The 288358-nt window shown below is 42.6% G+C and overlaps 3 protein-coding genes, 1 long non-coding RNA gene and 1 pseudogene across 4 annotated transcripts; 2 read left to right on the top strand and 3 right to left on the bottom strand.

Moving 5' to 3' along the window:
- The first annotated feature begins 56258 nt into the window (after positions 1-56258).
- On the top strand, positions 56259-58462 carry LOC115112688 (muscarinic acetylcholine receptor M3-like). Its single transcript, XM_029639715.2, has one exon. The coding sequence runs from the start codon at positions 56259-56261 to the stop codon at positions 58134-58136; it is 1878 nt and encodes a 625-aa protein (XP_029495575.1). The 3' UTR covers positions 58137-58462.
- A 34003-nt stretch (positions 58463-92465) lies between these two features.
- LOC115113861 (formin-2-like) lies at positions 92466-146416 on the top strand (annotated as a pseudogene).
- An 864-nt stretch (positions 146417-147280) lies between these two features.
- On the bottom strand, positions 147281-158053 carry LOC115112687 (gremlin-2-like). The gene is made up of 2 exons (XM_029639714.2): positions 157511-158053; positions 147281-148565 (listed from the first exon to the last, which is right to left on the bottom strand). The coding sequence occupies exon 2, from the start codon at positions 148562-148564 to the stop codon at positions 148010-148012; it is 555 nt and encodes a 184-aa protein (XP_029495574.1). The 5' UTR covers position 148565; positions 157511-158053; the 3' UTR covers positions 147281-148009.
- Positions 158054-159091: 1038 nt separating this feature from the next.
- LOC115113183 (regulator of G-protein signaling 7) lies at positions 159092-279157 on the bottom strand. Its single transcript, XM_029640534.2, has 18 exons — positions 278972-279157; positions 277962-278077; positions 203748-203844; positions 181162-181212; positions 178196-178302; positions 177675-177726; positions 176426-176490; positions 174612-174688; positions 174332-174413; positions 173091-173165; positions 172885-172983; positions 172737-172798; positions 172291-172401; positions 171930-172055; positions 163957-164143; positions 163684-163773; positions 160192-160228; positions 159092-159776 (listed from the first exon to the last, which is right to left on the bottom strand). Exons 2-17 carry the CDS (start codon positions 278037-278039, stop codon positions 160208-160210), a joined length of 1380 nt encoding a protein of 459 aa, XP_029496394.1. The 5' UTR covers positions 278040-278077; positions 278972-279157; the 3' UTR covers positions 159092-159776; positions 160192-160207.
- On the bottom strand, positions 229945-234172 carry LOC135565560 (uncharacterized). The gene is made up of 2 exons (XR_010461680.1): positions 230603-234172; positions 229945-230491 (listed from the first exon to the last, which is right to left on the bottom strand). It is a non-coding gene; the product is annotated as an uncharacterized LOC135565560 (long non-coding RNA).
- Positions 279158-288358: the final 9201 nt, after the last annotated feature.

Below are 288358 nucleotides of genomic sequence, written 5' to 3'. Positions count from 1 at the left end.
GAGAATATTGAGTTTTATCTACATTTTTTAAATGGTCTTGCATTTCTAGAATAATGTGTGTTGAAGGTGTCATATTGTAGCATCGCAAAGACAGCCACTGAACTTGGAATCTTTTCACAATAGTTGTCGACATTGTGAAACTCCCTTCGATAGATTCATAGTTTCATAGTTTCTCGGAATACCTAGAATCGATTGAGTTCTGAGATTGTTACTACAGCGCTGTTACTTTGATCTGATTACAGCACTGCATGTTGAAAGGCATGAACACTGGGGTGTTAATGAGTTCAACATTGCACCCAAGTTGATCTACAAAACATGGTGGTGTGCTTGTCCTTGTGAAGATAAACTATGTGATATGCATGACAAACATATTTGTATTAATTTGATTGAAATCTCCAATATTCACAGTTGGTACTCATTCTAATTCTATATTTCTGAAATGCTTTTCCTCAAACCAGCTTCAGGTTACCCATGCAGTAAATTATTACTATAGTACATGCAAAATTATGTTGATGTAAGTGTGAAATGAACAGGCCAGAACCTATTCCTTTGTTCCATGGACTACCAAAATGATGCAGGCGTGAAATTGAGGCAAAGAGAAAACTGAACGGTGCTCCCCTCCGTTTTATTGGCAAATGTCCAATCCAAAGATGGATGCGCTTTGTTCGAGAGTCTCCTATCAGAGAGACTTGAAAAGTTGCATTATTATATGTCTTACTGAAACTTGGCTGGATGATGACACCATGCATGTAGTACTCAGTGGATTCTCAATGCAGTGGCAGGATCAGATGGCGGCTTCGGGAAGTCGAGGAGTGTGTTTTTTTCAAGAATAACAACTGGTCTGCTGCTTCCAGTGTGAATTAAATCTCTAGATTTTTTTTACCAGATATAGAGTACCTCATGGTAAGCTCCAGACCCTTTTATCTACCAAGAGAGCTCTCATCCATAATTATCACGGCTGTTTACATCCCTCCACATTCCAACTGCACTCTGGCACACAACTAACTGTATGGGGCTATTAACAAACATGAAACCGCTCACCCAGAGGCAGTGTTTCTGGTGGGTGGAGACTTTAATGCTGGGAGACATAAATCCATCCTACCACACTTCTACCAACATGTATGCTGTGCCATTAGGGGCGCTAAAACTCTAGATGACTTTTATTCTACCCACAAAAATGCATACAAGGCCCTCTATCGTCCTTCCTTTGGTCAATTTGACCATGACTCCATTCGCCTGCTTCCTGTTTACAATCAAAAGCTCAAACAGGTACTAGTGATGCACTTAATACAGAAGTGGACGGATGAAGCAGATGCGAAGCTACAAAACTGTTTTGCTAGTACAGACTGGGATATGTTCCGGGATTCATCCGATAGCATTGAGGAGTTTACCACAATAGTCACAGGCTTCATCAATAAGTGCATAGACTATCTTGCCTCTACAGTGACTATAAGAACCAATCCAATCCAAAAACCATGGATTACAGGCAATATTCACGGTGGGCTAAAGGATAGAGCTACTGCTTTCAAGGAACGGACATGGAAGCATACAAGAACGCCCGCTACGACCTCTGACGAGACATCAAACATGCAAAAGGACAATATAGGAGCAAGGTGGAATCTTATTACACCAGTTCCGCCGCTCGTCGAATGTGGTAATGCTTGCAGACAATAACGGATTACAAAGGGAAACCCAGACGTGACTTTCCTAGCAATGCAGGACTCCCAATCGAGGACTCCCAATCGAGCTAAATGCCTTTTTTCTGCACTTCGAGGAATATAACAATCTGTCTTGCGTGAAAGCCAGTGTTTTTCCCGAATGACTGTGTAATCTTGCTCTTCGTGGCCGATGTTAGCAAAAACTTTTAAACAGGTTAATTAACAACAGGTTTCTCAAATCATGCGCAGACCAGCTGGCAAATGTCTTCAAGGACATTTTCCCAACATGTTTCAAGCAGACCATCATTGCCCCTGTTCCCAAGAGCTCCAAGGTATCCTGCCGAAATGACTATCGCCCTGTAGCACTCATAACTGTAATTATGAAGTGCTTTGAAAGGCTGGTTATGCCACACATCAACACCATCACCCCAGATACCCTAGACCCAGTCCAATTCGCATACCACCCCAATAGATCCACAGAGGAGGCCATCTCAATTGCACTTCACACTGCCCTCTCCCACCTGGACAAGAGGGGAAATAACTAATGTGAGAATGCTGTTCATTATAGCTCAGCATTCAACACCATATTCCCCTCCAAGCTCATCACCAAACTAGGGACCCTGGGACTGAACCCCTCCCTCTGCAACTGGATCCTGGAGTTCCTGGCGGGCCAGCCACATGTGGTAAGGGTAGGCAACAACACCTCTGCCATGCTGATCCTCAACACTGGGGCTCCTCGGCGGTGGTAGGCTGACAGTGAAAATATAGCCTATAGGGAGGAGGTCAGAGATTTAGCAGTGTGGTGCCAGGACAACAACCTCTCCCTCAACATCAGTAAGACCAAGAAGCTGATTGTGGACTATAGGAGTTAGAGGGGAGAGCACACCCACATCAACATTGACAGGGTTGCTGTGGAGCGGGTCAAGAACTTAAGGTTCCTTGGCGTCCACATCACTAAGGACTTAATATGGTCCACACATCACACACCCGTTCAGACATGAAGAGGGCACGGCAGCACCTCTTGCCCCACAGGGGGCTCGATAGATGTTGCATGGGCCCTCGGATCCTCAAAAAAATTCTACAGCTGCACCATCGAGAGCATCTTGACTGGCTGCATCAACGCTTGGTATGGAAAATGCACTGCCCTTTACCGCAAAGCACTACAGGGGGTGGTGCCGACAGCCCAGTACATCACTGGGGCCGAGATCCCTGCCATCCAGGACCTTTATATTAGGTTGTCAGAGGAAGGCCCGGAAAAATTTCAGCCCAAAACTACAGCCACCCAAGCCAAATACTATTCACTCTGCTACCGTCTGGCAAATGGTACTGGAGCATCAGCTCTCGGACCAACAGACTCAGAGACAGCTTCTCTCACACCCCTTGACTTTTTCCACATTTTGTCAAAGTGGAAGAATTTTAATTAATGGAAAATAAAACACTAATATACCTTGATTAGATAATTATTCAACCCTTTGAATCAATACATATTAGAATCACCTTTTGGCAGCGATTACAGCTGTGAGTCTTTCTGGGTCTCTAAGTCTCTAAGAGCTTTTGTACAATATTGCCTATTATTCTTAAATACATTCTTCAAACTCTGTTAAGTTGGTTGTTGATCATTGCTAGACAGCCATTTTCAAGTCTTGCCATAGATTTTCAAGCCGATTTAAGTCAACTGTAACTAAGCCACTCAGTCACATTACATTTTGTCTTGGTAAGCAACTCCAGTGTATATTTTGGCTTGTGTTTTAGGTAATTGTCCTGCTGCATTTGTCTCCCAGTGTCTGTTGGAAAGAAGAATGAACCAAGTTTTCCTCTAGGATTTTGCCTGTGGTTTGCTCTATTCTGTTTCTTTTTATCCTAAAAAACTCACTAGTCCTTGCCGGCTGACATGCATACCCATAACATGATCCAGTCACCACCATGCTTGAAAATATGAAGAGTGGTACTCAGTGATGTGTTGTGTTGGATTAATACTTTGTAGTCAGGACAAGTTCATTTCTTTGCCACATATTTTGCAGTATTACTTTAGTTCCTTATTGCAAACAGGAGGCATGTTTTGGAATATGTTATTCTGTGCAGGCTTCCTTCTCATCACTCTGTCATTTATGTTTGCATTGTGAAGTAACTACAATGCTGTTTTCTCCTATCACAGCCAACCATTTTAAAATCACCATTGGCATCATTGTGAAATCCCTGAGCGGTTTCTTTCCCCTCCGACAACTGAGTTAGAAAGGACACTTGTATCTTTGTAGTGACTGGGTGTATTGATACACAATCCAAATGGGAATTAATAACTTCCCCATGCATAAAGAGATATTCAACATCTGCTTTTTTTTTACCTATCTACCAATAGGTGCCCTTCTTTGTGAGGCATTGGAAAATCTCCCTGGTCTTTGTGCTTGAATCTGTGCTTTAATCTGTGAAGATAATTGTATGTGTGGGGTAGAGAGATGGGTTAGTCATTTTAAAACTCATCTATTATTGCATTCAGAGTGAGTGCAATGTGACTTGTCATAAGACTTGTCATAACAAAAGCTTTTCATTTTTTATTAATTTGTAAATGTTTCTAAAAACATAATTCCACTTTAACATTATGATGTATAGTGTGTAGATGGGTGACACCAAACTTCAATGTAATCCATTTAAAATCCAGGTGGTAGCACAACAAAATGTGGAAGAAGTCGAAGGGTGTGAAAACTTTCTGAAGTCAGTATTTATTTGTATTTGTATTTATTAGGGATCCCCATTGGCAGCAGCTACTCTTCCTGGGGTCCAAACATATTAAAACACTTACATTACATAAAAAACAAAAGATAAAACAGTACATCATATAACAGTATTACACCACCACATATCTATGATACAAAATATTTGATACCACCACACATCAATATCACAATGCATGCGTATGCATGTGTCTATACCTTCACAGTCCCCGTTGTTCCATAAGGTGTATTCTTTACCAGTTTTTTAAACCTAATTATACTGCTTGCGTCAGTTACCTGATGTGGAATAAAGTTCCATGTAGTCATGGCTCTATGTAGTATTGTGCGCCTCCCATAGTCTGTTCTGGACTTGGGCTGTGAAGAGACCTCTGGTGGCATGTCTTATGGGGTATGCATGGGTGTCTGAGCTGTGTGCAACTATTTTAAACAGACAGTTCGGTACATTCATCTTGTCAACACCTCTTACAAAAACAAGTAGTGATGAAGTCAATTTCTCTTCCACTTGGAGCCATAAGAGACTGACATGCATGTCATTAATGTTAGCCCTCCGTGTACTTTTAAGGGCCAGCCGTGCTGCCCTGTTCTGGGACAACTGTCCCTCTTTGTGGCACCTGGCCACACTACTGAACAGTAGTCTAGGTGCGACAAAACTAGGGCCTGTAGAACTTGCTTTGTTCATAGTGTTGTTAAGAAGGCAGAGCAACACTTTATTATGGACAGACTTCTCCCCAGAGCAACACTTTATTATGTTGTATCAATATAGTTTATGCAACTGTTGTATCAATATGTTTTGATCATGACAGTTTACAATCCAGGGTTCCTCCAAGCAGTTTAGTCACCTCAACTTGCTCAATTTCCACATTATTCATTACTACGTATATTTAGTTGAAGTTTAGGGTTTAGTGTATGATTTGTCCCAAATACAATGCTTTTAGTTTTGGCAATATTTAGGCCTAACTTATTTCTTGCTACACAACTCTCAAACTAACTGCAGCTCTTTGTTAACTTCTTCGGGGTATCCCCCCTTCTTCTCAATTTCCGCCTGAAGACATACCCTAATCTAACTGCCTGTAGCTCAGGCCCAGAAGCAAGGATATGCATATTATTGGTATCATTTGAAAGGAAACACTTTGCATGTTGTGGAAATGTGAATTGAATGTAGGAGAATATAACACAATAGATCTGGTAGAAGATAATGAAAGGAAAAAACATACATTTTCTGTTTTTTTATTTTACTAGGCAAGTCAGTTAAGAACAAATTCTTAGTTTCAATGACGACCTAGGAACAGTGGGTTAACTGCCTGTTCAGGGGTAGAACGACAGATTTGTACCTTGTCAGATCGGGGATTTGAACTTGCAACCTTACTGGTTACTAGTCCAACACTCTAACCACTAGGCTACCCTGCCGCCCCTATTGTTGTTGCATCATCTTTCAAATGACCAAGAACAGCCAAACATTCAGATAGGATGCTGGGAATCATTTGAACGAAGAATATAAGAGGACAACAATAGTTTAGCAAAGTTTCAGACAGATAACTTCAAGAATGAGTGAGCTACATGATATTGAGCATGAAGTCTCCCAGGTGTCCCACACAAATGTACCCAAATGTATCCAAGTGGCCGAATTGGTACAGTGATACATTTTGAAGCAAATAACTATATATAAAATACATAAATGCTATTCAAATACACCCCCCCCAAAAAATATAATAATTAAAATAAAAAATAACAAGGGTAACTGTTTACACATTTTCTATTTACAATATTGTGAAGACCCTCAGTCCTCTACACAATATTGTGCTGCTTGTGCCATGGCCCATAGCAGTCTCTTTCTGCTGTAAAGCAGAGGGTTACTGGTTACCTGGTGCAGGTGATGGGGCATTTCCTGTGACAAAGGGCACAATGACACCTCCCTACTGTGCCCTTTTTGCCCTGAGGCACATTCATGCCTGCAGAGATTCATTTGGGCAGGTGAACACCACTGTTTGAAGGAGCAGAAGGGATAGAGGTAGAGGTTGACAGAAGGTGATGCAGTGGACTTGCTGTAGCTAGCAAGCTCCTGGATGAGCAGCTCCCTGAAGGCTAGCTGTGAGATGGGGGGCTGGCCACAGCTCTTAGCCATTTCCTTCTGGAGGATGAAGGCATTCACCACAGCAATGTCGATGACATTATAGAATAATGTCTTGTACCTTTTCATGGTCTTGTGGAGAACATTGAAGTAGCCTATCAGTGCGTCTGACAGGCCCACACCTCCCATGCCCTTCTTCTAGTCCTTTACAGCAGCTGGAATGGGGACATTTTTGTGGTCCATGCCCCGGTACCGTCCTTCACACGCCTGATGACGTGATCGCCACTGAAGGACTTGTGGGTAGTTGTGCACATGACCACCTCTCTGGTATCCATCCACTTTACAAAGAGCAGGCCATCTTCACGAATCCATCGCATGGTACCCCGCTCAGCACGCTTAGGCATGTCGTTCACCTTTGTTTTTGGAAAGCCCACTCTGTTGGTCCGAATGGTGCCACAAGCCCACACATCCCACTTCTTCAGGTCTGTTAACAGTAGCAAAACTGTAGCAAAACTGTTTTTCCCCTCATAAACAAAAAGAATGCAAGTGTAGGCACACACAGAATCAGCCAAAACAAACAGTTTGTAAACCCATTTTGTTGGTTTGGCATGTATTGGTTGAGGCCAATTCTGGCCTTTGAGGCTACCATCCTCTCATCTTGGACAGGTTCTGGGCGGGCAGAAAATAGGTCTTGCAGGCCTCAACGATGTTGGGGTAGAGAGGTTTGATTTTGCAGAGCCTATCAAACCTTGCTGTGCCTTGGGTCACTGAAGTGAAGCGCCCGTGAGATAGTCAGAAACCTTTTACAAGACATGACAGTGATAGGGAAAGGCAGTTGATAGAGAGCTGACGTTTTCCAGTAGTCCCTTAGAGTTTTCAACTCCACCAGTCCCATGTAAATGACCATTGAAAGGTAGCAGAAAAGGTCTGACATGGAAATGGTCTTCCATGCCTCTTTCTTTCCTACCTGCTTCTTAGCCCCGTACTTATTGGTGTTCGACACCAGGGAATCAACAACTGACGAGGTGAAAAACAGTTGAAAAAATTGAACACCAATACTTTGCAGTCATGTCTAGTTGAGGTCCTGGCTGCCTTTTGGGTCTAAAAACTGATGGATTTGGTTCCACATCATCTTCTAACACAGAGTGCCAACGACCCTCTGGCCCTCTGTCTGCAGGTTTCTCTCTTCCCCACCTCCGCTTCTTTGTCACTGACTTCACACCTCTAGGTGGCCGGGTAAGTGTGGAGCCGGAGACAGCAGGGGTCCGGCTGGATGAATCAGCTTCAGAGGGAGATGAACACTTAGACATTGGCGGCTCATAATCAGAATCACTGCCACTGTGAAAGATTAAAACAAATCTGTAACAATACTTTCTTGTATGAGCCCTGTATCAACACGTAAAATAAACATATATATATAGAGTACAGGGAACATAATCACTATGGTGAAGTGCTGTTCCATTCCATGTTTATGTAAAATAAATGTTTAAAAAATATATAACACACACACACACACACTGTATGGCCAATGTATACTTTACACATTTCATTACTGATGATATTTTTATATATTCCAAATAAAATAAGAAATCAAATTAAATTAATAATATATCAAATGAATAATATTTGATATTATTAATTTCAAACAACGACATTAGCATTAGAACTTACCAGTCCAGCATGGCATCCTCGCAATGCAGAAACCTGTCCTCTGTCTGGGAGTCAAAACTAGCTTCGCTGAAAGATTAATCTTCCTGAAGCAACTTGGTCTCGCTTTCTCTATCAATTTCCTCTATAATTTGGGTTAAATCTGTATACCTAGACTTTGTTTTAGCTTTTCCTGATTTATTCGCCATAATTTAAAAATATAAACTTGCTCAAAATGCTATTGACGAATGAACCTCTTTTACGCCAGAGTTTACGACAAAGGCTGGTCTTCGAACGTATAACCATTACATATTGCCGTTTACCTAAGCTCATTGGCTATCTTCCAAGCTAGAATTCAAGATGATCAGGGGTCATTGGGCAAAAATACAGGCAATCAACAATAGACCGGTCCTACCATTGGTACGCAATGAGGTCATTGATTGGTGTCTTCAAATTGTTTTGTTTCCGTCAATATGTCCCGGGAAAAGAACCATCAAGTATGGTTGTGTTAATAACAACCATAGAATTGCAATGAAACCAACCATGACTGAATAAACATTTGTTTTATGTGTATAATTACCACAAATGTTTCATCCAAAGTTGAATGAGACGGAAATCACGACGCAAGTGGTTTACAAATGTTTCGTGTTAGGCTATAAAAATGGATTTTATCAAACAAAATTAACATTCACTGTGTAGTTAGGACACTTGGCATTACCACCAGAGGAAGATCTTCAGAGGTAAGCGATTTATTTTCATGTTATTTCTGACTTTCGTGACGCTAATTCTTGGTTGGATAATGCTATTAATACTTGTGTGTGCGGGGCGCTGTCCTCAGAAGATTGCATGGTGTGCTTTCGCCGTAAAGCATTTTTGAAATCTGGATTAACAGAAGTTAATCTTTTAAATTATGTAAGATACATGTATTCACATAAATATTTAATATTACGAATGGTTTATTTAGAATTTTAGAGCTCTGCAATTTAGCTAGTAAATCAGTTTTTACTATTCTTGGGTAGTGGAATGACTTTAGCTTCCCTCCAGGCCTGAGGGCACACATTTTATAGTAGGCTTAAATTGAAGATGTGGCAATATCATTCCTGTGCTGTTTGTAAATAACCTGGTAGGTTGACTGACAACCTGAATCAGGTTGCAGGCACTAGTTACAGTTTGAACTTCTTTTTTGAGTGGGCAGCTTGATTAGAGACAGTCAATATTTAAATCACCCAGAAAATATCTCTGTTTATATCACATATATTATCAAGCAATGCAGACACATTATCCAGATAATGACAGTTAGCAGCTTCCCACAATAATGGGATTAAGGTGAGGCAGATGAACCTGTATCCATATGACTTCAACAGTATTTATTAACATGAGATTGTCTCTAAGCTTTACAGGAATGTGTTTCTTAATATAGACCACAACACCGACCCTGTTGGCATTTCAGTCTTTCGGTTGATGTTATAACCATGTATTGCTACAACTGTATAATCAAAAGTATTATCTAAGTGAGTTTCAGTGATAGTCAGAATATTAATGTCAGCTGTTACAAGCAAGTTATTGACTTCATGGACCTTGTTTCTCATGTTAATATGGCCTATTTTTTGCACTTTTCTGGGTTTTTAAATGTATTACTTTTAATGCTTATCAGAAGTAGACTTACTCATGTTCTTTATATTGGAGCTGATCGTGCATGATCAGCTGCACACAGTGGTCTTCCTACTCGGGCTTCCTCCTCAGTGCTAACAGTATAACTCTGGTTCATAGGCTCATGATTACTGCATAAAATAGCTGTAGGATCAACAGAGTTCCTTACAATGCGTCTCCCATCGGCCCTAGGATAATGTACATTTGATGCAGCATTATGACGACTCATTGTCACAATGGTAGGGATTAACTGAGCTGGTCTTGGATCATTGATGGGTCATTGATACAGTTGAAGTCGGAAGTTTACATACACTTAGGTTGGAGTCATTAAAACTAGTTTTTTAACCACTCCACAAATTCCTTGTTAACAAACGATAGTTTTGGCAAGTCTTTTAGGACATTTACTTTGTGTATGACAAGTAATTTTTCCAACAATTGTTTACAACGAGATTATTTTACTTATAATTGACTGTATCACAATTCCAGTGGGTCAGAAGTTTACATACGCTAAGTTGACTGTGCCTTTTAAACAGCTTGGACATTTTCAGAAAATTATGTCATGGCTTTAGAGGATTCTGATAGGCTAATTGACATCATTTGAGTCAATTGGAGGTGACCTGTGGATGAAAGTCAAGGCCTACCTTCAAACTCGGTGCCTCTTTGCTTGACATCATGGGAAAATCAAAAGAAATCAGCCAAGACCTCACAAACAAAATTGTAGACCTCCACAAATGTGGTTCATCCTTGGGAGAAATTTACAAATGCTTGAAGGTACCACGTTCATCTGTACAAACAATAGTACGCAAGTGCAAACACCATGGGACCACGCAGCCGTCATACCTCTCAGGGAGAAGACGCGTTCTGTCTCGTAGAGATGAACGTAGTTTTGGTGTGAAAAGTGCAAATCAATCCCAGAACAACAGCAAAGGACCCTGTGAAGATGCTGGAGGAAACAGGTACAAACGTATTTATATCCATAGTAAAATGAGTCCTATATCGACATAACCTGAAAGGTCACTCAGCAGGAAGAAGCCACTGCTCCAAAACCATAATAAAAAAAGGCAGACTACGGTCTGGGACTAAGATCATACTTTTTGGAGAAACGTCCCCTGGTCTGATGAAACAAGAAATAGAACTGTTTGGCCATAATGACCATCGTTATGTTTGGAGGAAAAGGGGTGGGATTGCAAGCCGAAGAACACCATCCCAACCGTGAAACACGGGGTGGCAGCGTCATGTTGTGGGGGTGCTTTGCTGCAGGAGGGACTGGTGCACGTCACAGAATAGATGGCATCATGAGGTAGGAAAATTATGTGGATATATTGTAGCAACATCTCAAGACATCAGTCAGGAAGTTAAAGCTTGGTCGCAAATGGGTCTTCCCATTTGGACAATGACCCCAAACATACTTACAAAGTTGTGGCAAAATGGCTTTAAGGACAACAAAGTCAAGGTATTGGAGTGGCCTTCACAAAGCCCTGACCTCAGACCTACAGAACATTTTTGTGCAGAACTGAAAAAGCGTGTGCGAGCAAGGAGGCCTACAATCCTGACTCAGTTACACCAGCTCTGTCAGGAGGATTGGGCCAAAATTCACCCAACTTATTGTGGTAAGCGCGTGGAAGGCTACCCAAAATGTTTGATCCAAGTTAAACAATTTAAAGGCAATGCTACCAAATACTAATTGAGTGTATGTAAACTTCTGACCCACTGGGAATGTGATGAAGGAAATAAAACAAAGAGTTAACTGGCTTGTTCAGGGGCAGAATGACAGATTTTTACCTTGTCAGCTCAGGGATTCGATCTAGCAACCTTTCGGTTACTAGCCCAACGCTCTAACCACTCTCTTGGACTGACCCTACGCACACTCACTAGACTATATACACACATACAAAACCCACACACATTCACATACACTACATTCACACACACACACACATAATGCACACACACAAACATACCCACTCCCGCACTTTTACATTCATCATTTGCTGATGCTTCTCTGTTCTCTCATTATTATTATCTACCCTGATGCCTAGTCACTTTACCCTGCCTTCATGTACATTTCTACCTCAAATATCTCGTACCTCTGCACATTGGTACTGGTACCTGTATATAGCTCCATTCTTGTGTATTTTATTTTATTCCTCGTCTTACTATTGTTGTACTGTGCATCGTTGGAAAGGGCTCCTAAGGAAGTATTTCACGGTAAAGTCTATGCCGGTTGTATTCGGCGCATCTGACAAATACAATTTGATTATCGTTCATATTTATCTGGTTGAATGAGGAGACAGAAAAACTCCTGTCTCAGCGTATGTGAAGAAGAAACAACAATAGTTGTGCTGCAATAGTAAGTTTTTAACACCAACAAGTGAAGGTTCAGGCATAGGCAAAGGAAATGCAGCTGCTGTTTCTCAGAATTCCTGGTTTTAAAGCAGACTGATGAATATACATATTTCCTTGTAGGGTTCTGTAGCACAGCGGGTAGCCAGGCCGACACTCCATCACAGGGTTATGGCAGCTCCTCACTTCACAGACAGCAGGGAGAACACTTAACACTTGAACCCAGTGGAGCGAAAATGTAAATCAGAAAGATTCAGACAATGCAAACATACTTTAATGTATAGCTTTGAGAGATGAAAGTTTACCATGATCTATGTTAGAAAGTAATGAAGCATCATACCTAGAGTTAGGGTTTTTTCCTGACCAGGAAAACAATCTGGGAAAATCTCAATTGCATACTCCTTGCATCCTCTCTCCTCGCCACCTTCTCAAAACCCATTGGATGAAAAAGCCAGAGGTCCCTCTGTGTGAAAAGTCAAGGGGTGTGAGTACTTTCCAAAGGCACTGTATGTGTAATAGGTGTGTGTGAAACATTTTCAGGATGGCTAATGACAAAATCTTTAGTATATTTTGTAAAACCAAGTTATGGGTTGCTGCCTGTACATAATTGTATAATATTATGCATTACATACTAACAAAGCTATAATACCAGCTGTCACAAATAAAAGTACCAATGTGCAAACAATAACGGTTGCCACAAAACACGGGTGAAAACAGCACCTGAACAAATCCAGCCGGAAACATACCGACATGAACAGTAAACAATCACACACAAAGACATGAGGTAACAAAGGGTTAAATACATGACCAGTAATTGGGAAATGAAAGCCACATGTGTGGGAAACAAAGACAAAACCAATGGAAAATGAAAAGTGGATCGGCGATGGCTAGAAGACCGGCGACATCGACCGCGGAGCGCCGCCCGAACAAGGAGAGGAACCGACTTTGGCGGAAGTCGTGACACCAGCCCTGACACTCAGAAGCTCGGAAGCTCAACTTTCTCTCAACAATAACCAATAATTAGTTTGATCCCAAACCACCTTCACGCCAAATCGCTCAATTCAATGTTGAGGCAGAAAAGTGGATCAGCCGAACAGCCGTAAATGTGTCTTGTATCTTGTAAAGCATCTCCAGGTCAGTGATAAAACGCTTACTTGATTCTGTTGCCTCACCTCTCACGTTTGAGCTGTATTTCACCCTGACATGAAACACTATCTGAAGCTCTCATCAACACCCTAAATGCATGTTCAGTTCACCCTGATTCATGAAACACACGGAGAAGAGTCATGGTATACAATAACATACAGTAGTTACTACATTGTTGTTTAATTTGTTTTTTTTCATTAATTTCTCAGTTGCTTTTTTAGAGATATAGCTGGTCTGTTTTGAGAGTAATAGCTACCTTTTTATAGATTTTCGCTTTAATAAAATGGCTTTCAAAGGTAATGGGAGTTTTGTATTAGAGCTTTTTGTATTAAAGCTGGTGCCCAGAAATGGTGTCTTGTCTAGAATTTAAATGAGACTATTGAGTTTTATGTGTTGAAGGTGTCATAGTGTCACAATGACAGCCGCTGAACAAAGGATCATTCACAATAGTTGTAAACATTGTGAAACTGCCGTTGTCAGATTTATAGTTTCATAGTTTCTCATAAACCCAGAAGTAAAATTGTGCGTAATTGTGTCAGATGCTCAATTAAGTTCTGGGGCGAGATGAAAGCTAATAACACAAAGTCTCCACCCACTCTAAAACTGAAACTCTCTGCAAGTCTAAGGGCCAAATGTTCCCTCCCCTTTTGAAATTCTAAAGATTTGAGCATCTGTCAAATCAGTATTTGTCCAGATGATCACTGACAAAAAAATATGTGTACCGGACCCAAGGTTCCACGTTAGTCGTCCCATCCCACAGTCTGCTGACAGATGCTACTACCATTGACAGTGTATTCGGAAAGTATTCAGACCCCTTCTGTAACGGTTTTCTAGGTGTGAAGGAGAGTCGGACCAAAATGCAGCGTGTAGATTGCGATCCATGTTTAATCAACAAACGTTAACACGAATCAATACAAACACTACAAAACAATAAACGTAACAAAAACCGAAACAGCCTATACTTGTGTCAACTAACACAGCGACAGGAACAAAGACACTAAGGACAATCACCCACAACAAACTCAAAGAATATGGCTGCCTAAATATGGTTCCCAATCAGAGACAACGATAAACACCTGCCTCTGATTGAGAACCACTCCAGACAGCCATAGACTTTGCTAGATCACCCCACTAGCTACAAACCCAATATATACACACCACATACAAAATCCCATGCCACACCCTGGCCTGACCCAATACATGAAGATAAACACAAAATACTTCGACCAGGGCGTGACAGAACCCCCCCCCCCGCCTAAGGTGCGGACTCCCGAACGCACCTCAAAACAATAGGGATTGTCCGGGTGGGCGTCTGTCCATGGTGGCGGCTCCGGCGCGGGACGTGGACCCCACTCAGTCAATTTCTTAGTCCTCACCCAGAACCCCACTGGACTGAGGAGCAGATCGGGACTGAAGGGCAGCTCGGGACTGAGGGAAAGCTCGGGACTGAGGGAAAGCTCGGGACTGAGGGAAAGCTCGGGACTGAGAGGAAGCTCGGGAGTGAGAGGAAGCTCGGGAGTGAGAGGAAGCTCAGGCAGGTAGATCTACCAGATCCTGGCTGACTGGCGGATCTGGCGGATCCTGGCCGACTGGCGGATCCTGGCCGACTGGCGGATCCTGGCCGACTGGCGGATCCTGGCCGACTGGCGGATCCTGGCCGACTGGCAGTTCTGGCAGATCCCGGCTGACTGGCGGATCTGGAAGAGTCTGGTTGACTGGCGGATCTGGAAGAGTCTGGTTGACTGGCGGATCTGGAAGAGTCTGGCTGACTGGCGGATCTGGAAGAGTCTGGCTGACTGGCGGATCTGGAAGAGTCTGGTTGACTGGCGGATCTGGAAGAGTCTGGTTGACTGGCGGATCTGGAAGAGTCTGGTTGACTGGCAGATCTGGAAGAGTCTGGTTGACTGGCAGATCTGGAAGAGTCTGGTTGACTGGCAGATCTGGACGAGTCTGGTTGACTGGCGGATCCTGGCAGACTGAAAGATCTGGCTGCTCCATGCTGACTGGCGGTTCTGGCTGCTCCACGCTGACTGGCGGCTCTGGCTGCTCCATGTAGGCTGACAGCTCTGGCGGCTTCTTACAGACTAGCAGCTCTGGCGGCTCCGTGCAGACTGGCAGCTCCTTGCAGACTGACAGCTCCTTGCAGACTGGTAGCTCCTTGCAGACTGGCAGATCCTTGCAGACTGGCAGCTCCTTGCAGACTGACAGCTCCTTGCAGACTGACAGCTCCTTGCAGACTGGCAGCTCCTTGCAGACTGGTAGCTCCTTGCAGACTGGCAGCTCCTTGCAGACTGGCTGCTTCATGCAGACTGACAGCTCTGGCTGCTTCATGTAGACTGACATCTCTGGCTGCTTCATGCAGACTGACATCTCTGGCTGCTCCATGCAGACTGACAGTTCTGGCTGCTCCATGCAGACTGACAGCTCTGGCTGCTCCATGCAGGCTGGCAGCTTTGGCTGCGCTGAACAGACGGGAGACTCCGGCAGCGCAGGAGAGGAGAAAGGCTCCGACAGCGCTGGAGAGGCGGGAGACTCCGACAGCGCAGGAGAGGCGAGGCGCACTGTAGGCCTGATGCGTGGTGCTGGCACTGGTGGTACTGAACCGAGGACTCGCACAGGAAGCCTGGTGCGGGGAGCTGCTACCGGAGGGCTGGGGTGTGGAGGTGGTACTGGATAGACCGGACCGTGCAGGCGCACTGGAGCTCTTGAGCACCGAGCCTGCCCAACCTTACCTGGTTGAATACTCTCGGTCGCCCTGCCAGTGCGGCGAGGTGGAATAGTCCGCACTGGGCTATGCAGGCGAACCGGAGACACCGAGCGCAAGGCTGGTGCCATGTAAGCCGGCCCAAGGAGACGCACTGGGGACCAGATGCGTAGAGTCGGCTTCATGGTATTTGGCTCGACGCTCAATCTAGCCCGGCCGATACGCGGAGCTGGAATATATCGCACCGGGCTATGCACCCGCACTGGGGACACCGTGCGCACCACTGCATAACACGGTGCCTGCCCGGTCTCTCTAGCCCCCGGGTAACCACAGGAAGGTAGCGTAGGTCTCCTACCTAGCGTAGCCCTACTCCCTGTGAACCCCCCCAAGACATTTTTGGGGCTGACTCTCGGGCTTCCATCCGCTACGCCGTGCTGCCTCCTCAGACCTGCGCCTCTCAGCTTTCGCCGCCCCCAGTTCTTCCTTGGGGCGGCGATATTCTCCAGGCTGAGCCCAGGGTCCTTTACCATCCAGTTCGTCCTCCTATGTCCATTTCTCCAGGTAGTGCAGCCTCTCCCACTGCAGCTGCTGCTGCTCCTGCTCCTGCTGCCACTGTTGCCTCTCCTGTGGCTCCTGCCTGTTGACACGCTGCTTGTTCCGTTTGTGGTGGGTGATTCTGTAACGGTTTTCTAGGTGTGAAGGAGAGTCGGACCAAAATGCAGCGTGTAGATTGCGATCCATGTTTAATCAACAAACGTTAACACGAATCAATACAAACACTACAAAACAATAAACGTAACGAAAACCGAAACAGCCTATACTTGTGTCAACTAACACAGCGACAGGAACAAAGACACTAAGGACAATCACCCACGACAAACTCAAAGAATATGGCTGCCTAAATATGGTTCCCAATCAGAGACAACGATAAACACCTGCCTCTGATTGAGAACCACTCCAGACAGTCATAGACTTTGCTAGATCACCCTACTAGCTACAATCCCAATATATACACACCACATACAAAATCCCATGCCACACCCTGGCCTGACCCATTACATGAAGATAAACACAAAATACTTCGACCAGGGCGTGACACCTTCCCCTTTTTCACATTTTGTTACATTACTGCGTTATTCTAAAATGGATTAAAAAAATAAAAATCCTCAATCTACACACAATATCAAATAATGACAAAGCCAAAACAGGGTTGTTAAAACGAAAAAACGGATACCTTATTTATATAAGTATTCATTCCCTTTGCTATGAGACTCGAAATTGAGCTCAGGTGCATCCTGTTTCCATTTATCATCCTTGAGATGTTTTAACAACTTAATTGGAGTCCACATGTGCTAAATTTAATTGATTGTACATGATTCGGAAAGGTCTGTCTATATAAAGGTCCCACAGTTGACAGTGCATGTCAGAGCAAAAACCAAGCCATGAGGTTGAAGGAATTGTCTGTAGAGCTCCGAGACAGGATTGTGTCGAAGCACAGATCTTGGGAAGAGAACCACAACATTTCTGCCTCATTGAAGGTCCCCAAGAACACAGTGGCCATCATTCTTAAATGGAAGAAGTTTGGAACCACTAAGACTCTTCCTAGAGCTTGCTGCCCAGCCAAACTGAGCAATCGGGGGGAGAAGGGTCGGGGAAATGACCAAGAACCTGATGGTCACTCAGACAGAGCTCCAGAGTTTATCTGTGGAGATGGGAGAACCTTCTAGAAGGACAGCCATCTCTGCAGCACTCCACCAATCAGGCCTTTATGGTAGAGTGGCCAGACGGAAGCCACTCCTCAGTAAAAGGCACATGACAGCCCGCTTGGAGTTTGCCAAAAGGCATCAGACCATGAGAAACATGATTCTCTGGTCTGATTAAATCAATATTGAACTCTTTGGCCTGAATGCCAAGCATCACATCTGAAGGAAACATGGCACCATCCCTATGGTGAAGCATGGTGGTGGCAGTATCATGCTGTGGGGATGTGTTTCAGCGGCAGGGACTGGGAGACTTGTCAGGATCGAGGGAAAGATGAATGAAGCAAAGTACAGAGAGATCCTTGATGAAAACCTGCTCCAGAGCGCTCAGGACCTCAGACTGGGGTTAAGGTTCACCTTCCAACAGGACAATGACCAGCCAAGACAATGCAGGAATGGCTTCGGGGACATTTTAGAAGAAGGCTGTAACGTAACAAAATGTGGAAAAAGTTCAGAGAGATTAGTATTTTCGTATTGTCTAGTGGGTATGACTGCTGCCAGCAATGTTTTTTACTCAGTTCTAAGACAGTCACACTGCTTAATCATAAAGGAAGCCATGTGCAACCCCAGCATGTCTAGAACAGTAGAGTTGTTATTGGTATGAATCTTCTGATAGATTTCTGTAGTAATTACAACTGAAAGGCTTCAGTCCCACTGATGTCACACCGGTCACCCTGCATTTATATCCTCTCTTACCCGCCCCATCAGATATCCCTTAAAGTAGATCAATATTTATCTTATTTGTAACGTCTGATGATAATCTGATTTCTAAAATAATGGTGTTAAGTACACACTCTTATCGTGCTGTCAGCTCCCTCATTTAATTGCATCTGTCATGCTTGTCGATGCTCCAAAATAAGTTGATTATAATTTTTAAGGGTAAATGTACAAGGTCTCATATCTTGTCCAACAGCGAACCATCGTATGGCATTTTTATAACCAACTTCAGTCTGTAGCTCCAATGAGATGACCGAGGCTTCAACACCATCATCTAATCAGACCACAGGTCACCACCACGGGTCAACATCACAGACGTTATCAGCCCCTAACAGTTTTGGCTGGTTGTTTGGTCATTTGCCTTCTTGCATTATCTGGCTAAAAGTCCAAAACAATGATCTAACTGGATCATTTTTAAACAATGTGTTGCACTGTTTGGCTATTATTTACACAAATGAGTCACTGGACTGTGTTCTCTTCTTTTGAGGAAATCAAGTATCAGTGATGGTCTACCTATGTCTACCTATGCATGCTGCTCTATCTACCTCATTACTGATTTAAAAAATAACACAAAGCCGTCAAACAACAGTTACATTAGAACACATTGTTCATTAGAATGGACTAATGAATTACAATGTTATTGATTAATAGACATGGGGGGTAGGGGGTTCAATCAATGATATAAAGTAGTTGTATGATGACCAAGTACCACTGTTGTATAATGTTCATTCAATTATATTAGGCCATGTAGAGAAAAGGGCGCAACTGTTTTCATTATGTTGTGAAGGGAAGCTATTTACATTCATCTCCAGGGAAGGGCTTTAATATCTCAAAGTTTTGAAGGGTCCCTGTGGTTGCATAAGGTTATGCATATCCAGCCCACTCCACACAGCTACACCAAAAGCACCAAAAACGCAAAAGTATAATAAAAGAGAAGTGCAGAAAAATTATGGAGGAAATGAGAATTTACTTTGATTTTATTCAAGTGATTCACATCACTGACTTTAATCAAAACACTTTTTTTTTACAATAATATGAAATAGGATTGAGGAAGGAAACATACATTGTCTTGTTTATGGTTGAGTGGTTTTCTTAACCCTGACATCCCATACAAAACATTAGGAACACCTTCCTAATATTGAGTTGAACCCCTCCTTTTTCCCTCAGAACAGCCTCAGTTCGTCGGAGCATGGACTCTACAAGGTGTAAAAAGTGTTTCACCGGGATGCTGGCCCATGTTCCCTCCAATGCTTCCCACAGTTGTGTCAAGTTGGCAGGATGTCCTTTGCATGGTGGACCATTCTTGATACACACAAGAAACTGAGCGTGACAACCCCAGAAGCGTTGCAGTTCTTGACACAAACCGGTGTACCTGGTACCAACAACCATGCACCATTTAAAGGCACTTAGATATTTGTTAGTGTCCATTCATCCACCGAATGGCACACATACATAATCCATGTCTACATTGTCTCACGGTTTAAAAATCCTTCTGTAACCTGTCTCCTCCCCTTCATCTACACTGATTGAAGTGGATTTAACAAGTGACATCAATAAGGGATCATAGCTTTCACCTGGTCAGCCATTTTCATGGAAAGAGCAGGTGTCCTTAATGTTTTGTACAGTTGAAGTAGGAAGTTTACATACACCTTAGCCAAATACATTTAAACAATCAGTTTTTCACAATTCCTGACATTTAATCTAAGTAAAAGTTCCCTGTCCTGGGTTAGTTACCACTTTATTTTAAGAATGTGAAATAGTAGATAAATAGTAGGAGAGAAAATGATTTATTTCAGATTTTATTCCTTTCATCACATTCCCAGTGGGTCAGAAGTTTACATGCACTCAATTAGTATTTGGTAGCATTGCCTTTAAATTGTTTAACTTGGGTCAAACATTTCGGGTAGCCTTTCACAAGCTTCCCACAATAAGTTGGGTGAATGTTGGCCCATTCCTCCTGACAGAGCTGGTGTAACTGAGTCAGGTTTGTAGGCCTCTTTGCTCGCACACACTTTTTCAGTTCTGCCCACAAATTGTCAATAAGATTGAGGTCAGGGCTTTGTGATGGTGTCTCCAATCCTTGAATTTATTGTCCTTAAGCTATTTTGCCACAACTTTGGAAGTATGCTTAGGGTCATTGTCCATTTCGAAGACCCATTCGCGACCAAGCTTTAACTTCCTGACTGATGTCTTGAGATGTTGCATCAATATATCCACATAATTTTCCTACCTCATGATGCCATCTATTTTGTGAAGTGTACCAGTCCCTCCTGTAGAAAAGCACCCCACAACATGATGCTGCCACCCCATGCTTCACGGTTGGGATGGTGTTCTTCGGCTTGCAATCCCACCCCTTTTTCTCCAAACATAACGATGGTCATTATGGCCAAACAGTTCTATTTTTCTTTCATCAGACCAGAGGACATTTCTCCAAAAAGTACAATATTTTTCCCCATGTACAGTTGCAAACCGTAGTATGCCTTTTTTATGGTGGTTTTGGAGCAGTGGCTTCTTCCTTGCTGAGCGGCCTTTCAGGTTATGTTGATATAGGACTTGTTTTACTATGGATATAGATACTTTTGTACCTGTTTCCTCCAGCATCTTCACAAGGTCCTTTGCTGTGGTTCTGGGATTGATTTGCACTTTTCGCACCAAAGTACATTCATCTCTAGGAGACAGAACGCGTCTCCTTCCTGAGAGGTATGAGTCAACTTAGTTTGGGGCAGCAGGGTAGCCTAGTGGTTAGAGAGTTGGACTAGTAACCAGAAGGTAACCAGAAGGTTGCAAGTTCAAACCCCCGAGCTGACCGAACGATCTGTCGTGGTAGAACGATCTGTCGTTCTGCCCCTGAACAGGCAGTTAACCCACTGTTCCTAAGCGATCATTGAAAATAAGAATTTGTTCTTAACTGACTTGACAATATCCCACAAAACACAGGTGGGGAAATGGCTACCTAAATATGATCCCCAATCAGAGCCAACAATAAACAGCTGCCTCTAATTGGGAACCATATTAGCACCAACATAGAAATATACATACTAGAACAACCCCTAGTCATGCCCTGACCTACTACACCATAGAGAACCAAGGGCTCGCTATGGTCAGGGCATGACAATTATAAGTGAAATAATCTTTCTGTAAACAATTGTTGGAAAAATTACTTGTGTCATGCACAAACTAGATGCCCTAACCGATTTGCCAAAACTATAGTTTGTTAACAAGACATTTGTTGAGTGGTTGGAAAACAAGTTTTTATGACTCCAACCTATGTGTATGTAAACCTCCGACTTCAACTGTATATACTGTACATAGACCGAGAGAGTAACAACACCAACTAAAGCCATTATTGAACTTGTTATCGGCATGTACACTTAATTTAGTGTAACAGAGAGATGGATTATGGTAGAAAACACTTCATGGTATGTGTGTTTTTTTAGAGGGAGGTGATATATATCACAAGCAATGTCAAAAGCAATCTTCATAGATATGAAACATTACAGACACATGGCACTTCCTTTGGAAACTTCCCATGAACTCTGTAAGTTGCATAGGCAGTAGAGTCCACCTCTTTATACATACCACTTCATACAGTACACTGCTCTTAAAACATACCAGCCATTCCATACTTTAAAGTCACTTACAATGGAGAAATGAAAAATAGACACTGAAAATCCACTGTGGAGAACCGTGGATTCAGTCAGGTGGAACTTCCTGTAATTAGATCATTGAGAGAAATGATAGACAAGCACAGCAGGCAGCCAAGCAGTCCTAGCCAATTAAACCAGGATTTAACCAGCACCCAGGCTGCATTCTCCGGGTTCCTCCTCCTCACTATCCTACACCACCCCCTTACTCTATATTATGTACTTTCTGCACTTTGACTGTGACTTCACCCCTTGTCTCTCTCTTTTTCTACGACAACTTGCCTTTAAATACTGACTCTGCTTTCTACTCCTTCCTTCTGCCTCTCTCCCTCTCGCATGCCTTACTTGATATGTTTGTACTCATTTCCCTTTTCCCTCTCACCTCACCTTTCCAGCTGTAGAACACAAGGGAAGTCACATTCTTTCTATATGTTTTATATATATATATATATATATGTCTCTTCCCAACTTAGTATCAGCCTATAGTACAAACATTGTGGCTCAGGGCCTCCAAATTCCTTTTGAAAAGTCTGTTTGGAGAATATGGAACTTTTGTCCTGTGGGAGGTTTAGAGAACACAGGACTGAATGGAAGTGATGATCTGGGCTGTGTAACTGTCATTTGTTATGCCTCCACAGATTGTCAATGACAGATACTTCTGTTTGCCCATTGAGATTCACAATACTGACTCAGTTTGGAGTGCCAGGGTGAGACTCATAGTAGAGTTATGTAGGTCGGCTGTGTATAATACCTCTCTAAGTAACAGCACATGGAACAGATGTGCAATGCCAAGCCGTTGAAGATGCTGTAGCAATGGTTTTGTGTCACAGTAATGTACCGTCCATGTCATCATTTATGTGATCCATTATGATCAACTTTAGCTCCATAAGTGCAATGAGGTCTTTGGCGTTTAACTGCAGTGCATTATTGCATTTCTCCAAAATATTATTTTTCATATTTAACTAACTGCCTCGCTATCCATCACACATGGCTCCAAGGTAGAAATTATTATCACTCTCTGGAAATTACCTTACTGATTTTGTAGTTGTTTGGATGAGAAATCCTACCCCCAACATAAAGGAACAGGAAGCAATAATTTTACTACGACAGTCTAGCCAAATTAGGAGTCCAGGTTAATTAGTCCTGTGTAATTGAGATCTGCCTCCTCAATGTTAAAAGGAGATACTCTGCCACAGACAATTTTGGTTAATTTCATATTTTTCCCATTTGTTAGTTTTTGTCTACTGTGCACTGTTCAGGATATTGCATCATGTTTCATCATTTGAGAGCATAATTTTGCTTCTGATCAATATAGAGAATCTTTTGATCGGTCATCATTATAATAAACAAATCTGAAGCACTGACATTTCTGTATGAACTATCTGTGATCCGTCTCTACCCTAAACCCTAACCTTAACCATAACCCTTACCTGGCCCTAACCTTAACCTTAGCACGGACCCATACTGAAATGTCCAGATTTTTTCATAGCCCATGTGAAATCTAATCAAACCGCATGAGCACTCTTTTTCACAGACCTAAAATCGGTCAGAACCTCACAAACGAGAGACATGGGGAGAAAGACTTATTGGATTGCAAAGAGAAGTCAATTTCACAATATACTGGGGTAGCTTTTAATGAGCATTGAGCGGGCAGCTATACAAAAGTTATTAAATTGAGTCCAGAGTTGAGTAGATGAGATCCAACTCCTTAAGGATGCTTATGGTTCAATTTCAGATTGTACTGGAGCTTTAGATATGAAGCGGATATGGATTGTTCTGCTTTAACCAAGTGTTCAGCAACGCTGACTTGATGCTATTGATTGTTTCATAAAAAGTCATTTTAATGGGCTGCCTGATGTTTGAGCTATTCTTTCTCTCTGGATACTTATGTGATTGAAGCATAAAATGAAAACGTTGTGCCACAATATTGCTTCTCTGGCAGATCATAATTTGAAATTGATTGAAGGGGAACATACACAGACTAATGGGTGTTTTAGAATGTCCACGGCTGTAATAGCACGAGCGACAATTAAGGGGAAAATACAGGAAAAGTCCTAAATGATAAGAAAACGTGTCATCTCAGTAAATTGCTTTTATTGCATGTGAAGGACAGTTCACAGGATGACAGTTATATAAGACCAATGAAAGGGAATCTTTTAACTGGTACTTCCAGCTCTCGCTTTTTTGCACTGATTTTCTGAATGGATGAAAGCACACATTGTATCTATTAGTTCTCATTCATTGTGTAACAAGCTTGGTCAGAGCTAGGATTGCAAAGGCAGGGTATAATATTTTAAACTTTCGAAGTTTACCTGTAAACTACCAGAGTTTTGGAAACTTTCAAGTATTTTATGGAATGTTATCACATGACATCTAGTGGCCTTTTTGGGTACAGATAATCATATGTGTCTAATTATTTCTGGCCCTCTTTGTGGACTTATCACATGCAATGTAGTGTAATATATACAGTACAGTACCAGTCAAAGGTTTGGACACACCTACTCATTACAGGGTTTTCCTTTATTTTTGCTATTTTCTACATTGTAGAATAATAGTGAAGACATCAACAATGTGAAATAACACATATGGAATCATGTAGTAACCAAAAAAGTGTTTTAAAAAAACATATTAAATATATTAAATCATACAAAATATATTATATTTTTAAGATTCTTCAAAGTAGCCACCCTTTGCCTTGATGACAGCTTTGCACACTCTTGGCATTCTCTCAACCAGCTTCATGAGGTAGTCACCTGGAATGCATTTCGATTAACAGGTGTGCCATTCAGAAAGTATTCAGACCCCTTCCCTTTTTCTACATTTTGTTACATTACAGCCTTTTTTCTAAAATTGATTAAATGTATTGTTTTCCTCATCAATCTACACACAATGCCCCATAATGATAAAGCAAAAACAGGTTTTTAGAAATGTTAGCAAATTTATTAAAAATTTAAAATAAAAATAGATAATAATAGATAATAAGCTTATTTACGAAACTGAGCTCAGGTGCATCCTGTTTCCATTGATCATCGTTCAGATGTTTCTACAACTTGATTGGAGTCCACATGTGGTAAATTTAATTGATTAGACATGGTTTGAAAAGGCACACACCTGTAAGGTCCCACAGTTGACAGTGCATGTCAGACTGGAGTTTGCCAAAAGGCAACTAAAGGACTCTCAGACCATGAGAAACAAGATTGTATAGTCTGATGAAACCAAGATTGAACTCTTTGGCCTGACTGCAAAGTGCCACGTCTGGAGGAAACCTGGCACCGTCCCATGCTGTGGGGATCGAGAGAAAGATGAACGGATGAAAGTACAGAGAGATCCTAGATGAAAACCTGCTCCAGAGCGCTCAGGACCTCAGAATAGGGTGAAGGTTCACCTTCCAACAATGACCCTAAGCACACAGCCAAGACAACGCAGGAGTGGCTTTGGGACAAGTCTCTGAATGTCCTTGAGTCTCCCAGCCAGAGACCGGACTTAAACCCAATCGAACATCTCTGGAGAGACCTGAAAATAGCTGTGCATTGACCCAAATACAGCTGTGCCAAGCTTGTAGCATCATACCCAAGAAGACTCTAGGCTGTAATGGCTGCCAAAGGTGCTTCAAACAAAGTACTGAAAAAAGGGTCTGAATCCTTAGGTAAATGTCATATTTCATTTTTAAATTTATTTTATTTTATACATTTGCAAAAAAGTGTGTAAAGAACTGTTTTTGCCTTGTCATTATTGGGTACTGTGTGTAGAATGAGGAGGGGGAAATACTATTTAATACATTTTAGAGTAAGGCTGTAACGTATCTAAATGTGGAAAAAGTCAAGGTCTCTGAATACTTTAATAATGCGCTGTGTATGTATGTATGTGTATAATAAAATAATATTAAAAAAATAAATAGAATGACAGCTGTAAAACAATATCCTAAATATAAACCATCAACTTTAGTGAATATCATTGCTGTTTAATATGAGGGTTTCAGGGGCGGCAGTTAGCCGAGTGGTTAAGATCTTTGGGCTTGTAACCAAAAGATTGCTGGTTTGAATCCCTGAGCTAACTTGAGCAAGGCACTTAATCCTAATTGCTCTTGTAAATCACTCTGAATAAGTGTCTGCTAAAAAAAAAAGTAATGAATGAAAAATCCTTTACATATATGTTTTATACACTTTTATTTATTTCACTATGTACAATATGTCTTTGTTGTAAATATTTTGGCACCAAACTGGTGGTAGTTGTGAATAAAGTCAATAGTTGGAAGAGTTGCAGAGAAAATAATGTCATTGTTGATTATAGAGACAATATGGATACATACATAAAACAAATTATACTATATTTGAATACATTTTTTAAGTTCAGTAATTGACCAAAAGGTACTATATATTGCCATAGATTACCTGTTTAGTACCAAAATGACCGAACATGACAGTAACTTTGGTAAATTACCAGTAATATTTCAAGGGCACACAATGCCACGCTGGATTGAAGGCCGTTTGGGTCTTTGCGTGTCAAAAAAGATACTCGTTAAATAATACTATTTGAGGCGGTAAATAACCTTGTTGACCAATCAGGACCTGATTCTGACTGCATTTTCATACATTTTTTAACATAGTGTAATACATATCACTCGTATTTCATGTGTCACAGCGATTCACCGACATCTATGCTATGATGATGGTAAAGTTGCGTACAAGCCGCACGATGAAGAAACACACTTCCCCAAGCTCTGGGACAGTGCTGGTCAGGAGAAAAGCTAACTAGCTGATGGATGCAAATAATATTCTCGATCAATCAATCAAATTTAAGAAGCGAAGTGTCACTTTTCACATCATCATGATGATGCAAAATTAATCATATGATGATGTGGCAAGTGACACTTTGCTTCTTAAATTTGATTGAAGTCCAATATTTTTAAAACTTGACTGCTGACATGTAAAAATTTGGGGGACTGTATCAACAGTGGACTAATGAAAAAATACCATAAGGTTTTTGAGTGATTTTTTTCCTTTAGGGCATTCACCAGTACACAGCAAAGTTGTGGGAACCTATAAATAGTGCCTGACATTGCATTCTGATTTTCAGGCAGACTGCATATTTACATGTCTACACTGAAAGCCAGGTCCTGCATGAAGAGTTGACTGTGTACATTTTTCATATCGCTTATGCTGTGATTGGCCCAAAATAGTGAGGGGTAGCAAAATGATCCCGAAGTCCCCAAAGCCTGAAAGCTTGTCCATAAAAAAGTCTCCACTGTAGCCCAATCTTTGTGTGCAGTGCTGTGCCAAGCAGGGGCATTTCACATTACTGTTACCTTGGCCTTAAGATTTAGACAACAGATGACTGTGACCTCACTAGGGGGAAGGACCCACAACACTGCCAGAACTTTTGATAATTACAGTTTATGATGCACAGAAGGCATATAAGTACAGTAACTTATAGTCCATAGGTGAGCCTGACTCATCAATAGGTATTGGAATCAATACAGTAATGGTATAAGAATAAATGAACATCTGATTTATCTGTTGTGCTTTTCTGAGCTGGACAAGCATGATGCCCATTAACTACAAGTAGAATTTATGAAGTGCAGTACTCGCTGCATCCAAAGAGCATGCAGTTATACCCGCTAGTGGAATTTAATATTTGATGTACTGAGTGGGGGGAGATTTTCTCAGTGAGATTAATTAAATGCTATCTTTCTGTTTTGGGCTGTTTTCCCATGGTGTATATTTATTTTTTGCAAAACTCAGCTGATCTGTATGTTGTCTGGCACAGTAAGTGTTGCACTGAAGGTTCAGTGAGTTGATGAGCCGAGATGAACGCTTGAAGTGTTTTTGGACCATAGTATTATGAAATATGCTGTACTCTATGCAGTTTTATTTTAGGATGGAATCATCATTTGAAAGGTTTAAGTCCTTTCAGATGACTCGTTGTTAACCCCAATGAATATTGTGTACAGTAGCAGGAAGTCAAATAAAAGGCTTGAGCAACTTTTCTAAAGACATTTTTGCTCTATTTTTCCTCATGAGATTCTTTCCCATCCTAATCTGGTTATCACTGCTTAGGGTCGATTGATACAGGAAGTTAAGGCTGAACTATACATTTTATGCTATGAATCGACAATAACACTGCCATTGAAAAAACAGCAGCAAACTAATTTTACTTGCTAAGTAGTCTTCTCGCCATCTCTCTCTGTCTCATCATCTGACCCGCTCTCAAGGTCTCACTCTCTACCTCACCCCCTTGGCGTTTCTCTCTGTCTTTCTCTTCATCACTTTCCATTTTCCTTTGATATTACCAAAAAGACTGAATTTAGGTTTCAAACCTCTCAGATATTACCGTAGTGATTCGGACAGCATGCTGTCTGCTGGAGGAAAGAAGAACTGGCTGTGTAAAGTAGCATTGATCAGATGTGACTGACCAGTGATTGCTTTGATCAGGCCTCTGATCCAGCTGTAGGCTATGCCCAGTTCAATCTGTCCCCTCGTTGTACCACATTCTTTATTTGTTTACGATACCGCCTATTGCCTCCTCAGTACTCTATTATTATGACTGCCCTCGTTACCCATCCCTTTAGTCTGTGGGGTAGGTTCCATCTGAGGGATGAGCAATGAGTCTGAATGCTATTGAGTGTAAAGTACAGGGAGGGTAAGGTCACCTTCATTATGCTACCCTCAGCAGACACACACTTTATCTGCCTAGCTAGGTGATAGGAAGATAAAACATATGGCTTCTTGAGTCAACTCGACCCTATGCTGTTGATATTGTGCAGCTGTAGAGTATAAGAGAAGCTTTTGGAAATGGTGTCAATTGGAGTTGATTGTGGACTTTACATAAGAAACAAAATGACTGAGTGCATTCGGAAAGTATTCAGATCCCTTGACTTTTTCCACATTTTGTTACGTTACAGCCTTATTCTAAAATGTATAAAATATTTTTTTCCCTCATCAATCTACACGCAATACCCCATAATGACAAATCCAAAACAGTTTTTAATTTGATTTTTGCATATTTAAAAAAATGTAATATTAAATGTACATAAGTATTCAGACCCTTTACGCAGTACTTTGTTGAAGCACCAGTGGCAGCGATTACAGCCTCAAGTCTTCTTGGGTATGACTCTACAAGCTTGGCACACCTGTGTTTGGGGAGTTTCTCCCATTCTTCTCTGCAGATCTCCTCAAGCTCTGCCAGGTTGGATGGGGAGCATCGCTGCACAGGTATTTTCAGGTCTTAGAGATGTTCAAGTATGAGCTCTGGCTGGGACACTCAAGTACATTTAGAGACTTTTCCCGAAGCCACTCCTGCATTGTCTTGGCTGTGTGCTTAGGGTCGTTGTCCTGTTGGAAGGTGAACCTTCTCCCCAGTCTGAGGTGCTGATCACTCTGGAGCAGGTTTTTATCAAGGCTCTCTGTACTTTGCTCCAGTCATCTTTCCCTCGACCCTGGCTAGTCTCCTAGTCCCTGCCGCTGAAAAACATCCCCACAGGATGATGCTGCCATCACCATTCTTTACCGTAGAGATGGTGCCATGTTTCCTCCAGACGTGACGCTTGGCATTCAGGCCAAATAGTTCAATCTTGGTTTCTTCAGTCCAGAGAATCTTGTTTCTGTCAACTGTGGAACATTATATAGACAGGTGTGTGCCTTTCCAAATGATGTCCAATCAATTGAATTTACCACAGATGAACTCCAAGTTGTGGAAACATCTAAAGGATGATCAATGGAAACAGGATTCGCATAAGCTCAGTTTTGAGTCTCATAGCAAAGGGTTTGAATACTTATGTAAATAAGGCATTTCTGTTTTTGATTTGTTATTATGTAGTATTGTGTGTTGATTGATGAGAAAAATATATTTAATTGATTTTAGAATAAGGATGTAATGTAACAAAATGTGGAAAAATGGAAGGAGTCTGAATACTTTCCGAATGCACTGAATTTATAGTCTTATTTCTCAACGGATTCATTGGCTATTCCATCTAGTCCCTCCCAGGAAATTAAAAGAGAAAGTTGGAGAAAATGATTCAGAGAAGCACATGTCCAATGTTTGCTCTGTGTTCACTCACTAGTCTTAGCGCTGACTTGTTTATTTGACAGATCGATACAGACTCCTGTTTTTTTACGGAGGACCCTGTCATGGTCGACAGGACCTTTTCAAATGACCTGCCCCTCATCCACTAATAGACTTTAGAGGAGCCACAGGTTCATCGCAATTCATTCTGGGGACGGCTGCAATGGAAGTGTGTCAGATTCTCTCTGAAATGTCAAGGTTTGATTTTGACATAAGGTAAAATAACTTGTGTCAACCCAGACAGCTCTGTAAGCGCTGAACTCAGAAAACTCAGACATCTCTTGTCTACTCTCAACTCCAGTCAACAGAGGACAAAAACAAATATCTCACCTGCCTAATGTTTTAATATAGTGTAAAAATTGACAATCTGGTCTTAAATAAATGTTCCTCTCCCAAACTTAGCGAGATGATTGTGATATGCACTGTCAAACTTGCTTCCACACCATTGTCAACAATGGTCATATTCATAGATAGATTCACAGTTAGATAACATTTATTCTCGTTGAGAGGAGCAGTAACAACAAGTCATAGCTATATATCACATCAACTATGCAAACAGGGGAGGGAACATTTATATAAGTTGCTCTACCCTAATGAGGTGACATTTGCAAAACCCTAGGTCAACATAGAGATTCTGGGAACATCAGTAGGTGGGGGGAAATTAACTATATTCTGGTAATCCGAACAATTGAATATATGCAGTGGTACTTAATGAATATGATGTCAGTTCGGTTGTCATCTGAGACATTCTCATCAATGATAAGATGACATTAAAAAACGTCTACACATCAGAGTTTTCGGATTCACATGGAATTGTTGTTCAATTTCAATGTTTGAATATGAAATTATTTGTGATGGGATGAAATGTGATTTTAGCTTCTAAAATGTGAGATGTGGGTTTTCATAAGATAGGGCTGCTCAATCAGTGGGCCGCCCTGTGAAGGGACATGGGCTATAAAACTTTTCAAACACGCCATCCTCTCCCTTCCTACATACGCCCTCGACGACAATAGAACTTCCTGTTCCGGGGATGTAGGATGACGGTCCTATGTCAGAATGATTCAGATAATAACTACAGAACGAAGCCAACATCAGCGTGAGCTTTGGTTGCGAATGGTATGAACTTTGAACTCTTATTCACTACAGAAGTGATACCTCCTAGCCGTTGAGTTAGCAACAGCCGCTGCAAACGAGGGTTAGGAAGGAACAGACAGAGTATCCCATCTATCACACAACGACGTTACTACAACGTATCCAATTGACAACCAGAGACATTCTTCAAAGTACTCTGTTTGGCAACACGACCTTCCATCTACCACCAACCTACCGAAGCGCAGCTCAGAGTAAATATTTATTGCATTTTCCTTTTCTAAATGGGCGGTAATTTAGAATGCATAAGATACTGTATTTGCGATAGCACAGCTCCTCCCTGTGTCCCTCAGTCTTCCCGCTCTTTCGCTCAAACCCAGCTTCTTTTCTTTTATGTAACAAGCTGCCATATCTGTTCCACCCACTAGGGACGTTTTCCTTTATGAAGCAATTTGTAATCAAGTTATGATTTAATTATGTGTATGTGTAATTCTGTCTGATTAGTTAGGTATTTAGTAAATAAATAATTAAACCCAATTTTGTATTGCTGATTCAACTTGTTAGACAGGGTTCGTGCAGATAAAATAATTTACAACTTTCAGATGAGACTGAATTTAGATGAATTTAGATGACGATTGATATTGACTGCTTTAAGAGTTTATTCAGAAGATAACAGCTCTATAAATATTATTTTGTGGTGCCCGACTCTCTAGTTAATTACATTTACATGATTAGCTCTATCAGGTGATATTAATTGCGGAGAAATTATTTTATAGAATAGCATGTCATATCACTTAATCCGGCATAGCCAAAGACACGACATGGGTTTAAAATAAATCCCAAATACTTCAAACACAGACAGCCTAGTGAATAGCCATGTCTCCTCTTAGATCAGCTAAGTGTTTCAATGAGGTTACTGATCAGTTTGCAAACCACTAGTTTGCAAACCATTAAACCCTGATCTATGTTTAGAATAATGTAACAACACTAGCGTTGTCGCCACCGTGCGCAAATCAAGCTAAACATACGCTGACTGTTCATTTAGTATATATGTCAGTTCCATGGTAATACTGTGAATGTTATTTGTCAAGTGTATTTCCCGTACTGACCGTGCTGGATTAAATGTGACTTCTACCTCCGTCTACCCGGATGTTTAGTTTCACCACTTTGATGTCAGTTGTGCAAGAAACAGAAGGTAGTAGACATGACAAATGACTTTGGAATAAGAGCAGTATTCATGAAGGTGAGTGGTGACACTATGTGAAAGCACTGATGTCACTTAATTAACCTAGTAATGATAATGTGCTACTTAGAAATTAAAGAATGACTGAAATGTTGAATTATAGAAAATGTAGAACCTAATTACTGAAGCAATCTCAGGAACAAGTTTGCACATAAAAAGACCTAGGATCTTTGAATTGAACTGCCATCTAAGAAAAGGTACTCTGTGTTCAGGAAGAAACTAATTATGTTTTCCCATGTATTCGGTTTCTCTGAAAGACAGCTCATCCTTGATTCGTGCTCCGTGATTCAGATTGGTTACTTATGTCTTGGTGGTATTGATCAGATCTCTACAAAAATGGTTTCTCTCCACCCCAGATTTTTGGTCCAAACCAGGGCAAACTAACTAACTTGTTAAGACTCAGATGTTAAATGTTTTTCAACCTGTGCACCCTTAGGATAGACCTCAGGAGAGAAGTAGAACTTTTGATTACATTTTCAGTGACTTTGAAAGCAGGATTTTAAGCAACAGTGTGTGGGTGGTGATGAACATCAAAACACATTAAAGGGTTAGTGCGGTCAAAAATGTGATTTTCGTTTTTGTTTAATTACCTTTCCACACTATGAGGTCATAATAATACTCTGAAATTGTGAAAATTATATAATGCCCAATTAGTGCAAGAGCTTTTGAAATAAAATGTCTGGAATTTCAGCGTGTTCAGGTGGGATGGAGTTTTTGGCCCATAGCATTACATCAGAATCTGATTTGATTATTCTGACCGATGACCAATCATCTTTTATTTGCATATGTATCATCCTACTTTGAAGGGGTAAGCAGAGTAGGCTCTAGAGTCTAGATCAGCGGTGGGTAATTCCAGTCCTCGGGGGCCTGATTGGTGTCACAGTTGTGCCCCAGCCTCAGCTAACACACCTGACTTCAATAATCACCAAATCATGATCTTCAGTTTAGAATGTAATTTGATTAATCAGCTGTGTTTGCTAGGGATGGAGAAAAAGTGTGACACCAATCAGGCCCCCGAGGACTGGAGTAGATGATCCTATCAGCCAATCAGGGCTGTGTATGTAAATATATTCAATTTTGTATTAACACGCCCACACAATTAGACTGAGCATTTCAAAAGGAGGCTCTGAGTTTTAGTTGATTTTAGTTGCTGTGTTTACACTTCAGCAATTGCGACCTCCACGCAAAACTTGATATGCCCTTATTGTTTCATGTCCTCCTGTTGTGTGAGAAATTGTGATTCACTGAAATCTTGGAGCTTTAGAGACCACTGTTGACATTGGAACTACACTGAACAAAAATATAAAAGCAATAGGCAACAATTTCAAATATTTTACTGAGTCACAGTTCATATAAGGAAATCAGTAAATTGAAATAATTTAATTAGGCCCTAGTCTATGGATTTCACATTACTGGGAATACAGATATGAATCTGTTGGTCAAAGACACCTTAAAAAGGTAGGGGCGTGGATTAGAGAACCAGTCAGTATCTGGTGTCGCCACCATTTGCCTCAAGCCGAGCGACACATCTCCTTCGCATAGAGTTGATCAGGCTATTGATTGTGGCCTGTGAAATGTTGTCCCACTTCTCTTCAATGTCTGTGCGAAGTTGCTGGATATTGGTGAAAACTGGAACACACTGTCGTACACATCGAACCAGAGCATCCCAAATATGTTCAATTGGTGACATGTCTGGTGAGTATGCAGGCCATTGAAGAACTTCCAGGAATTGTGTGAAGATCCTTGCAACATGGGGCTGTGCATTATCAAGCTAAAACATGATGTGATGGCGGCAGATGAATGGCACAACAATTGGACTTAGGATCTCGTCACGGTATCCCTGTGTATTCAAATTTCCATCGATAAAATGCAATTGTGTTCATTGTCCATAGCTTATGCCTGCCCATACCATAACCCCACCGTCACCATCGGGCACTCTGTTCACAACGTTAACATTATCAAACCACTCGCCCACACGACTCCATACACATGGTCTGTCATCTGCCCGGTGCAGTTGAAACAGGGATTCATACGTAAAGAGCACACTTCTCCAGCATTGCCAGTGATCATCGAAAGTGACCATTTTCCCACTGAAGTCTGTTAAGACACCGAACTGCAGTCAGGTCAAGAACCTGGTGAGGACGATGAGCATGCAGATGAGCTTCCCTGAGACAGTTTCTGACAGTTTGTGCAGAAATATTCTGTTGTGCAAACCCACAGTTTCATCAGCTGTCAAGGTGGCTGGCCTCAGACGAAGCTGGATGTGGAGGTCCTGGGCTGGCGTGGTTACACAGGGTCTGCAGTTGTGAGGCAGGTTGGACATACTGCCAAATAAAAAAAATAAAAAGTTGTGGTCGAGAAATTAACAAGCAATTAATTGGCAACAGCTCTGGTGAACACTCCTGCAGTCGGCATGCCAATTGTACGCTCCCTCAAAACTTGAGACATCTTTGGCATTGTGTGTGACAAATCTGCATATTAGAGTGGAACTTTATTGTACCAATCACAAGGTGCTTCTGTGTAATGATCATGCTGTTTAATCAGCTTCTTGATATGCCACACGTGTCAGGTAGATGGATTATCTTGGCAAAGGATAAATGTTCACTAACAGGGATGTAAACAATTTTGTGCACGACATTTAAGAGAAATAAACTTTTTGTGTGTATGTAACATTTCTGGCATGTTTTATTTCAGCTCATGAAACATGGGGACAACACATTACATGTTGTGTTTATATTTTTGATAATTGTCGTTTAGAAGATATACAATGAACTGATGTTGCCCTTAGTACGTCTAAGTGTTGGTTCCTTGGCGTGTCTGTCTATACATGTTTAAATTACAAAAGGAGGCTCAGGGAAATAAATTATACAAATATATTAGTTATTTTAATGAAATAAACACAGCCACTGAATTATTACACATACAAAGAAATACAAAAACAAATACTGCCACACCCTGACCTTAGTTATCTATGTTTCATGTATTATTTTGCTCAGGTCAGGGTGTGACAAGGGTGAGTATGTGTGTTTTTTCCTGGCTAGGGTTTTTGTATATCTATGTTTTTTTATGTCTAGGTAATGTATAAATATGGTGGCCAGAATTAGTTCCCAATAAGAGGCAGCTGTTTATTGTTGTCTCTGATTGGGGATCCTATTTAGGTTGCCATTTTCCACTTTGGTTTTGTGGGTTATTGTCTATGTGTAGTTGCATGTGTCTGCACTCGTTGTTCATAGCTTCACGTTCATTTTGGTTCGTTTATTTCAGTGTTCTTCCTTTATTAAAAAGAAGAATGTATTCTAATCACGCTGCACTTTCGTCTCTTTACGACGAACGTGACAAATACCTCATGGGGGATTTCATTTTCTACAAAATCATCACAATTAAATCTTAAACAGAGTTATTATTGTTATTTTCCTAGATAAAAAATATCTGAAAATATCCCAAATAACTGGAAGCAATCTGCTGTCTTGATCATCTGATCAAATATCCTGATGGTTGACTCAATTTTGCACCACACCAATTTATTAGATTATTTTTGTTTTGATCATTTTCATCAAAGCTAAATCATAGGGACTTTGAGTAATTGTTGGCGTTATTACCAAACTGCTGTTTGTTGCTGATTTTAGTTGCTGTGTTTATACTTTTACGACCTCCAAGCAAGACATTATGCCCTCATAATGTTTCATGTCCTCCTGTTTGAGTGAGAAATTATTCGTTGCATTTAATTCACTGAAATCTTGGAGATTTAGACACGACTGTTGACATTGGAACTAGATTAGAAAATATACAATGAACTGTTGTTACCCTTAGTGCGTCATAGTGCTGGTTCTTGGGCCTGTCCAATATCTGTACAAACACAGCACAAGACAAGCATTTTAGAATAAATGAATCCAATACAAATACTGGAGTAGAGCTCATCTTAAACACTCATATTTCAGTCAGCAAATCCACTAGGAGATGATTTACGTGTGGTCATGGATGACAAATTTGTGCTCAGCACTTTCATTCCAGGTAGAAAACACTCTTGGACATTGGGAAGCAGAGTATAACCGTATAATGGCTTTGGTCTCCCCGCCAGGGGATTTAGCGTTTCTCACATACTCCCGACACTTATCAGTACAAAATGCACGAGATGAAGGTATTTGCCTGTAGCTATAGCTGTGACATAGGCAGAGGGACAGATATAAAACATAGAGAAGCCATATTCAGACTCAGGCTTATTTTTGTACATTTGAGACTACTCTCATCTCCTTGGGACTGACAAAGTACCTGAGCACATACAGTCTACCATGTGTATCTACTGACCTCATCAAAATCAAATACAATTTTATTGGTCACATATACATGGCTAGAAGATGTTAATGCGAGTGTAGCAAAATTCTTGTGCTTCTGGTTCCGACAGTACAGTAATATCTAACAAGTAATCAAACAATTTCCAAACAACTACCTAATACACACATCTAAAATGGTGAATGAGAATATGTACATATAAATATATGGATGAGCTATGGCCGAGCGGCATAGGCAAGGTGCAATAGATGGTATAAAATACAGTATATACATATGATATGAGTAATGTAAGATATGTAAACATTATTAAAGTGGCATTATTTAAATTGCCATTGTTTAAAGTGACTAGTGATCCATTTATTAAAGTGGCCAGTGATTGGGTCTCAATGTAGGCAGCAGCCTCTCTGAGTTAGTGATAGTTGTTTAGCAGTCTGATGGCCTTGAGATAGAAGCTGTTTTTCAGTCGCTCGGTCCCAGCTTTGATGCAGCTGTACTGACCTCGACTTCTGGATGGTAGCGGTGTGAACAGGCAGTGGCTCGGGTGGTTGTTGTCCTTGGTGATCTTTTTGAACTTCCTGTGACATCAGGTGCTGTAGGTGTCATGGATGGCAGGTAGTTTGCCCCCGGTGATGCGTTGTGCAGACCGCAACACCCTCTGGAGAGCCTTGCGGTTGAGGACAGTGCAGTTGCCATACCAGGCTGTGATACAGCCCGACAGGATGCTATCAATTGTGCATCTGTAAAAGTCTGTCAGGGTTGTGGGTGACAAATTTCTTCAGCCTCCGGAGGTTGAAGAGGCGCTGTTGCACCTTCTTCACCACACTGTCTGTGTGGGTGGACCATTTCAGTTTGTCTTTGACGTGTACGCAGAGGAACTTAAAACTTTCCACCTTCTCCACCTTCTCCACTGCTGACCCTTCGATGTGGATAGGGGGGGTGCTCCCTTTGATGTTTCCTGAAGTCCAGTATCATCTCCTTTGTTTTGTTGACATTGAGGGAGAGGTTATTTTTCTGACACCACACTCAGAGTGCCCTCCCCTCCTCCCTGTAGGCTCTCTCGTCGTTATTGGTAATCAAGCCCACTACTGTTGTGTCGTCTGCAAACATGATGATTGAGTTGAAGGCATGCAAGGCCATACAGTCGTGGGTGAACAGGGAGTACAGGAGGGGGCTGAGCATGCACCCTTCTGGGGCCCCAGTGTTGAGGGTCAGCGAAGTGGAGATGTTGTTTCATACCTTCACCACCTGGGGCTGCCCGTCAGAAAGTCCAGGACCCAATTGCACAGGGCGGGTTGAGACCCAGGGCCTCCAGTTTGATGATGAGCTTGGAGGGTAATATGGTGTTGAATGCTGAGCTGTAGTCAATGAACAGCATTCTTACATGGGTATTCCTCATGTCCAGATTGGATAGGTCAGTGTGCAGTGTGAATGCTCCTATATTCTCCTGTTGGGGCGGTATGCAAACTGAAGTGGGTCTAGGGTGGCCGGTAAGGTGGAGGTGGTATGATCCTTGGCTAGTCTGTCAAAGCACTTCTTGATGACAGAAGTGAGTTCTACGGGCGGTAGTAATTTAGTTAACTTATCTTTGCCTTCTTGGGTACAGGAACAATGGTGGCCATCTTGAAGCATGTGGGGACAGCAGACTGGGATAGGGAGTGATTTAGTATGTTGTCTAGGCCAGCAGCATTGCGAGGATTACCACATTTAAATGTTTTACTCATGTCAGCCACGGGGGGTACAGTCCTTGTTAGCGGGCCGTGATGGTGGCATTGTATTCTCCTCAAAGCGGGCAAAGAAAGTGTTTAGTTTGTCTGGAAAGTGTGACGTCGGTGTCCGTTACGTGGCTGGTTTTCTTTTTGTAATCTGTGATTTCCTGTAGACCCTGCCACATACATTTTGTGTCTGAGCTGTTGAATTGCGACTCCACTTTGTCCCTGTACCGGCATTTCACTTGTTTGATTGATTTGCAGAGGGAATAACTACACTGTTTATATTCAGTCATATTCCCAGACCTCTTTCCATGGTTAAATACAGTGGTTCGCACTTTCAGTTTTACACGAATACCACCATACATCCACGGTTTCTGGTTAGGGTAGGTTTTAATAGTCATAGTGGGTACATCTCCAATGCACTTCTTTATAAACTCACTCACAGAGTCAACGTATAGATTGATGATATCTGAGGCTGACCGGAACATATCCCAGTCCGCGTGATCAAAACAATCTTGAAGCGTGGATTCCGATGGGTCAGACCAGCGTTGAATGTTTCTAGTCACTGGTACATCCTGTTTGAGTTTCTGCCTATAAGACGGTAGGAGCAAGATGGCATTGTGGTCGGATTTGCAACAGGGAGGGCGACCCCAAAAGCGGGGGCTTTGTATGCATCGCGGAAGTTAGAGTAGCAGTTACACCTGCGCATAGTGCAATCAGTATGCTGATAGAATTTAGGTAGCCTTGTTCCCAAATGTGCTTTGTTAAAATCCCCAGCTACAATAAATGCAGCCTCCAGATATGTATATGGTTTCCAGTGAAGTTCCTTGAGGGCAGTCTTGGTGTCTGCTTGATGGGGAATGTACACAGCTGTGACGAGAATTCTCTTGGGAGGTAATATGACCGGCATTTAATTCTAAGGAATTCTAGGTCGGGTGAGTTCAAGTATGTTGGACTTGAGTTCCAGTATGTTGTTATGATTACACCATGAGTCGCTAATCATCAAGCATACACCTCTGCCATTCCCAGATAAACTCCTATCTCTGTCGGCATGATGCATGGAGAAACCCGGTGTCTGATCCGATTCCGGCGACATATCCCAAGAGAGCCATGTTTCCATGAAACAGAGAATGTGACAATCTCTGATGTCTCTCTGGAAGGCAACACTTGCTTGAATTTCAGCTACCTTTTTGTCAATAGACTGGACATTGGCGAGTACTGTACTCGGGAGCGTTGGGCAATGTGCACATCTACGGAGCCTGACCAGGAGGCTGCTCCATCTGCCCCACTGTTTTGGGTCGGCTTCTGGGAATAGGTCCATTTGTCCTGGGTGGTGGTCCAAACAGAGGATTCGCTTCGGGAAAGTCGTATTCTTGGTCGTAATGTTGGTAAGTTGACGTCGCTCTTATATCCAATAGTTATTTCAGGCTGTATGTAATAAGACTTAAGATTTCCTTGGGTAAACATGTAAGAAATACATTTAAAAAATGTATGTTTCCTCGAAGCAAGGTGACCATCTCTGTCGGCGCCATCTTGAATTGAGTAAAACATCAAGCCTGAAGGCTGTTTAAATAAGTTAAGGGCCACCGAGTCTTCCTTTGATCAGTTTTGACGTCTAAAAAGAGTGACTCAAGAGGTTCTCAAGTAGAAAATGGTGCTGTAATAAAGAGGGAAGCAGTACAGGGCAGACTTCCAGAGAACCATCAACCTGAGTGAGACTGCTGTGGGCATACAAGTAATTTATTTTGCTGGGGTTGGATACTCAAACTTTTACACTTTTAGATCAGCTACCGTGAAGGGAAAAAACAGATTGGGTATCATCAGACTGGTGGGTCACTGGCTATGTGGTTGTGGTGTTGTAGCCTACAGCAATTCTGAAATGTGTTTAACCATTATCAAAATTGTCACAGAGATGAGATGAGTGTGACATACCTGACACAGTGTTATATAAATCATGAGTGTTAAAAAGTGGATATGAATACAAGCTCAACCTGCTGGCTTCCTGGCTATAAGGTATGTTTTACGAATGGTGCGTAGAGCCGCCACCTTTTACATACTGTACCTCTGATTATATAACACTTACTGTAAGCACTGAGAAGAAATTACATAGATTTTACTCTTTGAATACAGAACATGTCTCTGGAGCCTGGTTTACTTTTTGGTTCTCCTCACAGTATTTGGGTATATATTAGGCTATGGCTCATATATTAGCAGTGCCCCAATGTCCAATGCCAGTAAAGTTGAAGACTTTTTCTCCTTATCATGGCGCCATGCTTTGACAATAGTCAAGAGGAGTCATTACTCTCATCCTCATAATGTGCTTATAGCTGGACTGTACCTGCTCTATGCCACCACTTATACACCCAGCATGCCAATCAACCCTGATTGTTCTGTATGTAAGTGATGAGAGTTGCTAAATGGAAAATGAGCTCAGAGCTTGTTTCTGATACTAACTGGTTATTCCCCTATCAATGTTGGGAACAGTGACAGACAGACCAAGCAACACTGATCCTGGCAGCTCGGGATAGGTAGGAATCGGTAAGCATGTTTAATCTATCACTCGCCTCTGCCATTAGCATTCAAGGCCCATTTGCTTGTGAGCACCCAGTGTAATATACAGTTGTAGGCTATAAAACAACTTGCTGTGCTGCTGGAATGCCAAGCAATTGGACCTGAATCAATATCACCGCTTTTGTTCGGTTTTCAACAACAGGTTTGGAGAAAGGTGTGAAATTGAAACAGGGATTTGGGAATAAGTCTTTACCTGGGTGGTAATCAATCTGAAATGTGCTCTCTCACCCACATACATCTCTCTGGTTTCTTTTGTGCTGTTTCTTTCAAATAGCCTCTTAGCAATCTGGGACCTTGGTGTGAACTCATGGTATCTCTGCATGCATTCATAAATTATTTGTTTTGAACATTAAACAGATACAGTGAATAAAATCACACCCGTATCAAAACATCTAAAGAGCAAATATGAATGTTGTAAGAGGTAAACAAACAAATAACAATCTTCAAAAGTGCAAGCAGCAGTGTTGACTATGAACATTTAATCAAAGTAAGAGAGATACAGATATTTCAAGGACACTAAGCCATCTCGCCTGTGATTCACATTACACAGGGATCTTGCAAGCCAAGGCTCTGTCAATACAGAGACGACTTTCTCCTGGGGGGTTGTTCTACTATGAGGCCTTACTGAGTGTCCAATACATAGTATGTGGCCAAAGAGCTCGGCTTTCATGTTATCTGACTATAGCACAGATTCCAATGCTGCATGTGTGCCAATGCTGTTTAGCAAACTCCAGGCATTTACATTTGTTGGATGACATGAAAATAGAGCTCTTTGGCCACGCACACCAGTGGTGGGTTTGGCATTGAAATAAGGATGTATAAGCAGAAAAGAACCCATACTGTAAAATATGGTGCTGGATCTTTAATGTTATGGGGCTAATTTGCTTCCACTGGTCCTGGGAACCTTGCTACACAGTAACAGGTTAAACCCATTGTCTTACGTCAGACCATATCACTCCTACACGACACGCTATCTGCCAAAATACAATACAATTTAACCTGCCCAAAAGCTCCACAGAGCGGTTCAGATGGTCATTTTTACCCACAGCATGATGATTTTTACTAAGTGTAAATTACTCATTTATGATGCCTTATTAATGAGTGTTGTTGGAAAATTGTAACAAAATTGCAAAATCTTGTTGGAAAATTGCAAGATGGCGCCGACAGAGATGTTCGCCTCGCTTCTAGTCCTTAGGAAACTATGCAGTATTAGTTTTTTTTACATTGTTAGCCCAGAAAATCTTAAGTGTTATTACATACAACCGGGAGGAACAATTAGATATGAGTGACGTCAACTTAATAACAATATTACAACCAGGAATATGACTTTCCTGAAGCGGATCCTTTGTTCGCACCACCACCCAGGACATTGGATCTGGTTCCAGAGGCTGACCCAAAACAACATTGCCACAGAAGCGGTAGACGGTGCAGCCTCCTGGTCAGACTTCGAAGGTGTGCACACCACCCACCACTTTCGAGTATATTACTCGCCAATGTCCAGTCTCTATATAACAAGGTAGACGAAATTAGGGCAAAGGTTCCATTCCAGAGAGACATCCGGGATTGTAACATTGTCTGTTTCACAATCAAATGCCAATCATATTATCTCCCAAGATAGTTATTATCGCCTGAGTCTGTTATTACACAGTCGTGTATATCCCTCCTCAAGCCGATGCCACAACAGCCCTCAAGGAAATTCACTGGACTATGCAAACTGGAAACTATATATCCTGAGTTTGCATTTATTGTAGCTGGGGATTTTAACAAAGCAAATTTCAGAACAAATTCTATCAGCATAGCACACATGCAGTAGCTGTAACACCCATGCATGCACTCATGCAGGCAATACACCGTATCACTGCTACTCTAATTTCCATGATACAAGGCCCTCCCCCGCCCTCCCTTTTGCAAATCCCAACCATGATTCCATTTTGCTCCTACCGCCCTATAGGCACAAACTCAAACTCTATGTACCCGTTACTAGAACTATTCAACGCTGGTCTGACCAATCGGAATCCACGCTTCAACATTGCCTCAGAGAATACCATTGATTTATATGCTGATTCCGTGAGTGAGTTTATAAGGAAGTGCATTGGAGATGTTGTACCCACTGTGACCATTAAAACCTACCCTAACCAGAAACCGTGGATAGATGGCGGTATTTGCACAATTGTTTAATGTTTAAGGTTCATTGAACAAGCATGGGAAACATGATTTTTATTAATTATCTTTGAAAGACCTGAAAAAGGGAGGTTTCTTTTTTTGCAGAGTTTTTGTGACAGGGTCTACAGGCCATTACGGACTACAAAAAGAACACCAGCCACGTCACAGACACCATCACGGACACTTTACAGAAAAAATAAACACCTTCTTTGCCCGCTTTGACGAAAATACAGTGCCACGGACGCGGCCCACTTCCAAGGACAGCGGGCCCCCCCTCGCCTTCTCCGTGGCCGACTTGTGTAAGACATTTAAATGTTTTAACCCTCGCAAGGCTGCCAGCCCAGATGGCATCCCTAGCTGAGTCCTCAGATTATGCGCAGGCCAGCTGGCGGATGTGTTTATGGACATATTCAATCTCTCCATATCCCAGTCTGCTGTCCCCACATGCTTCAAGATGGCCACCTTTGTTCCTGTACCCAGAAGGCAAAGATAACTTAACTAAATGACTATCGGCTGTAGCACTCACTTCTGTCTTCTTGAAGTGCTGAGAGAGACGAGTCAAGGATCATACCACCTCTACCTTACCTGCCACCCTAGACCACTTCAATTTGCATACCGCCCCAATAGGTCCACAGACGATGCAGTCACCATCACACACGCTGCCCGCTGCCCTATCCCATCTGGACATGAGGAATACCTATGTAAGAATGCTGTTCATCGACTACAGCTCAGCATTCAACACCATAGTACCCTCCAGGGTCATCATTAAGCTTGAGGCAATATGTCTCAACCCCCCTGTGCAATTGGGTTCCTGGACTTTCTGATGGGCCGCCAGCCAGGTGGTGAAGGTATGAAACAACATCTGCACTTCGCTGATCCTCAGCACTGGGGCACACAAGGGTGCTCAGCACCCTCCTGTACTCCCTGTTCACCCACGCCTCCAACTCAATCATCAAGTTTGCTCTGGAGAAATTTAACCCGATCAAACATCTCTGGAGAGACCTGAAAATATCTGTGCAGCGACACTCCCATTCCAACCTGACAGAGGTTGAGAGGATCTGCATAGAAAAATGGAAGAAACTCCCCAAATACAGGTGTGTCATACCCAAGAAGACTCGAGGCTGTAATCACTGCCAAAGGTACTTCAACAAAGTACTAAGTAAAGGGTCTGAATACTTATGTAAATATGATATTTCAGTTATATGTTTTTTTATACATTTTCACACATTTCTAAAAACATGTTTTTGCTTTGTCATTATGGGGTATGGGTGTAGATTGAGGGGGGGTGGGGTACTATTTAATTTTAGAATAAGGCTGTAACGTATTTACAAGTCAAGGGTCTGAATAGTTTCCCGAATACACTGTAACTACAATGTTGTTGATCCATCCTCAGTTTTCTCCTATCACAGCCATTAAACTCTGTAACTGTTCTAAAGTCAACATTGGCTTCATGATGAAATCCCTTAGCTGGTTACTAATACCTTTTCCATGTTTATATTCAATGTGCCGTTCTCTGTGAGGCATTGGAAAACCTCCCTCGTCTTTGTGGTTGAATCTGTGTTTCAAATACACTGCTCGACTGAGGGACCTTACAGTTAATTGTATGTGTGTGGCACAGAGAAGAGGTAATCGTTCAAAAATCATGTTAAATAGTATTATTGCACACAAGGTGAATCTATGCTACGTATTATAGAACTTGTTAAGCACATTTTTACTCCTGAACTTATTTAGGCTTGCCATAACAAAGGGATTGAATACTTATTGACTTAAGACATTTCAGATATTTCCTTTTTATTAATTTGTAAAAATGTCAATGTATTTCCACTTCGGCATGATGGGGTATTGTGAGAAGGCCAGTGACACACAATCTCAATGTAATGCATTTTATATTCAGGCTTTAAAAAAAGTCAAGTGGTGTGTCACGTATATGCCGGGTGTCAGAGAACAGGTGCAGTTGATGAATTTAACAAAGAACCAATACAGATGAACAAACATGAGGAGCATACTGAACATGAGAAAACAATAACGCCAAGTGACTGAAGACAACTGAAGGCTAAATAAAGGGGGAGTAATCAAGGAGGGAATGACGACCAGGTGTGCGTAATGAAGGGGAACAGGTGTGCGTAATAACGAATCCATGACGGTGTTTAGTAAACCTGCGACGTTGAGCACCGGAGGGAGGGAGCAGGAGTAGGCGTGACAGGGTGTGAATACTTTCTGAAGGCACATCCAATGAAAATAAGAAAAGGGGAACATCTGTTGATGGTTTTACTGCTCCCAAAGGTGATATTTTATTAAACATTGGTGATTGGAAAAATGTATGCCATAACCACCTGCTTTAGGCCTACCACTAACACCAGCTCTTGGTGGGTCTTAAATATGTCCAGAAATTGGCACTTTGGCACACATTTTTCAGGGCACACCTCAAATATTTCCACCCCTCCCACCTCAGAGCAATCAAGCTGATGTTAGACATTTTAATTACTAACCGTGGTGCAAGTGTTGAATAATACTAGAGCGCCGGCTTTTACAAGTTGCAATTACCAATGAGAGTGCGTTTGACAATAGCGGTGCCTTAATGCTAGACAGAAATAGAGCCCCATAAGTCCTAAAAACAACAACAACATTGCTATTGTAATCCAATAGCCATCTCTTAACATTCTGTACAAGCCTTACTTAAAACCTTTTAGAAATATTTGTATTCCAGCCAAGTTTCCACGGACAACACCCTCTGTTCAATGGAGCTTTATATATAGATTATTTTCACCAGGACGTCCTAATATTTGGTCTGTTGACTCTGTATCCTCTGCTGTGTTTGAGCTAGAGAGAGAGAGAGGGAGAGCGCGAGAGAGAGCGAGAGAGAGAGAGAGAGAAAATATATAGTTATACAGTAAAGCTCTTGTAGTCATGGTCTCCGCCACTTCACAGAGAAATAGGCTGGCTGTCCTAGACCCTGAAGAGGGATCCGTACCTCATTTCTCACATAAACACAATAACGTGTTGTTGAAAAGAGTTACGCTCTCTGTACATGGGGTGTGATCACTCGTAAGTTTCTCGAGCAGATTCCAAGCTCACATTTAAAGAAATCTTTCCTCGTGCTAAGGCGTGTTTACATTTGAGTGTGTGTTTTTTCTCTCCCTTGAGTGTCTGTTCAATAGGCAACTAGCCACACTGCCTTTTAAGGATGGATCGTGATAGTGTATCTTTGAAACGGAAATGTGTAGAGAATCTCACACTTTATTGTGAGAGGGGTTGAATGTACACTTTGAGATAACATCTTAACAAGGGATTATGTCATTTAGAGTGTACTGAGAACATTTTAGAATGGACAGATACGATACACAGTACAGCTAGAGGTAGGCTATAATCTACAAGATAGATCATATTTTACTCTGTACACTACACCCCACAGGTGCTGACATTATTGTTCATAATATTGATTGATATCATTTTTTCCTCCTCTTCATACGTAGATAGCAGACTTAAGATCTAGGACACTGTGTGCGCTGTACTGTCAGTGAAGTGCCTAGCCTTGAATTTGATAGATCCCTGACTGAGCCTGGCGCGGGAGGCTTTGTGGATTCCACCAGGCTTATTAGAGAGGCTGTCAGAAACTGAGACCCTCCACGGAGGTCAGGATGTGGAAATCACATGTTCCTTTGGCAGCTGTCAAAAACGGAACAACATCCTTTTCACCCTCTGGATTTCCCCCCTTGAAGACTGACTAATAGTATCTGGTTACTGATAAGAGACACCTTTCTTGGTTGTTTAGGGAAAGTCAAAATGTGAAGAAAAAAAGGTTCGCAATATGGTAAAAATACATTTTAAAAAAGTGCAAGGTGCATGAGAGAAACACTTTTGACACAATTGTCCTTGCTCTATGTCTGAGTATTGAAAGTGAACTAACCAATTATCTCTCTTAGAAAATTGATACTCTTAACTTGTATGGCCTCCTATCAGAAGCCTCCAGAAGCCTCTTCTCCCCCTCTGATATATAACAGTACCCTGGTTTACAGAATGATCTGGTATACAGCTAATCCCTGGCAGAGAGGATAGACATTATTATCATTATTGTATCTCATTGAGCTCTAGTTGACTTCAATGTTCCTGTTTATAAGTAATGATGCCAATGTAAGCATTCCAGAGAGAGACTTTGTACTTTGACTTGTAGTACTTTGAGTCGCTACTAAAGATGCCTCAATAAAAAGTGCTCTCCTCACTGCCTATCATAATATAAGAGCACAAACAAGGTTAGCCAGATTATAGTGTACTGAAAAATGAAAAAAATACTCAAATACAAACAAAAAAGTATTTTAAATACCAGATACTCAAATACTTACACATGTATTTGAACCCAGGTCTGGTATATGTCAGTCTGGCCATTGGTTATGTATACAGCCACGGATGGGCTAAAAGTACAACATACAATTACAAAATACCATAAAGATCAATGTATCAAAATTCATTACAAAATATTTGTATTTTGAAATGTATTTCATTAAAATACCTTTATTTTATATTTTGAAATATCATTCGCAAGTAGCCAGCCCGAACAGTAACAACATCATCAGTAACGGTAACTTGCTATGACCGTGATATGTTGTTGTTTATCTAGTTGAATGCACTAGCTGACTGTAAATCACTCTGGATCAAAGTGTCTGCTTATTGACAAATGTATTATTATTGGCCTTGTTTCAGGCACATATCTACAGTAGATGGGATACAGCTTAACCGAATTCTCCTAACCTGCTACGTTAATTCTCCTAACCTGCTGCGTTTAAATAATACGCTGCATGCTTTGCAATTGTCGATTTTTACATACACATTTATATTTAGTTACAGTGCCTTCAATACATTTGCAAAGATTTGTAAAAACATGTTTTCCCTTTGTCATTATGGGGTATAGCGTGGAGAAGGATGAGAGAAAAAAATATTTAATTCATTTTGAATTCAGGCTAACACAACAAAAAATGTGAAGTAAATCAAGGGTTTGAATACTTTCTGAAGGCACTGTAATTTAGCAGATGCTCTTATCATACCATAGTGCCATCAGACTTCAGATCCCAATGCAGCGTGAAAGGGGACCACTAAAATTGTGGACTGCTGTAAAAAATATTATAGAAAATTGTTTTGCATTTCGAAAATACAAATTACAGCTCTCAAAAGTATCTTGTTACAAAATACATTGGAGTGTAGTTCAGCCCTGTGTAATACAAATGACAAAATACTCAGAAGTATTTCAAATCTATGTTTCAAATACATGTAACAGAAATACTGCCCATTTCTGTGTACAGCTAAGTGCTCTGATCAATACCATGATTCTACATACACTACTGTTCAAAAGTTTGCCTAGAAGGCCAGCATCCCGGAGTCGCCTCTTCACTGTTGACGTTGAGACTGGTGTTTTGCGGGTACTATTTAATGAAGCTGCCAGTTGAGGACTTATGAGGCTTCTGTTTCTCAAACTAGACACCCTAATGTACTTGTCCTCTTGCTCAGTTGTGCACCAGGGCCTCACACTCCTCTTTCTATTCTGGTTAGAGAGAGTTTGCTCTGTTCTGTGAAGGGAGTAGTACACAGTGTTGTACGAGATCTTCAGTTTCTTGGCAATTTCTCACATCTAATAGCCTTCATTTCTCAGAACAAGAATAGACTGACAAGTTTCAGAAGAAAGGTCTTTGTTTCTGGCCATTTTGAGCCTGTAATCGAACCCACAAATGCTGATGCTCCAGATACACAACTAGTCTAAAGAAGGCCAGTTTTATTTATTTATTGGGTTTTCTATTGATCAATTAGCCTTTTAAAATTATAAACTTGGATTAGCTAACACAATGTGCCATTGGAACACAGGAGTTATGGTTGCTGATAATGGGCCCTGTACGCCTATATAGATATCCTTTAGAAATCAACCGTTTCCAGCTACAATAGTCATCCACAACATTAACATTGTCTACACTGTATTTTTTTTAATCAATTTGATGTTATTTTAATGGACAAAACATGTGCTTTTCTTTAAAAAAACATGGACATTTCTAAGTGTCCCCAAACTTTTGAACGGTAGTGTATCTATGACATGCTCCAGAATTCATTAGTAGTATAGGCACTCCCAGTAGGGACTGATTAGTGCTTATTCACACTGGCAGGATTAGTTGTACTGCCCACTCAGCTCATGTCTCACTCTGTCAAGACCAGCTCGTATTTAGTACTGTATGTGCAAACGTGCGCCTTGGGCTGGTATAGTCATAGTTGGAATTTAAGGCACTTTCAATCAAGGTTTATTATTATAAACTGCTATGTAGTTTAGTGCAATTGGATGTCATATCTGGTTCATGGTTTGAAATGGTGCCATCATTTCTCCCTGCAGCATCTGTAATATTCTACGCTTTGAAGTACAAAAAAACCTGCTGCACATCACCCATGAATGCAGGTGTTATGCTTTGGTGGTGCAAGGTGAATTCCCCCATAAACATTATTTAGTCATTATCATATTTTTATTTTTTTCATTTTTCTAGAGTCTTTTTAAAAAAACAAGTCAAGTAATGTTTTGTGTCCTGTCTTGTGGTGTTCAATCTTCGGTCTGGATGCTTTTCTGATGACAAAAACAGAAATGGGCCAGATTCATCCATTGGGCAGTCAAAAAAAAGGTTATTGGATTTTTGACTTAATGCTTCAAAATGTCAAATAACAGGTTGTGTAAGGATGTGAAAAAAAATACATTTGTTTGATAAAAACAGTAGGATAAATACACATGTAGGTAGAATCCATTCTCATTTTTCTTTCTCCAAAAATACATGCCTGGAGACGGTTCATAGCCGCAGCTATTTAAAAGAGCATTCTGCGATTGGTACATCCATTTAGGATTGTTTTATGAATACCCATTGATTCTTGAAGAATGTAACTACAAATGCCTCAAGATTAGTTCAACTGTCGTTCTCCATCAGAACCCAAAATATAAGTTTGTTTTACTTAATTTTTCGTAAACAATGTAACTGTAAACACAGGTACCATGGGTAAAACTATAAGTTTGATGTCATGGATGGTCAGTCTTTGCATCCATTGCTCTGTCTATGGATTCGACAGTGGTTACATTTCTCCAGCCCCATCGCTTAGCTGTTCACCAAACAGGAGGGATGCATTTGGTTGTTATTTGAACTGCAGATTTCCCCTTTAAAAATAGCCATCCCGCTTGAGCATTTCTCCATACCTGCATTATAGCAGAGTTCTAACTGACCATGACAGAAAAACAAGTTATCGCTTTCCTCCAGTGCTCCTTGTTTACCAAATGCTTGATAGAAGTACATTTCAGTGGAAAATACCGTATTCTCCTCTCCTCAGCTCTTTTGTTGAGTTAAGATTTGTTGTGTGACAAAAAGACAACAGTTTTCTCATCACTATTATTAAGTGTCCCTGTGTTGTATCACACTTTCAAATTCTGACATTTGAGTGCCTGTATCTCTGACCCCATGGGGTAATTGTTTGGTGTGGTGGTTGACACGTCTCAGGTTAAAGTCGGAATAATTCCCTTGGGACTCTGGCTTAGATCAACCACATCCTGTGAGCATGGTACAGTAGCCCCAGGGAGTCACAATCCCCAGGGAGGTTGTGACTCTCTCTCTCTCTCTCTCTCTGTGTATCACTCTCGCTTCCACTTCTGCTCTCTCTCTCTCTCTCTTTGTATCACTCTCTTTCACTTCTCCTCTCTCTCTTTTTGTATCACTCTCTTCCACTTCTGCTCTCTCTCTCTCTCTCTCTCTGTATCACTCTCTTCAACTTCTGCTCTCTCTCTCTCTCTCTTTGTATCACTCTCTTCCACTTCTCCTCTCTCTCTTTTTGTATCACTCTCTTCCACTTCTGCTCTCTCTCTCTTTGTATCACTCTTTTCCACTTCTGCTCTCGCTCTCTCTTTGTATCACTCTCTCGTCCACTTCTCCTCTCTCTCTTTTTGTATCACTCTCTTCCACTTCTGCTCTCTCTCTCTCTCTCTCTCTCTCTCTCTCTCTTTGTATCACTCTCTTCCACTTCTGCTCTCTCTCTCTCTTTGTATCACTCTCTTCCACTTCTCCTCTCTCTCTTTTTGTATCACTCTCTTCCACTTATGCTCTCTCTCTCTCTCTTTGTATCACTCTTTTCCACTTCTGCTCTCGCTCTCTCTTTGTATCACTCTCTCTTCCACTTCTGCTCTTCTCTCTCTCTCTTTGTTTGTGTTTTTACTTTTTAATGAGAAGTTTAAGATGAAAGCTAATTGCCTAATGTTCAATCTGTAATCTTCACAGAGACACATTTTCTCTCTCAGGACTTTTGCCAATTTAAAGATGTTTAGTCATCATTAGCGGCACCTTATCTTTTCACACATTCAGCGGATTCACTTTATGAACAATTACGTGTGTTGTTTGAGGTAAAGGCTTTCTTCTTTGTTTTTATCTTGATGTGAGTGTTTGAGAGCTAGTGGGGTGTGTGTGTGTGTGTTTGTGTGTGTGTGTGTGTGTGTGTGTTACTCTCCTTTCTCTTGTGCAGATCAGGCCATTGGGGTATAGCAGCAGTGCACTGTGGGATGTTTGGAGTTCTGACAAGTGCGAGGCCTGGTATAAAAGGAGGAGCTCCAGGGGGTGCTGCTGAGGGGGACAGGTGTTCCCACTGGTGCCAGGTCACCGCTAGTGCCCCTCACCTAGTCTGGCTCAGGGTAGCAGCTGAGATAACCTGGTCTCAGAGCATTTTGTATTATTCTGTACATAAATCCGAGACTAGTATGTTGACCTTATTACCGCCACACCATCGTTCACGAGTCATGACAGCAGTCAAATTCCATGTGAACTTTTAGTCATGGTAATTAGACTTCTCCAACCTCTGATGCTGCTGATGGTCATTAGTAGCCTACCAAACTTGCTAACTGCCTGGTACTCAGGACTCTATTGTCCCTCTAACCACTCTGATATTAATGCAAATGTATTTCGGAAATCTAATCAAAATATTTTGTGAGAGCCCATGAATTCATGTTGCGCAACAATTCAATAGGCTTTGCAAATACATGAAAAACAGAGTGATGGCCTCTATTAAAAAGAGGGGGATCCTATCATCTTTCTGTAGGCTAGGCCTACTATATATATTTCTCAACTTTCCCAATATTGAGCAAATTGCTTAAATTTACAACAGAACTATAGCCTACCTGGCTGGCATGAAAATGAAACATGGGAAAAGCTTCCTGCATTCGCTATTTAAATGCATAGATGACATGTGTTTTTTTAGACACAGGTGCAGGATAATGGTCTGTTCAAAAAAAAGAAATGGCAAACATCATTTATTTTTTATATCTAAAGAAAAGATTAAATCAATAATAGTTTGATGGGTGACAATATTAGCCGATCACTCACTGAAAGATATATTACCACTTGTGAATGATGCCTATCAAGATACAGCATATGCTTTTTTTCTCTCAACTTTTTCAAATCAGTCACACACCTCATGTAGCCTAGCCCATAGGCCTATATGTTTTGATAATGAAATTTCTATTTGACCTTTATTTAACTAGACAAGTCAGTTAGGAACAAATTCTTATTTTCAATGACGGTCTAGGAACAGTGGGTTAACTGCCTTGTTCAGGGGCAGAAAGACAGATTTCTACCTTGGGGATTTGATCTTGCAACGTTTCGGTTATTAGTCCAATGCTCTAACCACTAGGCTACCTGCCGCCCCAAGGTGGTTTGTATCACAACTAAAGTATACAAATAATAAGCCTAGCTGTCATACATCATGTGAGTTTCAAGTTTGGGGAAGATCATTTACACCATAAAAAATGCACCTTTTATAATAAAATCATTCCATGCATAATCACATTTGTGGTCACCTTTGAGAATGGTGTTTCCCTGCTATAAACATTTTACGATAACATTCTCATCTGTTGCGTCAGGATCATTGATCATTTTATGCTAGTGGTTGTATTCATGTGCACAGTTCTTCCAATATCTTCAATATGTGCCTTGGAATTGACACATGCAGTTGCCTCCCCGATGTGTATGTCTTCGCATGTAGCCTGTGAGAAAGACGTGATCACGTGACGGAGAGCCATGTGAGTGAGAGGTGCTTCGGCACGCAACTGGGAGAAGGGAATTATAATTATTACATTCAGCCCAACGGCACATTGGCCACTGGCCGCAAAAGACAATATTTTTTTAAGGCTCATTACGGCCACACGAAGGGGATGCAGCCGGGAAATTCGAGGCATTATCAAGTGCTTGTCAAATTGTGAATGAGAGACTAATGAAGTGTGTACAGCCTGCACAAAAAAAAAACAAAGCATAGCTCATGCCTTTCATGTGACTTTTTTCATATCATCATTAGTCACATCATGCAGCCTTAGAATGTGTTAAAAATCAAAACATATAGCCCAATATTTGTATCACATCTAAAGTTACTTAAATAAATAACTCTAAATGAAGCATATAGGAGTACCTGTTTCTTTGTTAACCACTCAACATAGAATAGCCGCATGCGTGCCCACTCCCTCAAATCGTTTGGAGAAAATATCCGTTCTATGTTATTCAGCTATGTTCAATTGTATTCTTCATACTATAAAACAATATCAAATAAAGCCATGGAATTCCAAGCAAATATTGTCTGCTAAATGAACTAGTTTAGCCCAGAGACATTATGGTATAGCCAGATAACTGCCTAACATAAGGACAACTCAGAGTATGCTATTCTGTTCTTCTAAAATAGACAACATTTTCTTGATTTCATGTTTCTTTAGACCTGTCTAAAATAAATAATGGATGTATTGTGATGGTGTAGGCTATATTCAAAGGATTTATTATACTAAAATGTAGATGTTCCAAAGGTCTGCATCAGTGGCCTGTAGGCTATGCTTGGAAGCCAGGCGATACTAAATGTGTTTATGTTAATTAATGGTCAATTACCGTGAGACCGGCAGTTATTTGCTTAACAATTACAGGCTAACAACATTTCATGACCGCCACAGCCCTATCCAAGACACTCCATTTAGTGATATGTTACATTTTGCATGGTATGCATTAATTTGTGGAAGTCCACCACCCATTTTGTATGATATGTTATGAATTACACTTCCTATTATATGTTACAAATTAGCAAAACATACGATATGTTACAAATTTGCTAAATTTATGATAGGTTACAAATTCTGGCTAGGTGGCTAACATTAACTAGCTCGCTAATGTTAGCCAGGCCAGGGGTTAGGGTTAGGGGAAGGGTTAGCTAAAAGGGTTACATTATGTGTAGGTTTAGGGGAAGGATTAGCTAACATGCTAAGTAGATGCAAAGTAGCTAAAAAAGTAGTAAGTAGTTAATTGGCTAAAATGCTAACTCTGTACGTGATGAGATTCAAACTCGCAACCATTGAGTTGCTAGATGTTCTCGTTGCCTTAAGTAACCATCTGTCTTTTGTAACCATACCAAACATAACATACAGTATCATTCTCAATGGAGTGTCTTGGATTTACATCCAGAATCATATGAAATCCTCTGAGACCAGGTTGGCTGAAGGGCCAACATACAAAGCCTTGAACAGAGACATCAGAGAAAGTTCTATACAGAGTTAAACAATTCAAAGTGAGATTTTGAATTGTAATGGGTACCATTTTAGTATGGCATGAAAATAGTTCACATTTAAATGTTGAACTATTTCCATCACTCTCCCAGCCAATATAATTTGTCAATTTCTTATTGAAATAGTATTTATAGTTCCACCATCAGGTTGTCTGCCTGCCAAAGGAAGAACTTTCCTCAATGGTTTGATATCCAGTGGGCCATCACAGCAGTAGAATCCAATTAGCAAACATCCGTGGGAAAAGAAACAGCTCTCTGTGTTTTCAGACACAGAGACATGGATATTCAGAGGCAGAGCCAAAGAGCTGGGAGTGGGAATGCTCCCTCCATCCGTTTTGCTCTCTTCAAGCCCGTACTTGGTTTGCCCAAGAGACCCAGATGTAGACATTGTTGTGAGAGTGTGAGCACATAATGTGATGGAGTGCAGAGTGCTCTAGCTAGCTAATAACTTCATTCTCACTTAGATTCAGTCCTTGGCATTGTAAGGCAATTTTAGCCTCTCGTCTCCTCCTCTCTCCACTTCAGCCTCCTTGTCTCCGCTCATTTCTTTCCCAAAGTTACATCAATCAGAAAGTTTGTTGTAGTAAACTTTAATTTGGAGGCTGTTTGCTTGCCTCAGTCTGACTATAATTATACTTTTTTTATTAGGCATGTGAAGGTCAAATTCGCATTATCTCTTAATACCTCTTGAAATAGAATTGAAATGTTTCTCTATATTTCCCTGTATTATGTATGCGTGTATGTGTGTGCTTGTATTATTCTGTCTGGGCCGGATAGGTATCTCTTCTAAAACTCGCTGGCCACGAATGTCCTTGGGCAAGAGCCAGTAACATTCTATTCTGTAACCTATCAGTGAGATTAACAGACAGGCCATGAATTCAGGTCGGATGGGACTGTGATTTATTTCACTGAGACACAGGAGCTGAATTTACATAATCGCCACCACCTGCATGCTAAGTCACACCAGTAGTCTGACAGGAGACGTTTCCAAGCCTTGGTGTTGTTTACAGCATTAGTGTAATTGTGTTTTTAAATATGCTCCTTACAATCAGATTGAGGCACCGGATGCATCACAGGATGACATGTTGTGCTGCGATGCTGTCTTGGCAATTTGCAAGATGTCATCACAGGAATATGTTTTTGTAATGGGCCCTCCAACAAAAAATTGTCAAGATGAATGTGTCAAAATGTATTATTGCTTGTATAGTCTAACTGGGGAAAAATGTGTGTATCAATGCATTTACCTGCAAAGGTTAAACACAAAACCTATGAATACAAATTGTTTACAAACAAGATAGTTTGACTAGAAAAGTGGGTAAACTGTAAACACCTTAACTGCCAGTCTACTTACAGTAAACGTAAAAAATATTTAAAAAACTGAGTAAAAATGACTGTTAGCATCACCTACTGGAGCGACTCTTCTCAGTACAATACAGTGTAGTAATCTATCTCTATCTGTGTTCTCCTCAGAATATGCCAGGAAGTCATAATGAGCTCCAACAGCACAGACCTTGGCCTGTACCTGACCGTCAGCTCCCCAGGAATGGGCATTGACGACCCAGACACCAACGCTCTCCACAAGGACATCTGGCAAGAGCTAACCAGCCCCGATGGCAATGACTCCATCAGTGGCCTCTTCAATTTTACAGGGTCGCACAACGAGACAGTGACCTCTCTGACCTATGACCCTCTTGGGGGTCACACAGTGTGGCAGGTGGTCCTCATTGTCTTTTTCACCGGCCTCCTGTCCCTGGTCACCATAATCGGCAACATCCTGGTGGTGGTATCCTTCAAGGTAAACCGCCAGCTCAAGACTGTCAACAACTACTTCCTGCTCAGCCTGGCCGTGGCTGACCTCATCATCGGGGTCATCTCCATGAACCTTTACACCACCTACATCATCATGGGCCAATGGGCGCTAGGCAACTGGGCCTGTGATCTGTGGCTGGCTATTGACTATGTGGCCAGTAACGCATCCGTCATGAACCTGCTGGTCATCAGCTTTGACCGCTACTTCTCCATCACCCGGCCACTCACCTACCGGGCCAAGCGGACCACACGGCGGGCTGGCTTGATGATCGGCATGGCCTGGTTCGTGTCCCTGGTCCTGTGGGCCCCAGCCATTCTATTCTGGCAGTACTTTGCGGGGGGGCGCACGGTGCCCCCTGATAAGTGCTACATCCAGTTCCTCTCAGAGCCCATCATTACATTCTGCACGGCTATTGCTGCCTTTTACTTGCCTGTCACTATTATGAGTGTGCTCTACTGGCGTATCTACAGGGAGACGCAGAACCGCGCACGGGAACTGGAGGGCCTGCAGGGCTCAGGGAGCCGAGGGAGGGTTGGAGAAAGGGCTCACTTCGTCCACCACCAGGCTGGGAGCGCCAGGAGCTGCAGCAGCTATGAGCTAAGCCAAGTTTCCCAGAAGAAGACCCCCAGCCAGGCGCTGGCCGCACGCTTCCACTGTTGGCCCATGATGTGCTCCTGGAGGCCTGGCAGCGCCCGGCCCATAGTGGGGGATGGCGACCACAGCAGCAGCGACAGCTGGAACAACAACAACGCCGGGCTGTCAGTGGACCACTCGGGCTCGTCTGAGGATGAGGAGAGAAATGGTAGACGGATGATGCCACAGGACCACACCATCTTCTCCATAGTGCTCAATCTGCCAGGGATGAAGGCAGCCGTCAACTCCCACCTCACCTCCTGCGAGGACCTGGACATAGCCTCAGAAGAGGACACCCTGAGAGGGGAGGAGGACAGTCGGGGCAGCCTCTCTACCATCACCACCACCACCACTACTACCACCCCTGATGGGGCTAACACAGAAACCAACAGCTACCAACAACGCTTTTCCTCCCGGATCTCCAGAGTCCAGTCCATGCCTGCCATCCAGGCCACCAGAGTGGGGCCACTCTCTGGCTCCCCTGCCACAACCACCAAATCACCCTCGATGCCGATCTCCTTCAGAGAGGCAGCTCTAGCCAAGAGATTTGCCTCCAGGGCACGGACACAGATCACCAAGCGCAAGCGCATGTCTCTGGTAAAGGAGAAGAAGGCGGCACAGACCCTCAGCGCCATTCTGTTTGCCTTCATCATCACATGGACACCCTACAACATCATGGTGCTAGTCAACACCTTCTGTAATGGCTGCATCCCAGAGGCTCTGTGGGCGCTGGGATACTGGCTGTGTTACGTCAACAGTACCGTCAACCCCATGTGCTATGCCCTGTGCAACAAGACCTTCCGTACTACCTTCAAGATGATACTGCTCTGCCACTGGGACCAGCGCAAGAGGCGGCGGAAGCAACAGTTCCAGGCACGGCAGTCCGTAGTGTTCCACAGGAGAATCCCTAAAAACTCAACATAGTGAGATATAGACCCAGTGGGAATCGGGTGATGAAGATGATGAGTCTAGAATCTGACAGCTCAGTGGATAGACGAGGCATCCTAAAGATTCTGTCTGTGGTGTTTAACTGCACAGAGATTCACAAGGAGGCAGCCATGTTGCTGCTGTGATGGCTGATGTTCTCTGTGTAGCCACAACCTCCCAAGTAATATATTCCTATGTTTCTTCAGGAGAGTTCCTGTGGTGAAATGTTCCTCTAGATTGATCATTGCAGAGAAGTGCAGCTAAAAAGACTGACAGTGAAAACCAATAGAGCAAGGGCTTTAACTGCATAGGCGGACAATTCAAAGTGCAATTGATACCTAGGGAGATTATATGATGTACCATTTCTAATGGATTTGGGGTTTTCCATTTCTTACCATTCATTTTGTGGTAGTCAGATCTGTAACGTACAGAGCAGTTTGGATTGTCAAAGTCAACTGCATCTGTACTGTAATATAGTATATAAAGCAAAGGCCAAAACAAAACAATGTGTCAATAGACTGCACTGTATTGATTTTGAGCTCCCTTTTGGCTAACTGAATTTGATTTATTTGTTATATATGTTTTTTTTTAACTCTGATGTCTGTACATTGCCTTCCACTTGGATATTGCTTTCTTGAGTCTTAGAAGATGAGAGGATTTAAAACAAAACAGTGTCCTATTTATGACGACCAGTTTTTCAAAGTTTTTGGTTGTTTTTGTATATACATTGGTCTATAGTTTTTCCTCTATAGATTCTGCGCTAGTCTGAAAAAAGTCAATTTTGACAATTCTACGGCACTTCAATGAGCTGCTCGTGTTCAATGTGAGTTGTTGTTTACATGGTAGAGACAATAAGTGAAACAACTTATTAAATTGTTGTTTACGTTGAGAGTAATGGTATATTGCTATTTCTACCTTCATACCTAAAGATTGATTGTACACTAAATAGATCAGTCACTATGAATTGTAATGTTTTGATTTATTAGATTATATTTGAAAAGGTTTCTCCATTTCTTCTCACTGGCTGTCCGAATGTAATCCCCTCACTAAGATATTGGTCTGTGGTCCCTAGATGTACCTCTCTTTCTCCTAGAGGATTTAGCAGTGCCACAGCAGCATCTGCTGGATGAATAGAATTATACACTAGTAACTTCCAGCTTACTTCCATCAGGGAAATGCTGTTGTGGGGCCATAAATGGGAGATTGGGTGGGTCAATGTCTGTACTCTACCGTGCGCCTCTCCTCCGTTACCTGGAAACCGAAAAGTGGTAGCCATACAGTGCATCCGGAAAGTATTGAGACCCCTTCACTTTTTCTACATTTTGTTACATTACATACTTATTCTAAAACGGATTGTTTTTTTCCGTCATCAATCTACATGCATCAATCTACTCCCCATAATGACAAAAACAGGTTCAGACATTTTTGCAAATGTATAAAAAAAAAAACATAAGTATTCAGTATCCCTTTACTCAGTACTTTGTTGAAGCACCTTTGACAGCGATTACAGCCTCAAGTCTTCTTGGGTATGACGCTACAAGCTTGGCACACCTGTATTTGGGGTGTCTCCCATTCTTCTCTGCAGATCCTCTCAAGCTCTGTTAGGTTGAATGGGGAGCGTCGCTGCACAGTGATTTTCAGGTCTTAGAGATGTTCAAGTCTGAGCTCTGGCTGGGACATTTCAAATACATTCAGAGACTTGTACCGAAGCCTCTCCTGCATTGTCTTGGCTGTGTGCTTAGGGTAGTTGTCCTGTTGTAAGGTGAACCGTCGCCCCAGTCTGAGGTCCTGAGCACTCTGGAGCAGGTTTTTATCAAGGATCTCGCTGTACTCTGCTCCGTTCATCTTTCCCTCGATCTTAGCTAGTCCCAGCTGCTGAAAAACCTACCCACAGGATGATGCTGCAACCACCATGATTCACCGTAGGGATGTTTTCAGGTTTTCTCCAGTCGTGACACTTGGCAAATGTTAAAATTTGGTTTCATCAGACTAGAGAATCTTGTTTCTTTAGGTGCTTTTTGGCTAACTTCAAGTGGACTGTCATGTGCCTTTTACTGAGGAGTGGCTTCCGTCTGACCACTCTACCATAAATGCCTGATTGGTGGAGTGCTGCAGAGATCGTTGTCCCTCTGGAAGGTTCTGCCATCTCCACAGAGGAGCTCTGGAGCGCTTTCAGAGTGACCACCAGGTTCTTGGTCACCTCCCTGACAATGCCCTTCTCCCTGGATTGCTCAGTTTGGCCGGGAAGCCAGCTTTAGGAAGAGTCTAGGTGGTTCCAAACTTCTTCCATTTAAGAATTATGTAGGCCACTGTGTTCTTGGGGACCTTCAATGACGCAGATCTTTTTTGGTACCCTTCCCCAGATATGTGCCTCCACATAATCCTGTCTCTGAGCTCTACAGACAAATTCTTCAAGCTCCTTGCTTGGTTTTTGCTCTGACATGCACTGTCAACTGTGGGACCTTACAGGTGTGTGCCTTTCCAAATCATGTCCAATCATTTGAATTTACCTCAGGTGGACTCCAAGTTGTAGAAACATCTCAAGGATGATCAATGGAAACAGGATGCACCTGAGCTCAATTTCGAGTCTCATAGCAAAGGGTCTGAATTCTTTGTAAATCATTTGTAATACTTTTGCAAAAATGTCTAAAAACCTGTTTTTGCTTTGTCATTGTGGGGTATTGTGTGTAGATTGATGATTTAAAAAAAAATAAAAATAGAATAAGGCTGTAACTTAGAACCACCCATCCCGGATCCGGTATATTTGTCATCAGCAACGCTGAATAGCATAGTGCAACAGTCAAATAATATTACTAGAAAATATTCATATTCATTAAATCACAAGTGAAATATATTTTTGTGGGCTGAGTGTCAGAGTTCAGACTGGTGGCTAGTGTGGAAACAGACTGGGCGGGAGTGTGGAGTTTCAGCAGTCTTTATGGTCTGCTGGGAAAACCTTTTTCTCAATGGTAAAATAACTGCCACACAAACTGCTAGGATTTAAAATAAAAGTCTATATTAGGAAGACATCTTTATGACTGTTTTATGGTAATGTTAGTGGCCCAACGCTCTAACCACTAGGTTACCTGCCTCCCTAGGATGTGGAGGCTATAATTCTCTATTGTTGTCAATTCCTGAGACCAGCCAAGACGAGCGGAGTAAAAAACATTATGGTAATGTTGTAATTCAAATATGAAGACAGGCATTCAAATATGAAGACAGCCTTCACATCTTCAAAAGCCTGACAATAGGATTTGGGAGAACATCTTTATGACTGTCCTATGATAATGTTGACAATAAGATATTTCTTATATCCAAATACCTCCGTTAGTTTGGTGCGTTATGCCCAGGAATCCACCAGAAAGAGCGGTCACGACAACGCAGACAAAAATTCCAAATTATATCCATAATGTACACAGAAACATGTCAAACGTTTTTTATAATCAATCCTGAAGGTGTATTTCAAATATCTATTCGATAATATATCAACCGGGACAGTTGGCTTTTCACTAGGACCGGGAGTAACAATGGCCGCCTCTTTCTTTTGTGCACAAATCACTCGGAGAGCCCCCACCTGTCCACTTACGCAATGTGGTTGTTCACGCTCATTCTTCAAAATAAAAACCTGAAACTATGTCTAAAGGCTGTTGACACCTTAGGGAAGACATAGAAAAAGGAATCTGGTTGATATCCCTTTAAATGGGCAATAGGGATGCATAGAAAGACAGGGGTTGCCAAATAAGAGTCACTTCCTGATTGGATTTTTCTCAAGCTTTCGCCTGCAATATCAGTTCTGTTATACTCACAGACAATATTTTTACAGTTTTGGAAACTTTAGAGTGTTTTCTATCCCAAGCTGTCAATTATATGCATATTCTAGCATCTGGTCCTGAGAAATAGGCCGTTTACTTTGGGAACGTTATTTTTCCAAACATAAAAATAGTGCCCCCTAGCTTCAAGAGGTTTTAACAAAATGTGGAAAAAGTCAGTGTCTGAACACTTTCCAAATTCCCTGTATGTAGGAGAGTTTCAATTGGTTAAGCAAACTGAGGAGTTTGCTCCTCTCCTCTAGCCAGAAATCCAATTTGAGATTATCCCATAAAATCCCATAGCTGAGAACAGATACAAAACTCAAAAGAGTCTGGATAGACTAGCTTAGACCTGCTACATATGACATATGGAGCTGAATAGTGGTGCTTTTCATTTCAGTGATTTCCAAAATTGAACATTTCTATCAATTGTACATAAAGTTATTTGGCTGTGCAAACAGTGTGATTTATGGTGATTTCTATACATATTTTAATATCACACAGTGCTAAAATAATGTAATAGTTACATTTTAATGTATTGTTATTATGTGATGCACAATGGTTCAGGCCTAAATGTGATGAATACTGTTTGACATTTTTTTGCTGTTTAAGAGTATGTATTACACTTAGGTTTGTAAAGGGATAGTGAAAGCAAATACCATACATGTACCACAGGCATGTTGAGTATGTGATATCGAGTAGAATAACAGAATGCTACCATGTGGGGAAACACTTTCTAATAACGATCAGACAGGAACGTTATTATAAAGTGTCACCCAATAGGGTTTGTAAGCCAGATAATGATGAAAGAGAAATTATTCAGTGTCTGAATTGCCAATGGATATTTCAGCTGCTTTCAACACCACTACGGTGTTATTATACTCCTGATCAAGGGAAGTGTTTATGTTTGAGATGTGAACTACCTGAAGTAAGATAAAATGACTAACAAAATACTACTTTCATTGTTTTTTGTTACATTTCAAGTATGCTAATCGTATCCATGTTATGTCAATAAACACAAATATTTTTATTGACAGAAGATGGTCTGTATCATGTTTACCGGCCAAAAAAACATTTCTTTGAATGTTTATAAAATTGTATTCCTCCAGTGTCTGAGTGATATTTGAAATCACAGAATATTGAAGAAGATGACAGTGCAGTACAGTCCCGTAGGTCTAAAGTACAATTTGTACAGATGATGATCAAATTGTTTGTGAACAAGAATCTCTGTTTTAGCATATTAGAGCATTTCAGTTACCACCCCTTTTCCGTGGGCCTAAAAGCAAAGAAAGTAACAAAAGTCTAAATAAATATACACTGCTCAAAAAAATAAAGGGAACACTTAAACAACACAATATAACTCCAAGTCAATCACACTGCTGTGAAATCAAACTGTCCACTTAGGAAGCAACACTGATTGACAATACATTTCACATGCTGTTGTGCAAATGGAATAGACAACAGGTGGATATTATAGGCAATTAGCAAGACACCCCCAATAAAGGAGTGGTTCTGCAGGTGGTGACCACAGACCACTTCTCAGTTCCTATGCTTCCTGGCTGATGTTTTGGTCACTTTTGAATGCGGACGGTGCTTTCACTCTAGTGGTAGCATGAGACGGAGTCGACAACCCACACAAGTGGCTCAGGTAGTGCAGCTCATCCAGGATGACACATCAATGCGAGCTGTGGCAAGAAGGTTTGCTGTGTCTGTCAGCATAGTGTCCAGAGCATGGAGGCGCTACCAGGAGACAGGCCAGTACATCAGGAGACGTGGAGGAGGCCGTAGGAGGGCAACAACCCAGCAGCAGGACCGCTACCTCCGCCTTTGTGCAAGGAGGAACAGGAGGAGCACTGCCAAGAGCCCTGCAAAATGACCTCCAGCAGGCCACAAATGTGCATGTGTCTGCTCAAACGGTCAGAAACAGACTCCATGAGGGTGGTATCAGGGCCCGACGTCCACAGGTGGGGGTTGTGCTTACAGCCCAACACCGTGCAGGACGTTTGGCATTTGCCAGAGAACACCAAGATTGGCAAATTCGCCACTGGCGCCCTGTGCTCTTCACAGGTGAAAGCAGGTTCACACTGAGCACATGTGACAGACGTGACAGAGTCTGGAGACGCTGTGGAGAACGTTCTGCTGCCTGCAACATCCTCCAGCATGACCGGTTTGGCAGTGGGTCAGTCATGGTGTGGGGTGGCATTTCTTTGGGGGGCCGCACAGCCCTCCATGTGCTCGCCAGAGGTTGCCTGACTGCCATTAGGTACCGAGATGAGATCCTCAGACCCCTTGTGAGACCATATGCTGGTGCGGTTGGCCCTGGGTTCCTCCTAATGCAAGACAGTGCTAGACCTTATGTGGCTGGAGTGTGTCAGCAGGTCCTGCAAGAGGAAGGCATTGATGCTATGGACTGGCCCGCCCGTTCCCCAGACCTGAATCCAATTGAGCACATCTGGGACATCATGTCTCGCTCCATCCACCAACGCCACGTTGCACCACAGACTGTCCAGGAGTTGACGGATGCTTTAGTCCAGGTCTGGGAGGAGATCCCTCAGGAGACCATCCGCCACCTCATCAGGAGCATGCCCAGGCGTTGTAGGGAGGTCATACAGGCACGTGGAGGCCACACACACTACTGAGCCTCATTTTGACTTGTTTTAAGGACATTACATCAAAGTTGGATCAGCCTGTAGTGTGGTTTTCCTCTTTAATTTTGATGTCACTCCAAATCCAGGCCTCCATGGGTTGATACATTTGATTTCCATTGATAATTTTGTGTGATTTTGTTGTCAGCACATTCAACTATGTAAAGAAAAAAGTATTTAATAAGAATATTTCATTCATTCAGATCTAGGATGTGTTATTTTAGTGTTCCCTTTATTTTTTTGAGCAGTGTATATAATTGGTTTGTATGTGTGGGGCTTTAGCTAAGATTGTTCTGTACAGAGTCAAGTATCTACAGTATGTCCAGGCGACCAGGCCTCAATTGTTCCTTGACTAGCACCATTGATTCTCACTGTCGATAGTTTTAATGTTATAAATTCTTATAGTAACAGAATCCACTGGATAAATGGGAGAGAGTGAGGTGGTTGCCATCTTAGAGACAACAATGTTTCCCTTCCAGCAGTAATCATCGCTGATAGAATGAATTTCTCAATCAATCATCATTAAGTAACATAATAGATGCAAATCATTGACTATTTCAATTCATGCACTTCAAAATACTTATTTTGACTTTTCCCCAGAAGCATTTACCTGCAGGGCACTCCCACATCATATGAAGGAATGTGCCTGCCTGATTTAGGGGACACAGTAAACATTTGGGAGTTGGGGCCAATTTCATTGTAAAATGTTTCCTTAGTGTTAAATACAGTCTGTGAACAAACTTAATGTATTCGTTGATGGTTTGGATTACGGGATGCCAAGGTCATATGTTTTTCTTGCATTTGTTATTGTTTTTGTTTCGATTTTTAAAGAGATGAGTATCCAGCATCCTGATAACATTGTTGTACATACTCTGCTGTTCTATTGCGCGTGCAATGATGTCAGAGGGACCAAAAAGGTGTTTGCTGTTTGAAGTAACGTCTTTGTTGTTGTAATATCGCAAAACAGACGTGGCAGTTTCACCACTAAGGATTCCAGCTTTAATGGGGACAGCGGCTATCCAACTCACAACCACATTCACTTTCAGACAGGAACACTTCAATTTCCACGTGCTTTGTCAAATGTAACACTTTCCGTAGGACTAACACTCAACAAACACTTCGATGTAGTATAAAAAGTATGCCTAATGCGTTTTGCTTCTAAAGATCCTTGCATTGAATGTTGTTATGCAAGGGAACCATGCACTCTCATCCGTAGCGCAGCCCCATAGCGGGACATTTTCCTGCACCGCCACAGCGCACTCAAACACAGTAAATGTCTGCAGGAAGCTTAGGAGACCATCGAGGCGGTGAATGCAAAGTGTGCCACTGGGGAGGACCAAGTAGAGGCTTAAGGGAGAGGTGGAGGACCTCATGATTGACGTGGAGAGGGACAACACCTTGGCTGCCAAGCTTGACAAGAAACAGAGGAACTTTGACAAGATCCCGACAGAGTGCAATTAGAAGACTGAGGAGGGCCAGCCTGAGCTGGAAGGAGCTCAGAAGGAGTCTCGCTCTCTCAGCACTGAGCTTTTCAAAATGAAGAACTAGCATGAGGAGGCTCTGGATCTATTGGAGACCCAGAAAAGGGAGAACAAGAAAGTAAATCATGAGCAAACTTCAACAATATTGTGTATTTGCCATGTATGTCCCCAGAAAATCTCATTATAAACCAATTGTCTGGCTGAACAGATCAGAAAGACTGTCAAGATCATCCATGAGCTGGACAAGGCAAAGAACACTGTGAGATTGAGAAGCCTGAGATGCATACCGCTCTGGAGGAGGCTGCTGTAGAGCCTACTGCTGTTCAATAAGAAAGGTTGAAAGCACTGTACGGACACATTTTATGGACAACTTTGCCTTGTCCACCCTCATGGAAAAAGTACTACTGATAATCAACAATGACGAGTCAGCCTATAGGGAGGAGGTAAGTGAACTGGCAGCAAAACAAAGGAGTTGATTGTTGGCCACATCAATAGGATTACAGTAGAATGGCTTCCTTCTGGTCACTCTACCATAAAAGCCTGATTGGTGGAGTGCTGAAGAGATGATTGTCCTTCTGGAAGGTTCTCCCATCTCCACAGAGGAGCTCTGGAGCTCTGTCAGAGTGACCATTGGGTTCTTGGCCCTTCTTCCCCGATTCACAGTTTGACCGGGCGGCCAGCCCTAGGAAGAGTCTTGCTGGTTCCAAACTTTTTCCAATTAAGATTGATGGAGGCCACTATGTTCTTGGGGACCTTCAATGCTGCAGACATTTTTGGTACCCTTCCACAGATCTGTGCCTCGTCACAATCCTGTCTTGGAGCTCTATGGACAAACTTATATAGACAGGTGTGTGCCTTTATAAATCATGTCCAATTAATTTAATATACCACAGGTGGACTCCAGTCAAGTTGTAGAAACATCTCAAGGATGATCAATGGAAACAGGATGTACCTGAGCTCAATTTCGAGTCCTATAGCAAAGGTTCCGAATACTTATGTAAGGTATCAGTTTTTATTTGGAATACATTTGCAAAAAGTTTTGGGAAAAACTTGTTTTCCCTTCCTCATGAAGGGGTATTGTCCAAATTCGATGAGGAAAAACATACATGTAATCAGTTTTAGAATAAGGCTGTAACGTAACAAATTGTGGAAAAAATGAAAGGGGTCTGAATACTTTCCGAATGCACTGTATGCCTATGGTTGAACATTACATAAACTCAGACAAAAAGAAAACGTCCCTTTTCAGGACCCTGTCTTTCAAAGATAATTCGTAAAATCCAAATAACTTAACTTCTTGCGTCGAGCCATCCCGGATCCGGGATCGTGACTACAGCCTCAAGTCCATTACCATAACGCAATGTTAACTATTCATGAAAATCACAAATGAAATGAAATCAATATGCTAGCTCTCAAGCTTAACCTTTTGTTAACAACACTGTCATCTCAGATTTTCAAAATATGCTTCTCAACCATAGCAAAACAAGCATTTGTGTAACAGTATTGATAGCTAGCGTAGCATTTAGCGTAGCATTTAGCGTTAGCATTCAGCAGGCAACATTTTCACAAAAACCAGAAAAGCATTCAAATAAAATAATTTACCTTTGAAGAACTTCGGATGTTTTCAATGAGGAGACTCTCAGTTAGATAGCAAATGTTCAGTTTTTCCTGAAAGATTATTTGTTTAGGACAAATCGCTCCGTTTTCTGCGTCACGTTTAGCTACGAAAAAAACCTGTATCCAGGATTGTGTAAATATATCCGCAAGCTCATTAGCATAACGCAACGTTAACTATTCATGAAAATCGCAAATGAAATGAAATCAATATGCTAGCTCTCAAGCTTAGCCTTTTGTTAACAACACTGTCATCTCAGATTTTCAAAAATATGCTTCTCAACCATAGCAAAACAAGCATTTGTGTAACAGTATTGATAGCCTAGCATAGAATTATGCCTGACATTCAGCATGCAACATTTTCACAAAAAACAGAAAAGCATTCAAATAAAATCATTTACCTTTGAAGAACTTCAGATGTTTTCAATGAGGAGACTCTCAGTTAGATAGCAAATGTTCCGTTTTTACAAAAAGATTATTTGTGTTGACAAATCGCTCCGTTTTCTTCATCACGTTTGGGTAAGAAAAAAACGAAAATTAAATCATTAAAACGCGAACTTTTTTCCAAATTAACTCCATAATATCGACAGAAACATGGCAAACCGATGTTTAGAATCAATCCTCAAGGTGTTTTTCACATATCTATCGACGATAAATCCATCGTGGCAGTTGACTTTCTCTTCTGAGGAAATGGAACGCACATGGACCTAAAGATTACGCAATAATTTCGACACAGGACACCGGGCGGACACCTGGTAAATGTAGTCTCTTATGGTCAATCTTCCAAAGATATGCCTACAAATACGTCACAATGCTGCAGACACCTTGGAGAAACGACACAAAGGGCATGCTCATTCCTGGCACATTCACAGCCATATAAGGAGACATTGGAACACAGCGCCTTCAGAATCTGGGGCATTTCCTGTATGAAACTTCATCTTGGTTTCGCCTGTAACATTAGTTCTGGGGCACTCACAGATAATATCTTTGCAGTTTTGGAAACGTAAGAGTTTTTTCTTTCCAAAACTGTCAATTACATGCATAGTCGAGCATCTTTTCGTGACAAAATATCTTGTTTAAAACGGGAACGTTTTTTATCCAAAAATTAAAAGAGCGACCCCTATCTCGAAGAAGTTAACATATGTTCATTGTGGGATTAAGGTATTAAACACTGCAGATGTGGCCAGGGAAATAAATTGCAATGTCCCTACTGTGAGACGCCTAAGACAATAATACAGGGAGACAGGACGGACAGCTGATTGTCCTCGCAGTGGCAGACCACGTGTAACAACACCTGCACAGGACTGGTACATCTGAACATCATACATGCGGGACAGGTACAGGATGGCAACAACAGCTGCCCAAGTTACACCAGGAACGCACAATCCCTCCATCAGTGCTCAGACTGTCTGCAATAGGCTGAGACAGGCTGAACTGAGGGCTTGTAGGCCTGTTTTAAGGCAAGACCACACCAGACTTCACTGGTGCGGGAGGTAGCCTAGTGGTTAGAGTGTTGGGCAAGGTAAAAACCTGTCATTCTGCCCCTGACCAAGGCAGTAAATCCACTGTTCCTAGGCTGTCATTGAAAATAATATATTTTTCTTAATTAACTGACTTGCCTAATTAAATAAAGGTCAAATAAATTCACTGCCAACAATGACGCCTATGGGCACAAACCCACCGTCGCTGGACCAGACAGGACTTGCAAAAAGTTATCTTCACTGACGAGTCGCGGTTTTGTCTCACCAGGGGTGATGGTCGGATTCGGGTTTATTGTCAAAGGAATGAGCTTTACACCGAGGCCTGTACTCTGGAGCGGGATCGATTTGGAGGTGGAGGGCCTTCATGGTCTGGGCAGTGTGTCACAGCATCATTTTTTTATTTTTTTATTTCACCTTTATTTAACCAGGTAGGCTAGTTGAGAACAAGTTCTCATTTGCAACTGCGACCTGGCCAAGATAAAGCATAGCAGTGTGAACAGACAACACAGAGTTACACATGGAGTAAACAATTAACAAGTCAATAACACAGTAGAAAAAAAGGGGAGTCTATATACATTGTGTGCAAAAGGCATGAGGAGGTAGGCGAATAATTACAATTTTGCAGATTAACACTGGAGTAATAAATGATCAGATGGTCATGTACAGGTAGAGATATTGGTGTGCAAAAGAGCAGAAAAGTAAATAAATAAAAACAGTATGGGGATGAGGTAGGTAAAAATGGGTGGGCTATTTACCGATAGACTATGTACAGCTGCAGCGATCGGTAAGCTGCTCAGATAGCAGATGTTTGAAATTGGTGAGGGAGATAAAAGTCTCCAACTTCAGCGATTTTTGAAATTCGTTCCAGTCACAGGCAGCAGAGAACTGGAACGAAAGGCGGCCAAAGAGGTGTTGGCTTTAGGGATGATCAGTGAGATACACCTGCTGGAGAAGCGTGCTACGGATGGGTGTTGCCATCGTGACCAGTGAACTGAGATAAGGCGGAGCCTTACCTAGCATGGACTTGTAGATGACCTGGAGCCAGTGGGTCTGGCGACGAATATGTAGCGAGGGCCAGCCGACTAGAGCATACAGGTCGCAGTGGTGGGTGGTATAAGGTGCTTTAGTGACAAAACGGATGGCACTGTGATAAACTGCATCCAGTTTGCTGAGTAGAGTGTTGGAAGCAATTTTGTAGATGACATCGCCGAAGTCGAGGATCGGTAGGATAGTCAGTTTTACTAGGGTAAGTTTAGCGGCGTGAGTGAAGGAGGCTTTGTTGCGGAATAGAAAGCCGACTCTAGATTTGATTTTCGATTGGAGATGTTTGATATGAGTCTGGAAGGAGAGTTTACAGTCTAGCCAGACACCTAGGTACTTATAGATGTCCACATATTCAAGGTCGGAACCATCCAGGGTGGTGATGCTGGTCAGGCGTGCGGGTGCAGGCAGCAAACGGTTGAAATGCATGCATTTGTTTTTACTAGCGTTTAAGAGCAGTTGGAGGCCACGGAAGGAGTGTTGTATGGCATTGAAGCTCGTTTGGAGGTTAGATAGCACAGTGTCCAAGGACGGGCCGGAAGTATACAGAATGGTGTCGTCTGCGTAGAGGTGGATCAGGGAATCGCCCGCAGCAAGAGCAACATCATTGATATATACAGAGAAAAGAGTCGGCCCGAGGATTGAACCCTGTGGCACCCCCATAGAGACTGCCAGAGGACCGGACAGCATGCCCCCCGATTTGACACACTGAACTCTGTCTGCAAAGTAGTTGGTGAACCAGGCAAGGCAGTCATCCGAAAAACCGAGGCTACTGAGTCTGCCGATAAGAATATGGTGATTGACAGAGTCGAAAGCCTTGGCAAGGTCGATGAAGACGGCTGCACTGTACTGTCTTTTATCGATGGCGGTTATGATATCGTTTAGTACCTTGAGCGTGGCTGAGGTGCACCCGTGACCGGCTCGGAAACGAGATTGCACAGCGGAGAAGGTACGGTGGGATTCGAGATGGTCAGTGACCTGTTTGTTGACTTGGCTTTCGAAGACCTTAGATAGGCAGGGCAGGATGGATATAGGTCTGTAACAGTTTGGGTCCAGGGTGTCTCCCCCTTTGAAGAGGGGGATGACTGCGGCAGCTTTCCAATCCTTGGGGATCTCAGACTATATGAAAGAGAGGTTGAACAGGCTGGCAATAGGGGTTGCGACAATGGCAGCGGATAGTTTCAGAAATAGAGGGTCCAGATTGTCAAGCCCAGCTGATTTGTACGGGTCCAGGTTTTGCAGCTCTTTCAGAACATCTGCTATCTGGATATGGGTAAAGGAGAACCTGGAGAGGCTTGGGCGAGAAGCTGCGGGGGGGGCGGGGGGCGGAGCTGTTGGCCGAAGTTGGAGTAGCCAGGCGGAAGACATGGCCAGCCGTTGAGAAATGCTTGTTGATTTATCGGTGGTGACCGTGTTACCTAGCCTCAGTGCAGTGGGCAGCTGGGAGGAGAATTTCTGCCTGAAGAAGCTGGCCTTAGCTTTCCTGACTGACTGCGTGTATTGGTTCCTGTCTTCCCTGAACAGTTGCATATCGCGGGGACTATTCGATGCTATTGCAGTCCGCCACAGGATGTTTTTGTGCTGGTCGAGGGCAGTCAGGTCTGGAGTGAACCAAGGGCTATATCTGTTCTGCATTTTTTGAACAGAGCATGCTTATCTAAAATGGTGAGGAAGTTACTTTTAAAGAATGACCAGGCATCCTCAACTGACGGGATGAGGTCAATGTCTTTCCAGGATATCCGGGCCAGGTCGATTAGAAAGGCCTGCTCACAGAAGTGTTTTAGGGAGCGTATGACAGTGATGAGGGGTGGTCGTTTGACTGCGGCTCCGTAGCGGATACAGGCAATGAGGCGGTGATCGCTGAGATCCTGGTTGAAGACAGCGGAGGTGTATTTGGAGGGCCAGTTGGTCAGGATGACGTCTATGAGGGTACCATTGTTTACAGATTTAGGGTTGTACCTGGTGGGCTCCTTGATGATTTGTGTGAGATTGAGGGCATCTAGCTTAGATTGTAGGACTGCCGGGGTGTTAAGCATATCCCAGTTTAGGTCACCTAACAGAACAAACTCTGAAGCTAGATGGGGGGCGATCAATTCACAAATGGTGTCCAGGGCACAGCTGGGAGCTGAGGGGGGTCGGTAGCAGGCGGCAACAGTGAGAGACTTATTTCTGGAGAGAGTAATTTTCAAAATTAGTAGTTCGAACTGTTTGGGTATGGACCGAGAAAGTATGACATTACTTTGCAGGCTATCTCTGCAGTAGACTGCAACTCCTCCCCCTTTGGCAGTTCTATCTTGACGGAAAATGTTATAGTTGGGTATGGAAATCTCAGAATTTTTGGTGGCCTTCCTGAGCCAGGATTCAGACACGGCAAGGACATCAGGGTTAGCAGAGTGTGCTAAAGCAGTGAGTAAAACAAACTTAGGGAGGAGGCTTCTGATGTTGACATGCATGAAACCAAGGCTTTTTCGATCACAGAAGTCAACAAATGAGGGTGCCTGGGGACATGCAGGGCCTGGGTTTACCTCCACATCACCCGCGGAACAGAGGTGGAGTAGAATGAGGGTGCGGCTAAAGGCTATCAAAACTGGTCGCCTAGAGCGTTGGGGACAGAGAATAAAAGGAGCAGATTTCTGGGTATGGTAGAATATATTCAGGGCATAATGCGCAGACAGGGGTATGGTGGGGTGCGGGTACAGCGGAGGTAAGCCCAGGCACTGGGTGATGATGAGAGAGGTTGGACATGCTGGTTGTAATGGGTGAGGTCACCGCATGTGTGGGAGGTGGGACAAAGGAGGTATCAGGGGTATGAAGAGTGGAACTAGGGGCTCCATTGTAAACTAAAACAATGACAACTAACCTGGACAACAGTATACAAGGCATATTGACATTTGAGAGAGGCATACAGTAATCACAGGTGTTGAATTGGGAGAGCTAGCTAGAACAGTAGCTAAAACAGTAGGTGAGACAACAACAGCTAATCAGCTAGCACAACAACAGCAGGTAAAATGGCGTTGACTAGGCAGGGAAGGTCGGATTAACTACACACAGAGCCTGAGAGCGGCTGGGGCCGACGGATAAACATAAACAAGCAGAATGGAGTACCGTGATTAATGGACAGTCCAGCACGCATCAGCTATGTAGCCAAGTGATCAGTGTCCAGGGGGCAGCGGTGGATGGGGCAGGGAAGCTAGACTGGTGAGTATTATCCAGGTTAAAAAAACTGGCTGGCTGTGCAGAAGGTAAAAGGTAAAAGCCGCTAGCAGTGGCTAACAATGACTAAATAGCTTGTAGCTAGTTAGCTGGTTAGCTTCTGGAGGTTCTTGAGTGTGTTCTAAAAATTATAGCGATTCCGTATCACATTGGGTGAGGCAGGTTACCGGAAGGTATAAACGAATTAAACATTGAAAAGAGATTGAAAGTAAATATGGGTCCAGTGAGTGGTTGGGATGCGGCGATTCAGACGGTTAGCAGGCCTGTGCTAACAAGCTAACAGTTAGTAGGCCGGGGCTAAACAAGGTAGCAGTTAGCGGACCGGGGCTAAACAAGCTAGCAGTTAGCAGGCCGAATTAGCAAGCAAGGAGATAGCAAGGGCTAGAAAGTTAGCCTTTGGGGGACATCGCGATGGGGTGAGTCTGTTTATGCCTCTTCATGCGGTGACATCGATAGACCGGTCGTGGGTCCGGATATTGTAGCCCAGGAGTATGCTTCGGTGGTAGCACAGGAGCTCTGGCCGGGCTAGCTTCAAGCTAAGTGGGTGGAAACGCTAGCCAGGAGTAATCATCCTGGGTTGCGGTTAGCTAGTTCGCTAGTTGTGAAGATCCAGCTGAAAATGTTCCATTTGCGGTGGGAATCCGGTGATAAAAAATAATAGGTCCGTTATGCTCTGGTTAGAGTCGCGTTGTTCGAACTGGCGAGAGCTTTCCGAGCTAAAGGTTAGCTGATGACCGGTTAGCTGAAGACCGCTAGCAATGGTTTGCTGACTGATAGCTGGTAGTTAGCTGGCTAGCTTCAGTTGAGGGGTTCCGGATCCGAAGTAAATATAAATACTTTAGAAAAAAAGCAGATCCGTGCTACATTGGGTGAGGCGGGTTGCAGGAGAGTATTTAGAAGTTGAGGTTTAGCAAAATGTTTTAAAAGATATGCGGAGAAAAATATGTAAAAAAACGATATATACAAGGGACAAGGGACACGACACGACAAGACGTCTGACTGCTACGCCATCAGACTGAGCTTGTCATTGCAGGCAATCTCAACGCAGGGGAGACATCCTCCTCCCTCATGTGGTACCCTTCCTGGAGGCTAATCCTGACATGACCCTCCAGCATGACAATGCCACCAGCCATACTGCGCATTCTGTGTGTGATTTCCTGCAAGATAGGAGTGTCAGTGTTCTGCCATTGCCAGAAAAGAGCCTGGATCTCAATTCCATTGAGCATGTCTGGGACCTGTTGGACGAAGGGTGAGGGCTTGGGCCATTCTGCATTTGAAGAACAAGGGGAAAGGTATTCTTCTTTGAAAGTTGATTGACTTGTAACCCCACTTTTGAGAAAATGTACCTTGAATATTTTGGTATACCCACTGAAAAGCTCTTCTTCGTGTACACACAGTCAGCATTGTTCACACCCTCTTAAGCCAGCCCCAACCATCTCTAAGGATTCACATGTGAGGTCATGTGCTAAACAGTGAGTAGTGTAGTAAAGATTAAGACTAAAAGTGGTAAACGTAGTAGCCTACAATAAGGAACAATTCTACGTAAGCAGTGTCGATAAAAATATTTTATAAACGTTAGATGACGCTTACCCAGACACTCGTCTAAATGGATGGTGCATGTGAAAAAAATGCTATAACACCCAGCCACATCTTGCTCAGAGGATGTGTCTCTACAGAAGGTGTAAACGGTACAGCAAAATGGTTACTTGCATAGTAGCAATATCAAAAATATATAAAGAAAAAGATAACGTGTCAATGCCAGTAGAGAAAGAACAAAATAATGTACAGCATGTATAAGAACAATATCAATAACAATATCAGTGATAGATGAGGTAGGTATATGCATACAATCAGGGGTAAAGTAGCAGGATAAATAAATAAATAGGAGCAGCAACGTATGGCATGTGTGTTTGGAGAGAACGTGAATAGAGTGTAGGGGTTGGTAACCCAGAGCACACTCGAAGGGTCACATACCTGACGAGGCACTGGTGAGGGTTTTGTGGGTATATTCAACCCAGGGTAGCTGAGCGCTCCAGGAGAAAGGGTTAGCAGAAGTCACACAGCGCAGGGCAGTCTCCATCTCTTGGTTGGCCCGTTCGGTCTGGCCGTTGGTCTGGGGGTGATATCTAGAAGAAAGACTGACATTGATACCAAGAGCTGAACAGAAGGATCTCCATACCTGGAAGGTATACTGGGGTCCTCTGTCGGAAACGTTGTCAGTGGGGATGTCATGCAGACAAAACACATGGGACACTAACAGGTCCGTAGTCTCCCTGGAGGACGTGAGCTTGGAGAGGGGAATGAAGTGAGCCATTTTGGTAAACCTGTCAATAATGGGGAGGATGACAGAGTTACCGTTAGATGGGGGAGGCCAGTGATGAAGTCCACAGCTATGTGTGACCAGGAGTGACTGGGTATGGGAAGAAGGCTGGGCAGACCAGAAGTGGGTTTACTGGAAGTTTTGTTCCGGGCACAAGTGAGTCAGGCTGAGACAAACTCCCGGACATCTCTCTACATGGTGGGCCAGGAAGGCGAGGGCCTGGTTCATACCAGAGTATTACCCAGGGCAGGCTGGTTCTGCTGAGCCTGGCGGATACGGGACTCGATCTTCCAGGTGATGGCGGCAACGATGCAGGTGGATGGAACAATGGCTTCTGGCTCGGTACCAATGTTATCGGTGGTGAACTGGCGAGAGAGGGCATCAGGCTTGGTATTCTTCGAACCGGGGCAATAAGTGAGTGTGAAATTGAATCTACTGAAGAACAAGGCCCACCTGGTGGGATGTTTGGCAGTCTGGATGTAGGATAGGTTTTTATGGTCAGTACACACGATGGGGGGTTTTGCAGAGCCCTCCAGCCAGTGACACCATTCCTCCGGAGCCAGCTTAACTGCCAGGAGTTCCTGGTTTCCGAATTCTGCAGGTAAGAGCTTATGGGAAAAAAATGCACATGGGTGGACCTGATCAGAGTGGGAACGTTGAGACAGAACAGCTCCTAGCCCAGTGTCAGAGGCATCCACCTCCACGATGAACTGGAGTTCTGGGTCGGGCTGAGTAAGGACCGGAGCGGAGGTGAAGCGACGCTTGAGTTCCAGGAATACTGCCTCTGCCTCAGGAGTCCAGTGGAACGGAGTAGTGGAGATGAGAGTGGTGAAAGGTGCTGTCAGACGGCTGTAGTTACGGTTGAAAATTCTATAAAAATTTGCAAACCCAGGAAATGCTGTAGCTGCTTCAGGTTGGAGGGTGCAGGCCACTCTGTGACTGCCATGACCTTGGCGGGGTTCATACATAACTGTCACTAGGAAATAATATAACCCAAGAAAGACACTGTGGCAGCATGGAGCTCACATTTTTCAGCTTTAACAAAAAGCTTATTCTCGAACAGCCGGACTTGGCAAACGTGTTGCTGGTGAGCCTCAGGGTCCTTGGAAAAAAATTAGGATGTCATCTAAATAGACAAAAAGAAAGCATCCAATCGCATCCCCCTGCACGTCATTGACTAGGTTCTGGAAAACAGCAGGGGCGTTAGTAAGACCAAAAGCATGACCAAATACGCAAAGTGACCAAGTGGGGTGTTGAACGCAGTCTTCCACTTGTCCCCCTGTCTTTTGAGGACACGGTGGTGGCCATTCCGGAGGTCGAGTTTGCACCATGGAGGGAGGCAAAAGCAGAGCTGGGGTACTTGTTCTTTACGGTGATATTACTCAGCCCACGGTAGTCTAGGCATGGCTTCAGTGACCCATAATTATTCTTCACAAAGAAAAACCCACCACCCACCGGGGTGGAAGATTGCTTGATAAGTCCTGCAGCCAGAGAATCCTGGATATACCTCTCCATAGCCTCTTGCTCGGGACAAGAGAGATGAAACAACCAGATACTGGGGAGGGGAGCTCCAGGCTGGAGGTCAATGGTGCAGTCGTACGGCCGATGAGCCACAGCGACAGGGCGTAGTGCTTGCTGAACACAGGAGCTAGATCGTGATACTCAAGAGGAACTGATGACAGGTCCGGAGGTATTGGAATGAACTGGGGCACAGACAAGGCAGGGAGAAGGGCAGAATGTAAACAATTAGAGTGACAAAATGAACTCCAAGGGGTTACCTTTCCGGGCGGTTCAGTCAATCTGTGGGTTGTGTAGCTTTAACTTCTTGCGTCGAGCCATCCCGGATCCGGGATCGTGAATACAGCCTCAAGCTCATTACCATAACGCAACGTTAACTATTCATGAAAATCGCAAATGAAATGAAATTCATCTACAGTGCCTTGCGAAAGTATTCGGCCCCCTTGAACTTTGCGACCTTTTGCCACATTTCAGGCTTCAAACATAAAGATATAAAAGTGTATTTTTTTGTGAAGAATCAACAACAAGTGGGACACAATCATGAAGTGGAACGACATTTATTGGATATTTCAAACTTTTTTAACAAATCAAAAACTGAAAAATTGGGCGTGCAAAATTATTCAGCCCCTTTACATTCAGTGCAGCAAACTCTCTCCAGAAGTTCAGTGAGGATCTCTGAATGATCCAATGTTGACCTAAATGACTAATGATGATAAATACAATCCACCTGTTTGTAATCAAGTCTCCGTATAAATGCACCTGCACTGTGATAGTCTCAGAGGTCCGTTAAAAGATTTTCAAAATATGCTTCTCAACCATTGCAAAACAAGCATTTGTGTAACAGTATTGATAGCTAACGTAGCATTTAGCGTTAGCATTCAGCAGGCAACATTTTCACAAAAACAAGAAAAGCATTCAAATAAAATAATTTACCTTTGAAGAACTTCAGATGTTTTCAATGAGGAGACTCTCAGTTAGATAGCAAATGTTCAGTTTTTCCAAAAAGATTATTTGTGTACGAGAAATCGCTCCGTTTTGTTCATCACGTTTGGCTGAGAAAAAACCCCGAAAAGTCAGTCATTAAAACGCAAACTTTTTTCCAAATTAACTCCATAATATCGACAGAAACATGGCAAACCGATGTTTAGAATCAACCCTCAAGGTGTTTTTCACATATCTATCGACGATAAAATCCATCGTGGCAGTTGACTTTCTCTTCTGAAGAAATGGAACGCGCATGGACCTACAGATTACGCAATAATTTCGACACAGGACACCGGGCGGGACACCAGGTAAATGTAGTCTCTTATGATCAATCTTCCAATGATATGCCTACAAACACGTCACAATGCTGCAGACACCTTGGGGAAACGACAAAAATGGCAGGCTCATTCCTGGCGCATTCACAGCCATATAAGGAGACATTGGAACACAGCGCCTTCAGAATCTGGGGCATTTCCTGTATGAAACTTCATCTTGGTTTCGCCTGTAGCATTAGTTCTGGGGCACTCACAGATAATATCTTTGCAGTTTTGGAAACGTCAGAGTTTTGTCTTTCCAAGGCTTTCAATTCCATGCATAGTCGAGCATCTTTTCTTGACAAAATATTGCGCTTAAAACAGGCACGTCTTTTTATCCAATAATGACATAGCGCCTCCATAGGTTGAAGAGGTTAACCAAGGATTGCCAAGAACCAGGGGAGAGTAAGGACAGTTGATTATGTTGAAATGGATCTTTTCCTGGTGATTTCCAGAGAGACAGAGGGAGAAGGAGGACAAGGAACGAGTCGTTTAGCGGCATCCTTACCGCAGACTGGGTGGTTGAAGACTTTCTTCATCTCCTCCGTGAATCTGGAGTGGGAGAAGCAGATGGGGGGCTGTCTTTCCCACACCACCGTGGCCGAGGATAGCACTGCTCCACCGAGGCAGCCAGTCAGACAGGAAATCTTGGCCCGTTCGCTAGCATACGAGTAAAGCTGTTGCTCAAATACTAGTGAACATTGTACCAAAAAGGCTCTGTAAGCTCCGAGGTTGTCATCGTAATGCTCGGGAGTCAGAACAAACGGCTTCCGGAGCGGAGAAGAAGGACTTGGGACTGGTTGTGAGCTCTGGGCAAAGGTTCGGCCCTGTAGGTCAGACAGGCTCCGTGAAAACTCCTTGATGTGCTCCAGAAGGGTTGTCAGAGCTTGGTTAAGTTGCTCGAGCAGGGCGCCTTGGCTGGCGAGGGTTTGGTAGAGAGTATTTAAGTCTGCTGGGTTCATCTCTTTGGCCAGATCATACTTTTATGCGGAGTGGAACAGGGGAGCCCAAGAGCAGACTCAGGTGGGGAGACTAGGATGAAGAAACCAAGGTATTTATTGTAAAACACGTGGGAAGATGGAGTGCAGGCCAAGGGAAGCTGGGGCTGTTAACAGGAAACCAGGTGTGGAGGCTGAGGCTAGAGGGGTTGGGACAGGATAAGCAGGTCATGAGGGGAATCTAAGGGAGTAGTAGAGTGGGGAATCCAGGACAGAGTAGCAGGATGACGAGACGTGGGACTGGAGATAGGGACCAGAGTCAGAGAGGGCAGAACTGTAGCGGAGAGGAAAACAGCGTCAGGCAAGGGAAAACAAGCACGACTGGATCTAAACAGGAACAAATGGCTAGAAACATAGACTGACTGAGCAGAGATTACGATCTGGCAGCGTGGAAGTGGCAGGGCTGAGTATTTGTTAGAGGTCTTGATAATGGAACAGGTTGCAGCTTGTAGGGATCTGCTCTGACTCCAGCACACCTGTCTCCGCCCACACAATCACACACACACACACACACACACACAGAGAGTACTGGGGGAGTGGCAGCAGGTCAAGGAGACACAGGATGAGCAGTAGAGGGGCTTTGCAGGAGCAGATGTGACAAAGTCACCTCATAAAAGTACTTGGGAGTATGGCAAGACCGTACACTGTGATTCTCTCAGCAAATATCAAAGCTGCAGGCTAAAGTTAAATCTAGACTTGGTTTCCTCTATCATAATCACTCCTCTTTCACTCCAGCTGCCAAACTAACCCTGATTCAGATGACCATCCTACCCATGCTAGATTACGGAGGTAAGCGTGCTCTCCAGCGGCTAGATGTTCTTTATCATTCGGCCATCAGATTTGCCACCAATGATCGTGGCTGGGTCTTCCAGCATGACAACGACCCGAAACACACAGCCAGGGCAACTAAGGAGTGGCTCCGTAAGAAGCATCTCAAGGTCCTGGAGTGGCCTAGCCAGTCTCCAGACCTGAACCTATTAGAAAATCTTTGGAGGGAGCTGAAAGTCCGTATTGCCCAGCGACAGCCCCGAAACCTGAAGGATCTGGAGAAGGTCTCCTGACCCCTCCTGTCTCAGCCTCCAGTATTTATGCTGCAGTAGTTTATGTGTCAGGGGGCTAGGGTCAGTTTGTTATATCTGGAGTTCTTCTCCTGTCCTATTCGGTGTCCTGTGTGAATCTAAGTATGCATTCTCTAATTCTCTCCTTCTCTCTTTCTTTCTCTCTCTCGGAGGACTTGAGAGACCAGGACTAGGACCATGCCCCAGGACTACCTGACTTGATGACTCCTTGCTGTCCCCAGTCCACCTGGCCGTGCTGCTGCTCCAGTTTCAACTGTTCTGCCTTATTATTATTCGACCATGCTGGTCATTTATGAACATTTTAACATCTTGGCCATGTTCTGTTATAATCTCCACCCGGCACAGCCAGAAGAGGACTGGCCACCCCACATAGCCTGGTTCCTCTCTAGGTTTCTTCCTAGGTTTTGGCCTTTCTAGGGAGTTTTTCCTAGCCACCGTGCTTCTACACCTGCATTGCTTGCTGTTTGGGGTTTTAGGCTGGGTTTCTGTACAGCACTTTGAGATGTCAGCTGATGTACCCCTTCTGAAAAAACCTACACTCGATCCCTCCGATGTCAACAACTACAGACCAGTATCCCTTCTTTCTTTTCTCTCCAAAACTCTTGAACGTGCCGTCCTTGGCCAGCTCTCCCGCTATCTCTCTCAGAATGACCTTCTTGATCCAAATCAGTCAGGTTTCAAGACTAGTCATTCAACTGAGACTGCTCTTCTCTGTATCACGGAGGCCCTCCGCACTGCTAAAGCTAACTCTCTCTCCACTGCTCTCATCCTTCTAGACCTATCGGCTGCCTTCGATACTGTGAACCATCAGATCCTCCTCTCCACCCTCTCCGAGTTGGGCATCTCCGGCGCGGCCCACGCTTGGATTGCGTCCTACCTGACAGGTCGCTCCTACCAGGTGGCGTGGCGAGAATCTGTCTCCTCACCACGCGCTCTCACCACTGGCGTCCCCAGGGCTCTGTTCTAGGCCCTCTCCTATTCTCGCTATACACCAAGTCACTTGGCTCTGTCATAACCTCACATGGTCTCTCCTATCATTGCTATGCAGACGACACACAATTAATCTTCTCCTTTCCCCCTTCTGATGACCAGGTGGTGAATCGCATCTCTGCATGTCTGGCAGACATATCAGTGTGGATGACGGATCACCACCTCAAGCTGAACCTCGGCAAGACGGAGCTGCTCTTCCTCCCGGGAAGGACTGCCCGTTCCATGATCTCGCCATCACGGTTGACAACTCCATTGTGTCCTCCTCCCAGAGCGCTAAGAACCTTGGCGTGATCCTGGACAACACCCTGTCGTTCTCAACTAACATCAAGGCGGTGGCCCGTTCCTGTAGGTTCATGCTCTACAACATCCACAGAGTACGACCCTGCCTCACACAGGAAGCGGCGCAGGTCCTAATCCAGGCACTTGTCATCTCCCGTCTGGATTACTGCAACTCGCTGTTGGCTGGGCTCCCTGCCTGTGCCATTAAACCCCTACAACTCATCCAGAACGCCGCAGCCCGTCTGGTGTTCAACCTTCCCAAGTTCTCTCACGTCACCCCGCTCCTCCGCTCTCTCCACTGGCTTCCAGTTGAAGCTCGCATCCGCTACAAGACCATGGTGCTTGCCTACGGAGCTATGAGGGGAACGGCACCTCAGTACCTCCAGGCTCTGATCAGGCCCTACACCCAAACAAGGGCACTGCGTTCATCCACCTCTGGCCTGCTCGCCTCCCTACCACTGAGGAAGTACAGTTCCCGCGCAGCCCAGTCAAAACTGTTCGCTGCTCTGGCCCCCCAATGGTGGAACAAACTCCCTCACGACGCCAGGACAGCGGAGTCAATCACCACCTTCCGGAGACACCTGAAACCCCACCTCTTTCAGGAATACCTAGGATAGGATAAAGTAATCCTTCTCAACCCCCCTTAAAAGATTTAGATGCACTATTGTAAAGTGGCTGTTCCACTGGATGTCTTAAGGTGAACGCACCAATTTGTAAGTCGCTCGAGCGTCTGCTAAATGACTTAAATGTAAATGTAAATGTAAATGTACGAAGCGCTATATAAATATATTTGATTTGGTCTGTATGGAGGAGTGGGCCATAATCACTGCTGCAGTGTGTGCAAACCTGGTTAAGAACTACAGGAAACATATGATCTCTGTAATTGCAAACAAAGGTTTCTGTACCAAATATTAATTTCTGCTTTTCTGATGTATCAAATACTTTTGTCTTGCAATAAAATGCAAATGAATTACTTAAAAATCATACAATGTGATTTTCTGGATTTTTGTTTTAGATTCCGTCTCTCACAGTTGAAGTGTACCTATGTTAACAATTATAGACCTCTACATGCTTTGTAAGTAGGAAAACCTGCAAAATTGGCAGTGTATCAAATACTTGTTATCCCCAATGTATGTAAATGTGATATTTCAGTTTACAACATTTGCAAAAGTTTCTAAAAACCTGTTTCTGCTTTGTCATTATGGGGTATTGTGTGTAGATTGATGAGGATAAAAACTATTTTATACATCTTTGAAGAAGGCTCTAAATAACAAAATGTTGAAGAAGTCACTGGGTCTGAATTCTTTCCAAATGCACTGTACGTAGCATTTCTGGTTGTTTTTTGCCCTTTTTAATACAGTGCATAGAAAAATTCTGCACACCCCTAGCACTGTCTTCAAAATGTGTTATCTTGAAATGTAATCTAAAAAGGGATATAACCTACAGTGCATTCAGTAATTATTCACACCCCTTGACTTAATCCACATTTAATTGTATTACAGCCTAAATTCAAATTGATTTAATAGATGTTTTTCTCTCACCCATCTACACATTTTTTTCCCCTCAAATTTATTGAAAATTAAATACAGAAATATATAATTTACGTAAGTATTCACACCCCCGAGTCAATACATGTTAGAATTACCTTTAGCAGCAATTATAGCTGTGAGACTCTCTGGGTAATTCTCTAAGAGCTTTGCACACCTGGATTGTACAATATTTGCACATTATTCTTTAAAAAATTATTCAACCTCTGTCAAGTTGGTTGCTGATTATTGACAGCCTAGCCAGCCATTTTCAAGTCTTGCCACAGATTGTCAAGCCAATATTAGTCAAAACTGTAACCAGACCACTCAGGAAAATTCAGTGTCATCTTGGTAAGCAACTCCAGTGTATATTTGGCCTTATGGATCACCTTATTGACCTGCTGAAAGGTGAATTGAAACAGGTTTTCCTCTAGAATTGCTTACCTCTATTCCGTTTCTTTTTATCCCCAAAAACTCCCTAGTCCTTGCCAATGACAAGCATACCCATAACATGATGCAGCCACAACTCAGTGGTGTGTTGTGTTGGCTTTAGCCCAAACAAAAAACTTTGTATTCAAGAAAAAATGTTAATTGCTTTGCAACATTTTTGGCAGTTTTACTTTTGTGCGATATTGCAAAAAGGATGCATGTTTTGGAATATTTGTATTCTGTACATGTTTGTCATTTAGGTTAGTATTTCGGAGTAACTACAATGTTGTTGATCCATCTTCAGTTTTCTCCTATCACAGTCATTTAACTCGGTAACTGTTTTAAAGTCATCCTTGGCCTCATGGTGAAATCCCTGAGCCGTTTCCTTCCTCTCTGGCAACTGAGTTAGTAAAGATGCCTTTATCTTTGTAGTGACTGGATGTTTTGATACACCATTCACCGTGTAATTGATAACTTCAGCATGCTCAAAGGGATATTCAATGTCTGCTTTTTTTATTTTACCCATCTGGCAATAGGTGCCCTTCTTTGTGAGGAATTGGAGAACCTCCCTGGTCTTTGTGGTTGAGTCTGTGTTTGAAATTCACTGCACGACTGCACGTAATTGTACATGTGGTGCACAGAAGTGAGGTAGTCATTCAAAAATAATGTTAAACTGTAATTGAGCCGCATGCAACTTATGTGAATTGTTAAGCACATTTGTACTCCTGAACTTATTTAGACTTGCCGTAACAAATGGGTTGAATACTTAATGACTCAAGACATTTCAGCTTTTCATTTTTAATTAATTTTTAAACATTTAGAAAAACATATTTCCACTCAGACAATATGGAGTATTGTGAGTAGGCCAGTGATAAAAATATCAATTTTAAATGCAGGCTGTAACACAACAAAATGTGGGGAAAGTCAAGTGTGTGAACATCTTCTGATGTTGCCCTAAAAGTTGTCCAAGGTTAGTAGAATCTTAATCCAAATTACTCACAGCTGTAATGGCTGCCAAAGGTGCTTCCATCAAGTATTAACTCTGAGTGTGAAGACACGGAATCAATACATCCTCATTTAGTATTTTTTTTTTGTCATTTGGAACGATTCTATAAATTTCTTTCACTTTGATTCAGAATCAGAACATGTGATGATGAACATCACTTCTTCATGTGACCAAGGAAAAGGAAAAGCCCAGTGGAGATCACAAACACTTGATTGTGTTCCACTCAATGCTGGAGAGAAACCGCTAAGGCAAGGACTTTCTTTCTCTTCTCTCCTCTATGTGTAGCGGGACTTCTACTATATATTGAAGGTATGTATATCTAGTATATTATTCATGTAAACTGTGTTGTAGATTTTCATGTTGGCCCATTGTGATAATTGTGGCGTACAGCAGGTCAGCCACCAGGGGGAGACTCGTCGAGGCCTGGTGACAGACGGTATATACATCACGAGGCAATGGCTCTATCTGCTCGACATGCCAGGTCTCGACGGGTGCTCCAGGCCAGGACTAATTGGGGCTGATTAGGAGTTGGTGTGTAATCAAGCTGCGCAAGGCCCATAAAACTGCCAGAAGGGAAGCACACAGGGACAGAGTAGGGGAAGAAAGGACTCCCGTATAGTTGGGGACGGTTACAGAGGTAACAGGAGTGAGGGCAGTTTTGATCCCGACAGGATACAGCAAGACCTGGAGCCCAGAAGACGGTATCTCAGAGAGGGTCTCGTGGGGAGACCTATCCTTTTCTTTTTGATTTATTATTTAAATAAACACCCTTGAAACCAAGCTAATCCTACGCTGTCTGTGTCTGATCTGTGTAAACGTCTTGACCAACCCCCCTGGTCTGCCACAAGTGGTGGAGAATGTGGGCACCCTGATAACGTGGTCAGATCAGGGTTGACGTTTACATAGCATCAGCATGGACGAGTTGATAGCTCAGTTCGTCCGGGTGCAACAAACACAACAGGTGGTTCAGGAAGGAAAGGTGGAGGAACAGCGACTACAAAACGTCCGCCTTGTTGAGGAAATCAGGAAGCTGCAAGGAGGAGCGTCTCCTAAATCACATCACAACCCGTTTTTAATCAAGCTAACCGAAAACATCGAAACATACCTCTGTACGTTTGAATGGACAGCGCTCCGCGAAAGATGGCCAAGGCCGAAGTGGGCAAGTCTGCTGGCCCCGTTCCTCTCTGGGGATGCCCAAAATACGCATTGGGACGGACTCAAACGGAAGATACTCAGCTGCTACAGGTACAGCCTGGCCCATCGGGCTCAACGGTTCCACGACTGGAGGTTCATACCCGACGCATCCCCCCGAGCCCAGATGAGCAACCTACTGCGCGTCACCAGGGCATTGCTCCTAACCGACGTATCCACCCTCTCCATCCTCGACAAAGTGGTCCTGGATCACTTCTCACGGGCCCTACCCTGAGACAAGAAGAGGGCAGCGAGTTTATTCTCACCCCAGACCATCGAGGGCCTCCTGGAAGCAGTGGAGACGCATCAGAACACTCAGGCCCTGCTGAGTGGGAGCCGGGAGTCGGCAACCCGGTCGAGGGGACGGAAATACAACCGCTGTATCCCCCGAACCGACAGTCGGCAGGGCCAAAGGACCGCAAACCTGTGGAGAGACAGCTGGAGTAGTGCCGACCCGCCACCGACGACCCCGGGGAGATGGAGTCCAAAGGAGGTGTTTTGAGTGTGGCCCCCGGGGGCACATTGCCTGGAATTGCCCAGCTCGAGAGGAGTCGATGCCATCAGCTAGCCTCAGAGGCAAGATGGGTCACACCGTGAACTATGTCACCTCCTGTTGAGCGCACCACGAATCAACTGCACCCATGGTCCCGGTGAAGATTGACAGACAAGACACGGAAGCGCTATTAGACTCCGGAAGTAGGGTTACACTCGTAACCATGAGCCTGCTGAACCAGGAGACTCAACGGGTAGGGAGATGTCCATTTCCTGTGTTCACGGTGGCACAAAGCGGTATCTAATCGTATGGGCCAACATTGTGACGCCACAAGGGAGCTGCCAGATGATGGTGGGTGCAGTACCAGAGTTGCCGGTACCTCTCCTAGTGGGACAGTCCTCTGTTCACGGCCCTATGGGGGCACGAGTTGAGGAAAATGATACGAGCCGGCCGAAGAAGAGAGCAGGGACGACCCATCGCCTATGCGGCCCGGAAGCAACCGGTTAACCAAACTGTATCTACGGGTCGGGAGCCAGAGGGGCACCAGAATCCCCCCCCCCCCCGGGGAACCACTGGAGGAGGAGCCCAGCCTCCCCCTCCTCGATTTTGAGGGGCCAGTCAGGACACCCGCTGTGGAGACAATTCAGGATGGCCCAGTGGGAGGATCCGAACATGAAAGCCGCCGCAGCCCAAGTGGTAGCGGTGGACGGACAGCTACTTCTGGGGGTGAGTGACTGGCGATACCCCCATTTCCAAATCAAGAATAACCTTTTGTATCAGGTGTCGTGCCAACAGGGGGAACTTCGAGAGCTATTGTTGCTGCCCCGACGGTACGTGGGAGCCGTTCTTCAGCTGACCCACACCCACCTGTTGGGGGCGCACCTGGGAATGTAGAAGACCCGGGAACGGATCGCCGCCCGGGATGAGGAGCGCCGTGGAAGACTACTATCGCAGCTGCCCGGAGTGTCAACTCACTGCCCCGAAAATCCACTTCCGAAACCCATTGGTCCTCCTACCGAACATCGGGGTGCCCTTTGAACGCATCACCATGGACATAGTGGGACCCCTGGTAAAAATAGCATGAGGACACTGGTACATCCTGGTGATAGTAGATTATGCCACCCGTTATCCCGAGGCCATTCCCCTACGGGCGGCGGTATCCAAGGGAATCGCTGGGAGCTGTTCCACCTTTTTAGCCGGGTGGGCATCACAAACGAGATCCTGACAGAGCAAGGTACTGAGTTTATGTCCCGCCTAATGAAATAGTTGTGTGCTCTCTTGCAGATAAAGCAGATCCGGACCTCCGTCTTTCTCCAGCAGATGGATGGGCTCGTCAAGTGCTTCAATAAAACATTCAAATAGATGCTGCAGAAGGTCATCAAGCAGAGTGGGAAGAACTGGGAACAGCTACTACCCCACCTAATGTTCTCAATCCGAGTCCTCCCCTGGGTTTTCCCCTTTCGAACCCCTCTACGGGAGGAGGCCACGCGACCTACTGGACCTCGCCAAGGAGGTGTGGGAAGCCCAACTGACTCCATTACGCAGCGTGGTAGAGCACGTGGAGACGATGAGGGAGCGGATGACAGCCATATGGCCAGTCGTGAAGGAACATATGGAGAATGCCCCACGCGCCCAAGCCCAGGTCTATAATCGGAGAGCCCAGCCCCGAGAATTCCAGGTGGGAGACAGGGCGTTTGTCTTCATCCCCACGGTCGAAAGTAAATTCCTGGCAACATGGCATGGGCCATACGAGGTGATCGAGAAGTTGGGACCTGTCAATTACCATGGACGGCAACCGGGGAGACGGAAACCCCAACAGATTTACCACGTGAACCTGTTGAAGAAGTGGCACGAGAGGACAGCCTTGGCTGTGTTATGGTCAGGACCCAGGACGCCAATGGGACCAGTGGTGGTCCTGAGCAATGAGGACCTCGACCTGGCCCAGAAGCAAGAGCTCATGGTGCTCGTCGATCTGAACATGGCGGTATTCTCCGAAATGTCGGGCCGGACCACCCTCATTGGACACTGCATCCGTACCTGGCCCGGGGAACCGGTACGAAAGAGGGCATATCGGATTCCGGAGGCACGAAGGAAGACCGTGAAACAAGAAGTGGAAGCTATGCTGAGGATGGGGGGGTCATTGAAGAGTCCCACAGTGCATGGTGCAGCCCCATCGCGTTGGTGCCCAAACCGGACGGTAGCCTCCGCTTCTGTAATGATTGCCGGGGTGTGAATGACATAAGCTTATTCAATGCCTACTACCTTCCAGCGACTGATGAACAGAGTGCTTCGACCCCACCAGCAGTACGCAGCGGCCTATCTAGATGATATCATCATCCACAGCCAAGGTTGGGAAGAGCACCTGACGCACATCCAGGCGTTGCTGGACGCACTCAGACAAGCCGGGTTGACCGTGAACCCCAAGAAATGCAAACTAGGTTTTGAGGAGGTGGAGTACCTGGGGTATTTGATCAGACGGGGGAACGTCAAGCCCCAGGAGAGGAAAGTTCACACAGTACGTGACTGGTCCATTCCACGCACCAAGACACAGGTCAAGTCTTTCTTGGGACTGGCAGTATACTATATCCGGTTTATCCCCAACTTTGCAGCTATAGCTTCCCCCTCACCGATCTAACCAGGGCCCGCCTCTCGAAAACAGTGAAATGGATGGACGAGACAGAAGCGGCATTCAGCCGTCTGAAGGAAGCGCTGTGCTCCGATCCGATTCTCGTAACTCCCGATTTCCAGGTGCCGATGATGGTCCAGACGGATGCATGTGATACGGAACTAGGGGTCATTCTATCCCAGATACATGATGGGGAGGATCACTCCATCATGTACATCAGCCGAAAGCTGATACCTAGAGAAAAGAAAGTACTATATTGTTGAGAAAGAGTGTCTAGCGGTGAAGTGGGCGCTAGACACACTCAAGTATTACCTGTTAGGCACCCACTTCACCCTGGTCACAGACCATGCTCCCCTGGTCAGGATGGCCAGGGGAAGGGACACAAACAATTGTGTCACCAGGTGGTTCTTGTCCCTTCAACACTTCTCTTTTTCTGTTGAGCACAGGTCAGGGGCGAAACATGAAAACGCGGATGCTCTATCGAGAAGGGAGACATACGTCGCATTGATGACAGTCCCCTCCCCGACAGCGCTAAGGGGGGGAGGGGTGTGTGGCGTACAACAGGTCAGCCACCAGGGGGAGACTCGTCGAGGCCTGGTAACAGACGGTGTATACATCGAGGCAATGGCGCCATCTGCTGGACATGCCAGGTCTCGATGGGTGCTCCGTCCAGGACTAATTGGGGCTGATTGGGAGTTGGTGAGTAATCAAGGGCTGATTGCTCACCAGCTTTGCAAGGCCAATAAAGCTTCCAGAAGGGCAGCACACTGGGACAGAGTGGGGGAAGAAATGACTCCTGTATAGTTGGGGACAGTTACAGAGGTAACAGGAGTGAGTGCAGTTTTGATCCGAATAGGATACAGCAAGACCTGGAGCCCAGAAAACGATATAGAGGGTCTCATCCTTTTCTTTTTGATTTATTAGTTAAATTAACACCCTTGAAACCAAGCTAATTCTACTCTGTCCGTGTCTAATCTGTGTAAACGTCTTGACCAAACCCCCCTGGTCTGCATGATGTATACAGATAAACAGTAGTCTACTGCAGACAGTTGCTTGGTGATGTTTACTGGGCAAGTATTTTATTGGTTCGACTATACTGTATGCGTAGTATACAATAGACCTAATGTAGTTTTGGTTTATTACCATGTAGAAAACAATTAATATTCATGATAAGAAAAGTGAAACTTAAAGTAATTATTTTCATAATCAAAAGTGATAATTCTCAGGTAATTGAATATGCATTTTACATCTGAGTGCAATGCTAACCATTGATAGTTGTATCATAGTGGACATTTTCTGGCAAAGCAATCTTCATCAATGATCTTCCAATGAGCCACACCCAAAGTTCAATTACATTTACATTTACATTTACATTTAAGTCATTTAGCAGACGCTCTTATCCAGAGCGACTTACAAATTGGTGCGTTCACCTTAAGACATCCAGTGGAACAGCCACTTTACAATAGTGCATCTAAATCTTTTAAGGGGGGTGAGAAGGATTACTTTATCCTATCCTAGATATTCCTGAAAGAGGTGGGGTTTCAGGTGTCTCCGGAAGGTGGTGATTGACTCCGCTGTCCTGGCGTCGTGAGGGAGTTTGTTCCACCATTGGGGGGCCAGAGCAGCGAACAGTTTTGACTGGGCTGCGCGGGAACTGTACTTCCTCAGTGGTAGGGAGGCGAGCAGGCCAGAGGTGGATGAACGCAGTGCCCTTGTTTGGGTGTAGGGCCTGATCAGAGCCTGGAGGTACTGAGGTGCCGTTCCCCTCACAGCTCCGTAGGCAAGCACCATGGTCTTGTAGCGGATGCGAGCTTCAACTGGAAGCCAGTGGAGAGAGCGGAGGAGCGGGGTGACGTGAGAGAACTTGGGAAGGTTGAACACCAGACGGGCTGCGGCGTTCTGGATGAGTTGTAGGGGTTTAATGGCACAGGCAGGGAGCCCAGCCAACAGCGAGTTGCAGTAATCCAGACGGGAGATGACAAGTGCCTGTCATAACAATTAGTTATCATTGTTTGAATGAACTAGATGTATTGATAGCAGGGAACCTAGCGTGTCTAACAAGAGTCAACAGTGTCTAACAAGAGTCAACAGAATGCCCGTGTATAAATATCTTGCAGGTGTAAACTGTGTACTTAGATAAATCTAAGGTGTACTTAGATAAAACACAAGTGATGTGTTTCCTCCCAGTTCAACCTACCGTACTGAAGATGGCACTGTGGTATGTGTTAGTTCAGGATCAAAGTAATATCAAGCTCACTGGGTTTGTACTAGAGCAAAGACAGGCAGGCTGGACTAAACAGCACAGCTATTAATAGATATGCAGGCTGTGGAAATTGAATTATGTGAATCATAATGTCACTCAGACTATAGGCATGACACAAACAACTGCTGACATATTTGTTACAGTACAGGGAATACGCAAGAGAATAAAACGTGAGAATGAACAAGGCAGGATTAATAACCACAATGGATATTTGAAATGTTTATGATGCACAAACCAGAGAGCTATTATTATATTGTATTATTTTTTCCAGACGATGGATTAATGATAATGGCAATAGCAGACACTTTGAAAGCATACATTATGGTCCGACTACATTATGTGACTGAAAGTGATAGGGAGTTTGAACAGGAATTTTCCATTGCGGTTTGTTTAGTGACTATCATTTGTTTTTCAAAAGCACAATGACCCAAAACACACCTCCAGGCTGTGTAAGGGCTATTTTACCAAGAAGGAGAGGGATGGAGTGCTGCATCAGATGACCTGGCCTCCACATTTACCCTACCTCAACCTAATTGAGATGGTTTGGGATGAGTTGGACTGCAGAGTGAAGGAAAAGCAGCCAACAAGTGCTCAGCATATGTGGGAACTCCTTCAAGACTGTTGGAAAAGCATTTGATATGAAGCTGGTAGAGAGAATGCCAAGACTGTGCAAAGCTGTCATCAAGGCAAACGGTTGCTGGAATGAGTAGGCGTGTCCAAACTTTTGACTGGCACTGTACATAAACACATTGTCACAAACACTCAGACAAATATCATGCACACAAACTCACACAGAAATACAGAACGTCCCTGAAATGTATGCACACACACCAATATAGTACCATATAAACAGGCACAAATTGACACACGCTTTCATTCAAGACACACACATAGGCTCCATTGAAAACAAAATGCATCTCATCTGATTGTAAAGATGTTTAAATATAAACTGAATGAATGGCTACTGAATACTTCCACTCTCTATGTTGTTCATTTTGACTGTCCAGCTTGTACCCTCCTGCAGACAGAATGCAGACCATACAGTCCGCAGAGACCTAGGTGCTTTTCCTGACGGAGATCTTCTTCACCAGAGCCTTTAAAGACAGGGTGAAGATTAGTGTGACCAAGATGTTCCGCAGACAGCAGCAACAACAATATCATCCTCACCGGACGCTTCCGCCTTCTCTGGATGGGGAGGAGCCTCGCATTGAACATGCTTGGGTGAGTCGCTCATCCAGCGGCCATTATGCAACAGAGCAGATAGGAGGTAGGGGGAGGGAGAGAGTGAGCCTGTCAGCCTCCTCTCAGCAACAGCATCCTCATAGCTGCTCGCAACACCGCTGAGGAGGCAGGGATTCGTGCTGAGCTCCCAAAGAGCCAGTTCAACAACCCAGGAGCAGCAGCCCCAGCCCCAGCAGCATGGCCTGATTGTCACGGGGGTCCACCTGTTTAGGAAGATGGGGAACCAGGAGGCCAAGCAGAGGAAGGCAGCAAGGGAAGGTGTCCCCTGTGATGGGAGAGTTGAGGACAGGGAACCTGAGAGCTCCAACAAAGGCAAGTCCAAAGGGGGAATGGTGGCAAGAAAAAATCTCAATCGGAAGCCAAAACCTCTTGTTTTTGGGCATGCAAATCAGGAAGAGTCTGTCAAAGGCAAAGGGGCTGTCCAAGGAGGATATCCTGGATGGCAAGGGGTCCCAGTTGGAGGGAGTTGGTGGGGTCAACCTTAGCCTCTCTGCAGACGAGCTGAGAATGATGTCGGATGGTGACCCAGAGCATGGCCACTTGACAATGCCGGATGAGGGCCGGAGAACGAGCTCAGAATCAGACGGGGACCTCTACAGCTTCCACTCTGCTACGGATGAGCATGTGATTCATGTGGATCTGCTCTCTGACATCCAGCAAGGTATCAGGGAGAATCATGGGAACACTGATGTGGTCCTGGATAGAGTCACTGTCCCTTTGGCTGAGGGGGTCACCTCGCCCACCACAGATGGTGATTTTAAACCCCTGGCCCTTGACCCCTCTGACCCACAGGAGGTAGGCTCCACTCTGGGGCCAGACCTGGACAAGGGACAGGTTGATGAGACACCTGTTGGTACTGATACTGCAGGACCAGACCAAAGTGCTGAGCATAGACAATCAGAGGCAGAGGAAAGGGTTGCATCTGGGGGGAGTCAGATTTAGGTTTACTAAGCGACAGTGGCCCCTCCTCGGCAGATACGGAGGGGAGCAGCAACAGCCCCCTGCCTAAAACCACCAGCACCTACAGCTTCCCAGACACCAACTCCAGCACCACGTCCTGAGAGCGCTGAGGAGACCCAGGACGACCTGGAGAACCCGGTGCTGACCTCCCAGCTGACTCAGAGCCAGAGCTTTGATGGGGCAGGTAGAGCCATTGAGGGGTTCAAGTTGGGACCGGACTCCGGTTCATCCAGAAGTGTGAGTAACATGGAACTGAATGTGGAGAGGGAGGGGGACATGGGGAGAGTCTTCCGGTCTCTGAGCAGGAGGAAGAGTAGCTATTCTGTCTCTCTGCTGAAAGAGTTACAGTTCCAAAATATCTCTTTCCAGAAGGACGTCCTCCACTAGCTCCACTATCAAGCCCGGTCCTCCCATCCACCCTACCTACTTGAAGATCACCACCAGACAGCTGACCCATAGGCTCACCAAGCCAGAGCCCTCGTAGGACGGAGCCAGCCTCTGGGGCAGGACTTGGGGGCCACAAGCCCCAGGGATAGAGAACCCCCAGGCAGAGGTCCTGCAGTATCCCGGGCCTTTCAGTCATTCTGCAGACTGGACCAAGGATATGGAAGGCCTCAGATTGAGGCATGAGGCCGCCACTGACCTCCAGGAGCGTGGGGGTTCAGAGAGAGGCTTTCCAGGGGCGAGTCTGACCCCATGCACCAGACATTCCTCTCAGGTGTCCAGACCACTACCACAGGACCCTATCAAGATGTCTTCTCTGGTAAGTGACTGAGAGTAGAGGTGCTTCATGAGTTATAGAGTAACATTGGTGGAAAGGAGGTAAATATTGCGGCTAGATGTCTTTTTGCCCAACAGGGATTATGGGATTGTGTAATGATAATTATCATCATGTAAAACTACAATAACCATGAATAAATATTTAGATTTAAACATTAAACATCACATCATGTAAATGTAATGATACAGTATACTGAATGTGAAGATCGACCCCTGTAAGAACATACTGTGCTGTTCCTTATTAAGCAGTATGTTGACATGAATATCCTCCTATCTCAGTATTATTAGGCTACAGAATGCTGATGGTCTGTGGCTCAGCCGTTTTTGTCTCTCAGCTCCTGCAGCAGAGCAGGGAGTGTGAAAATGATCACTCACCCATGGCAATGCCATTCTTTGCCTGACTGTCTGGGAGGGATACACACACCCACAATCACACTCCTTCACATATGCACAACGCAACCATAGCTAGCTATTCAGATCATTCCTTGATACAGTGGTAAGTTACTATGCCCAAGATTTGAGCTGTCAAGCTTGATGATTAGTTTATCACTCTATCCGGGTCAGCCAGACTATTTTGATATCCAGTCCCTGGTTTACCTCAGCTATTGGAGTAATCAGTCATGTGACATGGATCTGTTTCAGAGGATATCAATAGCAGAGTTTAAATTGGACAGAGGTCACTAGCCTGTCAACTGTTTTGCTGATGCTGTTGTTGTTCTTTGTTCATGTGTGTCACTTTTATTCCTTTGGATAAGGTTGTTCATCATAATACTGTACGTGTATCTGAAAGAGTGGTGGCTATTGCCTGAAATCGGATCAACATCGTATTTTAGTAATCATTTCAATTTCTTCATGTTCTTTTAATCACACTGCTAGATAGCTAAAATAGCTTTTCATTTTTACCTGATCAAAATCCAACAAACATCCGCTGCAAGGACCAGAATTAGTTTCATATTGCTAAATGTTTTTTTGCTACCTCGCGAACAAGATCCAATCGTATTCACAGAGCGGTTAAAACCTAGTTTGCAGCGTCGCGACGGATAAAACTTTTATATTCCTTCATTCCTTCATTGTTAGTGGTATGTAATTGAAATTTGCCAATATTTTCATGAGTAAATGTGACATTTAAACATTTAAACCACATTTTTCTCTGTGGCTCACATGTTTTAGTGCTAATTAAGCGCTAATTCACGTTATAACATGTTTATAATAGCATTATAGAGGATAGTATGACTGTTTTAAATGAATCACCTGCCAGTAGAACATGGATCAGTAGGGGAGTTCTTCTCCTCTCCTTGCAAGGCCCAAGTCATAGCATTGTGACCAGAGGAGCCTTTGGATTACAAAATCAGGCCTTCCCTGTCTCTTCCCTGTCTCTGTCATGGCCTGTTCACAGATTTTCAGAATATCACAGTGATTTCTATAATAATTCCACCATCTACGACTCTATAATAATCCCATCATCTACAACTTTCTCCATCACTTTCATACCACACACAGCTGAGCACTGTGGTATGACTATTCCTCCCCTCCTCCTAAGGCGGATTGACCAGGATGGCCCTGATAAATACTGTTATTTTGATGGTTTGTACAGTACTGTTTAAATGCCAGCTGTTAATGTGAAGGTTAAACTGTGGCATTTGCAGAAAGACATTTTCATCATGTGATTTCTAAGAAGGTGCCCTTTTTTGGCCTCCTCAGGACCAATACATGTTGTGCAGAGCAGTTGAAATCACAGTATATATAAAATAATAGTACTAACACAATACTGTTTTACAATACTATATTTAAGTGTTAATGCCAGAGAAGCCAGTGTTTGGAGGATATATTGGCACGAGACAAAATAACACACAGTGATACATTAGCTACTTAGTGGGAGCTAAAACTATTCATACAATGTGTATCTGGTTTTGTTTCAGCATTTTGTAGGATAATTAGCACATGTCCTCCTCTCTCCCCATGTAATGATACAGATCAAAAGCTCGAGGCTGAATCTGATATCTGACATATCCCCTAAAAAAGCCCTCTGCTCTATCATCAATATTCATGTCTTTATCTGCAGTATCTATATCTTCATAACAGTGCGTGTCATCCCTAGATATCTATTGTCTGAATCTCTCTCTCTCTCTCTCTTCTCTCTCTCTCTCTCTCTCTCTCTCTCTCTCTCTCTCTCTCTCTCCAGGTCTCGCCCTGTTGGAGCGTCTATGTCTGCAGGAGGGGGAGGGAGCGAACGGTGAGGCGGAGAGATTGTGTTGTCGTATGATGGGCCTGGGGCTGCTGCAGCCCCTTAGTGGCTTTTTCAGAGAGCAGCATGAAGACATTGTCAGTCCAGTCACAGCCACCTTTAATGTGAGAACCAACTCTTTACTTCAGCACATTGTTTCACTGCTGCCATTTCAACAAATATCACATTGATCATTGTTAGTATTGTTCATTGAATGAGAGTACATGAAAAAAGTAATTCTAACAAATGTATTCTGGGTTATGTATCAACTACATGATCGACCATCTATCTCCCTATCTACTCTACCTTTTAATCTTTTAGCATTCCATTATGTTGAGAACTGTTCTTATGGACAGGCTTACCATATGAAAGCTGATTTCATAAATGTAAAAATTATTTTCCAAGTAACAGTTCACAGATGTAATCTCATGTGTGTGATTATAATATATCCCGCATAGTTCGTCAGGCACGCACGCTGTCAGTGCCATTTTTATCACATGCCTGTGGCAGCTGAATCCACTCAGATGAAAGGTTCTTAGGCTGAGGATTCAAATATAGATTTTTGTCATGTTTCCTTCATCGGTGTGACATGTTGTCAGAGCTGCTTTTCTTTTGCTCAGCCACCAAAGCAGAATTTGTGTCTGAACAGTTTGTGTGTGTGTGTGTGTGTGTGTGTGTGTGTGTGTGTGTGTGTGTGTGTGTGTGTGTGTGTGTGTGTGTGTGGTACTATATTGGTGTGTGTGCATACATTTCAGGGACGTTCTGTATTTCTAAGTGAGTTTGTGTGCATGTTATGTCTGAGTTTTTGTGACAATGTGTTTATGTACAGTGCCAGTCAAAAGTTTGGACACACCTACTCATTCCAGCAACCGTTTGCCTTGATGACAGCTTTGCACAGTCTTGGCATCCTCTCTACCAGCTTCATATCAAATGCTTTTCCAACAGTCTTGAAGGAGTACCCACATATGCTGAGCACTTGTTGGCTGCTTTTCCTTCACTCTGCAGTCCAACTCATCCCAAACCATCTCAATTAGGTTGAGGTAGGGTAAATGTGGAGGCCAGGTCATCTGATGCAGCACTCCATCCCTCTCCTTCTTGGTCAAATAGGCAGTACACAGCCTGGAGGTGTGTTTTGGGTCATTGTGCTTTTGAAAAACAAATGATAGTCCCACTAAGCGCAAACCAGATGGGATGTCTTATCAATGCAGAATGCTATGGTAGCCATGCTGGATAGGTGCGCCTTGAGTAATAAATCATTCCCACGACAATGTCACCAGCAAAACACCCCCACACATCACACCTCCTCCTCCATTCTTCACGGTGGGAACCACACATGCAGAGATCATCCGTTGACCTACTCTGCATCTCACAAAGACACGGCGGTTTGATCCAAAAATCTCACATTTGCATTCATCAGACCAACGGACAGACTCCCACCGGTCTAATGTTTATTGCTTGTGTTTTTTGGCCCAAGCAAGTCTCTTCTTATTATTGTTGTCCTTTAATAGTGGTTTCTTTGCAGCAATTAGACCATGAAGGCCTGATTCACGCAGTCTCCTCTGAACAGTTGATGATGAGATGTGTCTGTTACATTTATTTGCGCTGCAATCTGAGGTGCAGTTAACTCTAATGAACTTGTACTCCGCAGCAGACGTAACTCTGGGTCTTCCTTTCCTGTGGCGGTCCTCATGAAAGCTAGTGTCATCATAGCGCTTGATGATTTTTGCAACTGATCTTGAAGAAACTTAGTTATTAAAGTTATTGAAATGTTCTACATTGACGAACCGTTGTATTACTCTTTGCTTATTTGAGCTGTTCTTGACATAATATAGACTTGGTATTTTACCAAATAGGGCTATCTTCTGCATACCATGCCTACCTGGTCACAATACAACTGATTGGCTCAAACGCATTAAGAAGGAAAGAAATTCCACAAATGAACTTTTAACAAGGCACACCTGTTAATTGAAATGCATTCCAGATGTGCAAAGCTGTCACCAAGGCAAATAGTGTCTACTTTGAAGAATCTCAAATATAAAATATAATTGTATGTTCATAGTTTTGATGTCTTCACTATTATTTTACAATGTAGAAAATAATACAAATAAAGAAAAACCCTGGAATGAGTAGGTGTTTCCAAACTTTTGACTGGCACTGTACGTAAACACATTGTCACAAACACTCAAACATAACATGCACACGAACTCACATAGAAATACAGAACTTCCCTGCAAAGTATGCACACTAACAAACAGGCACACACATATTCACAAATGTTTTCATGCAGTACCTACACACACACACATTCATGCCTTAAAAAACAGTCATTCTGTGACACACACACACACACACACACTGCTTGCGTAGAGCATCTGCTGACCGCTTTGCATACGAGCCCCATGTTCCCAGGGCTCAGGCTGCTCTTACCCAGCAGAATGCTCACTGTGCCTGTGTTGGTAAGAGCATTTTGTCCCTTCTCACTGTTCCTACCTGGTCCTGGGATTGGACCCCAGCTCTGCATTATTCAACTTGACCAGAGTCAACATCTCCCCGTGTCTTTTGACAATGCTGCTCTCTCTCACCCATTGTTCTCCCTTTTCTCTCTTTTGTCTTTCTCTCTCACTCAATCTCTTGCCCTTTTTTCTTTCCTTTCTCCCATTTTTGTAATGCTACCTTTTATTAAGGTTGATGTTACAGAGTAGGATGCTATAACAGGTTTTGATCATGTTTTCCTCTGGGTCTGTACTGTTGTTGTGATTCTAGGTAGTGTTTTGTTCTGGCATTAACTGCACAGAGAGAGCGATAGCTAAGGTCAGCTCTTGCGTATTGCGTATTTGTCCCTAAAGTGTAGACACACACTCATAAACACACACACACTTGACATGCACAGTATTGGAATGGCTTGAGATTCTTACATAGATGGAAAGTCATTATGTAATGGTCTCTGAATTATGATTCGCAATACGTTCAGATTCATACTAAATTGGGCCCTGAGAATTGTCCAATTCTATCTGGTTATGTAGTCAATATCATATTACTGTGCCGTGCTGAAACTGCTTTCTACAGTGGAAACCATTCACAGCCATTTCCCAGGAAAATAATTTGTTCAGTTGTTAAGGAATACACTCTCATGCATTAAGCGGGAACTAATAGAATATACACAGTAACAAGAAGACTTTTCATACCTCAGTTGAATGAGATTGGCTTTGAAGGTGGTGTTAACTTTTAGCTTCTCGCAATTTGCCAGAGGTTGCATTCTACTATAGGGAGCCTTGTGCTTAGCAAACACTGTACCTTACCTCACTTTTGAAAAGTAGACATTTGTATTTGTTCAATTCGGAAAGTAAAAGCCCTCTCTATTTGGCAGTGTTGGTGAATGTCATCTGAACTGGAATCAACAGACATAGGATTGATTCCTTGAAGATAAGTAAATATGATTTCCTGTTTGTCTGTCAGCTATTGACTGTATATTAAATAGATATCTGCCCTTTTCTTTCCGCTGTCCTCTTTTGCACAATTTTCTTTATTTGTGTGTATAAGTAAACCAAATCAATTTAAATAATGTTGGTAAAACGTTCCGGTTATGATCACCTGTAGTATCCCCCTGGTTATTATACGGTGTTACTACAGTACATGGTACTGTGTTACTGTGAATAAACTATAGATCTAAAAGTAGATACTGAAAAATGCATGTTCATTGCCTTCTCTACCCAGGAGGACCAGCTATATACCTGGGCTACTTTCGGCCTGCCCTCCCACCTCTGGGTGCCCCCATGAAGGGCATACCCCAGGCCGCATCAAGGCCTTGAGGCCCCCTCCACAGCCAGCTCAGGTATGTTATCAACACTGTTTTTGTTGTGTACCACCTCAAGCAGAGCTCCAGAGAAGAACGTTTGTTCAAACAGGATGACATTGAAAATGTTTTGCCACATTCAACTGAATGGAAAATTACTGTGAGTGCCTCAGGAGGATAACAGATCTTTGTAGTCTTTTATTTGCTCTTAAGTTAACTAATACCCAGTCCCAGGCAGGTTTTGATACAATACTGTCCTCTTGTGGTTATATTTTATATATTTTGTATAATGACAGAGCATGTAGATACCACTCCTGTTCTTCCAACAGAGGTCAGGCTTGTCCTATAATAACTATACAGGTTTCATAAGTATTCACCCACTGATTTTTTTCAAAATGTTGTGTAATTACAAAATGGGATTGCTATAGATTTAATTGTGTTTTCTTTTTGCAATTATTCTACACAAAATAATCCATGATGTCAAGGTAAAAAGGAAGTTCTACAAATGTTTATCAATGAATGTAAATTAAATAACTAAAATATAGTTGTTGCATAAGTATTCACCCCCTTTGTTTAGGTAAGCCTAAATTAGTTCAGCAGTAAAATATGTCGGAACAAATCACATAATAAGTTACATGGACTCACTCTGTGCGAAATCATAGGGATCAACATAATTTTTTAATGACTACCCAATCATCTGTCCATACTTACAACATCTGTAAGGTCCCTCAGTCATGTATTGAATTTCAAGTACAGATTCAACTACAAAGTAAGGGGAGCTTTTCGAAAGCCTCGTGTAAAGACGGGCAGTGATTGGTAGAAGGGTAACAATAACAAATCAGACATTGAATATTTCTTTAATATACACGGTCAAGTTAATAATTATGCTGTGGATGAAACCACCCAGACACAACAAAGATACAGTTGTCCTTGTGAACGGAGCTGCAGGATAGGAAGGACACTGATCAGGGGTTCATGAAATCATTAATTTGCTAGTAACATACATTCATATTCTGGCAATCTCTGAAATTCACTTAGATAATACCTTTGATGATACAGTGGTAGCAATACATGGTTATACGATCTACAGAAAATACAGAAATGCCAAAGGTGGAGGTGTGGTTGTTTATATTCAGAACCACATTCATGTAAAGCTTAGACCGGATCTCATGAAATACTGTTAAAATAATATGGCTATAGGTTAATCTGCCTCATCTAAAGCCCATTCTGGTGGGAAGCTGTATTAGACCACCAAGTGCTAACAGTCAGTATCTGGATAACATGTATGAAATGCTTGATAATGTATGTGATATAAATAGAGGTATGTTTTCTGGGTGATTTAAATATTGACTGGCTTTCATCAGGCTGCCCACTCAAGAGAAAGCTTCAAACTAGTGCCTCCAACCTGGTCCAGGTTATCAAAAAATGTTTTACCTTTATTTAACTAGGCAAGTCAGACAAGAACAAATTCTTATTTTCAATGACAGCGGGTTAACTGCCTTGTTCAGGGCAGAATAACAGATTTGTACCTTGTCAGCTTGGGGATTTGATCTTGCAACCTTTCGGTTACTAGTCCAACGCTCTGACCACTAGGATACGCTGCCGCCCCAATCAAGGTACCAAGGTAGTTACAAAAAGCACAGGAATGAAATCATCAACATGTATTGATAACATCTTTACTAATGATGCAGAAATTTGTTAGAAAGCAGTATCCAAATCCATCGGATGTAGTGATCGCAATATAGTAGCAATATCTAGAAAAACCAAAGTTCCAAAGGCTGGCCCTAATATAGCTTATAAGAGGCCATACAATACGTTTTGTAGTGATTCTTATGTTGTTGATGTAAAGAATATTTGTTGGTCCGTGGTGTGTTGAGGAGCTACCAGACGTTGGACTTGACACTTCTATAAATTTGCTTAACCCAGCATGCATGCACCCAATAAGACAATTACTGTAAAACCTGTTAAATTATTAACCATGAAACAAAGATAAATAATGATTGTAAAAAGCTTTGGAGCACCTACGCCCTCGCCATTCATTGAATCAGATGGCCCATTCATCACAAAACCCACTGATATTGCCAACTACTTTAATCCATTTTTCATTGGCAAGATTAGCAAACTTAGGCATGACATGCCAGCAACAAGGCCAAGTATCAGACCAAATTATGAAAGACAAGCATTGTAATTTTGAATTCCATAAAGTAAGTGTGGAAGAGGTGAAAAAGGTGAAAACATTATTGTTGTCTATCAACAATGACAAGCCACCAGGGTCTGACAACTTGGATTGAAAAGTACTGAGGATAATAGCGGACGATATTGCCAGTCCTATTTGCCATATTTTCAATTAAAGCCTACTAGCAAGTGTGTGCCCTCAGGCCTGGAGGGAAGCAAAATGTATTCCCTTACCTAAGGATAGTAAAGACCCCTTTACTGGCTCAAATAGTTGACCAATCAGCCTGTTACCAACTTTGTAAACTATTGGGAAAATGGTGTTTTACCGGATGCATGCCCGGCCTCTAGGTCACTTAGAGCTCCCTCTCCTGCCTCTAGGTCACCAGACTGCTTGGTATGGGGGCACACCTGTCACCATCATTACGCGCATCAGCGCATAATGACACTTACCTGGACTCCATCACCTCCTTGATTACCTACCCCTTTGGTTTCTTCCCCAGGCGTCATTGTTTCTGTTTCATGTCTTTGTGTTGTTCGCGTTTCTTGTTTTGTTTATTGATTAATTTATTCACTCCCTGAACTTGCTTCCTGACTCCCAGCGCACACGTTACAATATAATTATATTTTACAGTAAACAAATTGACGACAAACTTTCAGCATGCGTTATAGGGAAGGACATTGAACAAGCACAGCACTATGACTGTTGATTGACTGATAGAAATAGATAATACAACGATTGTGGGGCTGTTTGCCTTAGCAGCAGATAATGGGGATCCATAATAAATACCATGAGGCCGTGGTGACAGAGTTCAATGGCTGTGATAGAAGGAAAGTGAGAATGCATCAACAACATTGTAATTACTCCACAATAATGACCTAAATGAAAAGTGTCTTGTAGGCACTAAAGTTATACTGCAAGAAAATACTGCAAAGAAATACACTTAATGTCCTAAATGCAAAGCCTTATGTTTGGGGCAATCCAACAAAACACTTCACTTACTAGCTGCCTCATTATTTCCAAGCATGGTGGTGGCTGCATCATGTTATGTGTATGCTTGACATTGGCATAGACAGGAGTTTTTCAGGATAAAAAGAAATGGAATGGAGTTAAGCACAAGTAAAATCCTAGAGTAAAACCTGCTTCAGTCTGCTTTACACGAGACACCGGGAGAGGAATTCACCTTTCAGCAGGACAATAACCTACAACACAAAGCCAAATCTATACTGGAGTTGTGTACCAAGAAGACAGTGAATGTTCCTGAGTGGCCAAGTTATCATTTTGACTTGAATCTGCTTGAAAATCCATGGCCAGATGTGAAAATTGCTATCTAGCCATGAACCCCAACACTGTGACAGAGCTTGAAGAACTTTGAAAATAATATGACTATCTAATGAAAGTATATTAGTGTTTCATTCATTTTTTGTGTAGACCGTTGACAATATATATATATATATATAGATAGATAGATATATAGATATATATTAATTCCATTTAGTAACACAGTAAAATGTGAAGAATTCCATGATAGGTAGGTCATTGTCAGAAGAAGGTCAATTCTTGATATGCTGTTGAGCTTTTTAGCTTGTAATGGTATCCTGAACTTCACTTAAAAATATTTGAACTGTAAGCTCAACACAAACTGTAGAGTAACTATAGACATGGTTGGAATATGTGCATCTAACTCTGGGCTCTGCACTCTTCACAAGGCCTCTTTGGAGCTCATTGAGACTTTGATCGTCTTGCGGGTTAAATCTTCGAAGAGTCTCCCCATCTCTGTTCTATCTACCCAGGAGCTACAAGAATGGAGTCTAGACATGTGGCCTTCCCTGATCCTGACCTTACCCTCAACTTACAATGGTCCAAACCCCTGCAACCAAACACGCTCAGTTGTGGGTGTTTACCCTTTTCACTCAGGGTGTGGCGTGTCACATCCACTAGGTTTTAAGTCTGAGAAATTATTCAAAATATAGCATGTGGTATACTATGCCTAGAAAGCACATTCCTTGAAAAGTGTTAATGTAATCCTGCTTGACAGTTTACATCCTTCAAGAAGGGCTTCAAAACATCACTTCATGTAATATTAATATGTACAATGTTTTGTATTTTTTTATTGCTGCTGCTGGAAGAGTGGGTCTGAAATTATTTTTTCCTGACAGAATTCATCAAAGTCAGGGAATCTGTCACAAGAAGATAATGGCAGTGATATTCCAGGGCTGGAGCGGATCATCAATGACTTGAGGATAAAGATTGCAGCACTGGAAATCCAGCATGCATCTCTGGAGATGGAGGTCCACTCTAAGGATTGTGGGGATAGGGACAATACTGTGGCCTTAGGGGGTGTCAACCACACATGGAAGAAGAGGATGGAGGTTTCCGTATAGACATCACCTGTGAAGGAGGGTTTTATTTTTGAAGTGCCTTTCAAGGGAGGGTCAATCCCCTCCTCAGCCTCTGTCCCACTGATCTCCTCCTTTGGAGCTTTGGACCTCCACCCCCTCTACCAGGTAAGGGCCCCACTCCTCCGCCCACACCCCCCAGCAGTGGACCTCCATCTACCCCAGGCTTTGGCCCTCCTCCCCCTCCCGGAGGTTTCAAGGTCTCCATGGCCCAGGAGGCTGGCCCTCAGAAGCCCCCCATCGAGCCCCCCAAGCCCATGAAGCCTCTCTACTGGACCAGGATCCAGCTGCATTCTAAAAAGTAATTACTAGTCCACTTTAGTCCAATCACTTTAGATATACACTGAGTGTACAAAACGTTACATTGCCAAACATTACATTTGCCTTCAGAATAGCCTCAATTCGTCAGGGAATGGCATTCCACAGGGATGCTGGCCCATGTTGACTCCAATGCTTCCCACAGTTGTGTCAAGTTGACTGGATGTCCTTTGGGTGGTGGGCCATTCTTCATACTCACAGGAAACTGCTAAGCGTCAAAAACCCAGCAACGTTGCAGTTCTTGACACAAACCGGTGCGCCTAGCACCTACTACCATTGAAGTTCAAAGGCACTTAAATAATTTGTCTTTCCTATTCACCCTCTGAATGGCACAGATATAGTACACAATCCACGTCTCAATTGTCTCAAGGCTTAAAAATCCTTCTTTAACCTGTCTCCTCCGCTTCATTTCCACTGATTGAAGTGGATTTAACAAGTGTCATCAATAAGGGATCATAGCTTTCACCTGGATTCACCTAGTCAAGGAAAGAGGAGGTGTTCTTAATGTTTTGTATAGCCAGTGTATATGTTTATCCATAGTTACCTGTTTAGCTATATGAGAAAACCATCAACATAACTCATGAATGAGAATGCAAAAGGTAGAGATGGATCATTGACATTTATGGAGGCTTTCCTTACCAAACTATAGAATGGGTTTTCTGCTGAAGATTAAGATCAGCCATGTTATAGAAATGGGAACCCAGTGTAAAATGAGAGAAAGATGTGGGGAAAGAGTGTGATGAGATGGTGTTTGAGTTGAAACGGGTGTTGTGATGTGCTTTGGTACTGATGTACTTGACTTCACACATAAAGATATCATGCATGCTATAATACTGTAGTACTGTGACATGTCAGAAAATAAGTTCACCTTATAATAACCAGTGGACATAGTGGTGGGTTTATATGAAGTTATTGGAAATGTACTGTACAGTAGTTGTCTGAAGAGGTACTGTGGTACTGCTCTCTGTATTCAGGGGCTCGGTAAAGCACAACATGTCAGACATTTTGAAATGTAAGTTTGAGGTACACTCTTAGAAAAAAGGGTTCCAAAATTATTATTTGGCTTTCCCCATTGGAGAACCCATTTTGGTTCCAGGTAGAACCATTTTGGGTTCCATGTAGAACCCTCTGTGGACAGGGTTTTATATGGAAGCCAAAACTGTTCTACCTGGAACCAAACAGGGTTCTTCAAAGGGTTCTCTTATGGGGACAGCCGAAGAACCCTTTTAGGTTCTAGATAGCACCTTTTTCTCTAAGAGTGCATACATCAACAGGATAAACATCCAATGATAGAAATGTAATGCAGATCTTTCTTTCTTCTACTTGAGGGATGCGAGTGGTTCTTTGGTCTGGGAGAAGATCGAGGAGCCATCAGTGGATTTTGATGAGTTTGTCGAGTTATTCTCCAAAAGTTCTATGAAGGAGAAGACGCCAAAATCAGACACCATCACCAAGTCCAAGGCCAAACAGGTACTGTACATTGTGTGTGCGTACGTTTGTCTGTCTGTCCCTTGCCTGTCTTTGGTCCCATCCCTGTCTCTGTCTCTTGCTGTCCCTCTCTCCGTCACTCTAGTCCCTTGCCTGTGAATGACATGAGGAAGTGATGTACTGTAGCCAGACAGTGATTATGTGGTGTGGGGTCTGGCTCCCCCTGGCTTCTAGGCCCAGTGAGGTGCAGAGCCAGTGAGTGGCGTGTGGCGAATAAACCCACACTGATGACTGGGAGACGCTGTGGCAGGCCAGTCGGTCATGTGGTTCCTCCCCTGAGACTGCTGCTCTGTGGCTCTGACCTAATAGTCTTACATAGCTTCCCATCCTAAGTTTCTACTGTCCTTTTCTGTCAGCCACTGATCAAAAATAATTTGATAGATTTAAGTACCATGGTAGAGCATTAGCTGAGTATTTCAGCTCTAAGTGGTCACAGAGGAAGGGAGGATATTAAAGAGGGGTTAGTAGAGTATTGGGACAGAGCCTTGTGTGTGCTCTTCCCTCTAGAGGGACTACCTCTGTGTATTCAGAGGTATACATACACACTTGAATGAATGGCGAAGAGCAGAACCCCATGCTGATTCACTTTTCATACTCTCTCAGTCAGAGCTGCAGTGAAGAGCATACACTATATATACAAAGTACACTACCGGTCAAAAGTTTTAGAACACCTACTCATTCAAGACTTTTCTTTATTTTGACTATTTTCTACATTGTTGAATAATAGTGAAGACATCAAAACTATGAAATAACACATATGGAATCATGTTGTAACCAAAAATGTGTTAAACAAATCAAAATATATTTTATATTTGAGATTCTTCAAATAGCCACCCTTTGCCTTGATGACAACTTTGCACGCTCTTTTTGGGAATTGTGGAGGCCAAGTCATCTGATGCAGCACTCCACCACTATCCTTTTTGATAAAATAGCCCTTACACAGCCTGGAGGTGTGTTGCGTCATTGTCCAATTGAAAAACTAATTACAGTCCCACTAAGCCCAAACCAGATGGGATGGCATATTGCTGCAGAATGCTGTGGTAGCCATGCTGGTTAATAATGCCTTGAATTCTAAATAAATCACAGACATTGTGACCAGTAAAGCACCCCCACACCATAAAACTTCCTCCTCCATGCTTTACGGTGGGAAATACACATGCAGAGATCATCCATTCACCCACACCACATCTCACAAGGACACGGCAGTTGGAACAAAAAATCTTCAATTTGGACTCCAGACCAAAGGACAAATTTCTATCGGTCTAATGTCCATTGCTCCTGTTTCTTGGCCCAAGCAAGTCTCTTATTTTTGTTGGTGTCCTTTAGTAGTGGTTTCTTTGCAGCAATTCGACCACGAAGGCCTGATTCACAGTCTCCTCTGAAAAGTTGATGTTGTGAAGTATCTGTTACTTGAACTCTATGAAGCATTTATTTGGGCTGCAATTTCTGATGTGCAGTTAACTCTAATGAACGTATCCTCTGAAGCAGAAGTAACTCTGGGTCTTCCATTCCTGTGGCGGTCCTTAGAGCCAGTTTCATCATAGCTCTATAAGGATTTTGCGACTGCACTTGAAGAAACGTTCAAAGTTCTTGACATTTTCCAGATTGACTGACCTTCATGTCTTAAAGTGATGATGGACTGTCGTTTCTCTTTGCTTATTTGAGCTTCTCTTGCCAAAGTATGGACTTAGTCTTTTACCAAATTGGGCTATCTTCTGTCCTTGGCTCAAACGCAATAAGAAAGCAAGAAACTCCACTAATTAACTTTTAACGAGGCACACCTGTTAATTGAAATGAATTCCAGTTGACTACCTCATGAAGCTGGATGAGAGAATGCCAAGAATGTGCAAAGCTGTCATCAAGGCAAAGTGGCTACTTTGAAGAATCTCAACTATAAAATATGTTGATTTGTTTTACACATTTTTGGTTGCTAGGTGATTCCATATGTGTTATTTCGTAGTTTTGATGTCTTCACTATTATTCTACAATGTGAAAACAGTAAAGATAAAGAAAAACTCTTGAATGAGTCGGTATTCTAAAACTTTTGACCGGTAGTGTATGTGTACACCCATTCAAAGTATTTCAGCCACACCCGTTGCTGACAGGTGTATAAAATGAAGCACACAGCCATTCAATCTCCATAGACAATCATTGGCAGTAGAAGGGCCTTACTGAAGAACTCAGTGACTTTCAATGTGACACCGTCATAGGAAGCCACTTTTCCAAAAAAATTCTGCCCAGCTTGAGCATCCCCGGTCAACTGTTATTAAGTGCTGTTATTGTGAAGTGGAATGTCTAGGAGCAACAACGGCTCAGCCATGAAGTGGTATGTCACACAAGCTCACAGAACGGGACTGCCAAGTGCTGAGGCGCGTAACAATATTCTGTCCTCTGTTGCAACACTCACTATTTAGTTCCAAACTGCCTCTGGAAGCAACGTCAGCACAATTCATCAAATGGGTTTCCATGGCCTTGCAGCTACACACAAGCCTAAAATCACCATGCGCAATGCCAAACGTCGGCTGGAGTGGTGTAAAGCTCACCGCCATTGGACTGGAGCAGTTGAAACGTGTTCTCTGGAGTGACGAATCACGCTTCACCATCTGGCAGTCCGATGGACAAATTTGAATTTGGCGGAAGCCAGGGGAACTTTACCTGCCCGAATGCATAGTGCCAACTGTAAAGTTTGGTGGAGGAGGAATAAGGGTCTGGGGCTGTTTTTTCATGGTTCGGGTTAGGCCCCTTAGTTCCAGTGAATGGTAATCTTAACACAGCATACAATGACATTCTAAATGATTCTGTCCTTCCAACTTTGTGGCAACAGTTTGGGGAAGGCCCTTTCCTGTTTTCAGCATGACAATGCCTCCGTGCACATAGCGATGTTCACTGTCACGACTTCCACCGAAGTCGGCTCCTCTCCTTGTTCGGGTGGCGTTTGGCGATCAACTTCACCGTCTTTCTAGCCATCACCGCTCCATTTTTCATATATCCATTTGTCTTGCCTTGTTTCCATACACACCTGGTTTTCATTTCCCCAATCAATCTACTTGTATTTAACCCTCTGTTTCCCATCATGTTTTGTGTGTAATTGTTTCATGTCATGTGGTGTTAGTTTACGCGCTTTATTTTTTTATGTTCCGTTTTTTGAGCGTGTTTGATTGATGTTGTGATCTCGTTTTTTGGAACTATAATAAAAGTGAGCCTGTTCATTATACTTTGTTCTCCTGCACCTGACTTCGCCTCCATTGGCACACCATTGACAGAATGGCACACCTTCAATGGAGTCAGCAGGAGCAGGTACCCCGGTTAGAGGAGCGCGTCCAGGAACATTCGGCCATGTTACATCATCTTGGTGCCATGATGGATCACGTTGTCCAGACCATGGACCGCTGGGAGAGACAGGAAGTCTCTCCAGTGCCTCGACCAGCACAAACCGGGGTTGTCTCGACCCGTTCCATCCGGAGAGAATTCCAGTGGGATACGTCTTTCCCTTTTCCAGGGAGTATGATGGAACGGCAGCACAGTGCCAGGGATTCTTGTTACAACTGGACCTCTACCTGGCCACTGTGCACCCAACTCCCTCAGAAGGGGAGAGAGTGACCACCCTCGTCTCCTGCCTCACAGGAAAGAGCGCTGGAGTGGGCAAACGCCGTGTGGAGAGAAGGAGACACGGTGCCAGACCACTTCGAGGTGTTCACCCGTCGCTTCAGGGCCATCTTCGATCATCCACCTGAGGGCAGATTGGCGGGGGAGAGCCTCTTCCATTTGAGACAGGGGACGAGGAGCGCCCAGGACTTCACCCTGGAATTCCGGACCTTGGCCGCCGGAGCAGGCTGGAACGACAGGGCCCTCATCGACCATTATCGATGCATCCTACGAGAGGATGTCCGACGTGAGCTGGCCTACAGGGATGCCACTATTTCCTTTGACCAACTGGTAGATTTGTCCATCCGGTTGGTTAACCTGCTGGTCACCCGCGGACGTCCAGAGGCGGCGGTTCCATTGTCCAGCACCCCCCGCTTCGGTGCCCATGGAGTTAGGAGGGGCTGCTCATAAGGAGACTGGAGGAGGAGCCATGCATCTGTGGCCGCAGATGACACACTGCCGGTCGGTGCTGTGTAGGTTCCTCTGGGAGTTGAGGCAACAGGCAGGGCACTCTGCCGTCACTCCAGGTGAGTTTGCACCACACTCCTCCAGAGTCCTCTGTTGATCAACTGTTTCCCAGCATAAGGCGCTTGTCGATTCAGGCGCAGCTGGGAATTTTATCGACAGAGCATTAGCCATTAGGTTAGAGATCCCCATTTGTCCTATAGCTAGAGAGTGACCGCCTTGCAGCCATCTGTAATTGGCCGACTCCCACCACGGTAAAGGAGGTGCAATGATTTTTAGGGTTTGCCAATTACTACCGGAGATTTATCCGGGCTTTTGGCCAGGTTGCTGCGCCCATTACCTCACTGCTGAAGAGGGGTCCTGTAAGGTTGCAGTGGTCGGTTGAGGCGGACAGGGCTTTTTGGCAACTAAGAGCTCTGTTTACTTCGGCTCCAGTGCAGGCCCATCCGTATCCCTCTTTGGCATTCATAGTGGAGGTGGATGCGTCTTTCCTAACGGATCTTCCTCACTCACAGGGAAATAACACAATCCTGGTCGTTGTGGATCGTTTTTCTAAGTCCTGTCATCTCCTCCCGCTGCCTGGTCTCCCTACGGCCCTACAGACTGTGGAGGCCCTGCTTACACACGTCTTCCGCCACAACGGGATGCCTGAGGATATAGTGTCGGATCGGGGTCCCCAGTTCACATTGAGAGTTTGGAAGGTGTTTATGGAACGTCTGGGTGTCTCGATTAGCCTTACCTCAGGTTTTCACCCCGAGAGTAACGGGCAGGTAGAGAGAGTCAACCAGGATGTGGGCAGGTTTCTGCGGTCCTATTGCCAGGACTGGCCGGGGGAGTGGGCAGCATTTGTGCCCTGGGCCGAGATGGCACAGAACTCGCTTCGCCACTCCTCCACTAACCTCTCCCCCTTTCAGTGCGTATTGGGGTACCAGCCGGCTCTGGCACCGTGGCATCAACGTCAGACCGAGACTCCTGCGTTGGAAGACTGGTTTAGGCGCGCAGAAGAGACATGGGAGGCCGCCCGTTTCCATCTCCAGCGAGCCGCGCATCGCCAGAAAGCCAGCGCGGACCGTCACCGCAGTGAGACCCGTAACCTGCCCCTCCACCTGCCCTGCCGGAAGCTGGGTCCGCGGTTTGGGTCCACGGTGGGGCCATTTTAACCCCTCCTTCCATGTGTCTCTCCTCAGGCCGGTGGTGGCTGGTCCACTCCAGGAATCTGTCCCTCCGCCCCCTTTGGACATCGAGGGGGCCCCGGCGTACATCGTTCGTTCCATCCTGGATTCGAGGCGTCGGGTGGGGGGCCTTCAGTACCTCGTGGAGTGGGAGGGGTATGAACCGGAGGAGAGGTGTTGGGTTCTGGTTGCAGATGTTTTGGATCCTGAACTGCGAAGGTGAAACTCCCGCAGCAATTCACATCAGGAAAATGTTTTGAATGGTCAATTTACTGTAAATTAATAAAACAGTTTATGATTAAAGTGTTATTATATTCTCCAGGGGAATAGTTATTCTGTAGATCCTGTAAAAATTATATACAATGTGATATCTTCACTATGAACACATCAGACAATATTATCTGCAGTGTAGTACCACCATTATGCAGCCATAATTGCTCATGCTGTGTGTCTTTTAGCATTGAAATTAAATTATATCATGTCCACAGTGTGTTTGGAAACCATTTAGCTAGATATAGAGGCAGGAGTTCAGTGATGTAACTGACTCCATGTTCAATTATTATATTTTTATCTCCACTGTGAGTTGTGTGATCTGGAGCACATCAAAGTGGTATGCCTGAGGCTGGGGTTTACTATCTACACTCACCACACAACCTTATTACCCAGCAGTCACTCTGCATACTCAGCTTGACTGTGGTCACAGGGAAAATCTACTGTAAACCATACAGGTGTACTATCTTAATGTAATCACTGTTGTTACTGACAATTGGCCTGAACAGCAGGAAATGCACACTTTTAGTGTGTTCTAGGTTATAAAGGCTTCTAAAATTTGTAATTTCCACTTTAAAATGTCTGACTGGATTTGTCCTAACTAAAAATGTCCTAACTAAAAATCAACCCCTACAAAAATTTCAATGAATTATAATCCACATTTTAATTCAGATGCACATGTCCTGTTGCGGCAGGATTATTTTCATGTTATGATCAACTGGTCAAATTAAGATCGAACATCTGTACTGTATATGATACTGTCCATGGCTGTTGGCTTATTAATATACAGTATATGTCACGGCCGTCAAAAGGAGGAGACCAAGGTGCAGCGTGGTGAGCGTACATATTATTTTTATTAGAAAAGCTGCCGAACAAAACAATAAACACTACAAAACAAACCATGAAGCTAAAGGCTATGTGCCATAAACAAAGTCAACCTCCCACAAAGACAGGTGGGAAAAGGGCTACCTAAGTATGGTTCTCAATCAGAGACAACGATAGACAGCTGTCCCTGATTGAGAACCCTACCCGGCCAAACATAGAAATACAAATAATAGGGTCTCCTGGGTGGCACAGTGGTCTAGGGCACTGCACAGTGCCAGCTGTGACACCAGAGACTCTGGGTTCGCGCCCAGGCTCTTTCGCAGCCGGCCGCGACTGGGAGGTCTGTGGGGCGACGCACAATTGGCATAGCGTCGTCCGGGTTAGGGAGGGTTTGGCCAGTAGGGATATCCTTGTCTCATTGCGCACTAGCGACTCCTGTGGCGGGCCGGGCACAGTGCACGCTAACCAGGTCGCCAGGTGCAAGCTGTCACCAGGTGCGGCTTGCTTTCGGGTTGGATGTGCACTGTGTTAAAAAGCAGTGCGGCTTGGTTGGGTTGTGTTTCAGAGGACGCATGGCTTTCGACCTTCGTCTCTCCCGAGCCCGTACGGGAGTTGTAGCGATGAGACAAGATAGTAACTACTAACAATGGGATACAACGAAATTAAAAGAAATTAAAAAGAAATACAAATAATAGAACATAGAATACCCACCCCAAATCACACACTGACCAAACCAAATAGAGACATAAAAAGAATCTCTAAGATCAGGGCGTGACAATATATTTAAATATATATTAAAACTTCATCAGCAGTTGTAAATGTATGTATGATTTACTAGGCACAATATAGTGACATATAGTTGTCACGAACGTCATCAGGGAAATGACTGGACCAGGGATATGACTGCAGCGTGGTGAGCGTACATTTTCCTTTAATGTTATAAATGTCTCCAACAAAACAAGAAACAACAAAAACGACTGTGACGCTGACTAGGGCTATACAGGCTACTAACACAGACAGCTAGCCACAACTACGGTGAAAAAACAGGCTGCCTATGTATGATTCCCAATCAGAGACAACGATAGACAGCTGTCCCTGATTGAGAACCATACCCGGCCAAAACATAGAAACAGAAAACATAGAAAGATGTTAGAATGCCCAAAAGAAACTAGAATGCCCACCATTGTCACACCCTGGCCTAACCAAAATAGAGAACAAAAGCCTCTCTATGGCCAGGGTGTGACAATAGTAAAAGAGAGTGATGATGGGTAATTATTGTACAAGATAAACAATATTTTGAGACTCCACAATCTTAAGCAGTTAACTTAATATATTTGTGATCTGCCAATCTTTTCTCACATTGTTGTTGTGACATTTGACTTTTAAATACTCAAATGTCTTGCCATTGATACCCAGCCTGCAATTTGTGGTTTGTGGAAAACGTAATTTGATGAACATCTAATCACAGGAAATAAGAGCACAATGAACGTATACTACTGTATATTTAGTGGGCAATATTTGGAAATGCTTTCCTACTTATCTCCATATGAACGGCATTATCAGTGTGACGGGTTCAAGTGATAAATAAGTCGAGATGTCTCTAAGATCTACAAATTCTAAATCCCCCTCATCGAAAATATGATATATGTGGAGAACTGAACTGGAAGGGAAAACTGACAATCACATTAATTTGACTGGAAACGTTTATAATTTGTATAATGTTTGTGGGATAAGTGGCAACAATTAATTTCCAATAAAATGAAAAAGTAGAGGGGGATAGACATTGTTATGGCCTGTTTTGGACTTATTCTAAGCTTTATCCTCTTTCCCTTCTCTGTTCTTTCTCTCTGCTCTCTTCTCGCTCTCTCTCTCAGGTGGTGAAGCTGTTGAACACCAAGCGATCACAGAACGTGGGGATCCTCATGTCTAGCATCCACTTGGACATGAAGGACATCCAGAATGGTGAGTGGTGATGCTCCACCTCAACCCACTTCACTCAACACAGCATCATGAAAGCAGTTTTGCCCAGGTAGTTTCCTCAACTCAAGTTTCTCGGACAATGCATTGACCTCTCAGGTTTTGGCATTGCGCCCGGCCTGCCAAAACCTCCCCTGACCTGAACGACACTAGAACAATTGAGTGCCCCCTCATGAGTCTCCCAGTCGCGACCGGCTGCAACACAGCCGGGGATCGAACCTGGATCTGCTGTGAAGCATTAGACTGCTGCGCCACTCGGGATGCCCCAACCTCTCTACACTTTTGATGCATACAGTGCATTAGGAAAGTATTCAGACCTGTTGACTTTTTCCACATTTTGTTATGTTACAGTCTTATTCAATCTACACACAATACTAAAAAATTAACCAATTTTTTACATTTTTGCAATTTGCAAATTGTACAGAAATATCTTGTACAGTATACATACGTTTTCAGACCCTTTGCTACAACTTGGAGTACAACTTGGAGTCCACCTGTGCTAAATTTAATTCATTGGACATTTTTTATTTTTTATTTTTTTATTTTACCTTTATTTAACTAGGCAAGTCAGTTAAGAACAAATTCTTATTTTCAATGACGGCCTAGGAACAGTGGGTTAACTGCCTTGACATGATTTGGAAAGGCACACACCTGTCTGTATAAGTTCCCACAGTTGACAGTGCATGTCAGAGCAAAAACCAAGCCATGAGGTTGAAGGAATTGTCCGTAGAGCTCCGAGACAGGATTGTGTCGAGGCACAGATCGGGGGAAGGGTACCAAAACATTTCTGCAGCATTGAAGGTCCCCAAGAACACAGGGTCCACCATCATTCTTAATTGGAAGAAGTTTGGAACCACCAAGGGCCTTGGTCAGGGAGGTGACCAAGAACCCGATGGTCACTCTGACAGAGCTCCAGAGTTCCTCTGTGAAGATGGGAGAACATTCGAGAAGGACAACCATCTCTGCAGCACGCCACCAATTAGGCCTTTATGTTAGAGTGGCCAGGTTGAAGCCACTCCTCAGTAAAAGGCACATGACAGCCCGCTTGGAGTTTGAAAAAAGGCACCTAAAGGACTCTCAGATCTTGAGAAACAAGATTCTCTGGTCTATTGAAACCAAGATTGAACTCTTTGGCCTGAAAACCAAGCGTCATGTCTGGAGGAAACCTGGCACCATCCCTACGGTGAAGCATGGTGGTGGAAGCATCATGCTGTAGGGATGTTTTTCAGCAGCAGGGACTGTGAGACTAGTCAGATTGAGGGAAAGATGAACGGAGCAAAGTACAGAGAGATCCTTGAGGAAAAACCTGCTCCAGAGTGCTCAGGACCTCAGAATGGGGCGAAGGTTCACCTTCCAACAGAACAACAACCCTAAGCGCACAGCCAAGACAACGCAGGAGTGGCTTTGGGACAAGTTTTTTCACCCAAAAGTACATTAATCTCTAGGAGACAGAACGCATCTCCTTCCTGAGCGGGATGACGGCTGCGTGGTCCCATGGTGTTTGTCTTGCTTACTATTGTTTGTACAGATGAACGTGCTACCTTCAGGCGTTTGGCAATTTCTCCCAAGGATGAACCAGACTTGTGGAGGTCTACAATTTGATTCTGAAGTCTTGGCTAATTTCTTTTGATTTTCCCATGATGTCAAGCAAAGAGGCACTGAGTTTGAAGGTAGGCCTTGAAATACATCCAAAGGTACACCTCCAATTGACTCAAATGATGTCAATTAGCCTATCAGAAGATTCTAAAGCCATGATATAATTTTCTGGAATTTTCCAAGCTGTTTAAAGGCACAGTCAACTTAGTGTATGTAAACTTCTGACCCACTGGAATTGTGATACTGTGAATTCTAAGTGAAATAATCTGTCTGTAAACAATTGTTGTAAAAATGACTTGTGTTATGCACAAAGTAGATGTCCTAACCGACTTGCGAAAAATAGTTTGTTTACAAGAAATTTGTGGAGTGGTTGAAAAACTAATTTTAATGACCCCAAACTAAGTGTATGTAAATTTCCGACTTCAACTGTAGGTGCAAGTCAGACAATATTTATCCCCATAATGCAACACACTTTGAAAGGTGATGACCAATAATGGTCATCGACTTCACCATTTGTTTTGTGGTACTTTTTACCCCCAATTTAGTGATATCCAATTGGTAGTTACAGTCTTGTCTCTTCGCTGCAACTACCGAAAACATACCCTACCAAGCCGCACTGCTTCTTGACACACTTCTCGCTTAACCCAGAAGCCAGCCGCACCAATGTGTCAGATGAAACACTGTACAACTGACGATAGGAGTCAGCGTGCATACGCCCGCCCCGCCACAGGAGTCCCTAGTCCGCCCCGCCCAGCATCGTCCCCTAACCCGGACGACGCTGGGCCAATTGTGCGCAGCCTCGAGGGTCTCCAGCTCGCAGCTGGCTGCGGCACAGTGGGAGGCACTATTTGTCAAAAAATCATTAGGGAGTTTTTGGTTGAACCATGCGAACGTGACCAAATACGTCTAAACAGGAACCGATTCTAAAGCTACAGGCAGAATGAAATGAAAGTGGAAAAAAACATTCAATCCCCACTTGGTCTGCTTATCTCACTTAGACAGATTTTTGGGTGAGGTAAATCCTCTCGCTTTGCCTCTTCCTCTCTGAATTAGCACTCACACAGTCACGCAATTAAGTACATTACTGTCATTGTTTTCAAATAAAATTGTAAAAAATGTTTTTTTTAAATTGCTTCTTAGCAAAGTGAAATTTCTGAAGCTAGAATTTTGCTAAGATTGTCTGGGAGTGCTGGAAAACAACTATGGTTATTTGCAAAAAGAACTCTCTTTTTACAGACCAAAACAGCTGAGAAGTTTAGCCTTGAAGTTCAAAGTTGCTGAGGAAATTGACCCACTACTACTGTATACTTTGTGCATCTGGGTAGCAATTAAGTACATTACTGTCATTGTTTTCAAATAAAATTGTAAAAAATGTTTTTTTTAAATTGCTTCTTAGCAAAGTGAAATTTCTGAAGCTAGAATTTTGCTAAGATTGTCTGGGAGTGGTCTGAGTGGGGTGTGGAAAACAGAAAACTATGTGTTATTTGCAAAAGGAACTCTCTTTTTATTATTGGTCCCTTAACTGATTTATCGCCTGGTGATGTCTCCTGGCAGGCCAAAACTCCATTCCACCAAAACAGGTTGAAATTCCAGCTCCTACATTTTTTATTTACCTAGGCAGGTCAGTTAAGAACAAATTCTTATGTTCATTGACAGCCTACCCTGGCCAAACCCAGACGATGCAGGACCAATTGTGCACCGTCCTATGGGACTCCCAATCACGGCCGGATGTGATACAGCCTGGATTTGAACCAGGGACTGTGATGACAACTCTTGCACTGAAATGCAATGCCTTAGACTGCTGCGCTACACGGGAACGCTCTTTAAGTGTGTAAATATAGAAAAAACACAGAAAAATCTAATTTTTGACAGGACTGGGCCTTTAAACCTAACCTATGACCTGACCCATCACCTTATGCATTGCTGCCCCACAGTGGCAAGAAGGTACATCGCAAAAAATACACATCATAAATGGCTCCAAGCCTCCCACGCACAGGCTACATTCTGTCCCTAACACTAAAACTGAAACGAAATAGAAATCTAAAACAAAATAGATTTTTTTTTAAATAAAAATTTAATTAAAATAACAACTAGTAAATCAGATCTGAAAACGAACTGAAACTAAACTTAATTAAAAATAATCATCATCTTAAAATGCATAAAAATAAAAGCTAATATTCAAGCATAAAACTTTAATTGTGATGTGTTACCCTCAAATGAGAGGCCTCATTATTGGGTTATCACTAGACTTTGATGTATAAATGATGTATGATTAGCTTTGTCTCTGTGTTTCCATCTCCGTAGCCTTTCACAATGGATTTACAATTCTTCCAATTCACCGCACAAACATACACACACACACACACAATAATATTATTATGTGAAATATTATTACGCGCACATATATAATAAATAATGTTCTAACGAAAGGTCCATATCAACAATCAAAATGATTGAAAATGCAGATCAAAACGTAAAGAAAGTGTCTAATCAAAACTAAATTCTATCTTGATAAATCAAATGCATCAAAGGGATGTTGTCTATTCTCATGTTCATTGAACCCGCAAAATCTCCCAATAGACCATCAGCGGGAAGACGGTTGATGCCTTTGACAGCCAGATATCATATCCAGAGATCATCAAGCAGTGTGTCATCCAGAATAATACCAAGTTTGCCTTGAAAATCCAGCTTGGAAAATGATTTGGGGTGCAGTATAGTGTCCATTTGTCAGGTTGTTATTTCTAGCTAGCTAGATATGTTCAGTTCAAGGTATGCGATTACCAAACGATGTAGACACGCCCAAATGTTCAGAGCTTACCCCAGGCTTACCTACACAACATGTTTAGGCAATTTGTGTGTGCAAAATATGAAATCGGCTCAATGCAACAAATGAAACTAGGCCAAGCAGCGAGGCCCATGCTGACCCTGTTCATCAACAGTGACTGGAGTCAGTAACAGGCGTCAACGATTTGAATGGATGGGAATGAAGGCATGCATACTCTGACACCAGTCCTGAGGTTTTGTATGCAGTTTTAGCAAATAGATTTGGAGAATAAAAAACACCAGAATCATTGAGGAAAAAACATTAGACAACAAAAAAGATTGACCATTTTTTATATAATTGTGGCTTTTCAAAATATTTTTTTTAAATAACGTTTTATTATCACTGGTGTCACCAGCTCATCAGATGGTCAGCAAGAATGGCCCTGGTACAAACAACCTTAAACCAAATGTACCTCAGATATGGGTATGTGTTTTTGTACTGTAGATTATTCATGTGTTGAAGTCACTGTGTTTACAGCAACAGGCCAACGTCTGTTTCTCATATTCGTCATGAAGAAAATCCAGGATCAATTTCTCCACATATTTGAATATCAGTATTTAGTAGGGAAATGGGACTGTAATCAGTTCAGATATCTTGACATGAGTTATCTTTCTGTCCAGCATGAATGATAACTCAGGGGGCTAAAGGTATGAGTTTATGGCAGATCTGCCAAGGTTGAAATACATTAAGTTGTTTTACTTGTCATGACTGGTTAAGAGTTCTTCGTGAGATGGGACCAAAATAATTTGTCCAATAGGAACTTGGTATAGCTTATCTTTAAACGCAATATATTCTTTCCCTTCCTTTACAGCCATTCTGAACATGGACAACACTGTAGTGGACCTTGAGACCTTAAGTTGTTTGTAATGTATTCATGTTATATACTATGCTTTTTTGTTGTAAGTGTTTGATGACAAGAACTTTCACTGAGTGAAAATAGTTTTTGGCAGTGTTTATGACATGTGGAATTTGACAGATCAATCAATGGACAAGGAAACATGTCTACATTACCACAAGTCAGGTAAGATACATCAATTACACCCCATTTTTATAAAAATAATAATATAATATGTTTCTACACACTTCTACATTAATGTGGATGCTACAATGATTACTGATAGTATTGAATGAATAGTGAATAATGATGAGTGAGAAAATTACAGACACACAAATATCATACCCCCCAAAAAATGCTAACCTCCCCTTTTATTGTAGTGGTGAGAGGTTAGCATGTCTTGGGGGTATGATATTTGTTCCTCTGTAACTTTGTCACTCATCATTATTCACGAATAATTGAGGACTATTACTGAGTACCGCTCTCCATATTTTCAAGCAAAGTGGTGGCGGCATCATGTTATGGGTATACTTGTAATCGTTAAAGAATGGGGAGTTTTTCAGGATAAAATATTAATGGAATGGAGCTAAGCACAGGCAAAATCCTAGAGGAAAACCTGTTTCAGTCGGCTTTCCACCAGACATTGGGAGATTAATTCACCTGTAAGCAGGACAATAACCTAAAACACAAGGCTAAATCTACACTGAATTTGCTTAACAAGAAGACATTGAATGTTCCTGAACGGCTGAAAACAACCAATTTGACAGAGCTTGAAGAATTTGAAAAGAATAATGGGCAAATGTTACATTATCCAGGTGTGGAAAGCTCTTAGAGATGTACCCAGAACGACTCACAGCTGTAATCACTGCCAAATGTGATTCTAATGTGTTGATTCAGGGGCTGAATACTTATCTAATCACGATATATAGTGTTTTATTTTCATGTATGTTTTACAAATGCTCAACTTTTTCCTCCGCTTTGACATTACAGGGTATTTTGTGTCGATCGTTGACAAAAAAATGATAATTAAATAAATTTTAATCCAATTTTGTGACACAACAAAATGTGGAAAAAGTCAATGGGTGTGAACTTTCTGAAGGCACTGTAGGTATCCGTCTTTCGACGCCATACTCACCAAAGAGCTAAATGCTATATGTTCATCTCACCTGGCCATAGCAACGGTTCCAATCCAAGTGCCATTTAGCAAACTCCAGACATATACATTTGTTGGTTGCTCTCAATAAAGGCTTTCTTCCTGGCAACCCTTCCCTTAAAGCCTATTGGCATGGGGGTGGCGTCTATTTGTAGATTTGGTGAACCGAATATGCCACCAGGTTATGTAATTCTCCAACTTTGGCCGTTAAATCTTTCTTTGCCTCCCTAACATCTTCCTCACTCTGTGTTGGGACAATATACGCATGTGACCAGTACCAGGCAAATTAACCACTGTTCCAGTGGTTTAAACTTCTTAGTTGTTGCCATAATAATGGTAAGTGGTATATAGTCATTTCATAGTTGTTTTTTATACCCATTGCCTGATTTATGAAGTTCAACAACCATGTGTCTCTCTTCGTGCTTTGCCTTTTCCCATGGTGATGGATGACAAAGGGATTTTAAATGCATGTCACCTCATTTAACAGGAATCCATGGAAGGCCACAATGCAGTTCCTTAAGATTGCCAACGTGAGTAAGACATTTAAGCGTGTTAACCCTCGCAAGGCTGCCATCCAGATGGATTCCCAAGCTGCGTCCTTAGAGCATGTGCAGACCAGCTGGCTGGAGTGTTTATTGACATACTCAATCTCTCCCTATCCCAGTCTGTCTCCACTTGCTTCAAGATGTCCAACATTGTTCCTGTACCCAAGAAAGCTAAGGTAACTGAACTAAATTACTATCACTCTGTAGCACTCACTTCTGTCATCATGAAGTGCTTTGAGAGAATAGTTAAGGATGATATCACCTCCACCTCACCCAACACCCTAGACCAACTACAATTTGCATACTGCCCCAACGGATCCACGGATGACGCAATCGCAATTGCACTGCACACTGCCCTATCCCTATGTAAGAATGCTGTTCATCGACTACAGCTCAGCTCAACCCCACCCTGTGCAACTGGATCATGGACTTCCTGAAGGGCCGACCCCAGGTGGTAAATGTAGGCAACACACCTCCGCTATGCTGATCCTCAACACGGGGGCCTCTCAAGGGAGCATCTTCAGCCCCCATCTGTTAACCCATGACTGTGTGTCCACGAACATCTCCAACTCAATCCCCAAGTTTGCAGACGACACATCAGTGGTAGGCCTGATAACCAACAACGTTGAGACAGCCTACAGGGTGTAGGGGGGAGCCCTGGCGGAGCGGTGCCAGGAAAATAGCCTCTACCTCAACATCAAAACAAAGAAGGAGCTGATCGTGGATTTCCGGAGAAAGCAGAGAGAGCAAGCCCCCATTCACATCAACAGGACCTCAGTGAACAGGGTGAAAAGCTTCAAGTTCCTCGGCGTGCACATCACTGACAACCTGAAATGATCTACCCACACAGACAGTGTGGTAAAAAAAAGGGACAGGAGGCTGAAGAAATTTGGCTTGGCCTTTAAGACCCTCATGAACTTCTATAGATGCACCATTGACAGCATCCTGTCGGGCTGTTTCACCGCCTGGTAAGGCAATTGCACCATTGGCAACTGCAGGGCTCTCCAGAGGGTGGTGCGGTCAGCCCAATGCATCACCGGGAGCACACTGCCTGCCCTCCAGGACATCTACATTATTCGGCTGTTGCTGTGTCTTTTTGTAAACTAAAATATGATATTATATATGTCCAAAAATGAAAAACAAAACAAAGCATTATCATTGTACATTGTACTATAGCCAATGCACAACTTATTCATATCCCTGCTTCATTAGGCTACATTCTTTTCAATTATTTTATTTTTACAGCTTTATTCGCCTTTTGATGTGTCTTTTGGCAAACACATTCATTAAAATCATCAACAGTTATGGCCCTAGCCCTTTTTGACTCTACACTTAACACCCCCGAATTGCTCAATCTCTTGTCACTTACTGTATTTCTCAAGACAGTCTTGACTTTAGCACAGAAAAACTGCACTCGCATGCTGCAGTGCTCACAGGTAATACAAGTGCAATACTGAAAGGTTTAAACATCTCGTGGAACACCTCCCTATATGGCTCAAGGAAGACTGTGAGCTCTATTTAACTGGCTGGTGTTTCCAAGCCACTAGTTTGCTTCCTATCAAGATTTCGCTGAAGCTGAGCGAGCTCATATTCTAGATCCTCAGTGCTGAAGTTGTATTGTGAGGCAAATAGAAACACTACATTACATGCTTGTATCCCTTGCATTTTGACACAATTTTGTTCAGAAAATCTTCTCTTCACCTCATAGAAAAGCACATCAACAATTGGAATGAATGAACCTGCCCGAAATGACTCCTTTTCTGTGATGACCTGTCTTTGAACTACTGGAGTAGAAATGTAGTACCCTACAAGCCTAGAGCTTGGTGTGACATGACGCCCTGGAGAGCCTGTAGGTGCAACACCGATGTTGCATTGCTCGGCAAGGGTCACAGTATCAGTCGTGCCCATATTGAGTTGTGGGGGACTGTCAAATATCTGACAGATGTTTTATATCACCAAAAACATTGGTGAATGTTACAAGGAGGCCAACAAACTGTAGATCTATTTGGGCTAATAGACCTCTTGCCTCTACAGCTCTGTCACCAATTCTCTATTCAGATATTTATTTCAGTAGATGTATGATGGCTGGCAGTCTGTCCCTCACTGTCTTGCAAGCATTGTACCTACATGCCCACCGTGTCTCCATCAGCCTTTGTAACTCTCTCTGGGCTTGCTGAAACATCTCCCTTTGTACCTCTAGCCACCTTTGGTGCACATATGACCATGACACAACGACATAGAGTTTCTGCAGAAGAGAAAAGAAACAATAGGCTCCAGGGATGCATTTCACACTGTCAACTAATACTACATTTAAGCAATGTGCATTGCAGTGAACATAAAAAGCTAATTGGGCCTCTGATTTCATGTGTGCTTGCACACCTGTGTTCTTTCCACTCATGACAAATTCACCATGATATGCTTGCCCTACTAGGTGGTTTCTGTAGTCAAGGCTTCTGCAGTATTTGTACAATGTTCTGTGCTACAGCATCCAGGCGCTCTGCTGCTTCAAAGGTGAAGAAACTTTGAAATATTGACCCATTGTAATAGTATCGAATTACAAAGGACATCTGTTCCTTCTTGCTAATGTCTTTGGTCTCGTCGACCATAACGCTGAAAGCCTCACTTTGTGCAACTTCACAAATGATTGAGGTGTGGATCATTTCAGCCAGGCAATCAACTATTTTGTTTTGTGTACTATGCCCAAGGTCTGTTGCATTTCTTTGACTTGTTATTTTCTTTAGAATGTGTGATCATGCTTGGCTAGCAGTTCCATAATTGAGAGGAAATGTCCTTTATTCTGACCTTCCGTTTCTTCATGTGCTCTCTGTGCAATGTTTTGTGTAGCTGTGAGGAGCAGGGTTTCTCCAACAGTTTTAATGTACTCTCTATTTTCCCTCACAAATGTATTATATTCTGTATTTAAGGAGGCTGAGAGAGAGCATTTGCTTGCAGTTGACTTTTCATATTCTGCCCATGCTAACATAGCATTATTATGTGATTCTAATTTTGCATGGCTTACAAATCCCCCATCTTTGTAAGTTGCTTTTTTCCAATTTTTTTAACCCCTCTTCAGGTGTAAACACTGAATCACCTGAGGAGGGAGCATGAAGTGCCGGCAGGCATATCAGTAGGCAGAGTCTTTACTCTGAGACTGAGAGTATTCCAGCCATTTATGCGTACTGTACCACTCTTTCACGAAGCCCCGTCTTCTATCCCCCTGAAGTCGGGACCCCTCTGTTCTTGACTGGGATATATCTAGGATGAAACAAGAGGCAAAATCAGTTATTCTGATTTAAAAATAATACAAGTAATAATAATAATAACATGAGTAGTTAGTCCCCCTAGTAATTACCCATCACATTTGTAATATCAGCCTATAGACAATTATATTCAGACTATTCAAACTCAACTACCAATAAACATGAATCAGAAGGCTTTATGTGATTGTGTCATAAATCATAAATCAATGTAGACACACTATAACCATACATTTATCCAGATAATGTTACTCTCTAGCCATCCATTTCATTATCAGGGTCACTGTCACACCGTCTAACTTCACCTGCTAGTCCAGGAACGGGTTGAATAGCTCTAGCTGAGTCCTGCCTCGCTTGGTTGTCAACCTCTGTGACTGTTGTTGCTCCCTGTTCCGCACGTTCGTGCCATGCTGCTGTCTGTCGTTCTTCACTGTGCTCTGTCACCGATGCTGCCTGTGCCTGTTCGTCGCTGTCATGTTCTGCCTCTGTTCTGTCAAACTCTCTCACTGCCTCTGCCTGTTCATTGGCTTGCTCAATGACGTTATCATCATCTTCGACTGCATCCTCTCTAACGTCCTCTCCTCTGCTGCTGGTCCCCTGTCGGCTGCGTCTCCCCTGTACTACTTTTCTTCTTAAAGAAAGAAGAGATATCCGTGGACGTTATCATCATCTTCGACTGCATCCTCTCTAACGTCCTCTCCTCTGCTGCTGGTCCCCTGTCGGCTGCGTCTCCCCTGTACTACTTTTCTTCTTAAAGAAAGAAGAGATATCCGTGGACGTTATCATCATCTTCGACTGCATCCTCTCTAACGTCCTCTCCTCTGCTGCTGGTCCCCTGACGGCTGCGTCTCCCCTGTACTACTTTTCTTCTTAAAGAAAGAAGAGATATCCGTGGACGTTCTCTTCATTGTCTGACAATTGACATAGCTACAGTGACTAATCGTAGCTAGTAAGCTAACGCTATACCAGCTCATAACGTCAGCTAGCTAGATGCTCTGGCAGTCCTAATGTTCATCAAGTGGTTTGAAATTCGTTCAAGAAAGCTACGATAACTTTAACTATAGTTAGCTACCACTCTCTGTGCTGCAGAGTAACCTTAAGACATAAACTAGCTAGCTAGCCAAACCCCCCCCCCCCAATCCTTGATTTAATTAGGCCCGAGATGAAGAATCTTAAATATAAAATATATTTTGATTTGTTTATCATTTTTGTTATTTGTTATTTCATAGTTTCGATGTCTTCACTATTATTCTACAATGTATAAAATAGTAAAAACATAGAAAAACACTGGAACTTTTGACTGGTACTGTATATATATATATATATATATATAGATATATATTTCAGACTCTGACATTGCTCGATCTGATATCTCTTCATTTCTTTCTTTGTATTTTTGGAAGTTATGTGTATTGTTTTGTTTTGTTCGGTATTACTGCCCTGTTGGAGACAGAAACATAAGCCTTTCGCTGCACCTGCGATAACATCTACAACTATTTGTACACAACCAATCAAATTTGAATTAATGTAATTGATTCATTAAAAAAAGTTGAATGTTAATGCAGACTGTCTTTTGTTTGTTTTTATTTTGAGGAATCTTTAAGGGTGCCAATCACCTTGACATGTATCTTTCATTGAGAAAATAAATATTACTTCTTAATCTCATGGGGCAGCAGGTAGCCTAGTGGTTAGAGCATTAGGCCAGTAACCAAAATGTTGCTAGATCGAATCCCCGAGCTGAGAAGGTAAAAATCTGCCCCTGAACCAGGCAGGTAACCCACTGTTCCTACAGTAGGCTGTCATTGTAAGTAAGAATTTGTTCTTAACTGACTTGCCTAGTTAAATTAAAAAATATCTTCAAATGAACCACCTGTTGCCTTGATGACCGCTTTGCACACTCTTGGCAAAAAATATTTTTCTGAGTACAATATAATAATAATTTTTGGGGAGCATACAATATAGCTCAGTATTTGTATGATTTATTTTAAAAATTCTTCTCATCTTTATCAAGGAAGCCAATAATTTTAGACCTGACTGTAGTTACAGGAAGCTATGGTTTTATTATATAATGAAATATGTAATAGTCAAGCCCCAGTACTAGCAACTAGTTGAAAATCAGTCAGTAATTTATTTTATTTTATTTGGACTACAAAACAAAAACCACAATTCCGATAAATGAAGTGGTCCTTCCTTGGAACATGTAGGAAGGTGGCCTTTTCATAACAGTCTTTTAATCTTTAGTTATTAACAGTTTAAGGAATTTGTTCTGGTTGTCAGTTCCACAGCGTCCGCTCTGAACATGACTCTGTATCTGGAGTTCATGTTCCATCTGGTCCAATTGAAAGGCCAACTAAAGAAAATGTGCATTAAATACCAAAACAAACATGGAAACCACAAGCCCTACTGGTATGTGTGATGTTTGGCCACAGAGTCAGTCCGAGTGTACAGTATGTCTGCTGGAAGGTGAGATACAGTACTATTTCTCGAGTAAACATCTATTTAAGCAATAAGGCTTGAGGGTGTGTGGTATATGGTCAATATACCACGGCAAGGGGCTGTACTTATACACATTGCGGAGTGCCCGGATACAGCCATTAGCCGTGGTATATTGGCCATGTACCACAAACCCCCGAGGTGCATTAATGCTATTATAAACTGGTTACCAATGTAATTAGAGCAATAAAAATAAACGTTTTGTCATACATGTGGTATACAGTTTAAAGGAAGAACCTCGGTCTGATATATCACAACTGTCAGCCAATCAGAATTCAGGGCTCGAACCACCCAGTTTATGGGTTGAAAGGTGTTGTCTCCACTCTTATAAGACATGCATCATCATACAAGGGGAGTAGAGACATATTATCTCTTGGATTTGAATGTATCCCTCTCCAATGTTATAATGGGCACTTTTAGTGTGTACAATGAGATAACGGGATAATGTTGTAAAGTTTGTTATTATTTAAATGCTTTAGAATAAGACTCCCTAGTACACCCTGCTGGTTGTGAAGGTTCCAATAGCTACAGCCAAGCATTGTCATCAAAAGCCCTGCATGACATTAATCCTGTCTCTTTCAGCAGAACATTCAGTGCCCGATGCATTGTTATGTCAATAAAGAGAAGAGCATGAAAAGGGGCATGTTTTTTACATTTCAACCGTGATACAGTTTTAAGACGCTATGACATTCCTGAGAAGCTTTTGGCTGGACAACACAAGAGGCCCGTCCTTTGACTGCTAGAGCCACATGAATAATATTGATCATGTTCAAATTACTGTGACTTGAGACATGGTGTATTTTTTAGGAAATGTGTCACAACGGAGGATCAAAAAGAGTCTTTTAGCTGCTTAACCCATCCTCATCTCTCGCACCCCGCTCCCCACGCCCTTCTCTCTCCTGCCTGAGGCTATGTTATTGAGTTGTGGAGCCAAATTGTTTCTATTTTGTATTGTGAGACTCCATCCTGTCTCCCAGTCTCTAAACCCTAACCACAGTTGGCAGCGTAGCCACCCTGACTTAGGAATGATGGGTTCTAATGGTTACACCCTCACAGTTCTAAAACACACACACAAACACAGAGCCATGGAGGAGTTCACTCCTCACTTCACAGGAAGAAATGGAGTCACCCTGTCTGTGGGCTCGTACAATAAAACCACTTCTGCTCTCACAACACAAACCCACAGGCAGGAAGGGGTCACTGTGAGGTACCCGTCCCCGCAAATATCAGGAGTCGGAACCTTCTGACACGACTCTTAGAAGTTCAGGGAACCACTCCCAACACCACATCACTTTGCACATGATAAGTAACAACATGACAAACCACAACAGTTACACTCATGAAAGATACTCATAGGCTGTGACTGCAGAGGTTGAGGGACATTATAACAACACTGTCACTTTGTATGGATAAACACAGAATTGATGACAGTGACATACAGCACCAGTCAAAAGATTGGACACAGCTACTCATTCAAGTGTTTTTCTTTATTTTACTATTTTCTACATTGAAGTATAATAGTGAATACATCATAACTTTGAAATAACACATATGGAATCATGTAGTAACCAAAAAAAGTGTTAAACAAATCAAAATATATTTTATATCTGAGATTCTTCAAAGTAGCCACCCTTTGCCTTGATGACAGCTTTGCACGCTCTTGGCTAATGCACGCTCAAGGCTAATGGTGGCTACTTTGAAGAATCAAAAATTATTTTTTGTTACTATATGATTCCATATGTGTTATTTCATAGTTTTGATGTCTTCACTATTATTCTACAATGTAGAAAATAGTTTTTTTTTTAAATAAGAAAAACTATGGAATGAGTAGGTGTGTCCAAACTTTTGACTGGTACTGTATTTCAGTGGTACAATAATAGCACCTCAGGCTACGTTCTCATGAAAGTCATTCATCAGAAAACAACATTGACTTGAAGTTTAGTGCCATACATGGGAAGTTAAGAAAAAAACTGTTGACCAGAAATGTGGGGACTGCGGTGACATGTGTCTTTCATGTTGTCATAGCCAAAGACAAATGCACCAATTTACAGATCTCACCATCATATCTTCTTGTCCCCAAATTACTGCTCACATTGGTACACCCACACGTTGAAAAAGGATATGTTTTGTGTTAGATGTATTTAAACATGTCGTAAACCAGAACCAGAGCTTGCCCTCGTGGACCCAAGGCTGAGTGTGTTGAATACTAATTTGCTCGGTGTTTGATGCCCATATTTGATGTGCTGCTGCTGAGTTATGCCTGGGCCAGACCCTGGAGTCAACGTCGGCTTCCCTAACCTGCTTCTCAGATGAACCGGAACTCATGAGAGACCTACAGAGTTTACATTTCTCTTTGTCGGACGTTTTGTGGTTTTGCCAGCCTGCGCCAGGTCTGTCAACCTCTATTGTCTTTTTCTTTGTGAAATGAGAGAGCATCTCTGGCCTGGTTAATTTTGTATAAAACGGTGGTTTTGTGTCTGGAAAGTGGAAAACATGTTGGAAATCGAAACAATACTGTAGGTTTCACCCTATAGTGTTTATAAAGTATCTACAAATGCTGTATTTGCCTACATTCAGTTCCCCTGAAAGTGAAGGAACAGAGTTTGTGTGCATGTATGGTATATCTCAAGTACAGGGTATATTTTGAGTGCCACTTACTGTTTACCCAATATCACACTCCTTACTTATTTAAGAGAGTCCAGCAAGACGAGATGGAGAAGATTGAGCAGCACATCAAATCATCCAAAGGCAAGAACGACGCAAAGCCATTGGACAAGCCTGAACAGTAAGAGCAAATCTTTCCTCTGTGCCAAGTCTGTCCTGTTTCTGTTTCTCGCTCAATTGCTGGTGATAGGAAAGGTCAGGAAAATGTCCCTCATTTCTCTACATCTTTCTCCTTTCCTTTCTCCTTCTCTTCTCTTCCTTCTCCCCCTCCCCTTCCTCTACCTCCATGTCTTTCCCCAAGCTGTCTATCAGACTCTGCAGAGTGATCAGTGTGTGTTGCAGGTGCTAGGCCTCATCTTAGCTTTTGGGATCTTCATCAACGGAGGGAACCGGTCGCGTGGGCAGGCTGACGGCTTCACTCTGGACATCCTGCCAAAACTCAAGGACATCGAGAGCAGTGTGAGTGTGTGTTGAGCTCTGACCGTAACTGCCCTATTATGGTGCTTAGGCAATTATTTGCCCCCAAATGAGTGAGTGACTGACTGTTTATTAGATTTTAGTGTATGACCAGTGCTGTCATGTAAGAACATAGTGCTCAGTTTTTACGGTATTGGAATCCTAGAGAGATGCCCATAAAGAACATAAGACACGTTACCAGCTCTAAGTTATGACATTCTCCCCAGCAGAGATTTCACTCGTGTTTGATCCATTGCTTTTTGAGGTGATGAACTTTTAAGTCCTCTTTAGATATGTTCTACATACCAATCGAAACATTCTGCTCTCAAATGATTAGATTAATGACAAAAAGTAAATTATGGTTTATTTATTTGGATCCTTTTTCCCCCTCTCTCTTTCAGGATAACTGTCAGAGTCTTTTGTCATACATCGTTGCTTACTATCTAAGGAACTTTGATGAGGTATGTTTTGGTTCCTGTTTATTTGAATCCCTTTCTGATTTACTTAGATCTCTATCCAACCACCTTTTCATCTTCTCTCTCGCCCGAGGATAGCGTGGCTTTTCTTATCAAATTATTTATTTTCCTTTTCCTCATTTGCAAAAGAAATGAATGTCTCCTTCCCAGTTCGCCTGGACCTGTAGTACGTTAGCTTCCACAGGATCCAAAGGAGGCCTATTGTAAATAATTAGGTTAGCCAGATGAGATGAACTCAGCCAAAAGTATATTGCCAAAATCAACATACACAACGTGGTTCTGGGCTCCTAATGGCTCCCTAGTAATACTGATGGACATGACAAACGTATGCTTTGATTACAATGGCTCCACTCTAGCTGATGGCCATTACCACCATGCAACATTATCTTACTGGAAATGTTTGGACTACTGATAAGAATGGCAGCGACATCCATCCCAATCTTACCTGAGATGTATGCTGGAGAGGGCTGCTCTGGTCTTTGATGATGATTGCCTTTGACTGTGTGAAGGTGTGTGTGTGTGTGTGTGTGTGTGTGTGTGTGTGTGTGTGTGTGTGTGTGTGTGTGTGTGTGTGTGTGTGTGTGTGTGTGTGTGTGTGTGTGTGTGTGTGTGTGTGTGTGTGTGTGTGTGTGTGTGTGTGTGTGTGTGTGTGTGTGTGTGTGTGCTCAGGATGCCGGTAGAGAGACCTGTGTCTACCCTCTCCCTGAACCCCAGGACCTCTTCCAGGCCTCTCAAATGAAGTTTGATGACTTTCAGAGAGACCTACGCAAGCTAAGGAAAGATCTTAATGGAGAGACTGACTCCCACAAATATATTCTGGTCCATTTGTAGCTCTATTTATAATCCTTGAGCTATATATGTTGAACGGTAGGTAGTAAACCTGAATCAACGTTGATTATGACATGTGTCACATCATGTTTATGATACCGTTGTGTAGGATTTATGAAAGTATTACTTATTTTAAATGCATTCCTGTATCTCTATAACGGAAAATTCTTCAAAGTTTGCCGAGACATAGTGATGTTTTGATCACAAAACAGGGTCAACAGATAGCATCTGTTTGTCATACAAACCCCCAAACTAGAACCAGATGGAGAGTCCAGAGCAGGCTCCTCCAGAATCTGCTAGGCGCCCTTTTACTGTCCTCACAACACAGAGCTCCACAAAAATGAAGGTTCAGGGTGCTTCTTCTACCTGTGCTCCAGCTCACGTCCCTCAGAGTGAGTCAAGGGCTTGGAGAGGCTGCCTTATTTATGCAGCACCCGCATACGCACATTACAAACCATAAGATCTGAAGGTCCCATAATAAAAGCCATCAGTGTACTGTATGGGTAGCAATAATGTTTGACTGCCATCTAGTTGAACAAGAACAGAATATTTTTTGTAAGTCTGTGTATCCTTTTCATAATACTTCAAACCAAATACTAGGTCACTTCGCATATAATATGAGTCCAGGTAGCACTTATAAACGTGTTAGAGGTTTACAAGGAATTACCTCGATCAGACTAGGGTTAGGCTGAAAGTCTTTCAAGTTTTTTCCCAGGGTAACATGAGTCAAATAGTAGGAATTAGGGAACAACAAAAATCCATGATGAAGTGTGGAAATCAGATTAAACATTTAAAGCCAAGTTCACGGTTAAACAAATTCCCTATGAGACCGATTGAATAACTGAATGGGGAAACACGTAGATTCATTACTCAGTTCTAACTCATTAACACATTATAGGGGTCAGGTGGGGAAACATTAATGCTAATGGAGTACAACGTTTTGTATCTGTCGATCAAGAATAGTCACCCAAATCTCCTCTGTTCTCGATCACGTATCTCACCGTTAAACCAATCAAGGCTTGTAATTTTGCCAACTATGTTTTTTACTGCACTGCAATCAATCTTGTGAAGCATCTCATTATTTGTAGTGCGTGAAGATCGACTTGACCAGGTCCTCTATTGGGAATGCTTGCTCATTCCCAATAGCAGAGGCAGGTTGACATTTATTGTCATGAATCTTGTCCTGGAGGCAGAAATGAGTGATTTCTCCTTAGATAGCAAGCTGACAAAAAATAGCTTCATTTAAGGATAATCATTAGGGTTAGCAGTGTGGTTAGGGTTAAAGTTAGGTTTAAAATCAAATTGTATGACTTTGCGCCTGTACCAGCCAGTGACCACTCTGCAGAGCTGCCTCCAGAACAAGATTCATGACGAAATACACTAACCTACATGGCAGAGTACCATGATGGCGCACATAAATGCTTCATCACAAACTGTATAGGGTTCACTTTACAGGGACCAACTGAGTGCTGTAACAGATGTGGGCTTCAATGACAGTTGCCTGGGGGTTAGGTTGAGTAGGCGTCCCATAGCAGCGGGCTTGGATGGCCATCAGGACAACAGCTAGCTAACTACCTCCACAGAGGGGGCCATGTGGTCGAACAATTAGCTTTGGGAACTCTAACATGCACTTTTTGGATTCATCATGGGCGCTGATGGACCATGACTCTGGAATGCTCCAAGGAATGCTTAAGGGGTCTGCAGGTTCCAAGGGCATCACTCATTGTTTGGAGAAAAGTAGTAGGGGGAATGGAAATGCATCACGACTGGTTAGCTTAGCCCGTTCCATTATGTTTGGTAGTTAGCTCTAATTACATAAACAGGTAGAATGTAATACTGCAATGTCAAAAATGGTCTTGTGATTTACAAGCTCATTCTTTTTTTGGACAGAAAAACTCATCAAAACATGTTTTTCTTTCTTCCTCCTCCACTCCGGTGTGCTCTGCCGAGACAGAGATGGTCAACCAGGTCTCTTCTGGAGAGCACTTGCAACCTTTTAAGGAGAAGATAGAGGAATTTCTGAGTGAAGGTGTCCCAGTTGTGGTTACTTTACAAATGACTCAATCACTGAGGCCATTTTGGGGTTGTGGGTGAGGCAAATTGACCATTGATCAATGACAAGGGAAGCCATTTTGGGGTTTTGGGTGAGGCAAATGGACCATTGATCAATGACAAGGGAAGCCATTTTGGGGTTGTGGGTGAGGCAAATTGACCATTGATCAATGACAAGGGAAGCCATTTTGGTTTTTCAACTGAGAGTCAAGCTTCAAGATGGGTCATTGATCCCCCTTATCCTTGGTTAGCTAAACTATAGCTGCCCCAAAGACGAAGGCCAATGACTAATGGCTCAGATATCTCCCTGGATTATGTTCAGTGTCAGAATACCTGAAATGAGGAAGCCATCTTGGCACTGTATATAGAATATAAAGTAGAGATGGGCCATTGATCATCATGCTAACCCTTGGTTAGACTGCACTGCATCTGTGCAGCCAAGACTGATGTCTCAGTTGCTCTCCTGGTTAATGTACAGTGTTTGGAAGGAAGATGTGTACAGACCATCATTCAACGCAGTTTCCATGGGGACCTCTGCTTATCCCAGACTGTATTGAATAACTCAAGGCTATTGTTTCAACTTTTTCCATCTGTTATGATAGGTTGCAGCAGCACTTGGTAGATGAGCCTTTGACCTCTGTCTGAAAGATATTTCATGAGCAGACCTACATTTTAGTCATTTAGCAGACGCTCTTATCGAGAGTGACTTACATTAGTGAATTCATCATTAGACAACAATGTATCACAATCCTAGAAAGTACATTTTCCCTCAACAAAGTAATTATCTGCAAAGCCAGTGCTAGTAGGAAAAGACAAGTGAATGTTAGTATTTTTCTGTGTGGGGGTATTTAAGAAACTCTTTAAAGAGGAGAGGGATTCAAATATTTTCAGAAGATGGGCAGGGACTTTGCTGTTCGGACATTAGGGGGAAGCTTGTTCCACCATTGGGGGCCAGGAAAGAAAATAACTTTGACTGGGCTGAGCGGGAGCTGCCATCCCATAGGGGTGGGAGGTCCAAAAGACCAGAGGTGGCAGAACGGAGTGTTCGGGTTGGGGTATAGGGTTTGAACATAGCCTAAAGGTAGGGAAGGGCAGTTCCCCTTGTTGCTCCGTAGGCAAGCACCAAGGTATTGAAGATTATGTGAGCTTCGACTGGAAGCCAGTGTAGTGTGCGGAGGACCACGGTAGCATAGGAGAACTTGGGAAGGTTGAACACCAGGCGTGCTGTGGCGTACTGGATAAGTTGCAGGGGTTTGATGGCACAAGCGGGGAGCCCAGCCAGCAAAGTTGCAGTAGTCTAGACGGGAGATGACAAGTGCATGGATTAGTACCTGTGGCGCTTCTTGTGTGAGGAAAGGTCATACACTACGGATGTCAATGCTTTGATGTTTGCAGAGAATGACGTGTTATCCAGGGTCACGCCAAGGTTCTTTGCTCTCTGGGAAGGGGACACCATGGAGTTGTCAGCCATGATTGAGAGGTCTTGGAGCTGGCAGGCCTTCCCCGGGAAAAAGAGCAGCTACATCTTGTCGAGGTTAAGCTTGGGGTGGTGGGCCGACATCCAAGCTGAGACGTCTGCCAGGCAATCAGAGATGTGCGTCGCCACCTGGGTGTAAGAAGGGTGGGGGGGGTAGTTCAGTGTCATCCACATAGCAATGATAGGGGAGACCATGTGAGGATATGACGGAGCCGAGTTACTTGGTGTAAATAATCGAGGACTGAAGGACACCAGTAGTGAGAAGCAGTTGGAGCAGACACAGACCCTCTCCACGCCTGCTAGTAGGAATGTGCCGAGCCTGAGCTGCCCAGCCCTGAGAGGGTGGAGAGGAGGATCTAATGATTCACAGTGTTGAAGTCAGCAGATAGTTCTCGGAGAATGAAAACAGAGGAGAGAAAGTCAGATTTGGCAGTGTGGAGAGCCTCTGTGATAAGAGGAGAGCGGTCTCATTTGAGTGAGCCACCTTGAAGCCTGACTGGTTCGGGTTAAGAAGATAATTCTGAGAGTGATAACGAGAGAGTAGGTCATAGACAGCATGCTCAAGTGTTTGGAACTAAAACACAGAAGGGATACCGTTTTGTAGTTTTTTACTTTGGAGGGGTCAAGTGTTGGTTTCTTGAGGATGGGAGCGACTCTGGCCATCTTGAAGTCAGAGGATGCAGCAAGTGATGAGTTGATGAGGGAAGTAAGGAATGGTAGGTCTTCAGAGATGGTCTAGAGAAGGGAAGAGGGGATGTGGATAAGTCGGTAGGTGGTCGGGCTGCCAGACATCACTAGTCACAGGATTTTATCTGGAGAGAGAGGGGAGAAAGAGGTCAAAGTGTAGGGTAGTGCTGTTAAAGTGGGACCAGTGGCGTCAATAGGCTAAGTGAACGAGGAACAGATGTCGATAACCTTTTTTTCAAATTGGTCGACAAAGTCATCTGCAGAGGGATGAGCAAGGGGCAGTAGGTGGTAGGCGAACAGCTTCTAGTAAAGGTTAGGTCAAGCATATTGCCTGCCTTGTGAGTGGGCAGGGTATACTAAATTAGAAGGGGATGTAGCCAAGGGGTGGGGAGCTTCTGTAAAACCTACAGGGAGAGAAGAGAACAGGGATAGGAAACACACACATACTTGACAAAGCTGCAAAAGAGCCAAATTGGATCATCAGAAGATAACTAGGTGAGATACTCAAGTGAGAGAGTGATGTGGAGCCTTCCTCCTCTTTCCTTCCTCAAACCGCTTGGCAGAAAGTCTTCGTTTCAGCGACAACACCACCGCTTGACAAGACCGCCAGCTGCCACTGAATAAACACTCGAGACTGAAGCACTAATCACGTATTGCCCAGCAGAGGTGAAAGATGCAGCTCCCACCACTAATTGCTGATTGCCTGGTAGAGTTGAAGAAAACACAGAAAACACCCCCTACAACACAAGACGATTACTCAAATAGGCCTGAAACTAAGTCCACAGAAACTGACACAAATAATGAGCGAACAGACAGTTCAAACAGCAATGATTAAGTAGGCTACTAGGTAGGACAGCACTTAAATTCAATTGCCCTAGCAAGACAATACCAACAGATACGTATTGAATAAAAAACAGATACTTTCTTCTCTTGTAGGAGCTGATATCCTTCCAAACTATAGATTATGTACATCCATGCCAAATATGAACACATAAAGAGGGCTGTTGGCAGAATTGGACCCTGACAAGGTAGATAGTGTTACCTGGAGGCGAAAGATTCGAACACCTATTTAGGCGAGGTGCTAGCTAGCGGAGTAGAACACTTGAAAAATGAAAGGAGAGCCACACACTCTAGGAGCTCAGATACAATCATTTAATAACCTAATATCCAATTTTTCAACAGACAAGCTGTCTTCATCAGGGTATAATGACAAACACCGCAGGGTGACGAGTTTACAGTATATAGTGTCAAAGGACACACACAGGTGTTTGTAATCATGGCATGAGGTGGCCTGATATCATTGGTTAATTCTCCGATACATTAAAAAAAATAACATACCATGAATGGATAGCATACGATCATAGATAGAATTTGGCTACAGAGGCCAACAGACATTTACAAACTGCAAAATCACAATAACCACAAGAATGGCTTCAGATCAAAGTCTGCATTGAGGCCGAAGTGAGCAAGGTTCTTCAAATTAAAGATCCAGGCAGCCTCTCATTTTAACAATAAATTGTCGAGGTCACCCCCTCTCCTAGGGAGGGTGACATGTTCGATGCTGATATAACTTAGGTACAAAATCGAGTAGGCCGCAACTGGATAAGTTGATTTTTTTGCACCTAATGATGCTACGAGATTAATACTTTTAATTTATGCTTTGTTTTACCCACATAATTTTTATCACAAGGACAAGTTATTAGATAAATAACTGCCGTAGTGGAGCACGTGATAACACCTTTAATTGGGATCTGTTTCCCTGTTTGGGGGTGTTTGAAGGATCTACATTTATAAGTGCCATTGCATTGAGCACATCCATTACACTTGTAGTTTCCATCCAGTAGGAGTGTAAATAGACGTTGGGCAGGGATCAGAGTTTATCAATAAATCTCTGAGATTTCTGTCCCGTGAGAATATGACCAAGGAAGGGTCCCGATTAGAATGTGCCAATGTTTGTGAACGATTCCCTTAATTTGTTCAGAGCATTTTGAATAGCGAGTAGTTAGAACATAAGAATGCTTCTTTTTGCGAGACTGACCTTGAAAAAGATAATGTCTCGGTTTGCTTTGAATTTTCTCAATGGCAGTATTAATCTGACAATTGTTGTACCCCTCTCTTATACCCCGATGAAGACAGCTTGTCTGTCGAAACGTTGGATATTAGGTTATTAAATGATTGCATCTGAGCTCCTAGAGTGTGTGGCTCTCCTTTAACTTTTCAAGGTTGATAGTGTAACCATAATGGCAACCTGGTTTATCTTTGTTTTCCTCCTCCTGTTCATTCTTCACCTCTTTCAATCCCTCTGCTCTTACTATTCCCTATCCGGTCCTTGACCTCTACCCCAGTTTCACCTCTTTTTTTATCCTCCTTTCTCAGCACTATCTGTCTCTCTCTATCTACCTTCTGAAGAAGCCCCTCTCTCGCCGTCACTTGTTTACTCTCTGTTCATCTCCATTCCTGCCTCTATCATATCAGGACATCAAATAAACACTTGGAGGGAGCTGTTTACCCTGAGAGCAGTTAAAACAGAGATGATGAATTAGCAGTGGAACGAGGGTTGATGATGAATCCACCTTCCCTCTGCGGTCGGCCATGTTTGTTTTCATTTGACCACAGTGTGTTTGTTATCACCTTCCCACGAAGACCCATTCAACAACCTCCCGTGAAAGAGTACCTTTCTCCCCTGCATATTATCAGACCCTTTAACTAACTTAACTCTGAAGTAAAGCCTCCAAAACTCTAAAATAATGGAACTATTCTCATCATAACAGACAAAGTATTGTGTAAAGCCAAGATTAAAATGTTTATTGATGAATGTTTCACAACTCTTAAGTGTAAGGTTTGGTTGTCATGTCTATTAAAACATGTGGGATGTCTTTCTAGGCAGTTTTACATAGGCTTTGCGGCAGGCTATTTCTAGCTAACTCTTTCCATTCTTGTTGTAAGACTGAGCTCACTGACCCTTTCTCAAGTGCTTTTGTATTCAAATGAGAGTCGGTAATTTGTAACACATGTTCTTCCACTATGTCGCTCTCTGTCCTTGAGACCAAGTTTAAAGGAAGCCTGGATGAAAGTGTCCCTCTGAAAGAAATATTGGGTTCTCCCTTGAGGCAAATGACGAGGTTGTCCACAGAGAGAGGAATGTTCGATATAACACTGACATGTGACTTGGAAGGCTCCAGACGAAATCCACTGGGTGCCTCCACTGCAGAAAAAAAAGCAACAACAGCAATGTCTTATTTGTGTTATTTCTATAATTTCAGACCCCGGGGTTAAACAGTTTCTGGCTCCACAGTTTCGACCACTCTTGTTTATTTTCTGACCATGAAACTAACCACAGAATAACAGTGGAAGCGGACTCGTAGGAACGGCACTGTTTGGTCTAGCTCGATTTTCCCCACTCGTTTCACAGATTCTCATGCGTGCGATGCCTTTGATGGAGCCTCTATTCCTCTGAACAGAACATTGGCCATGTGATAATCTGTTTCTGATGTAAATAACGATTAGTTATACTGGCTGCATGCTCTCTTCAGGGGACTGACTACTGCCTTGGCTAGTAGAGTTGTCTCCAGGAGTAGGCCTAATCTACACGTAACATCATGTCAGATAAGATCTATTCATTGTTGTCCTAAATGTATTTTGAAACTTCTAGACTAGCACTGTAAAACTCAAATGGGTCACTATATTGATTCACTGCATCATGGATTCCACACTCCTTTGGTGACTGTTGTTGCATTGATCTGATGACATCCATCTTGTTCTGATTTCTGATTGGTTATTGATGAGCAACAGAAAGCAGATGTAAAATGGGGATCAGTTATAGGATGATTTAGTATGGGGAGCCGTGGACAAAAGTGATCGTCCCATTGGACATGTCAGGGTTCCTTAGATGTGGCTCTGGCTTCAATTACACATAGCGATTTGATATTCCCTGAATAAAGGCAGGCCAGAGATCCATGCCAGGAGAGATTCCTGATCGTCTGCTTTAGTGGATGTCTTGGAAAGCTATGAAGAGGTTATGGGTAATTTCAGACCAATAAACGCTTTTAGGCTGCTATGGATTTGGAATATGCTCTTGAAAGCTACTAAGACATTTCTTAGAATTGTGTGTGAAAGCAAAACCAATATAACTGGAGAGAAACGCACATGCGATAGGCTGGGTTTGAACCCGGGTCGACTGCACACCAAAATACTCGGTTGTTAGCCCAAGCGCCATTGTGGTTCACTGAACCAACTCTCTTACACTTCACCTTAGCTTTAAAATGTTCCTCTGCTCATTGCACACTACAAGACTGTGTTAGCCTGCTAAACTAAAACATTGGTCTATAGGCATTATCTCTGGGAGCTAATGCAAGTCAGGTCTCAAACAAAATTGGTTCACCGGACCACCTTGGCTACAGTAGCACAGACTTCGTCGATATCTCTATGAAGTTAGCTGGAAGGAGAGAGAATTATGAAAAAAAAAACTCCTAAGGCTAAGGATATCCTCTGGAATTCCTCTGCCTGTTTGAGGCTTTGCACAACGTGATGCTGCTCTCTCATATCAAGTTATTCTCTGGACGAGTTTGAGGACATTTCATAATAATTTACTGAACTCAATAATACTAAATGTACACAAAGAATACTTGCCCAGAAAACCATGGTGTTCATCTATCAGTGGTGCGACCACAATCATTTCAACACTCAATTACATGAACTAACCCTGAAAATGACAGCAAGTGTTATTAATGTTGATGTGTGAAATCCTGTGTAAACCGTCTGTATATGCAAAACCAATAATTCTGCCTTTATTAAAAATGGTTTAATCTATTCAGTACTGATAATAAAACCTTGTTCTATGTCTTACGTGTAACCACATTGTTATCATCACCGCAATGTGGCTTTATGTTGTCCATAATGACTTAACTAGTAACTAGCTCATGGGCTGGAGTGCCACATGTTTCTATAATGATCCATTACTACTGTCCTTGCCTTTACAGAGCCTTCTACTTCACTTCCTGATGTTGTCCTGTTGAGTGGCTTGTTATCTACAGTATGCCTATATTCTGACTATGTTTTCTTTTTATAGCAAATACTGATCTGGAGGCACAAGAAACACAACTAGAGAACACTCATGAGATGTAAGTATAAACCTGATATGATTTTATTAAAAGATGTTCGAGCTGCAGTATGATAACATTGTCTCAAAGAATAATGTTGTGTCAGAACAATTTTCAATACAGCGAGCTGAGTTCACTCACTTCTATTCTCTACTACTGCATGCCAGTACGTACAGGTCCTGTGTCGATGTTTAGATCCCGAGGCTACATGGAACCTCTACCTCTAGATGGCCTTGACTGCGGGTCCTATGATAGACTGAAGGCCTCCAGTGTCTGTGTTGTTTACCTAAGCAAAGCCAGAGTAGACAGCGTTGGCTCCGGGCTTCTGTTAACACTAGGCAGGAAAGTGTTCCCTCCAAACTCCAAACAAAGGGTCCCCAACCTGTCCAGAGCATTGATCAAGCGCAACGCCAGGGCATTTGTCGCTTTCACGTGTGCTCTCTCTTCCTCTATTTATCTTTCGCTCCTTTCTGTCTCTTTCTCTCTCTCTCCCTTTCTTTATGTGTTTGTCCCTCTTGAGACTTGAGCACATCAAGATTCATTTCCTTTTAAGGGTTTATAACCTGTACGCCTAGAATTGTATCTGTGGAGGGAAAATATTTATGTTATGGACTTAGAAAAGAATGCCATTGTGGCAGCTAATACATTCTAATATTTGCTGTGTTTTATTACGAAATGGCCAGTCGCCTTTATTTAGTAAACTTCCATATCAAGTTTAATGCATGAAATGGTCTTAAGATTAACTTCCACATTTCGCATAATTATTATAAGCATACAGGTTTCACAATGACTTAGTCTTTCTGTAATCTATTGTTGTAATTTTGGTATTTTAGGTTTGATTTCATGTTTTATCTATCCTCAGTTTCTTGTAGTTTAGCTTGTTCTTTTCAGTCAAGGCTAAGGCAGGTGAGAAGGAAGTGTCTCCCAACACGCTGTTCTCTGTGTGGCATGAGTTCTCCACTGATTTCAAAGACCTTTGGAAGAAGAAAAACAAACTGATGTTACAGGAACCGTGAGGATTGGTGTAAAATACGCTTTGCTGTCCTTTCATGTGTGTTGAGTCTATCCTATTCAATGAAAGCCACTCTTTCTTTGGGGATTGTTGTACAATGTATGTTCTGACCTTCTACAGACCTACCACAGAATGACTGTACATGTCAAAATGACATGTCTACTGCACTACTAGATCCCCCTGCACATGAACACAATGAACATACTGTTTCACATTCACCTTCAAGCACATTACCTTGACAAGCCAATTGAAATCGTCTGTCAGCTTAATGTGTAGAATAAAGCACCTTGACTGAGGTCAAATGTAGTGCACATTGAGCTCTTCAACTCCCTTTGAAACAATAGAGAAGGGTGTGTGTTGTAACAACCACAGATGCTGTAGCAACCGAACACCATTAATCCCAGTATGCAGTATATGTTTTATGTAATCATTTGGTAGCAGGGAGAAGCATAAGACTAACTAACATTTTGCTTCCAATAGAAGTTAAAGATGGAATCTGCAGTAGGGGAAACCGCGCCACTGTCCGCCCCACCGCCATTCTTATGGTTTTATTTTGTTGAAGAAGTGGAGGTGTACTGCAACAACAACAAATTGCAGTGCATATTCTGCTGTTCTGTCGCGTGTGCAATGATGTCAGAGGGAAGAAAACAGTGTTTGTTGTTTGCAGTAACTTATTTGTTATAATATCTTAAACGGATATGTCAGGTTCACAATTAAGGATTCCAGCTTCATATTGCTGAAAAGTTCAACCAACCCTGTTAGGTCAATATCAAGCAGAAAGTCAGGAGTTCTCATCGATGAGTGTTGAATCTTCAGTGTTGGAATGATCCCCAAACATGAGTTTCCAATAGCATGCATCACATGTTCACTATTAGATCCTATCAGAGTCATTCAAGATAAGATGAGAGAGAGGAGGGTTGAAACGACCCAGATCGGTTTCTTAACCCCACTAATAAAAAGAACACGAGTGATTCTGTTAGCTTCCAGTGGTTTGATGGGTTTAGAGATAGCATTTAAAATGCAAATTGTTTTGTTCTGCTGGATGTAGATTAGATTGTGATATGTATTTGCTCATTTGCTGGATAAGTAATAAAAACAAATTTGTAATCATTAACTATTTGGCCTACAGTGTACCACCATCTATAAAATTGAGAGCTTTAAAATGACCCCCCGACTTACTACAAAGGCATACCAAATTTGGACAAACACGCACACACATTTGAGTTTACTGGTCTAGAATTGGGATGGGCAACGGGCGGCCCAAGGCCCCCCTTTTATAGGCTCGTGGATACATTTCTGAAGACAAAAAAAGTATATTGAGAGTGTAATTTCAAAATTTGGTTGTGCATCAGAAGTTTTTCTCTTGTTGCCAGTCACTAACAGTCACTTAATTAGCACGTCAGCAAACATTGTTTAGATTGGTATGTTAGTCTAGCAGCCACCTATCTAAACTTGTAGAAATCATGGTCGATTTACCGACTGGGGGGCCCCCCATTGATTTTATTAGTCACTCTCAGTCAGATATCATATTAAAAACAGTTATCTCTGCCCCATGGCAAAATGGGTTTAATTGCAGGAAATGTGTTATAAAATTGCAAAATCTTCTCTCCGCCCCACGGCAAAATGTGTAGAATGGATGGGGCAGACAAACTAAATTTCGCTTAGGCCCCCGAAAAGCCTAGGGCCGGCTGTATGTGTGGGTAAGGATGTGGGTACGCAGAACTGCGAACAACTGACGCCTCCCATGATGAGTTTAGATTTTTTTTATAGCCCCCACCCCAATCAAAGTTGCCCGTCACTGGTCTAGAATGTATCTTTTACCTCGTGCAGTGTGGAAAGTTGTGCCACTGAATGGTTTAGAGCAGTTTCTTAAAACAGTGAAACTGGTCACCCAAATCTTTCTTGTGTGTAAACAGCACAGACCCAAATCTTGCCTGGAGAACCTCATTGCTGAACTGCCTGACCTTTTACTACTGCAAACATACCCTATCTCCATTTCTAGGAGAAGATACAGTTTAAATGGCTGAAACTATTGGTGTCTTTTCAGACTGAAAATGGCAGAGGTCTTCAATCAAGCCAGAGAGAAGGCCTCGTACAGCATCAAACCCAAACAGTCTTCTGGAATAGTGAGTTCTCTTTTTTGTGTCTTTTTCCTTTGTCCTAACCCCTTTCTGTCTTTCTTTTGGCTTCTTATTCCTCGTATATTTCTCCCGTTCTCACTCGTTTTTAAAATCTCTGTATAAATCCCCCCCACTCGTCACCACTTTGAGTGCATAGGATTCTCGCATACATTATTTTTGTTCGAAAATGCACGGAAGAATTCATTTTACGTGCACCATTGTAATGTCTGTAACTCACTTTCATCTGTTTTGTGTTCCACAGAAAGCCAAACTGGGTCAGTAGATCTTATCCAGGATACGTTTGCACAAGTGAGATCAACACAAGCTTTTTAGCTATTGTATTGTGTTTAAAAATATATTTACTGTGTTATTTTCTTTTTTAATTGTTTCTTTCGGTCACCTAAGTGGGTATATGTATGCCTGACATGTTGTCACCTTGTTGGAAAGTGTGATATTAACACAGTACCACACTTTGCCGTAATCTGTCAATGATGCATTTCCCCCAGTTCCAAACAGCGCATTCTGCTGTCCAAAGTAAGAATGTAGATTTAATTAAAGAGCTAATAATTTTTGGACAGGTGCCATTGTAAAGAGAAATACATTGTTTTACAGTGAGACATGTGTTGTGGTATCAGCCTGTCCCCTGTAGCTATAGATAAGACACCAGTTAAGACAATCATGTTTTACAGAGAAAATAAGCTATTTATATCAATCTCTGCACTGCCTTCAAGTATAAAGAGGAGCACAAAAGTGGGCCTATATAAATATTTGCCTACCGGATAGCAAGTGCCTAGTTAAAGACAAATGAGCCAATGAAATTCAACTAAATTACTCTGTCAATACAACCTGTATGAAAACCAGTCCTGCTCAGTAAAAACCTGCATTGTGACAATCATCAGTTTATCAGGCACCATAGTTCAAGAATGATACGTGATGTACAGTTGTGGTTTAAGCAATAAATCATGAAATGAACCGTGACTTGAGCTTAGCTGCTAAGGTATTTAGTACGTCATCAGGACTTCTCATCATCCTCTATTTTTTTTATTAGCTACAGCGCCTCACTTTTTCTACATTTTGTTGTGTTACAGAATGGGATTCAAATGGATTTCACTGCCGTGTTTTTGTCAATGATCTATACAAAATACTCTGTAATGTCAAAGTGGCTTTTTGTTTTGAACATTTGTAAAAGATGAATGAAAAATAAAACACTAATCTTTATTAGATAAGTATTCACCCCCCTGAGTCAATACACCTTTGGCAGTGATTACAGCTGTGTGTCTTTTTGGGTAAGTTTCTAAGAGTTTTTGCCCATTATAATTTGTTTAATTCTTCAAGCTATGTCAAATTGGTTGTTGATTATTGCTAGACAACCATTTTCAGATCTTGACATAGATTATCAAGCAGATTTAAGTCAATACTGAAACTCGGCCACTCAGGAAGATTCACTGTCTTCTTGGTAAGCAACTCCAGTGTAGATTTGGCCTTGTGTTTTAGGTTATTGTCCTGCTGAAAGGTGAATTCATCTCCCAGTATCTGGTGGAAAGCAGACTGAACCAGGTTTTCCTCTAGAATTATGCATGTGCTTTGCAACATTCTGTTTCTTTTCAAGCTTTCTCTGCCCTTAATCTTGTTCTGAACACCTCCAAAATGAGGGTCATGTGGTTTGATAAGAAGAATGCCCCTCTTCCCACCGGTGTGATTACTACCTGTGAGGGTTTAGAGCTTGAGGTAGTCACTTCATACAAGTACTTGGGAGTATGGCTAGACGGTACACTGATCTTCTCTCAACACTCTGTATACCTGTCGCAAGCCCCACTGGTTGATGCTTATTTCTAAAACCCTCTTAGGCCTCACTCCCCCCTATCTGAGATACCTAATGCAGCCTTCATCCTCCACATACAACACCCATTCTGCCAGTCACATTCTTTCTTTGGTCCACCAAAGCACACACATCCCTGAGTTGCTCTTCTTTTCAATTCGCTGCAGCTAGCGACTGGAACGAGCTGCAATAAAACACTCAAACTGGACCGTTTTTATCTCCATCTCGTCATTCAAAGACTCAATCATGGACACTCTTACTGACACTCTTACTGCTTGGCGTGATGTATTGCTGTCTCTTCTTCCTTCCCTTTGTGCTGTTGTCTGTGCTCAATAATGTTTGTACCATGTTTTGTGCTTCTACCATGTTGTGCTGCTGCCATGTTGTGTTGCTACCATGTTGTTGTGATCTTGTGTTTTCATGGGTTGCTGCCATGCTATGTTGTTGTATTAGGTCTCTCTTCATGTAGTGTTGTGGTGTCTCTCTTGTCGTTATGTGTGTTTTGTCCTATATTTTTATTTAATTTTTAATCCCAGCCCCCGCAAAAGGAGGCCTTTTGCCTTCTGGTAAATAAGAATTTGTTCTTAACTGACTTGCCTAGTTAAATAAATGAAAATGAAAAATAAAATGTAAAGTTGTTGAGCCTATTCTTATCGACCATTGTTAGTCAACCATATCCTTCAATGCCACAACATTGTTTGCATTCAGACCACACAGATGTTTCACATGAAATAGATTGTATATATATATTTATAGTGTCTTATCTTTTGACATATACTTATACAGTACCACAGTTATACATAATATAATAATATAATTTCTTTACTGGTTAGCTTGATGTTTGTCAGAATTATTTCACAGGCGGCTCTTGAATCCAAAGGCAGAAACTTAGACAGGCTATGGGGGCTTTCTCTCAGTCCGTAGCCTTACTGGCTGGAGAGTTCCCCAAGGTAAACCCAGTAAAACATGACACAGCCAGCTTAAGAGCTCCACTTTCAGTCTAGAACTTGTTTGTGTTTGTGGTTTTATATGTATGTTCCTTCTAGAGCCAACAGCCAGATGAAAGGGGCCATCAGTCCATGGCCCTAGGTAAGGTAATATCACAACCTGTATGAGCTTATAGAGAGTTGAAGGACCCAGTTGTTTCATATGATTGACTGTGTTGAACTGAAACATGTCTGTGCTTCAGTTGGTGTTGTGCTATACATCCATCCATTTATGTCTGCACATTGTCAAAGGTCTTATTGCTGGGTCACTCTGTACTATCAGTACCTGTCAGGTTCATTTTGTGTGACCAATCAAAGTGATTATGCAGAATAACCCAATATAAGGGAGAAGCACTAGCATGTCCCCTGTCATATCTACGCTATTCATGTTCATGTTAATGTTCATTTTCACTGTCACATTAGTATCCATGGTGACTGTCATGGTATGGTTCCAAAGAACTCCTCACAGTTTCCCGTTGCCAGTCACGTCCACTGACATACAGCGACACTGTTTGACACGCTGTACCTTGCGATGGCGAAAGGTAGGTTGCAGGCCCGGACAGTCCAGCTGAACAGTGAGCTGGGTGAAGCGGTGTGGCCTGCAGAAGGAACAGGACTGGAAGGGCTCCTGGACCTTGTTGTGGTTTTTCCGGCTGGACCCTGGGCCTCGATTTGAGCTGGGGCCCATGAGGTGGGGGATGTAGAAGGAGTTACACTGGCCGTAGCAGAAGCGGTTGACCACCGTACGACTTCGGCAGCCCTCCTCGCTCACCGTCTGGCGGAGGGGTTGCGTCTTGCACCAGTCACGTCGGAGGTACCGGCGCTCGGTGACCACCAGGGCCTCCCGACTTGACGAAAGGACTTCGGGTTTCCGCGGCAACAGGCGCTGACGATCTGACAGGTTGCCTTTGGTCTTGAAAGGTGAGGGGATGGAGCCTTGGGGACGGGGCTTCCTTGTTTCTGTGGCTACGCAGAGTACCCCAGCCAGTAGGACTGGAAGAGTGATTCTCCAAAACATTCTGGGAAAGAGAAGACAGAAAGATTAGTAACAATGCTACTAAACCAAGATTGAGCCTTGTACCTTCACAGTATAAGCAGTGAATCTACCGTGAGCAGCATCTATTGGTTTAAGAATGTAGCGAGGTTAGGTCTACTAGGTATCTATCAATCCTTAAGCTATTCCAGTGTAATAGCACTCCGTCAGTGTGTGAATGTTTTGGTGTTTAGCCTATGTATGTGTGTGAACGTGCCTTTTTCAGTCTAGCCTTTCAGGCATCATTGAGGAGATCAATCTATCATCTGCAACTCCATTTGTCAATGTCTCTTTGTCATTACTTATATGTGCTTTCTTCTCAGCTACAGAACTTTATCCAGAAATAAACACTGGATAAAATAATCAGGCGTAATTAATGAAATAATTAAGCGATGCTTACTCTAGTTATAAACTATGCCCCAGATATGTAAACATGCATTAGCAGGCCAATCGTAATGCTATTAGGGGAGTGAAACATTACACTGTGGGTCCAGATCCCCACTCTGTGACCAAGCCCTATAGAGCAGAATGAACTGAGAGTGACCTAGCAAGTCTCTGTCTCTCTCCACACTGCCGATTGACAGATGTGAGACTGAGATGAAACCTCCCCCCGTAAACACACACAGACATACATATACACACACACACAAAAACATACATACACAACCACACACACAATTCACAATGTCATCTGAAACGTTCTCTAGAATTTGACTTTCTGATTTGTGTTGAGAAAAGTATGCTTTAAGTTGAATATCTTTGTTGGGACTCTGAGGATTACTGGTATGTACGTATCTGTACATAACTGTCAGTGTTAATGCCAGTACAATTTGTCAATCACTCAAGAATCTTTGCAACAGATGTTGTTCTTGAATTGCATAGATAGTATAAAGTAACAATTCTGAATGTGGACCAAAACGCCCCAAGGTAATTGGCCGTTCCTATTCCCTATAAGACTTTTACATCCCTTCTCCATTTCCTGGACTTGCATACATTTTGACGGGGGACAATGACTTTATCATAATCCACTTTGGGTTTCTGTCTCTGTTTAGTTTCTGCTCTTGACCCTGGGTCATGGCGCTCTACCCTGTTAAGCTCTCTCAGTCTCAATGAAACTGTTCTAATGTTCACAGTAATCTATTGAGCAGCTGGGTCTACTGGGTCTTTGACCAGAGAGTATTAAGTATGGAACAGTATACCCAGGAACCATGAGGCTGGTGGAGGGCTAGGTACAGTATACCCAGGAACCATGAGGCTGGTGGAGGGCTAGGTACAGTATACCCAGGAACCATGAGGCTGGTGGAGGGCTAGGTACAGTATACCCAGGAACCATGAGGCTGGTGGAGGGCTAGGTACAGTATACCCAGGAACCATGAGGCTGATGGAGGGCTAGGTACAGTATACCCAGCAACCATGAGGCTGGTGGAGGGCTAGGTACAGTATACCCAGGAACCATGAGGCTGGTGGAGGGCTAGGTACAGTATACCCAGGAACCATGAGGCTGATGGAGGGCTAGGTACAGTATAGCCAGGAACCATGAGGCTGGTGGAGGGCTAGGTACAGTATACCCAGGAACCATGAGACTGGTGGAGGGCTAGGTACAGTATACCCAGGAACCATGAGGCTGATGGAGGGCTAGGTACAGTATACCCAGGAACCATGAGGCTGGTGGAGGGCTAGGTACAGTATACCCAGGAACCATGAGGCTGATGGAGGGCTAGGTACAGTATACCCAGGAACCATGAGGCTGGTGGAGGGCTAGGTACAGTATACCCAGGAACCATGAGACTGGTGGAGGGCTAGGTACAGTATACCCAGGAACCATGAGGCTGGTGGAGGGCTAGGTACAGTATACCCAGGAACCATGAGGCTGGTGGAGGGCTAGGTACAGTATACCCAGGAACCATGAGGCTGGTGGAGGGCTAGGTACAGTATACCCAGGAACCACGAGGCTGGTGGAGGGCTAGGTACAGTATCAGGAAATTCATATCTTGAAATTCATAACATCATATCTTGAAATTCTCACTCATCATCACAAATTGTAAGCAAGCTAGTGAGAGTGCTTCCTGAAGAAATGATTGACATTGGGAAAAGAGGGTGTGCTATCATCCGAGAAATTATGTTGTATGTAAATCTGCTAGTTAGCTAGCTCAATTTATTTTTACTAATTGTGATATTCCTCTGTTTTTCTACCTCTCTCAGCTGTGTGTATCAGCCAATCAGACTGAATATTGATGATGATGTAGGCTAAATCAAGTGGTAATAAAATGTTATGCTGCTGTCCCACATGAAATAATACTACAGTTTACGGTAGAATACTAGAGTGCTTACTATAGAAACATATACTGTAGAATACTATACTACACACTGTAGTATCCCTTGATCATGTGTAGTACTTACTATACAATGTTGTAGTACACTGTAGAATACTATAGTAAATAGAAAGCACTGTCGTAAATACTACACTAATGTCCGCAAAAATACTACAGTCTGTCAAATCACTACACTACACTACACTTCTAACTATAGTAAATACTACAATATTCAATTTGCATATACCTTGCCCATTCCCCTCTGGGTCTACTGGGTCTTTGACCAGAGAGTAATTAAGTATGGAACAGTATACAGAGGAACCATGAGGCTGGTGGAGGGCTAGGAACTTTGAGGCTGGTGGAGGTCTAGGTACACTATACACAGGAACCATGAAGCTGGTTGAGGTCTAGGTACACTATACACAGGAACCATGAGGCTGGTGGAGGGCTAGGTACAGTATACCCAGGAACCATGAGGCTGGTGGAGGTCTAGGTACACTATACACAGGAACCATGAGGTTGGTGGAGGGCTAGGTACAGTATACCCAGGAACCATGAGGTTGGTGGAGGGTTTGGTACAGTATACCCAGGAACCAGGATGGTAGTGGCAGGTTTAGAGATGACTGAATGAAAGGTGTATTGTGGATAACAGTGGTCATGAGAAGGACAAGGGAAGTCGAACCTCACCTCTTCAGTGTCATCCAGAGAAGAATGCTTTTTTTTAACGTAATTTATGCGTTGATGTCAGTAAGATATTTATGTTACTCACGACTGAGTCTGGCTAAACTCTAGCATGAAGACAAACGTCCTACATACACATACACACTCGACCACACAGTGTCAAACCTAATCATGATTTTTCCTTTGGTCCCCACTGCATCTCATTGTCTTAACCCCATCCATAATTCTGTCATTTATTCACCAGTTAAACAAATGCAATTTGCCCTAAAAATGTTGAGTGAATACTGATCATATTGTATGAATTCAGTCCTGGAAGGTGTTGTCTCTCCATATCCCCTTCATTAGATAAGACTATCCCAGGTCTGGTGAGTTACAAGGCCCTGGGGGTTGGAGGGATATCCTGACTGTGTACACAGCAGATGACATATGTTATACAGTCACGGCTTCAGTCCCTTCCCACTTCCAAACTTTCCCTATGTATGATACAGCCGACCCTGCCAGCTATCGTCATCATTCTCCCAGCTAGACAAATTGTGGTTTGGAAGTTGGGGTGGAAGTAGGGGGGTTAATGATAGTGTACAGAGAGACTGTTGGAAAACAAAACAAACTCTTTAGCCCTGACTTTAGTACTTGAGGCCTCCCTCATCTACCCCCTGACTCTCTCTCTCTCTCTCTCTTACTAATCATCTTGGAGACTGAGCCGGAGGGAGACTATTGCTTTTGTTTTTATCAGTGAGACAGAGCTAAACTGGACCATGCTATTATTGCACAATTACAAATACTAGGGTCTATATGCTTGAATGAACAGTCTCAGTCCTCGGGTCTACAAATACTGGACTCCAAAAACAAAACTGGGATAGCCATCTCCCAGAGTAAGAATTGCCAATGGCAACTTGAGCTTTACTGACTCCAGTGGGCAGCAACACTTGGATGGACATTCCGTCTGCACCAAAGTATCCAGTTCCTTTATTGGAGCAGATCAACCATGTCAGGTCAAGGGTCCTTCAATAATCCAATCCGCTAATTATTCTGTCAATAAGTTCAAAGCAGTACCTTACACATGGGCCCTGAAATGAAGTGCTACCAATGACAAGAACTGGCCCAAAGAGACAGGCCAAAACAAAGCCTGAGCCAGACTATAATTATAGCTAGGTGCGCCAGGAAGTTTCATAGACAGATAACTCACGTCAATTATTGTATTCAATTCAACAGGCCAAAGCTCACACACAGAAAACAAAACTCTGTGTTTTTACATGAAAGCAATTACATTAGGTGCAAGCATGTCATTATCTTAATTTGTGGCTTGTATTTCCCAAAACTGGCCTCTTCCGGCTCATTAAAATTGAAAACGTCCATTTTGAAGAACTTTGGGTGAATGTGTCAAATGCCAACATGCCATGAGGGGACCCTGAGCTGTTTGGACAGCCATTTGTCACCACAATCCATCTTCATAATTTCTACCAGCTGAGAGATGCTATGCTGGTCTATTACAGTTAGGAGAGGCAGTTTGGACTCCATCGCCCTCAGCATTGGTGGAGATGTTTACCCTGCTCTGTACAGTACCCACAGAATGAGAACAACATATTGTAGCAAACAGCATGGCAGAGAAGTGAACCTGCGTCACTGGCATGAAAGACAAACCACCAGAGGCATTGCACCAATAGGGTTTAACCCACATTGTGGGAATTGTAATGTGGCTCATATAGCGAGGATCGCTACAATATCATTGAAAGGGTGTTCCCCACCTAGAGGGAGTTAATCACGGCATAACATAACCAACCCTAAATTGGAGCTGAACACACAACGACAGGCCTGTACAGTCCCTACCAGTGTCTGTTTGGATAACTTAAATCTGTCAAGTGAGCACAGGAGGTTGGTGGCACCTTAATTGGGGAGGATGGACTTGTGGTAATGACTGGAGCGGAATAGATGGAATAGATCAAATACATCTCAAACATGTTTTGATGCCATTCCATTTGTTCCATTCCAGACATTATTATGAGCCATCCTCCCCTAAGCAGCCCCCACTGCAAGTGAGAAAAACAGTGTTAAAAAATATACCGATTACAAGTCTAGAGAAGGTGGTATTTGAATAAATGAAACTTGGGAGATACAGTGAGAATCAATTGCTCTACTCCAACAAGGAAAGGCATTGTTTAAAGTTTACAAACAGAGAGTATGTTTGGAAATGTATATTTAATATGCATTTTAAATCTGGTTGTTTGGATCCTGGATACTGATTGGACAAGCAGCGTTCCCCAACCGTGCTGTATTGGAAGTTACAGTCACACTATGGCTGCTAACAGTTCCATCTGAAAATGATCACTGCGCCTCCATAAGAATATCATGTCCACGTTGCCGTCCAAATCATTTCTTGTATTTATCACTACTCGCACATTATTTCACCTTGCCTCCAGCCTAGCATTTAGTTTGGTAGAGCGGGGTTAATGTAAGACTTGCTGTCTGCCTGTCCAACCTCAGAAACAATGTTTCTCTTTAGAATTTCTATCACTGTAGCTACAATACATAGAGTAAACAGTGCCCAGACTAGACGAGACAACTTCTTATGAACCAGGTGAAATCACGCATCAATGTCATTATCATGGACATATCCAAGTAAATGCCAATAGCAAAAAAAGCTCAAACAAACAAAATATACAGCTAACGTCAATGTGTACTGTCACTCCAGGTTCAATGTTTGACGTGACTGAGTTAGGTGAAGTTGGCTTGCTAGCTAAAACATGACAATAAACGTTATCCAGCCTGCACAGCAAACATTTTGTTTAGAGCTGATGACCAGTCCTTTTGCATAGCAACTATGCAAAAATCATTTGTAGCAACATGACCAAAATAACTAACAACCAGATTTTCGTCTGGACTATATCTTCTCGTGGAAGAATGAAAGTATATGAATTTACTTATCAAAATTACGTTTGAATGAAAATATGTAATTCATTGTTATAGGTATTTGTCGGTAACAGTTTTATAAAATAAATAATGCACAAGAGGCAGTGCTGCATCATGAATTAATGAAGCAATAAAGCACAAGAGGCAGTGCTGCATCATGAATTAATTAAGCAATAAGGCACGAAAGGCAGTGCTGCATCATGAATGAATTAAGCAATAAGGCACGAAAGGCAGTGCTGCATCATGAATGAATTAAGCAATAAGGCACAAGAGGCAGTGCTGCATCATGAATGAATTAAGCAATAAGGCACAAGAGGCAGTGCTGCATCATGAATTAATGAAGCAATAAGGCACAAGAGGCAGTGCTGCATCATGAATGAATTAAGCAATAAGGCACAAGAGGCAGTGCTGCATCATGAATGAATTAAGCAATAAGGCACAAGAGGCAGTGCTGCATCATGAATGAATTAAGCAATAAGGCACAAGAGGCAGTGCTGCATCATGAATGAATTAAGCAATAAGGCACAAGAGGCAGTGCTGCATCATGAATTAATTAAGCAATAAGGCACAAGAGGCAGTGCTGCATCATGAATGAATTAAGCAATAAGGCACGAAAGGCAGTGCTGCATCATGAATGAATTAAGCAATAAGGCACAAGAGGCAGTGCTGCATCATGAATGAATTAAGCAATAAGGCACAAGAGGCAGTGCTGCATCATGAATTAATTAAGCAATAAGGCACAAGAGGCAGTGCTGCATCATGAATGAATTAAGCAATAAGGCACGAAAGGCAGTGCTGCATCATGAATGAATTAAGCAATAAGGCACAAGAGGCAGTGCTGCATCATGAATGAATTAAGCAATAAGGCACAAGAGGCAGTGCTGCATCATGAATGAATTAAGCAATAAGGCACAAGAGGCAGTGCTGCATCATGAATTAATTAAGCAATAAGGCACAAGAGGCAGTGCTGCATCATGAATGAATTAAGCAATAAGGCACGAAAGGCAGTGCTGCATCATGAATGAATTAAGCAATAAGGCACAAGAGGCAGTGCTGCATCATGAATGAATTAAGCAATAAGGCACAAGAGGCAGTGCTGCATCATGAATGAATTAAGCAATAAGGCACAAGAGGCAGTGCTGCATCATGAATGAATTAAGCAATAAGGCACGAAAGGCAGTGCTGCATCATGAATTAATTAAGCAATAAGGCACGAAAGGCAGTGCTGCATCATGAATGAATTAAGCAATAAGTTACAAGAGGAAGTGCTGCATCATGAATTAATTAAGCAATAAGGCACAAGAGGCAGTGCTGCATCATGAATTAATTAAGCAATAAGGCACAAGAGGCAGTGCTGCATCATGAATTAATTAAGCAATAAGGCACGAAAGGCAGTGCTGCATCATGAATGAATTAAGCAATAAGGCACAAGAGGCAGTGCTGCATCATGAATTAAATAAGCAATAAGTTACAAGAGGCAGTGCTGCATCATGAATGAATTAAGCAATAAGGCACGAAAGGCAGTGCTGCATCATGAATAAATTAAGCAATAAGTTACAAGAGGCAGTGCTGCATCATGAATGAATTAAGCAATAAGGCACGAAAGGCAGTGCTGCATCATGAATTAATTAAGCAATAAGTTACAAGAGGCAGTGCTGCATCATGAATGAATTAAGCAATAAGGCACAAGAGGCAGTGCTGCATCATGAATGAATTAAGCAATAAGGCACAAGAGGCAGTGCTGCATCATGAATTAATTAAGCAATAAGTTACAAGAGGCAGTGCTGCATCATGAATTAATTAAGCAATAAGGCATGAGAGGCAGTGCTGCATCATGAATTAATTAAGCAATAAGGCACAAGAGGCAGTGCTGCATCATGAATGAATTAAGCAATAAGGCACAAGAGGCAGTGCTGCATCATGAATTAATTAAGCAATAAGGCACAAGAGGCAGTGCTGCATCATGAATTAATTAAGCAATAAGGCATGAGAGGCAGTGCTGCATCATGAATTAATTAAGCAATAAGGCATGAGAGGCAGTGCTGCATCATGAATTAATTAAGCAATAAGGCACAAGAGGCAGTGCTGCATCATGAATGAATTAAGCAATAAGGCACAAGAGGCAGTGCTGCATCATGAATGAATTAAGCAAAAAGGCACGAAAGGCAGTGCTGCATCATGAATGAATTAAGCAATAAGTTACAAGAGGCAGTGCTGTCTTATGAATGAATTAAGCAATAAGGCACGAACGGCAGTGCTGCATCATGAATATCGGGCCGAACATCACCATTTACCTGTGACTGTATTCAAGATACAGCACTGCCTCTTGTGCCTTATTGCTTAATTAATAAAGAGCTTGTTGGATTAAATTGGATATAATAAGGGTGTGGGAAAAGTTTATATCAGGACAAAGATGTGTGTCCTGCCTAAAAATCCTCTTTGGAATTGACATTTCAGTGATTTAGCAGACACTCTTATCCAGAACAACTTACAGTAGTGAGTGGATACATTTTCACACTGGTCCCCCATGGGAATCAAACCCTCAACCCTAGCATTGCAAGCACCATGCTCTACCAACTGAGCCACATGGAAATCAGAGTCTTTGACGCTAGGTGGAGCAGTAACCAGAGCGGTGAGTCAGATCAGAAGCCATGCTCGCTACTCACACAACATTCACTCATGTCACACAAATAATTAATCTCTCACATATTCACACTCTCTCTAATAGATACATGCACACTGATGGATTTACACTTTGACACAAAGTTACATTCTCACCTTAATGCTACCATACCTCTCACACCTACCCACACCAAATCATTGCTTACTAAAAGTCTTTCATTCATTCGCCAAATCAGCAATCACCCACACACCCATTAACTCACAGACGGCTCTCACATCCATTAACATTCAGGAAAATGATTGCTATGATTGAATCCCACCCTCTATACTTGTCTCTCTCCAGCCTGAATAACTGACCAAGCCACCAAGGACCACTGCATGTCCTGAAGGAGAAAGACAGCGACTGTACCTCTTGCCACAGTGTCCCGGGACAGTGGGGTGATCCTGTCTCCGTTAGGGGTAGCTGTCCACCCTTACCAGTCCTGGAGAGTGAATCCTGGTATTGGTTTCCATGGGAACAGCAGTGGTTGCTGAGGTGGATTGTCAGTTGCGTGTCCCAAGGTCTGTGGTCCTGTTTCTCTCCACTGAGTCTGTATTTTTGAGTTTATTAATAATCCATGTCTATCTCATATCCATCTCAAATATATATTATCTAATAATACATGTAATTATCTCTTAACCTTTCTCTGTAATCTTTCTTTCCATGCCAATGGGTTTCTATGTCTGTGTATCCTAGTTCTGTGTCTGCAGGTCTGTGCGTCTCTGTATGTCTCCTGCTGGGTTTGGACTCTCACTTCTGCTTCCTCCTAGACATAGACGGGGGCTTTCTATTGGCTCTGATCACAACATGAATCAAACCAAGCCTCACCTCTCTCCCTTCCCTACCTCTTTTTCTCAATACTTATCCCCCCTCCTCTTTCCACAAACATACTCACTGCTGACTCTCCAGTCTTGAAATCCGTCAGTCTTTTGCTCTCTCCCTCCCGGTTCCCTTCTTCCCTCTATTACTCCCTCTCTTAAGTCTGATACCCCAAATCCCTCTTGCTCTCCCACCATTTCCCCTTCACGCAATTTCCTCCCTGGCTTACCCTTCGTCTCTAGCTCACTTTCATACTCATCTCTCTCTCTTTCCATCTATCCACCTTTCTTCTCACCTGAACATGAGGTGGGTTCAATGATTAGGGGAGTTCCAGTGCCACTGGAAAGTCTTCAATGCAGAGGTCTCTTTGGGTGTGTGAAATCACATAATCCATAAATCAGTCTTACTCCTGCGTCGACTCCATACTCCATACGTCGACAGGACCCTTTGAAATTGCCATTCCCATTCCTTTGGTTTAGGCATACAGTAGTAAGACAATTATGTGTGTGGTTCTGATTTCTGACCACTGGAACTAAGAGAAAAAACACTGTCTGTCATTCACCATCAAAGATCTGAAACGTCTACAAAAAAAAAGCGTCAGACTCGCCAAACAATAACTATTTCATCATACCAGTAGAGAATGGCACGACACTACAAGCAGCAGAATTCAGGCCTCAGTCTTTGTCCATACTTTGACTAATGTCTTTAGTCATGGTTTCTCATTGCTTAAATATATAGTGGCCTAAAATATACTGAGTGGCCTAAAGGTTATGGTTTGTGAAACTTTGAATATTGTATTAGAATTAAGCCTTACTTTTTGTACAGTATAGGAAATGTCAACATTTTTTGACAAATAACACATTTGAACAAAATCAAGCAAAGCATAATTTGTTGTAAACATAAAATGTATTCCCTTAAGTTACAGTAAAATAATAGAAAACGAGCTACTGCTCTGTTAAATCTACCACCATCTAGCTGTAACAACTAAAACTGCAGATGACAGTCTGTCCCCTCAGCAGACAGAGCAGAGAGAGATTAATAATGATCTATTACAATGACCCCAGATCAGTATGTCCATCTACTCTTTGCTGGCCAGTACAAAATGTATTGATTCATTACCAGGACAGTGAAAACAGATAAAGGGACAACTTTAATACATTTTTTAAGTGTCTTTAAATATGGTATAAAAATAAATGCAGGAGAGAGTAACAAAGACTTACGTTTTACATAAGACAGAAAACACCTTTTCTTACAGCTCAAATGTGACTTTACAGGTGTAATGAAAACTGTGCTAATTATTGCAGTGCAATAAAATCAATGCAAAATGAACATAACAATTTACATTTATGCATACCGCACAACACTTCCCTTAGCGTGACCAAAGTATCTGTGATTACAGATCGAGTACTGTATAGTGATGATATTTTGAACAGATTTTACTGTTAAGCTCATGTTTCCTTCATTTTTTATTTTATTTCTGACATTATTAGCTCAGCTGGAGAGGGACATACGTGTCCATCAGATATGGTGTAAGTAACTGGACACTGACTTTCTGGAAAGGCATTATCCAGCCCCAATATTTGTAAAAGTCTCCAAATGCCTCTCCTTTCCAATAGTAGACATAGATCAGGTAAAAGGAATAACAAGTCTTCTCCTTGGACATGCAACATCTGATGTACTGTCCCGCTCATCGTCTGAGTGGAAAGCAAACGCCGATGACGTAGAAATGATATGGTCCTCCTCTATATCCGAGAGTGACTATGTTTTAGCATGATGGCACAAGACTGGTCAGCCTCTTTGATGTAAGGGGTTTCCCCTGTCAGAAGAAGAAGAGGATAGGGATTGAGAAGATACAGTAGAAAATGTAATCATATACCCATCCTGACACCATCCTGTAATCTTAGCGTGTGGAAAAGTCATACTGTATGTCAGCAGAGGGTGTAAGAGTTCTACCAGTTTGGACTGTGGAAGTGTGTGTGAGGGAATGTCTGGGTTATACTGACATCCTATGGGCATCAAGTGTACAACATGATATGGCATCATACTGTGTTATGTGATGTCATACATGCTGTAGGTTCCTGAATCTGAGTAAAGTTCATTCAATTAATACAGAGCTATCAAGAGCTTTATTAATTCACTAATGTGAGGGAAAACACAGGATGACAGTAAGTGAGGTGAGCAACCACATGCAATTTACTGTAACACTCGGCACAGAGCTTTGGCATTTTTACCTGGAAGCAAAATCCTTCAAAACAAGTTCTTACTTTTCTGTGGGGACAAGGAGAGAACACAGAATGAGGGAGGACATTTTGGCAGGTTGGTTTCAGAGGCCAAAATGTGAGACATGCAGGAGAGGTCACATGCCTCTGTCCTGAATCAGCTCAGCTGACTCATCTAACTCTCAGAAGAGTTAACTCATCAAATGCAGCATTTTGTAGCATTAATAAAATGTGACTTCACAAGACTAGACGGGTTGGTTGTTCTCCACAAAACTGACATTTGTGCAACTATGGGGCAAAACAGACGGGGTTGGTTTAGACTGTTGACAACATGTAAACTATGTTTAATCTCCAAATTAGCACTTTTTTGCACAATGAGCACTTTTGTCTCTGAAATACATTGTTATAGTTGTTGGTTAGTTAGCTTCCGAATTTTTGCCATATTAGCATAGACATGACATCAGTCAAAACACCTTAAAACAAGACATGGTATCAATAACAAGACATGAGCTGAAACGAGCTACCTATGATACCCCACATGGCAGCTTCTTGTAATTGTTGCTAGCTATCTGACGGTTCAGAATCATATCAATGCACGCCTTCCGGCCACAGCGATGCACGTGCATCATTTTCGTGACGTTTACAGCCAACCCGTCTACTGTATAAAAAACAATATTAATAGGTCATGTCCAAATATACACTGACGTTCAAAAGTTTGGGGTCACTTAGAAATGTCCTTGTTTTTGAAAGAAAAGCACGTTTCTTGTCCATTAAACTATCATTAAATTGATCAAAAAATACAGTTGTTAATGTTGTAAATGACTATTGTAGCTGAAAACGGCAGATTTTTAATGGAATATTTACATAGGCGTACAGAGGCCCATTATCGGAAACCATCACTCCTGTGTTCCAGTGGCATGTTGTGTTAGCTAATCCAAGTTTATCATTTTAAAAGGCTAATTGATCATTAGAAAAGCCTTTTGCAAATATGTTAGCACCAGAACTGTTGTTCTGATTAAAGAAGCAATAAAACTGTCCTTCTTTAGACTAGTTGAGTATCTGGAGCTTCAGCATTTGTGGGTTCGACTACAGGCTCAAAATTGTCAGAAACAAAGACCTTTCTCCTGAAGCTTGTCAGTCTATTCTTGTTCTGAGAAATTAAGGCTATTGCCAGGAACCTGAAGATCTCGTACAACGCTGTGTACTACTCCCTTCACAGAACAGCACAAACTAGCGCTAATCAGAATTGGAACACAGGAATGATGGTTGCTGAAAATGGGCCTCTGTACGCCTACGTAGATATTCCATAAACAATCTTCCGTTTCCAGCTACAATAGTCATTTACAACATTAACAATGTCTACACTGTTATTATGATCAATTTGATGTTATTTTAATGGGCAAGAAATGTGCTTTTCTTTCAAAAACAAGGACATTTCTAAGTGACCCCAAACTTTTGAACGGTAGTGTACTTGTGCTCTTATTGCATCTAGCTCTTGAAATGTAATGGTGAATGTCTAACTACCATTGTTGCAAAATTATTGTTTTCATTATTAAATGTCTTATCAATCGGTTAATCATGAAATATATAGGCACTTTTCTCAAATGAAACACAATAATTCTGTTCAAAAGGAACACATCTCTTAGGGCCGGATTCTTAGGGCCGGATTCAATTAGATCCGCTTTAGCCGACATCTGATGTTTCGATGGTGTTGGAGGTGGAACTGCTTTAGAGCTGTCAAATCCACAAGCAGCTCCCGCCATTATACACTGGAATGTGAGATATCATTTACACCTTCATTAGGCTGATAGAAATCCTCATTATTTAGTTTAATGATTTTCAATTTGAGCATCATCATTATTATTTTTATTTGGGGGCGGGGGGTTTCTTCAATTATTCAACAACAGAACATTACAATACAGCAAGAGTAATAAGTACTACAACCAAAGTGAATTCAATCCTTCCCACCCCCCAAAATAAAAAATAAATTAAAACAATGACAGATTACAAAATTAAATTAGAATAGTAATAATACTAATAATGACTAAATATGACAAATGACAAGAGAGACCAACATATTCACAAAGCAATACAAACAGTAAATTACAAAGAGACAATAGCTACATCGATCTACAAGCTCACATCCACCAACCCCAATGGAAGAGTTTCCATATAGTCCAGGAAGGGTTGTCATATTTTTAGTTGTTGAATTTATTTCTTAAAGCATAGGTAATCTTCTCCATAGGAATACTCTTATTCATTTCAGAGAGCCATCTTGTAATTGGGAGAGGGGAATCTGATTTCCTTCCATGTCAATGCGACATATTTTCTTGCAGTGACAGGGCGATTTCTGTACATTTGATGTTGGACTTATTCCTCATCTTAGGCAGAACGTTCATCTTAATTCAGCTAATTCTCCCAAATAATGTAAGAGGCAGATCTATCCATCTATTCAAGTCATCCACCACCTTCTGACCCAAGACAGTAGTTAAGCTTGTACAAATTTCTTAAGTAATTATCAACTGTGATTCCTAGATATTTGAACCACTGGGGCGACCATCTGAAGGGACCTGTTTTCTCACAGATGCTATAGTCAAAGCGAGTCAGTGGAAGTATTTCACTTTTGTCCATGTTGACTTTGTAACCTGACATAGAGCTGTATGTACCCAAAAGCTTTTGTAGTTTTGAGAGGGATCCGGTCAGGTCAGGGAGGAACAAAATAATGTTGTCTAAGAACAATGAGACCTTGAGCATTATTTGGCCTACCTGAAAGCCCTTTAGGCCAGGATCCGTTCTTATGGCCTCTGCGAGGGGTTCTGTGGCTAGCACAAAAAGGGTTGGGGAAAGGGAACAGCCCTGTCTACTACCTCTAAAGAGTGGGAATGTGGCTGACATCATGCCATTAGTGGTGATCTTAGCTTGCGGTTTATGGTATAAAGTCATAACCCAGTTGACAAACGAAAGTTAAATTTATCAAGGACCTTGAATAGGTATGGCCTTAATAGGTATGGCCACTCCAGCCTATCGAAGGCCTTTTCAGCGTCTAGAGATACTGTTATACTATGATCACTCCTCACACTGTTAATTACGTTGAATAACCAGCACAAATGATTGGTAGAGGATCAGGTTTGGCAAATATTGTCCTAATCTGTTAGCCAACACCTTAGAAATCAATTTATAGTTGGCATTGAGGAACCTTATCTGCCTATAGGAAGAGCATTGTAGAGGATCTTAATTTTTTTATGTATAACTTTTATAATAGCCGTGGAAAAGGAGTCCGGAAGGCTCTGCGTCTCAGCAGATACATTTAGAACATCCATCAAGAGAGGAATAAGCAAATCCTTAAACTCCCTATAAAACGATTTCTGCTTTTGTAAAGGGCCGATCTAGTTTGTTTTGGTTTTCAATTGTAGACAGTATATCATTGCTGGTTCCGTTCCATCAGAGGTGTCTAACTTAGAATAGTATTGTTTAAATGAATCATTAAGGCTTTGAAGATCTTACCTTCTTCTTGGCCTGTAACAGCTCCTGATAGGCACTGGAACGGATGAAGCGGCTATAGGAGTCACTCTTCATCAGCTTGAAGATGTGATCCTGTCAACCACAAGGAAATGGTTCAACCACAGGTCACGTAGTAAGAACCCTTGATAAGATTCAACGTTCCAGAATACTTTATGTTCTGAAGAATGTACTGAACAGTATAGTAGCTTATCCAACTGATAAAAAAGTCAGTAACTTGCCTATGTAAAGTTCACAGACATATTATTATAGCGTTACCTGTGCGTCTTCAAAGGCATAGCGTCCAGGGTCCTTGACATTCTGGGTGGTCTTGTCGTAGCTCTTAGAATCAACATTGATGGCACTGGGAGCTCCAGAGGCCAGGAACTCCTGCCAGATCTCCTGAACCCGGGTCGGGACCTCCCGGATTGGCCTCTTCTTCACCTCCTGGACCGCTAGCCAGAACCTGAAAGACACAACACAGGGGTGTGTGTGTAAAAAAAAAATGATATAGAATTTATATACAGTACCAGTCAAAAGTTTGGACACTCATTCAAGGGTTTTTCTTTATTTTTACTATTTTCTACATTGTAGAATAATAGTGAAGACATCAACACTATGAAATAACACACATGAAATCATGTAGTATGACTTGATGACAGCTGTGTACACTCTTGGCATTCTCTCAACCAGCATCATGAGGTAGTCACCTGGAATGCATTTCAATTAACAGGTATGTCTCGTTAAAAGATCATTTGTGGAATTTCTTTCCTTGTTAATGCGTTTGAGCCAATCAGTTGTTTTGTGACAAGGTAGGAGTGGTATACAGAAGATATCCCTATTTGGTAAAAGACTAAGTCCATATTTTGGCAAGAACAGCTCAAACAAGCAAAGAGGAACGACAGCACATCATTACTTTAAGACATGGTCAGTCAATCTGGAAAATTTCAAGAACTTTGAAAGTTTCTTCAACTGCAGTTGCAAAAACCATCAAGCATTATGATGAAACTGGCTCTCATGAGGACCGCCACAGGAAAGGACGACCCAGAGTTACCTCTGCTGCAGAGGATAAGTTAAATAGAGTTACCAGCCTCAGAAATTGCTGCCCAAATAAATGCTTCACAGAGTTCAAGTAACAGACATACAGTTGAAGTTGGAAATATACTGTACATACACTTAGGTTGGAGTCATTAAAACTCGTCCTTCAACCACTCCACACATTTCTTGTTAACAAACTATAGATTTGGCAAGTCGGTTAGGACATGTACTTTGTGCATGACACAAGAAATGTTCCAACAATTGATTACAGACAGATTATTTCACTTATAATTCACTGTATCACAATTCCAGTGGGTCAGAAGTTACATACACTAAGTTGACTGTGACTTTAACCAGCTTGGAAAATTGCAGAAAATAATGTCATGGCTTTAGAAGCTTCTGAAAGGCTAATTTACATAATTTCAGTCATTTGGAGGTTTACCTGTAGATGTAACATCTCAAGACATCAGGCAGGAAGTTAAAGCTTGGTCGCAAATGGGTCTTCCAAATGTACAATGACCCCAAGCATACTTCCAAAGTTGTGGCAAAATGGCTTAAGGACAACAAAGTCAAGGTATTGGAGTGGCCATCACAAAGCCCTGACCTCAATCCTATAGAACATTTGAGGGCAGAACTTAAAAAGCATGTGTGAGCAAGGAGGCCTACAAACCTGACTCAGTTACACCAGCTCTGTCAGGAGGAATGGGCCAAAATTCACCCAACTTATTGTGGGAAGCTTGTGGAAGCCTACCCGAAATATTTGACCCAAGTTAATCAATGTAAAGGCAATGCTACCAAATACTAATTGAGTGTATGTACATTTCTGACCCACTGGGAATGTGAAGAAAGAAATAAAAGATGAAATCAATCAATCACTCTCTGTCACGCCCTGACCTTAGTTATCTTTGTTTTCTTTATTATTTTGGTTAGGTCAGGGTGTGAAGAGGGTGGTATGTGTTAGCTTGTCTAGGGTTTTTGTATATCTATGGGGTTTTCGTATGTCTAGGTAAATGTAGGTCTATGGTGGCCTGAGTTGGTTCCCTATCAGAGGCAGCTGTTTATCGTTGTCTCTGATTGGGGATCCTATTTAGGTTGCCATTTTCCATTTTGGTTTTGTGGGTTATTGTCTATGTGTAGCTGCATGTTAGGACTCATGTTATATAGCTTCACGGTCGTTTTGTTTCTTTGTTAGTTTGTTTAGTGGTTTTCCCTTCATTAAAAGAAGAATGTATGCTTATCACGCTGCGCCTTGGTCTCATCAACATTACGAACGTGACAGAATAACTCACCAAATCAGGACCAAGCAGCGTGAAAGGGAGGAACGGCGCTTTGTGGAAAAATGGACCTGGGACGAAGTACTGCACGGTAAAAGATCCTGGATGTGGGAGGAGATTTTGGCAGGAGAGGATCGCCTACCATGGAGGCAGGTGGAAACTGCGCAGGAGGAACGGCGCAGTAGGAGAGGACAGCAACGACGTCGGGGAGGTAGGCCACAGAAACCCCAAGAAAATTTTGGGAGGGGACACATGGAGCAGTCGGCGAAGTTGAGGGGTGAGTCTGAGATTGTCGAGGAGTTATTGGACAGAATGGAGGAGAGTGAATGGAGGGGAGATTATGAGACATTCGAGGAGTTGTTGATGAAATTGGAGGAGAGTGAAGAGAGAGAGCTGTTGGTTTGGCGTAGTATGCACGGCATTCACCCTGAGGAGCGTGTTGGCTGTCCGATGCCACCTGTGTCAGTTCCTCGTACTCATCCTGAAACGTGTTAAAGTTCCGGAACAATTGATGCCGGCTATACTCACCAGGTCTCCAGTGTACCTTCACAACCCAGTGTGTTCTCTTCCTAATCCTCGCACTCTTCCTCCAGTGTGCCTCCAGGGTCCAGTATGCCCTGTTCCTTCTCCCCGCACTCGCACTGAGGTGCGTGTCACCAGCCCGGTACCACCAGTGCCGGCACCACGCACCAGGCCTCCAGTGTGCCTCCAGGGTCCAGTACGCCCTGTTCCTGCTCCTCGCACTCGCCCTGAGGTGTGTGTCCCCAGCCCGGTACCACCAGTGCCGGAACCACGCACCAGGCCTACAGTGCGCCTCGGCAGTCCGGTACGTCCTGTTCCTCCTCCCCGCACTTGCCTGAGGTGCGTGTCACCAGCCCGGTACCACCAGTGCCGGCACCACGCACCAGGCCTCATGATCGAATTGCTGCAAAGAATCCACTACTAAAAGGACACCAATAAGAAGGGACTTGTGTCATGACTGTCCTGATCAGGTCAGGTTACAGGAGACCACAACCCTACAGATTATCTCTCACCCCAACAGAGGAGGAGAGATCTAAGGGTATGAAGATGTGGGGGTTTCATGACCCCTCACGCCCATTGTAAATCTTAGGCAACAGACAAAATTCCTTTGTCCCCTCACTATGGAGAACCGGCCTCAGAACATTAAACATGCTATAAATGGACTTTGGAACAATAGTCCGTCAGCCACAATGGTGGTAATGACGATAGACTGAATATGAAAATTAATGTTATTATTTTTTTTGTTATTAAAGGTTAAAGGGCGGCGTTATTACGAAAACATTGTAACTTAAAGAGTTTTCCTAGTATATGCTTGATGTTTATACATTGTACGTTGTGTGTAAAATGTCCAAATCAAAGAGAATGTTTTGGTAAAGATGAAATGTGAAGTTAGTTGTCTAAAATTGGATTTGAGTCAAATCTAGACCTTGCCTCTTAACTTGGTACGCACAGAGAATTTCCGTAAAGGCGGTTACACCCACTTCTGACCCGAGGGTATAAAACCTCTTTGGGCTGCAATCCCGTTAACGGGATGATATGACAACAGCCAGTGAAAGTGCAGGGCGCCAAATTCAAAACAACAGAAATCTCATAATTAAAATTCCTCAAACATACATGTATCTTATACCGTTAGGATTTACGGCGAAAGCACCACAAACGATTATGTTAGGTCACCACCAAGCCACAGAAAAACACAGCCATTTTCCCAGCCAAAGAGAGGAGTCACAGAAAGCACAAATAGAGATAAAATGAATCACTAACCTTTGATCTTCATCAGATGACACTCATAGGACTTCATGTTACACAATACATGTATGTTTTGTTTGATAAAGTTCATTTTTATATTAAAAAAATCTGGCGCGTTACATTCGCTAGTTCCAAAAACATCCAGTGATTTTGCATAGCCACATCGATTCAACAGAAATACTCATAAATGTAGATGATAATACAAGTTATACACATGGAATTATACCTGTCCCTAATGCAACCGCTGTGTCAGATTTCTTTTTAAACGTATGGAAAAAGCAAACCATGCAATAATCTGAGACGGCGCTCAGAACAATCAAGTCAAAATAGCCGCCATGTTGAAGTCAACATAAACCATAAATTACATGCTAATATTCCCTTACCTTTGATGATCTTCATCAGAATGCACTCCAATGAATCCCGGGTCCACAATAAATGCTTGATTTGTTCGATAATGTCTGTTATTTATGTCCAATTAGCTACTTTTGTATTTGGTATACATATCCAAACGCTCGTTCTGGTCAGCGTTACGTCGGACAAAAACTTCAAAACGTTATTACAGTTCGAAGAAACATTTCAAACTAAGTACAGAATCAATCATTAGGATGTTTTTAACATTAATCTTCAATAAAGTTCCAACCGGAGTATTCCTTTGTGTCTTCAGGAGCCATGGAACGCAGGTCGCTATCATGTGGAATGCGCGTTACCAGAAAATGGCTGACTGCCAGACACCTGATTCATTCTGCTGTCATTCAGTCACACAACACAGTACAAGCCTAATTCAAGTGGAAGCCCTAGGAAGTGCAACATCATTAATATCTCAAGGGGATTTCAATGAGAACTGTGTTGAGTACATACCAGCCTCAGATTTCTCACTTCCTGTTTTGATTTGCCTGCCATATGAGTTCTGTTATACTCACAGACATCATTCAAACAGTTTTAGAAACTTCAGAGTGTTTTCCATCCAATACTAATAATAATATGCATATATTAGCAACTGACACTGAGGAGCAGGCCATTTACTTTGTGCACCTTATTCATCCAGGCTACTCAATACTACCCCCCAGCCATAGAAGTTAAGAATTAACATACCAGACTAAGTGACCCGAGCTGCAGCAAAGGTCTGAGTAGACAACAAACCCAAAACGCAACACAAGGTTGAAGACAAAGGAATCCTTTTCTACACATACTACGGATGAATAGCTGCGTCTAAGCGGGTGAATTCAAGCCGGACCACCCGATCTCCACCCCCCATCGAATCGTGTTATATACACTGTTTTCATTCCTACGCTGTGAGCCTTGAGCTACAGGGCTGGCTGTCCTCAGAAGAACCATTTCAGAATAAGGGGGAGGAATCAGACCATTAAGCAAAAAGGACACTGACATCGTGAGGACAACCAGGGAAGTGCGCCATCCGAGAAGACAAAACGGTCCACGCAGAGACCCACAGCAGAGACCTTCAACACGTAATAACATCATTATATTCTGACCCATAAGAGCGGCAGTTCGGGGCAAGGTTAGGGTTCAAATAAGCATAGCTGATAAATGCACCCAAGTGTATATTTCTCTCGTGTACTTTCTCTTTTTCTCTTTCTCGCCGGAGTGTGTTGGCCTGTTGTACTAAGTTCTAATCAATAGCCTAGACTGTGTTTTGTGTTTCTTTTATTATCATTTTAGCTTTCTAGTAAATACATAATTAACTACAATTGATGTGGTACGATCTCATTGGTGGGACTCGGGATTTTGCAGATTCACGGATTATGCGACGTTCAGAATGAGACTCTAGAGGAAATTGATAAATTATCAACTATTGTAAAATCGATATTCTGATCGATATTCTAAAACTGATTTTCCCATGGTGTCCCAGGTTAATGAGTTAATAATTGCCTGATTCATTTAATCACACAATTATAAACCGTTAATCATTCGATGAGCAGCAGTCATCACATTAACTAATACAACGTCACGACACTTACTTGGGCTAAGAAACACAAGCAATGGACATATGGAACATTTCTGGGATCTTTTATTTCAGCTAAACATGTTGCGTCTATTTGCGTTTATCATTTTAACTCCTCTATTTTTGCCTTTCTCTATCAATCTTGAGGCTAATACAGGACTACCAACGTATTAAGTGTGCATGCTTGTGCATGTCTAGTCTAGAAAAAGCCGTTTTCTCACCATGGCTTCTTAAAGGAATTTCTGTATAGTATTAGAGATTTTCTCTGGAAATATTTGTCTGATATACAGTTGAAGTCGAAAGTTTACATACTCCTTAGCCAAATACATATAAACTCTGTTTTTCACAATTCCTGACATTTAATCCTAGTACAAATTCCCTGTCTTAGGTCAATTAGGCCACTTTGTTTTAAGAATGTGAAATGTCAGAATAATAGTAGAGAGAATTATTTATTTCAGCTTTTATTTATGTCATCACATTCCCAGTGGTTCAGAAGTTTACATACAATCAATAAGTATTTGGTAGCATTGCCTTTAAATTGTTTAACTTGGGTCAAATGTCTTGGGTAGCCTTCCACAAGCTTCCCACAATAAACTGGGAGAATTTTGGCCCATTCCTCCTGACAGAGCTGTTGTAACTGAGTCAGGTTTGTAGTCCTCCTTGCTCGCACATGATTTTTCAGTTCTGCCCACAAATTTTCTATAGGATTGAGGTCAGGACATTTTGCCACAACTTTGGAAGTATGCTTGGGGTCCATTTGGAAGACCAAATTGCGACCACGCTTTAACTTCCTGACTGATGTCTTGAGATGTTGCTTCAATATATCCACATAATTTTCCTTCCTCATGATGCCATCTATTTTGTGTAGTGCACCAGTCCATCCTGCAGAAAAACACCCCACAACATGATGCTGCCACCCCCGTGCTTTACGGTTGGGATGGTGTTCTTCGCCTTGCAAGCGTTCCCCTTTTTCCTCCAAACATAACAATGGTCATTATGGCCAAACAGTTCCATTTTTGTTTCATCAGACCAGAGGACATTTCTCAAAAAAGTATGATCTTTGTCCCCATGTGCAGTTGCAAACAGTAGTCTGGCTTTTTTTATGGGGGTTTGGAGAAGAGGCTTCTTTTTTGCTGAGCGGCCTCTCAGGTTATGATATAGGACTTGTTTTACTATGGATATAGATACTTTTGTACCTGTTTCCTCCAGCATCTTCACAAGGTTCTTTGCTGTTGTTCTGGGATTGATTTGCACTTTTCACACCAAAGTAGGTTCATCTCTAGGAGACAGAACGCGTCTCCTTCCTGAGCGGAATGACGGCTGCGTGGTCCCATGGTGTTCATACTTGCATACTATCGTTTGTACAGATGAACGTGGTACCTTCAGGCATTTGAAGGAAATTTCTCCCAAGGATGAACCAGACATGTGGAGATCTACAATTTTGTTTCTGAGGTCTTAGCTGATTTCTTTTGATTTTCCCATGATGTCAAGCAGAGGCACCGAGTTTGAATGTAGGCCTTGAAATACATCCACAGGTACACCTCCAACTGACTCAAATGATGTCAATTAGCCTTTCAGAAGATTCTAAAGCCAAGACATAATTTTCTGGAATTTTCCAAGCTGTTTAAAGGCACAGTCAATTTAGCGTATGTAAACTTCTGACCTACTGGAATTGTGATACTGTGAATTATAAGTGAAATAATCTGTCTGTAAACAATTGTTGGGAAAATTACTTGTGTCATGCACAAAGTAGATGTCCTAACCGACTTGCCAAAACTATAGTTTGTTTACAAGATTTGTGGAGTTGTTGAAAAACGAGTTTTAATCACTCCAACCTAAGTGTATGTAAACTTCCGACTTCAACTGTATTTGAATTCATTTTCAGTACTCAGTTATGTCCTTTGTTGGTGATAACATCACATCTATCTAATTATAGGGTAATTCATGTGACGGATTAGGTGTAAAATTTCACCTCTGACTCTCACTCAGTTAGATAATATCAACTCTCACTTAGTTACATTACCAGATTGACCTAAAGATTACCCCTGGGCAAAACAGTTCAGAGAAGTACCAGCAGAGGGAGTACAGGCAACGTGAAAGTTTATGCAAGGATACATTATGATTGTGTGAGAGAAAGGAAGTGAGTGTATGCATGTGGGGGCGTACGTGCGTAGATATGTGTTATGTGTATGTGTATGCACTGTATCCCCTACCTCAGGTTCTCTGAGCTAAACTCAGACTCCAGGAACTTGAGGAACTGCTCCCTCCCCACCTGATCCTTGAGAACCTCATTGATTCCGAATGCCCACCTCTTCACCCTCTGCTGACCTGGCTCCTTACTGGGGAGAGACACACACAGTCAGACACCACAGTGTATAGCGGGAAACCTCAGTGAACAGTACACACTACACAGCTACAAATCATTATATTATTACCTGACATCCCTCAGGAGATGGTTTTCAGCAGTGCAATTTACAAAGCATTTACTGGTACCACACACTATACTTGTACCAGTGTAAAACAACACAGATAAAACATTTAAAAAAGTTAAAAAGACAGTACAAGAAGACAAACCTGGCCTCCAGCTCCCAAACAGTGGTATCGTCTGAGATCCAGGGGTTGGAGGGGTCAGTTGGCGTGATGAAGGGGTCATATTCCACATATTGCTCTGTATAGGCCAACAAACTGGGACAAAGAAAACAAACCATTCAGTTCAGTCAGGTAAAGTGGACAGAAAAGGTAACAATGTTTCATGCCGCCTGGGGAACTCAGGATATGACTAAGAGCAGTGCTATACAGTATTTGACCTTCGAAGATAGCAGGAAGTGAAATAATCTAGCACATTTACTCTAACACAATAGTGAGTAACCCAGGCAACTAAGGATGGGAATCTACATTCTGTTCAGTGTTACGGCACAGGAAATGACAAAAAGCCTTAGTGCTGATGATACACATCCGGGTATTGTTTGGACTACACACGTTTCAAGGTTGTTGTTGGAGAGAAGGAGAACGTAGCTCACCTCTCGGCCACTTTGGACATTTTCAGCCGATGTCTGTCTAATTGCCCTCCCCAATAAGTGATCTGGAAAAACAAGGGGAAATAATATTTTGTGAATATATTATTGCGAAGAGAAAACCAACCAGGCAGTCCAGCACGCCCTACATTACCTGGTCCTGTAGCTCCTCCTCTGTGGCCGGCTTGGCCTCTGGGGCAGGGGTGTGGGTGGGGCTGTGGGTGCGCACATCATTCTGAGGCCCATATACAGACTGAGGCAGAGAAACAATCAAACAGAACCCACCAAAGTCAAACTCGAACAACAGTGTTTTCAAGTGACCTGTTATTCAGAAGCAATGAATTTATCAGACACTCTAACCTTTCTTGTCTTGTGGGGGTTTTTCATTCTGGAGGACTTCTTTATGTCAACTTCTGTTGTGTTTACACATCCGGGCTGGAGAGCAACAAAAATCAGCAGTATGAATTAATAAAATAAACACCTTCAGAGAGCATTCTCTGCCTCCTCTTATTGATTCACTAGCGGCTCAGGTAGAACTGTTTAGTGAACCGAGCAAACCATAGCCTACTTCTTCTATTGTAATTTGCTGCATGCGCAGTCAAACATGGTCTTGTGAAATATTAATGTAAAAAATCTAACAAAAATTCCAAACAATCAATGTGTCACTGAGAAATAAAACATATTGTCGGTACGTCCTGCATGGTTAAACAAAGGGTACAATCAAGGCATCCTCCAGGATCACGGTGTTTAAGTGGTTTGACGAGGCTGCTGTGAAATCAGAAAGGAACCTGATTATAATGCCGAGAATGCATCAATTAATCCTGTTATTTTCCAATTAAGCTCATGGCCGGAGAGGCAGATCCATTCCCGAGTGGAAGCTAATGCTAAGAAGGATATGTGTCTGAATGGATGATGAGGTCAAACAGACCACTGGAGAGCTCTATGTTAATTTTTTTTTTGGGGGGGGGGAATTGACAATACAGTGATAATATTTAGATATTACAGCAGACAAAGAAGAAAGAAAAAATCTCTGCCTTTACCAAGCTCTGAAAATGTGAATATTATCCAAATCCATTACATTATTCACACTGAATGGTGAAGGAAATTGCTTTGAAGACTGAAAAAATGCACAGGTTACATTCTTTGTCATTTTATAAAAAGACATCTAATAAATAATACATGAAAATTAATACAATTTCTAAGATAAGAACAACTTAGGTTGTTGACAATTAATATTTCTAAACATGTATACATGACAAACGACATCAATATTGCACAAAGGAATACTAAGTTTACTCGATTCAATACCTATCGTGGAAGTTCAGCGCTATAGCACGATTTCAATTTAAAGGCAATGTTACCGTGTTCACGGAGACTGCATTCACAGTATACGCTGCATATGTCGGCTCAATCGGAAATGAACTTCAAATTGTAATTATTCTACAAAGCTGAACTTCAGCGATATGGATTTCATTTGAGCACAGCCTCCAGTTAACTGAATGCTGCAGTGGAAAATTTACCCAAATACTGTAGCTAGATGTTATGTTATGGAAATAATGTGACTCTTGAAGCATAAGATTTTAAAAGCACAATAAACTCACCACAGGTCTGTGCACATCCCAAAATGCTCTTTCTTGACTATCGAGAATTTTCCTCTCAATCTTATCCCTTTTCTTGTCAACTCTGAGGAGATACACAGTACAGGCAATTACTTTTTTGGTATTTTACATAAACATATTTTGTGTCATTATTACTGTTTTATCTTTGCCACTTCCCCTGGCCTAAAATTGGCTGTTATTAGGAAACTGATGAGAAGTGGTAGTTAGAGATGAGGGCATATCAACGCATACAGCACTACATTTGTTTCATTTGGAAACTTACTTTGCTTGTGCTTCTGCTTGCATAAATATGAACTCCCATTTTCTGGCAAATGCTCTCTGTAGCCTCGCTAAGCTCTCCTGAATCAACAATAAGCATAAAAAAATCCAGACAGTTATCCCATGACATACAGTGGCTTGTGAAAGTATTCACCTGCCTTGGAATTTTTCCTATTTTGTTGCCATACAACTTGGAATTCAAATATATTTTGGGGGGGTATGTATCATTTTATTTACACAACATGCCTACCACTTTGAAGATGCAAAATATTTTTTATTGTGAAACAAACAAGAAATAAGACATTAAAAGAAACAGAAAACTTGAGCGTGCATAACTATTCACCCCCCCAAAGTCAATACTTTGTAGAGCCACCTTTTGCAGAAATTACAGCTGCAAGTCTCTTGGGGTATGTCTCTATACGCTTGGCACATCTAGCCACTGGGATTTTTGCTCATTCTTCAAGGCAAAACTGCTCCAGCTCCTTCAAGTTGGATGGGTCCCGCTGGTGTATAGCAATCTTTAAGTCATACCACAGATTCTCAATTGGATTGAGGTCGGGGCTTTGACTAGGCCATTCCAAGACATTTAAATGTTTCCCCTTAAACCACTTGAGTGTTGCTCCGTCCCAGTCTCTAATCTATGGAAGACTGAAACAGGTTTCCCTCAAGAATGTCCCTGTATTTAGCCCTTGTATTCATTCATTCAATTCTGACCAGTTTCCCAGTCCCTGCCGATGAAAAATGATGGTATTTTTGGGTTGATGAGAGGTGTTGGGTTTGCGCCAGACATAGCGTTTTCCTTGATGGCCAAAAAGCTCAATTTTAGTCTCATCTGACCAGAGTACCCTCTTCCATATGTTTGGGGAGTCTCCCACATGCCTTTTGGTGAACACCAAACGTGTTTGCTTATTTTTTTATTTAAACAATGGCTTTTTTCTGGCCACTCTTCCATAAAGCTCTGTGGCGTGTACGGCTTAAAATGGTCCTATGGACAGACACTCCAATCTCCGCTGTGGAGCTTTGCAGATTCTTCAGGGTTACATTTGGTCTCTTTGTTGCCTCTCTGATTAATGCCCTTCTTGTCTGGTCCGTGAGTTTTAGTGGGAGGCCCTCTCTTGGCAGGTTTGTTGGGGTGCCATATTCTTTCCATTTTTTTTAAATAATGAATTTAATGGAGCTCTGTGGGATTTTCAGTTTCTGATACTTTTTATAACCCAACCCTGATATGTACTTCTCCACAACTTTGTCCTTGACCTGTTTGGAGAGCTCCTTCGTCTTTGTGGTGCCACTTGCTTGGTGGTGCCACTTGCTTAGTGGTGTGCAGACTCTGGGGCCATACAGAACATGTTTATACATACTGAGATCATGAGACAGATCATGTGACACTTAGATTTCACACAGATGGACTTTATTTAACTAATTACGTGAATTCCGAAGGTAATTGGTTGCACCAGATCTTATTTAGGGGCTTTATAGCAAAGGGGATGAATACATATGCACAAACCACTTTTCGTTTTTTTTTTTAAACAAGTTATTTTTTCAATTTCACTTCACCAATTTGGACTATTTTGTGTATGTCCATTACATGAAATCCAAATAAAACTCTATTTCAATTACAGGTTGTGATGCAACAAAATAGGAAAAACGCCAAGGGGGATGAATACTTTTGCAAGGCACAGTAATACAATAACACAATAATACCAACAGAACAAAAGGCTTTCACTGTGAGGATACAAATCAGGCTGATATCAATATTAATTACTCTACTGCTAACAAAATAAAGAGAGAATTGCGATATGAACAGAGAAGACCTCTTACCGCCTCATAATCTGCTAGCTCCAGACGAGCTTTGTTTTGCATTGTTCTTTTGCACAGGTAAACAGCTGAGAGACAGGACAAACGTATCAGAAAACAGAGAAAACTACTGTTGACAGATGCTGGCTGTTGATCAAGTTTTACTTTGCCAAACCCTTCCTGCAACAGCTGCAGACTAGGCCACAACATTGAGATGCCTCTGGAAAAATAAATCCCTATGACCAGAGTACAATGTGGCTTGTTAATGCACCTTAACAAAATCCTTAACTGGTCCTAACCTGTTTACCGAAACCACTCAATGGCCAATCTAAACTAGCCTGTAAATTACACAGGTCAATAACCATAGCACGTCTGTGAAATTGAACAGGGACTTGGATGGAAACACATTCCCTCCCATTCCATCAATATTTATCCTACCCTCTATCCCTCTCTACACTGACCATCTGTAGAGATTCCATTATTCCATTACCCCTGTACGTGTATTCATTAGAAAGTGTCAATCATGCCAGTCTGTTGTCTAGAACAAAGTAATTAGAGGTTCCCTAATGCTATGGTTATTCCCATTTCATTCATTAGTCTTCCTACCCCAACACAAAAGGAGAGGAAATGAATGTGCTTGGTGTTAGCTATGCGCTACAGGTGTTTAATAAACTCAGCTTTATTTCCTCTTTTATCGGTTTACACAATCAAACATCTCCCTCGCCTGGTCAATCCCTTCCCCCCATCTCCATTTCCCTCCATGCAATCAGCACTTCAACAACACAATAGGGATGAATCAAAGAGCTGCATTGGGGATGCAAATGGCTCTCTATATGGCTGGTGTGGTTCTTGCAACTCACATACAAAATAAGACTCCAATTAACATAGCCCTATCTTTTCCATTAAACCACCATTTTTGGTTCTGTTTTCTTCTGCTAAGTTGGAGCTTTGGGTTACAATGTACAGCATGTCAGATGCTATACAAATGTGTGCCTAGATTCACTCCAAAGGTTTGAAGATCCGTGCTATAGCGCAATTGAAATTTATAAGCAATGTTCCTGCGTTTGCGGGGACTGACTGCATTGATGGTAAACGCCGCATATGACGGCTCAATCGAAAATACTATTTTAATTCCAATCACGCTTTAAGGCGGATCTTCCGTGCTACGGATTGAAAGTAGCCCAAAATCTATTTGTATCTATATATGGTTACATTCAATGCACCATCCAGCCTTCCATTGTGTAATACTATTCACTTCTGCTAAGGCTCTTACCATAGTCTGTATTTTCTGGCTCCCAGCAGTTTGATGGCCAGAAGTAGGGGGTCTGAGAAGAGTGATCGTAAGAAGAAAAGAGTGAGGGACGAGGCAGCTAAAGAACTGAGACACCTTTATCTAAGAACTGATCTAAGAACTGAGACACCATTATCTAAGAACTGTTCTAAAAACTGAGACACCTTGATCTAAGAACTGATCTAAGAACTGAGACACCTTTATCTAAGAACTGATCTAAGAACTGAGACACCTTTATCTAAGAACTGATCTAAGAACTGAGACTCCCTTATCTAAGAACTGAGACGCCTGGCTAAAATTCCCATTAGGCCCTTGAGCGAGGCACTTTAGTTGCCTCGGTAAAACATCTAGCAATATAAATGGATTAAGTGTAAAAGATATAGCACTCAACAAAGACATATGGATTGAGTCCTCCCTGTGTGGTCTGATATGGATTGGATGAGATAAAGAAGGAGTACATTATAGTACATATAACAGCCATACAGCCTATGAATTCACTGTACCTGAAACCTGTAAAAAGTGCCGTCGTCTTTGAGTGTGAGTACGTGGTCTGAGATAGGGAAGAAGTAGCCATGGGCAGCCATCAGGGTCCCTATGTGAAGGGCCTCCACTGGACAACACAAACAGCATCATATAATTTTCCACCACAGCACCCCTAATATTCCCATTGTCCCCTTTGAAACATCCCACTTCCCCCCTCCACCGGGGTATGGCATATGAGGTCAGCATAGTACCTTAAGGGACGGCCTCAAAGGTAATTCTGACCTCATATGCCATATCCGTTACCCCTCCTAATGTAAAATGAAACACATTATATTTGTATCACTATTTCCACCTTGTCTCTCTGTATCTAGAATGTGTACGACCCAGCTATGCATTAATAAATGATCACTCATTAATGTTTAAAGATACACTATATACAAAATGGACACCCTTTCAAATTAGTGGATTCTGCTATTTCAGCCACACCCGTTGCTGACAGGTGTTTAAAAAAATAGAGTACACAGCCATGCAATCGCCATAGACAAACATTGGCAGTAAATTGGCCTTACTGCAGAGCTCAGTGACTTTCAACGTGGCACTGTCAGTTCGTACAATGTCTGCTCTGCTAGAGCTGCCCCGGTCAACTGTAAGGGCTGTTATTGGAAAGTGGAAACGTCTAGAAGCAGCAACGGCTCAGTCACGAAGTGGTAAGCCAGACAAGATCACAGAACGGGACCACAGAGTGCTGAAGCGTGTAGTGTGTAAAAAATAGTCTGTCCTCGGTTGCAACACTGACTCCTGAGTTCCAAACTGACTCTGGAAGCAACGTCAGCACAAGAACTGTTCGTCGGGAGCTTCATGAAATTGGTTTCAATGGCTGAGCAGCCGCACACAAGCCTAAGATCACCATGTGCAATGCCAAGCGTCAACTGGAGTGGTGTAACGCTCACCGCCATTGGACTCTGGAGCAGTGGAAACTACCTGCCCCAATACATAGTGCCAACCGTAAAGTTTGGTGGAGGAGGAATAATGATCTGGGGCTGTTTGTCATGGTTCAGGCTAAGCCCCTTAGTTCCAGTGAAGGGAAATCTTAACACTACAGCGTACAATGACATTCTAGACAATTCTGTGCTTCCGACTTTGTGGCAAAAGTTTTGGGAAGGCCTTTTCCTGTTTCAGCATGACAATGCCCCAGTGCACAAAGCGAGGTCCATACAGAAATGGTTTGTCAAGATCTGTGTGTCCACATACTTTTGGTCACATAGTGTATGTTTAGCTTACTCATAAATGTGCCCTTTCAGTGTATTTGTGTGTGGATGTGTGTGATATGTTTTATGCATTGTATGCTTGTGTGAGATTTTTAGTCTGCAATTTGGATACAGTGTTTTGAACCAAAACAGCAAAATTGTTCTAGATAAAGCAATTACAGAAAGAAAGAGACAGATATTCTCTTCTGTTGGGAAGCTACACAGAGGATTTGCACATGCATCTATATTACTGTCTGGTTAGAGCTTCAGACACAGTGGATATCAAACAGGATTAAAGACGAATCCAGTCACCCCCCAAAATAACTTTAAAAAATTGATGGATTGTTAGCACATAGCCCTAAGTGCTAAAGCATGCATTTATAACCACCAACTGTGGATAAAAGTGTCAAGAACCAAGAGGTACATAGCTGCTTTGTAGGCTAATCGGATTCATATCCTAAACAAAGGATGGAACAGGAGAATAAAAAATATAATTTTTTAAACTGAAATAGAAATTAGTGTCTGGCTTGGGGAGTGTCCTCACATTTTTATTCCCTAGCTAATGTAAAGCTATCTGACTTTTTGACCCCCGACTCCACTCGTGTGCCCTGTAATCGTCTTTACAGTGACTCAGCCATTAAAATGTACTGTATTGTCCCCGTGAATACCCTGGCATGCAGATTATAATTCATTTGAGGTCATTTCTATACTAGAATGTTCTAATGAGCATATTGGGACTTTAGTGTTCTATATCATTTGTAATCACATTTTTCTCACAGGACCATTGGGACCTCAAACAAGATTCTCTCAAGCTTAAATGTGTTTCTGTGCAATTTCCTGCTCGTCAGACCTTGTGAGTGACAACACAGTGCAATGAGATTCCTCAATCATTCCTCTTGAAGTAAAGGAATCAGAGATTCAGTCTGAACCTGTTTCCTGCTGAAGTATAGGCGCAGGTATTTCAGCCTGACTGCAGTGCTTTTGAGAGTTCTCCAGTGCTCCACGGTCCATGCGCAATTTGTGGAGTGCTGTTGAGTCAGCTTTGTTTTAAAAAGTGAAAATAAAATCACTAATGCGGGTGAATCGACCCTTCCATACCAAGGCATGCACCAGAAGGTACACACATGGGAAAACAAACACACACATCAAGGGCTCTTTGTGATTGTCTTATTGAACAGGCCGTGTGTGGAGCTGTTAACTGAGTGCTTTGAAAACAGGTAGGAAGACGAGGAAATACAATAGAGTCTCAACAGATTTTTGCCAGGTATGGAGCCTGAGGGAGAGAAGACAGGCCAATTATTTTTCTGTCCAGCACTCAAAGGCTTCCCCTCTCCTCTAAATCAGTGACATGGGTTATACCTATTGCCTCCCTCTGTCCGCCATTGAAAACCTTCCCCCTTCCTCTCACTCCATGGCAAAGTGATAATAACCAACCTTTTGAAACATGTTGTTCCCTTCGAATGGCGTGACCTAACATGATGGCGCCTACTAGGTTATATAATCAAATCAATTGCTTTAGAAAAGCACTGCTACCGAGGTTTTAGAGAAACAAAGTCTGACTTTAGGCTACTTTTCAACTAATGTTACAATGATTCTAATTAGCCATTGACATGTTAAACATGGAAGGAACTTCTCAAGAATAAGAGTGTTGTATGTAACATAACTGCAAATTACTCACTCTTTCACATGTCTAGTGTCACATAAGTAAAGACATGAGGACACTAATGAGCATACATTACCTTGATCATCAATGTTCAGGTTTTTGATCATCCACTGTACAATGTCAGAACCTGGAATGGAAAACAACATACATAAATACACCCAAAGCATACTGTACAGCACCTTTTAGCACAGTGATGTAAATTATAGAATGGAGTCGGCCTCTTTATTACATGCAAATTCCTCTCAGGTAGAATAATTGCGAGGGGGCAATTGTCAATCCAAAACAATATGCTTTTATTACAGCCATTCAAGAGCTTAGGACTTTAAAGTTTCATCTGCATTTTTGTTCAAATGTAGTTGTTCTGTTCAATGTTCTCTACCTACAGTGGGGAGAACAAGTATTTGATACACTGACGATTTTGCGGGTTTTCCTACTTACAAAGCATGTAGAGTAGAGGTAGCCCGATTAATTAGGGCCGATTTCAAGTTTTCATAACAATCGGAAATCGGTATTTTTGGTTGCCGATTTGCTGATTATTATAATTTTTTTAAATACCTTTATTTAACCAGGCAAGTTAGTTAAGAACACATTCTTATTTTCATTGACGGCCTAGGAACAGTGGGTTAACTGCCTCGTTCAGGGGCAGAACGACAGATTTTCACCTTGTCAGCTCGGGGGAACCAATCTTGTAACATTACAGTTAACTAGTCCAACGCAATAACGACCTGCCTCTCTCTCGTTGCACTCCACAAGGAGACTGACTGCATGTTAAGCGAATGCAGTAAGCCAAGGTAAATTGCTAGCTAGCATTAAACTTATCTTATAAAAAACAATCAATCATAATCACTAGTTAACTACACATGGTTGATGATATTACTAGATATTATCTAGCGTGTCCTGCGTTACATATAATCTGACTGATAATACAAGCATACAAGTATCTGACTGAGCGGTGGTAGGCAGAAGAGGCGCGTAAACATTAATTCAAACAGCACTTTTGTGCGTTTTTCCAGCAGCTCTTCGTTGTGCGTCAAGCATTGTGCTGTTGACTTCAAGCCTATCAACTCCCGAGATGAGGCTGGTGCAACCGAAGTGAAATGGCTAGCTAGTTAGCGCGCGCTAATAGCGTTTCAAACTTCACTCGCTCTGAGCCTTGGGGTGGTTGTTTCCCTTGCTCTGCATGGGTAACGCTGCTTCGATGGTGGCTGTTGTCATTGTGTTGCTGGTTCGAACCCAGGGAGGAGCGAGGAGAGGGACGGAAGCTATACTGTTAAAGTGCCTATAAGAACATCCAATAGTCAAAGGTTAATGAAATACAAATGGTACAGAGGGAAATAGTCCTATAATTCCTATAATAACTACAACCTAAAACTTCTTACTTGGGAATATTGAAGACTCATGTTAAAAGGAACCACAAGCTTTAATATGTTATCATGTTCTGAGCAAGGAACTGAAACGTTAGCTTTCTTACATAGCACATATTGCACTTTTACTTTCTTCTCCAACACTTTGTTTTTGCATTATTTAAACCAAATTGAACACGTTTCATTATTTACTTGAGGCTAAATAGATTTTATTGATGTATTATATTAAGTTAAAATAAGTGTTCATTCAGTATTGTTGTAATTGTCATTATTACAAATACATGTTTTTTTAATATAAATAAATCGGCCAATTTAATCGGTATCGGCCTTTTGGTCCGCCAATAATCGGTATCAGTATCGGCGTTGAAAAATCATAATCGGTCGACCTCTAATGTAGAGGTCTGTAATTTTTATCATAGGTACACTTCAACTGTGAGAGACGGAATCTAAAACAAGAATCCAGAAAATCACATTGTATGATTTTTATAAGTAATTAATTAGCATTTTATTGCATGACATAAGTATTTGATTACCTACCAACCAGTAAGAATTACGGCTCTCACAGACCTGTTAGTTTTTCTATAAGAAGCCTTCCTGTTCTCCACTCATTACCTGTATTAACTGCACCTGTTTGAACTCGTTACCTGTATAAAAGACACCTGTCACACACTCAATCAAACAGACTCCAACCTCTCTACTATGACCAAGACCAGAGAGCTGGGTAAGGACGTCAGGGATAAAATTGAAGACCTGCACAAGGCTGGGATGGGCTACAGGACAATAGGCAAGCAGCTTGGTGAGAAGGCAACAACTGTTGGCACAATTATTAGAAAATGTAAGAAGTTCAAGATGATGGTCAATCAGCCTCGGTCTGGGGCTCCATGCAAGATCTCACCTCGTGGGGCATCAATGATCATGAGAAAGGTGAGGGATCAGCCCAGAACTACACGGCAGGACCTGGTCAATGACCTGAAGAGAGCTGGGACCACAGTCTCAAAGAAAACCATTAGTAACACACTACGCCGTCATCGATTAAAATCCTGAAGCGCACGCAAGGTCCCCCTGCTCAAGCCAGTGCATGTCCAGGCCCGTCTGAAGTTTGCCAATGACCATCCGGATGATCCAGAGAAGGAATGGGAATGGGAGGTCATGTGGTCTGATGAGACAAAAATAGAGCTTTTTGGTCTAAACTCCACTCGCCGTGTTTGGAGGAAAAAGAAGGATGAGTACAACCCCAAGAATACCATCCCAACCGTGAAGCATGGATGTGGAAACATCATTCTTTGGGGATGCTTTTCTGCAAAGGGAACAGGACGACTGCGCCGTATTGAGGGGAGGATGGATGGGGCCAACAACCTCCTTCCCTCAGTAAGAGCATTGATGATGGGTCATGGCTGGGTCCTCCAGCATGACAACGACCCGAAACACACAGCCAGGGCAACTAAGGAGTGGCTCCGTAAGAAGTATCTCAAGGTCCTGGAGTGGGCTAGCCAGTCTCCAGACCTGAACCCAATATAACACCTTTGGAGGGACCTGAAAGTCTGTATTGCCCAGCGACAGCCCCGAAACCTGAAGGATCCGGAGAAGGTCTGTATGGAGGAGTGGGCCAAAATCGTATGATCTCTGTAATTGCAAACAAAGGTCTCTGTACCACATATTAATTTCTGCTTGTCTGATGTATCAAATACCTATGTCATGCAATAAAATGCTAATTAATTACTTAAAAATCATACAATGCGATTTTCTGAATTTTAGTTTTTTTTAGATTACGTCTCTCACAGTTGAAGTCTACCTATGATAAAAAATTACAGACCTCTACATGCTTTGTAAGTGGGAAAACCTGCAAAATCGGCAGTGTATCAAATACTTGTTCTCCCACTGTATATAGTACTCTAAATATCCCAATGCATGTTGTTGAATTCAAAAGAATAGTAGATAAAAAATTGCTGACACCATTCAAATCAGAACATTAAAGCCAATTATCTCAGAATCATCTTTTTGCAGATAGAACCTTAGAGTCCCAAGCTCTCTCATTAGAAACACCCTAACTCTGTTCCCATTAATACAAATTACACCCCTGATAAGAGTGGCTGGAACAGTCATGGCATAACCTGTCTAACTAACGCTAAGCAGGACAACTTAATACATATACACTGATTATATCAAACATTAGGTGCCCTCAGAACAGCCTCAATTCGTCGGGGGATGGACTCTACAAGGTGTCGAAAGTGTTCTACAGGGATGATGACCCATGTTGACTCCAATGCTTCCCACAGTTGTGTCAAGTTGGCTGGATGTCCTTTGGGTGGTGGACCATTCTTGATACGCACGGGAAACTGTTGAGCTGTTGAGCTCGAAAAACCCAGCAGCGTTGCAGTTCTTGACACAAACCGATGCGCCTGGTACCTACTACCATACCCTGTTCAAAGGCACTTAAATATTTTGTTTGCCCATTCACCCTCTGAATGGCACACATACACAATACATGTCTCAATTGTCTCAAGTCTTAAAAATCATTCTTTAACCTGTCTCCTCTCCTTCATCTACACTGATTGAAGTGTTTTGTCACATACAAGTGACATCAATAAGGGATCATAGCTTTCACCTGGTCAGTCTATGGTTATGGAATGAGCAGGTGTTCTTAATGTTGTGTATACTCAGTGCATAGTGTAATGCTGAAGAGTCGCATACACTCAATGAGACATCTTATCTGCAGTACATCAGTGTTACCGATGTAGTTAGTTAGTTAAGATAGGCTAAAACAACTGGACAGAATAGAATACGCTTGGAAAGTGGAAATGTAAAAGAACGTCAAAAAGTAAACATTGCTGGAGACACCTTGCCATTTTGGAGACTAGAGGTAACTAATTAATGGTAAATATGTGAATTTGTTCACCTCACAGTTATCCAAGATGCCAGATAAAATTGTTTACAGTTAGTTAACAATCGCTCCTACTGTCACCCTGATCTGTTTCACCTGTCGTTGTGATTGTCTCCACACCCTTCCAGGTGTCGCCCATCTTCCCATTTATCCCCTGTGTATTTATACCTCTGTTCTCTGTTTGTCTGTTGCCAGTTCGTCTTGTCACGCCAACCAGCGTTTTTGTGTCAGAGCCTGCTTTTCTCGAGTCTCTCTTTTCTCGGCCTCTGTGGTTTTTGACCCTTGCCGGTCCTGACCCTGTACACACCCGCCTGACCACTATGCCTGCCCCTGAGCCTGCCTGCTGTCCTGTCCTGTTGCCCAACCTCTGGATTACTGACCTCTGCCTGACCTGAGCCTGCCGTCCTGCACCTTTGCCCCTGTTGCTGTAATAAGCATTGTTACTTCGACACGCTCTGCATCTGGGTCTTACCTTGATACCTGAAAACGACACTATTTTCAGCCTGACCACATTAGTCAGACATAGGATATGTCACTTAAATTTGTGTACCTCCATTTAGTACATGTTACATTACAAATGGAATAATGGTCTGGTTACTTAAAGTTGCAATATGTAACTTTTTGGGTGACCCGACCAAATTCACATGTGGGTTATAGATCTGTCATTCTCATTGAAAAGAGAAGTATTAGATATGTTCTATGTGCACTATGTCTATGCATCCTGTTCTTAAGTTTCGATTTTGCTTCTTTTACTTTTGGTTTTGTACACCAGCTTCAAACATCTGAAAATACAATCATTTTTGACATGTTTAAGATGTTTCACAGTGGTTTAGATGGTACAATGATACTCTACACTATACTTGCTTGCTTTGTCACATACACTGAAATTAGGTGAACTATTAGAATTTTTGCAATGAGGAAATGACGGAGCAATTTCTGCATAGTGCATCTTTAAGACCGAAATGAAAGTAGGGAGGTTGGTCAAGGAGTATGGGTGGGCGTATAACGCAACTGTCAGAGACAACTGTGGCATTTTATATAACACTTCCCCTAACCATACGTTAATTCTCCAAAATGTTACAGATGTAGGATCTTAATTTGAGCCAGTCCCTTACAAAAATGAATTTGTTGCTGCAAGGTTCCTTATCAAGTTCTCCACATGAATACTGAAGCTCAGCTTGTCATCCACCCACAAACATTTGTACTTGCTCTATGTACAGTGAGGGATGATTTTGTACATTTGCCCACTGACAAAGAAATGATCAGTCTATAATTTTAATGGTAGGTTTATTTGAACAGTGAGAGACTGAATAACAACAAAAAAATCCAGAAAAACGCATGTCAAAAATGTTAGAAAGTGATTTGCATTTTAATGAGGGAAATAAGTATTTGACCCCTCTGCAAAACATGACTTAGTACTTGGTGGCAAAACCCTTGTTGGCAATCACAGAGGTCAGATGTTTCTTGTAGTTGGTCACCAGGTTTGCACACATCTCAGGAGGGATTTTGTCCCACTCCTCTTTGCAGATCTCATTAAGGTTTCGAGAAGTCATTAAGGTTTCGAGGCTGACGTTTGGCAACTCGAATCTTCAGCTCCCTCCACAAATTTTCTATGGGATTAAGGTCTGGAGACTGGCTAGGCCACTCCAGGAACTTAATGTGCTTCTTCTTGAGCAACTCCGTTGTTGCCTTGGCCGTGTGTTTTTGGTCATTGTCATGCTGGAATACCCATCCCCACGACCCATTTTCAATGCCCTGGCTGAGGGAAGGAGGTTCTCACCAAAGATTTGACGGTACATGGCCCCGTCCATCGTCCCTTTGATGTGGTGAAGTTGTCCTGTCCCCTTAGCAGAAAAACACCCCCAAAGCATAATGTTTCCACCTCCATGTTTGACGGATGGTGTTCTTGGGGTCATAGGCAGCATTCCTCCTCCTCCAAACACGGTGAGTTTTCACCCAGTTGTCCTATGAATCATTCAGATGTTCATTGGCAAACTTCAGACGGGCATATACTATATGTGCTTTTTTGAGCAGGGGGACCTTGCGGGCACTGCAGGATTTCAGTTATTCTCGGCGTAATGTGTTACCAATTGTTTTCTTGGTGACTATGGTCCCAGCTGCCTTGAGATCATTGACAAGATCCCCCCGTGTAGTTCTGGGCTGATTCCTCACTGTTCTCAAGATCATTGCTACTCCACGAGGTGAGATCTTGCATGGAGCCCCAGGCCGAGGGAGATTGACAGTTCTTTTTTGTTTCTTCCATTTGCGAATAATGGCACCAACTGTTGTCACCATCTCAACAAGCTGCTTGGCGATGGTCTTGTAGCCCATTCCAGCCTTGTGTAGGTCTACAATCTTGTCCCTGACATCCTTGGATAGTTCTTTGGTCATGGCCATGGTGGAGAGTTTGGAATCTGATTGATTGATTGCTTCTGTGGACAGGTGTCTTTTATACAGGTAACAAGCTGAGATTAGGAGCACTCCCTTTAAGAGTGTGCTCCTGATCTCAGCTCGTTACCTGTATAAAAGTCACCTGGGAGCCAGAAATCTTTCTGATTGAGAGGGGGTCAAATACTTATTTCCCTCATTAAAATGCAAATCAATTTATAACATTTCTGACATGCGTTTATCTGGATTTTGTTGTTGTTTGTTGTTGTTATTCTGCCTCTCACTGTTCAAATAAACCTACCATTAGGTTTATTTGTCAGTGGGCAAACGTACAAAATCAGCAGGGGATCAAATACCTTTTTCCCGTCACTGTCCATCCAATGTTCAGTTGTGGCCAAAAGTTTTGAGAAGGATACAAATATGATTTTTCACAAGTTTGCTGCTTCAGTGTCTCTAGATATTTTTGTCAGATGTTACTGTGGAATATTGAAGTATAATTACAAGCATTTCATAAGTGTCAAATGCTTTTATTGACAATTACATGAAGTTGATGCAAAGAGTCAATATTTGCAGTGTTGACCCTTCTTTTTCAAGACCTCTGCAATCTGCCCTGGCATGCTGTCAATTAACTTCTGGGCCACATCCTGACTGATATCTGTCCATTTTTGCATAATCAATACAAAACCCAGATTGTTTGGGGTTTTTGTTTGTCCACCCGCCTCTTGAGGATTGACCACAAGTTCTCAATGGGATTAAGGTCTGGGGGGTTTCCTGGCCATGGACCCAAAATATCAATGTTTTGTTCCCCGAGCCACTTAGTTATCACTCTTGCTTTATGGCAAGGTTCTCCGTCATGCTGGAAAAGGCATTGTTCATCACCTGGATGGTTGGGAGAAGTTACTCTTGGAGGATGTGTTGGTAACATTCTTTATTCATGGCTGTGTTCTTAGTCATAATTGTGAGTGAGGCCACTCCCTTGGCTGAGAAGCAACCCCACATATGAATGGTCTCAGGATGCTTTACTGTTGGCATGACACAGGACTGATGGTAGTGCTTACATTGTCTTCTCCGGACAAGCTTTTTTCCGGATGCCCCAAACAATCGGAAAGGGGATTCATCAGAGAAAATGATTTTACCCCAGTCCTCAGCAGTCCAATCCCTGTACCTTTTGCAGAAATCAGTCTGTCCCTGATGTTTTTCCTGGAGAGAAGTGGCTTCTTTGCTGCCCTTCTTGACACCAGGCCATCCACCAAAGGTCTTCGCCTCACTGTGCGTGCAGATGCACACACACCTGCCTGCTGCCATTCCTGAGCAAGCTCTGTACTGGTGGTGCCCTGATCCCGCAGCTGAATCAACTTTAGGAGATGGTCCTGGTGCTTGCTGGACTTTCTTGGGTGCCCTGAAGCCTTCTTCACAACAATTGAACTGCTCTCCTTGAAGTTCTTGATGATCTGATAAATGGTTGATTTAGGTGCAATCTTACTGGCAGAAATATCCTTGCCTGTGAAGCCCTTTTTGTGCAAATCAATGATGGCGGCACTTGTTTACTTGCAGTTAACCAAGATTGACAGAGGAAGAACAATGATTCCAAGCACCACCCTCCTTTTGAAGCTTCCAGTCTGTTATTCGAACTCAATCAGTATGACCGAGTGATTTCCAGGCTTGTCCTCGTCAACACTCCCACCTGTGTTAACGAGAGAATCATTGACATGATGTCAGCTGGTCCTTTGTGGCAGGGCTGAAATGCAGTGGAAATGTTTTTTGGGGATTGAGTTCATTTGCATGGCAAATAGGGACTTTGCAATTAATCTGATCACTCTTCATAACATTCTGGAGTTTGTGAAAATTGCCATCATACAAATGTAGGGAGCAGACTTTGTGAAAATTAATATATGTGTCATTCTCAAAACGTTTGGCCACAACATGATTAGTAACATGCCTGGCATTTGAAAATAACATGAATTTTGTTTTACCCAAATTCACAACCAGCCTCAAATCATACAGATTCTGTTGTATGGTGCTAAATGCTCTTTGGACATTTTCAAATGCTAAAGAAAAACTACCACCACTTGAATAAAGAACAGTATCATCTGCATAAAAATGAACATCCGCTGTTTCAATATAATCCTACGTTGTTGATATATTGGGCCAAAAATAGAACCTTTGGGAACACCTGAGCACAACTCTAATACACATTGTGTATGATTTAATAGATAATAGCTAAACCAATCTAGAGCATGACCAGTCATTCCACAACATTTTAACCTTTGCACCAACACAGCATGGTCCACGGTGTCAAATGCCTTCGACAAATCAATAAAGACAGACACACAATGTAATTTCACATTTAGTTGATACCAGTTCCAATCTGTCAGTGCCACTGACTGACTGGCTAGCGCTTAGCTAGCTAACGTTAGCTATTATATTTTTCACAATTCAGGTCATAGGTAGCTAGCTAACTAATGATTTGTCGAAACACTTTTATTTTTATGTGAATACATTGCTGTCTTTTAATACCAAGATGCAAGTCAATATGCTAGTGTTACAGTTCAGTAGCATGTTAGCTAGTACAACAGCTATGGTAGCTAGCTAGCAACAATATGAGTTGATTTGAAATCAAAGCAAAACTTTACTTTTGCAGATGGATACCCTTCCCCTACCCTTGATGTTGGAAGAGGCTGTATTGGGAGGAGGATGCATCAACACCCTGGAAATATGTTTGTGTTGCACTCACTCAAACATTTTTGGGGTGATAAATGAGTGTAACATCTTGTCCTGACTGTCCTGTGAGGATCCAAATGGGTCAGATCAGCTTGGCAATGGATGACAATAACCAGACCTCTCTCACCCACAGAAGAGGGGAGTAGGGAACTGGGCCGATTTGACAGCTCACACCCTGCTGTAAATTAAAGGAAACGGAATCTAGGGTCTCCCTCTCCAGTATTAACTTCTTGGATATAGGGGGCGCTATTTTAATTTTGGGATGAAAAACGTTCCCGTTTTAAACAAGATATTTTGTCACGAAAAGATGCTCGACTACGCATATAATTGACAGCTTTGGAAAGAAAACACTCTGACGTTTCCAAAACTGATCAGGAAGTGCCACATCTTTTGAACCCGCCTCATGCCAATGACTCCTTATATGGCTGTGAATGGGCCACGAATGAGCTTAGGCTTTCTGTCGCTTCCCCAAGGTGTCGACAGCATTGTTACGTATTTGTAGGCATATCATTGGAAGATTGACCATAAGAGACTACATCTACCAGGTGGTCGCTTGGTGTCCTCCGTCGCAATTATTGCGTAATCTCCAGCTGCAGTATTTTTCTGTTTGCTTCTGATGAGAAACCAACTGTCACGACTGATATATTGTCGAATAGATATGTGAAAAACACCTTGAGGATTGATTCTAAACAACGTTTGCCATGTTTCTGTCGATATTATGGAGCTAATTTGGAAAAACGTTTGGCGTTGTAGTGACTGCATTTTCCGGTCTTTTTCTTAGCCAAACGTGATGAACAAAACTGAGCTATTTCGCCAACACAAATAATATTTTTGGAAAAAATGAACATTTGCTATCTAACTGAGAGTCTCGTCATTGAAATCATCCGAAGTTCTTCAAAGGTAAATTATTTTATTTGAATGCTTTTCTTGTTTTTGTGAAAATGTTGCCTGCTGAATGCTAGGCTTAATGCTATGCTAGGCTATCAATATCCTTACACAAATGCTTGTGTAGCTTTGGTTGAAAAATATATTTTGAAAATCTGAGATGACAGTGTTGTTAACAAAAGGCTAAGCTTGCGTTTCAATATATTTATTTCCTTTCATTTGTGATTTTCATGAATAGAAAAAGTTGCTTTATGCTAATGCATTATAGTTGAAGTATTTTTCTGTCGATTTCTCAGCCAAGCAGGATGAACAAACGTGACGTTTTTAGCCTACAAAAATATTATTTTTGGAAAAAAGGAACATTTGCTATCTAACTGGGAATCTCCTGAGTGAAAGCATCTGAAGTTCTTCAAAGGTAAATTATTTAATTTGGTTGCTTTTCTTATTTTTGTGAAAATGTTGCCTGCTGCCAGCACAGCCTAGCATAGCATTATGCCATGCTAAACTTACACAAATGCTTGTCTAACGTTGGCTGTAACGCATATTTTGAAAATCTGAGATGACAGTGTTGTTAACAAAAGGCTAAGCTTGTGTTTGAATATATTTATTTAATTTCATTTGCGATTTTCATGAATAGGAAATGTTGCGTTATGGTAATGCGCTTGAGGCTATGATTACGCTCACGGATACGGGATTGCTCGTCGCTAGAGGTTAACCAAAGGAATGTTCCTTTGTCTCCACAGAGTCTTCCCGACAAAACTCTAACACGTTCAACAAGTGAATTCTGGAACAATATTTCTAACCTAAGAACGTGGGGAATGGTCGGAGATGATCTATAGAAAACTAATGTCACATTGGTTTTTATTTTGTGATGTCATTAAAAAGGTTATAAAGGAAATACTGTAACTTGAAAGTATATCCCCTTTTTCTGTCAAGTTTCCCTTAACATTATATATGAAATGTGAAAATTATAAAAGTATTTTTGTTAACTTCTTATGGCTGGGGTTCAGTATTGAGTAGATTGGATGAATAAGGTGCCCAGAGTAAACTGCCTGCTACTCAGGCCCATAAACTATGATATGCATATGATTAGATTTGGATAGGAAACACTCTAAAGTTTCTAAAACTGTTTGAATGATGTCTGTGAGTATAACAGAACTCATATGGCAGGGAAAAACCTGAGAAAATAATCCAACCAGGAAGTGGGAAATCTCAGGTTTGTAGTTTTTCAACTCTTTGCCAATCCAAGTTGGTGTAAATTTGGTCCGATTGCACTTCCCAAGGCTTCCACTAGATGTCAACCGTCTTTAGAACCTTGTTTGAGGCTTCTACTGTGAAGGGGGAGAGAATGAGAGCTGTTTCAACCAGAGGTCTGGCAAAGTGCCATGAGCTCAGTCAGGCGTGTGCCCGTGAGAGGTAGCTGCATTCCATTGCATTTCTAAAGACAAAGGAATATTCCGGTTGAAACATTATTGATTATAAAAATCGTTTGACATGTTTCTGCAAACTGTAACGGAACTCTTTTGACTTTTCATTTGGCTTGCGCATCGTGAATTTGGATTTGTGACCTAAACACGTGAACAAAAAGGAGATTTATTTGGACATAAATGATGGACTTTATCGAACAAAACAAACATTTATTGTGGAACTGCGATTCCTGGGAGTGCATTCTGATGAAGATCATCAAAGGTAAGTGAATATTGTGAATATAATGCTATATCTGACTTCTGTTGACTCCACAACATGGCGGGTATCTGTATGGCTTGTATTTGTGTCTGAGCGCCGTACTCAGATTATGGCTGTGTTTTTCTGTGACTAGGCGCTGACCTAATATAATTGTTTGGTGTGCTTTCGTCGTAAAGCCTTTTTGAAATTGGACACTGTGGTGGTATTAACAACAAGTTTATCTTTAAAATGGTGTAAAATACTTGTATGTTTGAAGAATTTTAATTCTGACCATATACCCAAGCATCTGTGTGCAGTCAGACATTTGATGATTTTGTGCCACCAGGGCCACAATAATGTGTACCCTCTCTGAATGTGTGACCCCCTCCCCATGGGATACTGCAGCTAGTGTTGCCAGCACTGTCTGGGTGGGGGCACCCCACCGGAATCCCCACCAGCTGGGTACAAGGTCGTCAAGGTTCACATTAGCAGCTTTGAGAATTGACATGTATATTATGCTCTCCCCTCAGGGGGCTTTGGTTTTGTAGAACCAACCCTGCCAGGCAGGCTCGGAATCTTGAGGGGGCGTTGCTGCTTTAGTACGTCTCCAACCACATTCATCTTTCTGATTTGGCTGCGTATAGGCTACTTACAGTAAGCCCATAAAACATTTAAGGACTTCTCCTTAGTGTTTGGGTTGCTCAGGTGTGTGTCTAGGGTATAGGGTCGGGGACCATTCCATCATGATAGGACAGTAAATAAATAAAATATATTCATAATTTATTTTAAATGTATATCCCATATCTGCATGAAATTGAAAGCTCTCTCTCACAACCCCTGCTCAGAAACACACATGGACTCTGGGATTTGCAACCCCTGTTGTTTTTCACTCACTTAACTAGATCACAGTCTTCAAGGACAAAACTTTGCTTCGCCAGCCCAGAGAGGAGCAGGGCCAAGATCTTCTCTCTGAAATGCAGGTATAGTTTGAAATGACCCTGCTGGTGGGGTCTCAGATGCTCATTTATTTATAGCCTGAAACAATTAATTTATTCACTAAACATTCTTCTCTCCAGATACACAAGGTGACATTGCTTTAAGACTTCTGCCAGTGATCCTCCCAACACCAGTCTACAAAATAGGCAGGAAGATATTCCTACCCAGCTTCAATGAGACCAGACAGTCCTTCATTGACCTGCAGCCTGTAAGTTTAAATAGTGGATAGGCATTGGGAGATTGATGGGGAAATGAAATGGCATTTTGTAAATCTTGAATGAAAGGAACAGCATTCCAAAATCTGTTACGCATAACAGAACACTCCAAGACATAAGCTAGGTTTCCATCCAATTTGCGACAAATTTTGATGCAAATATTTAAAAATCTGCATGAAATAATATGTGCTTTTCCAGCATACAGACTTTTTGCAGATAAAAGGCTGTGCATGATGACGTTTTGCAAATACAAATAACTTTCACCGTTAAATTCTCATGTACCGGAGAAAATTCAAATGAGTTCAATCGCATGTTCAACTCTACTGATAGTTTCGTCACAAATTGTTGCATTATATACAGGGTGCCTGTGGATCCTTAAAAGGTCTTAAATTAATTTATCTAAATTAACTTCTCTGGGATATGTGGGACGCTAGCCAACAGCCAGTGAAAGGGCACCAAATTCAAACAGAAATCTCATAATTAAAATTCCTCAAACATACAAGTATTATACACCATATTAAAGATACACTTCTTGTTAATCCAGCCACAGTGTCTGATTTCAAAAAGGCTTTACGGCGAAAGCACACCTTGCGATTATGTTAGGACAGCGCCTAGTCACAGAAAACCACACAGCCATTTTCCAAAGAAGGAGAGGTGTCACAAAAGACAGAAATAGTGTTCAAATGAATCACTAACCTTTGATGATTTTACCGGATGGCACTCCCAGGACTCCATGTTAGACAATAAATGTGTGTTTTGTTCGATAAAGTTCATCTTTATGTCCAAAAACCTCATTTGAAATTGGTGCGTTATGTTCAGAAATGCATGGTCTCAAACAAACATCCGGTGAAATTGCAGAGAGCCACATCAAATTACAGAAATACTCATCATAAACATTGATCTAAGATACAAGTGTTATACATACGATTATAGATAAACTTCTTCTTAATGCAACCGCTGTGTCAGATTTCAAAAAAACTTTACGGTAAAAGCACACCATGCAATTATGTTAGGTCAGCGCCTAGCCACAGAAAAACATAGCCATTTTTCAACCAATCAGAGGTGTCACAAAACTCAGAAATAGCATTATAAATATTCACTTACCTTTGATGATCGTCATCGGAATGCATTCCCAGGAATCCCAGTTCCACAATAAATGTTTGTTTTGTTCGATAAAGTCCATCATTTATGTCCAAATACCTCCTTTCTGTTCGCGGTTTCTGATGACAATTATCCCGCTTAAGGGATGGGTAGCGTCAAGAAGTTAAGGAAGGAAATCCTGGTTGACAATGAAACGACTGGACAAATGAAAAATGAAACAGCACAACAAGTAAGTGAAAGAAATAGGTTTTTATTATGTTTTACTGGTAATGGGGACTTACGTAAATGCCAACAAAATAACTTTTTGGTCAGTGTGGTGTGTGTGTTTAACCTTTATTTAACTAGGCAAGTCAGTTAAGAACAAATTCGTATTTACAATGATGGCCTACCCCAGCCAAACCCGGATGACTCTGGGCCGATTGTGCGCCGCCGTATGGGACCCAATCACGGCGCGATGTGATACGGCCTGGATTCGAACCAGGGACTGTAGTGATGCCTCTTGCACTGAGAGGCAGTGCCTTAGTTAACACACACACATGGACACAGTGGTCAATTTAACTGTACTAGAATGCTTAAAAGGCCGCAAAAATGTTTAATATCGGTTATCAGTATCGTTGTCACGTATACTCCCTCTCCAGCCTCTAGGTCATCAGGCTGCTGATTATCCCACACACCTGTCACCATCGACAAGCGTACCAGTTTAGCCTTTTCCACCTGTCATCTCAGATTTTGAAATTGTGCTTTACAGCGAAAGCAATCCAAGCGTTTGTGTAAGTTTTTTGATCGCATGACAAAACATTAAGTACACTTAGCATCAGGTAGCTTGGTCACAAAAATCAGAAAAGCAATCAAATTAATCATTTACCTTTGATGATCTTCAGATGTTTTCACTCACAAGACTCCCAGTTACACAACAAATGTTCCTTTTGTTCCATAAAGATTATTTTTATATCCAAAATACCTCTGTTTGTTTGGCGCATTATGTTCAGAAATCCACAGGAAAGAGCGGTCATGACAACGCAGACGAAAATTCCAAATAATATCCGCAATGTCCACAGAAACATGTCAAACGTTTTTTATAATCAATCCTCATGTTGTTTTTAAAATATATAATCGATAATATATCAACCACAAATGTCTTTATCAGTAGGAGAGGGAAAAACAATAGCTGTCCAAATTCTGTTGCACGAGCAAAACTCATGTGACCACCTGACGCGATGTTATCTTTCTGGCTCATTTTTCAAAACAAAAGCCTGAAACTATGTCTGAAGACTGTTGACACCTTGCGGAAGGGATAGGAAAAGGAATCTAGTTGATATCCCTTTAAATGGAGCAAAGGGAAGCTATGGAACGTGGATTTTTTCAAAATAGAAGCCACTTCCTGGTTTGATTTTTCTCAGGGTTTCACAATATCAGTTCTGTTATACTCACAGACAATATTTTGACAGTTTTGGAAAGTGTTTTCTATCCTAATCTGTCAATTATATGCATATTCTAGCATCTGGTCCTGAGAAATAGGCTGTTTACTTTGGGACCGTTATTTTTCCAAACATAGAAATAGCGCCCCCTAGCTTCAAGAGGTTAACTTCTTTGGGGTATTAGGCAGTATTCAGAAGTTTGGATAACTGAGGTACCCAAAGTAATCTACCTGTTACTCAGGCCCAGAAGCTAGGATATGCATATAATTGGTAGTATTGGATAGAAAACACTCAAGTTTCTAAAACTATTAAAATAATGTCTGTGAGTATAACAGAACTGATATGTCAGGCAAAAACATGAGGAGAATCCATCCGGATTTGTTTGTTTGTTGTTGAGCTCACCGCTGATTATAATGTCTGTCTATGGGAATATAAAAGGAATACCTCCTTGATTGCAGTTCCTAGGGTTTCCACTAGATGTCAACAGTCTTTAGAAAGAGTTTCAGGCTTGGTTTTTGAAAATGAGCTAGAATTTGTAGTTTTTGTAAATGGCTCACATTTTGGCTGTAGTGTTGTGGTGCGCGTGGATGAGAGCGTTATTTATCTCCGGTAATGAACATACTATTAAATTGTATTGTTTATTTACATATTAGGGTACCTGAGGATTGATTAGAAATGTTGTTTGACTTGTTTGGATGAAGTTTATTGGTAACGTTTGGGATTCATTTGTATGCATTTTGAATGAGGGAAACAGGTGGATTGCTGAGTCAAGCGCGCCAACTAAACTGACTTTTTTGGGATATAAAGGACTTTATCGAACAAAAGGACCATTTGTGATGTAGCTGGGACTCTTTGGATTGCAAACAGAGGAAGATCTTCAAAGGTAAGTGATTTATTTTATCGCTATTTCTGACTTGTGTGACGCCTCTACTTGGTTGGAAAATGTATGTAATGCTTTTGTATGCGGGGCGCTGTCCTCAGATAATCGCATGGTGTGCTTTCGCTGTAAAGCTTTTTTTAAATCTGACAAAGTGGCTGGATTAACAAGAAGTTAAGCTTTTAAACGATGTAAGACACTTGTATTTTCATGAATGTTTAATATTAAGAATATTGTATTTAGAATTTCAGGCTCTGCAATTTCACCAGGCCAGGTGGGACCAGGTGGGCCAGGTGGGACCCTAGACCAAGAGGTTTAATGCATTTGAGCCAATCAGTTGTGTTGTGACAAGGTTTGTGGTATATATGGCAAGAACAGCTCAAAAACGCAAAGAGAAATGACAGTCCATCATTAAGACATGAAGGTAAATCAATCTGGGACATTTCAAGTCATTTGAAAGTTTCTCCAAGTGCAGTCGCAAAAAAAAAAAAGCGTTATGATGAAACAGGCTCTCATGACCACCGCCACAGGAAAGGAAGACCCAGAGTTACCTCTGCTGCAGAGGATAAATTCACTCGAGTTAACTTCATCTCAGATTGCAGCCCAAATAAATACTTCAAAGTTCAAGTAACAGACACATCTGAAAATCATTCAGAGGAGATTGCGTGAATTAGGCCTTTATGAAGATTTACCACTACTAAAGGACACCAATAATATGAAGAAGAGACTTGCTTGGGCCAAGAAACACACACAATGGACAGTAAACTGGTGGAAATCTGTCCTTTGGTCTGATGAGTTACAATTTGAGATTTTTGGTTGTAACCGCCGTGTCTTTGTGAGATGCAGAGTAGGTGAACGGATGATCTCCGCATGTGTGGTTCCCACCGTGAAGCATTTAAGAGGTGGTGTGGGGGTGTTTTGCTGGTGACACTGATTTATTTCGAATTCAAGGCACACTTAACCAGCATGGCTACCATAGCATTCTGCAGCGATACGCCATCCCATCTGATTTGGGCTTAGTGGGACTATAATTTGTCTTTCAACAGGACAATGACCCAAAACATCTCCAGGCTATGTACGGGCTATTTGACCAAGAAGGGCCCTGGTCTACCCAATCGACCTACCTCAACCCAATTGAGATGGTTTGGGATGAGCTGGACCGCAGAGTGAAGAAAAAGCAGTCAACAAATGTTCAGCATATGTAGGAACTCCTTCAAAATAGTTGGAAAAGCATTCCTAAATGATAGATAACTGCATCCTCACGATTGTATTAAGTTATTTAGCACTATTTATCCATTATCACTCTGTCAGGAACTGTAGAGAAAATCCAATATAGGAGAGCCTACTGTCCTAGAGTTTAGGAGGAACTGCATCAAGGGTATTTCAAACATCCTAAAGAAAGTGCAGGACAAGAGCCCCCTGAAATACCCCACCAGGAGACAGATGGTGGGTTTGGACCCCACTCTCATGTATTCTGACCCAGACTGTACCAGGGAAGGATGAGCAGTCTTGTCCAGAAGATTCTGGAAAATGTTTTGTTCCCGATTATTACCAAATGTATACACAATTATAACTTATATAAGTGAAAGAAGCCTATCTGATGTAATATAATGACTAATTTTCACTTATTTCCTTTAATCTGTATTGTTTCAGGTGACATGATTACCCAACCGTTTGGGAACTTCCTATCCCGAGGCCAAAAGTGAGCACTTCCTCTCTTTCCGGCCCACAGAGACGAGGCTAGATGTGTTCCTGCATGGCTTCCCATGGGCAAGCAACCACCGAGAGGCATCTCCATCAAGAAGGAGGTAACATGCAGGAAGGCCCAGTCATCGCCCAGAGACTGGTGTGTGATTATGAGCTGCTGACCTCTGCTGTATCAGCAAGGTCAAAATACAGAGCACACCTGGACCAGGAGAAGAGGAAGAATGAAAGTGCTCTGCAAGGTCAGAAGAAAAAGGCTGCAGAGGACCAGATATTTTTTAAGAAACCTTTATTTATCTAGGCAAGTCAATTAAGAGCAATTCTCATTTTCAATGACAGCCTACCAGGGGACAGGGGGTTAACAGCCTTGTTCAGGGACAGAACAACAACAGATGTTTACCATGTCAGCTTGGGGATTCGATTCAGCAACCTTTCAGTTACCAGGTTACCTGCCACACCAAAGATGAGATGGAAAAAACAACCTGGAGAAGAATGCGGACAAATTTACAGAGCAAGCAGAGGGCAAATCCGGCACCTTGATGGATCAGCAAATCACCAAGTCCAACACTCTCAGGAGGAGATAATGTGTGAATTAGAGTTGGAGAGTAAGGCCACAGAACTAAGACACATGCCATGATAAAAGAGAGAGAGAGAGTAGGGCAAGTCAGTGAGGCCCTATGTTTTTTCCCTTCATTTTGAGTGTTGTTGAAATTACAGTTGTCCCAGGACTGGTAAGTAGTGGATTGGCACCAGCAATTGTTTATGTTTGTTTTATATGCAGCTAACATTGCACTGTTGGTTATAGTGTAACACGGTACATTAAATGTTACCATGCTAATAAACACATTTCGACATAATGTCCCTAAGCTTAAGTAATTGTATTGCCTTCAGTACTTTTTGCAGAGTTTTTTTTTGTCACGAAATTGGTCCGCCATCTCCAAAGTACACTCAAAAAGGCAATCAACTTTCTCATTTTGTCTGTCGTAATTTAAATGTACCTATGATGAAAATGACAGGCCTCTCTCATCTTTTTAAGTGGGAGAACTTGCACAATTGGTGGCTGACTAAATACTTTTTTGTCCCACTGTACCTCATACCCCTGTACATCGACTTGGTACTGGTACTCCCTGTATATACTCTAGCTATGTTATTTTGACTCGTTATTGTTACTCTTTATTCATTTTGTATTTATTCCTCGTGTCACTATTTCAATGTTGTTGTTTTTTATATTGAACTCTGCATTAGACCCAAGCCACCCCCTGTACTCGGACTTGGAACTACTCCCCTATGGGCGCAGATATAGGGCACCCCTCAGCAGGAAAAACAGAACTAGACAATCATTTGTGCCAGGTGTGAAATCCCTCCCACATAACTCGGGCTAATGTTCCTATAGTACTGTTTTTATTTATTTACTTTTCTGCTCTTTTGCACACCAATATCTCTACCTGTACATGACCATCTGATCCTTTATCACTCCAGTGTTAATCTGCAAAATTGTAATTATTCGCCTACCTCCGCATGCCTTTTGCACACAATGTATATAGACTCTCTTTTTTTCTACTGTGTTATTGACTTGTTCATTGTTTACTCCATGTGTAACTCTGTGTTGTCTGTTCACACTGCTATGCTTTATCTTGGCCAGGTCGCAGTTGCAAATGAGAACTTGTTCTCAACTAGCCTACCTGGTTAAATAAAGGTGAAATAAAAAAAATAAAAAACTCAGTAAGGCCAGCAGGCTAGTCTTTAAAAAAAGAATGTTTTATTGGTATGTAACTGTTCTGAAAGTTATATTATCAATTTTGTTTTGTATTTAAACGCCACTTTAAGCGTGTACATGACACTGCAACAAAACTTCCCCATGGGGCAATAAAGTAAGTAAGTAAGTATTGTTGGAAAATGACCTGTATGTTAGTATTTCAGTGTTAGTTTACAAAGCATGTGGCAAATAACATTTCATTTGATTTGCTCCTTTGAGAACCCTCTTTTAAAGTCACTGATATCTCTTCTTCTGGCCATGGTAGCCAAAATAATGGCCAACTGGGAATGTATATACAATAAGCAAGATGGGATGTTAATTGCTTAATCAACTCAGGAACCACACCTGTGTGGAAGCAGCTGCTTTCAATATACTTTGTATCCCTCATTTACACAAGAATTTCCTTTATTTTGGCAGTTACCCATGTGTATGAAAATACCCTCAAAAAAAAGGTGACATTCTGTACGTAAATCCAAAATGCTGGAGTATAGAGCCATGTTTAAAATATGTAGCTTCACAGTCCAAATAAATCTGGAGGAGAGTTTATGTGTCTCTCAATTAACACATTATTGAACTGCAGCTATTACTAAATAGAGGGCATTTCATTTTAACCGAATGCTGAGCAACACTGAATAAGAATGAACAGAACAGCCCATCCATTCATCCTGTGGCTGTGCTATTCATTTAGTCATCTCGGCCCCGGAGTGCTTTACTGTTCCAGGAACCCTACTCACATTACATCAACTGTTCTGTTTGTATACTCTGGGGAAAGTCACTAGTGACATACTTAAGTGATAATGCCCGAGAAGCCGGTGTTTGGAGGATATATTGGCACGGGTGTTGTTAGGCCTGAGATGAAGTCGAGGGCCGCCAAACCGTGCCAATATATCCTCCAAACACTGTGTTTGAGGGCATTATCACTTTGTTACAATGGGTTACCAACATATTCAAATAATGATTGACAGATGGTCATTAAAAACATTATTATGATGAATTAATTCATACAGAAGATATAGTCCCGAAACAAATCTAGGGTTGCTACCCAAGCCGGCTGGTTGTTCGTTCTATTTGTTCGGTTGCCAGAGACACGACCCAGTCGTTCAGTCTTTTTGTTCTGTACCTATGGACGCGACTTAGTTGTTCATTCAAAATGTTCCATTGCCATTCTGGCTGGCAATGTTCTTATCCCTTGCTAGCCAACTATGGCTAACTTACAGTTACATCAAACAGTGCAGACAGAAAAGCAACAGTAGCTGCATTTGTTTTCTAGTGACATTTATATGGATACATCCATAACAATGAGCTAATGAGGCATGATTTCGCCTGGCATAGAAAATGTGCTCTCTCATTAGGACAGTGTTGTTTAGAGGAGCTAGCCAACAACACAGCTAACACAATGAATTCAAACTGAAGCTGGAAAGACTGCAAACTAGCTGCACATGTTTCGTTTGACATTTTTTCAATTGACATTTCTTTGTATATATCCATAAAAATGATGCCAGCTGATTCATGATATCGACTGACTGAGAAACACTGCCTGCTTCTCTCTCTCATCCCGACTCCTGACCCCTACACGTGCATTACTATGGGACACTTGGAGATTGAATTTGAATATTGAAACAATGTTACAAATGTCAGAGAGCCAGACAACAAAGTTTATACAAATCTCCGCTGTTGAAAACTAATGTTTTCTGAAAGAAATGTGAGATAATGTCTCGATGCTTTTTATAGTGGAGATCAAGTTGATAATTTTATCTCAGCCTGCCTAGGCTGGTGAAACAGTGGATTGGGCTGTCAGATGGAACAAAGTACATAGGCATTTTAATGTCATAGATTTAGCAGGTGGTAACTTGTGAAATAGACACCGGCTGGAATGCGCTTTCAACCAATCAGCATTCAGGATTAGACCCACCTGTTGTATAATGAATAATATCAACTAAGAGACACCCTGGCCGATTCCAGATCATATCTGTTGTTTGCAGTCCTGCAAAGGGAATAAGCATACCACTTTTTTACAAGGTGTTATTGAGAACAAGCCACATTTATAAGGCTATCTAGCCTTTCCAATTTCCATTATGCATTGTTTTTAGCTGTGAGTTTTTGTTACTCAGCCTTAGGTTCTCTTTTCAGAACTCTGGACAGTTCCCTGCAACATTATTCTGTCTACTCTCTGGTTTACGTAAATTCGTTTTCAGAACCACCGACGGCTCTCCAAGTCAGTCAGAATCCAAAAGTCCTTATTACCTGGCATTACCATTTTAATATACACTGAGTATACAAAACATCAAGAACTCCTGCTCTTTCTATGACATCGACTGACTAGGTGAGTCCAGGTGAAAGCTATGATCCCTTATTGATATCACTTGTTAAAGCCACTTCAATCAGAGTAGATGACGGGGAGTAGACAGGTTAAAGGACTTTTAAGCCTTGAGACAAGTGAGACATGGATGTGTATGTGTGCCATTCAGAGGGTGAATGGGATAAGACAATCGAAGTGCCCTTGAACAGGGTATGGTAGTAAGGTGCCATGTGCACCGGTTTGTGTCAAGAACTGCAGCGCTGCTGGATTTTTCAACCTCAACAGCTTCCCTTGTGTATCAAGAATGGTTCACCATGCAACTCAAGGTTTTCCTAATGTTTGGTATACTCCATGTATTAGCACAAAAGCTTTAGTTAAATCAAGACTTTTACCTGAAAAAACACTTGGAATCTTGGACAAAAAACTTTTCACAGTGCGGATAGGAATTCCATTCTTCTCATCCTGCATGCGTGCTATTACGTCCTCCATCTGGAAAAAATGAGAGAAGACATTATTTAAGATCACATAGGATTATTATTGTCTGGAGGAGAGACTGAGGAAAGAGGCTGAAGTGAGGGAGTGGTGGTGTCTTACTGAGTTCTGAATGGCCTCTGTGACACAGATCTGGGTTGGATATTTGCAGCAGAGACACTTCTCTTATCAATGTCAGTCTATGTTATTGGATTAGTGCTAATCTTACAGCAAAGTTTCAGCCTAATGTTTCCCCATCCCGCGTGTCTTAAAACAAACAGGACAGAACTAAATGTCACAAAAAATACATCTCAGGTACATTTAAAAGGGCACTGTGATGAATAAAATCACACCTTTGAGCTAAAACTTAAAAGAAATGTGACATCAAATCAAAGTTTATTTGTCATGTGCGCCAAATACAGCAGGTGTAGACCTTACAATGAAATGCTTACTTACAGGCTCTAATCAACAGTGCAATTTGTATGTAAAAAAAAGGTATTAGATAAGTAAACAAATAAAAACAGTTAAAAAAGACAGTGAAAATAACAGTAGCGAGGCTATATACAGCACCGGTTAGTCGAGCTGATTGAGGTAGTATATACATGTAGGCATGGTTAATGTGACTATGCATATATAAACAGAGAGTAGCAGTAGCGTAAAATAGGGGTTGGCGGGTGGTGGGACACAATGCAGATAGTCCGGGTAGCCAATGTGCAGGGGCACCGGTTGGTCGGGCTAATTGAGGTAGTATGTACATGAATATATAGTTAAAGTGACTACACATATATGATGAACAGAGAGTAGCAGCAGAGTAAAAGAGGGGTTGGGGGGGAGACACACAATGCAAATAGTCCGGGTAGCCATTTGATTACCTGTTCAGGAGTCTTATGGCTTGGGGGTAAAAACTGTTGAGAAGCCTTTTGGTCCTAGACACTCCGGTACCACTTGCCATGCGGTAAAAGAGAGAACAGTCTATGACTGGGGGTGGCTGGGGTCTTTGACAATTTGTATGGCCTTCCTCTGACACCGCCTGGTTGTAGAGGTCCTGGATGGCAGGCAGCTTAGCCCCAGTGATGTACTGGGCCATACGCACTACCCTCTGTAGTGCCTTGCGGTCGGAGGCCGAGCAGTTGCCGTACCAGGCAGTGATGCAACCAGTCAGGATGCTCTCGATGATGCATCTGTAGAACCTTTTGAGGATCTGAGGACCCATGCCAAATCTTTTTAGTTTCCTGGGGGAGAATAGGCTTTGTCGTGCCCTCTTCACGACTGTCTTGGTGTGTTTGGACATGACAACCTGGCTCAAAACAGACATGCCACAGAAAGACAGATCTGCATTACAACTCTCCAGGACAGGAGCACTGCTCTGCACCATGGCTCAGCTGCCCTGGCAGATGGCCCTATTTCCAGGAACAGACAGGACGGAGTGGAGCAGAGTGTGGCCCGTATTTGTCAGCCTTCACGGATGGATGCCAAGAGATATCTCAAACCAGCCCTGTGGCATGAATAAATACATGCTAACAATGTGACACACACACACAATGCAAGGCCTGCTGCTCTATTTCTACTACATAGACTACAATGCACTGCCCATATACTGTATCATATTGGATAGTAATTGGGAACCATTAAGGTTTATTGGTTAGTGTTGGTTACAAAAGCTCATTTTCTATCCTCGTGGAATGCATTATGCTAATCAGACTGGCTTCCCTGTGCCTCATCAACTTTCGCCCTAAGTCTGTACAATATCTTGACAAACTACACTAATATCTTGACAACTACATTTTCTTCTGGCAGCTGTGCTCTGGAAGGGATTAAGAGCAGACTCCACTGTAATCAATAATAATCAACTATAGATAAGTAAACAATTCTAAAAAATTGAATCAATTAAATATTTTTTGAAAATGGGACCAGCATCTTACAAAAAGAGTTTGCCCTATTTCAAGTACACTGAAGCCAAAACCTATAGAGTAATTGGTTTGTAATGGACTGATAGAACACAGACATAGAACATAAAGAGCTGTAGGTAGTATATGGGGTTACAGAGATGCCTATCTAACGTGAGATCAGATTTATAAATATGTATGTCCTCCCCACCTCCCCACTAAATTGGTGCCAGACAGAGGATTGAGAGCCGTGCTGGACAGCTCTCATCAGATCATTTTAAGCAGTCTAACAAAGCACTGTCACTATGACAAACAGATATCCTTAGGTCAAAGACAGCCACTTCCAGTATTCACATTGCCAATAGGTCAGCCATAGCTAAATGGCAGCTGGCAGATTGACATCACATTGGCTGACACCTTTTAGAACTAAGTTACGTAATTCACTAAGCTAACCAGCAGGATAACAGATTGATAATCGAGACTTCACACTGTCTCTCCCTCCCACTCAGTGTAAAATTACCATCAGCCTGAATATTTGGGATTTAAGATATTCATGCGTGTACATGTCATGAAGAAGAAGTGTTTGTCTCTTACACAGACTATAACTAGATCCTGCTGCCTTTCTACAGCAGAGGGTATGTTTTCTGAACAGTGGTTTATTAAATATTGTAACGTCTGCTTCCATCTCACACCCTCAAACACGTAGAACCCATGAACACAGCTCACTTTCCAGCCCACTTTCCAGATCACACTCTCAAACACCTAGATCCCCTGAACGCAGCTCACTCTCCAGATCCCAATCACCTGAATTCTAATATCCTGTTCACACACCTGTGTTATTATCACACACTATTTAGTTCAGTTCTTTGCACCCGATCACTGTGAGGCATTGTGTGTTTTGTACCACACGTCTTTCAGAGCTCTGATTTACTCCTCCCCTGTATGATAGTTTTTTCCTGCCTCACTAACGGCGCCTTTTGCCTATTCCCTGCCTGTACTTAATCAGATTTCCTGTTATCTACCTATTGCCTGATCTCCCGGACTACGTTACTAGCCTTTTCCCTGCCTGTACTGTTGCCCTTTTGGACCCCCTGTGTATGACCTTCTGCTTGCCCCTGAACCCAGCTACCTGCATCCTCCTATGGTCCTTTTCAAATAACACCTGATGCGCCTTGTACTTGAAACCAGCTCTCTGTCTCCCCGTGTGTTCATTACAGAATACCTCACTAAAAATGACAGATGGATTCAGCGGAGCTGCAGCTACGTCTGGCCTGACAGGAGGAACGTATCGATGAACTCTGCGACCTCCTTCGCCAGTCCATTCCTGCTTCACCGATATCAAGTGCCACAGCCTCCTCTCGTTCATCTCTCCCTATATCCATGCCTAATAAATACGACGGCTCCCCATGGAAATATCAAGGATTTCTCATGCAGTGTAACCTTGACCATCACCCCGCTGACTTCACCTCTGACAAACACAGGGTGGACTTCGTCATCTCCATACTCAAAGACAAAGCTCTGGATTGGGTCACAGCCCTGTAGGCCGCTCAAAGTTCTGATCTGAATCACGTTTCCACTCCCTCTTCCATAAGGTGTTCGACCATTCAGTTCCAGGTCGTCACACCGGGGACTTGTTATGTGAGCTGCGACAGGGCCGTCGCTTCACCACTGAGTATGCCCTTGAGTTCCGTACCATGGCAGCCAGCAGTGGATGGAGTGAACCAGCTCTCAATACAGTCTACCGGAGGGGTCTTAATCGGGAGTTGCAAATAGAACTGGCCTGCAGAGGAGATTTAACAGACCTAAACCAATACATCCGGATGTCCATATCCATTAGCAACCTACTGGTGGACCGCAGACCTATACAGTTGCCCATGGCCTGCGAGTCTTCCACGTCCTTCTCTCTTCCACCACGGTCCAATAGCCCTAAACCCATGCAACATGGCCGCACCCCTCTCAGGCCTGCCGAGAGACACCGGAGGTTACGTGAACCTGTGCCTCTATTGTGGAGAGAGCTGTCCGATTCGCCCTTCGCGAGTGACCACAACCCCTCCACTTCCGCCGGGGTAAGCACCTCTACGTTTTTGAACATTACCAAAAGGCAGTTTGGGATCCTGGCTCTTCTTTCTGCTAATGGGGTCACTCAGTTTGTGGAGGGACTAGTGGACTCGGGGGCTGCAGGAAATTTCATTCACAAACAATTCGCACAATAGTTAAGAGTCAAATAAATCCCTGTTAATCCTCACTTTAGGATTAATGCGCTGGACGGACAACCTCTCGGGACTGGTCTTGTGACTCGCATGACCGACAGTATAACGCTTCAGATTGGTCTCCTTCACTCTGAGGTCATTCAGTTAATGTTGTTGTCTTCACCTAAAGAACCCCTCATCCTCAGTCACCCCTGGCTAAGCCTTGACAACCCTGCCATCTCCTGGCGGGCAAAGGGGAACTGCTGTCATGGTCTCTCGCCTGTTTTAAGAACTGATTCAGTCTACCCTGTTGAGCAACCTCTATAGAAGGATCGGGGTCTGCCATTCCAACCCACATCCCACCTGTATATGCCCAGTTTCTGAGTGTCTTCAGCATGAAAGGCGTCTATTCTGCTTTCATCGCCTAGAGGACTGCGTGATCGACCTTCCTGGGGCATCGCCGCCTAAGGGTCGGATCTACCCCTTGTCCATCCCAGAGAATGAGGCTATGGACACATATATAGAAGAGGCTCTCGACATGGGATTCATCCATTCATCCACGTCTCCGGCTGCATCCAGTTATTTTTTGTATAAAAAAAGGATGGTAGTCTCCGTCCCTGCATAGATTACCGACCCCTTAATAAAGGAACTACAACGGCTCCTAGGATTCACCAACTACTACCGCCGGTTCATCCAAAACTGCAGCAGCACAACCGCTCCTCTTTCAGCTCTGACCAGTCAAAACACCCATACCCTCCAATGGACCGACACCGCCCTTACTGCATTTGAGACCTCGAAACGCCTCGTAACCTCTGCACCCATCCTTAGGCAACCAGATCCTACCCTTCCTTTTGTTCTGGACGTGGATGCAACCGAGGTCGGCGTGGGAGCGGTTCCCTCTCAGCGGTTTGGGACACCTCCCAAATTACACCCATGTGGCTTCTTTTCCAAGAAACTGTCACCCGCTGAGAGAAACTATGATGTCGGGACCCCGAGAGCTCCTCACCATTAGGTTGGCTATCGAAGAGTGGCGCCGCTGGTTAGAGGGAGCTCATCACCCATTCCTTGTCCTTACCGACCACCGCAATTTGGAGTACTTAAAAAGTGCTAAGAGGCTCAACCCCAGACATGCTCGCTGGGCACTCTTCACCTTGCCCGTCACCAATCTGTCTGGCAAGAAAAATGTGAAAGCTTATTCCTTATCCCGTCTATTTCACCCCCCTTCCTCTAACCCAGCTCCTGAGCCCATTCTGCCTCCGGCTTGTGTCGTGAGACCCATACAGTGGGAAATCCATCCAAGAGGCCCTATGCCATCCAAGAGGCCCTATGCCACGACCCAGCACCTCCTGACACTCCTGCAGGCAAGACCCACGTTCCTGCGTCTGTCAGACCCCAACTAATGCAGTGGGGCATACCTCGCTGAGTTCTGGCCATCCCGGAATCACCCGGACCACGCAGCTACTGCCACGCTCTGGTGGTCATCCCTAACAGAAGACACCCGAGATTACATTCTGTCCTATCCCGTCTGTGCTTGGGCAAAGAGCCCTCGCCAACTACCTACCGGTAAGCTTGAGCCTTTACCTACACCACACAGACCATCGTCTCATATTGCCATGGATTTTCTCACGGATCTGCCCTGACTATTCGGGCTTCACAACTATTTTAGTTGTAGTGGACTCGTTCTCCAAGATGTGCCGACTCATCCCCCTTCCGCATCTATAATGCATGGAAATGGCCGAGTTCATGTTCCAACATGTGTTTCGTCTGTATGGAATCCGGAAAGACATCGTTTCAGAGACCCCAGTTCGTCTCCAGGGTGTGATGAGCCTTCCTTGACCGACTGGGGGTCTCCATCAGCCTATCCTCAGGATACCATCCTCAAACCAATGGGCAGACGGAACGCCTGAATCAGGAAATAGGGAAGTACCTTCGCCAACACTGCACCCACCAACCACATGAGTGGTGTCGCTATCTAGCCTGGGCCAAATATGCACAGAACTCCCTGGTGCAAACCTCACTCCATCTCACTCCTTTTCAGTGTGTCCTCGGATACCCCCCGCGTTCCGATGGGAGACAGAGCCCGGAACTGTGCCTGTCGTCGATGAGTGGTTTCGACGGAACGAGCAGGTTTGGGAGACCACACATCGGTAACTCCATCAAGTTTCCCTCTTCCAGAAATGGTTCGCTGACCGGCGTCGCCAACCTACTCCACTCTTCCACCCTGGGCAATGTGTGTGGCTCTCTACCCGGGACATCCGGCTTCGTGACCCCTGCAAAAAGTTCAGTCCTCGGTTCATTGGTCCCTTCAAAATAAAACACAGCATCAATCCTGTCACCTACCGTCTCCAGTTGGCCCCCCATTACCGGATCTCCTCATCCTTCCATTGTGTCCCTTCTCAAGCCTGTGAGGTACAGCCCTCCATCCTCCTGTGGTGCACACCTCCATTTGACGTCGGCGGTGCACCGGCTTATTCTGTCCAAGCCCTCCTTGCCTCCAAGTGTCTGGGTGGTCGCATCCACTACCTGGTGGATTGGGAGGGATTGGGACCTGGATTGGGACCTGAAGAACGGTACTGGGTCCCTGCCCAGGACATCCTTGACCCAGCCATGATCCTTGCTTTCCACCGTAACTGTCCTGACCGCCCAGCTCCACGCCCACGGGGGAGGCCCGCTGCTCAGCTCAAGAGCCAACCATGGGGGGGTACTGTAATGTCTGCTTCCAACTCACACCCTCAAACACGTAGATCCCCTGAACGCAGCTCACTTTCCAGCTCACACTCTCAAACACATAGATCCCCTGATATCTACCTATTGCCTGATCTCCCGGACTACGTTACTAGCCTTTTCCCTGCCTTTTCCCTGCTTGTACTGTTGCCCTTTTGGACCCCCTGTGTATGACCTTCTGCTTGCCCCTGGACCCAGCTACCTGCCTCCTCCTGTGGTCCTTTTCAATAAACACCGTCTGCGCCCTGCGCTTGAAACCAGCTCTCTGTCTCCCCTTGTGTTCATTACAAACATGACTAAACATAAGTCTGCAAATATGGCATGACCAACAAAAGCTCCAAATATAACAAAGTCTTCCATGGTGCTATTCCACCTACTTCTTACTCTGCTTCTTACTCTGCATCTAAGTGCTTCATACATCTATCTACTCACTTGAACTGCTTGCTACCAGGAGAAAGACAGAGAAAGGAAGGAATAATACATTCTAAGAAATATTGATCCAATCCCATTATGAATGTCTAATAAGCAGTTCAAGTCTGTTTGTGGTTTACACAGAGAATAAAGCCCTAGCAGCAGGCCCACTGTAATGAAATGAAAAGCTCATCCATTATTCTCCTACTCTGTGATAGATGATTGTCCAACTGCAATGCTGAAACAAAGGTGGGTGAATAGAATTATCCAGCTGCTGTTATCTGAGTACACAAAGCGTATAGAATTTCACACAGCTAGAGACCCCACAAACACTCCACACAGAGACCGACACCTTACACACTATAGAAAAGCAACATTTTGGAGTAGCACACAGTACACCACACATTATGGAGCACACAGGCAGATCTCATGCAGATTTGAGTGAGAGTTGTGGTCATGTACACTTCTTCTTCCCGGAGCATTTTTAAATCATCCACTGCAATCAGAAACAGAGGATTGTTCATAATACTTTGGCAAAATGTTATAATTTAGAACACAGTATGTTGACAAGCAATAGTAAACACAATGTTGAACAGTGTGATACATTTGCGTATTGACTCATTCCAAAAACAATTCTCAACCATAGGGCAGAGATCATCAACTAGATTCAGCCGTGGGCCGATTTTTTTTTTTCTTGAGCGGATGGTCAGGGGGCCGGAACATGATTAGACTGCAAATTGTCCACAAGAAGCCCAACCAGATATAATATTTGACGAAAACATAATAATTTCCAACCTTGCTGACATTTGTATACGGTAACATATATCCCTCTCTATTATGCGTGGGAATACTTTGAAACATACTTTCAAATTAAAATCACTTTCTGGTGTTTTTACAGACTTTAATGTCCCAAACATGTAAGAAACAAATAAAACAAGTTTTTTTTTGTTGTTCAGAACAGCTGTGGGGCCCATGGGCTACCAATTGGGGGACCCTGCCTTACGGAGAGATGAGAAAGTCATACCTTCACTGGCAAAACAGAACAGGATTGTTTGTGATCCTCATTCAAACGAACAGGCCACATGAATAGATCTAAAGAATAGAGTTAAATATGAATAGATACAATATCTGATACGGTGGCTATATCAGCTAAATCCATCCAAGACTTTGCCCTTTAAAATAAACATTCAAGCTCATATAAGTGTAAAATATGTGGAGAAATGAATTATTAATTTACTAGCCAGTGTTATAGAGGTGTTTTAATACTTTAAGCACAGTCTTCATGAAAATCATGCAATATTAGTGTAACGGTTTTCTATGTGTGAAGGAGAGTCGGACCAAAATGCAGCGTGTAGATTGCGATCCATAATTTAATAAACAAACGTAACACGAATCTAAATACAAAACACTACAAAAAACATAACGAAAACCGAAACAGCCTATACTTGTGTACACTAACACATAGACAGGAACAAGGACACTAAGGACAATCACCCACAAAACACTCAAAGAATATGGCTGCCTAAATATGGTTCCCAATCAGAGACAACGATAAACACCTGCCTCTGATTGAGAACCACTCCAGACAGCCATAGACTTTGCTAGATAACCCCACTAGCTACAATCCCAATACATACCAAAACCCCAAGACAAAACACACCACAATATAAAAACCCCATGCCACACCCTGGCCTGACCCAAACATGAAGATAAACACAAAATACTTCGACCAGGGCGTGACAATTAGCCTGTTTGGTTTTCATAAAATACCTTTCTATTCATCAAAATTTAAGTCAATCTGTCCCCCACATTTTAACCAAGCAACCATTCTCTCCTCATTTTAATTAACAGGATAATTCACTATCAAACATATCAGGCTTGAAGCTGTCCGTCTCTGAGATAACAGTCAGACAGTGGTATGAGCTCACCGTTTTGGGGAGAGACATCATATCAAACCCCAAATTATGAATTATATAAACTCAGCAAAAAATCATCCCTTTTTCAGGACCCTGTCTTTCAAAGATAATTTGTAAAAATCCAAATAACTTCACAGATCTTCATTGTAAATGGTTTAAACACTGTTTCCCATGCTTGTTCAATGAACCATAAACAATTAATGAACATGCACCTGTGGAACGGTCGTTAAGGCACTAACAGCTTACAGATGGGAGGCAATTAAGGTCACAGTTATGAAAACTTAGGACACTAAAGAGGCCTTTCTACTGACTCTAAAAAACACAAAAAGAAAGATGCCCAGCGTCCCTGCTCATCTGCGTGAAAGTGCCTTAGGCATACTGCAAGGAGGCATGAGGACTGCAGATGTGGCCATTACAATAAATTGCAAGGTCCGTACTGTGAAACACCTAAGACAGCGCTACAGGGAGACAAGACAGAGAGCTGATTGTCCTCGCAGTGGCAGACCACGTGTAACAACACCTGCATGGGATCGGTACATCCGAACATCACACCTGCGGCACAGGTACAGGATGGCAACAACAACTGCCCGAGATACACCAGGAACGCACAATCCCTCCATCAGTGCTCAGACTGTCTGCAATAGGCTGGGAGAGGCTGGACTGAGAGCTTTAGGCCTGTTGTAAGGCAGGTCCTCACCAGACATCACCGGCAACAATGTCGCCTATGTGCACAAACCCACTGTCGCTGGACCAGACAGGACTGGAAAAAAGAGCTCTTTGATGAGTCGTGGTTTTGTCTCACCAGAGGTGATGGTTGGATTTGCGTTTATTGTCAAAAGAATGAGCGTTACACCGAGGCCTGTACCCTGGAGCAGGATCGATTTGGAGGTGGAGGGTCCGTCATGGTCTGGGGTTGTGTGTCACAGTATCATCAGACTGAGCTTGTTGTCATTATAGGCAATCTCAACGCTGTTTGTTACAGAGAAGACATCCTCCTCCCTCATGTGGTACCCCCCCCCTTTGTTCAGGGACAAATTATTCAATTTCTGTTAGTCACATGTCTGTGGAACTTGTTCAGTTTATGTCTCGGTACACTACCGTTCAAAAGTTTAGGGTCACTTAGAAATGTCCTTGTTTTTTAAAGAAAAACTCATTTTTTGTTCAATAAAATGACATCAAATTGATCCGAAATACAGTGCAGACATTGTTAATGTTGTAAATTACTATTGTAGCTGGAAATGGCATATTTTTTATGGAATATCTACATATAGAGATCCATTATCAGCAACCATCACTCCTGTGTTCCAATGGCTCGTTTCGGAAGCTAATCTAAGTTTATAATTTCAATAGACGAATTGATCATTAGAAAGTCCTTTTGCAATTATGTTAGTACAGCTGAAAACTGTTAAAGAAGCAATAAAACTGGCCTTCTTTAGACTAGTTGAGTATCTGGAGCAGCAGCATTTGCGGGTTTGATTACAGGCTCAAAATGCACAGAAAAAAATAACTTTCTTCTGAAACTCGTCAGTCTATTCTTGTTCTGAGAAATAAAGGCTATTCCATGCGAGAAATTGCCAAGAAACTGAAGATCTGGTGTACTACTCCCTTCACAGAATGGAGCAAACGGTATCTAACCAGAATAGAACTAGGAGTGGGAGGAACCAGTGCACAACTGAGCAAGAGGACAAGTACATTAGAGTGTCTAGTTTGAGAAACAGACGCCTCACAAGTCCTCAACTGGCTGCTTCATTAAAAAGTACCAGCAAAACACCAGTCTCAACGTCAACAGTGAAGAGGCAACTCCGGGATGCTGGCCTTCTAGGCAGAGTTGCAAAGAAAAAGCCATATCTCAGACTGGCCAATAAAAAGAAAAGATTAAGATGGGCAAAAGCGCACAGACACTGGACAGAGGAACTCCTATACACTTCTTGATAAACTCAGTGACCGTCTCGGTGAACACATCCATATTATTCTCAGAAGCTACCCAGAACATATCCCAGTCCGCGTGATCAAACCAATCTTGAAGTGTGGGTTCCGATTGGTCAGACCAGCGTTAAATAGTCCTTTACACGTGTGCTTCCTGTTTGAGTGTCTGCCTATAGGAAGGGAGGATCAAAATGGAGTCGTGATCAGATTTGCAGAAAGGAGGGCGAGGGAGGGCCTTGTATGCATCCCGGAAGTTAGAGTAACAATGGTCCAGTGTAAAATGAACATATACACTATCCATACAGAAGTATGTGGACATACCTTCAAATTAGTGGATTTAGCAATTTCAGCCACACCCGTTGCTGACAGGTGTATTAAATTGAGCACACAGCCATGCAATCTCCATAGACAAACATTGGCACTAGAATGGCCTTACTGAAGAACTTTCAATGTGGCACCATCATAGGATGCCACCTTTCTAACAAGTCAGTTCGTCAGATGTCTGACCTGCTATTGTGAAGTGGAAATGTCTAGGAGCAGCAACAGCTCAGCTGCGAAGTGGTAAGCCAGACAAGCTCACAGAACGGGACCACCGAGTGCTGATGGGCGTAGCATGTAAAAATCATCTGTCCTCAGTTGCACTACTCACTGCCCAGTTCCAAACAAGCCTAAGATCACCATATGCAATGCCAATCATCAGCTGGAAAGGTGTAAAGCTCACCGCTATTGGACTCTGGATCAGTGGAAACGCACACTCTGGAGTGATGAATCACGCTTCACCATCTGGCAGTCCGACGGACAAATCTGGGATTGGTGGATGCCAGGAGAATGCTACCTGCTCCAATGCATGCCAACTGTAAAGTTTGGTGGAGGAGGAATAATGGTATGGAGCTGTTTTTCATGATTCGGGCTAGGGATGAATTGGAACGCCGACTGCAAGCCAGACCTCACATCAGTGCCAACCTCACTAATGCTTGTGGCTGAATGGAAGCAACTCCCCGCAGCAATGTTCCAAGATCTAGTGGAAAGCCTTCTCAGAAGAGTGGAGGCTGTTATAGTAGCAAAGGGGGGACCAACTACATAGTAATGCCCATAATTATGGAATGAGATGTTCAAGCAAGTGTCCACATAGTTTTGGTATTGCAAAGCAATTCAGTGGAGCATCCATTCATTGAAATTCTCCTCTTGCAAAATAATCTTTCCTTTCTTTCTTTTCTTTTTTTGTCTAATTTTGTAACTCTCCCTCATTGGACACAACATTTCCCTTCTGGCCGAGAAATAATTACATTTTAACTGACAACATGAACTCACACAACACCCTGAAAAGTTGGTATAAAATGTGCAACAGGGTGAGAGAGCTAGAAACATTTAGCTGCACATGCCACAATAAACAATATCCTTTGATTTTGATTTGAAAGTTCTACCCCAGTTCACAGTTAATAATATATTATTGTGATTTCTACAAGGGTTTTGACAGATGGCATTCTCACTTTCTGTATTCCGTTTAGCTTGTGCTCCAGATGGTTGCCGACAGACTGACACCAACGTTCCTATTTGGCTTTGAAGCTTTCCCAGACGTATCACTGATGATCTGTTGGCAACTTTAACTGATCTAATCAAACACAGTGTATTAGCCATGCTAAAGTAAATTGAGATGGGAGAATAATATGAAAGTAATGCTGGGTTATGTTTTATGTGAGTAGAGGTATAGATAGATAGATGTAAGTTGTTAGAGATTGTTCACCCTCCACCTCAGCCAATCACCCATCTCTTTGAATTGTCAAACCAGTGTATTTTCATCAAAGGCAAGCATTTGGAACATGTTGCCCCCATTTTCACATCTCTCCTACGTATGAGCTTTCAGAGAGACAGAGGGAGAGAGAGAGAGAGAGAGAGAGAGAGAGAGAGAGAGAGAGAGAGGGAAGACTCCCTGGGGCTAACAAAGCTCACAAGATGTGGTTGCTCTAACCCGGAGTCCAGAGGGAATAAGCCAAATGTCTGGATACCTACAGGGAAATGTTGAATTCTCTCTCACCCCTCCCTAGGGAATTCCATGTATTGGAAGCTGAGCTGTGTCGCATGGATGAGAGGTAAGCCTGCTGCCTGGAAAAACAGCAGCATTTATCCTCATTTGACATTTTTGGGGGTTAACACAGTTCACAGGTGAGATACACTGCCTTCAGAACGTATTCATACCCCTTGACTTATTCCACATTTTGTTGTGTTACAGCCTGAATTCAAAATGTATTAAATACTTTTTTTAATCGGCCATCTACACACAATACCCCATAATGACAAAGAAAAAAAAAATGTAAACATTTTGGGGCAAATATATTGCAAATTAAATACAGAACATGTCATTTACATAAGTATTCACACCCCTGAGTTAATACATGTTAGAATCCCCTTTGGCAGCAATTATAGCTGTGAGTCTTTCTGGGTAAGTACAGTGCCTTGCGAAAGTATTCGGCCCCCATTTTTCAGTTTTTGATTTGTTAAAAAAGTTTGAAATATCCAATAAATGTCGTTCCACTTCATGATTGTGTCCCACTTGTTGTTGATTCTTCACAAAAAAATACAGTTTTATATATTTATGTTTGAAGCCTGAAATGTGGCAAAAGGTCGCAAAGTTCAAGGGGGCCGAATACTTTCGCAAGGCACTGTATCAAAGAGCTTTGCACACCTGGATTGTACAATATCTGCCCATTATTATTTTCAAATTTCTTAAAACATGCTAGACAACCATAGATTTTCAACCAGATTTAAGTCAAAACTGTAATTCAGCCACTCAGGAACATTTACTGTCTTCTTGGTCAAAAGACTTTGTCAAAGCAATGCCCCTGAACTGTCATGTATTTTCTGCACTATGCAATATGGGCAGTGACCATGTAATGGTTTTACAACATACAGTATTGACACATTTTTTTTAAAATTGAGAGACGAGCTTAAAGTTTTCTTTAATGACCATAATTTTCACTTGTCTGACCGCTTGCATGATGACGAGTTTCTCACACGACTAGCCTATCCGGGTGATGTTTTTTCTCGCCTGAATGATCTGAATCTAGGATTACAGGGACTCTCCGCAACTATTTTCAAATTGTGGGACAAAATTGAGGCTATGATTAAGAAGTTGGAGCTCTTCTCTGGACAACACACAGGTCTTTCCATCATTGTAAGATTTTTTGTGTGCAAATGAACTCAAGCTTACGGACAATGTCAAATGTGATATAGTCAAGCACCTGAGTGAGCTGGGTGCACAATTACGCAGGTACTTTCCCGAAACGGATGACACAAACAACTGGATTCATTATCCCTTTCATGCCCTGCCTTCAGTCCACTTACCGATATCTGAACGAGAGCCTCATCAAAATTGTAACAAGCGGTTCTGTGAAATGTAATTTAATCAGAAGCCACTGTCAAATTTCTGGATCTGGATTGGGCTGCGACTCAAGATATTTTCAGATTTTCTTTTTTATTTCATTTGTTAAAATTTCGAAAAACATTAGTCCACTTTGACACTATGGGGTATTGTGTGTAGGCCAGTGATGAAATAAATACATTCAATACATTTTACATTCAGGATGTAACACAACAAAATGTGGAAAAAGTGGGGTGTGAATACGTTCTGAAGGAACTATATGTCTGACAGGAGTTTTATGCCAGTCAGCTTTCTCATCTCTTTGCTGGTTTATTTCCACCTACCATTCTCATACACCTCCCTAGATAGATAGCTCACACAGATTGCAGTCATATATATCATCGCTGTTGGATAAAAATATATTATCTTCAAAACATACATTTTTCAGAAAATGCCATATTTCTTTACCAAAACAAAACAAAAATTGTCTGACAACAACAATATGCTGCTGTCTCTGATTCTATCGCTGATATCTCTCTGCAGTTAGCACAGACTTGGCAGTGGTATATCATGGCTCTGCGGTTTCTCTTACTGACACTACTAATTCAGTTACAGTCCCAATACTCAATTTTGCTGATTCTAATACCGTTTCTGTAACCATCTGTAGCCAAGTCTGCCTTTACAACCACTATTTATCACTCCAATGCTGTCTCTATTGTTTTCTGTTCTTCATACGCTGTCGTACATTATTGCGTCTAGGTTCAGTGTTGTTTGTTTTCTATTGTTTGGCTTGCTGTCTGTATAATGCCTCTAGCTGGGTCTGTGCTCTCTGTTATTGTTTCTACTGTTTGGATGGCTATCTCCCTGGTTGATGGTGGGATAGAGATCCTGGGGAAAGGCCTATCTCTCTCGCTGTGTTTCTTAGTGGGCGGACGGTGGGCGAAATGACTAAGCCAAGGTTGGTCGTGTGCTGGAACAGATTCTACCAAGTGCATATATCACTGCCCACCCACCTACTGTGGTTTAATCACTCAAACAGCCTGCTGAAAATGTAAAAATAAAGTACAAATAAAAGCTGCATATTTTTGGGATCCAGGCAACATTTTCTGCAGTGACTAATTAAGCTGGCTGATTTGCACTGTTGAAGAATCAGCCACAGGAGTTAATGATGATTAAGAAATCCGAGAAAAGGAAAATACATACCGTGACCATGTTTATAAGGGTATTTACAAAACAAACATAAACCCTGGCCTGTCCTGTAAATGTATTTTATATTATTGCTGCTACTGTACGTGTTCATCTATAATGTATTCTATGAGCGCACAATCAATTCATCAAAAGCAGTTTTATAATGATGTAGCAGCATAGGGCGCATTCGCTATGTACAGTGCATTCGGATAGTATTCAGACCCAATTGACTTTTTCCACATTTTGTTAAGTTACAGTATATTAACTTTCAAAGTTTACCTGTAAACTACCAGCATTTTGGTAACTTTCAAGGATTTCATGGTATTTTATCTCCAGCGAATCTCACGGGGATCGGGACATGGTCAGGTGTCTGCAATATATCCCCGGCCTCCGACTCATTGAAGAAGAACTCCTCGTTCAATCTGAGGTGAATAATCCCAGTTCTGATGTCTAGAAAGTTTTTTCGTTCATAAGAGACAGTAGCAGCAACATTATGTACGAAACAAGTTACGAACAACGCGAAAAAACAAACAAAATAGCATGATTGGTTGAGAGCCGATAAGACGGCAGCCCTACCCTCTGGCGCTAGGAGTCTGTAATTATCTATGGCCCTCTGTGTGGCCTTATCACCTGGAAAGGAAAAAATCATCAAATATAATTTATTTTAGAAAATGAATGACAAAGCTGTAAAACATTATCCTAAATATAAACCATCAATTTAGTGAACCATTGGTGTTTAATATGAGGGTTTCAGTATGGATTATCCTTTGTATATTTGTTTGCATACTTTGATTTATTTTCCTATGTCAATATGTCTTTGTTGTAAATGTTTTGGCACCAAACTGGTGGCAGTAGTGAAGAAAGGTCAATAGTTGGAAGAGTTGAAGTGTTAATTGAAAAGAATGCCATTGTTGATTAGATGCCTTTTTCATTAATAAGCCTATTTTCTCTTGAACCATGTGGTCTATCCAATAGAAACTCATGGACAATATGGAAACATATAAAAATGAAAACTATATATGAATACATTTTATTACAAGTTATTCAAGTATAAATTACTAAAATGACCATAGATTGCCCTAGATTACCTGTTTATTATCAAAATTACAGAAAATTATATTAACTTTGGTAAATTACTGGTAGGTTTGGGGGAGGGCGGGTGGGGGTCATCAAACCCAGTTTAGAGATTCAGAGATGGTTGCATTTTAACAGTTGCTGATAATTTGAAACAAGGAAATGTAACACAGCAGTGGGTTTTAATGAATACCCAGCTAGCAATGAGGAATCGGACCAGAATCGGGTGTCGAACTCAGCCTGGAATCAAAATGAATGACTGCCCAGAATCGGCCCAAGTACATCGGGCCGTTTCCATCTACCGGAATTCAGCCGACTTTGCCGGCATCTTACCAGAATCCCCCAGAAGCAGCCCGATGGAAATTTAAATAAATGTATACAAAATTACCCGATTTAGTAATTTTAAATATTACTATTATACATTTTATAAATACAAATTATACTCATCCACAAAAAAAAACATTTTGTGTCGGAAGAAACTCCATACACCTGGTGACCATGACAGCGTGTATGCGCCTAGCCCGCCACAGGAGTCGCTACAGCACGATGGCACAAGGACATCCCGGCCGACCAAAACCTCCCTTAACTTGGACGATGCAGGGCCAATTGTGGGTCGCCTCATGGGTCTCCCGGTCGCGGCTGGCACGGGTCTCAAACCAGCATCTGTAGCAACGCAGTTTGCACTGCGATGCAGTGTCTTAGACCGCTGCGCCTTAGGTTCTAGCCACAAAGTTTTCCATGCTTATCAATTGCTTTGCACAAAGTATCAAAATACTAAAATACTACACAGGACTCTTAAATCATTTTATTTAAATGTTGATTGTATCTTTTGATCACAGAAACAATGAGGAAAATATGGAAAAATAAATAAATAATGAAATGTTAATTACATAAAGCAGCCCATGTAATCATCTGCCAGAGAGTAGCCCCAATCAGCTCGAACCCCAAGTAATACATTTGGGCCAGATAACTCACATCGGAATCGGCCCGAGCTCAATCCCCGCATCCTAGTAATAAGTAATACTTCCGAAGATGGTCCAGACTCAGGCCACATGATGACTCAGGCCACATGATGAGCCTCTCAGCCGAGTGTCCCAACTCTCAGCCGGAATCAGCTCAGATCCACTGTGCTAGCTGAGTATGGCTTCACCCAAATTAGGGCAAGTGCGTAACTACAGTCTAAATAGTCTGGGTATAGATGTGAATAGTCTTATCTGTGAACACCAGCCATGTTTACTGAGACAAAACACAGACAAGGATGGAGAAGGAGGGAAGTAGTAGAGGAAAACAGAGGTGCATTGGGATTGGAGGGAGGATGGCTCCTATTTTTAGATCCTAATAACATGAGAGAGAGAGAGAGAGAGAGAGAGAGAGAGAGAGGAGCATCTCTAGCCCAGCCAAGCACCTCCTTGACACGTGCAACAGACGCTCGGGAATGCGCTGTCTCCTGAATACCAATAAGTTGGAAGCAACTGGATCCCGATTGGCATTCCGGGCCACATCCCTGTCTCTGGAGACGGGACTGAGAGTCAGATTGGACAGACACTCAGCCATGAATGTTATACCGACAGGCAAAATAATGCATAAACTGTGAAGCAAATGTATAGAGATCATAAGCTTTTTGATACATACTATTGATACATCTACACTGAGGATACAAAACATTAAGAACACCTGCTCATTCCATGACATAGACTAACCAGGTGAATCCAGGTGAAAGCTGTGATCCCTTATTGATGTCACTTGTTAAATCCACTTCAATCCAACTGTAGGTATGAATCACGCTTCACCATCTGGCAGTCCGATGGATTAATCTGAGTTTGGCAGATACCAGGAGAGCGCTACCTGCCCCAAAATATAGTGCCAACTGTAAAGTTTGGTGGAGGAGGAATAATAGTCTGGGGCTGTTTTCATGGTTCGGGCTAGGCCCTTTGTTCCAGTGAAGGGAAATCTTAACGCTACAGCATACAATGACATTCTAGACGATTCTGTGCTTCCGACTTTGTGGCAACAATTTTGGGAAGGCCGTTTCCTGTTTCAGCATGACAATGCCCCCATGCACAATCCGAGGTCCATACAGAAATTGTTTGTCGAGATTGGTGTGGAAGAACTTGACCTCAACACCATCAAATGGAATGAAATGGAACACCATCTACGAGCCAGGCCTAATTGCCCAACATCAGTGCCCGACCTCACTAATGCTCTTGTGGCAGAATGGAAGCAAGTCCCCGCAGCAATGTTCCAACATCAAGTGGAAAGCCTTCCCAGAAGAGTGGAAGCTGTTATAGCAGCAAAGGGGGGACCAATTCCATATTAATGCCGATGGACCCCAGTTAGCTGTTAAAATTGGCGTCGGGTAATGGGAATCCTAATAAATCAAATCAATTTCAATCAAAATGCCCATGATTGTGGAATGAGATGTTCAACGAGCAGGTGTTCACATACTTTTGGTCATGTAGTGTACGTATACATATATATACAGCTCTGTAAAAAATGTAGAGACCACTGAATAATGATCTGTTTCTCTGGTTTTACTATTTATAGGTAAGTGTTTGGGAAAAAGGAACATTTTTGTTTTATTCTTTAAACTACTGACAACATTTCACCCAAATTCCAAATAAAAATATTGTCATTTAGAGCATTTATTTGCAGAAAATTACAGCTTGTTAAAATAACAAAAAAGATGCAGTGTTGTCAGACCTCAAATAATGCAAAAAATAAATAAATTAAAAATGAACACACACACACACACAAAACCTGACACATTCCTCACTCCCTCAGTTATCCAGGGATCTGTCGGACATCCTGTTGAAGTGTTGGAGATAATAGCGTTTGACTGAGTGCTGGTAGTCATGGGAATGCTATCCATCAGTAACCCCAGTGGAGCGTGGAGCAGAGTGAAAAAGCACAACTTTCCCAGACACTAGTATTGTCCACTGGAATGTCACTTTCCAATCAGTAGATAACCAAGACAAGGAGACTGAAACACTCTGTGAGACGAATAATAACAAGACATGTCACATGGAAGAATGACTTGCATTTTCCTATGGTGGTTCTATTTTGTGAAATCTTGAAAACTTCCTATAGCATTCCTGCAACTGTTTAACCATCCTGAATGGAGACCCTGTCATTAGCTTCAGGAGAATTTCCAGGGATTTATACAGAGTTGCACACTACCATCTACTTTATCTAGGGAGGCTGTAATTAATTGCACCATGTTAACTGAATGAAAATATAAATTATTTTGATTACAATTATAATGATTCATTTTTAACAGATTAACAGATTTTTAACAGATTAATTTCATCACATTGCAAGTATGATTGCATCTTCAAACTTATTCAGAAATGTACTTCCATGATTTGAGTACCTATTGTAGACTGGAGACTGAAAATCCCTACATAAATGAACGTTTATCAAAGTAGTTTGCTTTTGTAGTAACAATATTGTCATCATTATCAATATCAAAACCATGGTATATATACGGAAACGAAACACAAATAATATTACAGGAACACATTCTCTGGGTGAACAGAGACAAAGCAGAAAGCTTGGATGGAGAATGGGTAGTTGAGGTGAGCTAGGGCTGCCAAACTGAACTAATGGCATGAAGCTGTGAGCTGGGTTGCAAGTGCTGTGACTGCTGGCCCATGAATAATGTGACTTTCCATATTGAGGTCTCAAATATTTTCCAGCATTCAGCACTGCACTGGAATTTGTATGGTGAATAAGTATACTGAACAAAAACATAAACTCAACATGCAACAAATTCAAAGATTTTACTGAGTTACAGTTCATTGGTCAATCAGGAAATCAGTCACATGACTGGGCATACCGATATGCATCTGTTGGTCACAGATACCTTAACAAAATAGGCCTCACAATGGGCCTCAGGATCTTGTCACTGTATTTCTGTGCATTAGAATTGGCATCAATAAAATGCATTTGTGTTTGTTGTCCGTAGCTTATGCCTGCCCTTATCATAACCCCACTGCCACCATGGGACACTCTGTTCACAACAGCAAACCGCTCGACCACAGGACGCCACACACGAAGGTCTGCGTTGTGAGACCGGTTGGGTATCCTGCCAAATTCTTTAAAACAACTTTGCAGGCGGCTTTTTGGTAGAGAAATTAAGATTAAATTCTCTCGCATCAGCTCTGGTGGACATTCCTGCAGTCTGCATGCCAATTGCATGCTTCCTCAAAACTTGAGACATCTGTGGCATTGTGATGTGTGACAAAACTGAACATTTTAGAGTGTCCTTTTATTGTCCCCAGCACAAGGTGCACCTGTGTAAGGATCATGCTGTTTAATCATCTTATTGATATGCCACACCTGTCAGGTGGATGGATTATCTTGGCAAAGGAGAAATGCTCACTAACATGATGTAAACAAAATTGTGCATACAATTTGAGTGTAATAATATTTTAGGAAAATTTCTGGGAACTTTAATTTCAGCTCATGATCCATGGGAGCAACACTTTACATGTTCATTTAGATTTTTGTTCAGTGTAATATAATTGTCATAGGCATGATGCAATACACTATTTATTCAAATATGACTGTTAGTTATTCCATTTGGTTGGAGGACTGATATGTTAAAAAAATACATCATAGAACAGAAGTAAGACCCTCGAATAATAGTTTTGATGAAACTGCAACAAAAAAGGTAGTTTAGTGTTCCTACCAAAAAAAGCTGTTACTCATGAGCGAATCAACATTTCATATAGGGGGGGAAATAATTGTGCTACTCAACACCTAAATACAATCTCTCTCTTTCTCTTTCTCTGGACTTCACACTGGGGTAAGAGAGAGGGGGGGTAGAAAGAATGAAAGAAAGGAGAGAGCAAGAGAGAGAGAGAGAGAGAGAGAGAGAGAGAGGGGGAGAAGAGGTGGTACCAGAAAGAGGAGCATGAGTGAAAGTGAAAGAAATAAAAGGCAAGAGATGGAGAGAAAGAAAATCAAGTCATGGTACCAATATTAGCATTTGTCATGAATCATGTTCAAACCACATCTACAAGTGACTGTTATTCACAAATCAATTTGAGATACTTCTGGATGCTTATGTTGGTACCATGAATCGAATAGGATTTGTGCCACAAATGCTAAAATGTTAGCATTTAAAAACAGTGCCAGTCATATGTTGTCCATAGACTGCTTACAGGGTAAGGAAACCAATGTGTCATTTTGTAATTAGAGTGAACTATCCCTTTAAGCCAATCTGTCAGCTTTTCTCCCTCTGTGGAGTTGTTAAGAGCTGACCATCTACAAGCTCATTAAAGATGGAATCCGCAGTAGGGGAAGCAGTGCCACTGTCTGCCTCATGGCATTGTTATTGTTTTGTTGACAAAGCAGAGGGGAGATGGGGAGCAATGTAAGAAAAAAGCTGTACATATTCTGCTGTTCCATCGCACTTGCAATGCTGTCTGACGTATAAAAAAAATGTTTGTGGTTTGCAGTAACTTCTTTGTTGTAGTAATATTGCAAACGGACATGGCACTTTCACCATTAAAAAGGAACTGCACCTGCTGATTTGACTTTTTTTCGCTTGCTCCTCGAGAAATTCTGGCGGCCATGACAGAAGCCAAATGTGAGTTAGCTCGGGGGTGTGGTTTGATGTGGGTGTTTCTTGGGTGTGTTCTTGCCACCACCGACACACACTCATCTGTCAGAATCTTGCCCACTGCTGTCTCCCCCCACTCAATCACAACATACAAACCTCCTGCAGGTTGAGTTCAATAACTACAGGCAGTTGTACAGTGAGATGCAGGAGGAAGCTTTGAATAGGTCAGTAGCCTACAGAGTCATATGATTACTGAATTACTGAATTTATGTATTCTAAATCAAGCATTTTTATAACTTTAAAATGTAGTAACAAGTCCATATAGAATAAACAAACCTTTACATAATAACATAGAAACAGTTTCTGCTAATATAACAATGTGCACCTTTCACCTTTCATTCTCATTCCGAGCCAATACAGATACTGTGCCTATCTGTATTTTGTCTATTGCTAATGGTGCTACCTTGTGGTCATACCTTCAGAGTGGTCATACCTTCCTGTGTGGTGTCCCGTTAAATACCTTCTATTCTCACTTCAAGGCTAACAACACTGAACCATGCATGAGAGCACCAGCTGTCCGGACGACTGTGTGATCACGCTCTCCATAGCTGATGTGGGTAAGAACTTGTTCTCAACTGGCCTACCTGGTTAAATAAAGGTGAAATAAATCAAATAAAAAAAATATATATATTTTTGTTTAAACATTCACAAGGCCGCAGGCCCAGACAAATTACCAGGATGCGTACTCAGAGCATGCTGGCAAGTGTCTTCACTGACATTTTCAACCTCCCTTGACCCAATCTTTAATACCAAAAATGTTCAAGCAGACCAGCATAGTCCCTGTGCCCAAGAATGCCAAGGTAAGCTGTCTAAATGACTATCGCCTCATAGCACTCACATCTGTAGCCATGAAATGCTTTGAAAGGCTGTCAATGGCTCACATCAACACCATCATCGCAGACACCCTGGACCCACTCCAATTTGTATACCGTCACAACAGATCAACAGATGACACAATCTCTATTGCACTCCACACTGCCATTTCCTACCTGGACAAAAGGAACACTTACATCCATTGACTACAGCTCAGTATTCAACACCATAGTGCCCTCCAAGCTCATCACTAAGTTAAGGACCCTGAGATTAAACATCTCCCTATGCAACTGGATTCTGGACTTCCTGACGGGCTACCCCTGGTGGTGAGGGTAGGCATCAACACATCTGCCACGCTGACCCCCAACACGGGGCCCCTCAGGGGTGCATGCTTAGTCCCTTCCTGTACTCCCTGTTCACCCACAACTGCATGGCCGGCACGACGCCAACTCCATCATTAAGTTTGCCCACAACACGACGGTGGTATGCCTGATCACCACCGACGATGAGACAGCCTACCGGGAGAAGGTTGGAGACCTGGCAGTGTGGTGCCAGGACAACAACCTCTCCCTCAACGTCAGAAAGACAAAGGAGCTGATCGTGGACTACAGCAAACGGGCCGATCACGCCCCCACCCACATCAGCGGGGCTGTATCATCTCATCTCATGTATCATCAAGGCACTTGTCATCTCCCGTCTGGATTACTGCAACTCGCTGTTGGCTGGGCTCCCTGCCTGTGCCATTAAACCCCTACAACTCATCCAGAACGCCGCAGCCCGTCTGGTGTTCAACCTTCCCAAGTTCTCTCACGTCACCCCGCTCCTCCGCTCTCTCCACTGGCTTCCAGTTGAAGCTCGCATCCGCTACAAGACCATGGTGCTTGCCTACGGAGCTGTGAGGGGAACGGCACCTCAGTACCTCCAGGCTCTGATCAGGCCCTACACCCAAACAAGGGCACTGCGTTCATCCACCTCTGGCCTGCTCGCCTCCCTACCACTGAGGAAGTACAGTTCCTGCGCAGCCCAGTCAAAACTGTTCGCTGCTCTGGCCCCCAATGGTGGAACAAACTCCCTCACGACGCCAGGACAGCGGAGTCAATCACCACCTTCCGGAGACACCTGAAACCCCACCTCTTTCAGGAATACCTAGGATAGGATAAAGTAATCCTTCTCACCCCCCCCTTAAAATATTTAGATGCACTATTGTAAAGTGGCTGTTCCACTGGATGTCTTAAGGTGAACGCACCAATTTGTAAGTCGCTCTGGATAAGAGCGTCTGCTAAATGACTTAAATGTAAATGTAAATGTCTGTAGTGGAGCAAGTCAAGAGTGTCCACATCACTAAGAAATTATCATAGTCTAAACACACTAACACAGTCTAGAAGCGGGCACGACAACACTTCTTCCCCCTCAAGAGAAGAGCCGAGCTCCCTGCCATCCAGGACCTCTATACCAGGCAATGTCCAGAGGAAGGCCCTACAAATGTTCAAAGACTCCAGCCACACAAGTTATAGACTGTTCTCTCTGCTACCGCACAAAAAGCAGTACCGATGCACAAAATCTAGAAGCAACAGGACCCTGAACAGATTCTATCCCCAAGCTATAAGTTATATTTTCATGTGCTCCTTCTCTGGTTCATGCTGTTTAAGAGCTGTTTTTCAGTCACTGCAGGCCTCCCTTTATAGTCTCAAAATGGTATTGAATGTACAAAGAAACTAAAATCATGACCTTTATCAGAGCTAGAACTCTGCCAGAGAACGTTAGCATTGTCACATCTGGTGGCTTATCCATTGAAAAAGTGTCAAGTTGTCCTTTAAAGTTCATGTGGATAATCTTGTAACAAAGCTTAAATTGAAATGGGGTTTTATTTTCGTAATAAGGCTAGCTTCTCGCTTATGGCTAGAAAGAAGCTTGTTCAGGCCACTTTTCTCTCTGTAATTGATTATGGTGACTTGTTGTATATGCATGCAACCTCCTCCGTCTTACAGAGACTGGACTCTGTTTATCATGCATCCTTGCGCTTTATTACAAATGCCATGTCACTCCCCCACCATTGCACATTTTACTAAATGGTAGGTTGGACCTCACTTTATATGCACAGAAAGATACATTGTATGTGTTCATCTACAAAGCCCTTTTGGGTAAACTCCCTCTTTACCTCTTTAGTCTGGTCTCCTTCACCACCAGCAGTTAGCATACCCGGTCTGCTAGGTGGTTGCTACTTAAAGTCCCCAGGACATTCACAGCATTAGGCAAGACTGCCTTCTCTTCTTGTGCACCAGACGCATGGAATCATCTACAATACATGCTTCATCTGGATATGATAGTGCCACTGAATTCATTAAAAATATTGATGGGAGACTCTGTTACAGAGGAGTGTAAATGGATCATGTTGTTGTATTGTATTATTGTATTGTTGTAATTTTGTAATGTATTGATTGTTGCTGCCTTCTTGGCCAGGTCTCCCTTGAAAAAGATACTCTGGGTCTCAATGGGCTTTTCCTGGTTAAAAAAAGGTTAAATAAAAATAAATGGTTGGTTTCATAGGTAACCAATACCCAGACTATCTGCATTGACAGTTTTTGCACTCTTTTGGCTCATCACATTTGCTGTTGTTACTGTTACTATTGTTACTATTATGTTGCCTATTCACTTTATCCCTGCCTGTATGTACATATCTACCACAATTACCTCATATCTCAGGATCGACTCGGGACTGGTATAGCCAAGTTACCGTTACTCATTGTGTATTTATTCTACTATAATTTGTCTATTTTTCTGTTATTTCTATTTTCTTCTCTCTGCATTGTTGGGAAGGGCCTGTAAGTAAGCATTTCCCTGTTAGTTTACACCTGTTGTTTGCAAAGCATGTGACAAATACCATTTGATTTCATTTGTATACAACAGGAGTTCCCTGATTCTGGTGTAGAATGCACAGGGTTCTCCCTCCCCATATTGACTGGTACCATTCAATTCAATAATTGAAAAAAGACAATACAAGTAAAAGTTGTGTCTAGTAAAACTTTAATGCCGAGTGCCAGGTCTCTTTCCATTCACAGACATCAGAATCAAGCCGTATGTCAGTCATCACATCCTCAAGTCTCTATGTGCTGGTTCCATTCATGTTTCTGTGAACACATACACATATAGTCACTGTTCTATTACCAATGGCAGTTAGTATAGGTCATATCTGACACACAAACAGGTACTATGTTGAAGTTTGAACAGGTCAGATAAAACCTATCCGATTATGAGTCTCCCCATCAAACAACCGAGGATGGCGTCTGGCAAAAGCATCTACAGCCCTATCAATCTGTAAAAATAGGCAAGGTTGAGGCAGAGTTCATCAGTGACACAAGGAATGGAAAAGGTGTTGCAAATACTGGACATTTCTGATGTACTGTATTATCAGTAATCACCTTCAGTCCCACATTGTGGATGTGTTGAGTGCAAGGCCTGTCTCCATTCAGAGACATCAGCATCAAGCCTGTCTGTCGATCAGGACTCCATCACATCATCTTGCAGGTTTGCAAGTGCTGGCTCCATTGACGCATCTGTGAACACATTACAGTCAATATTGTAATACCAATGGCAATTAGGATAGGTGATATCTGACTAACGAGCATATACTATGTTGATGTTTGAACAGGTCAGACTAAACCTACCTAATTCTGTTCTCCCCATCGACAACGTTGAGCTCTTTGCCAGCACCCCATTTATGGGCATGGCAGCGTAGATCATCTTCTGTGCCCTCATCAAAGATACTGGTCGGTCACACACAAACACACACAGTACTGATTACTGATTAGTACTGATTGCATTATCAATGGTGGCTATGATTAGCATGGTGGAACCAACCTGATCGCTGCATTCACTTTTTTATTTCACTTCTCCGTGCTGCTGTGCTGTTTGTTGCTACTTTGTTGCTACTTGGCTACATGCCAACTTTATGGTTTTTACTTTCTATAACCGTTTAATCAAAATCTTAATTTTACACATTATCTTAATTTTACACATAACGTTATGTTTTTTCCTCGCTCTACTTTTTTCATTCAACTTTTTCACCCGGGAAGCTTAATCTGGACATGGTTCTCCAGGACCTCCACCAGCCAAAGCTAAGTAGTAATATTAACACTATGCCATCTAATTGCAGTCGCCGCACTCATAATATACAGAAAAATTGTCACCTTATGGTGAGGATAGCCATGCTACAAGCCCAGCTTCAGATGCAATCGTTAGGCAATGGTAATTTAAGTGTAGGAAAGGATGAAACAGCGTCTGTGCCGCCAGTAAGTACAGATAGCAGTATAAATGGCCTCGCACAGTCTCCACAGACAGACAATTTTCTCAAGGCTTCTGGAAGGAAATGCTGTCGGCATGCTCAACCGGTGTCGCTCATTCAGCCGACAGAAACTTTCAATCAGTCCTCCCCATTAAGTAATGAGTCGGATTCAGGGGCCGAGACTTCTCTGGTCTCTCCTCCATCCATTACAGGGTCTGAGCCGCCCAAGCCTCCCACCATTAGCTCTGACAAAGTGAAAACCCCTAGTCATTGGTGACTCCATTACCGGCAGTACTAGACTTAAAAATAATCATCAGCAATCATCCCGAAGGGCAGTGCTACCGAAATAAAGGCTATTCTAAAGAGGGTGGTGGCTAAGGCTAAAACTGGCATGTGTAGAGAGTATAGGGATATTGTTATTCCTCACGTGATGGTTAACGGTCGGTAGTCATTTAGGCAGGTTACCTTAGTGTTCTTGGGCACAGGGACTATGGTGGTCTGCTTGAAACATATTGATATTACATACTCAGACAGGTAGAGGTTGAAAATGTCCGTGAAGACACTTGCCAGTTGGTCAGCAAATGCTGGGAGTACATGTCCTGGTAATCCGTCTGGCCCTGCGGCCTTGTGAATGCTGACCTGTTTAAAGGTCTTACTCACACAGTCGTCCAGAAAAGCTGATCCTCTCATGCATGTTTCAGTATTACTTGCCGCGAAGCAAACATAGAAATAATTTAGCTTGACTGGTAGGCTTTTGTCACTGGGCAGCTCGCAGCTGTGCTTCCCTTTGTAGTCTGTAAGAGTTTGCAAGCCCTGCCACGTCCGACAAATGTCGGAGTCTGTGTCGTACGATTCGATCTTAGTCCTGTATTGATGCTTTGCCTTTTTGATGGTTCATCTGAGGGCATAGCGGGATTTCTTATAAGCTTCCGAGTTAGAGTCCCGCTCCTTGAAAGCGACAGCTCTACCCTTTAGCTCAGTGCGGACATTGACTGTAATCTATGGCTTATGGTTGGGGTATGTACATACAGTCACTGAGGGGACAATGTCATTGATGCACTTATTGATGAAGCCAGTGACTGATGTGGTGTACTCCTCAATGCCATCGGAAGAATCCCGGGAACATATTCCAGTCTGTGCTAGGAAAACAGCCCTGTAGCTTAGCATCTGCTTCATCTGACCGAGTCACTAGTGCTTCCTGCTTTAGTTTTTGCTTGTAAGCAGGAATCAGGATAGAATTATGGTCAGATTTGCTAAATGGAGGGCAAGGGATAGCTTTATTCGCGTCTCTGTGTGTGAAGTAAAGGTGGTTTACAGTGTTTTCCCCTCTGGTTGCACATTTAACATGCTGGTTGAAATTAGGTCAAACGGATTTAAGTTTCCCTGCATTAAAGTCCCCGACCACTAGGAGAGCCACCTCTAGATGAATGATTTCCTGTTTGCTTATGGCCGTATACAGCTTATTGAGTGTGGCCTTTGTGCCAACATCAGTTTGTGGTGGTAAATAAACAGCTACGAAGAATATAGATACACTCTCTTGGTAGATCTACAGCTTATGCTTCCTCTCTAGGTTTCTTCCTAGGTTCCTGCCTTTCTAGGGAGATTTTCCTTGTCACCGTGCTTCTGCAATTCTTGTTTGGGTTTTAGGCTGGGTTTCTGTATAGCACTTTGTGACATCGGCTGATGTAAAAAGGGCTTTATAAATACATTTGATTGATTATCATGAGATACTCTACCTCAGGAGAGCAAAACCTCGAGACTTTCTTAGATATCATGCACCAGCTGTTGTCTTACCAGAGGCTGCTGTTCAATCCTGCAGATACAGTGTATAACCCACCAGCTAAATGTTATTCATGTCGTCATTCAGCCACGACTCGTGAAACATAAGATATTACAGTTTTTAATGTCCCGTTTATATATTGTAGTTCGTCCACTTTATTATCCAGTGATTGTACGTTGGCCAATATAACTGATGGCAAAGGCAGATTAGTCACTCGTCGCTGGCTCCTTACCAGGCACCCCGATCTCCTTCTGCGATATTTCGGTCTCTTTCTCCTGCGAATGACGAGGATGAGGGCCTTGTTCGGTGTCTGGAATAAATCCCTCTCCTCCGACTCATTAAAGACAAATTCTTCGTCCAATTCAAGGTGAGTAATTGCTGTCCTGATGTCCAGAAGCTCTTTTCGGTCATAAGAGACAGTAGTTGCATAATTATGTCCAAAATAAGTTACAAACATTGTGAAAAAACAGTGATGAATTCACCAGTGATGAATTAATTAAAAACTTATTTGGGATAGGGGGAAGCATTTTCACTTTTGGATGAATAGCGTGCCCAGAGAAAACTGCCTCCCAGATGATAATATATGCATATTATTATTAGTATTGGATAGAAAACAATCTGAAGTTTCTATAACTGTTTGAATGATGTCTGTGAGTATAACAGAAGGCAAAAACAGGCAAAAATGGTAGGCAAAAACCTGAGAAAAAATCGCAACAGGAAGTGGGAAATCTGAAGTTTGTAGTTTTGAACTCAGCCCCTATCAAATTCACAGTGGGATATGGGTTATGTTGCACTTCCTAAGGCTTCCACTAGATGTCAACCGTCTTTAGAACGTTTTTTCAGGATTCTACTGTGAAGTGGGACCCGATGAGAATTCTTTGAGTCAGTGGTCTGGCAGAGAGCTAGAAACAATTTTCTACAGACAATTCTCCGGTTGGAACATCATTGAACATTTATGATAAAAACAACCTAAAGATTGATTCTATACTTAGTTTGGCAAGTATTCGACCTGTAATATAACGTTTTGAACTTTTCGTCCGTCTGGACCTGATCCCACTTTTGGATTTGTTTACCAAACGCCCTAACAAAAGAAGCTATTTGGACATAAATGGACATAAATGATGGACAGTATCGAACAAAACAAACATTTATTGTGGAACTGTGATTCCTGGGAGTGCATTCTGATGAAGATCATCAAAGGTAAGTTAATATTTTTAATGCTATTTTTAACTAATTTTGACTGCGCAACATGGCGGATATTTATTTTGGCTGGTTTGGGCTCTGAGCGCCGTATTCAGATTATGCTTTTTCCGTAAAGTTTTTAAAAATCTGACACAGCGGTTGCATTAATGAGAAGTGTATCTAAAGTTCCATGCCTAACAATTGGATTTTCATCAACATTTATAATGAGTATTTCTGTGAACTCATGTGGCTCTGCACAATCACTGCATGTTTTAGAACTACTGAACTTAACGCACCAATGTAAAATGAGATTTTTTGATATAAATATGCACTTTAGCGAACAAAACATACATGTATTGTGTAACATGAAGTCCTATGAGTGTCATCTGATGAAGATCATCAAAGGTTAGTGATTAGTTTTATCTCTATTTGTGCTTTTTGTGAATCCTCTCTTTGGCTGGAAAAATGGTTGGGTTTTCTGTGGCTTGGTGGTGACCTAACATAATCGATTGTGGAGCTTTTGCTATAAAGCATTTTTGAAATCAGACACTGTGGCTGGATTAAGGAGAATTGTATCTTTAAAATGGTGCCTAATACTTGTATGTTTGAGAAATTTGTGATTTCTGTTGATTTGTATTTGGCGCCCTGCAATTTCATTGGCTGTTGGCAAGGGGTTCCGCTAGCGGAACGGGGTTCTAGACAGGTTAACTTCCTGAAAAAAAAAGAGAATGATCAATAGAAAGCAAAATACGGACTCTTTGAATCTGCGTAATTCTCCAAAGCTCAGTTGTCCTGAGTCTGCACAACACTGCCAGGACCTAGGATCAATGGAGACACTCAAGTTTTTTATCATATTTCTCTTGACACATTCATGAAAATAGTCATGGCCTCCAATATTTAAGCTGCATACTGGACCCTATTCCAACTGAACTACTGAAAAAGCTGCTTCCTGTGCTTGGCCTTCCTATGTTGAACATAATACACGGCTCCTTATCCCCTGGATGTGTACCAAACTCACTAAAAGTGAGTCTCCCATTCCTCTCATATTTTGGGGAAAAAGCTGTTGTAGGCAAATCATGTATACGAAATGCTTCAGTCTGGTTTTAAACCACATCATATCACTGAGACTGCACTTGTTTTGGTGGTAAATGACCTTTTAATTGCGTCAGACAAAGGCTCTGCATCTGTCCTCATACTCCTAGACCATAGTGCTGATTTTGACACCACAAAACACCACATTCTGTTGGAGAGATTGGAAACCCTAATTCGTCTACACCAGTGATTCCCAAATGTTGTATAGTCTCATACCCCTTCAAACATTCAACCTCCAGCTGCGTGCCCCATCTAGCACCAGGGTCAGCACACTCTCAAATGTTGTTTTCTTTGCCATCATTGTATATCGAATCCTATTTAGACTTTGTGGTCAATTTTGACGCTTTAATACATTTTTCTGACTCATATCAACCATTTTCAGAAGGAGAAGTTGCTCATTACATTCAGTAGTTCTTTAAGCATGGGGAAGCACATGTGCCAGCCAGTTATTCTTTGGGGTGGAGATCACAGAAATGGAAGTGTAGCAGTGGTCTGTCTACAGATATGCCATATACTGACCTTGACTTAATTCCCTCATAATCCCACCTAGTTGTTGCGCGAGGAAGCGATGAATAAGGTCGAGCAACCTGTCGGTTCCTGGTGGAACAACATCTAGTTTATTTTTTTCCAGATAGAAATAACATGATTCTCCAAGCACTGCAACTTACAAATTGATAAGAGATATTGATAAGAGCTAGCGAAAACAGTCATATGGCAGCATACTGAAGCATATGAACATTCAACTTCAAATCAAATCAAATGTTATTTGTCACATACACGTGTTTAGCAGATGTTATTGCGGGTGTAGCGAAATGCTGGTGTTTCTAGCTCCACAGGTGCAGTAATATCTAACAAGAAATATCTAACAATACACACAATCTAAAGTAAAGTAAGAATTTCCACTGGAATTAAGAACATATAAATATTTCGACCAGCAATGTAAGAGCGGCATAGACTAAGATACAGTAGAATAGGACAGAATACAGTATATACATATGAGGTGAGAAATGCAAAATATGTCAACATTATTTAAGGGACTAATGTCCCAATTATTAGTGGCCAGTGATTTCAAGTCTATGTATATAGGGCACCAGCCTATAATGTGCAAGTGACGGCTATTTAACAGTCTGATGGCCTTGAGATAGAAGCTGCTTTTCAGTTTCTTGGTCCCAGCTTTGATGCACCTGTACTGACTTTGCCTTCTGGATGATAGTGGAGTGAACAGGCAGTGGCTCGGGTGGTTGTTGTCCTTGATGATCTTTTTGGCCTTCCTGTGACATCGGGTGGTGTAGGTGTCCTGGAGGGCAAGTAGTTTGCCACCGACGATGCGTTGGGCAGACCGCACCACCCTCTGGAGAGCCTTGCAGTTGCAGGTGGTGCAGTTGCCGTACCAGGCGGTGATACAGCCCGACAAGATGCTCTCAATTGTGTATCTGTAAGTTTGTGAGGGTTTTAGGTGCCAAGCCAAATTTTTCAGCCTCCTGACGTTGAAGAAGCGCTGTTGCGCCTTCTACACCACATTGTCTGTGTGGCTGGACCATTTCAGTTTGTCAGTGATATGTACGCCGAGGAACTTGACGCTTTCCACATTCTCCACTGCGATCCCGTTGATGTGGATAGGGGGGTGCTCCCTCTGCTCTTTCCTGAAGTCCAAGATCAGCTCCTTTGTTTTGTTGACGTTGGTTGAGAGGTTATTTTCCTGGCACCATACTCCCAGGGCCCTCACCTTCTCCTTGTAGGCTGTCTCGTAATTTTTTGTAATCAGGCTACAACTGTTGTGTCGTCTGCAAACTTGATGGTTGAGTTGGACGCCTGCGTGGCCACACGGTCATGGGTGAACAGGGAGTACAGGAGAGGGCTGAGTACGCATCCTTGTGGGGGCCCAGAGTTGAGGATCAGCGAAGTGGAGGTTGTTTCTTACCTTCACCACCTGGGGGCGGCCCGTCAGGAAGTCCAGGACCCAGTTGCACAGGGCGGGGTTCAGACCCAGGGCCTCGAGCTTAATGATGAGCATGGAGGGTACTATGGCGTTGAATGCTGAGCTATAGTCAATGAACAGCATTCTTACATATGTATTCCTCTTGTCCAGATGGGATAGAGCAGTGTGCAGTGAGTTAGAGATTGCATCATCTGTGGATCTGTTGGGGCGGTAAAGCAAATTGAAGTTGGTCTAGGGTTTCAGGTAAGGAAGAGGTGATGTGATCCTTGACTAGTCTCTCAAAGCACTTCATGACGACAGAAGTGAGTGCTACGGGGTGATAGTAATTTAGTTCAGTTACCTTTGCTTTCCTGGGTAAAGGAACAATGGTGGACATCTTGAAGCATGTGGGGACAACAGACTGGGATAGGGAGAGATTGAAAATGTCCATAAACACTTCAGCCAGCTGGTCTGTGCATGCTCTGAGGACGCGGCTAGGGATGCCATGAAATGTGTAGACCCACGCTATAGGCCATGCGCAAACGACTATAGCAACAACCTACCAAGTTGAATGGTTTAATTATATGGCCAGACTTATTATTTTATCATTTGTATGGTGTTAAATATTAGCCACTATCGGTAGCCACCGTCAGCTATACCCACATATATTTATAACTGTCACTTCAGTTTTCGTTTCCTTAAATGTTGCATCATTCCATTCTTTGCTATGTCACGTGCTAGCAATAGTAGATCATATTAGGCTAACATATTACAAGTTGTGCAATCATTTGGGACATGTAGCCTATTTTAATTATTATGGAATGCAGACCATTTGTAGATGTTTAAACCTGGAGCCTAGCACATGGTCTCTATGAATGGACATTTGTCATCACAGTCCCCCGACCCCCCACACAGGAAACTGTTGAGCAGAAAAACAAAGCAGCATTGCAGTTCTTAACACATACCCCATTCAAATGCACTTAAATCTTTTGTCTTGCCCATTCATCATCTGAATGGCACACATACACAATCCATGTTTCAATTGTCTCAAGGCTTAAAAATCCTCCTTTAACCTGTCTCCTCTCCTTCATCTATACTGATGGAAGTGGATTTAACAAGTGACATCAATAAGGGATCACAGCTTTCACCTGGTCAGGGTATGTCAATGTAAACTCAGCAAAAAAAAGAAACGTCCTCTCACTGTCAACTGCATTTATTTGTGTAAATATTTGTATGCACATAAAAAGATTCAACAACTGAGGCATAAACTGAACAAGTTCCACAGAAATTGAATAATGTGTCCCTGAACAAAGGGGAGTCAAAATCAAAAATGAACAGTCAGTATCTGGTGTGGCCACCAGCTGCATTAAGTACTGCAGTACATCTCCTCCTCATGGACTGCACCAAATATGCCAGTTCTTGCTGTGAGATGTTACCCCACTCTTCCACCAAGGCACCTGCAAGTTCCCGGACATTTCTGGGGGGAATGGCCCTAGCCCTCAACCTCCGATCCAACAGGTACCAGACGTGCTCAATGGGATTGAGATCCGGGCTCTTCACTGGCCATGGCAGAACACTGACATTCCTGTCTTGCAGGAAATCACACACAGAACGAGCAGCATGGCTGGTGGCATTGTCATGCTGGAGGGTCATGTCAGGATGAGCCTGCAGGAAGGGTACCACATGAGGGAGGAGGATGTATTTCCTGTAACGCACAGCGTTGAGATTGCCTGCAATGACAACAAGCTCAGTCTGATGATGCTGTGACACACCGCCCCAGATCATGACGGACCCTCCACCTCCAAATCGATCCCACTCCAGAGTACAGGCCTCGGTGTAACGCTCATTCCTTCGACGATAAACGCGAATCCGACCATCACCCCTGTTGAGACAAAACCGCAACTCGTCAGTCAAGAGCACCTTTTGCCAGTCCAGTCTGGTCCAGCGACGGTGGGTTTGTGCCCATTGTTTCCGGTGATGTCTGGTGAGGACCTGCCTTACAACAGGCCTAAAGCTCTCAGTCCAGCCTCTCCCAGCCTATTGCAGACAGTCTGAGCACTGATGGAGGGATTGTGCGTTCCTGGTGTTACTCAGGCAGTTGTTGTTGCCGTCCTGTACCTGTCCCGCAGGTGTGATGTTCGGATGTAACGATCCTGTGCAGGTGTTGTTACACGTGGTCTGCCACTGCGAGGACGATCAGCTCTCCGCCCTGTCTCCCTGTAGCGCTGTCTTAGGTGTCTCATAGTACGGACATTGCAATTTATTGCCCTGGCCACATCTGCAGTCCTCATGCCTCCTTGCAGTATGCCAAAGGCACGTTCACGCAGATGAGCAGGGACCCTGGGTATCATTCTTTTGGTGTTTTTCAGAGTCAGTAGAAAGGCCTCTTTAGTGTCTTAAGTTTTCATAACTGTGACCTTAATTGCCTACCGTCTGTAAGCTGTTAGTGTCTTAACGACCGATCCACAGGTGCATGTTCATTAATTGGTTATGGTTCATTGAACAAGCATGGGAAAAAGTGTTTAAACACTTTACAATGAAGATCTGTGAAGTTATTTGGATTTTTACAAATTATATTTGAAAGACAGGGTCCTGAAAAATAGACGCTTCTTTTATGCTGAGTTCAAAGCAGTCGATACATCTCCTTTTAATGTTAATATGTGTTTGCATTGTCAATCAAAAATAATTCAATATTGCTTTTGTAATAGAGTAAATAGCCTAAATTTAAGGCTATTTTACAAACTAATGTAACATTCAACCTTAAAATGAGTAAGACGTCCATGGCCACATTTTGAAGTTACCGTAACTATAAATGTCTTCTTATGTAATCATATAAAGTGTGCATGTTCAAGATATAATACATAGGTTGTTGCAGGTCTGTGGAGATCTTTAAAATTGCTGAATAATCTGTGCAGAGTGTTGAACAGCATTGATCACTTGTACCATGTACATTTAATGTAATCTCAACTGCAATCCAGGTCTTTTGGTTCTGCTATTAGAATAAGAACAGAGATAACACGTTAATCTGTCGTATAAATAAACAAAATATCTGACATTATATTCCCATTTGAACTTTGCTGTGCTTTTAAATGTTTCAAAGCATAGGGATAGACATTTGAGTGTCAACTAAACCAAAAATGAGACATTGTTTTTCCATTGGAATTTGGTTGTGCTTTTAGATGGTTGAAAGCATAGTGATAACACATTGGAAATTGAACTAATTTTTGGCTGCCTTTTTGAGTGGGTGAATACAGGTTGTAATCTAATCGATCAACCAAATATTACCCAATTACCCACGTTGAAATGACATGGTGTGCCCAGTTGGTAGTCATTTCCGCTGGCCTATATAACACACAAAGGGCTTCACACAAAGGTTCCTCTGATCTTCCAATTAATGAGCCTCTCACTGATTGCTGCTTGGGGAGCTTGGCACTTCACAGCTCTTCACTCGATTTCATATGTACAACTGCAAAGGCCTGAATAGACCTGATAACCAGCTGATGATTCACTGTAGTGTCTGTAGACAAGATACATTTTCCACAGCTGTATTAGTGTGACGAAGACAAACCTAGGCTTGTTCCTACATAATGACCTGCATACACACTATGCCCTCATCAATCAACAAATCAATAACATCGTGTACAATTAATTAACACAGGCGTCTTCCTATAAATAATGGGGCAAATGTCTGACATTGGGATTAACGTTTCAAAATGGTTTTAAACAAAAGGATTTTCATGCTGTTCATGCTGTTCCGCATGTGTACCAAGTATAAATATATGAAAATTGACCCATAACTCCAGCTATACAACAACATAGGTCTAGGACTATACATCCTTTAGGCAGGGTTCATACAGACATCGGCAACTCAAATTCAAGGACTGTCAGGGACTTTTTCAAGCACTTAATATTGGTCTTACTTTAAATGCCATTCAGCTTATAAAGGCTTCATAAAGCCTTCATAATGCCTTCATAAGAACTACATGCATGTCTTACAAAGCATATGTAACTATGTCATGATTTATAAAGTGTGCATAACTGTGACATAATCGCCAATGTAAAATGTGACATAACCCTCAATGTCGAATATGATATAAACATGTGCTTTATAAAGGGTGAGATGTTGTGCTGAAGGATGGCTGATGTTGTGCTGAAGGAAGTGAAGTCATGTTAGTCACATTACACCTAATCTCGTTCCCAGACATGTTAGGGTTAGGTTTAAAATAAAATGAAAGATTAGAAATTGTGTAAATAGGCATAGTTTAGCTCTAATGATGACTTTGTGGCTGTGTTAACTAGTGATGACCAGGGAGAATGTGTTTGCTGACAAAGGACATAGCCTGATGACAAATACTTCACTTAGTAAGGTCACTCCCATAGAATTCTATGATCACTCCCACTAAAGCCAACTATGAATGGTTGATCATATCCCAGGCTTTTATGTGGGATGACATGACACCAAGAAACACGTACCTTGATGAAACATAAGGAAATTGAATGTGGCTTTCTTCTTTAAACAAGTTACATGTTCCTCAATGATTTTATGACTTAACGACCGGTCCTAAACTCTCTCTCTCTTGCACTGCAGTATGGAGAAGTCAAAAAAATCCTTTGTGTAGAGAGAGACTCTACCAAAACTTTAACATCAAAAGATTGGGCATTGAAACAATATTTCTAACGTAATGAATGTGTGAAATGGTCAGTGGGGATCTAAACAAACAAAAGTTTATTGTTTTGCAATATCATTACTGCTCGCGCGCCTCAGTGAGCGTCTGCGTGGACAGGCACTAAAATATAAATATGTTCTATTTGTGACACTCAACACGCTGCAGGTCTGGCCTCTGCCATCTCCTCATTGTTTTTTCGGAGCATATACCCACGTGCCATATTTTCATTGGTGTTTAGGAGCATATACCCACATGGGTGATTGATAGATGAACTGATGCCCACAATCCAGTCGGTTGTATTAATGCACCGTAAAGTTGGTTGCCAACCACCATATAAAGTCCAAAGAAGTAAAAAAGAAGTCTGAGGAAGGACGAGAGATGACGAGAAAGGAATTTGGTTTACCGTTTTATCTGTGGATTAATTGTCGGAGTAGAGGACCCTGTGCATTTCAGGTACAACCCAATGTTTATATCCCAGGACAAATTAGCTAGAAACAGAAAGCTAGCTAGCTAAATCTCCATAAATGTTTAATGCTTTTTGACCTGTCCCCAAATTAATATAATTGGTTCAGAGTTTGTTTTGATATTTCAACCTGTGTGTCCTGATCGTGTCTGGTATGGGGGGACAAAATCAACATGCACTCAATGGGGCACGCGATGGGGGGCGCGTCCAGTTTGGTCAGCATGTTACAGTTACGCCTGCTTACATTTGTATGTATGGGTGGTCCCGGCAATCTAACCCCCTATCCTGGCATTGCAATGCTCTACCAGGATGCATGACAAGATTAAATATGTTTTGTGAAGCCTCAATTTAATCTGATTTATGTTTGAGGCTTTATGAAGGCTTTATAAGCTGCACATAATTTAAAGTGGGACCATGATTTTCAAGGACATCATTGTTATACAATTGTATAATTGTGACCCGTTTCAAAAAGCTAGGCGTGTGTCGCATTTCATTACTTCACAGGAGAGGTATTGGAAGTATTCTTTTTTTTGGTTTATCCAAACGTGCTTTTTGGCAGAAATGCCTTCTGGAACATGTGAACTTTCATGTGCCTTCATAACAAATGTATATGCCATCTGTAAATACGAATAACATTGTTAAATTATGAGCCTAGTTGGTTTAGCCACGTAAGAATACAGGAACCTTCTCGATAGCCATGATTGGCTGAGATAATGGACAGGCTGGATATGCCGAGAGATGGGTTCGGATTGGTCTGCCATGTAGCATGCTCCTGTCTATAATATGAGCTGTTCAGTATGTGTGAACAATTCTTTCTACCGTCACTTTTTTTAAAGATATCATGAAGAAATGAAAAAGCTTTGCTGGGATACTTTCTGGAGTACAATCGCCCATGATGACACTCTCTGATTCTAAAAATGAATCAGACAATGAGGAAATGCGGGTAAGAGTCTTGCTACATTTTCAGATATTATACGTTGCTAATTTTGTCAGAAAGTTGTTTTCATTGCAAGTTAAAGAGTACTGTTAGCTCACTAGCTAATGTTATGTGTATAATCTGTGTAGTAATATCATTATAATTGTATACCCCTTTTTCTCCCGTTTCGTGATATTCAATTGTAATCCAATTACAATCTTGTCTCATCGCTCCAACCCCCCAACGGGCTCGATTATTTGCGTGAAAAAATACCTAAAGTTGTATTACCAAATTAGTTTGAATTGTTTTGGCAAAGTTTACAGGCAACTTTTGAGATATTTTGTAGTCACGTTGTGCAAGTTGGGACCGGTGTTTTTCTGGATCAAATGCACCAAATAAATTGACATTTTGGATATATATCGGCAGAATTAATCGATCAAAAGGACCATTTGTGATGTTTATGGGACATATTGGAGTACCAACAAAAGAAGCTCATCAAAGGTAAGGCATGAGTTATATTTTTACTTCTGAGTTTTGTGTCGTGCCTGCAGGGTTGAAATATGCTTTTCTCTCTTTGTTTACGGAGGTGCTATCCTCAGCTAACAGCATCGTTTGCTTTCGCCGAAAAGCTAGCGTCCCACATATCCCAGAGAGGTTAACACCCACTCGTTTAACCTGGAAGCCAGCTGCACCAATGTGTCGGAGGAAACACCGTTCAACTGACTACCGAAGTCAGTCTGCAGGCGCCCGGCCCACCACAAGTAGTCATTAGAGCGCGATGAGCCAAGTAAAGCCCATCTCTGTTAAATCTAATGAGGCCCTGCTGCAAATCAAGCAGACAACAACAGATGATCAACATCAATTCGCTAGGGGTATTAGATCCAACATGGATCCATGCAGAACTGTCTTCACCGGCGTAATGAATGAGACCCCACAATATTCTGGACATTCCTCGCGAATACCTTTTTTCCAGCAATTGGGCTGTTATTGCATCACATGCATTATCACAACAGCTGTTCGTCACTTGACTGTCATTTAGAAAATTCCTTCCTGGATCAGTTGATAATGTGTGAAAATATCACAGCGTAACTAATCAGCTGAACATCAAATGCGCATCCAACAAGTATCATGCATAATTATTGAAGAACCACATTAATGACAGTATCGATTTTAAGTATCAAGGTAAGGTGACTCTTTCGGTTAGAAGCATTCGATTTTGCAAAGCATTGATTATTTTGGATTTGTGTGCCCATGAGGCACACACACATAGAGATATGCATGCATGCATGCGCACACACACACACACACACACACACACACACATATATATATATATATATATATATATATATATATATATATGGCTGTGGCCTGGCTCTGGCTACTGGGGGAGGATGTTGTTCTCTCCTCCGTGTGACTCTGTACTGAGTGTCTCGCCAGGGCTGTTTTTGGCCCACATGAAAAATTCAATACTCTCTCTTAGCATCATTCGGCCTAGATACAGAACACAGCAGAGCATTATTCATCATAGCACACTCACAACCGTGATATATGATATAGCCATATGTTTTATATATGATTGGGAAAAATACATCAGAGGGAGTAGACAATGATTGGGCTGTGACTAGAAACACCACAAATGTAAGTACCAATGTAGTACCGATCTTCATTTGAGCAGTTTGTTACATCAGAAAAATAATCCTGCAACAACAGGAAATGTAAATTATAATGAATGGACATTTTTGTAGTGGTCCATACAAAACCAATTGTGAAATTACAAACATCAGAAGCCTTTTTAAACTTCAAAGTTCTCCTGCAACAGGGTGATCAAATGAAGGTCCTACATCTATCTGTATGTGCATCTGCCATGCATCATTAAGGAGATGTTGTATATGCTACTGTAGCATTCTCCTTGATATTAAAAGAGCAAATGTTCCATAACCTGGAGGTAGAAAAGATTGAGTTTTGCTCTTTTCTATAACCTACGGGGTTATATATATGGTCTAATTAATACAAAAATAGTTTTAAGTCAAATATTAGCTTTTGTCTGAAGCTGAAAAAGACAGAAATTTCCGAAGTTAAAGTAAATAGCTTTAGCTAATTTAACAGTGAAGGGATGCTGGCCTTCTAGGCAGAGTTCCTATGTCCAGTGTCTGTGCACTTTTGCCCATCTTAATCTTTTCTTTTTATTGGCCAGTCTGAGATATGGTGGTTTTTTTGCAACTCTGCCTAGAAGGCCAGCATCCCGGAGTTACCTCTTCACTGTTGACGTTGAGACTGGTGTTTTGCGGGTACTATTTAATGAAGCTGCCAGTTGAGGACTTGTGAGGCGTCTGTTTCTCAAACTAGACACTAATGCACTTGTCCTCTTGCTCAGTTGTGCACCGGGGGCTCCCACTCCTCTTTCAATTCTGGTTAGAGCCAGTTTGCTCTGTTTTGAGAAAGGAGTAGTACACAGCGTTGTACGAGATCTTCATTTTTTTTTTTTTTGCATGGAATAGCCTTCATTTCTCAGAACAAGAATAGACTGACGAGTCTCAGAATAAAGATAATTGTTTCTAGCCATTTTGAGCCTGTAATCGAGCCCACAAATGCTGATGCTCCAGATACTTAACTAGTCTAAAGAAGGCCAGTCTTATTGCTCCTTAAACAGTACAACAGTTTTCAGCTGTGCTAATATATTTGCAAAAGGGTTTTCTAATGATCAATTGGATTAGCTAACACAACGTGCCATTTGGAACACAGGAGTGATGGTTGCTGATAATGGGCCTCTGTACCCCTAAGTAAATATTCCATAAAAAATCAGCCGTTTCCAGCTACAATGGTAATTTACAATATGAACAATGTCTACACTGTATTTCTGATCAATTTAATGGACAATGGTGCTTTTCTTTCATAAACAAGGACATTTGCAAGTGACCCCAAATTTTTAACGGTAGTGTACATTTTACAGACAGTATATTTTACATTTGTTATCTTGTTGTTATTAGTCCCACCCTTCAGCTTCCTTCAACCCCTCCCATCTATCTCTTAACACCATCCGTATTGGATTTCTATTTGCCATATATTTTTCAACTGTGCTGTGATGTTTCACAAAAGTGGTAGCAATATCTTAACTATTTTTGCTAACTTTCTATTAAAATGGATTGGAGTGAGATCATTTCTTCCTTTCGGGATATGTATGCCGAGTATGTCCACATCCCAGTCAGACCATTTTATTGGTAAACTACACGGTAATGTAGAAGTTGTATTTTTTTGTGATCCAATATGTAATATCCACATATCATCATTTGGTTTAATCCAGAGATGTAACGGTCAACGTATGAAGAAGAAGGTGAGGACCAAAGCGCAGCGTGGTATGTGTTCATGGTGTATTTATTTAAACTCCAAACACTAAACAATATAACAAAGGGAATGAAACGAAACCGAAACAGTTCTGTAAGGTGACGAAAAACACTAAACAGAAAATAATCACCCAAAAAACACAGGTGGGAAAAGGCTACCTAAGTACGATTCTCAATCAGAGACAACGGACGACACCTACCTCTGATTGAGAACCATACCAGGCCAAACACATAACCACAACATAGAAAAAAGCACATAGACAACCCACCCCAACTCACGCCCTGACCAAACTAAAACAAAGACATAACAAAGGAACTAAGGTCAAAACGTGACAGTACACCCCCCCCCACACACACACACAAAGGTGCGGACTCCGGCCGCAAAACCTGAACCTATAGTGGAGGGTCTGGGTGGGCGTCTGTCCGCGGTGGCGGCTCTGACGCGGAACGTGGACCCCACTCCACCATAGTCTCGGCCCACTTAAGTGGTGCCTTGGGAGCGGTGACCCTCGCCGCCGACCTCTGACTGGGGACCCTTGCCGCGGGAATGGACGGAGTGAAGGGCAAATTCCGGCAGTGCCGGCGTGAAGGGCGATTCCGGCAGCTCCGGAGTGAAGGGCGATTCCGGCAGCACCGGAGTGAAGGGAGGCTCCTGACTGACGGGCGGCTCTGGCAGCTCCTGACTGACGGGCGGCTCTGGCAGCTCCTGACTGACGGGCGGCTCTGGCGGCTCAAGACAGACGGGCGGTTCCTGGCAGATCAGGAAAGACGGGTGGCTCTGGCAGCTCAGGACAGGAGGGAGACTCTGGCAGTGCTGGACAGGAGGAAGACTCTGGCATCGCTGGACAGGCGGGAGCACCTGGAGGGAGGAGACGGAGAGACAGCCTGGTGCGTGGGGCTGCCACCGGAGGTCTGGTGCGTGGAGGAGGCATTTACATTTACATTTAAGTCATTTAGCAGACGCTCTTATCCAGAGCGACTTACAAATTGGTGCATTCACCTTATGACCTCCAGTGGAACAGTAGTGCATCTAAATCTTTTCAGGGGGAGGGGGGGTGAGAGGGATTACTTTATCCTATCCTAGGTATTCCTTAAAGAGGTGGGGTTTCAGGTGTCTCCGGAAGGTGGTGATTGACTCCGCTGTCCTGGCGTCGTGAGGGAGTTTGTTCCACCATTGGGGGGCCAGAGCAGCGAACAGTTTTGACTGGGCTGAGCGGGAACTGTACTTCCTCAGTGGTAGGGAGGCGAGCAGGCCAGAGGTGGATGAACGCAGTGCCCTTGTTTGGGTGTAGGGCCTGATCAGAGCCTGGAGGTACTGAGGTGCCGTTCCCCTCACAGCTCCGTAGGCAAGCACCATGGTCTTGTAGCGGATGCGAGCTTCAACTGGAAGCCAGTGGAGGGAGCGGAGGAGCGGGGTGACGTGAGAGAACTTGGGAAGGTTGAACACCAGACGGGCTGCGGCGTTCTGGATGAGTTGTAGGGGTTTAATGGCACAGGCAGGGAGCCCAGCCAACAGCGAGTTGCAGTAATCCAGACGGGAGATGACAAGTGCCTGGATTAGGACCTGCGCCGCTTCCTGTGTGAGGCAGGGTCGTACTCTGCGGATGTTGTAGAGCATGAACCTACAGGAACGGGCCACCGCCTTGATGTTAGTTGAGAACGACAGGGTGTTGTCCAGGATCACGCCAAGGTTCTTAGCGCTCTGGGAGGAGGACACAATGGAGTTGTCAACCGTGATGGCGAGATCATGGAACGGGCAGTCCTTCCCCGGGAGGAAGAGCAGCTCCGTCTTGCCGAGGTTCAGCTTGAGGTGGTGATCCGTCATCCACACGGATATGTCTGCCAGACATGCAGAGATGCGATTCGCCACCTGGTCATCAGAAGGGGAAAGGAGAAGATTAATTGTGTGTCGTCTGCATAGCAATGATAGGAGAGACCATGTGAGGTTATGACAGAGCCAAGTGACTTGGTGTATAGCGAGAATAGGAGAGGGCCTAGAACAGAGCCCTGGGGGACACCAGTGGTGAGAGCACGTGGTGTGGAGACGGATTCTCGCCACGCCACCTGGTAGGAGCGACCTGTCAGGTAGGACGCAACCAAGCGTGGGCCGCGCCGGAGATGCCCAACTCGGAGAGGGTGGAGAGGAGGATCTGATGGTTCACAGTATCGAAGGCAGCCGATAGGTCTAGAAGGATGAGAGCAGAGGAGAGAGAGTTAGCTTTAGCAGTGCGGAGCGCCTCCGTGATACAGAGAAGAGCAGTCTCAGTTGAATGACTAGTCTTGAAACCTGACTGATTTGGATCAAGAAGGTCATTCTGAGAGAGATAGCGGGAGAGCTGGCCAAGGACGGCACGTTCAAGAGTTTTGGAGAGAAAAGAAAGAAGGGATACTGGTCTGTAGTTGTTGACATCGGAGGGATCGAGTGTAGGTTTTTCAGAAGGGGTGCAACTCTCGCTCTCTTGAAGACGGAAGGGACGTAGCCAGCGGTCAGGGATGAGTTGATGAGCGAGGTGAGGTAAGGGAGGAGGTCTCCGGAAATGGTCTGGAGAAGAGAGGAGGGGATAGGGTCAAGCGGGCAGGTTGTAGGGCGGCCGGCCGTCACAAGACGCGAGATTTCATCTGGAGAGAGAGGGGAGAAAGAGGTCAGAGCACAGGGTAGGGCAGTGTGAGCAGAACCAGCGGTGTCGTTTGACTTAGCAAACGAGGATCGGATGTCGTCGACCTTCTTTTCAAAATGGTTGACGAAGTCATCTGCAGAGAGGGAGGAGGGGGAGGGGGAGGAGGATTCAGGAGGGAGGAGAAGGTTGCAAAGAGCTTCCTAGGGTTAGAGGCAGATGCTTGGAATTTAGAGTGGTAGAAAGTGGCTTTAGCAGCAGAGAGAAGAGGAAAATGTAGAGAGGAGGGAGTGAAAGGATGTCAGGTCCGCAGGGAGGCGAGTTTTCCTCCATTTCCGCTCGGCTGCCCGGAGCCCTGTTCTGTGAGCTCGCAATGAGTCGTCGAGCCACGGAGCGGGAGGGGAGGACCGAGCCGGCCTGGAGGATAGGGGACATAGAGAGTCAAAGGATGCAGAAAGGGAGGAGAGGAGGGTTGAGGAGGCAGAATCAGGAGATAGGTTGGAGAAGGTTTGAGCAGAGGGAAGAGATGATAGGATGGAAGAGGAGAGAGTAGCGGGGGAGAGAGAGCGAAGGTTGGGACGGCGCGATACCATCCGAGTAGGGGCAGTGTGGGAAGTGTTGGATGAGAGCGAGAGGGAAAAGGATACAAGGTAGTGGTCGGAGACTTGGAGGGGAGTTGCAACGAGGTTAGTGGAAGAACAGCATCTAGTAAAGATGAGGTCGAGCGTATTTCCTGCCTTGTGAGTAGGGGGAAGGTGAGAGGGTGAGGTCAAAAGAGGAGAGGAGTGGAAAGAAGGAGGCAGAGAGGAATGAGTCAAAGGTAGGCGTGGGGAGGTTAAAGTCGCCCAGAACTGTGAGAGGTGAGCCGTCCTCAGGAAAGGAGCTTATCAAGGCATCAAGCTCATTGATGAACTCTCCGAGGGAACCTGGAGGGCGATAAATGATAAGGATGTTAAGCTTGAAAGGGCTGGTAACTGTGACAGCATGGAATTCAAAGGAGGCGATAGACAGATGGGTAAGGGGAGAAAGAGACAATGACCACTTGGGAGAGATGAGGATCCCGGTGCCACCACCCCGCTGACCAGAAGCTCTCGGGGTGTGCGAGAACACGTGGGCAGACGAAGAGAGAGCAGTAGGAGTAGCAGTGTTGTCTGTGGTGATCCATGTTTCCGTCAGTGCCAAGAAGTCGAGGGACTGGAGGGAGACATAGGCGGAGATGAACTCTGCCTTGTTGGCCGCAGATCGGCAGTTCCAGAGGCTACCGGAGACCTGGAACTCCACGTGGGTCGTGCGCGCTGGGACCACCAGATTAGGGTGGCCGCGGCCACGCGGTGTGGAGCGTTTGTATGGTCTGTGCAGAGAGGAGAGAACAGGGATAGACAGACACATAGTTGACAGGCTACACAAGAGGCTACGCTAATGCAAAGGAGATTGGAATGACAAGTGGACTACACGTCACGAGTGTTCAGAGAGTTAAGCTTACGTAGCAAGAATCTTATTGACTAAAATGATTAAAATGATACAGTACTGCTGAAGTAGGCTAGCTGGCAGAGGCTGCGTTGTTGACTAAGTAGGCTAGTTGGCATTGGCTGCGTTGTTGACACTACACTAATCAAGTCGTTCCGTTGAGTGTAATAGTTTCTACTGTGCTGCTATTCGGGGCTAGCTGGCTAGCTAGCAGTGTTGATTACGTTACGTTGCGTTAAAAGAACGACAATAGCTGGCTAGCTAACCTAGGAAATCGCTCTAGACTACACAATTATCTTTGATACAAAGACGGCTATGTAGCTAGCTATGTAGCTAGCTACGATCAAACAAATCAAGCCGTTGTACTGTAATGAAATGAAATGAAAAATGTGATACTACCTGTGGAGCGAAGCGAAATGCGACCGGATTGTTGAGTGCAGAAGTTCTGTTCGGTAGACGTTGGCTAGCTGTTGGCTAGCTAGCAGAGTCTCCTATGTTAAGGACGACATAAAACTACACACTCTAAACTACACAATTATCTTGGGTACGAAGACAGCAAAGACAACTATGTAGCTAGCTAACACTACACTAATCAAGTCGTTCAGTTGAGTGTAATAGTTGTGCTGCTAATCGGTAGACGGTGGACTAGCTAACGGTGGACGTTAGCTAGCTGGCTAGCTGCAGGGCAGTGTAGACTGCGTTAGGACGACGAAATACGATAATTACGCAATTATCTATGATACAAAGACGGCTGTGTAGCTAGCTAAGAAGAAATTGCTAAGATTAGACAAATCAAACCGTTGTACTATAATGAAATGTAATGAAATGTAATACTACCTGCGGACCGAGTGCAGATGCGACCGCTCGCTCCAACCCGGAAGTTGAGGCACCGGATGGACCGGACCGTGGAAGCGCACTTGAGGTCTCGAGGACCGAGCCTGCACAACCTGTCATGGCTGCATACTCCCCGTAGCCCGGCAAGTGCGGCGGGGTGGAACAGACCGCACTGGGCTAACAGCTACCTAAGTATGATTCTCAATCAGAGACAACGAACGACACCTGCCTCTGATTGAGAACCATACCAGGCCAAACACATAACCACAACATAGAAAAAAGAACATAGACAACCCACCCCAACTCATGCCCTGACCAAACTAAAACAAAGACATAACAAAGGAACTAAGGTCAGAACGTGACAAAAGAGGCGAGATAAAGTATATAGATCCTCTATGAGGCTGTGGAGGGATTCTAATTGTGGATTTAAAAGAAAACATGAATCATCAGCATACATTAACACCTTAGTTTTTAAGCCCTGGAACTTCTAATCACTTAATATTATTGTTGGATTTGATTTTAAAAGCTAACATTTCGATGGCAATAATAAATAGATATGCCGATAGTGGACAACCTTGTTTTACTCCTCTTGACAGTTTAAAACTTTCTGAGATGTAGCTATTATTTACTATTTTACACCTAGGGTTACGATACATAACTTTAACCTATTTTACAAGAGATTCTCCAAAATTTAAATATTCCAGGCATTTATATATAAACTCCAGTCGTACTTTATCAAAGGCCTTTTTAAAGTCCGCTATGAATACCAGGCCTGGTTTCCCAAATATTTCATAGTGTTCCATTGTTTCCAGTACTTGTCTTATATTATCTCCAATGTATCGTCCATGTAAAAAACCCTGTCTGATTAGGATGTAAAATATCCGACAATACCTTTTTAATTCTAAGCACTAAGCATTTAGCTAGAATTTTTGCATCACAACACTGAAGAGTAAGAGGCATTTTTTTGAATGGACTGGATCTTTTATATTTACCACTTGGATCCTGTTTCGGAAATAATGAAATCAGACGTTGTTTAGTGTCCGATAATCTACCATTTATATAGGAGTGGTTAAAACATGCTAATGACGGTCTTCTGAGAATATAAAAAAAATATTTTTTCCCAGCCTTAAAGGCTTTAATTGCATTAAGAAGTTGCTCCTCTGTATTTTGGCCTTTATATGAGTCGTTCTGTACAGATGTTAATTTTACATTATTAATCGGGATAAAATCCATACAATTAGCTTCAGTTAGTGGAGATGGAGGAGACTGAAACTAAAATATTTGCTTCCTCTTTCAAAATATTGTTTGGTGAATCATGGGTGACTCCATCATTTGTAACAAGATTCAGTAAATTATTTTTGGTAGCATTTCTATGTTGAATATTTAAAAAGATTTTAGGTGCATTTTTACCCATATTCTATCCAGTTCGCTTTATTTTTCTGATATATTATACTGGATCTTTCTTGAAGAAGTTCCCCCCTTTTCTTTTTCTTCTAACTTATTCTGAGCCTCTATGGTACAGGTTTTACTGCTATATATCTGTACTGTTAGTCGTTCCATTTCCTTTGTTAATATGGACTATTTTTGACCTAAATTGCTTTTGTTTTATAGATGAGTACTGAATTGGATGGCCTCTAAAGGCACATTTAAAAGCGTCCCATACAATAAGGGAATCTGCTGTACCTATGTTATGTTGGAAAATAACAGTAATACATTCTTCTGTCCTCGTTAAAAACAAGTTATCTTCCAATAGACTTTGATTACATTCCCAATATACTCGCCCAAGTGGAAATTCTGTAAAAGTAAAAGTAATATATATATATGCCAATGATCAAAATCAAATCAAATCACATGGTATTAGTCACATGCGCCGAATACAACCTTACAGTGAAATGCTTACTAACGAGCCCTTAACCAACAATGCAGTTTAAAAAAATATGGATAAGAATAAGAAATAAAAGTAACAAGTAATTAAAGAGCAGCAATAAAATAACAATAGCAAGACTATATACAGGGGGGCACCGATTAGTTGAGGTAATATGTACATGAAGGTAGAGTTATTAAAGTGACTATGCATAGATGATTACAACAGAGAGTAGCAGCGGTGTAAACGAGGGGGAGAGAGGAGGGGCAATGCAAATAGTCTGGATAGCCATTTGATTAGGTGTTCAGGGGTCTTATGGCTTGGGGGTAGAAGCTGTTTTACAAGCCTCTTGGACCTAGACTTGGAGCTCCAGTACCACTTGCCGTGCGGTAGCAGAGAGAACAGTCTATGACTAGAGTGGCTGGAGTCGTTGACAATTTTTAGGACCTTCCTCTGATACAGCCTGGTTTAGAGGTCCTGGATTGTAGAAATCTTGGCCCCAGTGATGTACTGTGCCTTACGCACTACCCTCTGTAGTGCCTTGCGGTCGGAGGCCGAGCAGTTGCCAAACCAGGCAGTGATGTAACCAGTCAGGATGCCATCGATGGTGCAGCTGTAAAACCTGTTGAGGATCTGAGGACCCATGCTAAACCTTTTCAGTCTCCGTAGGGGGAATAGGTTTTGTCGTGCCCTCTTTCCGACTGTCTTGGTGTGCTTGGACCATGTTAGTTTGTTGATGATGTGGACACCAAGGAACTTGAAGCTCTCAACTTGCTCCACTACAGCCCCGTCGATGAGAATGGGGGCATGCTCGGGCCTCTTTTTCCTGTAGTCCACAATCATCTCCTTTGTCTTGATCACGTTGGGGGAGAGGTTGTTGTCCTGGTACCACATGGCCAGACCTCCTCCCTATAGCCTGTCTCGTCGCTGTCGGTAATCAGGCCTACCACTGTTGTGTCACTTGCAGACTTAATGATGATGTTGGAGTCGTGCCTGGCCATGCAGTCATGAGTGAACAGGGACTACAGGAGGGAACTGAACACGCACCCCTGAGGGGCCCCTGTGTTGAGGATCAGCATGGCAGATGTGTTGCTACCTACCCTTACCACCTGGGGGCAGCCCGTCAGGAAGTCCAGGGTCCTTAGCTTATTGATGAGCTTTGAGGGCACTATGATGTTGAACGCTGAGCTGAAAGTCAATGAATAGCATTCTCACATAGGTGTTCCTTTTGTCCAGGTGGGAAAGGGCAGTGTGGAGTGCAATAGAGACTGCATCATCTGTGGATCTGTTGGGGCAGTATGCAAATTGGAGTGGGTCTAGGATTTATGGGAAAATGGTGTTGATGTGAGCCATGACCAGCCTTTCAAAGCACTTCATGGCTACAGACATGAGTGCTACTGGTCGGTAGTCATTTAGGCAGGTTACCTTAGTGTTCCTGGGCACAGGCACTATGGGGGTCTGCTTAAAACATGTTGGTATTACAGACTCGGACAGGGAGAGGTTGAAAATGTCAGTGAAAACACTTGCCAGTTGGTCAGCGCATGCTCGCAGTACACGTCCCGGTAATCCATCTGGCCCTGCGGCCTTGTGAATGTTGACCTGTAACCTCTTGGTGTTAGGGGGCAGTATTTTCATTTTTGGAACAAAAACGTTTCTGTTTTAAACGGGATATTTTGTCAGGAAGAGATGCTAGAATATGTATATAATTGACAGATTTGGATAGAAAACACTCTAACGTTTCCAAAACTGTAAAGATATTGTCTGTGAGTATAACAGAACTGATGTTGCAGGCGAAAGCCTGAGAACAATCCAATCCGGAAGTGCCCCAGGTTTTGAAAGCGCTGCGTTCCAATGACTCCCTATTCAGCTGTGAATGTACCATCAACAAGCTTACACTTTCTACGTATTCCCCAAGTTGTCTACAGCATTGTGACGTAGTTTTACGCATTTCTGTTGAAGAATAGCCGTAGGCAGCCACATTGCGTACGTGGTCACATGGTGGCTCCGAGAGAGATTCTCACGTAAAATACAGAGGTAGCCATTACTCCAATCAGTCAGAGTGAAAAACGAATTGTCCCGACTGATATATTATCGAATAGATATTAAGAAAACACCTTGAGGATGGATTCTAAACAACATTTGCCATGTTTCTGTCGATATTATGGAGCTAATTTGGAATATTTTTTGGCGTTGTGGAGACCGCAATTTCCGGGCGATTTCTCAGCCAAACGTGAAGAACAAACAGAGCTATTTCGCCTACAAAAATAATATTTGGGGAAAAAATGAACTTTGGCTGTCTACCTGGGAGTCTCGTGAGTGAAAACATCCGAAGTTCATCAAAGGTAAACGATTTAATTTGATTTCCGTGACAAGTTTGCCTGCTGCTAGCAAGGCATAATGCTATGCTAGGCTATGATAAACTTACACAAATGCTTGTCTAGCATTGGCTGTAAAGCATATTTTGAAAATCTGAGATGACAGGGTGATTAACAAAAGGCTAAACTGTGTTCCAATATATTTCACTTGTGATTTTCATGAATAGGAAGATTTTCTAGGAAGATTTATGTCTGTTGCGTTATGCTAATTAGGGTCAGATGATGATAACGGTCCCGTTCACGGGCTGGGCGTCACTACAGGTTAAAGGTCTTACTCACATCGGCGGTGGAGAGTGTGATCACACAGTCTTCTGGAACAGCTGGTGCTCTCATGCATGTTTCAGTGTTATTTGCTTCAAAGTGAGCATATAAGTAGTTTATCTCATCTGGTAGGCTTGTGTCACTGGGCAGCTCTTGGCTGTGCTTCCCTTTGTAGTCTGTAATGCTTGACAAGCCCTGCCACATCCGACGAGCGTCAGAGCTGGTGTAGTATAATTCGATTTTAGTCCTGCATTAATGCTTTGCCTGTGATGGTTCGTCGGGGGGCATAGCGGGATTTCGTATAAACTTCATTGAAAGTGGCAGCTCCACCCTTTAGCTCAGTGCGGATATTGCCTGTAATCCATGGCTTCTGGTTAGGGTATGTCACAGTGGGGACGACGTCATTGATGCACTTATTGATGAAGCCAATGACTGATGTGATGTACTCCTTAATGCCATTGGAGTAATCTCGGCACATAATCCAGTCTGTGCTTGCAAAACAGTCCTGTAGTTTAGCATCTGTTTCATCTGACCACTTTTTCATTGATCTAGTCACTGGTGCTTGCTGCTTTAATTTTTCCTTGTAAGCAGGAATCAGGAGGATAGAATTATGGTCAGATTTGCCAAATGGAGGGCGAGGGAGAGCTTTGTATGTGTCTCTGTGTGTGGAGTAAAGGTGGTCCAGAGTTTTTTTTTCCTCTGGTTGCACATTTAACATGCGGATAGAAATTTGGTAAAACGGATGTAACCCTTTCATGAGTGTTCCAAATATCTCTAACGGCCGTCCCAGCGTGAGTTTTTTTATGCACGTGATGTTACAATGTTCTCTCCATTCCAGAAAGTGATTGTTATGCAACAGTACATTTAATCCGCACTGCCCTCAAACCAAGACATGCAGCCTGTTTTTATTTATAGGCAATTTTCAACTTGTTAATTTCAAATTATTTTTGAAAAATGTTTTTTTTCTAAGAACAATTTGAATTGAGGTGTGTTCCAATGTAGTCGTTTTTACTTTTGCGGAACAATTCATTTTTTTGACATTTCTGACCCTGTCAAAATTCCCCAAACACTTCCCAATTGTTTGTGCAGTTCAAGTCTGCAGAAATGTGCTAATCTCTCGTCCTGCACACACATGTTCACATCTTCCGTCTGTTGCCTGCATCGCAGTCATAGTTGTTTTCATTACCAGCTGTCTAAGGCACAGCGTCTCAGTGCTAGAGGCATCACTACAGACACCCAGGCTCAAATCCAGACTGCGTTTCTATCAAAGTAACTACCTTATTACATTATAATAGTTTCTGTATGTCGTGTTATACCGTTTTTACTGTAGCTCACTGTGTGTATAGAGCCTCATTTATTTGTGTATATTCCTTATAACCGCGGACACGCGAGGTAACATTACTCTTTTCATAACCTTTATGGTGTTATATTTCATTGTGCTTATATAGCCAGCTACATTCTTCTTTTAGCTCTGTAAAACAATGCTAATTGCGTCAGAGAAGTATTAGCTTGTTGTATTTTGAAGCTACCCTGGAAAAATATCTTCTTATACCAACCACTTGGTGGTTTTCTGAGTGCATTCCACAAAGCTGTTTATCATGTCCGCCTTATCCACTGTCCCCATTTTGAGGTTATAGTCAAGCACTCAGTCTGGTTAAATTTTTCTCTCTCCCGTCAGGTGGTCCACCTTCCCTGTGGCCGACATGGTTGCTGTATGGACAGTGGAGAGGACATGCCACTTTCCTGCCAGCTGTTATTTTGAATAACGGATCATTTGGGATGGCAGTAGCATTGTTGATGAAATGCAGTCATCGCAGCAGAACTAGGAAGCAGTCTTGGGAAACGATGGTGGAAAAGAAGGCAGTTGCAAACATAGGATCTGTGCTCTAGTATTCTCTTAGGGAGTTCTTCTTTACTATTCCCATGAGAAGGACTGTCACCAGGAAGGTATACATTTCACTAATTGTGGTTGTCACCCATTTAGCGAGTTTCCCCCCAACTCCTGGCTCTCTCTTCTCCTGTAGCTCCAAGGCATAACGATTAGTCTCTGATATGTCTCCCACCAGCTCCTCTGTCAGAAACAACTTGAAGCACTCAGCCTCAGACGGAAATGGCAAGGGGAATGGCACTAAAGACTGGGACTCATCAAAGCAAACAGCAGGGTCAGGAGGGGTGAAATGGCTGGCAGCCTTCCAGCTTTCATCCACTGTCGGTCTGCCTCCACCACCAGTATCTTCAAAGGGAACTGGGACTTTGTCAGTGGACAAGGGGTCTTCAGATTCAGGGTTCTCAATGGCTGGGGGGAAGCTCCTCACTGTCACTGGCAGAATCTGATTCCTGACTTTCAGACTCATTGTCAGAATTTTTTAAATCTTCAGAATTTCCGAGTTGTCTCCTTTTATAAGACTTTGCTAATGCTACCTCGTAGCTCACTAGCTACATACATAAACAACAACACTAAATGGCTCAGTGAGAGGGAGTGAGAGGTGACGTGATTGACTGCCTGCACGCACCATTTGTATCAATAAATCACTATCAGAGAATATTTTGTGTGGTAATTATTGATATATTTACTGTTTTATTAACATGTTTTTCAAGTCCCGGTGATAAATCAAGCATTCCGATTCTTGCATAGATTGTAATGGCATATAATATGTGTGTAAAATACTTTTTTGAAGGTTGTACTGATTATGATGAGCTAAGCTAATTCCAGCTATGTGTGGAGCCATGTTTGTTGACATACAATGAATTCTGGGTTTCACGTAATCGTCTGTCAGACCAAAGATGCTATAATAAAATGAGGTGAGTAAGGGTTCACTCATTTTTTGAGAACTTCAGGAAGTGAATGGTGGAATGTGAACGATGGTAGACGACACACCCCTTCAACATGCATACTATAAACAGACCAAACTCATCTAGTCTTCTCTTATCTTTGGTTTCTGTGAGGGAAAAAAGCATGGCGGCACGCTGAAACTAATCAGCGTCGGATTACTTTCGATTTCTAGAAAGTGTTTTACTCAATTATTTTGACAATGGGGAGCTCACCCGTGATGTGATTAATTGTAAATAGTCATTTCTATTAGCTAATTCATGTTGTAATTTATGTCAGCCGGGAGTTATAAAATATGACCGCTTGTGTTGCGTCAATCTTTCCTAAGCTAGCCTACATTTTTCCGGTTTGGATGATTGTGTTATGCTATAGATACTTATGTGAATATCTGAACATTGCATCCAAAAATAAACTGCTCATATTCTGGACATAACTTTGTAAGGACTGTGTTTGTGTAAATAGTTTCTGAAAAAAAGTGTGGCCAGCACAAATGCTGATTGTTGCGTCATTTAAAACTGGCCGTTCTAAATAAGCATTCTAATCACACGGGTGTGATCGTACGCTTCAGGGACCACTGTAGAACGATCACACCCATGTGATGGTAGGTGTGAAAGGGTTAAGTTTCCCTGCATTAAAGTCCCAGGCTACTAGGAGCGCCGCCTCTGGGTGAGCGTTTTCTTGTTTGCTTATTGCGGAATACAGCTCATTCAATGCTGTTTTAGTAACAGCCTCTGACTGTGGTGGTATGTAAACAGCTATGAAAAATACAGATGAAAACTCTCTCAGTAGATAGTGGGGTCTACAGCTTATCATGAGATACTCTACCTCAGGCAAGCAATAGCTCGAGACTTCCTTAGATATCGTGCACCAGCTGTTACTTACAAAAATACATAGTCCGCCGCCCCTGGTCTTACCAGACGCTGCTGTTCTATCCAGCTGGTGCAGCGTATAACCAGCCAGCTGTATGTTGATTGTGTCGTCGTTCAGCTACGACTCCGTGAAGCATAAGATATTACAGTTTTAAATGTCCTGTTGGTAGTTTAATGTTCCGCATAGGTCATATATTTTTGTCTAAAGATTGTATGTTTGCCGGCAGAATGGAAGGAAGTGAGCCTGTTCCCGAGAAAGCAGTATATCGTTCACGTCGGGCTCGTCAGACTTGTTAAAGGAAAAAAAGGATTCTGCCAGTCCGTGGTGAGTAATCACAGTCCTGATGTCCAAAAGTTATTTTTGTTCATAAGAGACAGTAGCAGCAACATTATGTACAAAATAAGTACAAAAATAAGTTACAAACAACGCAAATAAACAAACAAAAAACACAATCTGTTGGGGGCCCGCCTTCTTCTCCGACGCAATTATGTGATGGTCCGACCGCATTCTGTCCCCTATCAACAATTTTTTTAAACTTTTGGTGCCAGAGAGAATGACTTAAGAAAGTAATCAAGATTGTATATCTCACTAAGTCAGGGTATTTAAGCCCCCATATATCCGCTAATTCCAATATATACATGACATTCATGATTTCTTTAAGTGCATGATGGTGATAGTTTGTGGTGTGATTTCCTTTATGGTCAGTAGAGGTATTTAAACCATATTATAATATCCTACTTTATCTAAAATTGTTGAATGAATTTCCTGTAAACAATATATATTATATTCCTTCTCTTTTAGCCAGGTAAATACTGACCGTCTTTTCTTATTATCTGCTAAGCCATTACAATTATAACTGGCTATAGTTATTTCACCATTTACCTTTATGAAATGATTATGAAAAGTTTCAAATCTATATATCATAATATATGTTGGTAAACTCACCATTAAAAGTACTATAGTGATTAAGTGTCCATATATCTATACCATGATATTTGCATTGCTACAAAGTAAACCTCCAATTTGTCCCAACTATTCCACACACTAAAACCCCTCCCCATCCTGAGTTGGGTTGTCCTCCCAGTGACCGGCAGACCACCCTCGCCCCCGGATACCAGGGCCCCCAAGAGACCGGGACACATCCTTTGAAAAGAGCAGACAGTGCCACCCACAGAACAGAAGCAGATCAGCTGGCAAAAGCATTTCCATCGCCCTCACCTCAATTTGTATTATATATAGCCATTAAAAATTATGTATAAATAAAAAATCCTTCTTTTCTTAATTCTCATAATTAACTATTCATATTTGTAAAAATGTAGGTAGTTCATGCAAATGATTGTTACCTATTTCCAGGATTGCCATTACAAAAATTACATTTTGGCAAGCATTTATTATTTTAGCAAACAATTATTGTGATTCATCCAATATTGTCCCTAACTTCTTTACTCCCTTGCAACAGTTGTGGGATCCACACACACACACACACACACACACACACACACACACACACACACACACACACACACACACACACACACACACACACACAACCCCGTCCCCCACAAACAACCATGAACTCAGATGCTCAACAGTTGTTCCATCCCAGAGCCCAACTCAAGACAGGCCTTGATTTACGAATTCATATACAGTTGCAGCTGTATGAAAAGGCATGTAAAATTTAGCAAAAACTGGCAAAAATGGGGAGATTTGATTAACCATTGTCAAGTCCTAGGTGATTGAGATCAGATACACCTGCTTCCCCTGAAACACCCACGTTGGTAGTTAAATACTTTCTCTAATCTCTATGGAGGACCTTGATGAAGAAGGAATGGTCAGTTTTTCTCTTTACAACTAGAAATGGACTGAATGTATGAAGAGAGAGCAAAAGGGGCATTTGTAAGATCAAGAAGGAGATGGTTGGAGGAAGGTGAAAAAAATACAAAATGCTCTTACAATTTAGAAAGAAAAAATTCTGAATTTACATCTATTCACAAGCTTACTATAGATGGCAAAGAAAATGAAAAACCCAAAGATATTTCAAAATATGTTTCAGAATTCTATGGTAAACTTTATACCAGTAATGCCTGTCCTACTAGTGACATATCTGCCTTTCTAGACTCTGTCAAAGACTTCCAAAAGTCTTGTGATGAAATGACTTCTAGCAATTAAATAAAAAAATGTATCAGCAAGTTAAAAGAGAACAAATCTCCAGGGAATGATGGCGTTATCAGTGAATTCTATAAATATTTTCAGGAGGATATTATTGAATTTATATTTGTTTTTAAGGAGGCTATTGATTTAGGGGGCCTGCTTGTTTCTATGACACAAGGCCTAATTTCTGTAAAACCCAAACCAAACAAAGATTCTATGATGTTAGAAAATTGGAGCCCAATCATATTAATGAACAATGATGTAAAGCTACTTGCATCCATCTTTCCAGAAAGAGATAAAAAAGGTCTTGACCAAATCATTGATGATACCCAGTCTGGTTTTATGAAGGGTAGACATATAATGTTATGGAAGATAGCTTTATTTTATTTGTAGACTTTTACAAGGCATTTGATACAGTTGAACATTATTTTATTTTTGAGACTTCGATTTTGTGGTTTTGGTCAATATTTTCAAAGTGTAATTAAGACATTTTACAATAATAGTAACAGCTCTGTTAAATTATCCCATGGAACTTCAAAGATTCGACATTAGACGTGGAATTAAACAAGAATGCCCAATATTTCCTTTCTTATTTTAATTGGTCACACAAGTTATGGCACTTCATATAAATAAGGATCGTTTTTGGGGTATTCAGATACAAGACAAAGAGATAAAATGTTCACAATTGACTGACGACACCAGCATTTTTTTTGAAAAATCATAATGAAGTCAGGAAAGCTATTGAGTGTATTAATGCCTTCTCACACGTATCAGGTTCATCTCTGAATATTAGGAAATGTGAATTTCTTTGCGTTGAAAAGATGTGACTTCAACTCAGTATGTGACATCCATGTAAAAGATGTGATCACATATCTTGGTATTAAAGATAGCAAAGATCAGAAAGAAAGGGACAACTTAAATTTATCTCCTATTGAGAGAAAATTGGAAAGAGATTTAACTCCTGGTTATTAAGAGATCTTTCTTTATCTGGACGTGTACTTTTATCAAAATCTGAAGGTCTGTCCAGATTAGTTTATACCTCTCTTGCCTTGGATGTTCCTCTGTCAGTAACTAAAATGGTTGATACTAAATTATTTAACTTCGTATGGAGGAATAAACCTCATTATTTAAGAAAAGCGGTAATATGTAGCACCCAAAGTGAGAGAGGGTTGAATGCTCTGGATTGTAAAACCTCTAATATAATATGTAAGGTTAAATGGATACAAAACTATTTAAGAAATAAGGATTGCATTTGGAATATCATCCCTAATTTAATATTCCAACAGATTGGTGGTCTAGAATTCTTACTCAAATGCAACTTAGATATGGGTAAAATCCCTACTAAGCTTGCAAACTTTCATAAACAAGTACTTCTAACTTGGAACCTCATGTACAAACACTATGTTTCCCCTCATAGGTATACAATCTGGAATAATAAAGACATAAAATACAAAAACAAGTCTTAATTTTTCCAGAACTGGTTTGACAACAACATTATTTGGGTTAAACGATTATTGAGTTAGAATATTTTACTTTAAAAGAAATGACTATTCATGTTAATTTGAAAGAGCTCCTTTCCTAACGTCTACCTTTGACTCATTCCTCTCTGCCTCCTTCTTTCCAAACATACTCACAAGGCAGGCATCCTATCGCTCGACCTCATCTTTACCCTCCTCTCCTCCTTTCTGATGCCCCTACTCGGATGGTGGTCCCAACCTTCACTCTCTCTCCCCGCTACTCTCTCCTCTTCCATCCTATCATCTCTTCCCTCTGCTCAAACCTTCTCTATCTCCTGATTCTGCCTCCTCAACCCTCCTCTCCTCCCTTTCTGCTCACAGAAACGCTCGCCTCCTGCGGACCTGGCATCCTTTCACTGTCTAAATTTAGGAAGCTCTTTGCCACCTTCTCCTCCCTCTTGAATCCTTTGACTTCGTCAACCATTTTGAAAAAGAAGGTCGACGACATCCATCCTCGTTGCTAAGTCAAACGAATGGTTTGCTCACACCTGACCTCTTTCTCCCCTCTCTCTCCAGATGACATCTCGCGTCTTGTGACGGCTGTCGGCCCAACAATTTAACTTTCGATCCCTCCGATGTCAACAACTACAGACCAGTATCCCTTCTTTCTTTTCTCTTCATTGTTAATTTGTTTATCTTTCATGGAATATTCTTTGTCCATAAATGCATGTCTGGCAGACATAACAAATCATCACCTCAAAATTCAGGGCTGCTCTTCCTCCCAAGTCACTTGGGAAAATGATCATCGCATCTCGGTTGACAAATTGTAAATAATTTACCCTGTCGTTCTCAATTAACATCAAGGCGGTGGCCCTGAAATGATACGACCCTCAGTCCTAATCCAGGCAACTTCGCTGTTTGGGCTTGCCTGTGCCATTAAAAATAATTTGTCACCCCGCTCCTCCGCTCTCTCCACTGGCAGTTAGCATACAAGACCATGGTTGCCTAGCTGTACGGCACCTCTACCTCAGTTTGTCAGGCCCTACACCCAAACAAGGGCACTGCGTTCATCCACCTCTGGCCTGCTCGCCTCCCTACCACTAGTTTGTTAGAACAAACTCCCTTTCACCACCTTCCGGGAGACACACTGAAACCCCACCTCTTTAAGGAATTTTGCACTATTGTAAGTTCTGTTCCACTGGATGTCATAAGGTGAAAGCACCAATTTGTAAGTCGCTAAATGACTTAAATGTAAATGTAAATGTAAAAAATTCTGTTTCATTTTGATCCAAATGATATGGACCCTGATTTAACTTTCATTGTTAATTTGTTTATCTTTCATGGAATATTCTTTGTCCATAAAATGAAGTGGGCAGAGAACAAATATATAATTTAAATATTACTCTGAAATGATCAGTAAATGTAAAAACAAAAAAGCAATACGCACCATAAAAGTATTTAACAAATTGAAAATGAATCTTGATATGTAATACCCGTCTGTTAGGTTTATGTACTCTTGTTTGTATATTTGTTTTTTTGCATTTGTTGTGTGCATAATAAAAATTAAAAAGAGCATGGCTAGCATACTAGCTAGCTATCAACTAACGTTACAACGTCAACAAACGAAACAGATTCAATTTCAATAGGGTTAGGGTTAGGGTTAGAGTCTTTGAACTGGCTTGAATTACATTTTGAATATGGCTTAGAACAAAAATATATTGAGCGTCAATGTTTTTGGGATATAATGTTGGCTATCTAGCTAAAAACCTTGTGTCACTAGCTACTGTTGCTTGGATACGAGTGTGGCTAGGTTTTAGTTTTGCATCACCGCTCGGTACATAGAACATATAGATTTCCATTGAGGACATGCAGCAATTCTCCCTTTGAATGAGACTATGATCTGCCTATCCTGTTCTTTCTCCTTCAACAAAAATGTAATATTAGCCTGTTATCCTACATGTAATTTTCAAAGAAAATATTTTTTTATTACATCAACAACACCATTCTCAGATATTCAAATGGAAGGCACTTCTTATATGTAATCGTTCTCTGTCATTTGGGTGTCACTGTTGACAATTTTGTGGAATTTATTAAATGTCTTCTTCTAGAGAATCCCTATGGGAGAATGCAACATATCTATCCATCCTTCCAGCAAGAAGACGCCGCAATCTGCTCACTAGTTATCTGATGACCAATTAGGTTCTCAACCGTTCTGTAATATGTAGTATTGACAGACAAATTAAGAGGGGAAAAACTCACTTTAACTAACACCTATCGTCACGTCTATAATACTTGATATGTACAGTCATGGCACGAAAGTTTTGAGAATGACACAAATATTAATATCCACAAAGTTTGCTGCTGATGTTACTATGGAATACTGAAGTATAATTACAAGCATTTCATAAGTGTCAAAGGCTTTAATTGACAATTACATGAAGTTGATGCAAAGAGTCAATATTTGCAGTGTTGACCCATCTTTTTCAAGACCTCTGCAATCCGCCCTGGCATGCTGTCAATTAACTTCTGGGCCACGTCCTGACTGATAGCAGCCCATTCTTGCATAATCAATGCTTGGAGTTTGTCAGAATTTGTGGGGTTTTGTTTGTCTACCCGCCTCTTGAGGATTGACCACAAGTTCACAATGGGATTAAGGTCTGGGGAGTTTCCTGGCCATGGACCCAAAATATCAATGTTTTGTTCACCGAGCCACTTAGTTTTCACTTTTGCCTTATGGCAAGGTGCTCCATCATACTGGAAAAGGCCATGTTCATCACCAAACTGTTACTGGATGGATGGGAGAAGTTGCTCTCGGAGAATGTGTTGGTACCATTCTTTATCCATGGCTGTGTTCTTAGGCAAAATTGTGAGTGAGCCCATTCCCTTGGCTGAGAAGCAACCCCACACATGAATGGTCTCAGGATACTTTACTGTTGGCATGACACAGGACTGATGGTAGCGCTCACCTTATCTTTTCCGGATGCCCCAATCGGAAAGGGGATTCATCAGAGAAAATGACTTTACCCCAGTACTCAGCAGTCCAATCCCTGTACCTTCTGCAGAATATCAGTCTGTCCCTGAAGTGGCTTCTTTGCTGACCTTCTTGACACCAGGCCATCCTCCAAAAGTCTTCGCCTCACTGTGCGTGCAGGCTATATTAGCAGATGCACTTTTGGCCACGACTGTAGGTTTCTCACTTATGGGTGGCACAAATTGAGATATGGGGGAGGATAATGGACAGGGTATATGCAAATGAAATACTGTAGTATAATATACTGTAGCAATTACTGTAGTGTTTTTGCAGACATTACTGTAGTATTTACTGTAGTGTTTTAGCGGTCTGTAGTATACATAAGCAATCAGGCCCAAGGGGGTTGTGGTAATATGGGGCCAATATACCACGGTTAAGGGCTGTTCTTAAGCATGACACAACGCAGAGTGCTTGGATACAGCCCTTAGCCGTGGTATATTGGCCATCTACCACAAACCCAGAGGTGACTTATTGCTATTATGAACTGGTTACCAACGTATTTAGAGCAGTAAAAATACATGTTTGTAATACCCATGGTCTGATATACCACGGCTGTCACCCAATCAGCATTCAGGGCTCGAACCACCCAGTATTTAATGTAGTATTTTTAGGTATTCTACAATATACTACACAATTATATAGCAAGTAGTATACATGACCAAGGGATACTACAGTGTGTAGTATAGTATTCTACAGTATTGAAAGATTATTGGGATCTCTGTGTGTAGCCAGACAGGTAAGATGACTGACAATAGTGAAGGTGAACAGATGGTCACGGGTCAGGTGACTGAGAGGAATGGAGGAGACTGAGGCAGAAATTAATTCAACCACAAAGTGGTATATTTACTTGATTCATGGATGCACACAATGTCTGGATTAGAAGGAGTTAAAGGAGAGAAAGCCGTAAGGTTGGGCGGTGGCGATTTCCTCCTTTTAATGAGTTGAGATCTGTCGGACATTCCCACCTGACCTAATTAAAGTGCTCTGGCCCAGCTGCGTAAGTTGCCGTGAATTAAAGGGCGGTTCCACCAACTCCATGGGCCTTTTCCATAAGTATACTGCAGTTTACTACAGAATTCTATAGTAAACTGTAGTATTTTTTTCATGTGGGATATTCTATACAAATTAACATCAGTGTCACCCAAGAGTACTGTCAATAAATCAGGTAATCACAGTGCATGCTATTCATATGTGTGTGAAGGAAAATCAGCCCACAGGTCCCCAGTAATCAGGTCAGCACCTCTACCCCCTTTCCATCCATTTTCATTAGAGGTAAACAACTAGAGCTGAGAGAGGATATGGAGTGTTACTCCTAATGGAGTCCCTGTAAAACCGCCATTCACTATCAGAAAGTGTATCTTTATTTGATGCCTAGTGAGCAGAGACCAATATCTCATGAAACTCTTTGCAGGAAAGGAATTTGACGATGGCCTACAATACATTTTGAAAAAGGGAATTCAAACAACTGAGAAATGGCATGATTGTGCAAATATTGTGCAAGGAATGGATTACGTAAGGAATTATGAGAATAGTGACTAGTTGGGTTTTCTGAACTTTGAGGATCTCTGACAACATTGTAGAGCTTACCAAGCTTACTCATAAAAGTCATTGCACGTGAAAGTAAGTGCATCTTAGCGACTTGAAAAATATTCCTTCCTATTGAGGGCCAGACTACCAATACATGTCCATGTGAAAGCACTTGGGTCATCAGTTCACCCAAACACACTCCACAGTACTTTTCTCATTTGAGTTAGCTCTCTTAGAAATGTCTTCAGATGTGGGTCATCCAGTATTTCGTGGCTGTGCAGTGGCCACATGTGGTCAAGAAGTGACCGAATGGAAAAGTATATGAGATCAGGAAAGATCACAGTCATAGAACAGAAATAGATCTGATAATACATTGATATCGAAGCCAAGTGTAAGGAGGTTGCTTGGACATTTATTTTACAGACGCTACTCATTTATTCACATTACCATACCAATTTTCTACCCTGATGAAAATGAAGGTTCAATTTCATAGTCGTGAGGATGAGATGTGTGGAAGCCTGAGGTGTGTGGGCTAAATGTTGATATAGAAAGACAAAAAGGAGATCAGAGATTTGTACTTGAACAATTGGCCAGAACTGCACAGGATGAAATATTTTGTAGACTTGCATTTTTACATTATTATATCCCATGACCAATCATTAAGTGATTAAAAAGGGTTTGAGATCAATAGTGGGAGGAAGGAAGAGACATCATATGTGTAATTGAGTAGCCAAAAAGACCACAAATCAATAGGAATGCTCTTAGAGGATGCTATGATTTTCTGCCTGGGAGTCTTTGATACTGTTTCTCCAAACTGCTTCCTTTGTTTAATCAAATAAGTAACAAAATGTCCCTCCCACACTCCGGCTGAAACAAATGTAGAATAACAAATCTGTTGAAATATACCAACCCAACCCTCTAACCCTTAATGTTTTCCCTACTTTTCAAACAGTCCAACGTTGAATGCTATTCTCTTCCAGTGGAGTAGGAGGCAGCTGTAGGAGGAGGATATAAAGTACTGTACCATTGTTTTTCACTAGCTACAGCATGAAAGGAGACACTTTGAAAAATACTAAACAGCTGATCCAGGAGGACCATGCAGAACGGGCACTAGAGAGCTATAGGTGCCTGCGGATAAGGTTCAGCCACCACAATTTAGATGTCTTCAGAACTGGTTAATTAATGATTAAGGTTCACCCACACACCAGACTGAGCCCTCTGTACTGACAGCTCACAGAAGTGACAGTTTTCAAAAGTGAAGTGTTTCTATGGAAAGATGGAATAAATAATACCCATAAGTAGAGGTTGAGGGTAGAGGAAGGACAGGACTAAAAACAAAAAAATATATAACTATTGTAAAATGTATATAAAATGTATATAGTGTGTATAAGCTGGAAGAAGAAGCCTAAGTGTTGTTGTTCATTCGTTTACTCCAATTAGGGGAGGAGTGGGGAGGAGTGGGGAGGTTAGTGGAAAATAATGAAGGAAAATATATTTTTAAAATAATGAATTAAATATTTTTATTAAATACTTTTTTCTTTACATAGTTGAATATGCTGACAACAAATGTAGCAACCCATGGAGGTCTGGATTTGGAGTCACACTCAAAATTAAAGTGGAAAACCACACTACAGGCTGATCCAACTTTGATGTAATGTCCTTAAAACAAGTCTAAATGAGGCTCAGTAGTGTGTGTGGCCTATACGTGCCTGTATGACCTCCCTACAATGCCTCCTCCTGAGGGATCTCCTCCCAGACCTGGACTAAAGCATCCGCCAACTCCTGGACAGTCTGTGGTGCAACGTGGCATTGGTGGATGGAGCGAGACATGATGTCCCAGATGTGCTCAATTGGATTCAGGTCTGGGGAACGGGCGGCCCAGTCATTAGCATCAACGCCTTCCTCTTGCAGGAACTGCTGACACACTCCAGCCACATGAGGTCTAGCATTGTCTTGCATTAGGAGGAACCCAGGGCCAACCGCAACAGCATATGGTCTCATAAGGGGTCTGAGGATCTCATCTCGGTACCTAATGGCAGTCAGGCTAACTCTGTCGAGCACATGGAAGGCTGTGCGGCCCCCCAAAGAAATGCCACCCCACACCTGACCCACCGCCAAACCGGTCATGCTGGAGGATGTTGCAGGCAGCAGAACATTCTCCACGGTGTCTCCAGACTCTGTCATGTCTGTCACAGGTACTCAGTGTGAACCTGCTTTCATCTGTGAAGAGCACAGGGCGCCCGTGGTGAATTTGCCAATCTTGGTGTTCTCTGGCAAATTCCAAACATCCTGCACGGTGTTGGGCTGTAAGCACAACCCCCACCTGTGGACGTTGGGCCCTCATACCACCCTCATGGAGTCTGTTTCTGACCGTTTAAGCAGACACATGCACATTTGTGACCTGCTGGAGGTCATTTTGCAGGGCTCTGGCAGTGCTCCTCCTGCTCCTCCTTGCACAAAGGCAGAGGTAGCGGTCCTGCTGCTGAGTTGTTGCCCTCCTACGGCCTCCTCCACGTCTCCTGATGTACTGGCCTGTCTCCTGGTAGCGCCTCCATGCTCTGGACACTACGCTGACAGACACAGCAAACCTTCTTGCCACAGCTCGCATTGATGTACCATCCTGGATGAGCTGCACTACCTGAGCCACTTGTGTGGGTTGTAGACTCCGTCTCATGCTACCACTAGAGTGAAAGCACCACCAGCATTCAAAAGTGACCAAAACATCAGCCAGGAAGCATAGGAACTGAGAAGTGGTCTGTGGTCACCACCTGCAGAACCACTCCTTTATTGGGGGTGTCTTGCTAATTGCCTATAATTTCCACCTGTTGTCTATTCCATTTGCACAACAGCATGTGAAATGTATTGTCAATCAGTGTTGCTTCCTAAGTGGACAGTTTGATTTCACAGAAGTGTGATTGACTTGGAGTTACATTGTGTTGTTTAAGTGTTCCCTTTATTTTTTTTGAGCAGTGTATTTATATGTACAGTGCATTCGGAAAGTATTACGACCCCTTGACTTTTTCCACATTTTGTTATGTTACAGCCTTATTCTAAAATGTATTAAATCGTTTTTATTGCCTCATCAATCTAAACACAATACCTCATAATGACAAAGCAAAAACAGGTGTTTAGACATTTTTGCAAATGTCATAAAAATAAAAAACTGAAATATCACATTTACATGTAAGTATTCAGACCCTTTACTCAATACTTTGTTGAAGCACCTTTGACAGCCTGAAGTCTTCTTGGGTATGACGCGACAAGCTTGACACACCAGTATTTGGGGGTTTCTCCCAGTCTTCTCTGCAGATCCTCTCAAGCTCTGTCAGGTTGGATGGGGAGAGTTGCTGCTCAGCTATTTTCACGTCTCTCCAGAGATGTTCGATAGGGTTCAAATCCGGGCACTGGCTGGGCCACTCAAGGACATTTAGAGACTTGTCCCGAAGGCACTCCTGCATTGTCTTGGCTGTGTGCTTAGGGTCATTGTCCTGTTGGAAGGTGAACCTTCGCCCCAGTCTGAGGACCTGACTGCTCTGGAGCAGGTTTTCATCAAGGACCTCTCTGTACTTTGCTCCATACATCTTTCCCTCGATCCTGACTAGTCTCCCAGTCCCTGTCATTGAAAAACATCCCCACAGCATGATGCTGCCACCACCATGCTTCACCGTAGGGATGGTGCCATGTGTCTTCCAGATGTGTCGCTTGACATTCAGTTCAATATTGATTTAATCAGAGAATCTTGTTTCTCATGTTCTGAAAGTCCTTTAGGTGCCTTTTGGCAAACTTCAAGGGAGCTGTCATATGCCTTTTACTGAGGAGTGACTTCCGTCTTGCCACTGTACCATAAAGGCCTGATTGGTGGAGTGATGCAGAGATGGTTGTCCTTCTGGAAGGTTCTCCCATCTCCACAGAGGAACTCTGGAGCTCTGTGTGAGTGACCATCAGGTTCCCTGACCAAGGCTATTCTCCCCATATGGCTCAACTTTAGGAAGAGTCTTGGTGGTTCCAAACTTATTCCATTTAAGAAGGATGGAAGCAACCGTTTTCTTGGGGACCTTCAATGCTGTAGAGATTTTTTGGTTCCCTACCCCAGATCTGTGCCTCAACACAATCCTGTCTCGGGGCTCTGCGGACAATTCCTTCGACCTCATGGCTTGGTTTTTGCTCTGACATGCACTGTCAACTGTGGACCTTATATAGACAGGTGTGTGCCTTCCCAAATAATTTCCAATCAATTGAATTTACCACAAGTTGACGCCAATCAAGTTGTAGAAACATCTCAAGGATGATCAATGGAAACAGAATGCACTTTTAGCTCAATTTTGAGTGTCATAGCAAATGGTTTGAATACTTATGTAGATAAGATGTTTCATTTTTTAAAATTGTATTACATTTTCTAACATTTCTAAAAACCTATTTTCGCTTTGTCATTATGGGGTATTGTGTGTAGATTGATGAGGGAAAAAAATAATTTAATCAATTTTAGAAAAAGACTAACGTAACAAAATGTGGAAAATGTCAAGGGGTCTGAATACTTTCTGAATACACTATATTTCAGTCCAAGTCAAACACAGATAAGAAGTAATCAGGTCGGCCTATTTTATGACGTTTCCACTGGATCGGAGCATGACATTTTTCCCTTTCACGCTGAGTGGTTATCGAAAGGGAGAGAGCTGGAAAGATTTTTCAAATACATTGAGGAACTATTGTAATTCTTAATGGAAGTAAAAACAGACTCTGTTTGCTTGCTGTTTGAGGTTAAGAAAACATTTTACTTTGAGAAGCTCCACAGGTATTTAGTGGTGGTGCGTTAAGCCAATCCGAAATACTATCAGGTCCCCAAATGGGCACATTGATATGCCTATATTTGCGAGCAGGCCAGGGAGCCTATAGGCCTACTTCTATGTGTCCATGTCCTGACTAAACATTGACAGCGCTCCAAACAAAAGACAGTGACTAAATTGACAAAACTCCAAAATGGAATGGACTTAAACTAAAACTTGTTTCTCACAAGCTTAGCATAGGTTGTGAACTCTGCAAACAATGTCCACTCCAGCAATGATAACGGGAAGACTACAATAATAATAATATTGAATGCATTAACTGAAATTACCATAACCAAAGTAACAAACATTGTAGATGATAAATTATAGGAATTAACTTTAAATGTACTACTGATACTGTAATGGGGAATTGACATACACCAACAATCAAACACAAACCATTCACACAATGAAGTTATGAAACAATGAATGTGCACAAATTTGTGAGAGAGAGAGCGCATTCTGGAGAGAAGTGCATTGTGCATCTGGGAGCATGGTCAATCCGATCTGCATTGGCCATCCAGCATTTACGATGATACAGCCACAGCAGAAATCAGGGCATTCATACTTCTTGCACTTCGCGGAGCAGTACAGAGCTGTTGTCAAGGAAGTGAGTTTGTGTTTTCTACAGGATGTACCGTCCCCACCTACCGTCAACCAATCATGTCAATTCGGAGATATACAGAGCCCTCTGCATTGTTAAACATTTGGGAGGCACATGGTGATGCAGTATGGAGCTTGATTTGGCCTCTGCATGCCCCTGGAGGCTATGCAATTGCATCACACCCTCCATATTGAGCCTCTGACCACATTTTGGCTATTAGTCTCCGCAATGGATTAGTTCACTGAGAAGGCCGCAAATACAGACAGATTATTTAACTTATCATTCACTGTATCACAATTCCAGTGGGTCAGAAGTTTACACACACTGACTGCCCCTTTAAACAGCTTGGAAAATTCCAGAAAATGATATCATGACTTTAGAAGCTTCTGATAGGCTAATTGACATCATTTGAGTCAATTGGAGGTGTACCTGTGGATGTATTTCAAGGCCTACCTTCAAACTCAGTAACTCTTTGCTTGACATCATGGGAAAATCAAAAGATATCAGCCAAGACCTCAGAAAAAAAATTGTAGACCTCCACAAGTCTGGTTCATCCTTGGGAGCAATTTCCAAATGCCTGAAGGTACCATGTTCATCTGTACAAACATTAGTATGCAAGTATAAACACAATGGGACCACTCAGCCGTCATACCGCTCAGGAAGTAGACGCGTTCTGTCTCCTAGAGATGAACGTACTTAGGTAGGAGAAGTGCAAATCAATCCCAGAACAATAGCAAAGGACCTTGTGAAGATGCTGGAAGAAACAGGTACAAAAGTATATCCACAGTACAAACAAGTCCTTTATCGACATAAACTGAAAGGCCACTCAGCAAGGAAGAAGCCACTGCTCCAAACCGACATAAAAAAAGCCAGACTATGGTTTGCAACTGCACATAGGGACAAAGATCGTACTTTTTGGAGAAATGTGGTCAAACAGAAATGTGGCCATAATGACCATCGTTATGTTTGGAGGAAAAAGGGGGAAGCTTGCAAGCCAAAGAACACCATCCAAACCGTGAAGTACGGGGGTGGCAGCATCATGTTGTGGGGGTGCTTTGCTGCAGGAGGGACTGGTGCACTTCACAAAATAGATGGCATCATGAGGTAGGAAAATGATGTGGATATATTGAATCAACATCTCAAGACATTAGTCAGGAAGTTAAAGCTTGGTCACAAATGGGTCTTCCAAATGGACAATGACCCCAAGCATACTTCCAAAGTTGTGGCAAAATGGCTTAGGGACAACAAAGTCAAGCTATTGGAGTAGCCATCACAAAGCCCTGACCTCAATCCCATAGAACATTTGTGGGCAGAACTGAAAAAGTGTGTGCGAGCAAGGAGGCCTACAAACCTGACTCAGTTACAACAGCTCTGTCAGGAGGAAAGGGCCAAAATTCATCCAACGTATTGTGGGAAGCTTGTGCAAGGCTACCCAAAACGTTTGACCCAAGTCAAACAATTTAAAGGCAATGCTACCAAATACTTATTTACATTTACATTTAAGTCATTTAGCAGACGCTCTTATCCAGAGCGACTTACAAATTGAGTGTATGTAAACTTTTGTCCCACTGGGAATGTGATGGAAGAAATAAAAGCTGAAATAAATAATTATCTCTACTATTATTCTGACATTTCACATTCTTAAAATAAAGTGGCGATCCCAACTGACCTAAAACAGGGATTTTTTATTAGGATTAAATTGGAATTGTGAAAAACTGAGTTTAAATGTATTTGGCAAAGGTGTATGTAAACTTCCGACTTCCACTGTATATTTGTTACTGCTCGACTAAAACAATCTCGGTCGACCAACAGCCTAACGACCAAACAATCGACCAGTTGACTAATTGGGGTCAGCCCTACACACAAGTCATAGACTGTTCCCTCTGCTACCCACAGCATGTGGTACCAGAGTGCCAAATCTGGGACCAAAAGACTCTTGAACAGTTTCTAACCCCAAGCCATAAGACGGCTCAACAGTTACTCAAATGGCTACCCTGACTATTTGCACTGACACTTTGCACCGGCTCTATGCACACTCACTGGACTTTACTCACACATACAACACTGACACTCCCACACACTACATATGCTCACACATACAAAACACACACACACTCACAAATAGACACTCTTTCACACTCTTCACATACGCTGCAGCTACTCTGTTTATTATCTATCCTGATTGCCTAGTCACTTTTACCACTACCTACATGTACATAGTACCTCAATTACCTCAACTACCTCATACCCCTGCACATACTCCATGTATATAGTCTCGTTATTGTTCTTTTGTTGTGTTACTGTTTGTTTTTGTATTTTTGGGGGGCCAATTATTCTAAAATCTTTACTATGCATTGTTGGGAAAGGGCTCGTTACTTTACATTCCGTTTTTCAAGCTATTTTGAAGCTTGAAGTAAGAATATATTCCAGTAAGAAGATATCTTGACAAAACATCAATACATTTATCTTTCTCAGGGGGGAGTTGCATTGTTGGACTAGATTCCACAGCTGAATCTAAAGAAATACTACATTGACAACATACTAGACATTCTAATGCAATTTCCTTTCTTTTGCTCCAAAATATGTAACTCAATTGGTTGAAAATGGCTGAATGTCATACATATAGAACCGAGCAACTAGAACAAACCAGAGCATGTGACCTGAGTGTGTCGGCATGCAAGCACAAGTGTCTGTCTATGCATGTTTGCAACTGTGCATCCGGTGACAGTCATTTGCCACTGTGCACCCGGTGACACCCCTGTCACACTCTCATTCGAAGCACACATAGCTAGCTCACGCTACAACACCAAATCAAGGACATAATTCCAGTACAGTCAAAGTCTTTTAGTTCTACATGTGTAGCCTTAAGCATTGAATTTGTATCAACCTATAAAGGTGTCACTACTAAAGTACAGTGCACTGAGGTTGAATGGGTTTTCACCCAATTTAACCCTTTACACTCATACTGATACACACCTATATTGGAATGCAGTGGCTGTACAGTAACGAGCTATACATGACGTCAGAGCCCTGTCTCTGCGCCTCACAGTGCTATGTGGGTTTTGACTGACAGACGTTCTGAACTTGAGCACCATGTGCGACAAGAAGAAGCCCCTATCCCTTCTCCTAATTGGGCAACTTTTGCAAATTGTGTTGTTGTCTGAGTGAGGGAAATACTGTAAATTAAGAGGACTATATATTTTCGAAGAGGAGACGTTGAGGATTATAATAAATACAGCTTTAGACCTCCCGGGTGGCGCAGTGGTTAAGGGCGCTGTACTGCAGCGCCTGCTGTGCCACCAGAGACTCTGGGTTCGCGCCCAGGCTCTGTCGTAACCGGCCGCGACCGGGAGGTCCGTGGGGCGACGCACAATTGGCCTAGCGTCGTCTGGGTTAGGAAGGGGTTGGCCGATATCCTTGTCTCATCGCGCACCAGCGACTCCTGTGGCGGGCCGGGCGCAGTGCGCGCCAACCAAGGTTGCCAGTTACACAGTGTTTCCTCCGACACATTGGTGCGGCTGGCTTCCGGGTTGGATGCGCGCTGTGTTAAGAAGCAGTGCGGTTTGGTTTGGTTGGGTTGTGTATCGGAGGACGCATGACTTTCAACCTTCGTCTCTCCCGAGCCCGTACCGGGAGTTGTAGCGATGAGACAAGATAGTAGCTACTAAACAATTGGATACCACGAAATTGGGGAGAAAACGGGGTAAAAAATAAAATAAACATTTCAAAAATACAGCTTTGATGTCATACAAGCAAGACAAACACCTTGGAGTCCAAATGTGCACTTTACATTTCCATGGCATAAAATGCATGTCATACAGAGTGTCAACGTTTATGATCACTATGTTTGATATACAGTTACAAGATGACATGGCGTCATACACTGGGTTGCTCTGAACAGAATGAGCCTGTGTTTGTCTATTGGAAAGCAATTTGGACGAATAACTCCTTTCTATGCACACAGAAATTATGATTTGTTTCCCTGAATTGCATTGTGAAAGCCTAACACTGCAATATTGAATTGTATAATTTAGCTAGTCATGTTGGCAATAGAACAAGCTTTCAAATGATGCCCACCTGATCCAGATTACGATTTATAATGAATGGTTTTTGGACTTCGTAAACAACAGCAGTAATTGTTTGATGGTGTGGATCCAGTGTTGTGTTCCAAACAAAACAACTTCAAGTGTGCTTCCTCTAGTTCCTCAACAGCACAGCTAGGAGAGCTCAAAAAAGCACCTTATAGTTGAACACTTTTCTTTGCGGCATAAAAGTGCATTGAAATTACTTAGGAACTGTGTTCACTTGGAGACACCAGTTAGTCCTCTCACGCAAACCCTTTTAATTGTTTTGTCTTGTTGCACCTACCCCATATTTTCCAGGAATATTGGTATCTTGTCAGATATCAACAAATTCAACAAAAAGTACAATAAATGTAAAATGCACACAAAATCAACAGTGCAATGTTTGGATTCAGTCTGGGTCAGGTCAACTGTTGTGTTCTCCCTTTGGTCTAATAATTTCCCCATAATATACACACTGTTCCCTTTCATTTGCTACCATGTTTATGCATTTCATACTTCTTCTGTAAGAAACATTTCAGTTTTGCCCTATACATATAGGCCAATTCCCACGAGTGTAAAGGGTTAAGCACTGTTCTGCACATCTTACCTTTCTGTATACAATCATGTTCGGCGATTCATCGGCTACTCCATTGCTCCCCTGCCCCACGCTGTTGGTCTGTGCCATGATCCAGAAGGGTGAACAGAGTCAGCAATGATCAGGTGCTGAAGCAGAGAGATTGGACAGTGGAGAACATTATAACATGGATACATTATAGAATAATCCACACAAAACAAAACAAATGCCCAATGCAACTCTCTCCTTTGCATGGCTATGCACATTTAAATAACCTATCAGTTGTGAGTCTGTTTTTAATCATAGGCTAACATGGTAGAAATGTTAATGGTGATCAACTAATTGATGTATTAACGACATGTTATGGCTGGTTCATTTTAGTACAAATTGTAGTAATTACAGTGATGTGATCCTTGTCATTATTATTCTTGTCTTCTGTCATTATTAATTCCTTCAGTATTCCACCTTTTAAACAAATGCATAATGTCTAGCTTAAATGAAAGCTGATACAAAGACATTATTGATTTCTGTATTCATTATCATATGTAGCCGAAGATGACTGCTATAGGATAGTGCTTATTGACATTGGAGAATTCAATAGCCTGGGATCCGAGAAGGCAGCACACACCGTGGCAAGATAACGTGCACCCAAGCTCTAAATCGAAAATAGGCCCGAGTTGTTACACAAATATTTCATTTAGTGTCATTTTAAGATAAAACGTATATATAAAGGATACAAAAGACCGTTTAATTACAGACGGTGAGAAATGTTCGAGGGTATTCTGTGTGCATCCGAGATTCAGCATCTTTATCGCCACCCCCAAAGACACCCACAACATCCTTTCAGGGATGCTTCCGATAAAGACAAAGCTCTCATCATCACATAGCTAATAGTCAATGAAATGTCTCCTTCAAGACAATAACCCTATGATAGCAGGAACATGGACAGATACTGCAAAAATGCCCGCTCCCTTTATCGACCGTTAATCTATGGCGAATTAAATACAAATAAGTACATAAGAAATCGTTCTTGGATGATTTACCTGAAAATCACACAGCCTGCGAATATCCTGTTTCTTTGCAGAACTGGTGTGCCGTGCGTGCAGTATGTCAACTGGAAGACATAGGAATGCGAGGACAATTCATTGGCAATGGGAAAAGGCAGGCATACGATGCAGACTTGGTTGTTACTTTTACCGCTTCCCTCCTCTCCACAATGACGCTGAAGAATGGACGCGCAGAATAACGTGAACGTGCATCGATCCATGACCAATCATGTGCAAGAAATCTAAACCCCTTTCTGGCAAATTTACAGGGGACCATCAGCTTGAAGTAGGATAGGGCTATGTTGTTGTTATAAAACAGTAATGATGATGATGATGACGATGATGATGATAATTGGGAATACACATTTAGTAAATTGCATTTAATAGTGTAATGAGTACTGACCAAACCAATAAATAAAGGTATCCCTGTAGACTTTATGAATTGATTATATTTCTGTACACACTGTTACATTTTGCATATTCAAGAGTCATTTCAATTAGTATTTTCTAAGCATGCATTGCTAGAATGTTAATCATATTGACATAGCCTAGAGATATCTGATTAGCATTTAGGTCATTAAATCTCTTTTTTTCACCTTTATTTAACCAGGTAGGCCAGTTGAGAACAAGTTCTCATTTACAACTGCGACCTGGCCAAGATAAAGCAAAGCAGTGGGACACAAACAACACAGAGTTACACATGGGATAAACAAACGTACAGTCAATAACACTATAGAAAAATCGGTATACAGTGTGTGCAAATGTAGTAATAGTAGGGAGGTAAGGCAATAAATAGGCCATAGTGGTGAAATAATTACAATTTAGCAATTAAACACTGGAGTGATAGATGTGCAGAAGATGAATGTGCAAGTAGAGATACTGGGGTGCAAATGAAAAAAAAATGAAAAACAATATGGGGATGAGGTAGTTGGATGGGCTATTTTCAGACGGGCAGTGTACAGGTGCAATGATCGGTAAGCTGTATATGGGACTTTGGTGACAAAACGGATGGCACTGGGATAGACTGCATCCAATTTGCTGAGTAGAGTGTTGGAGGCTAAAGATCGGTAGGATAGTGAGTTTTACGAGGGTATGTTTGGCAGCAAGAGTGAAGGAGGCTTTGTTGCAAAATAGGAAGCCGATTCTAGATTTAATTTTGGATTGGAGATACTTACTGTGAGTCTGGAAGGGGAGTTTACAGTCTAGCCAGACACCTAGGTATTTGTAGTTATTCTAAGTTAGAACTGTCCAGAGTAGTGATGCTAGGCGGGCGGGCGGGTGTGGGCAGTGATCGGTTGACGAGCATGCATTTCGTTTTACTAGCATTTAAGAACAGTTGGAGGCCACGGAAGGAGTGTTATATGGCATTGAAGCTCATCTGGAGGTTTGTTAACACAATGTCCAAAGAAGGGCCAGATGTATACAGAATGGTGTCGTCTGCGTAGAGGTGGATAAGAGAATCACTAGCAGCAAGAGCAACATCATTAATGTATCGGGAGAAAAGAGTCGGCCTGAGAATTGAACCCTGTGGCACCCCCAAAGAGACTGCCAAAATCAAATCAAATCAAATCAAATGTTATTTGTCACATACACATGGTTAGCAGATGTTAATGCGAGTGTAGCGAAATGCTTGTGCTTCTAGTTCCGACAATGCAGTAATAACCAACAAGTAATCTAGCTAACAATTCTAAAACTACTACCTTATAGACACAAGTGTAAGGGGATAAAGAATATGTACATAAAGATATATGAATGAGTGATGGTACAGAGCGGCATAGGCAAGATACAGTAGATGGTATTGAGTACGAGATGAGTATGTAAACAAAGTGGCATAGTTAAAGTGGCTAGTGATACATGTATTACATAAAGATGCAGTAGATGATATAGAGTACAGTATATACGTATACATATGAGATGAATAATGTAGGGTATGTAAACATTATATTAGGTAGCATTGTTTAAAGTGGATAGTGATATATTTTACATCATTTCCCATCAATTCCCATTATTAAAGTGGCTGGAGTTGAGTCAGTGTGTTGGCAGCAGCCACTCAATGTTAGTGGGGGCTGTTTAACAGTCTGATGGCCTTGAGATAGAAGCTGTTTTTCAGTCTCTCGGTCCCAGCTTTGATGCACCTGTACTGACCTCGCCTTCTGGATGATAGCGGGGTGAACAGGCAGTGGCTCGGTTGGTTGTTGTCCTTGATGATCTTTATGGCCTTCCTGTGACATCGGGTGGTGTAGGTGTCCTGGAGGGCAGGTAGTTTGCCCACGGTGATGCGTTGTGCAGACCTCACTACCCTCTGGAGAGCCTTACGGTTGTGGGCGGAGCAGTTGCCGTACCAGGCGTTGATACAGCCCGACAGGATGCTCTCGATTGTGCATCTGTAGAAGTTTGTGAGTGCTTTTGGTGACAAGCCGAATTTCTTCAGCCTCCTGAGGTTGAAGAGGCACTGCTGCGCCTTCTTCACGATGCTGTCTGTGTGGGTGGACCAATTCAGTTTGTCTGTGATGTGTACGCCGAGGAACTTAAAACTTACTACCCTCTCCACTACTGTTCCATCGATGTGGATAGGGGGGTGTTCCCTCTGCTGTTCCCTGAAGTCCACAATCATCTCCTTAGTTTTGTTGACGTTGAGTGTGAGGTTATTTTCCTGACACCACACTCCGAGGGCCCTCACCTCCTCCCTGTAGGCCGTCTCGTCGTTGTTGGTAATCAAGCCTACCACTGTTGTGTCATCCGCAAAGTTGATGATTGAGTTGGAGGCGTGCGTGGCCACGCAGTCGTGGGTGAACAGGGAGTACAGGAGAGGGCTCAGAACGCACCCTTGTGGGGCCCCAGTGTTGAGAATCAGCGGGGTGGAGATGTTGTTGCCTACCCTCACCACCTGGGGGCGGCCCGTCAGGAAGTCCAGTACCCAGTTGCACAGGGCGGGGTCGAGACCCAGGGTCTCGAGCTTGATGACGAGCTTGGAGGGCACTATGGTGTTAAATGCTGAGCTGTAGTCGATGAACAGCATTCTCACATAGGTATTCCTCTTGTCCAGAGGTCCGGACAACAGGCCCTCCAATTTGACACACTGAACTCTATCTGAGAAGTAGTTGGTGAACCAGGCGAAGCAGTCATTTGAGAAACCAAGCCTGTTGAGTCTGCCGATAAGAATGCAGTGATTGACAGAGTCGAAAGCCTTGGCCAGGTCGATGAAGACAGCTACACAGTATTGTCTTTTATCGATGGCGGGTATGATATTGTTTAGGACCTTGAGCGTGGCCGAGGTGCACCCATGAGCAGCTCGGAAACTAGATTGCATAGCAGAGAAGGTACGGTGCGATTCAAAATGGTCGGTGATCTGTTTGTTAACTTGTCTTTCGAAACCTTTGAAAGGCAGGGTAGGATAGATATAGGTCTGAAACAGTTTGGTTCAAGAACGTCTCCCCCTTTGAAGAGGGGGATGACCGCGGCAGCTTTCCAATCTTTAGGGATCTCAGACGATACGAAAGAGAGGTTGAACAAGCTAGTAATAGGGGTTGCAACAATTGCGGCAGATAATTTTAGGAAGAGAGGGTCCAGATTGTCTAGCCCAGCTGATATGTAGGGGTCCATATTTTTCAGCTCTTTCAGAACATCAACTATCTGGATTTGGGTGAAGGAGAAATGAGGGAGGCTTGGGCAAGTTGCTGTGGGGGTCCAGAGCTGTTGACTGGGGTAGGGGTAGCCAGGTGGAAAGCATGGCCAGCCATAGAAAAATGCTTATTGAAATTCTCGAAAGTCGTGGATTTATCGGTGGTGACATTGTTTCCTAGCCTCAGTGCAGTGGGCAGCTGGGAGGAGGTGCTCATATTCTCCATGGACTTCACAGTGTCCCAGAACTTGGTTGCCTACAATACATCTTGATTTACTTCATTATGCATGCACAGTATGTATAGCTTTCGGGTTTAGCTGACACTGTGTCCTAACTTTTTTTTGTCTTCCGTCCTGTTTGCTGCTATGGTCAAATAGATGCATTGTACTCAGTCCTGAATATCCAGAAATAATGAACAACCTCTTTCACTGAAGCATCTTTGACTGGAAGTCACACCACTGTCAGAGCACAAAGGATTTGCACAGAAATTAGCTTCAAGACTCATGTGTCTCATCCCAAACCACACCCTGTTCCTCCATCTCCCTTTCATTTTTCCCCAAACTTCATATAATGAAAAAATGTTTTCAAAGGATCAGAATTAATCAATAAGATGGTCCTTGAAGACTGTCAGTACACCTTGCACAGTGTCATACATTTGTTGGCATATATACATCTGCGGATACTTTGTATTTCCATAGACATTATGTTTAGCGTGCATGCAGTTAACCCAGGATACCTAAAACTGGCAATCTATCACCAACAGTTTACACCAACAGTCTACAATCATATCTAGGGGCCTCTCACTTCATCAAGCAGAACTGTCTTTTAAAACCCTTTCTCCCTCTCCCATCATTCCATATCTATTCGAGGTGCCTTACTCAGTTCCAGTGAGCTCCTACCCAAGTCAAGCACTGCCTCTATGCAGCACTACATGTTACTGGGGATCTCCCTATATTGAACACCTCCGTATAATTAACTACAGCCACCTGGGTACCTTCTGAGAACTGCAGCCCATCCTGTGAGAGAACCCTGTGGGTTTAGCATATGTCACATTCCCTGCATCCTTCTTGCCCACTTGCCAAGGCTGATCTATCCACAAAAAAGTCAACTACAACTGAGTGCAGCAGTCCTAGGGAGACCATATGGAGCTCTGGAGGAAGATGCTATTACTGTTCGTCGCAAAATGTATGCAAGTATTTATCGTATGACCAAGATGAAAGCCAAGTCTTTGCTCATTATAAAAAAGCCCTGTTTCGCTTTATTTTTCATTAAATTTTCAATAGAAAAACAAATGCAATACATTTTTCCTCTATATTTGATCAAACAGTGAAGGTTATACTTTAAGCTTATGTTATTTTATTTCAGATGTCTGCATTTTTTTCACAGGATCATACACAGTTCAGGGAATTCACACAGTAAAGAACATTAGAGCCATCTGGTGGTTCAAGACAGAACACTTCTCAAACTAGTGCAATGATAATAGAATAGTGACTACTGCTAGCCAACAACCAGACATAGTTTTAGAATATGCCAGATGTGCCTTATTTGACTTATCTTTACACATTTAGATCTACAGTTGAAGTCAGAAGTTGACATACACTTAGGTTTTTCAAATACTCCACAAATTTCTTGTTAACAAACTATAGTTTTGGCAAGTCGGTTAGGACATCTACTTTGTGCATGACACAAGTCATTTTTCCACCAATTGATTACAGACAGATTATTTAATTTATAATTCACTGTATCACAATTCCAGTGGGTCAGAAGTTTACATACACTTCCAGTCCTTCCAGTTCTCTGCTGCCAATGACTGGAACGAACTGCAAAAACACTCTGAAGCTGGAGACTCTTACCTCCCTCACTAGCTTTAAGCACCAGCTCTCAGAGCAGCTCACAGATCTCTGCACCTGTACATAGCTCATCTAATGATGAGCTACCTCATCCCCATACTGTATTTATTTATCTTGCTCCTTTGCACCCCAGTAACTCTACTTGCACATTCATCTTCTGTACATCCTACCATTCCAGTGTTTACATTTACATTTAAGTCATTTAGCAGACGCTCTTATCCAGAGCGACTTACAAATTGGTGCATTCACCTTATGACCTCCAGTGGAACAGTAGTGCATCTAAATCTTTTCAGGGGAGGGGGTGAGGGGGATTACTTTATCCTATCCTAGGTATTCCTTAAAGAGGTGGGGTTTCAGGTGTCTCCGGAAGGTGGTGATTGACTCCGCTGTCCTGGCGTCGTGAGGGAGTTTGTTCCACCATTGGGGGGCCAGAGCAGCGAACAGTTTTGACTGGGCTGAGCGGGAACTGTACTTCCTCAGTGGTAGGGAGGCGAGCAGGCCAGAGGTGGATGAACGCAGTGCCCTTGTTTGGGTGTAGGGCCTGATCAGAGCCTGGAGGTACTGAGGTGCCATTCCCCTCACAGCTCCGTAGGCAAGCACCATGGTCTTGTAGCGGATGCGAGCTTCAACTGGAAGCCAGTGGAGGGAGCGGAGGAGCGGGGTGACGTGAGAGAACTTGGGAAGGTTGAACACCAGACGGGCTGCGGCGTTCTGGATGAGTTGTAGGGGTTTAATGGCACAGGCAGGAGCCCAGCCAACAGCGAGTTGCAGTAATCCAGACGGGAGATGACAAGTGCCTGGATTAGGACCTGCGCCGCTTCCTGTGTGAGGCAGGGTCGTACTCTGCGGATGTTGTAGAGCATGAACCTACAGGAACGGGCCACCGCCTTGATGTTAGTTGAGAACGACAGGGTGTTGTCCAGGATCACGCCAAGGTTCTTAGCGCTCTGGGAGGAGGACACAATGGAGTTGTCAACCGTGATGGCGAGATCATGGAACGGGCAGTCCTTCCCGGGAGGAAGAGCAGCTCCGTCTTGCCGAGGTTCAGCTTGAGGTGGTGATCCGTCATCCACACGGATATGTCTGCCAGACATGCAGAGATGCGATTCGCCACCTGGTCATCAGAAGGGGGAAAGGAGAAGATTAATTGTGTGTCGTCTGCATAGCAATGATAGGAGAGACCATGTGAGGTTATGACAGAGCCAAGTGACTTGGTGTATAGCGAGAATAGGAGAGGGCCTAGAACAGAGCCCTGGGGGACACCAGTGGTGAGCACGTGGTGTGGAGACGGATTCTCGCCACGCCACCTGGTAGGAGCGACCTGTCAGGTAGGACGCAATCCAAGCGTGGGCCGCGCCCCGGGAGATGCCCAACTCGGAGAGGGTGGAGAGGAGGATCTGATGGTTCACAGTATCGAAGGCAGCCGATAGGTCTAGAAGGATGAGAGCAGAGGAGAGAGAGTTAGCTTTAGCAGTGCGGAGCGCCTCCGTGATACAGAGAAGAGCAGTCTCAGTTGAATGACTAGTCTTGAAACCTGACTGATTTGGATCAAGAAGGTCATTCTGAGAGAGATAGCGGGAGAGCTGGCCAGGACGGCACGTTCAAGAGTTTTGGAGAGAAAAGAAAGAAGGGATACTGGTCTGTAGTTGTTGACATCGGAGGGATCGAGTGTAGGTTTTTCAGAAGGGGTGCAACTCTCGCTCTCTTGAAGACGGAAGGGACGTAGCCAGCGGTCAGGGATGAGTTGATGAGCGAGGTGAGGTAAGGAGAAGGTCTCCGGAAATGGTCTGGAGAAGAGAGGAGGGGATAGGGTCAAGCGGGCAGGTTGTTGGGCGGCCGGCCGTCACAAGACGCGAGATTTCATCTGGAGAGAGAGGGGAGAAAGAGGTCAGAGCACAGGGTAGGGCAGTGTGAGCAGAACCAGCGGTGTCGTTTGACTTAGCAAACGAGGATCGGATGTCGCCCGACCTTCTTTTCAAAATGGTTGACGAAGTCATCTGCAGAGAGGGAGGAGGGGGAGGGGGAGGAGGATTCAGGAGGGAGGAGAAGGTTGCAAAGAGCTTCCTAGGGTTAGAGGCAGATGCTTGGAATTTAGAGTGGTAGAAAGTGGCTTTAGCAGCAGAGAGAGAAGAGGAAAATGTAGAGAGGAGGGAGTGAAAGGATGTCAGGTCCGCAGGGAGGCGAGTTTTCCTCCATTTCCGCTCGGCTGCCCGGAGCCCTGTTCTGTGAGCTCGCAATGAGTCGTCGAGCCACGGAGGCGGGAGGGAGGACCGAGCCGGCCTGGAGGATAGGGGACATAGAGAGTCAAAGGATGCAGAAAGGGAGGAGAGGAGGGTTGAGGAGGCAGAATCAGGAGATAGGTTGGAGAAGGTTTGAGCAGAGGAAGAGATGATAGGATGGAAGAGGAGAGAGTAGCGGGGAGAGAGAGCGAAGGTTGGGACGGCGCGATACCATCCAGTAGGGGCAGTGTGGGAAGTGTTGGATGAGAGCGAGAGGGAAAAGGATACAAGGTAGTGGTCGGAGACTTGGAGGAGTTGCAACGAGGTTAGTGGAAGAACAGCATCTAGTAAAGATGAGGTCGAGCGTATTTCCTGCCTTGTGAGTAGGGGGAAGGTGAGAGGGTGAGGTCAAAGAGGAGAGGAGTGGAAAGAAGGAGGCAGAGAGGAATGAGTCAAAGGTAGGCGTGGGGAGGTTAAAGTCGCCCAGAACTGTGAGAGGTGAGCCGTCCTCAGGAAAGGAGCTTATCAAGGCATCAAGCTCATTGATGAACTCTCCGAGGAACCTGGAGGGCGATAAATGATAAGGATGTTAAGCTTGAAAGGGCTGGTAACTGTGACAGCATGGAATTCAAAGGAGGCGATAGACAGATGGGTAAGGGGAGAAAGAGACAATGACCACTTGGGAGAGATGAGGATCCCGGTGCCACCACCCCGCTGACCAGAAGCTCTCGGGGTGTGCGAGAACACGTGGGCAGACGAAGAGAGAGCAGTAGGAGTAGCAGTGTTGTCTGTGGTGATCCATGTTTCCGTCAGTGCCAGAAGTCGAGGGACTGGAGGGAGACATAGGCGGAGATGAACTCTGCCTTGTTGGCCCAGATCGGCAGGTCCAGAGGCTACCGGAGACCTGGAACTCCACGTGGGTCGTGCGCGCTGGGACCACCAGATTAGGGTGGCCGCGGCCACGCGGTGTGGAGAGCGTTTGTATGGTCTGTGCAGAGAGGAGAGAACAGGGATAGACAGACACATAGTTGACAGGCTACACAAGAGGCTACGCTAATGCAAAGGAGATTGGAATGACAAGTGGACTACACGTCACGAGTGTTCAGAAAGTTAAGCTTACGTAGCAAGAATCTTATTGACTAAAATGATTAAAATGATACAGTACTGCTGAAGTAGGCTAGCTGGCAGAGGCTGCGTTGTTGACTATGTAGGCTAGCTGGCATTGGCTGCGTTGTTGACACTACACTAATCAAGTCGTTCCGTTGAGTGTAATAGTTTCTACTGTGCTGCTATTCGGGGCTAGCTGGCTAGCTAGCAGTGTTGATTACGTTACGTTGCGTTAAAAGAACGACAATAGCTGGCTAGCTAACCTAGGAAATCGCTCTAGACTACACAATTATCTTTGATACAAAGACGGCTATGTAGCTAGCTATGTAGCTAGCTACGATCAAACAAATCAAGCCGTTGTACTGTAATGAAATGAAAAATGTGATACTACCTGTGGAGCGAAGCGAAATGCGACCGGAATGTTGAGTGCAGAAGTTCTGTTCGGTAGACGTTGGCTAGCTGTTGGCTAGCTAGCAGAGTCTCCTATGTTAAGGACGACATAAAACTACACACTCTAAACTACACAATTATCTTGGGTACGAAGACAGCAAAGACAACTATGTAGCTAGCTAACACTACACTAATC

Source organism: Oncorhynchus nerka, linkage group LG28, assembly GCF_034236695.1.
Source record: "Oncorhynchus nerka isolate Pitt River linkage group LG28, Oner_Uvic_2.0, whole genome shotgun sequence".
Taxonomy (NCBI): Eukaryota; Metazoa; Chordata; class Actinopteri; order Salmoniformes; family Salmonidae; genus Oncorhynchus; species Oncorhynchus nerka.
Note: the sequence above shows the minus strand (reverse complement) of the source record. Positions and strands in the feature narration are given on the sequence as shown.

What these genes read in the sequence shown, in the direction of transcription:
- LOC115112688 (XM_029639715.2), top strand. Translation starts at nt 56,259, where the DNA reads ATGAGCTCCAACAGCACAGACCTTGGCCTGTACCTGACCGTCAGCTCC.
- LOC115113183 (XM_029640534.2), bottom strand. Translation starts at nt 278,039, where the DNA reads ATGGCACAGACCAACAGCGTGGGGCAGGGGAGCAATGGAGTAGCCGAT. An exon ending in ACATGATTGTATACAGAAAG is followed by an intron (nt 203,845 to 277,961) that starts GTAAGATGTGCA and finishes CATTTTTTCCAG; the next exon opens with ATGGAGGACGTAATAGCACG. An exon ending in ATGTCCAAAGTGGCCGAGAG is followed by an intron (nt 172,402 to 172,736) that starts GTGAGCTACGTT and finishes TCTTTGTCCCAG; the next exon opens with TTTGTTGGCCTATACAGAGC.
- LOC115112687 (XM_029639714.2), bottom strand. Translation starts at nt 148,564, where the DNA reads ATGTTTTGGAGAATCACTCTTCCAGTCCTACTGGCTGGGGTACTCTGC.